General features: G+C 43.1%; 6 protein-coding genes and 1 long non-coding RNA gene across 50 annotated transcripts; 4 read left to right on the top strand and 3 right to left on the bottom strand.

Moving 5' to 3' along the window:
• Nucleotides 1-1,752: 1,752 nt before the first annotated feature.
• Nucleotides 1,753-35,526, bottom strand: PRCP (prolylcarboxypeptidase). Of its 2 annotated transcripts, XM_074860314.1 has the most exons (9): nt 35,139-35,520; nt 18,924-19,064; nt 17,689-17,790; nt 17,185-17,366; nt 16,315-16,472; nt 14,838-15,010; nt 11,852-12,016; nt 9,317-9,504; nt 1,753-4,949 (listed from the first exon to the last, which is right to left on the bottom strand). In XM_074860314.1, the coding sequence occupies exons 1-9, from the start codon at nt 35,262-35,264 to the stop codon at nt 4,745-4,747; spliced, it is 1,440 nt and encodes a 479-aa protein (XP_074716415.1). In that variant the 5' UTR covers nt 35,265-35,520; the 3' UTR covers nt 1,753-4,744. The 2 variants fall into 2 exon arrangements, with proteins under 2 accessions (XP_074716415.1, XP_074716416.1); XM_074860315.1 differs by lacking the exon at nt 17,689-17,790 and having other exon boundaries at nt 35,139-35,526.
• Nucleotides 35,527-35,732: 206 nt separating this feature from the next.
• DDIAS (DNA damage induced apoptosis suppressor) lies at nt 35,733-47,454 on the top strand. Of its 3 annotated transcripts, XM_074860319.1 has the most exons (7): nt 35,742-36,025; nt 36,279-36,407; nt 38,404-38,532; nt 39,512-39,673; nt 40,846-40,963; nt 42,769-43,170; nt 47,348-47,454. In XM_074860319.1, the coding sequence occupies exons 3-7, from the start codon at nt 38,420-38,422 to the stop codon at nt 47,399-47,401; spliced, it is 849 nt and encodes a 282-aa protein (XP_074716420.1). In that variant the 5' UTR covers nt 35,742-36,025; nt 36,279-36,407; nt 38,404-38,419; the 3' UTR covers nt 47,402-47,454. The 3 variants fall into 3 exon arrangements, with proteins under 3 accessions (XP_074716418.1, XP_074716420.1, XP_074716417.1); XM_074860317.1 differs by lacking the exon at nt 47,348-47,454 and having other exon boundaries at nt 35,733-35,798; nt 42,769-45,540; XM_074860316.1 differs by lacking the exon at nt 47,348-47,454 and having other exon boundaries at nt 42,769-45,540.
• RAB30 (RAB30, member RAS oncogene family) lies at nt 45,913-104,958 on the bottom strand. 4 transcript variants are annotated; one of them, XR_012627734.1, is made up of 6 exons: nt 104,637-104,958; nt 68,913-69,013; nt 67,370-67,453; nt 61,889-62,072; nt 56,950-59,387; nt 50,766-55,290 (listed from the first exon to the last, which is right to left on the bottom strand). XR_012627734.1 is itself a non-coding variant. In XM_074860322.1 (5 exons), exons 2-5 carry the CDS (start codon nt 69,003-69,005, stop codon nt 48,142-48,144), a joined length of 399 nt encoding a protein of 132 aa, XP_074716423.1. In that variant the 5' UTR covers nt 69,006-69,013; nt 104,637-104,958; the 3' UTR covers nt 45,913-48,141. The 4 variants fall into 4 exon arrangements, 3 of the variants coding, with proteins under 3 accessions (XP_074716423.1, XP_074716421.1, XP_074716422.1); XM_074860322.1 differs by lacking the exons at nt 50,766-55,290; nt 56,950-59,387 and adding an exon at nt 45,913-48,179; XM_074860320.1 differs by having other exon boundaries at nt 50,766-59,387.
• A 561-nt stretch (nt 104,959-105,519) lies between these two features.
• LOC141939821 (uncharacterized) lies at nt 105,520-123,406 on the top strand. Of its 26 annotated transcripts, none has more exons than XR_012627750.1 (4): nt 105,901-112,317; nt 113,005-113,858; nt 114,368-114,438; nt 117,121-123,406. It is a non-coding gene; the product is annotated as an uncharacterized LOC141939821 (long non-coding RNA). The 26 variants fall into 26 exon arrangements; XR_012627751.1 differs by having other exon boundaries at nt 105,901-109,638; nt 110,869-110,919; nt 111,022-112,317; nt 113,005-123,406; XR_012627759.1 differs by having other exon boundaries at nt 105,901-109,417; nt 109,598-109,638; nt 110,869-112,317; nt 113,005-123,406.
• Nucleotides 123,407-135,021: 11,615 nt separating this feature from the next.
• On the top strand, nt 135,022-155,807 carry PCF11 (PCF11 cleavage and polyadenylation factor subunit). 4 transcript variants are annotated; one of them, XM_074860326.1, is made up of 17 exons: nt 135,022-135,715; nt 140,394-140,519; nt 142,773-142,961; nt 143,362-143,553; nt 144,394-145,499; nt 145,754-145,943; nt 146,038-146,680; nt 146,767-148,262; nt 148,637-148,738; nt 150,085-150,172; nt 150,883-151,002; nt 151,544-151,649; nt 152,236-152,419; nt 152,881-153,036; nt 154,075-154,167; nt 154,662-154,697; nt 155,306-155,807. In XM_074860326.1, the coding sequence occupies exons 1-17, from the start codon at nt 135,527-135,529 to the stop codon at nt 155,513-155,515; spliced, it is 5,226 nt and encodes a 1,741-aa protein (XP_074716427.1). In that variant the 5' UTR covers nt 135,022-135,526; the 3' UTR covers nt 155,516-155,807. The 4 variants fall into 4 exon arrangements, with proteins under 4 accessions (XP_074716427.1, XP_074716425.1, XP_074716429.1 ...); XM_074860324.1 differs by having other exon boundaries at nt 135,024-135,715; nt 151,541-151,649; XM_074860328.1 differs by lacking the exon at nt 148,637-148,738 and having other exon boundaries at nt 135,024-135,715.
• Nucleotides 155,808-157,955: 2,148 nt separating this feature from the next.
• On the top strand, nt 157,956-184,559 carry ANKRD42 (ankyrin repeat domain 42). Of its 9 annotated transcripts, none has more exons than XM_074860330.1 (14): nt 157,956-158,008; nt 159,647-159,794; nt 160,839-161,002; nt 162,571-162,678; nt 162,998-163,117; nt 163,715-163,850; nt 167,327-167,527; nt 168,521-168,646; nt 170,170-170,275; nt 170,899-171,074; nt 171,468-171,594; nt 174,307-174,451; nt 174,950-175,013; nt 178,219-178,440. In XM_074860330.1, exons 2-14 carry the CDS (start codon nt 159,746-159,748, stop codon nt 178,308-178,310), a joined length of 1,614 nt encoding a protein of 537 aa, XP_074716431.1. In that variant the 5' UTR covers nt 157,956-158,008; nt 159,647-159,745; the 3' UTR covers nt 178,311-178,440. The 9 variants fall into 9 exon arrangements, 7 of the variants coding, with proteins under 7 accessions (XP_074716431.1, XP_074716433.1, XP_074716432.1 ...); XM_074860332.1 differs by lacking the exon at nt 157,956-158,008 and adding an exon at nt 183,922-184,559 and having other exon boundaries at nt 159,446-159,794; nt 178,219-178,348; XM_074860331.1 differs by lacking the exon at nt 157,956-158,008 and adding an exon at nt 182,342-182,474 and having other exon boundaries at nt 159,446-159,794; nt 178,219-178,348.
• CCDC90B (coiled-coil domain containing 90B) lies at nt 179,975-191,704 on the bottom strand. 2 transcript variants are annotated; one of them, XR_012627763.1, is made up of 10 exons: nt 191,520-191,704; nt 189,692-189,811; nt 186,982-187,085; nt 184,572-184,673; nt 183,876-183,917; nt 183,727-183,798; nt 183,590-183,643; nt 182,786-182,900; nt 181,062-181,211; nt 179,975-180,302 (listed from the first exon to the last, which is right to left on the bottom strand). XR_012627763.1 is itself a non-coding variant. In XM_074860337.1 (9 exons), exons 1-9 carry the CDS (start codon nt 191,620-191,622, stop codon nt 181,156-181,158), a joined length of 768 nt encoding a protein of 255 aa, XP_074716438.1. In that variant the 5' UTR covers nt 191,623-191,704; the 3' UTR covers nt 179,975-181,155. The 2 variants fall into 2 exon arrangements, 1 of the variants encoding a protein (XP_074716438.1); XM_074860337.1 differs by having other exon boundaries at nt 179,975-181,211.
• Between the last annotated feature and the right edge of the window lie 89,802 nt (nt 191,705-281,506).

The raw sequence follows: 281,506 nt of genomic DNA on the forward strand, positions 1-281,506 counted from the left end.
CAGTTGCCCAGCATCTTAAAAGGAATAAAATCAGGATTTTTTTTTTAACAATACAAGGGGAAATTTGAAAAGCATTTAAACGCTGTGAATTTATCCCAGATATCATCCTCAGTTCAGATCTTTTGCCATTGCTTCACTGCTCAGGTAACGTACATTTTCTGCTAATCTGCACTGCCAAAACAGCCCATTTCAGTTTTTTAACATGGACAGTCTTAAAAAAGCTGGATTTGTAGTCATTTTTGTAAGACCAAGGCTTTGGCTTAAAAATACACAAAGAGGCTAGATTATAAAAAATCTAGAGGCTACAGTAACAACACCCAGTAATATGCTAAACATCACCAGTGACACTATCACAAATGACAGAGACAGAAGTGTAACGGGACTCAAACAAACCCCTCCAGAGGATCACTTATAAATTGTTCCTAAGGAGTAAAAATCACATACAAGATTTCAACTTCAGAAAGATTTCTATTTTAAGGAGTAGCAGTGTACTACGGAAAGATGAGACAGATCAGTTACCCACCCAGCTCTGTGAAGACCTATTTTATTGTTCCAATGCAAGCACAAGTCTGTCCCCATGGTGGTCTTTTAGTACAGGCAATTCCTTCAAGCTGGTCAAGGCTGTGAGTGCAAGTATCATTGGGTCACAAGTCTGAGCAGTTTCAGACATATTTTAACTACCACAAAAATATTTCAATGTTTCCCTCTGAACACATAGTTTCATGAACATGCACCCCAAGTTACAGCATAGCAATGATGTTCTCCTAAATCAACAGGGAAAAGCAAAAAATGTGAGCTTCAGGTATACGATCCCCTGTGCTCTTTAAACCCCATGTTTAGGAGTTTTGTAGCATCGTCCTGACTGTCAGAAAGACACAATGATCCCACCATTAGTCCTGGAAGGAGCTAAGCTATCCCAGTGTCTATATGCAAAGTCTTTAACATACAAAAAGTTCTTTAGGTCATTTGTGTTTCCTTAGAGATTAGCTTCACAACAGTTAAATATCCTTTTTAAGATCAGAGGTAGAAAAAAAAAATATCCCTTTATTTAAAATCATACTGACATTTGTCTGCAACTTATTTGGTGGACAGACAGTATGGGAGACAAAACTTGATTCTCATTTTGCATACACTTTTCCTACGATTAGAAACCAGGTTCCAGGTTCCTGGAGAGGCTTTCCTTTGTATAGTCTCCTCTGATGATCTTCAAAGTTAAAGTTACCTACAAATACCAGCTGCAGAAGCTATTTAGCTCCTTCCCAAGACCCTGTAGCCTTAGCCCTGCCCAATTAACACTTTGGGCCACACAGCCCAGTTAAAACCTCCACTTGCCAAGGTCAGGGAGTGTTATGGATCCATTCACACAACCTTCACCATCACTGACATGTAGGAACCATGTGTTTGCTTGGGACTGGAATCAGCTTGCAAAAACAAACTGGATTTTTTTCTCATAGCTAGCTTAATTGTGTTCAACATAGTCACCTACAGAGAGTAACCAGGTCATACACCTGCTCCTCACCAGTCAACTAAACCTCTGAAATGAGAAACTCCAAGAGGAGTGCAGAGACTCACCATCTGACATCTTGACTGCTGTGTGTGTATAACTTGAGGATTACTTTAACTAGTTTTCCTCCCACTCCAGAGTCAAGCACAAACAAGACAATGTTATTTGCAGAACTCTGAATCTGCCAAGGGATAAAAGTCCATGTCCTTGCAAAACAAACAAAAAAAAACAGTTCCAGAAACTCTTCATTATTTTAATGCATTTTTATTGATACAAACTGCAGTTTCACCAGTAAGATTCATGCCTTGGGGAAATCATTCATTCCTTTCCTTTTTGCATTTTGCCCAATGAGTACAAAACATACATTTTAAAATTCCAATCATTCATGACACATGCCACGGACATACATAAGCCTGAGATGAAGTATGGCCCATCATCATCCACCTGGAAAGAGAAATCAGCCATTTGCAATGGCCCATTTCATTCTCACCTGCATGAAACAGGCAGGAGAGCTAATATTTATGAGGTAGCCAAACACCACAGACAGTCCCTCAGTAGCACACAGAGATGTGTACATAGATTTTTAAGATGAAGTCTGAAAGCTTAGGATAAATAAGACCTAAAGTTTCAACTACTCAACTTGAGGGGAAAAAAAGTAAAAAGGAAGAGCAATTAAAAATAACAGAAAGGCAGTCACCTAATTCATAAGCTGGTCCAAGCAGTAAGAACCTGGTCTAAAATGCACTTGAATCAGTCTCACTGAGAGAAACTGAATGGAGTAAGATTATTAAAAAACAAATAAACAAGAAAAAAAAGCCCACAAACAAAACCACACTGAACAATTTTTGTCTTTAAACGTAACTTCAAAATTTACAATTGAAAAATGCATGGTTTATGTTTTATTAAAGGCAATTTTTTCTGCTTATGAAAAGAGTGAAGAAAGAAAAGAGGAATGAAAGTTTAAATTACTTATGCTGATTGAAACTAAAAAGTGTTTTCCAAACAACAAAGCAGTTTTTTCCTGAGACAGTAAGTTAGCTAGCATGGGAGAGAGAGAAGGAGACACAAGCTGATTAACAACATACGGGAGCTGTTAATTTGAACCATTCACAGCCCAATGCATGAATATCCCCACATCTTTCTCCACACAACATGGAAATGTTTATCCTAGAATTTGCACTTGGAGTAACACCCTGAGCAATCAGTGGGAGCAGCTGGACCAGGCTCTTGCTTGCTCAGTTAAACCATTTGTATAACCAAATTTATATTTACTCCTGCAGATTCCATTCCTTGCCTTGCAGTAAACCAGGCCGTTACCATATATCAATTAACACACAAAAAGATACAATGATATTTCTAAAAACTTGACCGTAACCCACTTGATTAAGAAAACAATTTTTATTTGTTTCTAAAAAATTTAAGGCCACCATGTCATTATAAAGTACACGAGTAAGAGACTGGAGTATATTTACAGGAGAGTGCCAAAAATTGGAACTATTGGAAAAGGTATTACCAACAGCTTTCAGTTGACAGATTTCGGGCAAATTCTATGTAGCTCTTCCTTTTCCCCCTGTGGTTCTTCTCTAGTCTTATTCTCGATAGTCTCTTAAGTAATTACCTTGCTCAAGAGCATGAGAGGTTCAGATTGTGGAGTCTGAACATAAATGCCATGTTTAACACAAGACGAGGGAATGCCAGGAACTCTACTGCAAGGAAGATGTACAGGAGTGTTTTAAAAGATAAAATTTCAGTGTTGGGTTTGCTTTGTTCCCAGAGGATGGGAAGAGACTGGAAACAGAAAAGGCCACCTGGTGTCTTAGGAAAATACTCAACTATCAGGCATATCAAAGCCGAGAAAACTTTTCAACTGAATTGGAATTTTAAGAGTCTGGGGACAAGAAGCCTTGCCCAAGTCTTTCTGAAATGGAGTTGTCCTTTAAACTGCAAAGACTCCTTTCTGAAGAAGGGTTTCAGTGTGAATGAAGCCAAAGCTGGAAACTGAGGGGACTGCCCCAGCCATTTATTAATGTCAAATATGCTGTCTCATGAATCAGGGCAGTTTGTCTGTTTTGGAAGCCTTACAGAAAGCCCAGTGCACCTGGCTTGTTGAGCTCAGCATCAGGCTTTAGGCTGATCCAAGAGGATAGCTGCATTCTGCGTTTTGAATAGTTTGTCCTGCAAACAATTTTTTTAAAAAGGCTTTTATTGAAGAGCCATCAGCAAACAGATCATGCAGAATTCGAACAATACACAGAATGGGGGAGGGAGGGAGGAACTCACACAAGGCACAGCCCCAATTATTTGTCACTTCATAAAATCTAGCCAGCACAAGTGTCTCTTCAAGAGAATAGCTTCGAAAGCTTCCTGATTTGAAAAAGCTAACTGTTTGTGGGGGATACACACACATACACACACACAAAATATACCCAGAGTTTTCTTTGGCAACCATCATCACAGTGGCAGATATTTCAGAATTAGGACAAACAGCAAAGGAAGAAATAAAACCCTGATGCAGATTGTGCATGCTCAGCCAGTTATCAGCAGAATGAGTCTGGGCCCAGCCCTGATCATTCAGTACAGCGCAGAATGGAAAAGCCACCTGAGGCAGCTTTGATTAATAAGCTGCCAGAAAACTAAGGGGGCAGGGAAATATATCTATTTACTTTTTTTCAGCATTGGTTCCAAAGGGTAAGGGCTGTTTAGTTTCTGTATGAACGGCACAGCCAGCTTCCCCATGCCTTCCCTACCTCTCCGCCAAACATCACAGTAAGATGTTATTTCTGTTCCGCCATTATCTTCATGCCCCTGCTGTGACAGTTTACACCAGCTGAGGAGGTCTGAAATTCAATCCCACTGAAGGCAGCAGGAGTTTCATCAACAGCACTGCCATTTAATCCACTGTATATACCAGCAGTCAGGACAATCACCTAGTGCAGCAAGGAAGGCATCAAGCCCAGAACAGGAACTCTTTATGGTAAAGTACAGCATTTGAGAAGAGCAGAAGAGGAAAGTAAGCCAGGGCAGGCAGCTCAATCCACGCACTCTGACTAAGGTTCATTATCTGAGAATGCTCTCCACCATATGCTGCCTGCTTCTCTCACGGGCACAAGCAATGGTTAGCACTGCAACACAGGTGAGGAAGCGGGAGTGAAATGTTCAAAAGACCATGTGATAAGGCCTGGCCCTACTCCCAGCAAAGCCAGCGAAGGTATAATGGCCACAAGTTGTTGCAGTACCACTTCAGTGGCTGTGCCTGGCCTTTTCAATCCACTGCTTCATGTAGCAGATTTCCAAGGCTCGAGCTTGCTGCACAGATTTGGGGTCCAAAGGGTTGCGGCTGCGCAGGTCCAGGTGATGGGCTCCATCTGGGATCACAATTGCCACGAGGGAATCGGTGATGTTCTGGGTCACCCCACCTGCAGACCACGGGTCCAGGCCACCGTTGCTGTCAGGAAAGAATATCTCATTAGGGTACAGCTGCACAGCAGTCAGCAGTAGGGCTGCAGCTCACATCAACATATCTGCATTGACTTTCAACTAGTTTTGCAAATGTACTGACAGAAACAGACCTCAGCCCTGTCTCAATGTCTTCTGCCCACTGCTCTGCTGAGAGAAGCCTTCTTGACAGAGACACGGAGCTATTAGCAGCTCAAGTAAGGCTATGCTGCTGTCATTAATTATCTGCTAATTCAGATAATAATCTGTAATAGTGTCACAGCCTCTGGAGATAATAGATTTGCTGCAACCTGTCACTGTCATAAAAGATTCAGGTTCCCCTGTACCAAGACATGTCCAAATTCCCAAATCAAAGCAGTTTGCTTTCCTTCTTCACAGTCTGCCATAAACTAATAATCAACTGGACCCTTTCAGGCTGAATTTTCAGAAAGTTCTACCTTTTGCTGTCTCAGGTGGGTGTCAACCTGTTTTTGCAAGGAAATGCTCAGACCTTCCATTAGTCCCCTTATTTCTAATAATAACCATATTAAAATAAAGCTTTTATCCCTCAGGAAACTCTAAAATGACTCTTCCTATGTGACAGGACAATTTAGTGCAATTTAGTCCCCTTTCTCCCTCACTCCAAATCAAGGAAGACATTCCCTGCACTATAGATCTGGCTCCAGATAATGCCTGGACCATGGAGCAAACCAATGGCTAAATAGGGTTGAGAGTTTTTCATCTCAAAGCATTCCTAGCTTTGGATTTGGCCCAGAAGTCCCTACCACATCTTAATTTCCTTTACTGCAAAGTTCTTCCCACATGTGGTCCATCTTTCCACACAGAGGAAGCAACATCTGTATATTTATGGAACTATACAAATCTAGATCTGCTACTCACTTAAAACACTGGAGCTACCCACAAATTTAGAGATGGACTATTGCATGTCCATGTAAATTTCTAGGAGGATCCAAGAAACTAAAACATCCTTGGACATTAAGAGATATGCACCTAGAAAAATACCACAATGGCAGCACCAGAAAATAACACAAAGAAATAATGAGTAAAGAAGAATTTTTTAGAAAGAACTAAGAGTAAAAACCTGATGAGGTCTAAGCTAAGACGTTATTTATTTCTCCATTAAAAAAAAAAATAAGAACCAAGTATCTTGAATCTCTGTAGTTCTTTATTTTCAATGATTCTAAATATGACTTAGGAGAAGAGAAACATTTTGTATCTGCAAAACAAAAAGCATACAGAACCAATCAATAAGCAAAAAGCATCTGATTTAAAAGGTCGCCTGAATCAGCAGAGCACCTTGGCAACAGGGGGGTGAGTTGCTGAGAGACCCGAGATGTACATGAACTTGGATCTTCTGGTCCCAGTCATGTGGAAACTAAACATGCCACAAGAAAACAACACTGTCTCTGGCTTTTCTGGGAGCTTCTGGCTGCATCCTCTGCAGCTCCTGCCAAATGATGGCACTAGAGGCACTGACGCAGTTTGGGAAGTCATACTTGCTGTGAGGAGGGGGGATGGAGGGCTCACCACAAAATAATTGTAAGTCTTAACAGTTTAAGAGAATAAGGTAATTCAATACCAACTGGAGTGGATTATTTATGTGTTAAAACTAAGTATGCATGCAAGTACTCAGTTGCTCATCTTATAGGACAGGAGTTTCCTAATGTAAACAGAAGTAAAAGAAAAGAAAGAATAAGAAAAAGTCAGCCATTCCTTTCTAGCAGTGGTCAGGCAAATAGGGCTTCAGAAAAAAAAAAAAAAACCACAATGCAAAATATCAGCACACTAGTCCTGTTTTCAACTCATATTTCCTTGACAGCATAAATAGGGTCCTACCTATCCTACAACAAACAGTTCCCTTTCCTGTCATCTCTTCAGAGCCTACTCAGCCCTCTAGCCCTGCCCAGAATGAGAGGTTTTACACAATCTTAGGCAGCACGTCTGTGCATCTGTTTAACACGTCCACTATCCACAACCACCAAGTTCCCTTTTATTAACTTTTTTCTCTCACCTTTTCTCTTCAGTCAGGCAGCAATCTGCCTTCTCTTTTTCTCCTCCATTCCCTTCCTTTATGCTAATAATCCCCGCTCCTGCACATAGCTCGGGTATCTCTCAAAACAGAGCCTTTGCTTTCTGTCTCTCTCCTACCAGTGCAGAACTGGATAGGTTGGTGACCTAACTTAGAAGCATACAACCTAGGTGTGATCCATCCAGATTGAAAAATATCAACTTTTAGACTGTGCACACCAAATTTTATACTGTCTGATATAACCTGGGTTGATTTTGACTACCATAGTATGTTGATGATGAGACACTACCAGCTGCTACAAGCTCTTTGCCACCACATGCATGAACAGTGCTAAAACACTTTCCACCACTGTGCACCACTTCCACACCAAGTACACAGCATGTTCCAGTAAGAGTATCAGGGGTGGAAGTTGCTGGAAGAGAAAGGGCAAACAGGGTTCTGAAAACCCTGACTTCCTCAAACTAGTGTTTTAATAAAGATGGACTGCCCAGGACAGGCAAGTAATACCCGCCTACAGCCTAAGAAACCACTCACACACTACATACCTCGAAGAAGGTACCAAGTGGCAATGGAGATTCCTGTGTCGATTCCATACGATACATATGACAGAGCGTGAATCTGCAGAGTGATGCACTGCTTGCTGAGCAAGAACACTAGTTTAAGCATCCTGGCCAAATGCCACTGCAGCTGGATAAATCCACCCTACAGTGTTTCTCTTTAGGTGAAGCATTCTTCCCTTCCTAAGCTAAACTGTTGTGCAAGCTGCCTGACAGTGCTTTTTACCCCACAGGCAGACACATCCCCTGGTAAACACAGGGATATTTTTTGTAAAGCACTCTGCAGTGTTTGAGGATAAAAGGCTCTTATATAAAATGTACAGTGTTGACAATGTATTTGTTTGAAAAGAAACAACCCAGCTTGAGATCCAAAGCTTTGTGTGTACAGCACTACTTCTTCATTCATTTGGTTGCTTTCAAGCTTTTCTCATTTCAAGCTCCTTCATCTGGCATAAATTCTTAAACACTTTAGATTTGTTTGCTTTGTATCACTTACAAAGCAGATTTCTACTGTACAGAGTTGTGAAGCCTTGGAAATAAGCAACACTCTGCAGAAATTAAGTTAAACCAACAATTATTTTTATTAAAAAGTTTTACAAAAAAGGGTAGAATTTCTCACTCTAGAGCAGATATCCTGTTGGGACAGAAATAGCAAGAGGCAAACAAGAGGAAAACAACAAGCCTTTGGAGCCACACAGACCAACACTAACAGTTGAAAATATGGAAAATAATCCCCAGTTCAAGTGAGGACTTTCTACTTTTAAAAATACACACCTATTTACCAAGCCCAGAATAATTTTGAGTTTAGTTTAAAGAAGTGGCGGGGTTTGTTTTTTTTTAAAAACACCTTGCACAATTTTAACCAGAGCACAGAGGAATATATATATATTTCCAGCAGCTGCCTGCAGCAGGCAATCAGTACAGCAAGTCAGAACTTCTGAAGCACAGGCTTCAATGGGTTTATTAGAAGTCTCCCTACCACGTAACAACCATGATCAGCCAGTACCTAGCTGTTCAAGATTTTGTATCACCTACAGCAGAATGAACGTCTCTTTAAAGAAAGAGGAGTTTAACCTTAAAAGTAAGGAAAGTGAAGACTGAGTAGAGAGCAAGTAGCATGTACTAGTCTGAAACATTTCTTTCACTTTTTGCCAATATACAAAGGTGTTTCAGACAAACTTCAGTATGCCTTGCTAGAATGAAAACATCTGGATTTTACACAAGTTTGTTGAAACTTGCCTAATTACAACTAAAAGGGCAATTCGCAGTGATAGGAAAGCACCTCAGTCACTTCCCTCTCTTCTGTATCAAAAGGAAAGAGCAACGTCACACCAGCCCCTCCACAAGACTACCACCCTGAGCAACAGTTTTAGTGACTGAGATCCTGTGTTACTTCATATTCTTCAGTAGAGCTTGTTTAGACTTTCCTTTCATGGGGAAAAGACAGTGGTTTGGTTTCATGAAAGCTAAACGGACTTACCAGCATGGGAAACCTGGACTTTGGCCACAAGATAAGGAATCCACATGGGAAGAAAATCACATTTGGCAGAATCCCAGTCCAGATTCTTCTTTTAGAGTCACACAGTGACAGAACAGTTGGCTTTTGGCCATTGTAGCTTGGCCATTTTACTCTCAAGAGCAACACAAAGCATGCCCATCATTTATTCAGCTGGAGAGTTTGACACAGATCCTTTTGCTATTTAGGGCAGGCTCTCTGCACTGACAACCCAAACTGGTGCAAGACTCTCTAGAAGCTGAAACAAGACTCACCTGAAGACAATGTTGCTGTGTGAACTGATGTTTTTCCCTCCATACATAGAAAGAATCCAAGAGGGGCGAGGCCTCACTCCCCACAGCCTGTAACACTCTTCTGAAAGTGCATCAAAGTCCCATTTCTGAGGCTCGAACATGTCATTGATGCCATCTGTGCACATGGGCATCACCATCTCGGTGCAAGCCTGAAAGAACGAGCAGGGCAACAAGGCATATTCCCAGGATACTGTCCCATAGCTGTTAGTGCAGTATTTAAATAAACAAGCTCAAACAGGATTTGATCAGAATTACCACCAAACTATCATAGAAACATTTAGGTTGGAAAAGATCCTTCAGATCGAGTCCAACCATTAACCTAACACTGCCAAGCCCACCACTAAACCATGTCCCTACACACCACATCTACACGTCTTTTAAATACCTCCAGGGATGGTGACTCAACCACTGCCCTGGGCAGCCTGTTCCAGTGTTTGACAATCCTTCCAGTGAAGAAATTTTTCCTAATATCCAATCTAAACCTCCCCTGGCACAACCTGAGACCATTTCCTCTTGTCCTGTCACTTGTTACTTGGGAAAAGATACTGACCCCCACCTCACTACAGCCTCCTTTCAGGTAGTTGTAGAGAGCAACAAGGTCTCCCCTCAGCCTCCTTTTCTCCAGGATAAACAACCCCAGTTCCCTCAGCTGTTCCTCATCAGACTTGTGCTCTGGACCCATCACCAGCCTCGCTGCCCTTCTCGGGACACGCTACAGCACCTTAATGTCTTTCTTGTAGTGAGGGGCCCAAAACTGAACACAGTATTTGAGGTGTGGCCTCACCAGGGTCAAGTACAGTGGGACGATCACCTCCCTGGTCCTGCTGGCCACACTATTTCTGACACAAGCCAGGATGCTGTTGGCCTTCTTAGCCACCTGGGTATATTGCTGGCTCATTCAGCCGGCTGTTGACCAACAACCCCAGGTCCTTTTCTACCAGGCAGCTTTCCAGTCACTCTTCCCCAAGACTGTAGAGTTGCATGGGGTTGTTGTGACCCAAGTGCAGGACCCAGCACTGAGCTTTGTTGAACCTCATACAATTGGCCTTGGCCCATCGATCCAGCCTGTCCAGATCCCTCTGCAGAGCCTTCCTACCCTCAGCAGATCAACACACCCACCCAACTTGGTGTCATCTGCAAACTTACTGAGGGTGCACTCGATCCCCTCGTCCAGATCATTGATAAAGATATTAAACAGAACTGGCCCTAATACTGAGCCCTGGGGAACACCACTTGTGACCTGCTGCCAACTGGATTGAACTCCGTTCACCAGCACTCTTTGGGCTCAGCCATCCAACCAGTTTTTACCCAGCAAAGAGTACACCCATCCAAGTCACGAGCAGACAGTTTCTCCAGGAGAATGCTGTGGGAAATGGTGTCAAAGGCTTTACTAAAGTCCAGGTAAGCAACATCCACAGCCTCTCCCTCATCCACTAACCCTGATCACCTGGTTGTCCTGTACATGTCATGTGATGGCACTTAAGATGATCTGCTCCATAACCTTCCCTGGCACCAAGGTCAGACTGACAGGCCTGTAGTTCCTCGGATCCTCCTTCCAGCCCTTCTTGTAGATCATCCAGAACACAGATACCAAGCAAAAGTTTTATCTCTCACACAAACTATTCTCTGACACCTTACTGATACTAGCAGAAAAAGAAAAACAAATTATACCCTAGAAGCAACATAGTCCCGACCATAATCTAAACCAGTCTGTTCCTACTTGCCCCCTTCCCACATGCCTTCAGAAGCAGGCAAGGAACAAGCTGCAGAGTGGATGTGTTGTTTTGATGAGCCCAGCTGCCGTATTCTTTGTTACACATATGGCATTTTCCCCCTTTCTCAGAGGACAATTTGTAAAACCTGCGGATCTCCTGGGGCTGTCGCACAAATACATAGGAAACTGTAGCCAAGAGCAGATGGTCACAACCTGAACATTGATTCCTAACACCTTGTTTCTGGAAGCAGCTGCCCTGCTCCTCAGAAGAGAGACTGTATATAACTATATTGTACGTGCTTAGTAAATGGGATGGGAAGAGCAGAATGCCCTGGACATCAGGGATCTGTATTTTTGTTATGTACTTGATAGGAAAGATTGGGTCTTAGTGAGCTACAGGATAAACAGCTTTAGTTGAAAGAAATTAGTCTCAACATATCCCCACATATTTGCTTGCACAAATTGAGGTGGACAGCTCAGATGGGGGGGATTAGAAGACCAAGATGCTGCTGCTGTACATCATTTTCAGTCAATATGAAGAGCTGAAACTCAACAATTAGCTAGATAATGCAGACACAACCTAAACCTCCTGGGAAAGATGCTTCTCTTTTGCATCTTGCCCTCCCCACTATAATCATACTTGCTTCACACTTACATTTGTCATCAGTACATCAATTACATCTACTGCAATATATTGACAATTAATTGACTTGACAATTCTCATCAGCTCTAGCCCAAAAAAACCTCACCAAGTTACAATTTAGAAAGGATTGAGCACATACCTGATAGTACCAACCCAACTGGCCCAGATTCTTTGTTGCAGTCTCAGACATGTCTAAGCATGAGGCTTCTCCTGAATAATTGTAGTATAAATTTACTGCCTGGAAAACATTCTGCAGCAACAATTTGTCAGAGAGACTGGGATCCTTCAAGAACTTGCAGACTTCCTGCAACAAAGAGAGAAGGAGGAATCTAAATCTACCAGAAATAAAAATTAATACATGATACCTAATGGGATATCAATTTCTTTTCAAAGTACAGAACACTTCCAGAAAGTGTCTTTCTATGCAATGATATACCCTGAGCATTATCATAAAAAACAGTATTCCATTTGCATAGTGCATGCTACTATGAAGGACCTGAAACTTTAAATTTCCTGATTAAGCCTTTAAAAACAGAGCAACATTAATATTTCATTCACCAAGCCTTCCAACCCATTTCCCATTCTTTAAAATAGATACTACTTAATAAAGAGCATTTAGCTCCTCTGTAATGAAAGATAACACATGCAAGTATGTAACAAAGAAGCTCCAGGTATAGATTTGTGTTCCCTGTAGTTTGCTCTAGTATAAATGGAAACATCCACGTAAGGCAAGCTCTAATATTTTTAAAGTCCTTTTATACAGCAGCATTGCAAAATTTTTACTTCTTCATGTTCAGAAGATATGAGGTGGTAGAACAAGGCACTGTTTCGCCAGTGAAAAATTAAGAGCAATCTCAGGCAGAGTTTAATTCAGAATCTTAACTGAGGACACAAATAGCAGAAAAAACAGAACAAAAAGAACAGAAAACACAAAAGCTACTGCCCCAGAAAGTTTTTTCATCTTAAAACAGTCTCTTTGGCAAGGCTTTCTCCTTACCCCTGCTCCCATAGAGTTGGGACTAATAAAAGAACATTGAAGGGCAAAAGCTGCGAATCTGAGCTCCCAGCCCATTGGGAGAATCCAAAGTTACTCTCTGCAGGGAGCAAAGGAGGCACAGCAACTCCAGTGCTGTTCAAGTACAGGGGCACAGCCACATGGAGATAACTGTGCATCTTCCAAGGAGTGCACTTCCTATCCTTCCCTCTCCTGTATAATCTTTTTCCCTTCATTTTCATTGTGCAACCTAGGAAACCAATCCCTCTCTTGTTCCCTACAGACAACATCAGAGCACAGCCTCCACATTTTGCGATTCCAAGTAGGTTTTATGCTTTGGCTAGCTCAGCCATCAGTTTGTAACTCAGCATAGATGTTTGGAAAGCTCACTAATTCATGCAAATATACACTGCAGACAGATAACAAAGCAGAAATAATTTTCAAGGTGTTCATACTGCCCTTTGCAGACAGTCACACAGGACAGATGAATGTCCCTCCCCTCCTCCATCAGGCAGCTCTACACAATGGAAAATTTTATTTTATATTTAACTACTGCTTCGTAGCCAAAAATACCAATACCTTATCTGCCTCACCTGTCAGGCACAGTAACACAAAGCCATGCAGGGAAATTCAACCAGGGTCTTAAAAAACAAAAAAAAAAACAGTCCAAGAAAACAGAAATCTTGAAGAAAGCACTGCAGATAAACAGAACTGCCCAAGTGAAGGTTTTCAAGTGTGAAAAGTGGTTCTGCTTTGAGAAGTGGCCCTGCAAGGAATACATTTGTGGGGATCCACATTTACTCTCACTTAGTTCCCCCAAATCAAAAAGTACATAGGCTCAAAACTTTCTCTTTGATTGCAAGCTCCGACAGATAAGCTCCCATCAGAAGTTCTAATTGCATGTGCTTTCTGGGCAGCATTTCTGCTCCTCAAGAACTCTGTAGGACAGCTGTTTTTCAGTCATCCCTGCCACTTTTCTTCTGGCTCTTGATGCAACTTATTAGCCCTGCAAATGGCAGTTAGTTAAACCAGCTGATGCACATGAAGATACTACCCTGACTCTTTTCAGCCATTGTGCTGGGTTTGTGTGGCAGGGTTTGTGTTGGCAGGGGAGGGGGCTACAGTGGTGGTCCCCTGTGAGAAGCTTCTCAAAAGCTCCCCCAGCTCTAAGCCAGACCTGCCTCTGGCCAAGTCTGAGCCAATTAGTGACGGTGGCTGTGCCTCTGTGATAACATATTTAAGAAGGGGAACCTGAGATGGTGTTGGGACTTATGAGAAGCAGTTACGAGAAGGACACCTGTGGGAACACCGAGATCAGTGGAAGCAAGGAGGAGGGAGGAAGGAGGGGAGGTGTGCCGGGGAACAGAGCCCCCCTGTATCCCGTGGTGAGACGACAGGGCTGCCCCCCCCACCATCCATGGAGGTCACCGGAGGAGCAGAGATTCGCCTGTGGCCTGTGGAGGACCCCTGGGACTCTGTGGGAAGAAGCAGCCCCCACTGTTGCAGTTTGGCACTGGGAGGACTGCAACACATGGGGGTGACCCACACTGGAGCATCTCGAGAAGAATGCATCCTGTAGGGAGGACTCATGACAGAGTTTGTGGAGAACTGTCTCTTATGAGAGGGACGTCAAGTGGAGCAGGGGGAAGAATGCAGAGATCACTTCCCCCCTGCCTTGGAGGAAGAAGCAGAAGACTGACTGCACCCCCTGCCCCTGCGCTGCTGGGGGCAGAGGTACAGACATCAGGAACAAAACTGAGCCCAGGAAGAAGGCAGGGGTGGGGGCAGGTGTTTTTAAGATATGGTAACGCTTCTCACTGTCCCATTCTGTCTGTTAAGTGTTTTTTCAGTTAGTGTTTTGAATTAAAGTGATGTCCTTTTTCTTCCCCTAATAAGTCTGTCTTTTGATCATAAATGGGTGAGCAACCCCTCCCAAAATCTTGATTGCCAAGCCTTTTGCTTCATTTTTGCCTTTCCCAGTGTGGTGCTCAGTTGTCCTCTGGGCTCAAACCATGACAAGCCATGTTGGTTATACAGAGCCAAAAATAAAGGAAAAGGTGCAGGCTATGAGACAAGGAGAGAATTTGTTAAACCAAATGGTCAATTCTATAAAACACTGATTCTCAGTTACCTGTATAGGCCAAGCTGGCAGAGGCTGCAGGAAGTCAGCTTTATAGGGATAGTTCACCATAGCCAAGTTTACCCATGTTTCACTCAGCCAATTTTTCAATATAGCAGCATCCTGAAGATTTTTTAATGGGCTGCACAAATGAAAAGTGTTGGAAAGCCACTGTAAACCTGCATCTTTAATAAAAAAAATAAATGTATTGTACCATTAACACATAGGACACTTGTGCTGCTGCTAAAAAAATATTTTCACTTAGCGTAAATAATTTGGTGAAATTATTCCACATAGATACAAGCATAGAGATCAAAGTTTAGTCAGCACCTCTAAGTGAAGGGAAATACAAACTGTATACTTCAGTGTATGGGTGTGTCACAGCTAAAATAACATTAAAAAAACAAAGACAGATCTACAACACATTTGGCATTTTTCTTGATAGGAAGCAACATCAGGGCACACTTCTTCCAATGAAAGAAAATCTTCAAACCAGCTAGCTCACAGTGCAAGGACTATTAATAGATAGATCTCTTGGGACTTTCCTTTCATTATTTTATCTGGTCTAGAACTTATTCAATTCAGCTTCCTTGATTTTAATTAGCTAACTCATCATACCAGGCTTTCTCTTTAGGACACTGAACTGAAGTAGCAAGATTTTATTTTTTTTAAATTGAATTCCTTTGCTGTACAGTTACCTCATCTGATACAGAATTATAGAATCATTTAGATTGGAAAAGACCCCTCAGATCACCGAGTCCAACCATTAACCTAACACTGTCAAGCCCACCACTAAACCATGTCCAGAATTTTAAATACCTCCAGGGATGGTGACTCAACCACTGCCCTGGGCAGCCTGTTCCAGTGCTTGACAACCCTTTCAGTGAATAAATTTTTCCTAATATCTAATCTAAACTACCTCTGGCACAACTTGAGGCCACTTCCTCTCATCCTATCACTTATTACTTGGGAAAAGAGACCAACGCCCACATTGCTGCAACCTCCTTTCATGTAATTGTAGGATCAGAGAACCATTTCAGTTGGAAAAGACCTTTCAGATCGTTGAGTCCAACAGAGTCCCTAGCACTGAATCCATAAGGATTGCAGTGATTTTTCTGTATCTGACTGCCTCAGTTGGTATCTAAAATGTTGGGTTTTTTTTCAGAGCAACAACTGTCTGGCCTACTTTGTTAAAAAGCAATACAAGCCTTGAGGCTCTGATCTGGAGTCAGGCCCTGTCTGACCTTAGGGATGTTTGGACCTGGATTCTGAATCACACCAGGCCTAAATGAAGCTTATGATTCAACAAAACAGACATTTAAAGAATAATGCTGAGCTCATTTGGCAGTTTTCAGTATTAAGAGTATAGTTTCAAAAAACCAATACCTATATACAGGTAAAAGCCATAACACAAGCTTGCTGATTTTATGAAGTCATAACACAATCCCAAGCATTATGACCCTTTGAAAAAGTATTGGTGAGGTCTCACCTGTTGAGGAAAGGCGGTTAATGGCATTCCAGGAATTCCGGATGCTTTCTGAGCAGCCTGTCCCACTCTTTTTGAAATCATTGGTCACTATGCTGAAATAAGCGCCACAGGGAACCAGATCACCAAACTGCCAGATTGGGGCAGAGGCTGCCAGAGCTCTGCAAAGGGACATAAAAAGATCCTGAACCCCTGCAAAGTGAACTTCTGTCCTCTGGTCAATACCCTCCCCCACAGCCACTATCTACACAGCATTATAATTCAGCTTGGACACTGAGCCCTAGGCAAACTAACCATAATGTTGCAAAACTTCTCCATAGGTCTGCATGCAATGGCTGTTGAAGGTTATAAGTCTTGGACACTAGCACAAAGATATCAATAAATACATAAAGTAGAAATACAGACTTGCTTATTTTATTATTTTTCATTCTCATCTAGCAACTAGGTCTTCCTCACTAGGCACTGTGCAAACTCAAGAGAGCCCCTGCCCACAAAAATCTAGTCTCTAGGAGACAAAGATAGGGAAGTTACTATTCTTGTTTCTGAGAAGGGAGCTAAGGTATTGAGGACATTAAAGACCTGCCTCAAGTCACCAGGAAGTCTGCGCCTAATTTTTTTAGGGTCACCAAAGTCAGTGTTCATAATAACTGTTTTTACAAGTGTAACAGTTCTGAAAATATACAACCTGCTGACCTACAGTTGTCAATTAGGCAAACAGTGCCTCTTCCCGAATTCAAGGTAACTTAATTCCTCCTCCCAATAGTGAAAAATTCAAGCCAGTATGAATTATGGTACTTCTCCTAGTGCTGTAATATTTATAGCACGGAAGTAACAAATGCCTGCTCTGTGTTTGAGCAGGATGAACACACTCACCCAACTACCACATGGGGGTACTTCATCCTAAACCAGGCTGCAAGCATTCCTCCGTAAGATCCTCCTATAGCTATGACAGGACTGTAACGGGCTCCTGCAATGGTCGTCTTTAAGTACTCAATTAGTACTGCAAAGTCTGCCAGAGCTTGTTCTGACGTCAGGTAATTCAGATGCTTGGAATCCTGAGACAAAGAAAGCAGGTTATATACAACATGGGAGTGACTTCCAGCAGCAGTCTTTCTATCCCCACAGCAGCTGTAGAGTTCTAAATCCATGCCTGATAACAAATGAAATGTTCTTTGCAGGTGTCCCTTGATGTGCTAGAACATCTCAGATTAAATTTTTTTAATCCTAGAATTGATAGTTACAAAAATAGGACAGTTGTGTGCTTCTAGAACATTTAAATCTTACTCAGGCTAACAGTCATTGCACTGGCAAGAATTACAGTAGGCAGAATTATGTTTGTACAGAACACATTTAAGAAAGACAGAAGACGACACTTACGCTGAAAGACTCATTCCCAAAGGGCAAAGATTCTCCATAATATCTATGTTCAGCAAATACTAACATGGCATTAAGTTCTTCAGCCACATCCCACATAAAACCCTGGTGGGATGAAAACAGACATTTAAATAACTAGAATCAATTATTTTCAAAGTCTCTACTTTCAGTCTAGTGTATTCCAACTCTTATTCTTTGATTAGAAAGATATCACTATCAAAATACAACTAGAAAGACAAGAGTGCAATTTGGTTTTAAATATCGCTGAAGTAAGAAAACACACAAAACAGACATCCACCCAGAGACAGGGACACGTACAAAGAAAGTATGTATATTTTAATGCTGAAAAATATTAAGCAGTGTGGTTTTGTGAGTATACACAGGCAATCCTGCCAGAACTCCTATGGCACAAGCTTAATCCACAGGAAATAACTACAGGAGAAAAGCATGCATTTGAGTTAGGACTACATTACAGAAATTTGTCTGGCAATGAGCAATAATCTAGAGCATTGCAATACACTTATATTCAACTAATAAATAACTACAACTTGTTATTACTTGTTGACAGCAGCCTGTTACCACCAGTTATGGAAACAGGCAGACAGAGATCGCCTGCTGACAGAACAAAGTGTGTAAGCAGTCCTTGGTTGCTTTGAGCTCAGCACATGCCACCTCCTGTTGTGTTACTGGACTTTGTATTGAAGTGTCTGAAAAATACCCACACACTCCATTCTGCATTTGTATCAGTCAGGGAAGTAAAAACTTCCACAGGATTGTCAGAGAACAAGAATCATCTATCTTTGATTTCCAGCCCCCTTCATTTCACTTCACACTTTTCTTATAGAAAAAAAACAAAAACAAAAACAAAAACAACATCAAATTTTCCCATTTTACTTGGGGAATCTAAAGTACTAGGATAGGTATAATTTGGTCCAAAATTTTGCATTCTTAGCTTGAGGCACCTTATAGTGTTTCCTCTAGAAATTTTCTTCACTACTCCAGGAAATTAATACAAGTGCATCCCTTTGATTTCTGCAGGCTTCAAATAGGACCCCAAACCCCCAAAACTTTTTCTGTGCCTTTGTTCAGCCTCCTCTTCCTCCTATAACAATCATAACAACCATTACAAACTTCTCTTTAAACGATATTCTGACACTGTCTCCTTGTTCTTACTTATTTTTTCAGTATGCCACTATTGGTAAGAAGGACTGTAATTCAATAATTTATTTTCTACATACTGTATTGTTGCAGAACCATGTGATGTCTCCTTCATTGCCTGTATAAAACAGTATTGGTCCATTGTCTTTCTTCCAATGCTGATCTGCTACTAGATACCGCTGCTGGAACATAAGATTTTCATCAAATCCAAAATGATCAATCTGTAAGAACAAGAAACGTGTTCAGAAAGCTCAAATTGATCCTGGAGTCCACTGTAAGTGCTGACAGTCACTTTGCAGATGAAAAATTAAAAAAAAGAAAAAAGTTTTACTAAGATAAAAAATATGACATTGAATTAATTTATATTCCTAATACATCAAAATTCTGCTTTATGAAGAAAACCAGCCAAAATTATAGGTGTATACACTGAAGAAGAAATGTTATTTTCAGCCATAAAAAAAAATCCATGCACTTTTTAGAGTATCATACTTAACATGAGATATTCTAAATATATTTAGGAGATCAGACAAATCTGCTGAGGGGTCAACAAAGTATCTGATGTAATAAAACTGTACAACAAGTAAAAAGAGTCATTGTCCTGCAATGTTTTGAGTCTTAGGAAAATTCCTTACTAGCCTTATTTATTAAATAAAAAACCCCCAAACCAACCAAACAACCAAAAACCCCCAACTCTTCCTTCTCTCCCCTTTTTGGCATAAGATTGAAACTGAAACAGATTCTTGTTAGAAAGTGGGTTTTTTTATTTTAATTCTTAGAAAATAGTAATTCTCTGTAGTTCTTGTGCTATTGACAGATTTTTCAGATAGTTTTGAGGAGCGCTGCTTCTCTCCTTGCAATTTTCACTAGTCCCCATACCCTTCCCAATTCTTTCCGCTGCCCTACAAATATTGCAAGATGAGAGCAAGCCTATGTATACCACTTAACCCCACAGTGTTATTAGCTTTATTCCCTCATTAGAAATTCAATTTCAATTCCTAAGGTCAGTTTTTCAGCTTTTATTCACACTGCTTTGTATGCAGTATTCCCCTTGACCCTTCCCCAAGCATTCATCCATACTGGAAAGTTGATCAATTGCTTTTACAAGGTAACTCCCCGTGTGGGCATAATCTTTTTCTGGAATACCCATGCAGCTTTTACTATAAAAAAAACAACAAAAACAAAACAAAACAAAAAACTACTCCAGAAAAGCTACACTGTTTAATTACCATGTCTTCACAAATCATGACTACTTTTATTCATCAGTTGAAGATGACCTTTAGTTTCCCAATTTTGACTTCCCTCAGCACAAAGCATCATTTTGTCCTTTCACAGTTCCTTGCTGGTGGTAACAGCCTGACATCTGCTGGCTTGAACATCTCTGCTCGCTCATCTGCCTTTACACCAACAACTCTGCCAAATCTCTCAGATGCTCCAGGAACCAACCTTTCACATTTCCTGTTTTGAGAACATCTGCAAGTTCATGTTAAGAAGCAGCAAATCACACACAAACCCAAGCACTCACTGCTAACATAGTGACCTAACTGCTAGGCAGATTCCTCAGGCAGCTCAGGAAAGCCTAACTCTTGACCTGCAGGTTCCAGCTACTCCACACCATGTACTTACATTTGCTTTGGGCCAAAGAGAGCGCAAGAACTTAATATATACAATCTGCTGCAAACTGTCTTCTCCAAGTTCTCTCAAAGCTTACTCACTCTTGGACTGAAGTGAGAGCACCGTTGTGTTGCAGCTCACTGCTAGCAGAACAGCAGGAGCAGTTGAAGGCCGTGCACAGTCTTGACAGATAAAGAGACAAGGTCTTCGCCTTGAATAAGTTAACTTCAGTGACTGCTTTCAGACCCCAATAAAACTAATTTATGTATGTTCTACTGTTTTGCTCAGTGGGACCATTTACTACCTAGTCATAAGTATGTGGTGATGGTATCATACACATATTTAAGATATTCTTTCACTGAATTCAAGTGCCGACAATATATGCTGGGCTTATTTTATACTGACAAGACATCTGCTCCTTTTTCATTTACAGAGTTATTATTAATTTTAGTTTCACTTTCTATATCAAGCATAATCATGAGTGATTAGATGTAGGGATTAGATGCAGAAAGGCAGAACAAGGTCAGCACAGCAACTGAAAAAGTCTTTGGTCATAAGACCTTGGGACAATTAAAGAAAAGGATTAAGTAAGTCACATCCAATAAAAAAAAAAATCACAGTATAGTTTAACAAGCTCGAACACTATGAGAAAGTATAACTAATACATCTTTTGTTCCAGGTCTGTTTGTAAAGGGGAGAAGTTATGTTTTTTCATTTAACTTTTCTGGTTAGGCTGCTAGCCAGAAATAGGAAAAAATAGGCTCATGTGTCCTGTCTGCCTTTTATGGAATCATCTAAAATTAAATGTTTAGCTTTAAAACTTGATTCTGCATCCTTCCTGCCTAAAGCCAGAGCACCAACTACAAGACTACACCACAGGAAGTATTCAACTTTCCCAAACTACAAAGATATGTACCAAAATCTTCTCAGTGCAGGCAGCTTCATATGCAACAGACCCAAAACATACTGGGGGGGGGGGGGGGGGCACAATCAAAATAGTTTAATGGATAAGCGTCCTTTTGGCACCAGGCTGAGGTTATGCAATGGGGTATTGTGCAGAACAAGTTCTAAAGCCCATCTTACTACTCCTATTCCACAGCAGCTGGAAAATTAGGATAGTAATAATCCAGTTAGGATAGTAATAATCCACTATGAATATATTTTCCCAAATGATGGCTAATTTTCTTTAGAGATTATTTACTACGATTTCCTTGTGATGTGATCTGTCAGTCTACTTCCACAAAACAAACCCCAAAATCTCAATGCTCCAGTGAGTCTGCCTCAATACCAAGAGGGAGAAAAGTACAGGAATTTCAGTTTCCTTTTGCCAGCTTTAGTAACCACATTGATCAAAGTGTCATGATTCTCCATCTTGATGCTGTAGACCACTCACTGTCATCAGTCACATTCTTCTTTCCCATTCCTCCCTCAATCTGTAAAATTCTGATAGCCTCACAGCAGCTAAACTGCCTCTGTTCATCATATTCATAACATATCAAACCATGGGCATGTGTAAGATCCCAGGCAGCACAGATACAAGTCCAGACTTCGCCAGAAAAAAAAGTCACAAGTATCTATTACTCAACTGAAGAGCAGGAACGCCTTTATTGCTAGATGATGGGGCTTCATACCTTGTAGTAACCTGCCTTTTCAAGGATAAGACACAACATGACTAAAAACTAATGTTTGTCAAGCAGACACAGAAAGACAGAGATGTCACAACTGCTGCTTATTGCCAAGAAATTCAAAGAAATTCTGAATCCAGAGCATCAAAACAGTTTGGAGCCATCCAAAGGAGTATCTCCTCACAAGAGTAAAAACTCTCTGAAAATTTACTAAGTAAGGAGGAAGAAGCACAAGAATCAATCTAAAATTGTGAAGTGAAAGCTTTGGACCCAAAGGGAAAGCTGTAGTTCAAGAACAGCAGATGGAGCTGTCGTGTAGCCAAACAGCGCTGCAGAAACCTGCAGAGCTGCGATTGGGAGCTGCTGGTTCTCATTCAACAAGTGCTTTTCTTCCACCATCCTTTATAGAACAGGTATGCAAACAATAAACCCCACAAACTGTGTGACGTATACTTTATAATTCAAATCATCCAGATATCTTTTTAGCTTTTTTTTTTTAAAGTCAGATTTCATTAAAAAGTTGAACCAGAAAATTTCTTTTCCACACTTACGTAAAAGGAGTAAGACAAAAACAAAGACTTTCACAATCAGACTTAATTAGAACACACCACAACAGCAAAAGAAAAAAGTAGTTTAGTACACATTTACAATACCTTAACTGTTGGTTAAAAGTAACAATGGTAAAGGTGTACTAGCATATATGAGGTATTTCTAATTACAATTTTCATAATTAAAATTATTGCCCCGATCTCAGAAGTAGAAGGTCCTGAACAACCTAATACAACTTTGAAATTCGCCCTGCTTTGAGTGGGAGTTTGGACCTGATGACATGCAGAATTCCCTTCCAAACCTAAACTATTCTAGGATTAATCCAAAAGAGTTACCCAGCCTCAAGTTTTAAGGTTCTGTAAACAGGACTACCTAGCAAGCTCTGTTAGAAATGAACACAGTCATCATGAGCAATACAACTGCCATGTTATACAAATGAAAGTATGATATACATAAAACACTGACACAGCAACAGTCAGTCTGGTACTAATAAAAGGAAAGATAAAAATAGAAAAAGGAGTACTGAAAGTAATATATGAATAAGTTTAAGGGAAGTCAGCTGTGGTAGGCAGGATGGGAATATTCTGGAGAGCTACAGCTGTGAGGTAAAGAAAGTGAGCAACAAAGTTTCAGTTCCATGTACAAAAACCTTCATGAATCTTGTTTGATTAAAAACAGTAATCACTTTGTATTTTCCTGCACATCTTCAAGTCCAAAGACTCTCAAAGCATTTGGGGAAAATACAAACATGCACACAACAGACTGCTTAAGAGGCAGCCAGCTCCAGATGGAAGACTGCAGCCACTACCCAAAGCACAGCTGCCGAGAACAACACTCACTGACTTTGATTTAAAAAGGCAGTAGTCAGCACGAGACATCGTGCCCAAGAGGCTAATGAGAGCTCCAGACTGAAGGCTCAAGTCAGCAGCTTTGATACTTTAGCTCAGAGAAACTTTCTACAGTGAAGTGCAGCTCATGGGCTCATCTTCTCCAGTCTGGTCCACTCAACAAACTCACACTGGAAGGAAGGGCCAAAACCCACCTTGCTGCCTTCCACTTGAAATACACGGCACATCTCTTTGACTTTACCTTATATGTGCACATGTATCGTGCTTTTGTTGAGCTCTCAAAGATGACTTATCTCAGGGTGGGTTTTTTAATGTGCTTTCTGTGGTTTTGGAAATCCATTTAAAATAAAAAAAGCCACTCTGCCACACATGTCCCCTGGGGAGGACACAAAAAAGGCACAACAGATATTAGTTATTGTACAGATGTTAGTCTGCTTAATATACTCCTGGAAGTGTTCAGGAACTATGGAAATGAGTAAAGTACAAAGACAAAACAGGACACGTGGGCTAAAACCCACTTCCTTCTCAGCAGCACCTTAAAGTCATTAGTGATTACAGAGACAGGACAGCAGAGACAGGACAGCAAACCCAAGCCTCTTCCAAAAAAAGACTATAATTCATGGGGTAGCTTCAAATGACTTTAAATGCTTTTGGTTAGAAGTGGTAAATCAACACCTGATGGTTTTATATGTTTGAGTTTCAGGCAAGATTGTGAGTGTCTGAGAGCCCTTCTGTCATGTCTTGAAATTTAATCCTCTATGAAATAGCTTTATTTTCCCAAACTTAGATATTCCACGTGAAATCAAGTCAGTTATTCTACTGGTGAGAAGCCAGGGGACTTTAAGAGTCATGCTCCAACCTCCACATGTTCATGGAGCTGTTTTGAGTGCTCATCCTGTCTGAATTATTTCCTGAGGACAGGAAGATACAGGATAGTCTGAGGATATCCTCCTGCGTGAACAGCAGTGCGGGCACTAGCCTCTTTGGGATTTCACTGATGCGCTTCTATTCCTGGTTTTACTCCTGACAGGCTGTGGGACTCCAGTCCCATTAGCTGGCCCTATTAGTTTTGTTTCCTCTTATAATCTTTGCTTTCTCCATTTAAGTTGGAAGTTCATGAGGACAGGGACTGCCTTGTCATCTTTGTACAGCATAGTATTCAGAGGGACCGAAGTTTTGTTACAAGTACGACTACATATAATTAAATATCTAAACTCATAAAAACCATTGCAGCAGTAGAATACCACTAAAAAATACAACTCACCCACTATTTATGTCCTCATAGCAGGGGAGACACAGAAACAGAAATGAAAGCTAAATAAAAATAACTTTTAAAAAAAGTCTCCCTCCCTGACACTATTCTTGTTGCTTTGTTTCCTCTTATTGCACATTTATGTGTATCATAGTCTGCCAGGACTGAGGCTGCATCTCACCAACAGCTGGTAAGATTCTTTCAGTTTGTCCCTGGTCATTTAGTGCAGAAAAGGAACAAAAGAAAAAAATACAAGAAAATCAAGGTTAGCTCTGTTTTATCTTTTCTGTTTTAAATGCAAAGATTGAGTTGTTTCCTTGCTTTCTAGGCTGGTACTTGGGCAAGGGACAGCGGAGATTGAAGATTAGCACCAGTCTGTTGAAATGCATAATTGTTTGATGCTCTGTGGAAGAGAAGGGAGATGCAAACTGCACCTTCTTGAATCAGGCTGTGTTAACCCACTAACTTGAAAGTCCTACACATAAATAATAAGAAAATTGGAAGAGATGGACTCTATGTCATTGTAATCTTCCACACTCCCCATAATTCAGAGGTGTTGTTCGCTAGATCTATTTTTTCATTAATCTGTCACATTTAACAAAACACGCAGACATCAAACACATGCTTTTTGACTATTAATTGATTCCAACTTCTATATTACTAGTGATGGTCTAGAGCAACTGTTACCAATTTTCCCTTGGCTGGAGTTAGCTTTCAGCCAAACATGCTCCCCAAAACAAATGCAGGCTCAAGATCCTTGTAATGGAGGGATCTCTTCCATTGCAACTACATCCTTGTGAACACACTGGCCTTTGACTAGAGTCATGCTTTGTGTATTTTACTGAAGCTTCTTCTATGCTGCAGAAACCATGTCACCTGCTCTTGGGAGGTTGCAACAGTTTAAGGAAGTCTGCTTTTAGCACTCATTTATCACTTCAGTGATTAAAAAGCACTGACAAGGAAAACCCCAGACAGGAACTCTACCCCTGCCCTGAGTCACACCGTTTGGACAGGGCACTTGAAAAGACCAAAGAACATTTAAACAGCTACAGGATATGCTGTAGGAAAGCACCAGGCTACTCAGGTCAGCCCTTGTTAGAAACAAACAGTTCCCAAACAGTGTATGATGAAACATTATTTTCATGTTGGAAACCTAAGCAGCTAACAAGAACACAAACAATTTGTTTCAACTTCCACAAACCATGAGTAGCTTTGTGCTGTAACTGAAACTCCAGGTTCTGCTTACCATGTAAAAATAAAGTCCATAAACACATTTAGGCTTTAATTACTTAGGTGTAAAATCCTCCAGCAGTCACAATGAAGATACAATTCCTTGTTAAAACTCCTCCAGTTGAAAGGACAGTCTGAGAGGTCCCACAGGCCCTCCTAACATTTTCTGCCCCAGACTTGAGGGTCACAACGCTTCAGCACAAGGGAAAATGGGTGACGAAGACAGGAGATGGCAGGAATCACTTCAATCAGCTTTACTGCTGACACTCCTTAACCTTGCTCTCCATTCCCCTGCCACTCCACTCCTCTCCAAGCAACGGAGAGGCTTGTGCTGCTGAGAATTAATCAGCTACGCAAATTTATAAAAAACTATTGTGGCGATAAACACACCAAATGTTTGCATCATTGATGCTTCCATTCAAGAAATTATTATCCTGGTGAAATCCTTCCATGGGAAAAGGGATGGGGCAAGGCGTAAGGAGCAGCCAGGTCAGAGCTATATTACCCAAAGTGTGTTGGTTCATATGGCTAAAATAAGCACGAAGATGCACTACACCAGCAAAACCAAAGTTGCCCTTGTGAAAGATCTCTCAGACCCTTAACAGGCAAAGGCCTGTAATTTTTTCCATCTGCCTTCCAGATTGAATTACAAATCAACACATTTGGAGGATTAACTTCAGAAGAGGAAAAAATTGGACATGAACATTCAATATGTCACAGATTAAGCAGTATAAGAACATTCCAGTTTTGCTGAGAGTGTCCTAAAGTTTTGAGTAGGACTAATTGTTTAAACAAAAGACTTTACAAAATAAGTTTGATCTTCTCTGATCAAACCAGTTTTCATTTGAAAGGCTTCCTCAGCCTTTTAAAATAAAGACACGGGGAAGAAAAGCATTTCAGATTCAAGACATAAATATTTTGATTTAGTCAAATTAAATATTTAAAACACTTCTACCCCTCCCCCAAAAAGGGCTAGAACTTTCTACTTTGCCCAATATTTTTAAAGGTTCAAGTCACAATTGTTTTACTTCCCAGACTTTCAGAGCTACAAAGAAATTTGCCCTATTCTATTGTTCTCCCAGCCTTAGTCCAACCTCTATTATTTGTATTTTATTTTCTACAGCTAATCCCACACAAGACAGGGGATCCAAGGAAGAAGAGACAGACGTAGCAAAATCAAACAGGAAAACTGTCCTGTCATCCATCTGGATATTCTAATTAGGCAAAGCACAGGCAAAATGGCAAAAGCTCAGTGCAGGGATAGCAGTTTATTTGTATTAAAAGGCACTGAATGCCTACAGAAGGTCCAATGCTAGGGATTTTACACATACCACTGCGGATCATTTGTGTAATAGCCACCAATTCTGATGAGCAACTCAGAGGGAGGGGGGGAAGAAAATTTCAAAAATTTCAAAAAACAAAGCAGCAAAGCAGCAATTAGTCTTAGAGCCTGTATGCAATTGCAAAAATACCATGTTGCAACTGCTACTTTGGCAAGCTTGCAATATAGCTGAACACTGAAGAAAACTGTCTGCTTGCAGGGCTCTGAGACATTGGTAGATGGGATGATAGGGAGACCAGCAGCATTCAAGGAAATAACAGCCATGGCTCAAGTTTTTCTACAGATCGCTCTACTTTACAACAGAAACATCCAGGTCTCTTGTCACAACCATTACGAAAGTTCTCCAGTGGCTGAAAAGCTCTTAGCAACATACAGATAAATGATACCAGTACAGTTAGCACCCAGAATTGAGCTGGACCATAAATGCTTTTCTCCTCATAGCAAAGCAACAGTTTTCTCATCTAAATAAGGGCTTTCAGATTTTTATCCAAAAATATATTTCTATTTCCATTTGCATTTTCCCTTTTCCACTTAAAAATAGGCAAGAACTTTTTTTTATGAACTACCCTGTTCAGAACAGGCTCCATAGACATTGCTAAAAGCCATTTGCCATCATCTTGTAGGACAGGAACTCCTGCTTAGTTGAGGGAACTCTACATTCTCCCCCTGGTAACAGTGACTTGCAGGACTGAAAACTGTACACTTGTAGGTGGCCAACCATTTATCACTGTTTAGGAAACACTAGAGAGACACCAGTACTCCCAAAGCAGCATGTGGTTCTGAACAGCTTTTGTGGAAGACTCCATTTTCAGGGAGTCACACAGTAGGGCAAAGCAAGCTGCTGCTTTGAGGCATAAATCAAATGTTTTGTTAATGCTAGTTTTGCTTTCACCCACTTCCTCTAGTTCAGTCTGGCCTCAGTCCAAACCCTGCTGAAGTCAAAGGGCCTGGATGCCCATCACTTTCTGTTCCTGTTGTCTTGAAAGGAAGTTCCTGCATGGAAACTACCATCTAAACCCACCTCCAACTAGATTTTTTTTCACACCAAGTGCCTTTGTGGATGCTTTTTAGAAAGGTTGTTTGCCTCACAATGCAATTTCTTGCATTACTGCCCTTTGGAAGCAGAATAAATTAACAAGGAATGCAAGGAGATGCACCACCAAGTCTGTCCATATCAGCAGTGAGAGGAAGAAGCTAGCACACAGGATCACAGCTCCCTGGATACTCACATTCCATGCAGGCAGGCCTTTCAGTGAACCCCCTCCTCTTCAGGAAAGAGACACACTTCTCAGATCTTACTCTACAAACACCTTTTTCAGATAATCTTCACCTAATCACTCTCACTTTAAGCCTGAGGCAAGGGTGAACTTGTGCAGAAACTTTGTATCTTGGCTGTAGGCGTGAATAATGGAAAAAGCTGTTATGTCAATTTAAAGATAGAAACAACAGCCCTAAAGGGTCAGAGGTTTTGCTCTTTGCTCAGTACATGTGTTTAGAGAACAGCAACCACACCACAGCCTAACTGATTGTATTAATGCCACTTGGCAGTAGCACTGTAACAGCGCTGAGTATCAGAAAATACTCCATGTACGCTAGGGCTGAACTAAAGCACAGGAGATGGCAACTGAAAATTTACAATAAAAAAGAAAATTATCCCCCTACACCACAGGCAAGGAGGACAGTATCTACTGACTGTGATTAAAAGAAATGCAATTCCCATTCTTCTGTCTGTATTTAACTTTCTGAATTCATATGCCTGAAAAACAAAGAAATGAATCATTTTGCAAGTATATGGCAGATGACTGAGTAAAGCCTGGTTTTCCCCATTAAATTTTTTACAAGTTTCACTGCTTTAGATATAAAATCTAAATATTCCAGAATGTATGACAAAGAAAATTAAGGTATTTCTTCAGTTTTTGAAGATTTAAAATGAAATAATGAAGTGTGACCTCTAGTCTCTCACCAATTTGGCATAACGTTACAAATCATCTGCACAATCTACCACAACTTCTTATGCTGTTGGCTGGTCTTGACCTCCTCAAAGTCAGATGAAGAAATCTATACAGAACATATTCTCATCAGATTCCATTTTGAACTTCATTATCCTCCCTATCTCCCCACCCAGCCCCCTCCTCCAAAAAAAAAAGCAAGAAATTCAGTTCCAAGACTTTGATTCAACTGCTAGAAGCTCATGGACAATTGGTACCAGTCAAAATAACTTCAGTGAAGCTAACAGAATTTCTCTCATGCACATCCAGCTTGTGAACAGCTTCCTACTTCAGTCATATGCAGTTTTGTTTACTGTTTAGTCCTTTAGACTTTCTTTAATCAAGACAGTGTATCAGAAATCTATCAGTGGCCTATTACAGCTTTTAATGATTAAAGCTAGTGACATAAAAAAATGCTTATTTTCAGAGAGCGTAGTGATCATTGATGCTTTTTGTAGTCTCTAGTATTAACTGCTCACTTGAAGGAAGAGGCTGTAAGTTGTGAGGAAATTAAGTGTTTCCTGCTTAATTTGAGAAGCTGATGTCTGCATTGTGACCCACAGATAAGTAGTGCATAAAAATAAAAATTCACTGACAAGCTTTAACAAGTACTTCCCCGTTTTCCTGTCCACTGAAAAAGAGCTATTGTTTCTGCTTATAGACCTGGTTTATAGCTTACTGCTCCTGTTTTAAATCACACTATGAAATCACAGAGTAAGAGCTGCCAAGTACTCCTGTACTACTTGATGAGTAAAACATATATTCCAAGTAATTCACCTCAGAGACAAACATCAGCATCACTTCTTCTCTAACCACTGACATAACTTTTAATTGATACCAAGGGGCTCTGTAAAAAGCACTTTGTTTTTTCCTTCACCAGAAGTTAAAAGTGCTATTGTATTATAGTGACAGACATGAAAAATAAACCCATCTTAACCATTCCCAACATGTTACTATTCTCAGACATCAACCTGAATCACAATAAGATGTTGAAAAACCTGCCAACCAGAATTAAAAGTGATAATCTCCATCCGTCTTCATATCTTTATAATGGAGTTTTAGGCCCATGGTTGAAAACCACTCCATTAACATTAAAGAAGCTGATATATAACTGTTGTATATACATTTTTAGTGTTGCTTGTTTACATACAACAGTGAAAATTTCAAATACTGAAAAAAAGCTGAATTGGATTAAAGGTATCTTGTTCCATAATTGTTCTCACAAGAAGGAAGTTTACAACAGATGCAACATTTGCTTAAGAACAAAACTGCACTCGTAGTTTGGATTAATTTGATAAATTAAGACAGCATTGTCATCAAAAAGGTGATCCAATCTCTTCACCACACTTCCCTTTACTCTTTACAGTGACCTGACTGAAGTCAAACTGTTTTTTGATGTAGTATTGATTTTCAGTTAAAGTAGGAAAATTCTGGGATTCACTGACTTCCTCTAAATTGGCCCTTCCCATAAAACAGAAAGAACCATCTCTGAAAAAAAATACATCTTTGCTTCTCCTTCGCAGTCCTTCTCAAACTCTTTTCTGCTTGAAACTTGCATTCTAATTTTCACATTTTCAGTCAAGGCTTTCATTTTCTATGCTTCAGAACTTCAGTCTGCAACACAAAATAGGTATTAAAGACACCTGATAAAGCCAGAAAAGATCAAATTGCATTACTTTTTGAACTTCATTACTTTGAAGCTTCAACATAGGTTCCTTTTATGTACACACAATATGAAGTGCAGATGTGTTTTAGAGCACAAAGACTTGCATATGAATTTACCAAGTTATGCAATACTGACATAGGTGTGAAATCTAGGAAGTTATGAAATTAAATCAGAACCTATCTTCTCGAAACGGTGACATAATTGACATGTTTAAAAGACAATCCGATTGAAGGACCAGGCTCAGTAACTTGCTGAACAAAAGTTAATTTGTACTTGCTACATTGGTTCTTGGACAAGTTCATAGCTGTTCCCATAGCAAGTGATGTGCTTACAAAGTATGGTTGGGGTGAAGGGTCCACCAGCACATTAAATCTCACACAGCTGTCAATTATCAAATTGAGTGAAGAGACACCACATCCACTCTCTTTTCTAAAATAACAGTTTATCGCTGAGAAGCCTTCAAATATCAGGAAATTTAAGGCATCATCCTCTCAGCAGTACTGCACCACAAGTTCTCAGGCTATGGTTTTTGTAACACTGGTATGTACATTGAAGACAGAATGGAGAGGTGCGAGACAAGGCTCCCCAAAGGTCAGAAAAGCTGCCTGACTCCAGACCCTCCCTGCTATGCTGTAAAATTATTTCCTACTTGGGCAAAGAGATGGCTCTTGGATGCCTCACCAAGTCCTTCCAGTGAATTTGAATTGTGGTCACAGACACAGCTGCCTACAAAGAAACCATTCAGATAGTGGTGATCTTCCTGCAGCTCTATACATCCTACACATTGTTCTCTCTGTACAGTTCAGTTTTGGATGGATTAGTTCAACACAAAAACCACAAGCAACCTTTTAGCAAGCAAGCTACCAAAGCAGAAGTGAGAACAGTCTTGCCTACAAAAGTCACACTAGGATATCAGAAGAGCTGAAAAGTAGACCAACTTCCGCAATATAGGTACAATTTGTTGATGTAAAGATGTGGGTGATGGTAGAGTTTCTCCTTCAAGAGCCATCTACTAATCTAGGATAGCATGAGGTACCTTTATACAGGGGTAATTTCACTCATGCATTGGAGGAGTAGAGAGCTGAAAGGCATCAGTTACTTTTGAAGGGGGGGAAAAAAAACCACACCCCCAAAACAAAATAATAAGAGTTGTTAAGGACATACACAGGCCAGTATGCAAGCTAAGACCCTAGTCACACTGACACAGGCATTGCTTGACTTGTTTCTCAATATTCTAGACTTTAGCCCCGTTGTCAGGGATGTCTGATACTTAAAATGGTAAACAGGAGGAAGTTCAACATAAACGAGTGTTGAGCTGAACTCTGACCCTATTATTTCTCCATTTTTATCAAAGCAGATTTAAATATCATTGCTTCTCAGTAAAGGCTGACACTAAACCCTCAAACAATGTTACAAGTCTATAGGTGTTCATGCCAAGAAGCTCCATTTAGAGATTGTAATTCTACATGAAAATTCTCAGCTTCTGAAATTCACGTCTCCGGTGTGCAACAATAATCAATTGTTCTCAGTACTCAAGAAGTATTTTTAAGCAACAGAATTCATGCAAGAAATCTACTAAGACTTTTCAAAGTTTTCTTTTGTGGAAGTATTAAATATTTCAAGACTCTATTCAAAGAAATTTTTTAATATAAATAGGTATAAGAAATGTTTTCTTTGTGACAGCATAGTATTTTGTCATATTATGAAGCAATTTTTCTATTGTATGATTTTATATAAATAGTTTCAACTGATGTTGAAGACCATCAAAGGAGAAACAAGAACCAAAACAGGAACTTCAGCTAAGAAGAAAGACTCCACAGCACAGAACAGAAGCAGATGATTCATGTCATAAGCAACCATGATGTAAATAATTAAACTTCAACAACCCTGAGACGTGGCAAAGTATCACCACCCCTATTTAATGTTAATCATGGTATTTATGTTCCACTACAGAATCATAATGTAATTACAGATTTCCAGACAGTAGCACTGGGTGCACGTTTCATAAGGCCTGAAGAGTTTGCCTGTCAGTTCTGCATGCTGTGCTACTGATAAAAAGCAGCCTTAGGCCCTCTGCGTGATTAGACCTCTTATGTTAACACTACATCTTTTAAGTGCCAGGCAGCAGTATTTAAATCTTTGATAAATACAAAAAGTACATTAATATACACACATCCCCCACCATGTTCAACACTACTAATAAGTCTTCGGACAGGGAAAGCAAGGATTCCAAGGCCTGTGAATAGGACACCTCTTTTCCACAGCAGCCACTCTCAACCAACATGATTTTGCTTGAAGTATGAGGGGAAGAGAATGTGGAAGAGACTGAAGGGAGCAAGATGTGGCATCAACTTTACAACAGAATGTTACTGTGACTCTTCCTTCCCTTCTCTCAACATCTATCTACCTCCCAAAATCCACAGATCTCAGGTACACAGCAGCTCTGCCACTTTGCTGGCAGCTGGAAGGCACACAGGCTGTCTCTGCTGATAGCAGAGGAGAATAACCAACCAGAGAGGGGACAAAGACAGAGGTGTAACAGCACGGTGACAAAGGGCGGTTCAGACCATGGCACAGAATTAGTAGCACTGATACTATGACAGCAATGTGTAACAACTGATGTGCCAGAACAATTAGGTGTCACACTTAGAGTTACAACACTACCACAGGATTGATATCCTGGCCAACGCTGACCACACGCTGCAGATGGTATCTGCAGTATGTCACCAGAATAAACTTCACAGCTATTAGAGAAGTTAATGAAGGGACCCACATCTCAAACCACTACCTGAGTGACTGAAAAGTGTTAGACAGAGATGCTTGCGTGACACAGGAATTCCATGGTTTATGCAGGGAGACCCCTGAAAAAGAAGCTCTCCCAAACGAGTAACACCATCTGCAGAAGAATATAATCTCAATGTATGGATTCCTCACTAAAATTGTTCCCAACCCATCTCTCACATCTCTAATGACAGGGACCTTGACTCTAAAATTATTCTGCAGCTATTCAGGGCACTCTTACAAGGCTTATCTGTTTTCTTCATGTCTATTCTCTCTCTTCCCATTTTGCTTATTTCATCAAGTTCACTTGCTACAAAGTTGAATTAGGAGATGTTCAATCCACATACCATCCAAGATGCCTGTGAATTAAACACCTTCTCCTTCTCACCAGTCCCTGTGTAGACCAGGGCATGAAATTCAGATGCAGGTTACAAGTCTGCTTCTAATCAAACCAAGAGAATACTAAAAAAATGCCCTCTCCCCTTACTATGCCTCCCAGTAAGAAGAACTATTACCTCCTCTGTAAAAATCAGGTACAGCACAGGTGAAGATGCAGATGTTCCCTGACACATACAAAGGAACTGTTGACTACTTTTGTGAAAACCTATAAACAAGTGGTGTTTCAAGTTTTCTGCAAGGGGACCACACCAGCACTTGTAGCCAACAACTGTGGAACCCTCTGTTCTGTCCACATGCTATAGATTTTGCCAACAAATTGTTGGAGCAGATGGAAAAACAAAGCTCAGGTTAGTAAAAGAAATTCGTTGCATATTTGAAACAAACAAACATCACACAACTGCTGTTTGCAAATACCATCAGAGCACAACTGAGGCCCCCAGCCCCTCCCTGCCAACACGCGGTGCAGTATATTTTGGAACACAGACTTTGGGGCATAGATACAACAGAGCACACTATGTGTCACTAAAGAGTTGAAACTTAAGTGGAATATTCAAGGCCTGGAACATTTTGCAAAAGGGACTAAGCACTGCAACACCCAGAAATGTGCGAAAACATACTACTGACTATATACGTACTATACATAGAAGAAAATGCTCCCTGAATCCCCACGGAAACTCCTTGCCCGAGTCTGACCCGGCCCACCGGCTCGCCAGAGCAGCTGCCCTCGGCTGGGCTGCGGGCAAGCCTCTGCCTGACACCAACTGCGCCGGCAGCACCTGTGAGCCCGGCAGCACACCGGTGCGGGCCTCCCCGGCCATTTCCCCTCAGCAGGTCCCCCCCCAGCCCAGCACCGCGCTGGGGATCGCGCCCACCACCGCTCAGGAGCGCCCAGAGGCGCGCGGCGGCCGCCCCTCTAAAAACTGCCTCTTGATGAAGCGGAGCTGCCCGGGCACGGTGTGAGGGAAGGCAGGAGCCGCCCCCCCCGGGCAGCGGCGGGCTCCTACCTGCTGGCTGAGGTAGCGCGTGAGGTAGGGGGCGGTTGGCGGCGCAGCGCCCCGGCGGCGGTGTGGGGGGGCGGCCAGGGCGCCGGGTGCGCCGAGCAGCGGGAGAAACAGGAGGAGCGGCAACATAGCCAGAAGGAGCAGAAGCCTCCCGCCGCCCCGCCGCTTTATAGCGGCCCCGCTCCCCCCGCCCGCGGACTGCCCCGAGCCGGCCCCGCGGGCAGCGGCGGGACCCAGCGGAGGGGGCGGTGCGAGCGCCCTCAGCAGCCGAGAGGGCGGGGTTACCGCACGTGGAGGGGAGGGCACTGAGCAGCGGAGCTTTTCGATTGGCTGCGGCGTCGAGGACGGTGCGCGCGCGCTTTCGCGGTTAGCTGCGGCGACTTAGATAGAGGGTTTGGTGGCGCGGCGTCCTGCACGAGGTAGCGATTGGCTGCTTGAAGCATGTGATCTGCCCTACTCGTGGTTAGGTGCTGCATGAAGGCTGTGTGAGAGCGAGGCTGGCATCTTATTGGGCAGATGGAGCTGCCCTGCCTTTGGGCTGCATCGCGATTGGATGAGCGCAGCCTCGTCCCCGCCCCCAGCAACCCGCACTTCCGTCTTCCGGGCTCTCCTCAGAGCCGGCGCTGCTGTGGCTGGGGCTGGGGCCGGGGTCGGGGTCGCGCTGTGGGTGGTGCTTCCCTGGGGCTGGAGCTGAGGCGATGGGGTCACGGCCAAGATAACCGGCGTTTCCCTCCCGTGCGGGCCCGGGGGCTCCGAAGGGAGACGCCACCGCTAGCTGCCCCTGTTCCCTTGCCCGGGTGACGGCAGTTCCCCGTTTCCCTTCAGCGCAGTCCTTGGGGCCGGGAGGCGGAGACTCGATTTGGTCACGGAGCGCTAGAATAGGTACCTCGGTAAGAACGATAATAGCGAAGCGCTCCCTAGGTGTCGAGCAAAGCTTAAAGCGACCAGGGTGGGGTGAAGCCAGGCAGCTCCGCCCGGCCTTCGGCGTCCTTGTACTGTGCCCGCGCCCCACTTGCTCGGCCTGGCGGCCCGCTGTGGGGTCGTCTCGGGGCTGGAGTGGAAGGAGGCTGTTGGTTAAGGGGTGAAAAATGCAGTGTGAGAACTGTTAACAACTTCTCTTGTGTGTTTTGGGTTTTTTCTTAGGGCGCGTTTAAGGCGATGAGCCCACTAGAGGGCACCAGGCACCGGTGGAAATCTCGGTGAGACTTGTTGAAAGTTCTCTGGAGCCTGGCGGTGGGGAGCACCTGAAGTGCCGTGTGATTCCCGGGCTGGGTATGTGGGTCCAGAGGTTTGGTTTGTTTTGTTTATTAAAAAAAAATAAAGTAAAACAGATCTATTTATACTGCCCTTTTATAACTTATGTCCAGATAACGAGTATTGTATTTCTACCAAAGAGAAATAGAGGGATAGATCTTGAGTCTGTCTACTCTAAAGGGAACTCGTAACAGAACCTGTGTGAACACTTACATTCTATGCTTTATCTCCCATATTCCAATGAAATACTTGAAGTATTTGCTCCATTTTCCAGGGTGTGGGGATTTTTAAATTTCATTAAAAACTGCAGATAACAACATACTCTGTTTATATAGTTCTGAGCTGAAAACCAATTGGAATGTGAAAGCACCTGCTGGTTTCTGCAAATCCACCTTCTTGGGCAATAACAAAATCAGACTTGATTTTGTTACTTCTATATATTGGTATGTTTTCCACATACCCTTTACTTTTACTGTAACTAAACCAAAATCATTCTGTTTTGGCAGAATTGAAGGCATGCACCACTTAATATTAGGTCAGATGAGTTTCTGTTAATATGTGTACTGAAGAGACTTTTTTTTTCATTTTTGTTGGCTCTCCTGTAAAGCCTTTACCTTCCCATGACACTGTTTTCCTGGCCTTTCTGCCATAGGGAATATTGGGATATCTGATTTTTTTTCTTTTTGAACTACTGAGAGTAATGAGTTTAGTCACTCATGTTTTGCTAGTACTCATGTTACAGATCTTGGTTTTACCAGAATGCTGAGAATGGTGCCCCTAAGGCCAAAGGGATAACCTATAAGTTGAACTTTTTTGTGGTGAAGTATGAACAAAACATCACTGTTGATTATTGAATGGTTTTTAAGATGTAAAAGCCGTACTTGAGTCTCCTTTATCTCCTTGGCTTTCTGCCTCCCTAAAGGAGTTCTGGGATGAAGATGTGACATTTGCTTCCTATCCTGAGTTTATCCTGCAGTTTCCATTAAAAAGAGATGTATATTTTATGCTATTACTGTGATAAAAGTGCTTTTGCAAAGAAGGATTTTTAAGGTGTCCTTTAATTCAGCTGTAGAGAACATTTGGGCCGTTTAAGTTGGAACTCTATGATTTGAGGTGCTTTAGGGTATTTTTGTCTACATATTTCTAGCATCTGCTGAGAAAAAAGTTACGCTTTCTAAAATAGGGGATGTTTCCTAAAAATTGGTATTTTGGACAGTATAATAATAAAGGCAAGATAATTCTGCAGAAAAGTAATACTGAGTAAAAATAATTCCTTTTTATTTAAACATTTGGTTCATCATTTGTCAGATCCATACAATCTCATCGTTGAATCAATGATAAGTACTGTAGAGATGTCCCTTTGGCTCAAAGGGCATGAATATAGTTGCAGTTGCAAGCCCTTTTGAGGTTTTCTGGGCATCCTCTCCTTTCAAAGACCTTGGTATTGAGGCATTTACAGAGTTACAAGTGTAGAATCATCTCAGTTTTTAACCCCATGTTGTAACTTCATTCTAAATTAAGGGAAAAAAACAGATTTGTTGCAGTGCTGTGCTCAAGGGTAGTTCTAATAAAGATTCCTTAAATACAAATGGGAATTTGCATGATTTATCTTCGATGGTGTACAAATATCATGAACACTTAGAATCATAGAATCATTTAGGTTGGAAAAGACCCTTAAGGTCATCAGTCCAACCATAAACCTAACACTGTCAAGTCCACCATTAAACCCTGTCCCCAAGTGCCATATCTACACGTCTTTTAACTACCAGGGATGAGAACTCAACCACTTCTTTGTTCAGCCTGTTGCTTTTTGTGACATATCTTCATTTTTTTTTCTTTTTAGAGGGTTGATTAAGGGTAATAATAGATGTTGCCGCAGCTGGGCTACCATTTTCAAACAGAGATCATAATTTCCTGAGGGCTGCCTTTCAAAATGTTCAAAAAACCCAGCTGAAAGCAGTTAATATCTCAAAAAATGAGAACTCTTTGAACTATTTTGATTTTCTTGTTTCAGGTGGTACTGTGAGCACATGAGTAGTGTGAGAGGACTCTTGGCTGCCTCTGTAACTTCTGTCCAGAACTCCTGCTTCATCTATCCTGCCTGTCAAAAATGCTTTTCTAGGCTGATATTGGATTCTAGGAGGTACATTCTGTTTTGGGGATCGTTAACTGTCAGAGGCCTTGGGAATCTGTGTTAGCTGAACACAAGTTAAAACAAATTGGTGAAAATCTAGCCATTGTAGAAATAAGTTGTAATTCCAGTTACTTACCACTGTTATGATCTCTTTATATTCCAGTGGCAGCTTGGAGGTTGTTATGGATCAAGAATTCTATTCCGTTCAGTGCCATGCAGTATTGAAGGGCAGTTTAGGAGAATAAATTGTGTGTGTTAAGAGCTTCAAGTGCATCCCTACAGTCTAGTTCTTCAGTGCTGTTCCTAAATTGGAAACCATTGGTTGAAAGCACCTCCAAATCAAGTCCTAATTTTTTCAAATTTCCTTTCATTTTATATGTGCAATGCATCAGGTCGTCCTGTAGGACTCTTCCACTTACTGTGTGTCTAGAAATATATGAGTTTTCCTTTTTAATCCCACTGTTACATGAAATCTATGCCACATAGAAGAACAGTAAATCAATGAATGTCAGCACTAAATGGAAGAAGCTGACTTTGCAAAGCAGGACTATCTGCTGTTTCAAATGCTGAAGTAAAAGATAACAGTGCCGTTTCCTGATGATTTTTTTAAAATCTAGGTATTATACTAAAGCTACAGGAAGAAAAATCCCAAACCAGAACAAAATGGAAAAATGGGAGTGCAGGGAATTCAAAATTACTCCCCAACAGGTCATTCAAAGCCCACTGTCTCCAGCTTCACAACAGGCTAGCATTTAATAAATCAGTAATAGAAGCCAGAGGTGTTCTGTCATGGTACAGACACCTTGCTGAGCCTGTGGTAAGATTAGTGCTTCAAGGAGTAAAGAATAAGAAAGAATCCTATAGTTTGTAATGGCACATATGATGATACATTATAGCAGTAATACTTATAGCTGCCAAGAAGTTCTTACCTCAGCAGTGATTAAGAGAAGTTCACATATTTTTTTTTATCCCTTTACTGTCTTGTCAGGTTTAATTGTCTAAAATGTGGCTACACAGGTGAAGCTAAAGATGCAAGCTACAGATATAGATTGTCCCTAAAGATTGCTGACACTAATGATTTGTTTGACATTACTGTGTTTGGAAGTTGCTTAGATCCATTCTTCGGGGTCACTGCAGAAAATCTGAAGAGGTAAGGAATGGATTTTTTTCTAACTATATAGCTGCTACTTTTTCTTCAGCCTAAAAAAATTGAGATGGTGGGGAGACGAGTGGGTAGAAGCTGCTAAAGTGCTCACTTCCAACATTTCCTTGGTACCCATCACCTTGAGAAAATCCTGAAGTTTGGTTCCTTCCTGAAATCTTGAAATTTTGAGATGAATTACTTCTATCTCCACTCTTCTACTGAAGGCAGCTACCACCTGCTAAGTGCGTGTCACAATTTGGTTGATTGGGCTTCTTCCTTGCGTCCTTCTTTCTTTATCTGAGATTGAATTTTCTTTGTATAATGATAGATTACTAAGTAAGTTGGCTTTTCCAAATATTTAGAATTTTTCTTTAGGATTTTAGAAGAGTGTTAAGGTAACGATAGAGCCTCAGTTGTTGGGGTTTTTTTCAACAGTTTGGATTTGAGTGAAAAAAAAGCGTGCACCTTATGACTGGTCTTCAATGTGACCAGATTTTCCTTCAGCAAGGAGGGATTTCTAAGGAGGTCTGTTAGTCCTCAGAGCCTGACCACCTATGTTATAAGCTTCAGACTTTCTGATATATGAAACTGCTAGGATGGGAGATAGAGAGAAATAGATATAGATATATACCCACATACACACCTTCACTGTTTGTTTCTCAATTCTGTTATTTTCCAGTGCCTTGTGTTATCAATGGGTCAAAGGTGAACCCTTCTTAAATCCCATAATAGCAGCATTAATAACATTCTCATGGCAGGCATTCTACACTAGACTGCTGTACTACTGTCAACTGTGGAAAAACAGTTATTTGCATGTCTTAATGTGGATGCTGCTGTTGCTGTAAAGATGTGGGCAGAAAGGATGTGTAAGCAAAAGCAGCATATTGACAGCGTTATATAGTCATTGTGTTGATACAGAAATAACAGCCACACAGGGAACACCTGATAGTTGTGTGTATATTAAACCCATTCAAATGGTTTGTTTGTTTACTTAATCTGTTAGTAAAATAGAAGTAAACAGTTGAATTTACAGGTTCTTGGTTTCCTGTTTTCATTCTATGTTTAGTTTAACCTGCCACAGTATCTTCTCTTTAGCACATGTCCTACCTATACTACATCTGAAATGCTATGTAAGGCTTCCTCTGTTGGTCCAATACTCGTATGTGTTTTTACTCAAGGTGTATTCAAGACTTCAATCGGCTGTCAGGAGAAACACACACAGATGCATCTCCAGCAGAGTTAGTTCAAGCAGTAGAAACCTGTTTCATTGGAAAAAGACTTATATTTGGAGTGAAGGTAACTTTTAATCCACACTACTCTCTTATAATGAGTTTTTTTCATTAGTTTGTAGCCAGTTGGGAGCATAGACTGAGTTATCAAAGCATCATGTATCACGTCTTTTGGGAATCTGAGAAGATTTAGGGCTAGGACATGAGAAGGATTCTGCTCCTCTTCCCCCAGACTCCTGTGTTTTTTTAAATGAGTCACATCCAAAAGCCATCTTGAATGGCAGCAGTCAGCTTGACAGCTTGTCAGGGCTGGTTTTCAGAGAGCCTGAGCAGTGCCAGCTCCTCTGCATATGAGTAACAGCTTGAAGTCTGTAAAAAACCATGTACAGTTCAAGCAAGAAACAGACTGTCTTTTCAAGCACTGCCCTACCTTGCCCATGCTGCAGTCTCCCGGTGTCTGAAATGTAAGAAGAAACATATCCCCTTGCAGCATTTTGGTATTTCTGGATTTAAGAGCATGTTTAAAAATGTTGATAAAGTACAGCTGTTCAGCATATGCATCTGTGGCTCTTTTATGTGTTTAACAGACTTTGAAATATTAGTTCTTAGAAGATTGTTTCTATGGAAATATTACTAAGTTCTCTTCAAGGGGTGCTTGTGTGAGTCATATTATAAAGTCTGTGAACTAAATCCTACCTGGCAGGTGTTTTTCCTCTCCCACAGGTACCACGAGGTGGTATTTGAGCTGAGATTTTCCTAATGCACAGCATCTTAAGTAATGGAAGTTGGAGGACTTAATGGATTAACTTTACTTAACTGGAACCATTCAGCAGGTCTCTAGGTCTGATGCCTTTACAAATATAAGTAATCCTACATATCAACAGCCTTATGGCTGCTCTTGCACACACAAGGACTGAATGTGCATTCAGAGACAATTTGTTCAGCCTTTGGCTGTAGACATTTCTGTATAGTTGTGTTCACCTATGCATACAGTTGCACTCTCCCAGATAAAACTCAGAGTCAACATAACATACTCTTCTACATGAAGTCTTAAAAGAGTATTGTCCTTGGCTAACAGCCTTCAGCCTCAACCTTTGCATAGATTCAGGGAGTGGGAGGGTTGCTGAATTTGAAGACAGCTATATTTGCTTTTTTGGCCTCTGGCATTGCCAGACCTTGAGGGGGAGGTGAAAAAGGGTTTATCCACTTCTCAAAACATTGGATAATTCCTTCTACTTCTAATGTCACTCTTTTTGCCTGTAATTTCTGTGTAGAGAAAAGCAGGTTCTATAAAGAATTGCAGCTGAAGCTCCTTTGAAACACTACTCCAAATAAAACTGAGAAGATAGAGGTTATATCTTATTTCCCTTTCACAGAGGAAGTGCACAGAAAATACCATGCTGGCTTTGATAGCTGAGCTGCCAAGTCGGGTATCTGGTGCTAGAGTGCTTTGCTTCAAGTACTGCCCAGTGCCTCTGAGATGAAAGAAAAGCATTGGCCTTAGGCAGCTAGCCATTTGCACAGAACTATGCTGGAGGAAGCCCGGAAGCACTCAGTGCCCTAAAGGGAGGAAGACATTTTCTGTGAAGTCCTTTCTTAGAGCTCTTCGTTGTTTTTCCAGCTCCAAAAGTCTGTGTAATTGCAACAAGCAAAGCACCTCTCACCGTGGTGCCCTTTATAGCCCTTGCCAGTGCTTATTTCCCAGGGAGTACCGCTTTGTGTGACAGACTGTTTTGTATTCTCTTCTCTGCAGATCCTGACAAAAAGTGAGACCTAAATTTAAGCCTGACTTAAAAGGCATGAGTTAATTTATTTTTTTTCTATCACAAAATAAAGCATTGTACTAAGTTTGTTTTTTCCTTTCCCCCCCAGGGTTGTTCAAGGGAAGATGGAGGGCGTTCTGCTGCCAGCAGCGTCTTGCAAAACTGTTCCAGAATTAATAGAAGTACAAAAACCCTTACAGCTTGCCAGATCTTCCTGCCAAACGCTGCTGTTACTGGCTTTACTGTTATCAGCTACTTCTATCGGCTCCTGCAGTCGGCAAAATTCAGGAGCCATAATAACAGTTCATACTTACCTGATGCATCTTCAACTCCAGTAGATGAACCTGTCAGTGAGCTCAGCAGCTTGTCTAGCCTGAGCAGAAACTCCTGTTTTGTTCAGTCTAGTGGCAGAGAAAGTTTTTTAGGGTCCTGGCAGCAGTCCTTCAGCCTGACTTCATCTGTTGCTTGGGTAACAGCGGAAGACTTTCCCACTCTGGAAGTGGGAAAGCTGGTGAGTGAACAGCATAAACAAGAGGGGAGGTCTGTCTCTGCAGAATTGTGCACTGTAAGCCTCAACAATCAAACTCTTTGGGATTCACAGTATTGCAGCTCTTCTGTGAAGGAAGGGAATAAGGAGGGTAATGAATTGAGTTCACAGCCTAGTCAGACTGACAGTACCTCTGATAAATTAGAGAGACTGTCCTCTTCAAAGACTGAGTGTTTACATGGAAACAGTTCCAGGTTGTTACAACATCCCCTGGAATTTGCAGTAAAAAGCATTTACCCAAAGATTAATAGTAGAAATTATTCTTACCTAGAAAAATCCCACAACTCTCCTTTTTACAAGAGCGATGCCTCAGCATCTAATCCTGTAAACGTAGCTGGAGTGTCTCAGATGGACTCTATCGTTTGGGATGAGCTCCCATTCTCAGAAAGCTTAAATGAATTTTTAGCCAGAATAGAAGATGGCAAGAGTGTTGTAACATCAACCACCCTTGATGCAGGCAAACGGGCCCTTCTTGAAAGTAGCGAGCTGGGTGTAAATATTAACAAATCCTATCCCAGGCAAACCCTAGTAGCTGGTGATTTACCTGAAGCAAGTGTCTTGGGGAGGTTCTTGCCACCAGCAGGGAATGATAGTTGGCAGAACATACTTGCTTGTCTTCAGTCAAATCGAAATCCTCCGAGTGATGAGGTGTCACAATGTGAGTCTTCCTCTAGTGTTTTATCTTCAACTGACAAGGAATGTGGAGCATCTTGCTTTATACCTAACCTTCATCTACCTGTTCTGTCACAGTCCTTGCCAGTTACATCAGAGCCTTCTGTTTCAGAGAGCAGGTATGTGCAATCCAAAGCAGCAAATATTGACATTTCAAAGTCATGTTGGTCTTTTATTAGTCTGCAGTATACTGCTGAACATGGAGAAACTTGTTTAAAAAGGAGCAAGTCAGCTACCTGTGTGCATTCTGCACATGATAGTTGTTTAGCTGGTTGTGAAAATAAAGAAAACTGTTCTTCTACACCAAGCCGAAGAACAGATCTTACATTGACAGGGGCGTGGGACTCTGATCCAGCAACTCCCGACAATACAAGGAGGATATATAAAAGAGAATCAAAACCACTGACAGAGCTGTCAGAAAATACCTTCAAAAGTGTTAATGGGAGAGAGATGCTGTGGAACAGGATCTTCCCTGAAGGCAGCTACAATGCTTCTGCTGATCTCTTTGATGCAAGTGCAAGAGCGGTAGCAAAACCTGTAGAATTCTTAAATAAATCATGTCATTCTTTAATACAGGAAGATACTTTGACAGAAAAGGTCACAGCTCCTGAATTGGTGCTTTATCCTGGAGATGTTCCCAGTAACGGTTCAAAACTGAGCTCATCCCTGCACAGGTCACCTCCTGCTTTTAGTACACACAGTACACCAGTAACTTTATCCTTTTGTGATTCAGAATGCAATTCAGTTAGTGCTCAAGACTTTGTTCCTTATTCTCAGTCGACTCCTATGACGAAACCTCTCCAGAAACTCTGGCCTGTTGGGGAAAGAGGCTCTTTTGTCACTATCTTCACCCCTAAAAATCCCACTAAAATCCATTCCAAATGCAAGCGATCTAGGTCTTCCTTTCAAAACACTCTGTTGCAGCAGCTTACTGGCAGGTTAGAGAAACGTGAAAGGCCAAGTAACAGGGAAGACAAAGAAAGTAATAGCTCTATTTCACAGCAGTTCCTTAACTTTGAGAAGTGGATCCCCCCATCTGCAAACAAAAGATCGAAACCAACTGCAGCTTTAAAAACAGTTAGCTGGGCTACTGACGTGCAGTCGACCTGTGGGCACACTGGCAGGAACCCTATTTCTGAAAGCAAAGGGAACAGTGAAAATGATGTGTGCTTCCAAAATGAGACACTAAACCCTGGGGATACAGCCAGGGCTCTAACAACTCCTGTATCTGCACGTGTCACTGAGGCCTTGTTTTTAAATGATACAGTCCTGGAAACTTGTTCCCCTTCAGAAAGCAAGAATCTCTTCTCAAGTGCTTATTATTCAGGGGGTGTATTGGAAGGGGCAACTGGCTGGTCTCCTGAGTTGTTCTTCCAGGCACGGACCCCTTTTTCCAATAAGCCAAAATACTAAAAAAAAAGTTATTTCTATGCTGTGTTCTCTCTAATTATATTTAAGACTTTTGGGAAGGAGCCAGTAGACAAAAAGAGCTATTTAACAATTAAATTTTTTTATATACCTATTGGCATATGTCTTCCTAAGATGAGTTATGTTCATTTGCAGATCTTTGTACCACAGAGATGGGGGAAAACAGAATTCGCAGTTACTATATTTTATCGTAAATTAACTCTAGAATGTGCAATAAAAACTTCTGTAAATGTCTGAGTGTTTAATAGATCTCACTTTATCAAGTAGAGGTCGGTGAAGTGTTCAGTGTTGTCTTTTCATCACAAGAAGAGCCCAGGAGTCCATGTCCACTCCAGATTCTTACCTGATGACTCTCTGTGAAGAAGGACCAAGTTTTCATCAAAGAATTTCAGATACCGTATGGGATCCTTGTATTTGAGCTCAGGTGGGATCCTATGACAGAGTTGAGTTGGGCAGAGGGGACTATCCTGAGAGGTTGGTAGCAGCTCCCAGTTTTTCTCTAGGCTTTTTCAAGTTAAAGGCTGCTGTCACGTCCCAGCTGGATGAGGGAGACAAGTGACTTAGATTCATAAATCCCCAAGGGAGTCAACAACAGTGAGAAAAGTCTCAAAGTCCATACGTAGACATTTATTCATTTCTCACAATGTACTAACTGGATACACGATAGTTGAGTAAGTGTATAACAAATTAATGGCATGTGGTGTGATATGCCTTGTGTTACTTAATGGTAACAAGGAAAAGGGAGAAAAGAGAAGACGATAGAGATGGGACTAGAGATCACCGATCTGGGTTCCTGTGTTGGTCCTGCTAACAAGGGCTCTGTCTTCTTTCACTTCACTCCTATTATCCTTGCCCCTCAATTTACACATGCTTGGGGCCCTCCCCTACGTTGACCCCACAGACCTGCATATCCCATGTATGGGGAGGGTTAAGATGCTTTATGGGATGATGTAATTAGCATGATCTTGTTAATGTTCAGAGGTATCAACTTTAATATTCATTTTGTGGATAATGAAGCAAAGGTCATTCACCAGACAGATGGCCCTTGAAACTTTACAAGATGCACCAGAGCAGAACCGTCCTGTCTTCACAGGGCTCCCTCCTCCAGCTGCATCCTGTGCTATCCAGGCAGCCTTATCAGCTCGACTCCACATTATCCACCCCGTGACTATAGTTCCGATACTTGTGAGTGTTTGAAACATTCCTCGGCTCAGAGGGCCTCCTCCCCCCTCATTCCTTATCTTTACCACGTCTTGTCTCTCAACTTGTTTATGCTTCTCTCAGGCTGCTTCTCTCAAGCCTTGTTTTGGGGAGTTACAAGCCGTCTCTTAAAATTGCTAGTGGCAAATTCCTGGCAGTGTCTTTCCTCTTCCTTGCTTTAGAGTCTTCCATATCCCCCACCCAGAACAGCTGCATTTAGGATTCATTGAATAGAGAAATCTTGGAGCTGCTGCTGCAAGCTTGGAGGTCAGGTCCTGCAGAAGGATGTGGGAACAGTATGTGATGGCACAGGATCTAATCAGCCTGAAAATGCTGACTTGTAGAACCAGAAGCGGGCCTAAAATTATCTGCTGTGATTTCTTTTTTTTTTTTTATTTTGAGGAGTAGAATGAATATGCACCATTTACATTGTGACTGGTGACAAGAAGAGTTTAGTTGGTTCATTCTCTGCTACAAGATAGCTATTACTACATTTCTATGTTTGAGGCCTCACTTAATTTCTAAGGTACCTACTTAAGCCCTAGACTCAGTGTTTGTTCAGAAGAGTGTTGTGGCTGCATGCAAGGAACAAATTGTATCAATACTGAACTAAAGCACTTTCAGCTTACAAAGACATCACCTCTGCCTTAGGAAATCTGAGAGGCAAAAGTGGCTGGAAGGTAGAAGAGTATTGTGGAAATGTATCATTTTGTGCTCCTCTTGTTTCTGTGTACTTTGCTTACTATCTAGTGTTAGTCGCTGTTGGAGTCAGGGCTAGAAGGGCTTCTTGTGTGACTCTAAAAGACTTCTCTAACCTCACATTCACTTGGTCTCACCATAGGTACCTCACAGGGACATGCACACAACCCAGTGTGTTAAGGCAAGACCTGCCTAAAAAAGCCAATGGAAACCACATTTGGGATGGATGAAAGAAATAGACCTTTGAAATTTGAGCTGTAATCTTTGTGTGCCTTCATATCTCTTCTATAAAATAATTATGTACCTGCTCATTATTTTCAGGACACTTGGGGAAGTATGAGGGCATTTATTCTCCCCACCTTGTCCCTTATCCGCTATTTTTAGCATGGTTCACCCTTGCACAACATACAGGTAAACCTTTTCAGTTTCTTGGTTCCTACCCTAAGTTCTGCACCTTCTAATCAAATGCATTTCTCATTGCAGGGTGGGAGGGAGAAGAGTATTTGAAATCAAACAAGCTGCTTTTGCAGCTGAGCAGGGTATTAATGAGATACAGCCTCTCCTACCAAGGGTACGAGTATGCTGAGTCTGCAGGCTGACCAAAGAAAACAGTTCCTCATGGCTACACAGCAAGTCTGCACAGGTAAATTCACTTTACAAAGAAGTTTTTCCTTAGCAGTCAGTGTTGTTTTGGGTTTTTTTTCTCACTACTTACTTAGAGTTGAGGAAATTGAGGCACGGGTTCAAAGACTTGCCCAACGTTAAGAGAATGTGGAGCCTAGCTCTGGATATCACTGGAAGACCTTAACCAGTAATCCGTCTTTTCTCCTTGCTGTCCTACCCAGCAAGATACTCAAGCACAACCCAGACCTCTTCCCAGTTCTTTAAGGATGCTGCAACCGTAGGTGGGGCTTGCAAGAGGCTCAAGGTTTCTTCTTACAGGTCCAAGCCTAGATCCCTGCAGTCCCTGGATCCTAGACATAAACAGAAGAAAAAGGAACAGCCAGTTATAGCTAAAAAGGGGGGGGAAGAAAGCAGAATTAAACATCATTTATGACCCAAGTAGCTTCAAGCATCGTACCTGTGAGTGAAGTCACTTATTAGGTAAGTGCTGTGCCAGTGACAGCCGCCTAAACCACCATTGCAGAACATGGCAATGCTGTGCTGTAAGGGATGCACAGATCCCTATGCAGGGCTTCCTGGCACCGCCAAAGGGACAGGATGGTGATAGAAGAAGACACGTAGCCTTTATAAGCTGTTGCGGGCTTGCCCAGCTGAGCTTCAGCCCTGCACTTGACAGCAAATCAGAGCACCAGAGCTGCACCAGGGTTGCTTCAGTCAGGATAGTGCAGGGCTCTGGGGTGAGCCCAAGCCAACAAGCCTGTGGTTTTGCCTGCATTTACCAACACTGTGCCTGTTCAAAAGATTTTATTTATTGCAAATAAAATCCTACTTGATGAATCTATGTTGGGGCAAGTAGAAAAGGAATAAGAAACGTGGCCTGCCTGGAAATGGTAAATCTGCATTGATAGATTATGTAGAAGAAATAAAAGGAAAGAGCATTACTCATACCCAAATCACTGAGCGCTGGGAAGGCAGTATTGAAAGGGTTTTAAGACATCAGTGCTGAAATAAAGCTTGAGACTAGTTTCTACTACGGCCTCCCACATAATACAAGACTGCAGTATCACTGGCTCTTTAAGCACTCCCTTGTGATAAACTGGACAAACACCTACTTTATCATGGGTGTTAGACCTGATCCAAGTGATACACTAGAGACTTGGTGCAGCTAGTAATGAAACACTGCCAGAACTTCTACATCATACACCTGACAGCATCTTGATGTGAAATGTTTTGTCCAGCATGAGTGATTTCATTCAGCAGAGAATTTATCCACATACTACGGTAAGTGATGGCTTTGGTGCAAGCTGATGTGATTATAATTATAAGCTTGTAGAAAAAGAATAAAGCTCAGCATGTTTAATTCTGAAGGTAATAAAACTTCTGAAAATGCATACCAGGTTTGTGGTTGATTCCCTATGCATAGAAGTCCATAAATCAAGACCAGATTTTAAATTAGGTAGGACTGTCTGTACGGTATCATTGAAATTAATGCAGGGCAGTCAGATCTCCTGTGCTTTGTGTGAGAGGACTGCACATATAGACCAGAAAGTACTGTGTGTGACAGGCCCCTGTCAGCAAGATGACATATTCTGGGCAGAGCTCCCCGAGGGCTCAGTAAGAAGACTTTGTACATGAGAAGATGGAAGAGAGGCAGTAACCTGTCTTAGTTTTGCTCCTGTAGTCTGTCAGTCTTGCATTTCTTTCTCTGGGCAGTTTGTTCCCTTTTTGCAGGGAGCCTTCACACTTCTACAATCCTTTTACCCACAGCAAAGCCTGGCACAGGCTGTGCCCCTGCTGCTACGCCTGCTGAACAAGAAGGGGAGGGTTGCAGAGCCCACCTGTTACATGCTCCTCGCAAGGAAGAGCTGCCACTCTTCACCTGCCCCTTACCTTTCCCCAGGAAGAACTTGGTCTGGCTTCTCCAGCCATCACCCCCCCAGGCAACACATTCCAGCCCTCTTTCAGTAAATAATCAATGTCCAAGCTTCCTGAGCTTTGAAGATGTTTTATTCCCCTCCCTTTGCCAAGTTCCTACTATACAAGCATACAGGAACTTTTCCCTCTACAAATACCTTTCTGTTTTATCACCGACTCAAACTGCCAGCTTCCTGGGGAACACAGAGCAGATGGTCCAACCCTCATGTCAGACACTTACCAAGGAAGGAGCTTCAAGGTCAGGGTAAGAGGCAATAAAAGACACATGGTGTCTTCAAGCTTCACAGCTCATTTCTCAGTGTAAGTGTTAGCAGAAGTCATCTTTGATGTGGAGCAGAGCACTGGGGAAGAAACCTGATCCCCAGAATGAGTCAGAGCACAAACTATTTATTGACCAAAAGACTAAAGGCTTAAAATGGGAGATCTTGTCCAAAAAGACTCTAGGCCCCCAGAACAACAGGTCATTGGGAAACTCCAGTAGAGTTCTACGAGCACGAAAAGAGCAAGGTGAAGGATGAAGAGAAGAGCTAGCATTAAAAAAAAAAAAAAAAAAGGCACTGGGACAAATAAAAGACAACTGAAGCATCCAACCATCATCTCCATCCAACACAAATCTAGCATCTTGCTAGAACAAGAGTTTAACCAGCTACAGGTTTGCAATGACAGTGAGTGAAGATGGTACCTCTGTCAAAGACCACCCTCTAGTGACTGATGCCGGCATTTCTTTGGCCTTTCAAACTGCTACGCTATCTCTTGTTTTGAGTAAACTTTTTCTTCATTCTTGTGCGAAGTGACATTGCTCCCATGGACAGCAGCTCTACTTTTGCTCTTCTTGTGAGGTCCCAATGCTGTAAGAGCCTTGGCATGCTCAAGCCAAGCAGAAAATCCTTAGCAGCCATTCATTTGTTGGTCTGACATTAAATCATGTCAAGTACATATTTTTAAGGCAACTTTGCAGTTCAAATCAAAAAACAAACAAATCAAGCACTTTAAACACCAAGTGGAAAGGATTAAACATTTATTTACATACAGATACATATGTAAGCAATTTCTAAGTATAAAAAGGACATTACAAATAAACATGAAGCATCATACATTCGTCATCCTGGTCATCCAAAATACATTCCTTTCTCAACCCCACTGTACCACACTTGACCACAAGAACTTAAGAAACAGACAAGCCAAATGCTTCTGACAGTCAATGATTCACAGTTTGGTGATTTGCTAACACCTATACCCTTCCCAAAGACAGCACTACCCCAGCAGCTCAAGATCAATGGTCTGGCCAGCTGTAGTGCATTTTCTCCACTGAAACAGTTGTGCTTGATCAACAAGAAACACATCCTCTCCTCATCCTTCTGACCACATGTTTAGGAAGCAGGATTCTTGCTAAAATTATGTACATTGTGCTAAATTCACTATTGTTGGGGAAAACACAGCAGACTTTTGTGGGAAAAACTCCAACCCAGGAAATTCCTTTAATGCTTTCCCTGGCATGGAACTTGCAAACAAAATGCTGCTTTTAGTACTTAACCAGGTTTTTAAACTACAATTCAAACTACAGTTGATGGTATAAAACATACTCTGTTCGTGCTGTAAAAAAAATTACGTGCTTCAATATTGATTTGCTAGTAATCAAAGCTGAGAGTAATTCAGGTTTTCTCCTGAGGAAATGAAGATGCCTTTATAAACATCTCTAAAAATGATCATAGCTTTCAGGAAAGAGGAAACATTTTAGACTCAAAAACCTAAAGGTAATGCAGCGCACAATGAACTTGTCAGATAACATTACAAAGGGAAACAAGCCAGTAAACATAAAATTAAAATGCCTACTCAAAGTATTAATGAATTCAAATGAGAGCTGGGTGAGTCTTTCTGTATAGATCAAAGGCAGTTTGAAAAAAATTTCATGATCTGCAAATTCACAGAACAGCCAAATATGTGCAGAACAGAGTGAAGTGGAAATAAAAGAGGAGCAGAAAGAGCCTTGTCCCATATTGACAGCTGAGTGACTGCAGCTGCTCCAATCTCAGGGTGGTGGGTTTTTTTTCCTTTTGTAAACAGCTGTGGGGAATAAAATGGATGTGACATATCTGCAGTGCATCTTATTATGCTAAAAACCATGGCACATTTTAAACTACTTCTCTAATATCCAGAGATGTACTTGTCACTCCAAACTAGCATAGCAACAAACTCTGGGCTTCCTCCATACTCTCATTAGATGGCCTTTTCTCCCCCCAAACGTTGGCTTAAGAAGTTACTTTTTCCCCTTCAGTGCTGACTGTACTTGGGGGCCAGCAGTAAGGCTTTCTTCCAGTCTGCAAGAGTTGAAGCAATGGCAGTGCCTGAAATCATGGCAGCTCGCCCCACTACAGACTAAACATTTTATTCTCACTCCATTAAAATGTCAAAACAGCATTTCCTGCTCTTTTGCTTCCCCCTCAGTAAAGGCTTGACTGCTGGGGACACTGCGGCCATTACATTACTGAAGCTCGTGCCAGTGATGCAACTCAGACCCTCGGAGATATTCACACCACCACCCAACTGACAGCTCAGAATGACTCTCCTCTTCCACAATGGCCATAAGTCTCCCTGGATGGAGAGCAGCATCCACCTGCTCACTGGAGATTTACTCGCACCAAACCCCCACCGATTCTTAACATCTAAATCTCTTGTACTGGTCCCATAAGAAGGGAAACATTCCTTACAGGGTGCCTTGGCTGAGAATGGGCTTATCAAATTAGTTAGGTTTATGTTCATAGTAAGAAACTCAAGGTGGCACAGAAGACAGGCCACGGATGCTCTTCCTTCAAGCTAAAGCAGGAGTCAGATCTAGTGTTTCATACAACCAGGATTGTTTCCAGCCTGAGACCCCCACAGTGCTTGAGGCATGAGCAGTATTGGGAAGGAGCAGATTCATGGATGAAAGGTACTAGAGGAATCAGACTTTGAAAAGCTCTGCGGTTTGCATTCACGTGACACCAGGGCCCTTGATCACTGCCAATGCAAGCATAAGAATAATTTTAACATCCCCTCTCCCCCAGGGAACCATGCACAACTAAAACCATGACTGACACAGGTTTGGGCCATGTCAGGTGCCTGCGGACCAGGGCTGGACTCCAGAAGATGCTTGGCAGGGACACCACCACCACAGTACACCCACAAGCATGCCTGTCCTTGGGAATGTTACCCCAAGATAAGCCGTTGTGGAAAAAGCAAAGGTGCAAAGGTAAAGGTGGCATCTGCTTCTTGAGCACTAACCAGAGCTAAAATTATCTTCCGAGCTTGCTGGAAAAGGGTAACTGGTTCAACAAATGGGATCACATCCAGGAAGTGCTAATAGCTAGTTATTAATGTGAAAACAGAGACAATCTCCGAGTGCAGTACAGCCAGCTCCTGTTTATCCAGACAGATGAGCTGCGCTGTTAACCCTGCTAAACCAGTCTAATTTTTCACTGATAACATTTGCAGCCTAAATTACACTTCATTGCCATCTCAGTTTCTGCTATATCTGGGTTATCTTTCTCCAGGTACCCAGCTGACTGTATTTGGAGGGGCAAGCATCAGAAATGAGGGGTTTTTCCTGGATCTGTGGCTCCCACTTGGAAAAAAACCAAACACCCTCAACTCACATGGCATAGCTTTTACTTCTGGTTTAAGTTACAGCTTATTCACATGAGGGGAAAGGGTGTGATGGCATCTATGGGTGATGACAGCCAGCAATCTCTCTCGACTGGATATAGTCCAGTACAGCAAAGGAGACTTTGGGTCAGTTTAGTGAGGTGGTGATTAGCGAGGTAAGTCAAAACAATGCAGCGGGCTACTTTGGGAGCCTTGCATCACCATCAGCGTGATTACCCTGTTGTCTATTTTCCTAGCCAAGATAAATCCTAAACTGAGGCAGATGTGAGATATGTAACCTTTACAGTACATTTAACTGCAGCTCGAGTGGATGATCACATTTCAAAGACATGACCAGTTCCAGTTGAGGGTGCTTTGCTTAGGATGTACTACTCGCTTGCAGAGAAGTCAAGCTAGTGTTTCCCCACCACTCATCATCATAAGACGTCAAGACTGTCCTTCAAAATTATGATCCTTTGCTGCTTGTGAACAGTAACTAGAACAATTATTACCTACCGCAACAAGAGGACAGACTTGATGCAAGGAAAAAAGGTGGTCTCAAGAGCCAAGTTTGTTCAGACAAGCAAATACAGTTTATAAACGGAGGAAGAAAACATTTTGATGTAACATCTTTCACAAGGTTTTCACTGCTAGAATTGATTAGAGTATTTCCTTTGGCTCCAGTGGGTTTTCTGGTGAGCCCTTATGAACATCAACATTTCAGAGAGTTTCCATACTTGTTCATTAGGAATTCACAAAGTGTCCTCTAGAAACACCTTTTTCTAACTGAATTAACTCAAAAAGGTCTTTGTTGGTACAAGCAACCCATATAAGGATATTGGGTGCTTTGATATTTAAAGCAAAAGAACACAGAATTTCAGAAAAGACTCAAATTCAAGCATCCCTTAAGCTCCAGAGCAATCAAAATCTAAGTCATAGATGCATTTTTTAAAAGAGGATGGGACTGAGAAAATGCTGAGCGAGTAGAACCATCTCTTTCCTTTGCATTTTTTGCTCCACACAGTCATCTTCCCCCTTGCACAAAGGGCTACAGCACTCAGTCTGCCCCACAGCCAGGAGAGGGTTTCTGTGACAGCATCTCCAGCCATATCCGACCACAATGGCACTACAGGTCCCCTAAGGGCAGTGTGTCATGCACATTTGCTCCGCCTATTTTAATAGCTGGAGAATTTCACCTATTTTCCAACTAAATTCAGTCTCTGACTACAGAAATCATGCCAGCTCAACGTCTCAGCCTGATTTATACAGTTCTTCATACCGAAAAGAGAAGACAAGTGGAAAAGCAGCTGAGCAAACAGCAGTCCTTAGGGATAATGAACAAGGCAGAACCCAGTGGGTCTGACTATAATTGCATCCCTTGTCAGCGAAAGCTCAGGAAAGCCTCTTGTCCCACGTGTGTGCACCCACCATGCTTCTGCATCACTACTTTCGACTTTCCCTCTTTTCAAATCACTGTCTCCTGTGTCAGCCTCAGTCTGCTGCTGTTATTACTGCTGCTGAAGGAATTCAATAGCCATTAACCACTAAACCTAGACTAGCAGGAGCCAACTGTTACCAATAGAGCTATTTCCAGAAAGACAAACAGCACCAGCAGGCTGACAGATTTTAAGGGCTGTTTCATTCTACAGCAAAGAACAAAGTATCTTGCCTGACAATTTGTCATGTGTGGTTTTCATTAAATAATGATCACAAAGCCATTTAGCATTCAGCACAAACACATGTCTGACTGCATGCTCAAACAACTCACCTGTAGATCAAATCAGGACTTCAGTGTTAGAGGTAGGAAGAGGCACACAGTGTCCCCTTCTTTACAGAGTTCATAACTTTACTTTTTCCATCATAACTCTGACCTGAAGGGGTTTTTCTTCCCCCAGCACTTGGTCTCTGATGGAGAATACAAATAGAAACAGAAGGGAGTCATGACTTGTCCCAGCAAACTTGCAGTGTAAATACCCAACACAAAATACCAGCAAGTACTTCACATACAGTGGTCTGCAGCACAGAACGTTTGGTGGTTTACTCAAGATCGTCCTGACTGAATCCATGGCTGAACTGGAAAACAGAGTTTAGACCATCCGAGTTTTCTGGAGATGCTGTTACTAATCTCTACAAACAGGTTTGTTAGATAAAGCAAACATCTGTTGACCATCCAATATTGGCTTCTGCTTGGACCTACTCACTGTGGTAAAAATTTTTAAGAAAAGGTCTCATTATGGGACTGATATAAAAATTAGTATTAACCCAGCAATAAGACTATTACTCCATGGCTGTGAATATATCACCCTGAAAACACATCAAAATCTAGCAACCACACTAAAAGCAATGCTTTGCTCTCTTGATAGTAGAGAACATTTCCAGTCAAATTTGGTCCCGTTACATCAATTCTGCATGGCTTTTGGACACTCAACCCAGCAAGCACAAGGCTTTTACTGACAGTTCTCTCAAAAATCCCCTCATCTAGCAAGGTGTTGGCCATAGTTGGAGAGCTGATTGTCAAATAATTGAGATCTGTATTTTTTGAATCTCCTTTTATTTTTCAAGACTTTGACCACTATGCCACAGCACTAAGCTGTCACTAGCAGTTGATAAAGCTCCTCTTCTAGTTGGAAAGCCTTCAAGCAGTGGACCAGACTGCAGGAGAGAAGATAAGCCCTCAGTTCTACACAGAGAAGTGGGTTGTATGCAATACAGAGATATTCAAAGGTGTACAAAAATAACTCCTGCAAAGGAATTACTACAATAAAACATCACTTCTTCAACAGGTAGTGTTTGTTAACTGCAGAAAGAGCAGAGTTTTAAACTACAGCTTTGGCTTATGACCTTATGATGTTTTGCACATACCATCATTGTTTCCTTTCAACTTTTTAAGTCTACACAGACTAAACCTTGAAAGGAATCAGTTCAGATTTGTTCCTGGACAAGTCAGATACTTCACTGTAACATCAGCCCAAATGCAGCACTCCATCCCCCTGCCCCCCCCTCCAAGCCTGCAAAAGCACATCACTGTCTGGAGATGGAGTCCTTACATGGAGAAGATTTGCTAGCAATAAAAAGAACCAATGCTTCAAGGTTGCTAGTAGGCTGCTAGTCTCCAAAATAGTCACCTACAGGTTAGGAAAGCACTGGAAAAAGAGACTTAGCCTTCTAGAAACCTCAAAGTGAATATTTAAGAAAATAAAAACAGTTTCTGCTATTTGACCAGTTCAGCTTTAGTCATGATAATGCATTAGAGTTCAACCTCCAGAAGTGATGTAAGGAGCACTTCAACATGCATTTACAGTGGTACTCAGCAGGAATGAGAAGTACCTGCACAGCTTTGATGCTTTTGGAAATCAGACTGAGGAACCCACAGGTGTTTTAGTGAGCAGTCTCCTTCTTCCTGGATTAACTCAAACAGCCTTGCCCTATTTGTTATCAATTCTATGCTGACAAGTCCAGCATCTGGAGAGTAAGAGCTTTTACAAATGGAATAGTCACAGTACTGATTTTTAACTTGAGTGTTACCTTACATGTAACACCCTGAGCCTTGCTCTAAACAATTACCTAAAAGCCATGTGGAATCAGCTCTCTCAGAGTTGGGCGGTCTTCACAAGCTCAAATGAAGCTGCATTTGGCAATTTGAGGAATGCTCAAGACACCTTGCTCTTCAGCACAGGCTGTACCACACTGTCCACCATAGCAGGAGCCACCAAGTCCCACACATTTCTAAATCCTCTGGACTACACCATGAGCAGAGACTGAAAATGGACCAGGCCAGCACAGCAGATGACATGTCCCCCAACATCTCCCACTTACAGAAGCTCTTTGCTAAGTGTTACCTAAATGACAAACAAGCCTTGTACCACAACTTCTACATCGTCCTTTTTACCACTAGTCACAAAATAAGAAAGTGACCTAAAAAATAGCAAGAACATATTAAAAATGGACATATGACACACTGATCCCCCCTCTCTGACACAGAGTCAGCTCCCCATTACAGATCAAAGGCACAACATGATACAGCCCGAAGAAGTCTTTCCAGGAAAATGTGAAAAAGCATTTTAAAATGCCTTTTTTTTTTAATTGTTATTCTTTTCAAGAAGTACTTACTGGCAGCTTTTTATGTCAATACAAAAGCTCTGTTATAATCTTCAGTGAAAGCCAAATAATATTGTTTAAATTACAGCATATCACAGCCATGTAATTGTCAGGAGAGATTTATCCAGATTAGCTAAACCGAACTCAAACTTCTAAATATAATTTTTCATTTGCGCATTCACTATCTTTCACTTGAACATCAACATGTAAATCTGCAATGCATTATTCGCATATGGCACTAGAGGTGTAATAACATCGCAAACTCCATAGCACGTCCACTTCAGGGGTTTCGTGGAAAGAAATTGCCTAAACAGTTACACATACACTGGAGTCTGGGATTAAGAGTACAAAGCATCAAGTAAATTAAGTGACTCTACAGCCCTGAACTTGAAAGCTACACTAGCAGAGAGACTGGATGCCAAGAAGATACCTTCAAGAGCATCTTAGAGAGCAGTTCCACAAGGTGAGTACTGGATGGGTCACACACAGAATGATACCACTTGTAACCCGTCACTATTTCCACTTAGCGTTAAAAAAAAAGTCTACAAAATTGTATGTCTGCCTTTCAACAAGAACTGTATCTACAAGCTTTATTTTTAAGCCAGACATATTGCAGACTGCCACTTCAAACTGTGCTCTTTGAACCCTTAAACACAATCCATGCACACACAAGATTTTGATCGTGTCTGGTATGCTTTTTCAAACTCCACAAATAATAACCTTTTCAAAGGCTAATTTTTCACCTTAGGACATTACTAATTAGAAGAGGAACAGTTAATTTTTTTTTTTTTTTTTTTTTCATTTCTGGAAAGTCTTTTCATCCTGTGTTGGATATCAAAGAAGCACGGTCCTTTCCCACTACGGTCAGGCCTAGAAAAAGAGGTAACGAGATTTTTTTATTTTTATGAACAGTGCTTATTAGTGTTTTTTCCTAATCAGTCTAAGTTACACATTCAGAGAACAGTAATGTAGTAAGACTACGTTTGGTCTATGGAATATTTGCTGAACTTCTAGCACCAAAGGGAGCAACTGAACTGTATCCATGTTTTCTTAAATCTTGAAAATGTTGATACATGTAACTTTTTTTTTTTAAATTTCATGTTCATGAAAGTGCCTGTAGATGAAAGACATAACACTATTTCAAACACCAGAGTCCTCCATGAAGATGTGCGGGCAGACACTATGTACATGTCCTAAGAGCTCGCTCACTGGCAGCCCAAAAGATTGCCAGTGTAGTCCAGGGTCAGTGTTCATTGTTGGTTTTCTCTTTTTATTTATTTTAAAAAGGACCAAACACATTGTTCTATACGAGAGATTTTGATCTCTCCAGTATCTTCAAGAGAGGCTGCTCTAGTCTCTTATAGAAGGAAATACAATAGCTCACGTTCTGCATGACATGAAGCACTTGTGCAACTCTTCATTTCCTAACCCACTCCAGAGACTGCAAGAAAAACAAAATTTAACTCGTGTTATATTCTGCTATGTTGCCATGCAGCAGGAGCTGTCAGCCTGCTGTGCTTCCAGGTCTGCAACCTGACTCAAGGCAAGTCAGACGGGTCAAAGTGGCAGGAATTCCCTTCAAATAGATAAATCCCAGCCAAAAAAAAAAATCCTCTTGGTCCATGGTGGAAGGAAGAATCACATGCCAGCTCTTTAATTAAAATTACAGCAAGTCAAGTAGCTGATACTTTTCCCCTCTCCTGGTAAAGGGGATGAGACATTGTTCACAAGGGTATTCTGTCGTGCCTCACTGATCAACCGGCAGGCCAAGTCCAGGAAGAGTTTTTCCACATTATCCGATTCTTTTGCTGAGGTTTCCAGATAGTACATGTCCTGTGCTTCAGAAAACTCTGCAGCTCTTTGCTGGGAGACTTCCCTCTTATCAGCTAAATCAATCTTATTACCTGCATTGATAAAATATTTTAGAAAAGAAATTAATTTGAATTCCAAAACAAGATAAACAGAGGTTGATAAGGGATAAAGAAGAGTTTGGTGTTGTACAGATGTATGGACGGTGGTTTTGATGTGAAACTCTTAGTGCTTGCTCTCCTCTCCAAATAATGGATTCCCTGATACAAGCAACCAAGTTCATTTAATATCAGCTCATTTAATGGAATATGCCCTGTGAACATTCAAGTCAGTTAGCTTTAATTTAGCACCAGTGTATCTGTTTGCTGCTATCAACCAACATTAAAGGATTTTCATTTTAATATCTATTGAAAATTCTCCTGTCTTCCTCTGAGGAGCACTTAAAATGTCAATTACAGCATACAAGACACTAAACGTGGTATTTCTCATGTCATTACAAGCTTTAAAAGAAGTCTGGCATGGAAGGCAACTTTCCTATTTCAATATTCCCATGAAGGATTTGGCTGTTGAGGCTGGAGGAGGGACAGGCTTGGGGGGCACCCGCAAAGCGAGGTGGGGCAAGAAACCAGCTCCTTCCTTCTGAGAGGATGGTTTAGCTGAGAGTTGATTAAACCCTCAAGCAAGCATCTGATATGATTATACCCAACATAATCTGATATGATTACATATATTACCAGCCACTTAACTTCAAACATGATGTTTTTGCCATAAATTAATCTTACAGAAGATAACAGACCAGGACCTACAATAACAGAGGGGTGTGGTCCAGGCAGATTCAGGAGGAAACATTTCCTGGCCTCACTTCTACCAGCAATTTTGTGAGAACTAGTGGGAGGAAAAGACTGCGCTTCCACTGGCAAGCCACATCTCATTGCCCTCCTCTCAGATGAGATCCTCTTTCTTTCCTGATAAAGCAGTTTCTTGGACATGCTGTATACACTGAAGTTAACTTTCTGAACAAATTATCACTCAACACAAGCAGTTTATGAGTGTCACCATCTTCAAAGTGTGTGTTATGACATCATTTATACTTTGTGCTGTAGATGTTGATAATCAACTTAGTGTTATCTAAAAAAATCTGGTATACATTTGTTAGTCATATATTAATTATTTCTGTGCCATTTGTACATGTGCCATACCCTTCTCGTGGAGTAGGAGTTTCTTGTATGGAAGCTCCATAAATCCCAAGGCTCACCAGCAATACCACTGGGGCATGTAAAGCTTGAAAGATTTTTAAAGCCACCTTAAACACATTTTACAATCCTCTAGATTTTTTCTTTTAAACAGCAAGCTATTAAAGGTGATATGAACACTGCAGCATGAAACTTTTTGGCTTTCCCCGAGTTATTTTTCCATTGTTCTTTATATGTTCTTGGGCTTTTAAAGAGCCAAGTCCTGACTATCAGATGCTGATAGCAGAGCATGGAAAACCACAGGTAGGCAAAATAACGTTCACCTTGCTTGTAGCAGATGGCCTGAGGTCTGCTTTAGTTTAATTTGAAGCTCGACGGATTAGCATAACATTCAGTTATTTATTTTTAGTTTCTCTAAAATCCATGCAAAAATATCCAGTCTTCCAGCTCTGCCCTACCTATGCATGCTATGATCCTCACAACCATCACGTCCTGATGTTGTTCCCAGATCCTGACCCACTCAAGACAGGACTCTGCTTGTCCCACAGCTACAGGGTACAGCAACCTGCAGCCATCACCAGCTTGAGCAGATCCTCATATATTTGTAGAGATCCAAGCTGGGAGTCACAAGGGAAACTGCTCTATTCTTAGCTCATTTAGTAGCTGCACCATCAACACTTCAGTCCCATATGGGACGGACCAGTGGGAAGCATCCACCTCTGCATGCAACAGCCTTAGATCCGAGACAGGACCACACTTCAAGAAGTGGCCGTGGTGTCCTGAACATCACTAATCAGCATCTTGGGGTTATCTGCAGAAGGAACTGTCCAAGCACTGGGTTGGAGACACTGGCTGTACCCTGAGCCGACCTGCAGTTACAACTGGTTGGCAAGAAGATCTGCTGTACCAGTTCAAACATCCTACACCGCCAGTTCACACACGTTTTCCTCCTGCTAACATCTCCCTCCATCTGCCACCAAGCCCTCGACACACACAGCTCACCCCCTGTCCTGGTTTAACCAGGATAGGGTTAAGTTTCCCCAGCAGTGGGGGGGAGCTCTAGCCGGGTTATTCAGATACCATGCGGATGTCACATCCTGGCAGGTCACATTTTCCTGGCGCGGAGCGCGGTGCACTCGTGGTTTTGTACATCGTGCTTCAAACTGCTGTATTTGGTAGCTCTTTTGCTCTGTTCATTGCTATCACTATTACTGTTATTGCTGTTGTTTGTTGTGTTGCTATTGCACTGTTGTATTAAACCTTTCCTTAGTTCAGTCTTGGGGCTTTGTATTTCACTCCCTTTGTTGTGGAGGGGCAGCGGCCACGTGGTCTCAGACCCCGGCAGGGGCTAAACCACCACACCCCCTCATCACACCACTCCACTAGGGACGATTGTCACTTACCCACTAGCACAGTTATGACCTTATTGCTGGCATACTGCTCGATTTCTCGCAGCCACTCAGGGAGACACCGGAAGGATTCTTCGCAGGTAATGTCGTAGGTCAAGATTAATGCATTAGCACTGCGATAGTAACTCTGCGTGATGGATCGGAATCGCTCTTGTCCTGCTGTGTCCCAGATCTGCAGCTTTTGGCATAAGAAACAAGGGTGGTAAAAGCAAAAAAAAAAAATACTTTTTTTTTAGGTCAAAACAGTGCTGCTATCAAATAAAAACTCTTCAGGGTAAAGCCAATGCTGGGAAAGCACTTAGCTCTTCTCTCCTCTGGCTTCCCCTCCCCCAGAATTTTTTGTTTCCGTTTCTGCACTTGTGGATTGAAATGCAAGGCACAAAGTCAGCTGGCACTGCTGCCGATGGCCCCTGGAAGCTGCAGGTCTGCGGGTTTTCATGCAGCTTCTAGCATCTCCCTCTGCTGTGGACAGAGCTCCTGGCCTGGTGTTAGAACACAGGTGCTGGAGGGAGAAAGTCACTCCTGCCCCTGAAGTCCAACTAGCACCATCCATCCCAAGAAGAAATAAGCAAGTCTCTCCTCTAGCTCCAAACTAGTTATAGTTATCCTGAGAGGATGCACTGATGGGTGGAAACCACAGGATTGAACAAGGAGTTCAGCTGAAGGCTGATCAAGGGCTCTAACACGTTTCCTCTCTACAGCTTCAGCCATCTCACCCAGTTTCTTGCTGCCTGCCTTCCCAACATGTAGAACTGGTTGACATGTCCTTAACTGTATCAAAGAGGTCATGAGTGTTTGCCAAATCTTCTGCGTCCAGGAAGACAACATACATTTCCCAATACAAACTAAATTCATACTGTTTTTATAATATGACCATCTGATAGTTTTTGGTGGGTCATCAAAACCTCAGTTCTTCAAAAAGGCAAAGAAACAAACATCCTAAATTAAACCATTTCAGTATAAAAGAGTACTTCTCTGCTTCAGCTTCTATTTTTTTAAGGCACCCCTCCCTGAAATTAAATATGTGAAAGGATGATTTCCAGCCAGAATCCTGTGTACTTTGGGAAGAAAAAGCTAAAGTATTTGAGATTTTTTCCATATATTCAGCAGCCTGTAACAGAGAAAACCTTATTCTTGCCCAGTTCCAAAGTCAAACTATGCCAGATACTCATCATAAATGTGTTAGTTTGAAATGAGAGCTCCCAGTAGAAGCTTTCAGACGTGGGGTATGATTTTGAAAAAGTACATTTTTGCAGAGAACGTAACTTGTGGCTGGCTTACAACTCCTGGGCACCTTTGTGCTTAATCTCTTGGCACAGTTGTGTCTAAATGGCTGAACCTGGCACCTACAGAAGTGACATACAAAACCAGAAGTGAAATTACTTGCACATGAAATTCAGATAACAAACGAGACCCTGTTAAAACAAATGGCATTTGCTGAAGTTCAACAAGGCCAACTGCCAGGTCCTGCACATGGGTCGAAGCAATCCCAAGCACAAACACGGGCTGGGCGATGAGTGGATTGAGAGCAGCCCTGTGGAGAAGGATTTGGGGGTATTAGTGGATGAAAAACTCACTATGAGCCCACAACGTGTGCTCGCAGCCCAGAAAGCCAACTGCATCCTGGGCTGCATCAAGAGAAGTGTGGCCAGCAGGTCGAGGCTGGGGATTCTCTCCCTCTACTCTGCTCTGGTGAGTCCCCACCTGCAGTGCTATGTCCAGCTCTAGGGCCCCCAACATAAGAAGGACATGGATCTGCTCAAGCGGGTCCAGAAGAGGCCACAAAGATGATCAGGGGACTGGAGCACCTCCCTGTGAGGACAGGCTGAGAGAGTTGGGGGTGTTCAGCCTGGAGAAGAGAAGGCTCTGGGGAGACCTTACAGCAGCCTCCCAGTACTTAAAGGGGGTACAGGAAAGATGGGGAGGGACTCTATCAAGGAGTATAGCAACAAGACAAGGGGTAATGGTTTTAAACTCAAATAGCACAGATTTACACTAGATATAAAGAAGAAATTCTTTCCTGTGAGGGTGGTGAGACACTGGCACAGGTTGCCCAGAGAAGCTGTGGCTGCCCCCTCCCTGGAAGGGTTCAAGGCCAGGTTGGACGGGGCTTTGAGCAACCTGGGCTAGTGGAAGGTGTCCCTGCCCATGGCAGGGGCGTTGGAACTAGATGATCTTTAAGGTGCCTTGCAACTCAAACCATTCTATGATTCTATAAAACCAACTCCAAACTCTGGCATATGGAAAAATACAGATAATTTTGTTGTTGCTCTGCTATTTTCTTATTGGCTGCAGTCATGAGTCTACCTGTGAACTGGGTGCAGAAAGCAGCAAAGAGCCCCCAACCTTACAGCCACTGATAAACTCTTCCTGCACACAGAATACACATCTCACTTCAGCCCACTGATTATTTCTGCCAAATAAAATATTTTACAGCAACCATTTTACTTGTACCATTTTTTCAGACAACCCAACGGACAGTGCCTGACTCAGCCTCCAGAAAACCTAGATGTTTATCTTCTTGGAGCCAGCTGATGTTTCCCACTCTCCCACCATTTGCACATAGATTTAGCTTTATGTATATGAACACTTCCACCAAGTGCAATAATATCACAGGTCCATATAGCACAGCCCTCTGTCTGCAGGACTGAGGATGCTTAGCTTTGACCTGCATAACTGCTTTCTACTTGGCTAAAATTTGTGTAGCCTCTTTGTACAGGTGGTATACATATTTTTGGTTTTATTAGGAAAGGCCAGGCAGATCAAAAGCCCCCTCAACAGCACAGTGCTGTCTCAGCTCATCTGTCAGCAAGCTTTAGTAGCCACTCATATCCAATATGGCTCACACACAGCTTTTATGCTTGCAAGTCCCCCTCCACAGACTTTCAAATGCAATTTTGAAAGCTGGGAAGTATTTTTCCCCAGAAATCTATAATTTATTTTCAAGTCTGAAAAGCTTTTTGGTAAACAGCTCTGCTCTCTCATCCTGGATCCCAGCAAACATGCAGCAGATGCTGCCCGGCACAGAAGTGGAGTCATGGCTCGGGCACTGTTAAATGAGCTAACAGTGAGAGAAGCACCTTGTTTGACTGAGATGTCATTTTTATTGCTCTGTGCTCTGACTCATTCCTTTTCCTGCTCATTAAATGTTTATTCTCACTAGCACCATTTACTCAAAAAGTTTGGCTGTAAGATCACTCCCTGAAAGAAATCCATTTGCCTTTCAGATGCTGGAAGGCTCATTCAAACACCCAGATCTATCATACTAAGCTTCCTCCCAAGCTTGGTCATTGTGGCTGAGCAACAGTGACTCTAATTTATTCCACTGGTGGGGTTGGGAGAGGGATTTTGGTTTATCAACTGATTATTTGCTATGTGAAATATAGCTGGTATACCAGCTACCAATTGGGGCTGAAACGTAAGCCGGCCCCAAGGTGATTAAGAGAGCTGCTTGGGTGAACACTTGTGCATTCACCAGGCATTTGCAGAACAGCAGGGGTTTACCACACTGATGAGTTTTCATTTAGCTTGTAAAGCTTCCCTAAACCATCCTTGCCCCTTAGACAGCCCATGTTGGCACAACTGCTCCCAACATTCTCTTAAGGAGTTTGCATCCTCAGTCCAAGCTAGTCTTAAAACAGGATTATGTCATGGGAGCAACAAGTCAAACAGACAAATCCTTAGGGTGAGTTCATCTGTCCAAAAACCAGACCTCAGATATAAGCAATGTTTTTAAGGCTCCATCTGTACCTGACAGGGAACCAGGTGCTTGGAAAGGAAAGGTGTCTAAAGTGGATGGGATTCATCTTCAAGATTACTTTTCTCTCTCCATTGACCAAAACAATTTTGAGACAGCTAGTTCAAGCCAGGTTTATAAGGGAAAAAAAGAATTCCACCTTCAGTGCAATACTTAAGCCATTTACCAGCTTAGATTCTCTGAGCTGCTCCACTGGAGCTGATTTTGGCTGAAAGAAGCATCTCTGCTTTCCAAGGAGTCTGGACAAGCAGCATCTGTGTCTTGACCAACCCTGCCATGCCAGACACCTGCTAATGAACATCACAACCACTGAACTAAGCACCAACATCGCAGGGGCTACACAGGATCCTCACTGCTTTCCTGCCTGCTGCTCTGTCCCACTTTCACAGCCATGTGCTGAATATTAACTCTGTCTTTATCAGGTGAAGGTATTCACACCTCTTGTCCTTCACCTGCTCAGACTGGAAGGTCTTCTGATCAAGGACCATCACTTGCCATAGGTTTGTACATCTCCTCACACAGCGGGGTGGCAGCCTGCTGACATGATCATGGCTTTTAAAATCTGTCCTAAACTTACAAATACACCACCTGATTTCCTTCATAAAAATCTCTCTGTGCTGACATAAAGGTTAAAAAAATCCAAGGCTGAAAACCAGCACAAGTCTACTGTTTCCATCCCATCGCTTACACAAGCTTAAAAACTGGTCTAGATGTCACATCCAGCCATGGTCCCACTGCTGCTGCTCTCCTAGTTGCTCACTACTAGATTTGATGAAGGCAGCAAGGGGAAACCCACTATTTTTCACTTCGAGGCCCCTCGATTTAATGTAGGCAGAGTAATTCTAGGAGCAGGTCAGGGACTCCAGACACCTTACCATTAGAGGCTCAGATAACCATACTCTTCTCTCATCTCTTGAACATCACAGTAGGTCTAGCAAAATCTCTACTAATGAATAAAGTGGCGCCAGCCAACATCTCTGGGCGCTGCAACGCAACCATGGATCCCATTAGAGCATGAGATTGGCCCCCAGTGTGTTTTGGCCCAGGCAAAGCAGCTCTCTGCCAAGCAATGCTCAGGCAGTTTAGGAGTCAGCACAGGATAAGAACAGTTTCCCAGCAGCAGTTTGGTTGCAACCACCCTATTTTGGAGAGTGAAAGAGTTAATAATATGGAGGACATTGCCCTTCTCAATTCAACCTGTTGACTGAAGCACCGGTATTGTGATAGTCTTCTCTTCTCCCAAATCCGTAACTCAGCAGAAGTGGAAGATGAGCCTTTGTTGTGCAGAACTGCACAAATCCAGAAGCCTGCTCTCCCCAAGGGCCATCTTGGGAGCTCACAGAAGACCGTCATCACGCATATCCCAGAGGGAATGCAACAGATTTCTTCTTACCAGAAATGCTGTGAGCAGAAGTTGCACTGAAACACTTCTTTGTGCTTTCTCAACCCCAGCCAGGCACGATTTTATTGTCTCCTAAGCAAGGACAGAGTTTTGCAAGATCTCCCCTTTCTATTTTCTCCCTTAGAGTAGGTTCACTGTTACGATCCTGATGGAGGTTGTGGAGGAGCACAACGATTGTTAGACCCAGCACTGCCTGAGCCATGCCAGACAGCCCTGTGCTCCCCCATGTGCCTTCCAGCAGTGGGAGGGCTGCAGCAAGAAACCTCAGCTATGACACTGCCACATGAGTTTACACTTAAAACCATGAGGCTCCTACCTTTACTTTTTCACCATTTATCTCCACAGTTTTAATCATAAAGTCAACCCCAATCGTGGCTCCTTGACCCGGTGGGAAAAGTCCCTGAAAGAAAACAAGAATTTCATTAAGCAGTTTTCTGTAGCAAGACAAAACTCTCTCCGGGTGCTAATTCTGACCCTTTTCTATCCTCAAAACTATTCCTTCCCTGCGCCCTTCCCTAGACACTTATTTCCATCATATTTCTAGAGGAAAATGTGACATTTCCCCAGTACAAAAGTTCAACCGCACAGTGTTTTCATTGCCTACGCGTCCCTAGCTGTGTAGCAAATCGCTGACTTGAGAGGTGGGAAAACAGAAGAAAAGGAGGATGCATACAGGAAAAAAGGGAGGGGAAAAGCCCTTACGCTTCTGCACAGCTGGCAGAGGCGGGGGAAGGGTAGATGGAGATCCTCTGTCCCACTTCCCAATGCCTTGAAAGAGATGGTAGCGCCTGTGTGGGACAAGATGCCTTTGTTCCTGCAACCTCACACCTTCCCTCTCCCCTCCACCACACGCCACGCCATGGGAAGGCATTTCTGGCAGCTCCCAGCACCAGGGTCATATCCCTGCACAGCATTTCAGGAGCAAAGCACGGAACCAGCCACTTACTGGTGCCACAACAATGGCAAGGACCAGCATCACGCTGGTGGTCTTTGTAGCACCATTGGAAAAAAGCAACAGCAAACAAACCAAAAAAATAAATAGAGCTTTTTGATTTCTGGTGTCTAGCTCTACAAAGTCATGTTGATTTTGGGGCACATCCATTCCCTACAGCAGCTGTGCTGTCAAAGCACAAGCAGAAGTGACCACAGACTTTTGGGGTTAACCCTTTGGGATTGACTAGGTGTATTGCCACCAGCTGTCACATGCAGTTGGAGAGTGTTTAACATCACCACAACTTTAAAACTGAAATTAACAGTGAAGGGGAAAACTGCTGACAATTCCTAATGGAGACTACAACAAAAATCCCCCAATTTATGTTTTATAGTGCATCAGGCAAAACCTTCTCTTACTCCAGATCACAGAAGCCTGGTCCTTTCCCTGTTATTCTGCCACAAAAAAGGTCTGGTGTTTAACAGAAGACACTGGATTGACAGGCCAGGGCCCAGATTATTTAATTATCTGCTAATGACAAATAACAGGGAGAGCTTTGTGCAGCAAGGGGGAGAAGGCACTTAGGAGCACTCTAGGAGACATGCTGTTCCTTATAACCACTCCAGAGCACCTCCAAATCAGGAGGAGTCATCCCAGCAGCTTTCAGAGGGGACTTTCCACCTTCAGAGAGGGATAAGCTTTCTCCAACGCAAGATCCCCAACAGGGCCAAGTAGACCATTAGATACTGATGTGCTGCCTGTGCCAGTATGTCACTATAGGTGATGCACACACCAAGTGTGTGGACAACAAAATGATTTGGAGCCACAACACCAGCAGAGTCCTCACCACACAGCTATAGGCTCCATTCTCCCATCCCAGTGCTGTCCCCACCCCAATATCCCATGTCCAAGAGGCAGCCAACCTTACCTGAGTGAAGCGACGGACTAAGCAGGTCTTCCCCACACCGGCGTTGCCAATTAAAACAATTTTGAAGAGGAAATCATAATCTTCCATACTCATTTACGCAGCTGCAAGAGAGACAGAAAGTGCAACACGTGAACCAAGGCCGTGGGGAAATGCCCTTATATTCTGGCAGAACGTTGTTCCTCCAAATATTCAGAACAAAGGTCTCCTGGCACATGCATGGCTCCTCAGATAAGGGAGAAGAGACCTTCCCACTTTGAGCTGGGGCATCCACATAGTCCAAAGTCAGCTGCTGCGAAACCTCAGCCACGTTTTGGCTTTCGCACCATCTCACCTGGCTGCCCATGAATTAGAGATGCTAGTTTTCAGCTTCCCAAGCAGCGCTCCACGAGCCCAAGCCACCATTTCCCAGGTTTCCCCAAATGTTTGTTTCGCTTTTAACTATATCAGCTCCAATGTGGACTTTGCCACATTGTCCAAGGGCATCGCATAATTTATTTTTGTTAGAGCAATACCCAGAAACCCCCCATGAGTTCCTCCAGGTGGGCGCTAAGTACCCACAGAGCAGAGCTAGGGCACATATGAGGGCAGAACAGATCAGGAAATTAAAATAGTTATAAAATAAAAGCAGCAGCGTTTGCCTTAAAGACAAAATGAGCCCATTTGCTAAAATCGTAGATGGGAGTGGAGTAACAGTTTGGATGAAGTACAGTAAGAGAGTTTTTTTAAAAAGAAATAATAGATGTTATTAGGAGTATTGCTACTACTATAATTTTCTTTAGTTTTGTGAGGGTAGCTTGCTTGGTGTAAAGCTCAAATAGGAAGTGAACACAGAGGAGCCTGGTGGGAGAACCCAGCACACATCCCTCCACCAACTCCAACCTCCTTGGCAGGATGCAGAGACTGACGTTTTAGCAATGTCATGGGAATGGGCAGGGTTGTCTACACAGAGGAAGACCTACAGGGCCTCCTTAGGCCACTCGAACTATGGAAAGGACCTAACAGATAAATGCAGTTTGCTGCAGCTGAGCAAGGCATGAGGGATGAGTATCCACACCTCCATCTCCAGTCCACTCACGGGTACCATCAAAATCGTGACCAGAGATGGGGTCTGTAACCTTCAAGAAAAGCAACAACAGGCAGAAGAGACTAGGAGATTTTAGACAGACAGAAAAACCTGCAAAAGGGCAGTGTCCAAACCCAGCTGTGTCCAGGACCCCCCAGATATTATATAGAATTATCTAGGTTGGAAAAGACCTTGAAGATCACCTAATTCAACCATTAACCTAACACTGACCGTTCTCAACTCCACCAGATCCCTCAGCGCTAAGTCGACCCTACTCTTAAACACCTCCAGGGATGGGGACTCCACCACTGCCCTGGGCAGCCCATTCCAACACCTAATAACCCCTTCTGGAAAGAAATACTTCCTAATATCTAGTCTAAACCTTCCCTGGTGCAACTTGAGGCCATTACCTCTTGTCTTATCGCTTGTTACTTGGTTAAAGAGGCTCATCCCCAGCTCTCTGCAACCTCCTTTCAGGTAGCTGTAGAAGGTGATGAGGTCTCCCCTCAGCCTCCTCTTCTCCAGACTAAACAACCCCAGTTCCCTCAGCCGCTCCTCGTACGACATGTGCTCCAGACCCTGCACCAGCTTCGTTGCCCTTCTCTGGACACGCTCGAGTCATTCAATGTCCTTTTTGGAGTGAGGGGCCCAAAACTGAACACAGTAATTGAGGTGCGGCCTCACCAGTGCCGAGTACAGGGGTACGATCCCTTCCCTGTCCCTGCTGGCCACGCTATTTCTGATACAAGCCAGGATGCCATTGGCCTTCTTGGCCACCTGGGCACACTGCTAGCTCATGTTCAGCTGGCTGTCAATCAACACGCCCAGGTCCCTCTCTGACTGGCCATGTGTGGTGTCAAAGACCTGTTCTCAAAACTGGTCTGGAGTAACAGCATAAGAGACTTCCATAAAGATTTACAAGCCATTGGTTGAAATACTGGGTAAGCTGATACCTGAGCAATGGTACCTAACCCACCAGTACCTACAGGTTAGGCACTGGATGAAGAGATAGAGCCAAAGATGGAAAGCACAGGAGATGGGTGGGGGGAAAAGAGTAATGAAAAATAGTATTAGGAAATTACTACCCTCAGTGAAGCCCCAGAATGCTTAGAGGGTTTTTACAGAGCTGACAAAGGGAGCAAACGCAGCACAGGTAAAACAAGCTTCCCACGCTCAGCCCCAAGGCAGAGTGCCCTCTCCCGTTGCCTCCAAAGGTCTTTCCTTGGGAGCAGGGTTCATTGCCACCCTGCTGTGGCTGCACACCAGAAAGCCCCAGCTACAGACCCCGGTCCCACCATACAGCTGCGACAGGCTTATAGTCAAACAGCCAGACAGTAAAAGATAAAACTGAGACAGTCTGGGTCTGCCTGGCAGGGCACACTGAAACAGCTCTCCAAGCACCACTGAGAGCCTGGTGGACCTGAAGGCAAGAGGTGGAAGACTGACTCAGCTGCTTCACGTCTATGTGACCCTTGGCCTTTCCAGCAGCCTAAAAAAAGGGTAACCACAGCAATTAGTGACTAATGATCTGCATCACATCAGCAGATGGGTAGCAGGGACACAGCTGAGTCACTACACAGATAACGTCACTTCGCCTGGGCCAGTGACGGTGTAGCACTTGCCCTGCTGCTGCTATGCTGAGCTGGAGCTATGGTCCCCTGCAAAGCAGCACCAAACAGCAGCAGCTGGAGCTGTCCCGAGGATGCTCTAACCTCACCTTGCTCCAACACGCAAGACCTTGCAGCTCCCTCCTATCTCTTAATACAGTGAAAGAGTGGGACCTTAAAATGCAGCCTCAAAAAATGCCCTTTTTTATTTTCTGGGGTTATTTTGTGTAATCGTTTTGTATCTCCATGCCTGGCTTTCCCAGAGTGGGACTGGATTACAACAGTATTAAGAACATGTTGACAGTGCTCTTACAATAAAGGCTAAACGTTAATGTATGGTTTCAAACTTTCACACTAGCCAACATGAAGAAAAACATGATCATCTACTAAAAGCTATTTCAAGACTAACAAGACTTACTCAGCACTGGATAATTATTCCTGGCATGCTTCAAATCCCAGAGGGCACTGCTCCCCCCTGGAGGGATTTCAGTTCTATTACTTGTACCCTAAACAATCCAAAATTCAAATTTATCTTCTCAGGAAGCTTAAAAATAAACTTCCTCTGCAGATCTTTATGCTCAGAAACACTAAATGGCTTGGACATACCCTAGAGTTATGTCTGATCCTCTTCATTAGGCTCCAAAACTAATCAGATGTGATAATGACCTCAAACGGGAACTGGAAGATGAGCCAAGGCCATAAACCAAACAACATAATGATGCAATTAAATGCCAGAACTGAAGAGACACAAAAGTGGGGACACAGGAGGGGAGAAAGCAATGGAAGCAACAAGGAAGAGAGAGAAGTGATTTAGGAGGTGGAGCAGGCAGGTGAGGTTGACCATCACTGCCCTATCACCCCAGTCACCCAAATTGGTGTTTCTCTCTGATGTGCATACACACTAACCCACCATGCCATCAGCGCTGAACACAGAAACATTGCATCAGTTACTGTTACGAAATCTTCTCCTGCAAGCCAAGACTCTCGGCCAAGTGACCTTTGCTGCTGACTCAGGCTCACGCAACCCTCCCTCTCCCCAGAGAAAAATGTGTCTCAACCTCTGCCCGGCTTGCCACGGCTAGGGAATGTGCATCTCAGCAACACATCACACTTTGAATTATATGCTTAAAAAAATTGCAGAGTGCAACTTTTGTTTGTTTTTGTTTTCTTGGGGTTTTTTGTGGGGTTGGTTTTTTCTCCTTTCTGTTTTCTTGTGTTTGCAGGTGCAGGGCTCTGCCTTGCATCCCTGCAGTGGTTTAAAGCACTGGACTGCAGCTGCCTGTCCCACCCTTTGGCAGAGACAAGACCCTGCAGCAAGAGCAGGGGATGGGATGCCTGTCCATGCCTCAGCCACCCCTCACCACATTCATTTAAGCCATGAACAGGGCTGGCTACAGCACAGAGACATGCCCTATCATGAGATGAAGCAGGAGCAGAGCCTGAGGCTGGCAGCAGGGCAGAAAATTGGGTTTCACGGCTGTTTTTGCCAGGGGTGGTTTACACACCTTGCATCCCAAGCAGCCCCTGTGGCTCATGACCACCACCCCCCACACCCCCACACCCCCCCCCTCCTCTGCCAGGCTGTTCCCACCAGCCTTGCAGGGATCTCTTTCACAGGGTTTTACTTCACTTGTGTCGCTGCTCTGCTCCACTCCATCACATGGCTCCATGCACGGTCACTGTGGGCAGGAACAAGGGGCCAGGAGGGGTAAATTGAAGCAGGGCAACCACCCAGAGGGGTGGTCCATCAGCAGGAATGCAGCTGAGGGATGGCAGGACATGTTTTAGGCTTAGCTGGTTTTCTTTACTTGGGCAAGACAACACGGTAAACGATCTTGGTATTTTTCAATTATTAATTCTAATTCAGCCAAAAGACTGGTGAAATCCACCCACAACAAAAGCACAGGGGCCATGGGCTTTCACCTCTCCTTTCCCCCATGCAGGCTTGTACAAACAAGCTCCAGCTCCCATGGAGACACCTGAAAAGGAGACACAGAAGCTGTGGGCTGCCTTCCCCAGGCAGCAAGCACTGCTGCAAAGACAGATGCACACCAGTCCTTCCCATTTCTCACAGTGTCTTGATTGCTAGAAACTCTCCCATAGCGTGGTCAGCAGGACTTGGTCCTCTGTTTCACCCTGCCATGGGCTCTTCACTGCCTGTAGATGTGGGACAGCGGCACAGATGATGGAGGAGAAAGACACATTCCCACCTGCTTCTCTTGTTCACCTCAAGTCACAAGGCAAGGAGTTTATTTACAGTAAATACATGCTTCAGGGAATAAGATATCCAGGTATGTTTTCATTTATTCCCTTACATGATATTCTCTCCCTGCATTTGCTCCATTCACCTCTTAGCTCTCCCTGATCCACTTTGGTTTACTTAAGTGTTTATAATCTGAACCAATTATTTTATTTTTGTAGTGTTTTGTCACCAATTAGTTTGGAAGGTCACAGAGGGTCCCTCTTCATCTCTGACCATGTCAAACTCATCCTCTAGGTATCAATTAAGTGGCAGAAACACAATGCAAAAGGTTCAAATACTACCTGGGAGACATGAATGACTTTGGAGTGATCAAGTTCTCCCTCAAACAGATGAAACCACTATTCTGCCTGTCCCTCATCAGCTTTTACACCAGCACCAGTCTTTGCACAAAACAACCAGCAAGTATGAGTGAGGTTTTTAACTGATAAAGACATATCTGGCACTTCATCTCTTGACTCCTTTGTTTAAGACAACCTTCCACCTCCGGGAATGATCAGAGCAGGCTCTATGATGATGATTTTGCCCCAGTTTTCACAGAATCACAGAATCATCTAGGTTGGACAAGACCTTGAAGATCATCTAGTCCAACCATTAACCTAACACTGACCGTTCTCAACTCCACCAGATCCCTCAGCGCTAAGTCGACCCTACTCTTAAACACCTCCAGGGATGGGGACTCCACCACTGCCCTGGGCAGCCCATTCCAACACCTAATAACCCCTTCTGAAAAGAAATACTTCCTAGTATCTAGTCTAAGCCTTCCCTGGTGCAACTTGAGGCCATTACCTCTTGTCCTGTCGCTTATTACTTGGTTAAAGAGGCTCATCCCCAGTTCTCTGCAATCTCCTTTCAGGTAGCTGTAGAAGGTGATGAGGTCTCCCCTCAGCCTCCTCTTCTCCAGACTAAACAACCCCAGTTCCCTCAGCCGCTCCTCGTACGACATGTGCTCCAGACCCTGCACCAGCTTCGTTGCCCTTCTCTGGACACGCTCAAGTCATTCAATGTCCTTTTTGGAGTGAGGGGCCCAAAACTGAACACAGTCATCGAGGTGCAGCCTCACCAGTGCCGAGTACAGGGCTGAGATCACTTCCCTGTCCCTGCTGGCCACGCTATTGCTGATACAAGCCAGGATGCCATTGGCCTTCTTGGCCACCTGGGCACACTGCTGGCTCATGTTCAGCCAGCTGTCAATCAACACCCTCAGGTCCCTCTCTGACTGGCAGCTCTCCAGCCACTCCTCCCCAAGCCTGTAGCTCTGCTGGGGGTTGTTGTGGCCCAAGTGCGGCACCCGGCATTTGGCCTTATTGAAACTCCTACAGTTGACCTTAGCCCATCGCTCCAGTCTGTCCAGATCTCTCTGTAGAGCTTTTTTCTTGGCTCATGGATCCAAAAGTGGAATGGGATACTTCAAAAGAGCAAGTTTTCTCAGCCAACTGCAAGGTGTGCCAACCTCTGCCTGTCTTTTACCCTCCCTGAAGATCATAAGATAACACGTGCTCAGGAAACACAATGGACAGCCTTTGAGTCAAAAAACCTTTCATGTCTAAAGAATGTTTTGACACCTTCATTTTAGAAGAACAAAGCAGAAATAACCTGTTATTTCTAAACCTCCATGGTATCTCAGTCCTCTTCTGAGTTAGAGGTGCAGGAGTCATGGAGCAGCAGTTCACATCTCCACAGGGCCAGGCAACAACTGGAGCGGGGACTGCATTGCACATCACGACATCACCTTCTCTCCCCACCAGTCTCACTCATGGATTTTCATTTCCTGTAGCCTGAAGAAGCATCAGAAGGTTTCGTGGGCATGTCCTGCTTATAAGCCATGGTTAGGGGACCACTGTCCTCAAATTAGAACAGGTCAAATCAGAGCAGGCTTAGTGCAGCCAGGTGATACAGACCCATGCATGGCTAGAAAATCATAGAATCATTTAGGTTGGAAAAAACATTTAAGATCAAGTTTTCCCAATCCGATATCGGGGAGGGTTCTTAAACGATCCCAAGAGGCCGTACAACCTTGTAAGCTTTATTTCACAAAATAACTGATAATAGCGATAGGACAGAGAGAAGAAGAAAGGAAAAGTCAGAATACCTAAGCAAGCAAACAAAAAGGAGAAGCAGAAATACTAATTACCACCACCATGAGTCCAGTCGCGTCCCGTTGGTCCGGTCCCTGTGCAGGCAAGAAGCTTCGGCAGGCGGGAAGCTTCGGCAAGCGATACAGTGAAGACACCCGAAAAACTAACGCAAGCGAGAAGCTTCACTAGATAGGAGCACGCAGCCCCTATGCGTGGACACCAAGCTCATTTCATATTCCCGCCCCGTGTTCCCCCACGTGCGCATGCCCAGGTGTCCACAGTGGTTGTACGGGGCAGGGCGGGCATCGGCCATTGACGCCTTCAGCTTCCACACGTCCCCCTTGTCCCCCGGCCCTGCGCACACCCGCAGCTTTTCCAGCTCTGGCCGGATTTTGTCCTCCCAACAACGGCCTATGAAATGGCGTGGGGCTGAAACAGACAGCTGCCATCTTACACCGCCCTGCAGCTCGGGGGGTGGGGGAGGTGTGTGTGGGGGTAATGGTGTAATAGCAATGCTGAGACAAAATGGCTGACACAGTCCCTTACACGAGTCCAACCATTAACCTAACACTGCCAAGTCCACCACTAAACCATGTCCCGAAGCACCACATACACGTCTTTTAAGTACCTCCAGGGATGGTGACTCAACCACTGCCCTGGGTAGCCTGTTCCAAAGCTTGATAACCCTTTTGGTGAAGAAATGTTTCCTAATATCCAATCTAAACCTCCCCTGGCACAACCTGAGGCCATTTCCTCTTGTCCTATTGCTTGTTCCTTGGGAAAAGAGACCAACCCCCACCTCGCTACAGCCTCCTTTCTCTAGACTTAATCCCAGTTGCCTCAGTTGCTCCTCATAAGTAAGACTTGTGCTCTGGACCCTTCACCAGCCTCATTGCCCTTCTCTGGACATGCTCCAGCACCTCTATGTCATTCCTCTAGTGAGGGGCCCAAAACTGAACACAGTATTTGAGGTGTGGCCTCACCAGGGCCAAGTAGAGGGGGACAATCACTTCCCTAGTCCTGCTGGCCACACTACTTCTGATACAAGCCAGGATGCTGTTGGCCTTCTTGGCCACCTGGGCACACTGCTGGCTCATGTTCAGCTGGCTGTTGACCAACACCCGCAGGTCCTTTTCCACCAGGCAGCTTTCCAGTCACTCTTCCCCAAGCCTGTAGCGTTGCGTGGGGTTGTTGCACCCAAGTGCAGGACCCAGCACTGAGCTTTGTTGAACCTCATACAATTAGCCTTAGCCCATCGCTCCAGCCTGTCCAGATCCCTCTGCAGAGCCTTCCTACCCTCAGCAGATCAACACACCCGCCCAACTTGGTGTCATCTGCAAACTTACTGAGGCTGCACTCGATCCCCACGTCCAGATCACTGATAAAGATATTTAACAGAACTGGCCCCAGTACTGAGCCCTGGGGAACACCACTTGTGACCGGCCGCCAGCTGGATGTAACTCCATTTACTACCACTTTTTGGGCCCAGCCATCCAACCAGTTTTCATATCCAGCAAAGAGTGGGGTGAAAAAAAAAATCCACACCTGAAAAGGCTTCTGCACATTTAACAATAAAGACTGAAACTATATTAAGCCAGGAATGCTGACAATTTGCACCTCAGCTTTATCCCACCTCAAAACCTCATTTACAACCTACTGCTTCAATCAGACACAGAGAAGGATCTGCAGCCTCTTTCACCTGCTGGATCTAACCAGTAGGTCAGGGTGGATTTTGAAGTATTTATACAGTTCTTAATGAACAAGTATTTTCTGTTCTTCATCATTCAGCAGCTAGAAACAAAAATAAATTTACCTAAACATCTCAGGTTCAAACAGCAGCAGTTATGTATACAGATATTACATTGATTACACATGCCATATGAGCCAGGAAATTCAAAGCTAAGTCTAATATTTCAAGCAGAAAATTATTCCTTGCCAGCCAGAAAATTGCAGGGAACACAGGTCTGGACATGCTGCTGCATTACGTAACTCAGGATAAAATATTTTCATTTCCAAAGCACCAGCCAACTCAAGCAGGCTCCTGCAGTCAGCAAGCATGAACCCAGCTCATGCCCCTCTGCAAACAAGCAGCCTGGATTTTCTTCTGCTCCCTTGCCCACCTTCCTCACTCCTCCTCTCTACAAGGTTTAATTTTGCTTCTATTCACACTGGAAAAATTAAGAGAGACTTCTTCCCCACGAAAGCCTCTGTGCTGCCAGTGGCAAAGCTGCAAGCGCATTGGATCCATGCTCTCAGCTTGGTTCAACATGAAAACTCCAGGGATGTCTTTCCCAAATTCAAGGGAGAAAGATTTATTGCAGGCACCTGGGGTTTCAGAGCCCAGCATTTCCCATCTCCTCCCATCCCACTTGCCATTCCAGGCAAGCAATATCCAGTTGCCTGTGCACTGGCAATCCTAAACATGCCTCTTCATCAAGGATGGTCCCTCACAGGAAGGGAGAAGGTCCTGAGTGCAGAAACACCATGCCTAAATGTGATGTCAGAAACACGGCAGCTTTTATCCTGCACACACATCACCTACAGACTATTAATGCATACACCTCCATAGTGCATTGGGCTTGCAGTGTGCTCACAGTACCACGGACAAATTCAGGCTCAGTCAGTCCATCCAACACCTTCAGGAGGCATCAAGCAACTACGCACACAGTGCAGGGAGTGTGGGGCTTCCCTGTGCACAGCAGCCCCATCAACATTGGCTGACCAGCTGTCAGTCATTCAAAAGTCTAGACACATTTAAAAAAGAGCAAATTGCATCCAAACTTTCCAGATAGAAAAAGCATTATATTATGAAAACTTCAGCCCTACCCTATTTGGAGAGATTCCTGCTTCTCAACCCTTTGCTCAGGATATTTATCCTACAGAAACCAAGCAAGCTGTGTAGGTACCATGTACCACAGGTATGTTTTATCTCACAGATGTATTTCTATAAATAACAGAAAAAAAGCCAAAGCTGAGGGGTTTTGCATCAATGCCCTCAGAGAGCACACAGCCTTTCCCCTTAGCTCTTTCACCACTAGGGAATATTTGCAGCTCACTGGACTACTCTGATCAGGTTACGGCTCATACATTAGTTGGCCTCCAGGAGCTTGTGCAAGTGCTACAGAGGAACTTACTAACCAGCAATTACAGGCACTTCACCATAAAACAAGCAGGTAAACCTAGCACCAATGTCACCCCAAGGAAAAGTCTGGAGCACGAGCTCTGCTTTACTGGGCAGAAAGAGCTCAGGAAAGCAGGATGCTCAGCTGTGATGCCCAGACTCAACACGAGAGGGCCCAGCCTTGCCACAGCCCACGGCTGGACACCAGGTCTCCTCACTTCCAGAGATTACTGACTGCAGACTGTCCTGCTTTGCTTAACGGAGGAGGTTACAGATCTCACACTCAGGAGCAGTCTTTGGTTTTTTCACATGTTCACATCCCCTGATGGTGCCAAAGGCTTTGTGTCCACGCTGTCCACCTCTAGGTGAAGTCTTCTGAGGGGCTTTGCTAGTACTGGTGTCAAGAGCAGCGTTCACACGCATCATTAACCATTTTTTGTTGGATGGTGGAAGGATGGGTCATGTTTGGGTTGGACACATCCTTGAGGATCTCAGTAGCACCAAAGGCTCTTCAGGAGAGACCAGGCAAGTGACAGCTTCTGTGGTCTGGTGTCCTCATTTAACTTTCCCACCTCCTGGAGGAAGGAGAGACTCTGACATTTGTAATGCGCTTTGGTGTTGGGAACAGCCATGGAAGTGCAAAATCTCACATGCAGACAGCAAGTTATATTCCATCAAATATAGCTATCTGAGGATTGAACTAGTAATCAGTGATGATTCTCCTCACGCAGATAAATGAACTAATTTGATTTCTGCATTACTTAGGAAAAATGAGATACACACACACACAATACTTGCAAAATAACAAATAGAAAATTAATTTCTTTAGGATTGAAAAAAAAAAATGCTGACATGCATGTCCACAATGCCGCAACAGTTGCTGATCAAACCACACATCAGCAGCAGCACACCCAGGATGCACATGGTATTTGGGAAACTGTTTTCAAGCATGAGAACAGCCCTGCCCTCCATTACTGGCAGAATCTGGGTTCTGACTGCAAAAAAAAAAAGTCAGTGCAACCTTAACACGTGCTTTTATAAACATCTTTTAAGACATGCCTGGACATGGACACCCAATACTGCATGCTCAAAACACTCAGTTGATCTTGGCCATGTTTTAGCAAATCATGCAACCACCAAGCTGTATGCTCTGAAGCAACGCATTGTTGCATGGAAGCAGTTAAAGACTCAGCCAGCACAGCAGACAGGCTGACTTCCAAGCATGGAAAACTGCATTGCCAGAAATCCAGCCAAAAAGGCTGTTTTATCTACTCAAAAACAACAGACTCTTCCCAAAGGAAAAAAGCAAATACAAAATGATTTTTTAAAACTACAGCCAAGCATTAACTGGATCATGCCTTGCATGGAAAAGCCAGGAAAGCTTCCTAAGCCCAGCTCTCTACAATGGGAAATAAAGCTCCCACACCCAGACCTGACCCACTGAAATGGGGAAACCCATCAGCACCTTAGGTGAGAATTACTCTGCCTTTATAAACCAGGTGCAGGATCAGGCTGAACCTCAGGTGTCTCCCATGAGCTAGGCAACAATTTTGGGGACAGCAGCCCTACAAGCAGGAAGGCAAAGCAGGAGGAGGAATGATTCGCCTTTAGTGCAGAAAAAAAAAAAAGGTATGCGCACATCAACCAGGTAAGAGGTAAAGAAATCTCCTGATGCATTAGTTTGCTGGGCTGACATGGGTTTGAGTGGAGTCACAGTCGCACGTGGAGATGTTTTGACACTGGGTGACAGGGTTCTGATAAAACACTTGCAAGATTAGACAGTTTGACACCAATGTTTTTGAAAAGATAGGAGAAAAGCTATCACAACTAAAGGATTTTAATAAAATATTTATGAGAACATCATGACTCAAATGAGGTTGCAAATATAAAAGTATCATAAGTGTAAGTATGTCATTAACCAATGACATAAGTCCTATAAATGTACTGTGGAAATATGAATACATACATTAGATAGTTTGGGTCATAAAAGAATGTTCAAGAAAAATTTTCTTGAGTTTTAACTACAATGACATGTCTTACTGCTGTTGACCATCTTGTTTTGATTGTGCCAGAGACCGTGGTATGAACAAACTAAAAATTTTTGCTAATAAGGTTTTGGTTTTTAGGAATGTTTTTTAGTTAAAAAAATAAGTACATATTTCCACCTCTTGTTTTCTGCTCAAGTTAGCTTGTGATTTGCCGGGATTTACATCACTTCTCCATCAAACCTAGCAGAAGAAAAAGTAATTAAACCTTATCTAATCTCACTTTCACACGGCTGAGGTCGGTGTCCGGAGAGCTGTGCTTGGTACCCTGCGGCTTGGGCTGCGGGGCCCACGGCACCATGCGTGATACTCCTGTGCAGTGCTGTGCTGTGTTATGCCATGCCACTGGTAAGTGATAAGTTAGCAGTAAAGGGAAGAGGTAATAAGCAAGATGAAAATCTTAGAATGATTTGGGTTGGAAGGGACCTTTTAAAGATCATCTAGTTCCAACCCCCTGCCATGGGCAGAGACACCTTCCACTAGACCAGGTTGCTCAAAGCCCCGTCCAACCTGGCCTTGAACACTTCCAGGGAGGGGGCAGCCACAGCTTCTCTGGGCAACCTGTGCCAGTGTCTCACCACCTCACCATAAAGCAAAAAAACAAACCCAAAAAACTGTCTTGCACACTGTTCTTGACAACATATTTCATCATCCATTGAGTCGGTCTTACTAATATTCAGACAGCTACACCTCCTGAGAAGCTGACACAGTACCTATCATTCCTCCATACCAGATTGGGTCTGCATCCCAGATCACCAGATCTCCAAAAAGGAGATACTCTACTGCTGCAGCTACGTGCACTTGCACTGGCTCTCTTAAAATAGCAAGAATCAAAGCCAAAACTGCAAAAGCCAAGACACTACAGCTGCACTGTAGAAGCAGTAAAGAAAAAAAAAAAAGAAAGAAAAAAATCACCTTCCTCTGAAGCATTAGGATTGGTAAGGTTTCAGTGAGAATATTAACCCCTAACTAGCACCTCTCATATTTTATGTTGCAGCCTGAAGTGCAGTAAAGAAGCCTTCTAAGACAATTGCTTGAAGGAGCCCTCTCCAGGAAGGAACACAAAATTATTAGGGCAATTAATCGCACAGTGCAGGTAACCCACTTTCAATCAGTCATTTGTATCTGGATTTTGTAAGGCAGCATCTTCCTGGTGACTTAAGAAGGAGGCTGACATCACCAAGTAAAGCTTTCAGGCATGCCCTCTAATTCAAGAGCATAGCCTGCTACTATAAAATAGGATTGCTAAAAGAAAAGGGGTTTTTGTTGTTTTCGTGGGTTTTTTTTTTTTTTCAACTTACATGAGGAAATAAAGAAGTGATCCTGTGTTTCAGCTGGAGGCTCACTCCCTCACCACAACCACACATGCAACATCAGCCAGCCACATGGGAGCTGTGCATCACACCCCTGTGCCACCGCCACAGGAAAGGTGGCAATTTGCAACAGCGCATTGGTATGTAGGAGGGACTTTGCCTCTATTATGCATTTTAAAGGAAGGTTTCTTCCCCAGAAATGATAGCTTTTTTGAACATGAAGTGATGGAGGAATATAATAGAGTTCACATTAACAGAGCAGAGGTAATGCAATAGCATTGGCTATTTAAATCCTTACAGGGCAGGAGATGAAGATGGAGAAGATAAGGGCAGCTCAGAGAAGCTCATCTCCCGGGTCTCCATTCCCTCCAAAGATGAGCTTGAAATCCCAAACCAGAGGGACCTCTTTGCCACTAAGATCAAGTTCGGGGTGATGGGTCTAGGCTATTTCTAGGCTGAATAGTGCCCCAGTGTTCCCCAATTCATCACCTCCTCTTATTTCCAGATGGGAAGCACAATTTACCTGTAACATCATACATGCTCTTGCACCTGAGCATGTATGCTTTGCTTCCTAACAAAACTGCACTGCCAGAGCAAGCATTGTGCCCTCTAAGAAGTCTTCCCCTCTAAAAATGCTCTCATTTGATGGAAACCCCCCAAGATGGGATCAGCCAGCCCGTCTGGCAAGCGGCTGAGCTGACAGAGAATATTCCTTGCATTTCTGCAAAAAAACACTTGAGTACAGTTTTAACTGTGAGTATCTGCCAGAGAAGCAGATGTTTCATGAAAACAAATTGTTCAGAGAGGGGAGAAAGTGGAAATAATAGCAACTTGGGTGTAACTTCAGGGCTGGTTTAAGTTGATGTAAGCCCTGCTGCCTGTCTCTAAAGGGAAGGTTCCCAGCCTTGACCACACAGCCCTGCCTGCACCCAGCACCCCACCAGCTCCAGGAGCAACCCAATCCACATGGGAAAAAGATTTAGGTTTTATATCCCTCATCTCAGAATTTCATTTTTGTAAAAAAAGTATCTTTATTATAACTAGTATCTATAATTGTCATTTGATGATGTAACAGCTCCCGAGTAAGATTTTTATAAGGGTATCATAGGTCTCTTCATTGAGTAAGGAACAGTATTCATGTTCTGGGTAAATTTTAGCTCACATGCTATCACATAGCCTGTTTTCAGTTCCCCTTATAGTTTCAGGTGGTTACAGTACTTTTCATTTGTCCTAAATCACCACAAAAGTACAGTTACTCATCTAGGGCAACTACCAGCTGTTAAAACCTCATTTCAGATTCAAGCCAGCTGCAATTCAAGAGACTGCATGGATTAAATTTAACACTAAAAGAAAGCCCAAAAAGTAAAAGGCAGCTGCTCTTTAGTGGAAGCTTTCTGCTCTAGGTCTCCTACCACTGCAGGGACATTACTCAAACAGCTTACCTAAAAGCCTAAAATGTAAAAAAAAAAAATTTTAAAAAATGTGTTCCGGGGCAGAGCCTTTGAGATTTATTATTTAGAGCTGATGCAGCAGATGGTACCTTGAAGACTAAAACAGGCAGGCCCCCACAAAAGCAAGTATCACATGTGCATGCACGCACACACACTAAAAGACAGCGTCGGTCACAGCAGCTCTCTGGCCCAGATAAATCATGTCTTCACCTCTGCACACCTCTTCTCCCAGCTCAGCCACACAGGTTAATAAATTATTGCAGTGATCTGCATTTGGAGAGAAGGTGAAGGCACAACCACAGCTTCTGCAGCGCCATTATTCACGCCTCTGATGTTGTCAACATTCAACAACCTTATGACATAGCCCAGGATCTCCCAAAATACAGTACGTGCATGCCCTTTGCTCAAAAATATATTCCCATCACAAACACGACCTCTCAGGGCTTTGCTGATACAGACATTACTGTGTTTTATATAATAACACATAAAAATTCAGATTGTCCTTTACTACTAATAATCCGTCAAGCAGCCTACTGAAATTTTGACCTCTTTGGGACTAATACTAGGAAGCAGAAAGTTACTTCCTTTAGTTTACATAAAGCAAGCAGTAGCCAGTCCTCCGTAGGCACTGATGCCAACATGACGTGTGCAGCCTGGGCAGTGCTGTCACTGCCCTGATAGGGACCTTCACAGTCACAGCTTCATGGTCATGGGGATGCAACTTGGCACGTCAGCACCATGTTTGTGACCATTTGTTTTTATTCCTTAGCAACAGAGCAGCTCTTGGGGTTGAGTTTTGGGTTGTGGGTTTTTTTTGTGTGTTGAATCTATATTTGGCACCCTGGGGAAATTCCTGAGCAGAAGATAGCAATTTTTAAGAGAGGATAAATGCTGGCACTCGAGCTTTGCTGACAGTAACACCACCCCCAGGCTTTCAGTTAGCATGAAGTGCTCAGACCTGGAGCTGGCAGGAGTCCTTGCATGGACCAGGCATCAAGAGTCACATCCATCACATTTTCTGCCTTTGCAAAACCTTACTCTGACATAAGAATAGGAAAAGATTTATTAGCTCATCAAGTCTCTAAGCCACTTTTATCATGTGCAAACCAGCATCTCCAAGGCTCCGAACCTCATCACTGTTCAGCAGCACTCATGGGTCCCACGATAGTTTTTGTCCTGCAGGAGCCAGGACCCCTCAGTAATAGCACTGTCTCAAAGAGAAAACAACAAACAAGAAGGAAAAAAAAAAACAAACCAAACAAAAAACAAACCCACAAAGAGACTTCAGTGTAATACAGTAATTCTGAACTAAGACACCGTTCTTACCATGAATCATGGAAATATCAATATCCCCCAGCTCTCTACAGCTCCCAAGCAAACATGCAAATTAAATCCTGCTTAATCTACATGAGAAAAACAAATAACACCTGATGTTTCCCAACTCTGTTAGCAATGTGGCCTTTATAAAAAAAAAAGATTTAATCATAGGAAGGATAGAGAAATCACATGGCTCGGCAGTTTCATTGGTTGTCATGGTAAATTAAAATCCCTGACTGACTTGTGTGTTTTAGAGGAAAGGAGACAACAAAAATGCCCTTTTTTTAATGACTAGAAAGGAATGTTTTCCTAATAATCACTCATGAACCCACTGCACACTATATATAAACAGCTGCTCCTTCCCAGGGAAAATGTTTGCTGTTTCTTACTGAGCAACTCCCAGGGATCCAAGCAATTCAGCCCCAGCAGACATTCAGGCACGGGTAATGAGAATCATGTGCTTTTAAATGTGGTGACTTCTTGCCTGCCAAAGGGAGTCGGAACTAGCTGGGGGGGGGGTCTCAGCTCCATGACAGCTCCTCCACCAGCTCCTGGGGAAGGCTGCTGGCACGGCACAGCCCGGGGAACCTGGCAGCGGCACAAGTCCCCTCCCCTGCTCCTACACTCAGCATCACCGCAGCATTTCTTGCCACGTGTCTAATAACGGGAGTTTCTTCATGCATTCTCAAAGCAAGCCAAGACCACAAGTATTTGCGTGAGTTTTAATCTGCCAGACAGGTAACAGTGGCAGAGACACCCCCACGTTTGCTCCATCACCGGCAATCCAAAGCACCTTTCCTCCACAAGCCTGCACGACCAGCACCACACACCTTTGTTTGAGTAGATTTTCTGAATATAGACAGGGGATTTGGCTGTAACTTCAGGAGCAGGTCCCCAGAGAGCCAGCTCCTTCCAGCTGTGCTGCCTTTTGGTTTTGGCTGCATGCCAGAAGTCTGGAAAATTGAGGATATCCACACAGCAGATTTACATCACTCATTTCACCACCAGGTCTTATTCGGTTGGTTTTGTCTCCAGCCCTTCCCCCCTCCTGCAAGTCTTTCTCTTCACTCCCAGGCTCTAATGCAAGACCTTTTGTCTAGAAGGAACAACAGGACCCTAAAGAATAATGTTTATTATATGATGTTGTAAGCAATGCTCCTCTGTGGGTTATGTTTTTTCTGCCACCCCCATCCACCATGGTTGCAGTGGGGCACCCAGAAGTTGCACAACCACACACATGTGGCTGGCTGGAAAGCAGGCCCTTCTCTATTGAAAGCCACAAGCTCCTTCCCTTATATTCCCGAAAAAGCAGCTGCGTACAAAACCACACCATTGCACTCCAATGCTGGCTGTGTATGTACACCGAGGGCCATATCTGACCAAAGTCACAGGCCTCAGCACGCATTTGAGCTGCAGAGCCTTCATCACAACCACAAACAGAGCCGTGCTCCTCCCCAAACTTCATCCACACAACTGAGCCACAGTCAGGGACACCCATGCAAATTAGGGAAAGGCAACAGGATATAACAACGGTAACTAGTTTGGATCCTTTATCTTTTGGATATGAGGCAGAAGCAAGGACATTCATCATCATCATCCCTGGCCTGCCCACTGGACTGTGGGCGAGACACCCACCTTCTCATTTACAGCCTGCACATACCAAAAGGAGGTCACTTTGTATCGAGCATGAGATAGATTTCCACAATAACTTTTGGCTCAAACACTGAATTGTATCACAAGCCTCACACGTTAACCCTTACCCACACCACAGAGCTGAAACGTTGAGGCTGCTGAAGTTCCTGGAAATGCAATCACAACCCAGGGGACAAGGGAACTCAGCACTTTCACCCAGGCAATAAGCCAAAAACACAGAAAACAAGAGTTTTCCACGCAGCACTCCAGCCAGAGTACTCCTCAGCACACCAGTCCCGCAGCATCCCTTCCCTGCAAGGGTTGCTGGCTCACACACCCAGTCCTCCAGCGGTTCAGGGTCTGGAGCATTTCTAGATTGCTATGGATGTGGGTGGATTCAGGGAGGGATGGGCAAGGAAGAAAGCACGGGCCAAAGGGGAATTAAAAGACAGGCTAAGAAAAAGGAAAATGGAAAGAAGACCAAAACCAAGCAAGAACAATTCTCTTAAGGTGTTACCTTAAGAGTGGGCTCACACTGTTGAACACCACACAGTTTTACTCCTCTAAGTTGAAGGCGTGTGACAGAGCAAATGTTTTTCATCCCAACTAGGAGACTTTCTCCCAAGGCTAATGCCAGCTGGTCACACACTCAGGTGTGATCTTGACACACAATCCTGAAAGAAAAGCGTTTCGGTCACAAAGACTGCATTACCAGCTTCTTAAATATATATATACTTTGACATTTTTCTTTAGGATAGAGTTTATCAAAGGAGATGGCATGAGCCAGACAGACTGTGCTTATGGGGTAAGCAACATCTCCCACATTTGTTCATTCCTTGCATTTCCCCAGTTTTACACAAAACTATTTGGACTGCAACCATTTGTTCTTTAACAAAATGGGCAGTGTACCCAAAAACACTACTTGTAATTCAAGACTCAACATAAGGCATTTTCACTTGGTAAAATACAGAATTCCCTCTTCATGTTTCAGTTTGCCATTTATTCCACCAAATGCCAGCACCGCCTTGCTGACCCCCATCAAGTATAAAGCAATCCACAAGCACCAGCTCCTATTGCACAGCAAATTGTCAGTAATTAAACAGGTTTCATGTCTAACAGAGCCCATCTACAGCAAAGAAAGGACTTCTGGAAGCTCTGTATTTATTTCTAGTCCATTCTATATGTATTCCTATACTCCCTGAGACTGAAATTCAATATCCTGGACAGTACGACAAATCAGAGAATAAACAGATGATTTTTTTGGTGCATGTTTGTCCTCTCAGCAGGGAAAAAAAAAGGTAAAGACCAAGACCAGAAGTCAGAATGTAAGACAACTTTTTGGCTCTGCTGACGACTGCTTGCAGGACAGGTCCTACATGGCACTTTAGATTTTATTCTTCCCTACGCAACAGTTGTGTTATTGCCCTGAAGTGGCACTGCAAGACCAAACCCACCCATCCTGCAAAGCTCTGTGCAAGGAACTTTCGCAGAAGCATTAAGACTTAACTTTGAAAGCATATTTACAAAGTCACTGGTTTTCTCTCTGAAAACAGAAGGTTTAAAACAACTTGCACAATTTTATTGCAGTGACCTTACTCCAGCAAGGACAAGCAAATTCCAGCTTCGAACCACCTTTTCAAACTACTCCGTTCTCCAATTTATTTAGTTTCTCTCCAAGGGAAGAGAAATCTTCACTGTTAATGTGTGCTGCTGCTCCCTTGCAGCATAAGCACCTCAGTGTCTCTGCAAGTGTCATCTGCAGAACAACTTAATTTGAGCCAACTTGAACAACTGGATACATGTACAATAAAAAGTAGAACAGAAGCTGCTGTGGTGGTAAAGAATCCAGGCAGGGTAACAAGGCTTGCCAAACTGGCTTCATCTGGACTGGGGTATCTGCTTAGCCTGCAGTACTCTGAATTGCTACAGGTAATAGTGAAAGGAAACATGTTATAGTTGTAAAAATCTAGGTTTAAAGGGGGTGGGGGGAAGTTCTTTAAAGAGACTGTGGGGCAATTTCAGGTCAGGATTATAAAAGGAAGAAATAAAAGTCATAGAGTGAAAAGACAGGGAAAACAAAGCACAGAAGGATACGGGATGAATCTGGGATAAGGATGTTGAGGCAGATGCTGCTGGAGCACCAAGGCATGAGCCCAGCCGGCAGCACTGCGGAGAGGAGCATCCGTGCCTGGCACAGCAAAACAAGGGTAGGAGAAACACAGCCCAGAGGGGATGATGGGAAGAACAAACTGGCAAAAAATGACCACTAACCCTGGAAGGACACCTGCCAGCTACCTACAGAGGCAAATTCAAAAGCCTTAGGTTTACCTCTGCCAAAAGTTAGAAAACACTCCGTTTTTAAAACAGCAAAGGAGATGTGTATGCTGGTGAGACTGTGCGTTGGATCTGGGAACCTGAATTCAAACACTGCGCATAAACCAGGTTCAAGTGCAAATCTCAGTGCCGGCCTGAACAACAGTCACTACAACCCCAGCTAACACATCTGTCTGTAATAAAACATGAATTTGTAAGTCACAAAAAGGCTTTTGGTTCACTGTCAAAAGCACAAAACCACCCAAGACAATAAGGGAAAATTAGGTATTAAGTGTCAAGTATCCCATTTGTGGTACAATACAAGGGGACAGGTTTGAGTATAATTTTGGCATAGAAATGTAGGTTGGCTTGAGGCAAAGACAAGTGCTCCACATCAAAAAAAGTCTTTGTAGCCTTTGGAGTGAAGAACTTCACCTCCAGTGGAAAAATCCAAGTTTTTACTGTGGGCTCGCTAATCTGCTGCTTTGGTTCACAACTCTATTTCTGCTGCTCTGCAGTAGCCTCACATACTGCCTGGCGTTACAGCTGGCAGCTCCAAGTTCTCCCTTAAATTAGTTTGAGTTTCTTTTCTTGGCAACTAATAGCCTCTCTTCCCACTCCCTCAAAACTGAGTAAGCACAGAGTGAGACTTTCCAGGTACAATACAAGAGTTGCAGATAACAAGGATCACACAGAAAGCACCAGGTTTACATTTCTTTGTACATTTATTACATTTAACCGGTCAGTGAAGAGAGTGCATGCTCTTTGGAGCCAGTGTGTGTCCTCTCATGTCTGCCCCAAAGCCAGCAAAATAAGGTCTGAGCATGGTCACAATCTCCTTCACCCTCAGTACAAATGCACTATTGGGACAGATCCAGAGCCTGGTTGGGATGAGCACATAGGGATTAGGAAGCCACGATTAAATATATAATATTGTATCAAGTTAAATTATTAATTCATCATGCCATTACAACAACCAACAATTTGAACATGCAACTAATTCAAACATCAGCTGGGTTATTTAAGAGCACAAGAGGAATGTTACAGACCCTATACGTGTGGCTTCTCTGCTTTGCTCACTTCTCAGGCCATTGTTCTCCCTTTTGTTCTTTGCTACTGGTTGGTATACCTCGGTGTGCATGTACACAAGGTTGTATGGGCTCCAACATAAATAAGAGTTGTGCTTTGAGAGAATATATTACAATTTTTTTGGTCTATCATGTTGAAAGAGGCCTGTGGCATTTTTTAAAAAGTTGGAGTTACAACTCAAAAGCTTCACTCAACATTTAACTATTGCATGGAGGGAGCGTCCAAGCACACTTTCTACCACATGCATGCCCACATCTACATTCTTTAAATTTTAAAGGGAGATCAAGTTGTGCATAAAACAGTATGTACATTTTTCCCCTTTCCTCATCATTAAGAGCACCTTCAAATTCTCCCCTAGCCACCACTGCCTTAGTGCGACCTCCATTCCCAGACTCCAGTAGAAATGCTTTCTATCCTAATTTAACATGCTGCAGGCAGCAATTGAAGTGGTAAAGCTGTGAACAGCAAGAAAATACTGTTTTTCCTTGTGATGCAGGTTGGAAGACTCCTGAAAGGCAAAAGCAGCTCTGAAGCTTCAGTAGCTAATACTTATTGAGGAAGATTTCCAGCTTAAAACAGGCATCATCCACCTCTTCTTAAACCCTCTCCTCCCTTTGCTCCAGAGCACAACCCTTTCCTCTTCAACCAGAGCCTCACCAACTAGTAGCTTTGCTATTCACACAGGTAACTCACGTGAAGAACTGGCTTAATCTCTGTTGGCAAGGGAGCTCTTTCCTGAAGAAGTACATCAGTGAAGTCTTCTTAAAAAAAGTCCCTTCAGAGACTTCCAACCCAGCAACCCCTCACATCTCAGTTGTTATGTTGTCCCTCTGGCCTTGACAGATCTCAGCTTGGATCACTGGCATCCCCATTAAAAATTCTGTTAAAGGACAATTTTCCCCAATTTTCTTGATTTGCACCTTCAGGGTTTCCTGTTCTTCCTTCCATGGCTCCCCAACTCCTTGTAATTTTCACATTTATTTTACAGCCTAGCCTACAGCCCACTAATCATCCTCAACACTGCAGCAGCTGTGTCAGCCATGCTCTCCCTCATGCATGGTCAGATCTCCCTGCAAACACCCACCAACCTTTCTCCTCCACAAAAATACTGCTGTTACCTGGCCTTTCCCTGCCTGTTTCTAACTGTGACCTGTTGTCACCCACCACAAACTGCTGGGTCTGCCAAGTGGAAACTGCGTTTTATATTTGCACAGTTATTCGGGATGCAGTGATGGGCCATGGGATGCTGCAGCAACACACAGCAGCAAGAAGCAGAAGGGATCCTGCTTGGTGGTCCACCCTTAATTTAAAGCAGCAAGTAATTCCTAAAATAGAAATGCCATGCTGTTACTCCCATGTCACTCGTTTTCCTCAGGTCTGATCCAGAGAGAATTGCAATCCCTCCTGGCTCCATCAGGCTGAGACACTGATAGTGAGTTGAAAGCACATGGCTCAGGGTTCTTGCAAATAGCAGAAGAGCAGGGAATTATGAGGAAGGATTTGAAGCGTCACAAGATGTGGTTTTGATATTTACAGGGATTTCTATGACTTCAGAGGGAGCCCTTCCTACACAAAAGCAGAAGTGTGATGGAGAGTATCTTTACTTTCCCAGAAACGACCAAAACAGCCATCGTAAGCTTGTCCTTTACAAGAGGACAAACAACCCCAATCACAGAGGCACACCGGGACCCACTTCAGGATTAGAATAAAATGACAGATGTTCCTTTTTAAAAACAGAAGTTGGAGAGTAAAATGTCAGAGCCTTGGACAAAGCCCTCAAATGCCAAACAAGCTTCACAAAATAACCTGTACATTGGTCCTTCAGCTCCCGAGAATAGCTCACACTCCCAGCAACACGCATGTCTTGCACATGAGAAATCCAGCTGGTTTCAGTGTACAACTTTTTCCAATGTATCCGTATGTATCACAACACATATTAAGATTCAATTGATACATCCTCCCTTTAAAAGGGGCACACAAGTTACAAGCCCGTCCTAAGGAGACAGATGCTGATTACAGAAAGGTGTTCTCCATAACAATTCTCTTCCTAAATCATACCAATTGCCTTGTCCATTTAAATGATGCATTTGCTATATCGGAACAACAAAAGACCCTTATTATTAGCAATGTCTGAACCACTAGCCATCAAAGTTGTTTGCATAATGGACATGTTATTTTTTTTCTGCATAGTACTGCTTGAATCCCAGTAACACCTTCCCAGACAAAGTGCCATTAACATGCAAATGAAAAGTTCACACTCCTCCTTCCTGCGGTCCTACTCGAGATGGTACACAATGTAAGTCATAAGTGAAGGTAATGAAAGGATCAAAACAAGACAGGTTGGTTACACGTCACAGTAATGCTTGCAAATCAGTCTCTCCTCTAATTATCACAGTATTTCCAGGAGGAATTGATTACAGCAATATGGATGAATGGGATCCTAAAACTGAAAACGTACTGGATTAAACATTAATGCATTGACTGTTATCAGTATATATATATTTAATGGAGGGTGGGGCCTAGCAAAATAACAGTATTGATGGGGTTTTAAATATCTAGAAAGACCAGAATCCTGGACACAGAGGCTTTAAAATAGTCCCAGCAACACAACATATCAAAAATATAAATTCATCCACCAGGCTATAATTATACTTTGTGTTTTATTGTAAAGATTGGTGTAAGCATATAGCCAGGCAGGAAGCCAAGCCTCAAACTGTGCTCTGTTGACTGCTGAGGTCTCCATTAGCCCAGGGTGCTCCAAACAGAAATATTGGTTTGCCCAGACCAAGCCTAAAGATGATGCAATGCAACCTCTTCTCCATGCCAGGCAAGCTTTGAACAGGCATTGCCAAACAAGCATCTGAATTAAACAAGTTCCCCTCTCCTTAAAGCATTATACACACATTACCCTATTTTTCTGAGGAAAACAAGCTTTCGCAATTATCTAGCCTGGCCAACAGGCTCAAAAGTTACTGAAGGAAAGACTGCTTCAGCAAAAGTACACAGACAATAAAGCTGCTACAATTTTTGTGACTAACAGGCAGTTGGGATGAGCCCCAGATCAGCAGCCGCACTGTAACTGTGGGGCTGACCTCTGCCCTTGCCATTTTTTGTTTGGCTGCAGCTGGCTGGTTGCTCAGGACACTAATGCCTGTCAACCAAGAGCTCACATAGCAGCCATGCATTTATTCTCCAGATGTTTGTCACAGCTTCCAGTTGTAGCTACTCATCTGTGTTACCCAGTTTCTAGACCTCTCTGTCTTGTTTTTTAGTGGTTCTGAGCTCTTGAAGCTTCAGCACTCAGCCACCAGAGTTGGAAGTGCTCAAAACCACTCCAAAATACATGATCTTGCATAGGACACAAAAGCCAATGAACCTCTTGTTCATAAATGACTTGACAACTTGAGCCCTGTGTCTGGTCTCTTAAAGCGCTAAACTGGTCTGGCAGATTACACGGTTGCATTGTTTTGTCTTACCTACCCTTGAGGAGCTACCCAAAATGTCCAAGTTACTCATATACAAGGTCTGGCCTCCCTACCAAACTTTAAGACAAACATCTCTGAGCATTTCTGAATCTGCCATCTCTCTCCAGTGATGGTATCTGGGACTTACAGTAACAACATTCAACTTTAGACAACCCAACTTAGGTGCCTACAATTCCGGGAAGAAGCCAAGGCTCCATCATTCAGTGAACAAACCCAAGTGAACACAAATTCTTAGCCAAGGTATCTTTGCAAAAGTATTTACACTTTCTGAAAGGTCTTAGTTAATGGGACTCCAGTTTGAGAGTAAGTTATCCGGGTTATACGTTCAAGTCTTTTGAATGTACAGAGCAAACTCCAAGTGACTGTATGCCTTTTGCCTCCATAAGAGGAGGAAATTACACAGACAGCCATACCAGCCTGAGAAACCACTGAAATCACACTGTTGTACCACAGTATTTGAACGAAGACATCCAGAAATGTACACGTTCTGCAAGAAAGAAACCCCTGAGAGTTAACAGGGCTCTTTCTGCTTGACTGGAATTGAGCCAATATTGCAGCACCATGGGACTGCAACAAAAATGCCATGTTCCACATGAGAGTCTCCTGATCCCTAGGAATCGCTGATCACATCAAAGCTAAAACCACAATTCAGGTAGTGTCATTTTGTCTTCCTATTTCCCTGACTGTGTCAACTCCACCACTTGCAGTATTACTTCTCTTTTTTGCTATCCTCTCATACACGGCTGCCAGCTGCATTGCAACATCCATCACGCAGCACCTCACTGATAGCTGGTGGCTGCTAAGGCAATATTTACACTACGGTTTGCATTACAGACTATAAAATTCTTTGGAGCTCTTCCAAAGGAAAAGCCCCATGTAAATTGAAGTTATTATTGTCATCTAGAGGCTGAGTCCAGTTAAGAATTTGCTACCGCTCACTGTGGAGACTGCGGATGTTTGAGACACTGATCAATGTGAACAGAGGGGCTGAGTAATAAACTTCATTAACATTGCCCGTAACACTTTTCTTCAGTGGCATACAATAAATCACTGATGAATATTCAAGGCATCCCTCCGAGGTTATCTCAATTTTACAGATGGAGGCAACCAAGAGACAGAAAGTTTAGAAGTGACTTGCCTATAAACACAAAACGAATGCAGAACTCAATTGTCTTGCCTTCAAAGTACAAAATACTTCCTTCTAGAGGAAACTGAGAATTATATAGATTGATTTGCAGTGAAAGTAAGGCGACTGTCATTCTCCAAAATCACTAATGGCTATTTCCCCCTCAAGTTACAGCACTGGTTACCCACATTACAGTAACACCTACAGACTGCAGACAACTGCGGATTCGCACTGTACAAAGTAGGGACTAACAGATAAAGCCTATACCAAAGACCTTATCATGGCTAATAAAATCCAATCTATACATAAAATACAGGAACAGTCAAAAAGAGACTAATGACTCAAAAACTGCATCAGAGGAAGAACCAGGAATGGACCAGTCCTCCAGCGCATCAGCCACAGACATAACTAAATTCATTAACTAAGCATCACCCAACATTGCCCAGGAGATATTTTTAAAGCCTTCTTCTGTGTCTCCAAGAACTGATGTCATCAAGCAAAATGAGGAATATTGTGAAAAATGTGTTAACACGATGAAAGAATTTTTATGTAGTTTCACACATTTTCCAACAAGGAGTTTGACATTTAAGCAGGATGGCCTGGTTACTAACGGCTACTCTACGAATTGATGCAACAGGATCACTGCTGCAAGGACTGACAGCTGCAGTAAACAAACAATAATTCACACCAGGTTCTTTCTCCCTGTGGCAACAGCTTTTGTAAAACTGCAGGACTTAATGAGACACCCTATTTAATATTTATTTCACAATCAGCCTCCTTTAACAGAATTAGCCTCAGCCTACAATGAATGTTTTCCTTAGTTGTTTCATTGTGCAAATCAATACTCAATTTATTTTGAATTTCTTCAGTTCTGAATTTCTAACTAGGAGGGATTTGTTTTAAATATGCTTTTGTTTTTATTATTAAACACTAGCTAACCACCCACATGGCTGCAAAGGGAACCCGCCTGGGGACACTGTCCCCAAAAAAATTAACCTAGCAAACAAGATTAATTTTAAGATTGGCTTTAACCAAGTAGTTTCCCAATCCAGAAGCACAACAGATTAAAGACAACACTGATATAAATGTGACGGCCATTGACAAGAGACTGAAGGTTTACAATGAGTAAGGTGAAGTTACTAATGATGGAAGCACAAATGTCTCTGGCCAGCAGCTTGAGAAGGAGCTTTAAAAATTCCCCGTAATACCTTCACATCTGCAGTAGAAAGTTGAGGAATGGTCCATAATAGCCGTGTATAATGGCACAGAAGAGGGAAATCTCAAGCATCTCCAGCACAGGGATGTCCAACATGACCCAGCAGACAGTTCTCACAGGCCACTTTGAGAAGACACTTTTGTCATTGATTCCCAGTGACATAAAGGGACCAACTACCTGCACAGCTAAGTGCAAGTGCACCAAGACACAGTTTTCCTACAGAACTGGGACAGAACTTCTACTTTAAAAAAAAAGGGAAAAAAGTATTTCCTAGTAGAGGGAAACACTACATTAACAAAAGTAGTTTTCAAGATTTACAAACATAATGGAAATACTGAGAAGTACCTCAGGATCACAATATGGATATATTTGTTTTCCAGTTTTGGGGGAGGCAAAAGAGACTTCAGAATTTGGGGTTAGCGACTGTTAAAAAGACACAGTTCGTTTCTGCATCAAACATACACTACATCCCTGCAAAAGGTGACCAGGGCATGCCAATGGCCAACAGCAGGTCACAACACAAGAGGAGACCTCATTCCTACAGATACCATAAACCAGTTTTCAGCTGAGTCGCACACTCACGCCTCCCTCTCCTAAATAGGTCGAGCAGAAATCCGTTAGCTCAGATTTAAGAGCTTGACTTTAGACTTCCCGTTTGCTTGCTGAAATTAAAGAGTTAACAGAAACCTGGGTTTATTTGGGTGTTTTCTACACACACACACATCCATCTATCCATCCCAGCAAAACGCTTCTACCATATTTTAGAAATGTGAATACTGCTGGCTTGAAGAAAATGGGCACAGTTCCCTTTTTAGAAGGAACAAACTGTTCAGAACAAGGACAAATGCAATAAAGAAATCAGGCACTGACTTTGCTTCTGCTGTTTCAAGCTTCTGGTACATGCAGCTCAGTTGGATACAGTATTTGCATGATTTTTTTTTTTTTTTTAATAGACCCAACATTGTTCAAGAATCCCCCCATAACTACTTAATGCTCTCAAGAGCAAATATTTACAGTGGGGATTTTCATATTATCAGATACATGAGAAATTAGAGGGTGCCATTATCTTCTGTTGGCTACAGACAGGAGACAGCTATTCCCCACAAGGCTGGAGTAATTGTGATGGTGCAGATATTCACTTCACTTGGGTGTATTTTCAATAGAAAATGTGGAATTAGCTGCAAACTGTGTTAAAATGACCCCTTTAGAGCAAAAGCACTGTTCCGTAGTTATGCCACAGAAACTGTGATTACAAAGAGGAGCAGAGCCCAAACCCATCATCTCACAGGTTGAACTTGCAGCTGTATCTCCAGTTAACCAGGACATGGAGCCTGATGCTGGAACCAGCCATCGTAGGGTCCTCAGCAGTCAGTATGTCCTCAGAGACATACGGAAATCCCAAACCTGCCCTTATGCTCTTGTGAAAGCTACAGATTACTCCAGTCTTTGCTGAGGTTTTAATTAAACTCATTACCACAGGTTTATCTGAGTTAATACCTTTTCTCCACAGGACACGCTGCACCATGAACTTCAGGGGAGATGCAAGAATAAAAAGGCGATGTTATTTCTCTTAATCTTTTTCCCGATACACAAAAATGAACAGATACCCCCACAGCAATTTCAGGCTACCTGATTCTCACCTCCAAAAATTACTCATCTCAGGATGGAATAACCTGATGTCTCCAGAGGACTAACAGGGATACCAAATCAGTCAGGAAAGCTTTTTTCAACCCTACATTTATTTTTCAGATATTTGACTTACTAACTATAAAGCAAGAACAAAAAAAAAAGGATTTTTTTTTTCCAGGTGACAGTCATCTCCTCTCTCAGTTAATCAAGTTCAGTAGCCTTTATAATAAAGCTTGAATCTCCTGTGTTGGAGAAGATGGCATTTAAAATTCCCTTGTGCCATCAGAAAGCAACAGGTAAACAAGACCACACAACAGCCCTTAGGGGATTTCTTGAGGTCACTAACAAGAATTCAAGTTATCTAAGAAATAAATTTATATACAAGTTTGTCTTACTATGTTTTTTAAGAAAGGATGTTATTTTAAGTAAATACTCCCATGCTGCAGCCATAACTGTCATGAAAACACCATGCGTTAGACCCTGGAAGCATAAGAGATGGCACTATGGAGAACTTCACTAATTAGACATGAAGCTGGCTTTCTTAAAAAACTTGTTAGATAAAAAGCCTTGACTGATCTATTTTCCATTACTCTGAGTTCAGGCAATGAAATTTAAATCACAGAGAAGTGCTAATGATTATTTTTCAAGTCATCTTTTCATTACTGAAAGCATTCTTTGCACCACAGCAAACCTAAAATCTCTTTTCTAATCCTGACAATCCCTTTCACCTGTTCTTTGATCAACTGTAAATCTGCACGTTGGTGTTCACCTCTCAACTCAAGGTGTTGATCTACATCCTGAACATGGATCTGGGATTTTTCTGAAGCATAGATTTTTCTGGATCTCCCATCACTTTTGTATCTATGGATGAATGGGTATTTGGAGCGAAAGAGTGACAAAAGACAGGAGGGCTTGACAAGTTCCTGTGCCTTAAATTTCATCCACCACAGGGCTGAGTATAGGTTGCCTGATCTACTAATCAGACACACGTTCTTCTTTCTACCCAACATCTTTAATAACCTGCTCCCTATTGGCATCACGTCTTCTTCAGATGAGTCTCCATTTATGCCCATTCACAGCATTCCCCAGATTCATTCGTAGTTGGGGAGTAACCAAGCTCCCAAAGGTTATTGCTGAACATCACCAGATAGAAGAAAAGCAGAGGGCTTCGAAGGGGAGGTGGGGTGGCTGCACTGGAGCAAGGAGAGGCTTAGGCAGATGAAAAACAAGCACAGAGAGAGCAGTTGGAAACAAGCATGTCCTCCCTCGAGCTGGTACGGTCTCAGCAGTGACACCCCAAGTGAAACATCCCATATGACCCCATACAGCTTTATCAGAGGGCAACAGAGCTGGTGAAAGGGCTGGAAGGCATGTCCTGTGAGGAGTGGGTAAGGACTTTTGGGTTTGTCTAGTTTGGAGAAAAGGAAGCTGAGGGGTGACCTCACTGCACCCTACAGCTTCCTGAGGAGGGGAAGTGGAGAGGGAGGTGCTGATCTCTTCTCCCTGGTATCCAGTGATAGGACACATGGGAATGGTTCAAAGTTGCACCAGGGGAGGTTTAGACTGGAGATTAGGAAGCATTTCTTTACCAAGAGGGTGGTCAAACACTGGAACAGGCTTCCTAGAGAGGTGGTTGATGCCCCAAGCCTGTCAGTGTTTAAGAGGCATTTGGACAATGCCCTTAATAACATGCTTTAACTTTTGGTCAGCCCTGAATTAGTCAAGCAGTTGGACTAGATGATCCTTGTAGGTCCCTTTCAGCTGAAAATATTCTATTCTAACCACTTGACTACTGCGGAGAGGGATCCCACACTTCCACAGCCAGGTAAGGGAGTGATCCCTCCTGCCGAAGAAATAAAAGCTCCTTTTTTTTGGATGCAAAGGTCTTGGTCCAAAACACTCTGGAAAGCATATGCCACTGATTGCTACTGTGGGATGTGAGAGTCTCATATGCAGTTGGATTCATTTTCTTCACTGTTCCAAACAAACTGGCATCAAGGCTCAGCACCAGCCTACAGGATGGTAGCTCAGTGGCGATTCCCTTTTGCCAATAATGGGCTGGATTTATATCAAGAAATACTCCTACTTTAAATGCACACGGGCTGCCCTTTGAGTAACTGACTTTTTGCTTAATCAGAAAAGCAGAATTTAGTTTTCTGTAACTTCATTACAGAGAAGCAGCAGCACCATGCAGCATTGGGTTGGGCTGCCAGGGCCCTGCATTAAGTTTCTCTCTCTGTGAAGAGCATCTTCAGCAGGACAGAGTTACCCAAGCACTGCTTGACTTTTGTACACTTTGGCATCTCTAACACCATTTTTTTTCCCTACCCTTTTAAATTCACCCTGCAGGATATAGTCTTCTGAGAAACCATGTGCAAACTCATCTTTTGTCATACCAGCACAGCCTTTCCTCCCCTTCCTCTTCTCTCTCTTCCCTTTCCCATTACTCTTTTCAAGGTCTAAAAGAAAACACTATTCAAATATTTAAAGGTTACAGTTAACTTCTGGTTCAGCAGTACATAAAAGAAAGTATTTCTGCTAAAAGGAAAGCAAATAAACAGGGTATCCTGTGATCTTTAAAAGGACAGTAGCAGATTTCCATGAGGCACTCTCTATATCAAGCAAAGCAAGACCTTACAGAAGGTTTTCTCCTCTGTACAAGTATTCCTTAATTATCTTGGGAAACTAATAGCTAGGTTAGTTTAAACAGGTGGCTTAAATTTTGCCTTAAGTATATAAGGGAAAAGTGCACCTCTGCATACAGAAGTGCAGTGTAGCAAGAGCATTAACTCAGGAGAGGCAAGATGACAACTAACAATTCAGTCTCAAGCTGTTTGCAACCTAAATATCTACCGCCAGCTCAATGCAACAAAACTCTCTAATGATTTTTATCTACGCAAGGTGAAATCAAATGACATTATAACACAAATCTCATTAAGTCCTTATTCAGGGGCAATGTTTAATAGCACGGATTAGTTATGAAGCTGCTATAGCAACAATGGACTTTAACATGGTCTTGACTCCGTTTAAATACTCACAATGATTTTAAGGGACAAGTTCATCCCTGTTCTGCCCTAATTAATTCAACATACTAGCACCTAAGGAATATTTGACTCACATACACACTTTAAACTCACGATTTAAGCACAGGCTGACCAAGAGGCACCAGGATTATGAGACAAACATGACAGATCAGTTGTTTCACGTTGTAAGAGAGCCATTAAAAATAAAATGACGATTTAGTTAGCTATTGACAGAATCACTGGGGGGCAGGAAGCTAAATAACTTGCTGCAGAATGAAATTATGGGAACTGGAGAGTCAATCAAAACATTGCCTTAGGTCATCTCATCACCTCCAGCCAAAGCAGGGCTGTTGCTGAGCATCTCTGCCCCAAAGGTCGATGTTTTTGGTGACAGAAACCCATCTGTAATACAGAAGATGATTTCATTGTCTCCTAAATCTCCTGCTGTGCAGTCTCTCAAGCATCCATGTGAGCTTCCCGGTTTAAACAGCTGGTTTAAACAGCCTCATCACTGCAAGGTATGCCCACCCTGTGAGCCACAGTATTGCAATGAATCCCTCGAACTTTTGCATTGCCTGGGTGGTTATTTGGCAATACCCACAAACTAGCTCCTAGCACATTCCCCACTCCTCTTTCTGTACTTGCCAAGAGCAAGGCTTGCACTCAAACTGTTGGTCCTGCCCTAAAAAAAAGGCAATATGCCTTAGAATTAGAAAAGGAATTTATCTAATTCTCAGCTATTATAATTTCTTATTTGGCTATATTTTATGTAAAAATATGAAAATGCCAACAACCCTATACCCCCTCCACAAAAAACAAACCCAAGTGCAGAAACATCTGCCTGGGACACACCACAAAATTTAGAGCAAGCACCTCAATTTGCAGGTTGATGGATGCCAGCTTGGCTGTCACAGCAAGGACTGAACAAAGGCAGCTCCAGAGATAAAACCAGAAGCTCTGCCGCTTGACTTAGAGAGCCCCAGTGCTCCAGCTCAGGCTGCGAGCAACATCTACCACCTGCAGCTGGGCCTGAGAAGAAGAGGAGCATGAAGCCTAGATCTGGGGAAGGCAACAAATGGAGTTTCAGTTTGCTTGCAGACACCTTTCTCCCACTCCTCAATTCCCACCTTCCCCCCCCCCCGCCTGTTTGGGAAGCGACTACTCAGTTCCCCATAAGACCCTTCTTCATCCATCCACCTCTCCCTTCAGAAACTCCAGGTGCCTCACCAGACCCCAACTAGGGAAGAAAAAAAATTTAAAAAAATCACTGTCCTCTCATAGCTCAGCTCTGGGGCAGAGATGAAAGTGAAGTTTAAGAGACAGCAAGTCTGCCCAGCTTTGCTCTTCCCAGTTCCTCTCATCTCACCAATCTCTGAGTCCCCCTACACCTGAGGTTGGGAGACAGGACAGCATGAACCTCTTCCTGCAATAGTTCTGGGATAGGCAATTTAATACAGCACAGGGTGTGTAAGTGATGCTAACAAAGCCAATTTGCAAAGATGTGATTTTTGGCTTTACTAACCAGCCAGTCAACAGCATCAAACTCGATTTGATTAAGCATGGGACTAAAATACAAGAAAACTGTACAGAGTATGACCACAAGACCATCTAGCCCTGAATCCCCTTTCAGAAACTGAGCACTAGGAAGAAATTGGGGGAAAAAGTAAAAGACCAGAGGAAATATTTAGTGTTGCCTTCCTGGGATAGCCTCCCTGCTTCCAGCAATTGGCATCTCAGGGACTTCTTGAATCACAGTAAATGCATACATTGCATCTAGGTCTTTGTAAGATCAGGACTCAAATTACTCAAGAGGAAGGGTGCCTTAGCTGATCTGTGTTTTTTCACAGCAATCACTCATCAACTGAGTGATTTGCAGCTTTTGGTCCATTTTTATGTGTCTATATTTCTGTTCCTACAAGGCAAAATTTCATCTTATTAATAGTGTGGATTTCTGAGCTACATTTTTAATCCATCTCTTACTGTAGTATAACACAGCTTGAAAATGCCAGCATGCAAGACATTGTCACAAGTCTCTCTAAATTCAAGAAATCTAATAATTTGGAAAAATACCACCAACAAGCATCAATAACAATATATATATATTTGTAAGGATGAAAGCAGAATCAAAAAGCGGGACAGCACAAAAATTGCATCACATAAATACAGAATCCATGACCGTGGATTTCTTGCTTGTTCTCCCCAACTTGTGTATCAATATTTCCCAGAACAATTTGAAAGTGTAGCCTGGGAATTATCACTTCATTTCCAGTGTGTTCTCTCCATAGCTAACAAAATCACTGCTATAAAACTTCTCCTTTTACAGCCAAGATGGGAAACCCTCTATTAGATTACCCGTTCCCTCCCTTGTAAAATAAAGAGGAAAATGTCATTCCAGGAAATAAAAATGTTAAAAAAAGACCAACCAAACAAAGGCAACTCCTGCACACACTGTTATTCTTCCCCTTTAAGTCAGTAACAAAGAGGAAGGAAGGAAAAAACACAGATAAAATAAAAGCAAGGAGGAGGTGTGGATGCAGCATGTTTATCCCACTTGAAGAGGGGAGGCTGTAAAAAGCCGTGCATTGCATACAGACACCCCAACCACCGCCTTGGTGTTTACAAACACTTTGATCAAACCAAACAGGGAGTTTCATTGTCCCCACTGCACTCATGTCACCCGTCCCCCAGCGCTGCAATTCCAGGGAGACTCTGCCAGAGGACACACAGTGCCAGTTACACAAGAGAAGCGCAGAAGCAAATATGCAGCAGAGGGAAAGGGAAAAAAAAAAAATCTCCGTTCAGCTGCACGCTCTCTTCCTGCTCTCAGAGCAGCCTCCAAGTCGGGCTTTGGAGCGGATTAACTTTAAAGGGCATGGAAAGATGCTGTCAGATTTGAGGTGAGCGGGACCCCTCTGCATTCATGCATTTCACTGCCACCAGCACAAAATTAGATGTGTAGGGTCCACGAGCAGTTGCAGCGATAATGTAGCTACAGAAGGGGATAAAGCCTTCTTATGTGATGCACTAAGGAAAAAAAGAAAAATAGTATCTTGCACTAATATCATAGCACTGTTCAAGTAAAGACCTGAACTGCACCTCGCAAACAGCACGGAACAGGGAAACAAATGAAAACGCCGCATTAAAATAAAGCTCTGCTGGACCACAAAGTTTTTACAAAGTTTAAAATAGACACACTTCTTGTATTTATGACAAAAAGAAAAAAGACCAAAGTGATAGCTTGGAAGTTGAAATAAGCCATCGGGCTGTCCAACCGACAATTTTTAAGATGCATAGCCATGATAAGACTTGGAAAAGAAACCTGGACCAACTGCACGCAGCTGGAATTCAGAGTCAGCTTGACTTAAATTCCCATTTCCCTGAAAGAGGGGAGGAACGAGGATGTCAAAACACAGAAGCTGCACGACACCAGCAGCCTAACACCGATCCTAAAAGAGACCTCGTTTATTCAACTTTATAATTGTTTTTTTTCCCCCAGAAACCCCGGGTCTCAGAGGCGCTCAGCAGCACTTAACGACAGCAAATTAAAATCCATCTTATTTTCCGCTCTTATATAGTGCGGAAGACAAACGGGACAGGGCTCTCCCTCGGTGTCCGCCGGTGAGGATCGCGCTATTTCGAGGTGCCCGGAGCATGCCCGAGTTGCGGGAGTTGCCCAGTGGCTGCGGGACGCGCAGCGCGCCCGCGGCAGGGACGTACCCGCCCGCCGGACCCGAAGGTCTTCGCAGTATTTCTCCGATTTAGGGGTTTATTGGGGGTTTTTTTCCCCCCCTTTTTCAGCAATGCCAGGGAAAGGCGGGGCAACCCCGCTCGGCAGCGTTTCTCCCCGCTGGGGAATGCACAGTGCGGGGAAGCGCATCGGGAGATGGGGGGGTGGGATAGGGGCGGTAGGTGAGAGGAAAAACACAAAAAAAAAAGAAGAGGATCGCAGAACTCACCTGGTTTGGGATTTTTCCTCCCTCTCCACGACCATAAAACAAGGCGGGAGCCAGGAGCCGGTCAGCGGCGATGGGAAAAGGCTGGCAGCCCCGGGCCACCCCACGATGGGGATAGCGGGGCTGGGTGCGGTGCAGCCCCCACACCCCCAGGGGTAGGTGTTGGGCCGCCCCCAGCGCGGTGCAGCCCCCCGGGGATGGGTGCAAGGCAGCCTGCTCCCCCGGGGATGGGGGCTGGCCACCCACCCGGCGCAGGGCAGCTCCCCAGGACGGGTGCAGCGGGGCTGGGCGCAAAGCAGCCCCGCTCGGAGATGGGTGCTGAGCCCTCCCCCTCCCCGCGCAGCGTACCCCCCCCCCCCCCCCCGGGAATGGGTGCTGAGCCACCCTCGGGCCAGGACAGGCCCCCCCGGGATAGGTGCTGCGGGGCTCGGTGCGAGGCAACCCTCCTCGGGGAGGGGTGCAGGGCCACCCCCGGTGCAGGGCAGCCCCCCAGGCTGCTCCAGGAGCAGGGCCGCCCCAGACCGGTGCTAGGGGGCCGGAGCGCTGCGAGAGCAGGAGCGGGGCCCCCCCGCCGTGGCCGGCAGCGGCAGCGGGAGGCGGCACCGGCAGAGCACAATGAACGGCGGCGCGCCCCCGCGGCCGCCCGCTGGGCAATGACATCACCCCTCTCGCCTGCCGGGGCGGGGCGAGCGGCTGCGCCGCCGCCTCCCCATTGGCTGGCGCCCGCCGGGGGCAGAGGCTTCTGGGAGTTGTAGTTTCCCGGGAGGAGGCGCCGGGCGGCAGCGCGCGGGGCGGGGACTCGGTTTCCCGGCAGCCCCCGCGCTGCGTGGCCGCCGGGTGGAGGGGGGGGAGGAGGAGGCCGAGGCCGTGGCAGCCGCCATGTTGATGGCGTGGGATGCTTTTAGCTCGGGAGCAGCGACCAGGGAACTGGGTTAAGATGTTTGGAAAAAGGGGGAGGGTGGGAGCCAGGCGTGGGTTCAGGGGGTGAAAAGAGCTTGTGCGAGGGGGTGAGAGAGAAGGGGGAGGTTGAGGGGGCGCGGCGGGTTGTGGAGGGCCCTGAAGGACATCGCGCGGGGGCCGGTTGCCCCTCGGTGCCCGCCGGCTCTTGGTAGGGCAGCGGCTCTCCGTGGCGGGAGCGAGGTGTGGGGTGGGAGGCTCTTATCGGGGCTCGCCCCTGTGTGCTCCAGAGGGGCCCTGGGGTGGGCGGGCCTCGGCGGGGCGGGAGCGGCGCCCGCTGAGGCGGGTCTGTGGAAGGAGCTGGGGGGTGGGGGGGTGGTGTGGAAGGGGCCGGTGGTCGCGGTTGCGAGGGCAGGCTGGCAAGCGGCTGCTGTGCATGGCGGGGCTGGGATGGGGGTAGCGTTGGGAGGGGGAGGCAGCCGTGTGGCGTAGGAAGCCGGGGCGGCTCCGGTGGCCCTCGCGGTGCTGTCCCTTGCACCCTCGGGGAAGAGGGGCCCCTGCGGGGGCTGTATTTGCTGAGGTGTTTGGCCTTGTCTGGGATGAAGTATAGAGAGCGGTTTAAAGAGCAGGGCTGAGCTCTTGGCCTGGCCTTGGTAAGGGAGGCCCTCAGCAGGGAGCAGGCTGGGACGTGCCCTTGTCAGACACCAGGCGACAGCCTGTGCTTGCTGATTTGGGCCTCTTTTTAAGGGTTGTGGCTTCTGTCTGATGTCTGATAACCACACTAATAGCGCTTGGCTGTCATAGATACGTGGCTTAGTGTGACCAGCAGGAGGAGCTTTGCTCCCGCCTAAAGGCAGCTGTCCTCAGTATGACCATAGAGACATAAATCAACCTTGAAAAAGCTAAGAGAGTGGATGAGATGGTGTAAGACCTCTCAGCGTGGTGTAGGAGCAGTCAAGCTAACTTGCTTCCCAGGTTTCTCTGTGCTTGCTGTCTAGTGTTGGCATGGCTTAGCCAGCTGACTAGGTGCCGTCTGAGTTCAGCATGCTCTCTGGTTGGTGTGTAGGAGGTAGGCTAGATTTTGAGCAGTGGGTTGTAGACTTTCTATACTGAACATCATCCCTGCTTGTGCTTGTCTTGGTGCTGGGGAATGGAAAATGAGCCCTTCACCAAATGAGAGATTAATTAAATCTCAGACTTAAGGGGACTGAAGTTAAATAACACATGGAAGATCTTTGGTCAAAACTGGAAAGGAAGATACTCAAAGTATTGCATGGTTTGCGAAATAACACCATTTCTAGTTACAGCTGATTCCTGTTAAATAAAGTACTTTATTACTTCAAGAAGATACTCCATTAAAAAGACTTGTGAAGAGTTTTGCAGGCTGGCTGGAAGTCTTGGCTAAAGTCCAGGAGTGGTGTAGCTCAGGAAAAAATGGGTTACAAGTTTTTGGTTTATACTTTGGCTCCTCCTGGAGGTAAGTAAAATGCATTTGCTCAGGATATTGCCTCACTAACTACACAGCTATAGCAGTCTGTTAGCCGCAGGATACACTTGAATGGTGGAGGAAGGATGTCATGAGATGTTCTGTGATGCAGTTACTTAACCTGAACCTTGCAGCCTTTCAAGATTTGTTGATATTACAGCAGTGTGTGCCATTCTTCTCTCTCTAAGTACAGCTCCCTCCAGTTAAAGAATTTGAACCAGTTGCTTGCCTTCCTGTAAAATGTGCAGCATCCTGGGACAGGAGGTACTTCTCCCCACACCCAGCTTGTCCAGTTCTGCGTATTAATCACTGAAGAAAAGGAGTGGAGAGAGTGTAATGCTCTGTTATTGATATAACTTTCAGTAATGGTTGCATACATCTGAAAAATTACAAGTACAGCCCCTTCTATTTCTTTTCTACTTCTGTTTCTTTACACAGATACCTTTAGATTAGGTGTGCTGTAGGTGGGGGAAAAAAGGGGCAGTGACACGATGACTTCTGTCACAACAGTTGCCCACTGTAGACTTTAAGCCTATGCTCATCTGTGCAGCTGATGCCAAGCAATGGTGGTAAGTATTGCTGTGGGATAACTGCAGGGGGAGCTTGGTTCTCTTTTCTATAACTGGCAGAAAACATGTATGTAGAATCTTCCATCTGAGATAATCTGCTAACCTAATGACATTATACTTTGTTTTTTAAAGTGGTGAGAAGCAATTGGTTTCATCTGCACCAATTCCCTCTCTTCCTCCCTTTTCCCATTGTGTCCTCTGGGGAGGAGACAAGGATGCATCCTGCTTTACAGATAACTTTATTTCACCGTTTATACCACATTTATCTGAACATGTAGATGCCACAGATGTCTCAGCCAAGAGTTGCTGTAGCATATTGAAATGTAGAAAAAAAAAGAATTGTAGAAAAGTTATAGAAAAAAGGAAATACAGAAACAAGGCAAATGATGCAAGAGACAAGTAAAATAGTCTTCTGTGTGTGTAGTTCACTTTATCATTTTGGGGGGTGTCTGATATGTCAGTGTATGGATTTACTCAGTGATCACAACTTGTCAGAAATGTTAATGATGAAACCTGTGTTATATGTCTCAAGCTTGGATACTCGGTTCACCTGAAAGCGCTAATGTCCAAGTCTCTTCTGACCTAACAGGTCTTAATTGCAAGATCCACAAGAAGCTTACAGTCCTATTGCAGAAATAAGTGTTGTCTCAGCATTTCATATGAAAAGACGTAAGGTGATGATAGATTTGAAAGCCTGCCTTTGGTGTTTCTTAAATACATCGGTATACTCTGGTTCAGTCCTGTTTAATGAAAAGTTATTCCAGTGTCTGTATGGTCCTGAGCCTATGATGCTTACACGTTTGTCTGTACAGGGCTACTATGCTGATACCCTACACTGCAGAAACTATGGGTTGTCTTTGTCCCTAAAGTGATTTTGGTCACTGTGGACTCAGGTAAGCAACCACCCAGTGTCCCGAGGACCAGGAGAAGCACTTGGAAGACCCTGCAGGAGGGATGTGGAAGATGAGGATAAGTAGGAATGTGTGATGCCTTTGTTCAAAAAAGAAATTGCTTAATCTAAATCCGTATGTAGAAACCTGGCTTCATATCTCGGCTTTCATTCTGACAAGTTCTTGCTCTTTAATGAAAACTTCAAGGATTGGGATGCTCTAAATTGAGCTGCACTGGATAGTATACCAAAACCAGCTCTGCAGTCTGCATGAGAAATAACGAATTTATGAGATTAAGTATACAAATATGCCATAACATTATTTTTAAGGTGTCTGTTACTCTGGTGTCATGGTGTCAACATCCATGTCAGTGCAGCAGGGAGGACTGACAGGATGTTGGGGTTGTCTCAGTTCTTGCAAATCGTTAGGCCTTACATAGTTCCTAGTATGCAAATTAGCTGGATGAAAGGATTTTCATACGCACTCAAGCAGGGAGTGCAGTATGGTTTCTAAGGGTGATTGATAGGATCTATGCTAGTCTTGGCACATAATTTTTGTTTTACAATCCCCTTTTCTTAATTATCCCAGCTATAAAGCTTAGTTGTCCACAGTCCCCTTGGAGGAAGGAGGAGAGTTGAAGTGTCACTGACCAAGTGTTTGCTTCAAAGCCTGTGGGGGAAGGGTGTAAACGCTTTAACATCAAAGTTACTGCTCAGATTCTGGAGGCTGAAGAAGCTGCTATGAAAGTTGTTTGTCTTCCATGGAGCTATTTTGCAGAGTCTGGAGCTGCAGTGTGAAAGGTAAGAGAGTTAATTGAGCTGGGTAGAATAGGTAAGTACTTCTATATTGAGTTACAGTTTCCAAGTGTCTTAAGAATAACTACAGAAAAATTCATTGTGTTGTGTTTTTTTGTTCTTAAACAGGGAGAGCTTGGAAAAACAGGTAAGAGTGGAAGGCTTCTGTGCCTTTTTAAGTGTTCTCAATGAAATTGTGGGGAGGCAGCTGTGAAAGCAATTTCTGGAAGAACCTACTATTTCTGCATAGCCAAAAAAGTTTGTAAAGCATCTCTGAAAATAATTCTAGTGACTAATTATAAAGTGTTTAATTTTTTTTATCTTTCAGTACAAGAAGAGTGCTCTAAGAGCAGTCAACAACCTCTTCAGGTAGCACAGACATGTTCTTCAGCTGAGACGTGGCAGCAGTTCAGTGGCAGTTACACAACAGAAAAGGGTGTGCAGGCTACTGCAAGTTCCTGGGTTCATAAGAACTGGTATCTGAAAGAACTCACTTTAGAGAGAAAAAACTTGGTTTCTTCCACAACTTTTAACTCCCTTGAGTTTAAGTGAGAACTCATCTAATACTGAAACAGGAAATTACTTTTATTGTAGGTACTGGAGAAGGGCATCAGAATAGGGGACTAGTCAGGGCACTGTCATGGGCCTTGGAAGAACTGCAGGTAGTTCGAGTACAAGAGACTCCAGTTGTGGGAAGCTCCTTTTTGGGTAGGCACACTAGGAGTGGGGGAAACCTGCTCAACGGAGGGGACTCAGAAGTTGTGTATGTTCTGCAGCTGTTTCTTAGGTACATCCAGCTATCTCTCTTAAGGTGGGATGGCCTAAGATGACCACTGACGAGAGCATGTATGCAACTATCCAGAACCACCTAAACAGCTTCAGTCTTTGTTGAATAAGTATTTCCTGATTTAAAAATAATAGCTTTGCTTGGTTCACCTAACTCCTGCAGAGCTGTCTGACTGATTGCAGCACTGCTCTGAGGATAAGAAACCTTCCCCACCCATGGGTTGCTGGAGACTGGCACACAAACATGACTCAGATAGGCTCCAGGGCTGAGGGTAAATCCTTTGGTTGCTCGTGTTCCAGTTTAATGTACACACCAGGTGCACCTAAGCATTTCCACGTCGAACAAGAAAACACTTGGGCTGTGCTGGTTCAGCTGAGCTTTGTGTGCACTGCCCTCTTCAGCACAAAAGTAAAACCCTGTATTGCATAAAGCAGGTAGGGGTATCACGCGACAGTTACGCTGGGCGTGGACCTCACCACTAATCCTGGGAAGGTCCCTTTTTGTTGTATAGTGGTAAAACTGAGTTGATAACTGACACCGTTTAGCCAATGTGCGTGTCTCTGCCAGACAAGCAGTCTGTGAGCTGAGAAATCCTCAAGCATGGTACTAGCTTTTACTCCTTTAAAAAAAAAAAAAAAGGGAGCAGGGAATTTGTTGGAAGGGTCACATAAACTACTGAAATTAACAGCCCACTAAAAATATCTTTGTGGATATAATACGTTTTGGCAAGTGATGAATGGTGTGACAAAGGCAATGTGAACATTCAGTTATGGCAGACTTCCAACACTGTTCCTTGTCCTGTTTTCGTGAAGTTTGTAGGGGAAAAGAGTTGGACATGGAGAACATGCAAGCCCTAACCAGAGGTAAAAAAAATTAATTTTAACAACTGGAATTTTGTGTCGAATTATGCACCATGATTTAATTTTTTAAGGAAGTCCTGCAACTAAATTGATTATGCATGCTAGTGTTCTCAGGTTCTCCAGCTATTTGGATGCAGTGGTGCAAAATGTATGGTGCTTCCTATATGATTCAGCTTAAAATACAAGCTTTGGCAGTGTGAGTACCTAAACAACAGTATTGCAGAGCATTCCTTAATCCACACAAACCACTTCCTTTTGGGTAAGTAATGCTGCATTGTGGAAAAAGCACAACTCCAGAGAGAGCATCATTTGATAGTGTCTCCTGTGCCAGAATTCCTTGGGTTTGCTCTCTTCCTTGCCTTGGACTCTGCTGTTTACCCACACTTTTAGCCTTTCTATACATTATCACTGGTTGGCTCTTACCTACCACCTGATTATTTCTTGTTTTTTGCTGTTTCTCTGTAAAATACCTCTTCTTGGAAAACTGGGAACAACGATTTCAGATTCCTGGCCAAGTTTCCACTCACATGGTTTCACTTGCTCTGTTCTGTCAAGTTACTTACATGCAGTATCCTGAGGATATAATTTAGTGGACTGCTAGTAAGCAGCTAACCTTTATGTCTTGGCCCCAGTCCACGTAGGTCAGGTTTACACAAGCCTGCTTCCTCAGGATGAATTCAATGGCTACTCTTACAGCCCCTGGTTTACTGTTGCATGACTTTATGAAAAAATAGCATTATGCTGCTCTTGCAGACTTAAGAAAGGACATGCTAGGATTGATCACTTTACCTACTGACTTGCACGACCCAGAATCTTATGAATCTTGCTTTTCTGCATACAGAAGTGCTCAAGGTGAGAAAGATACTTTTTTCATGTCTTAATAGGTCTGACACTGCAATATAGGAGAGGCTTTTCAAAAGAGCATAGAGGTGAGAAGCTGGCTGTTTACCTTGCTCAAAGTAGAGTCTTCTCCTCAGGTTCTGGATTCATGCACATAAGAGTTGTTTTATATCCAGTAGAGCCTTTTTGGGCATGCATTCCTGGGAGGCGTATTACCTGAGCTGCCTGCTTTAAGCTGCGTGGCCAGCAGGGACAGAGAAGTGATCTTACCCCTGTACTCGGCACTGGTGAGGCTGCATCTTGATTCCTGTGTTCAGTTTTGGGCCCCTCACTACAGGAAGGACATTGAATGACTTGAGCATGTCCAGAGAAGGACAACGAAGCTGGTGAAGGGTCTGGAGCACATGTCGTACGAGGAGCGGCTGAGGGAACTGGGGTTGTTTAGTCTGGAGAAGAGGAGGCTGAGGGGAGACCTCATCACCCTCTACAAGTACCTGAAAGGAGGTTGCAGAGAGCTGGGGATGAGTCTCTTCAACCAAGTAACAAGCAAGAGGACAAGTGGTAATGGCCTCAAGTTGCGCCAGGGAAGGTTTAGACTGGATATTAGGAAGCATTTCTTCACAGAAGGGGTTGTCAGGCGTTGGAATGGGCTGCCCAGGGAGGTGGTGGAGTCCCCATCCCTGGAGGTGTTTAAGAGTCGGGTTGACATAGTGCTGAGGGATATGGTGTAGTTGGGAACTGTCAGTGTTAGGTCAATGGTTGGACTAGATGATCTTCAAGGTCTTTTCCAACCCAGATGATTCTGGCAGCTGTGATGCCATTGCTGGTTTAAGGAGTTTGGCATTATCTTTCTCCCCTTGGCTTCCTGTGCCACAGTACACCATTCTCTTTCATGCCAACACAACTATCTGGAGCAGCATAGTGAGCTATCGGTGTCTTAATCAGGGTGTTAATGGACACTCCCTGCCCTGTGTATGCTTTTCTGTGGCTCCAGGTGGAAGCAGAGGAGGTTTGCAGTTGTGTGGCTTTCTAAAACCTGGATCAGGTTAGTGAGCTGGTTTAGGGCATTTGCAATATGGCCAGATGCACAGCAGAAGTCAGAAGTTCGTAGTCTTGTTGCTAAAGCCTCTCTCTCATTAAATCATGCATCTAAGGCTGCAGTTTATTTTGTGGGGGAGGAGCAGCAGCAGCAGCAGGGCGTCCCTTGTGCACATTGATGCTTTTGTTAACCATGTTTTTCTGCTTTAGGTCTCATGACCCAGCCAAATGTGTTGCTGCGAGTAGCCTTCTGACCAGGCGGCAGCAGCTTGAGAAACCCTGATGTCTGTAAGCAGCACTGGTGATTGCTAGGTGTGGTCCAGACAAATCCCAGTGGGAGAAGAAAGCTGGAATAAAATGTGGAGGAGTTTTTCTCTTAAGTTTGGGGGGTTTTGACTGTCACAGAGAGTACTGATATGTTCTCTTATGATGGAACTAATTTCTTACAGTTAGGGCGTTGTATGTGACCCCTGCACACATAGCCAAATATCCCTTTTTATATTTAATGGCAGAGTAGATCTGCAAAAAAGAGAATTAGGTTCTAAAATGTTGCACATATGATAGAGTAAAAGCCTAATCTCAGTTTTCCACTTCAGTGTTTCTGCAGTGCTCCTGATACAAGTGAATTCAGCTTTGCTACCATGAACTCTTTACAATGCAAATATGATTTACAGCCTCCATTCTGATAGTGGTGAAGTCTTTGATAAGGATGATGTGGTGGCAGCTCTTTCATAGTGATGTTCAGTGGCTTGCTCTGCTTTAGCAAATGTCAGCTAAAATAGTAATTGCATCCCCTAAGAGATTATTGCTGTTAACCTTTCTGGAAAAACAAATGAGAAGTAGAGGGAGATGCAATCCTCAGATGAATTGGCAGGAGGGTGTTGCACAGCTAAGTGGGTCCTACCTCTCACCAGGGATGAAGGGCAGTCATGATTTACTAGCTCCTATCAGTGAGATCCATTTAGGCTTCTGCAAATTCCTGACCACTGAAAGCTCCCTCATCTCCAGGGTAGATTGTGACTGGAGCAACCACTGTCCCAGTGCTACCTCCTGGAAATGAGTGGGTGAGGAAAGAGTTTATTTTAGTAGGTCCAATGAAAAGAAATGAATTTGCTTACTCTTCATTATAAGTAATGAATATTTTTAATTTATACAATATAAATATTTTAATAGTGTAAATATATTTATAAATACATACCTGGGAATATAGTTATATATGTATCTAAAATGTATGTATTTAAATACATTTACATACATTATATTCATACATTAACAATTTATTATAGATATATAAAAATATTAAATTTATATTTTATAAAATATTGATTAAGCCAGGGCAATCACAGAAAAATAGAGGAGCTCTGTGTTGCCAGCAGACTCCTGGGATGGAGTAGCTGTTCCCTCTTCAGAACAGATCCAACATAACAGTCTGGTCCCCAACAAATATGGTTGGACTAGATGATCTCCAAGGTCTTTTCCAACCTAGATGATTCTGTGAAATACATTTTGTGTGAATCCTCTTGTTTTGTTAAAATTTCTAATCATATCTGTCTTTTAAGCTCTCATCTTTAAGAAGGTTATTTGCCTGTGGATTAACCTTGTCATGAGTACTGAGGCATGTGACATGCTTGGCCACGGAAGCAGGTATGTGTGGGGTCTCTCACAAGTTTCTGTCAACACTTGAGTGTTGTGGCTCTCCAGAATGGATAACGTTGCTGCCATTCATTCTGAGTGGCATTGCAGCCTCATTCACATGGGTTTGACAGTATCTCAAATATCCTAGCCTTTCACTATAGTCAGTTCTCTGTTATCTGAAGGTAAATATAGGTACGAGTCATGACAGCCAAGATCCTGGGTTTGGAATACGCCTGCCTCCCTGTAGCATTCAGTCATGCTCTTGGGTGTGGGTGGACCTGCTTCTCGGGTACAGCTGACTTACCAGTGTTATTCCTCCTAAAGGAAACATGCACCCTGAACTTCCCCTGTGCTATGGTAGTACTTCATGTGCACAACCTTCAGGTAATGTTCACCTCTGTGGGATGCAAAGGGCTGGCTACCCCAGTCTCCCTGAATTTACTACTGGGCAGTCAGTGACACAGCAGGGCATGCAAGGTGTTACTTTGCTCGTGTCCACCACCCACAAATGGCATTTGGTTTTGGTCACCATTTTTTTTCTAGCTAATACACAGGTGTTAGGGGGGGTTTTGCCAACCCACAGGCTTTCCAAGCTTTGGTTTTTTTCCTTTTCTGTGATGTCTCCCTGTCACCCATACCTAGTACATCACACTCAGTGTTCAATCTGTAGTTTATACCCTGATGTGTGTGAGAAGCCCTAGGATAATGCCCCATTTGTTCAGCTGTGTGGAGCTGGTAATTCTGGTGACTGCAGAATTCTGACTATTGCATCCCATCATTATAAAGCAGAAAAAAGAAAGCTTGGAGGAAAGAGCCCTTTCCTTCTTGCCTATTGGGCTGTCCTGAACAGCCCCAGAGCTGGTGCAGGGGGCTGATCAGATGCTGCCCTCCATCCATCCCCTGCCCTGGGTGGTGGAACAGCAGCACCCGATGGTGGAGGTGGTGAGGGGCCACCAGTCTCAAGAGGTGCTGTCTTCTGCCTTTGTCCCTTTCTGTCCCCATGGCTTCTGTGCCACCTTCCTGAAGCTCATTCCCATTTTTGTTTGAAAACAGCTGCTCTAATACAGCCCTTTAGCACAAGCAGTCTTTAGATACAGAAGGTCTGGATGTGTCTTGGTATGCCATCAGATGAACTTTTTTCATGTCCCTTATGCAGTATGTAACAAAGGAGATGTTGTGGACAAGGTGCAAGAAATCTTTGTAAAGTCTTGTGTGTGACCTCTGCAAAATTTCACAAAGCACCTTATGTGGCTTGGTCTTCTCTTCAGTGGTACCAGGATCAAATATTCTTTCATGGCCCTATCGTGGTAATCTTGCATTAGGGTTTTGAAATCCTCTGCTAAGTAAGAAGGCCCCGATGAGTTCACAATGTGAAAGTGGCTCTACACTTTTTACAAGGGTCCTTCAGAGCAGATGTTGATGGGAAGAACATGTTTGACCCATTTCCATTTCTTTTAGCAGATGTTTCAGCCCCAGAGAATCCCTACATGTTCTATGTAACTTAATTACATTTCTCCATTTTGTACAAATATGAACATTTTTATGCAAAGGCATATAAATGGCATTTCTGTCATGTTTTACATTACAGCTGCATGCATCCACATTAGCTAAGTCAGGAATATTTGAATAACAGATGTTAAAATTGGGTCATAAATCACAAGAGTTACTGAGCTCAAACTTCAGAGGACCTAGATCCTCTCCTAGTACATTCATTGGGCAAATAATTTATACCTCAGGACCATGTGTTGCACTGGAGGACACCTGTTAATATCTGACTGCTGCTAATCCAGCGTCTCTTTATCTCTCGGAGAAAATATTTCCTCTGATTCCCACTGAATCTTGGGAGGGGGTGAGGGGGAAGAGATCTAATAGCACTTAAGAGGTAGATGAAAAGTGCTGTCCATGTGCTGAGTTTCATATTTTTAGCCCTTGCATTTTAAAAATTTGAAGTAGCACCTTCCATTTCCTAAACTGATGACACCTGAGGCTAAATAGATCTCTACAGCCAATTGCCTCAAATACCTCAAAGACAAAAATGCCATTTTGCAGATACCCAGTGAAGATGTAGAACCATGGTATTGCTGGGAACCAACCAGTTGCAAAAATACAATAGTGCAAAAATTTGTCAGCAGGCTGAGCAAGTTCATCCCTTCTTACAATATTATGCCTACAGTGTTCTGTCTAAAATCTATTATCCCTTGGAAAACCAGTTGACAACATTTTAAAGAGGAGAATCAAATACTTCACAGTACCTCTGTAGGGTTCTCCCCATTTTAATGCACTAATAAGTGTAGCCAACTACCACTCCCATCTCAATAAAGATTTTATTGGAATCCATCTGTAGATAAAATGTAACTTCTTGAAATAGTTTTAACTACTCATCTGTTTCCATAGTCTGTGGCATCATTGGCTATGTTCACATTTCTAAGTCTTAAGATGTAAAGTGGTCTTGTGTTACTTCTTTAGAAAACAGTAAAAATCATTTAAAAAGCCCTGATTTTTCAAAACAGGAACATTATATTTGCATTTTATTTTAAATAAAATGAAAGCATGCATGTGCTTATACAGTCAATGTTCAGGCAGGGTTTGTGGCTTACTAGCCCATCTGTTTTGCCTACAGAGCAGTAAAGAGAACACGGATCATGTTAGCAGTCATAAATCCTTCCCTTTGTGTCTTCTCCCCTATCACAGAGTCTCCTCTGGATGCAGCTGGGCTGGATGCAGCTGCAAGGGGAGTGAGGGAATGGCAGAGTTCCCCCACTGCAGACCCCCTGGCACCCTGTACTGCTAACGGGCAGAGAGGGGGTCTGGGTCCCTCCAGCTCCCCACCATTCGGATGACACCTCTGAGTCTTCGATGTAGCCAAATACTACATGGTGCTGCAAAAGGCACCTCAGAGGTGTTGAGCTCTGCTAGCTTTGAAATGAGACGCTGCTCTTGCTGCTAGTCCACTGTAATCGTGGGTCTCTACCAGCAGAGGGTGGCTGTAAAACCATTTATACATTGCTTTAAACACAGGCTGAATATTGAGAGTGATGGCCTTAGTGCTTCCTTCATTTCCTAATCCTCCATTTATCTTCAGTTAGTAATTATAAGAAATTAAGCATTTAATAGATTTTCATTTGAGCTTTTCCTCACTGTTTATTTTACTTTGACATTATTCTTCCAGATGAGAATAACCAAACATAATTAAATTTACAAAGACAGGTTTGGGATAATGTTGCTATTGATTGGGAACTATTTCAGTCTAGGACGAAAGTATTTGAAAGAAATAACTTTGTGAATAAGCTGTCAGTGTTCTAGCATTTATTAGGGATTGAAACTGAAGACACTGATAGTGAATGGAATTCATCTTGCTGAACTTCAGACACCTAACAGATGCCCATTCTGTGCTTAGGCTTTCCTTAGACTCTGTGGAGAGGACTGCACACATCCCAAGGCTGATTTCAATACCCCTTATCCTAATTTAGGTATCTAAGGTTACAGAACACAAGCTAGCAGGAGCCTGATCCCAAACAACATTTGTACATGTATAATTACTGTCATGTGGAGTCCCACTGTGTGTGACAGTTAATTATGTAGCTATTATGCAGGAGGGGGCTCAATTCTCATGCTTGTGTTTCAGGAAGACTAATTTGTCTCTTGAGATGTCTGTTCCTTTCTGTTGACTACAGAGGGAGCAGAGGTTAGACTAACTCAAAGTTAGACTTCTAACCTCCACATCTAGCTGAGACACATCTCACCCACTGTGTCTACAGGGTGGTGTTACTATTATTGGGTAATACTCTGCCTCCTCTTTAAAGATCTGTAGAAACTTAACAGATTTTATGGATCTGATTTCACATCCAGTGGCATGAAGTATGACAGTTACTTACGTAATTAGTAGATAGTCATTAACTTTTCTGAAATCAGTGGAATTCCACATGGGAGCAATTGCACGAGTATAAGTAGTTCAGGCTGTTGTTGACTGCAGATCTGTTAGGAAGCTGTTCATAATAAAGGGTAGTAGTAAGTGATGATGGCAAATTTATCATGTTCTAATATATAGTGATTTATATTCTGTGCTAGATGTTCTGTTGAGAATTCGCCTACACATATTTAAGTAGTTTTTAAAGGTTTGAACAATTCAAAAATTCCTGTCTTTAATTTCAATTTATTTACCACTCTGAACCTGTTTTCAAAACTGAATTCCTAACTAAAGTTCTTTAATTTTAAAAAACCTGAGTACTAGCAGTCTTCACTTTTAAGTATTTCAGAAGTATAGCACAGATGAGGCCTTAGTATCTTCTAGAGTAGGTAACATTCCTCTGTGCAGAAATAGAGCAACCTAGTGACCAATTCAAGCAGACGATTGAAGAGGCATCTTCCATAATGGCTACAAACAGCAGATAGCCTCTGGCTTTCCCTTCCACAAAACAGGCAATACTAAACACACACACAAGTAGGATTGGCATCCTCCTCTTCTGCAGGGATCAAGCCTTTTGAACTAGTTTCCAAAACTGTATTCACGGTGCAAGAATAGTGTTTGATGTATTTGAACACAGAAAAATGTCATGGGAATGATTAAGGGATTAGAGGAACAGGGTCAGGAGGATAAGAGAAGGTTACTGTAGATAACGGGAGCGTATTCATGACACCAGCATATGCTGTAGCTCTTCCAGAACAGTTTCCAGTCTCCACCAGACTGCATAGAGCTTTCTGCAGGATTTAAGTGTGCCCAGCAATTGTGCTCTGCTCGAGGTTAATAATATGGAAAATTTCGTGTGTGAGTCCTTGCTGTAATGACCTGTTAGTATACATATGGGCTTTCCAGTTATGGAAATGACCCATGATTTATGAAATAGCCTCTTCCTGTTTGCAATGATGCAGTGACATATTGAGTCATCTCTAACCCTTTAGCCTTCCCTGTACAGGCTCTTTGTTGTTTGCTGCCTGTCCCCTAGGATTTGGATTGATGATAGTGGACAACAGTTTTTACTTGAACTAGTCTCAGTTTTATCAGTTTTGGATGAATTACTGCCTCTTCCTAGGGAAAAGGTTTGAGCTACATCACTGTTAATCTGAATTATAATAAATTGCTAAAAAATGAGCTGCGTGTAGTTTGGGTTAAATTAATGAATTCTTGATTTTTTGATTAATTACTTGCATTCACTGCAATCTCTAGCTTTTGATTCCCTAAAGCGAGGTTAAATTATGTTAGCGATTTAGCCCTTAACCTTTTCATGGAGGAGGCAAATTCCTGTTTGCTTTTGTTTTTCAACATGATGACCATCTATACAGAGAGATTAAGTGTGGGAAGATCATGCTATAATACCATCTTGACAAGAATGGTTTTTTGCTTTGTTAAATGGAGCCAATCTACAAAAAATGTCCTAAAACCATATTGCAGGTCTGTAGTTATCAAGACCAAATTCATTCACATCTGTGATATTATATCCATTGATGCCCTTACTCTTACAGTCTAGTTCAACTCCTAACATGGTTTTGGTTCTATCTACTAAAATTAAGACTTTTATTTTTTTGTGTAATAACAAAACCCTGCCATCCAAAAGTCTATTTGCCTATGAAAACCTGCCTCATGGATCACAGTCTCCTATAAAGATCTCTTCTGCCATCTGTACAAACCCTTCTGGTTTTGTAGGACTTGCAGTGATTTGTTTGTATGCCTTAACTCTATGCCTTGAGTGCGTCATGGCAATAAACAGTCCTGTCTCCAGCTTCTCCAGCATCTTATAGGCAGCTTCCCACTTGGCATATTGACTTGAAGTGGTTTCTTCCCCAACATGCCAAGGCACCTAACTCCTCCCATAGCTTAATGAGCCCAGGGGCCCAAGAATTTCTGGATTCAGCTGGAAGGTAGATATTGCAGTGCTCCACCAGATTGTATTGCACTGCCTTTGGGAGTGAGCCCCTAATGCTACTAAAATCTCAGCAGTATGACATCTGATCCTTCAAGGGCTGAAATGTCTGAAAACAGAACATAAATTCTTTCATCAGGTTCTTACACTCAGATATTTTATCCTTTCTCTACATAATATAGCAGGGGCTTAGGTAAAGCAGGTTGGATGCTCTTTCTTATTCAGGGTGGCTTAGTTTAGTTTAACTTTGAAAACATTGTCTGGCTAAAGAGCTGCATATTCAGCAGCTACACAGTGATGGGTGTGCTGACAAATAGCTGGAAACCGCAGAGCTATGTTGTTGTTAATTCCCTTCTGCCAGTGAGACATTCCTGTTCATCTCTTGGACAGTATCGTAAGTCAGTTACTGGTCTTGCCTGTCACTGGACCCAGATGATACAGTGTGAACTCATGCGTAATCTATATGCCAGTTGTATAGCCATTGTGCCTTCCTAGAACCAAGTCTTTTTTAGATATTATCCCACAGAGAAAGAGGAAAGAAGATAGAACAAGCTAAGTGATATCAGTGGGGTAAAAGAGCCAACAATTTTCCAGATTTGAAATGCAGTGCCTTTGGTTATTGACAATTTACAGGTGCTTCGTCAAGGCATAGAATTTTGCAAAATCTTTGACAAGGAAAATACAGATGTGACATGATGTTTTTTCTTGTGGGACATTTTAATTGCTATGCTCAACTTTCCCAGTGGGATCTTACTTTCAGCAGGGGTTTGTCATCACTTACTTGATTTGGATGAACTTTTACCAAAATCAACAAGGAAGGAATTGACAGGATGGACTTTAGTAACGGAAATTGTGACACGTTTGAAGAGAACACATGCTTGGAGGAGGGGCTATTTCTGTTTCAAAAAGTAGCTTCTTATCAGCAAAACAAGCTCTGCTCTTTCCTGCAGATGTCTGTGCCTTGCAGCAATGCTAAGAAGATGTTTCATCTTGTGAGAAGGCAAGGGAAAGAGATTTACTATAGTAAGAACATCTATGCACACGCTATCTAAACTCCAGTCATTCTATTGAGTTGAACTAAGACAAGCATTAAAACCAGCTGGGACTGTAATGATTAGAAGTCCTTGCAGTTATTGCAAGGTCTGTTTTTCTACTGAATCAACACATGCTGCAGCTTCTATGATGAAGGAAAAACATATTGGTACAACAGCACACAAAAATACCACTCACTGCCCTTCTGTCGACTGGTCATGGGTGGCTCAGGGCAGACATGTCAGTCTTCCAAGACAAATCAACAGTGCAAAACTTGAGTGTATGAAAAATGCCTTTTTTTTAATACACAAAGGTCAGTTTTAAAGCAGTGGAGATGTTAAGCAGTGCACAGAGATCTTTCAGAAATCAAACTGAACACAAGTAGCCAGGAGTCCAAGAACTGACTTACAGCAGTGATGATGCCTTCTCTCCTACTATTTCTACTCCTCACTCTTCCCTGAGACACTACAACCACAACTGATAGCATACCCTGTCTTCCCAAACCTAAATATTCACTCACACACAGAGAAGAACATTGGAGGCTTTTTAAAAGCTCCTTGATAACTGGAACAAGAAAACTTAGCAATGAGTGGAATGTCTTCTTATAAAATGCCAAATAGCCGTGTGTTTTTTAGGTCAAAAGCTAACAAGATGAGCTGTGAGCTCTTATTACTTCTTCTGTTCCTTCACAGTAAAAATCTGGAGTGCTTTAAAAATGCTGAGAACATGACAGTGACTGACAAGAAAAGAAGGGATCTAAGGAGATACTGTGCTGAAGAAATTTTAATTATTTTTATGAAACAAAATTGATACTGATGTAGGTCTTGCATTTGCAATCTCAGCCAGAAGTCAGGGCTAAGTTTTCACAACCAAGACCCTGACACATGCTGCCTTTCACCCTTATGAAAGAACACCTAATTTGGTAAAATCCCAGAGTGACTTTAAGGAGAGAGGTCCTAAGAAATTAAACATCTGCTTGAACTTTTTAACTTTTTCTCAGTGAAAGCATGCCTTATTTTTAGTATGTGTGCAGTGCGTGTGTGAGGCTGCTTCCATCATTTTTATTACTGGATCCATGCACTAGTGGATCCCCAAGCATACGCTTTGGTTCCAGATAGGTATGGGCATGCGACCACATTTCCATCAAATTGAGTATCTATGGTATGGAGTTCATATGAGTTTTATAACAGCTGGTAGCTGATACCTGATCTAACATAAAGTGACAACGGCACAGAGAGAGCAGTAGCTGTAATCACATTAAGTGTGTCAGTATGAAATCAATGAAACTTTTAGAGAAATTTTAACTGGCAGCATGAGTAAAAGCTGGATCTACACCTTGGATAGTGGGTTATGGTATATCTCTTCTGATACTAAGGATCCTAATGTTGGATTTACTGTGTCATTAAGCCACAGCCAGAGAGGAGGAGGGTGAACGGTATCTTTTACAGTTACTAAAAATGGAAAGCACTCTGTCACTGGTATGTTCTCCGTGAAAAAAACAGTGCTATTTGAAAACTGCTGTTGGAGATGATTCAACCATCATCTATCTACATGTTAAATCTTCAAAATATTTTGTGTTACTGCATAGTGATGGCAAAGAACAATGTGAAACTGCTAATGTACTAACAGGGAGATTTAAAGAAGATGTGGCACAGGCATTTGTATAACTGTACTTTGTTGAGCTGAGCATGGGTACGAGTCTTGTCTGCTTGGATCATGTAACTGGCCTAAAACCAAAATATACACTTAATATTCAACAAGCCACCTATGCCCAGTAATGACAGGGTCCTCCAGTGACATGTTAACTATGTCAATAAACTATTAGCTAAATAGTAGCTGGGTTTTCTGGTTAAAAGAAAACTAGACCTTCATTAAATTCTATGATAAGGGTAAAAGAAAGAATTACTTCTTTCATTCTGTAATCTGCTTATCTGCTGTGTTAACTTGGTGACTGGATAATTTGAATGTACTAATTTATTGACTTAACTGAAATTGCAGCCTAAATCATATAAAATATAGAGCATCGCTTTGTTTTTAATCAGTTTGGTGAAACTGTAAGTAAATTAGGTAAGTAATGTGCTTTGTGAGATTCATGTTTGTGCACTCTCCCTTTTTATGCAACCCATGCATGGGACACAAAATGCGTTCACTTCGTTAGACCGCACCCTGGGTCACAAACTCTGGAGGCATACAGAAGCTCTGGTGTGAAATCACCAGCCTCTTGTGTCTGTTTCCAAAGCAACTACCTACATCCCTTACATTACACAGGCTGTAACATCCCTGATAAAAAAACCCATGATAGTTATCTATCTAGCAATACTGAGAATGTAGCTGTTTATAAATTACAAATATGCTTACGTGCTAGGGATTTGCTACTGTGCCTTCCGTCACCTGCGTAAGTCAACACAAGACACACAATTGCCAAATATATTCACCTATAATGAACACCTACCTGGATGCCCAGCAGGCTGGAAACAAGACAAAGTAGGCAATTACATAGAGCATCTAACCGACTGCTGCAGGGTGAAACAGCCACAGCCATTGGGTCTACTCTTCCAGGCTGCTGGGGCAGTACCTGTTCTGCTCAGTTTTACTATGTATCCTGTTCCCTGGAACATGATATATAATAAAACATGCAGGGTGGTGTTTGGCACCAGGGAGGAAGGCTGCCTCTGTCTTGTTTGGATGCCGCAGCCATGGCTGGACCCGTGGAAGGGGACGAGATACTTTCTTTGGCGTGGTTAAGCACAATGAGTTGGGTGAACCATTTTAAGAGCAGGATGGGACAGAGAGAAGCACTTGAAAGAAAGGACCTGTCCCTCAAGGAGTTAATTTAGAAACTTTTTGTTCTGCCTCACTTGAAGTGTTCTCTAGTTTTTTTAAAGAAGTATTCCTTTATGTTTTAACAAAATCTAATTTCTGAAGGTAAGAGCTTTGTGTTTTGGGACCTTTGTTTCAAGGGAAGACTGAAGGTAGGTCCACCTCAAAGATCTGCTGACTCTACCAGAGTGCTAATATCATTATATATGTTTATTACTTCCAAAATGAGGATGTGCCTGCCTTTAGGTGTCTTGCAGGATTATAATGTGAATTCCTTAGTTAATTGCTGAAAATGCTGTTCCCCCACCCCATGCTTAGTGTATTGATTTGCAAACTTAAAAGGCAAGAGTAAATTGCAGAACATAGTGACTTGAATTTAAACCCATTGCTAAACTTTGGCCTGAAAGCATCAAGTTGCTCTCCTGATCATTCACATTTACACAAGCTGAGTACAGAGGTAAAGAGCAATAAAAGGGCAAGGCAAAGGAGAAAGCTCTGCTGAGGTGCTATATGAGTCTAACTTCTTGGGCTATATTAATCAGTCTGATTTTTGCCCTTTTAAATGCTCATCTCTTTGCAAAGTTTGAAGCATGGGGCCCTTTATAACAAACGCAGAGCTTGAACAAAGCACATTTCTGTCCCCCTACTTATTTATGTGTTAGTGTGTAATTTTTTCAGTGTTTCACATAGTGTAACAAATAGTGTACTTCCTTATTCCTGTGATGGAAGCAACGAGGGGGAAAAGGACAAAAGGCGAAGTCAGAATTTCTGCTAACAGGAAGAAAAAGCAGATAAGAATCTAAAAAGATTTTATTTGAGCAACTCACTAATGCAGCTGCTTACTGCTGAGTCCTCCTGCCGTTCACCAGCTCATCAGTATGTATATATTCTGGTTATCTGCTGTGTTAACTTAGTGACTGGATAACTTGAATCTGCTAATTTATTGACTTAACTGAAATAGCAGCCTAAATCATATAAAACATAGAGCATATATATATATATGGATTATTGAGGATTGGTTTTACTATGGGGCTAGATTCTGGCTCCTTTCACAGCACTGAAGTGGTTAATTAGACACAGAAATACATTACTTTCACCCTTTGTCTAAATATGTTTAAAATTGTGCCAAGCTACCCAAACATGGTATTATCTCATATAAACCCAGCTCGAAGCAAGAACTGATCATGACCAGGCTAGTAACCTGTCCCAATCCCCACCTCACTTGGCACATTCTCCAGCTGCTGATTCTCACAGTATATCCCAATTTACCAGCTGCTCCCAATGTAAAGAGAACAGTTTGTTAGTTCATTACAGATTGTTTATGATTGACAATATTTACTGTAAGTACTTTTTGGACAAGCACAGTGCTGCGAACAGACGGGTATTGGGCAGCTGTATGTTCCTACAGCATGCAGCTAAACTGGAGTTGGAGTTTTCCCTGCTAGCAACTCAGGCAAACGGATTGTAAAAGCACTTGGGAATTAGCCCAGGACTTCTATGATGGTCTTGAAGAAGAACATTTTAGTACTTCTCTAAACATCCCCGCTTAGGTCAGCCAGTGGATTGTTTTACTGTACTGTCTATGGAGTCCTTAAGAAGGTTACACTTCAGTTTGGCATTACTGGGGCTGAGCTGGAAAGGCGAGGGCTTTAGGCACCACCAGTATGTGAAGAAGTCATCATGCTTTTATCACTTTGTCTTGCAGCCTTGGGGAACGGGCTGTCAGGCACAGATCTGCTGCAGGGCCCTGCTTTCAAGACCATATCCCCTCCACATCCCCCACACCAACATGCCACCATTGCACTGATGGGATGAGCAGGGTGGGCTCAGACCACTGATGAAAGAAGTGCCTGGTTCACCTGGCCCTTGTGCAGGAGCCCTCAGGCAGGGTCTGTGGGGTGGGGTGGGGAGGGATACTTTCAAGAGCAGCATAAAAGGTGTATAATCATGTCCTTCTGCTTATTCTGGCTCTGTGTAAGATGAAGCTGTGTGTCATATGCTTAATATTAAATGAACTAGACAGGTCACTTGGTTTCTCTTTAATTCTTTTAATCTTCTTATCTTCTTACGAGGTACAAAATAGGCTTAAGTCAAAAACTGTTTCTTAATGTAAAGGGTTGAGGGTGGCGGTTGCTCGCTTGGCTGTTTTGTGATGATGACAGCTGTCCGCTAGAAAGATTGGGTTTGCAGAGCACTGATGCCACTCTACTGAGCAGGTTTATGACTCCTTACTCAATATCCATAAAGATCTCTGGGAAACAATTACAATGATAGCAGTAGGAAGAGTCAGACTGTATTTAAACCTTCCAGCCCACACACAGTAACAGGAAAATCCTGTTTGGAGAATCAGGGAAGAGCTTACTCCGGATAACAAGAGATAATGTGCTGATAATGCTGCCGTCCCCCCGCTCTCTATACGGTTACTCCGCTGTAAGTGGCTGCAGAGTCCGGCCCACTGTGGTTTGGTTTTTTTTTATATTGTTTTGTACAGCAGGGCTGACCAGGGTGGGATAAGGAGATGGGTTTCTTGGAAGCGTTTCTGCAGTTGAGCTAGCAACAATTTTATTTAATGACCACACAAGCTCAGGTCACTGCAAAAATAATTGTCTTCTGACCCATGCATGCATTTTCTTGTCCAGACTGAAAATTAGAGAAGGAAGAGATGTGTTGGTAGGGAGATGCATAGCAGTGCAAGCCATCCAGCATGGGAGTGTGAAAAGAGAGGGGGCCGGTTTTAGTGCCTACTCAAGGTCCCGTGAGTGTTACTGGAACACAGCTGTGTTGAGTAAGAGTTAAATGCCATCCTGAGACCAGATTTGTTCTTCTCAAGAGAAATGCTGGAAACCTTTTGCAATACAGTGCGCACACAAAGATTTTTTACCACAATACAAAGCTATCATTGGGCAGTAGTGTAAGTTGGACCCCAAAATTGACACTTCCAAGCAAGTGAGAAGAGATTTTTAGCCAGGAATCACATTTCTTCCCAGAAAAATGCCCCGAGGAGCCATACCAAATTCAATTCCTTCTAATCTAACTCAAGAGCTAGAAAGAAACACCATCCACCTTATCTACTGGCTTCAGGGAAAACTACTTTGTATCTCACAGTCAAACCATGCTTTTTCTGATGGACAGTGTGCTTTTGTTAAAGAAAATCTGAAACTTTGCTTTTAATTTAAAAAAAAAAAACATGAATACATATATTTTTTTAAATCCCTTGCAAATCTTTACTAACATTTCAATTTTTTTTTTTTTTCTGCAGTAGGTAACAAAGACATTAGCAATTGGCAACATAAATTTATCTGAAAAAAATCTCATCGAACTAACAGAAATCCTTGTATGGGTAAGAAGCCACTTGGAGAGGGAAAAAAAGCACTGAAGATGTCCACTTCAGTAGGGCTTTTGTCTAACATAACAGTCCCATAAGCAAAGCAGCTGTAACTTCTATAGAGTTGGTGCAAAACTGGTTGTGTAACTGTACTCCGAAAATATTTATCAGTGATTCATGGGCACAACAGAGTTGATGCACCTGCAGGGCCCTGTCTCAGTCTGCTTCCATAAAGACGTAAAGGAACAGCTCTTCCTTTTCAGAACTTGGTGTTTGCATTGCATTTTTTAAAAATTGATTTTTACAGTGTTAGAGATCAGATGCTTCTCTGCTAATCAGATCCTCACTCACTGTGAGCAGGCAGTGGTGCAGGCTGTAAATTCATTATGTAAATCACTTCCAGCATTTCTAGTGTGTTAATGTAAGGTGTGTAACTTTAATACTGTCAATAAAAAGCAGGATCTGATGGGTTTGGTCTTTGGAACTAACAAATTAAAGACCAGCCATCTTCAGTTCCTTCAATCTTCAATTAGTGGCTGGAGAGCTGCCAATTGGAGAGAGACCTGGGGGTGTTGATTGACAGCCGGCTGAACATGAGCCAGCAGTGTGCCCAGGTGGCCAAGAAGGCCAATGGCATCCTGGCTTGTATCAGAAATAGCGTGGCCAGCAGGGACAGGGAAGTGATCTCACCCCTATACTCGGCACTGGTGAGGCTGCACCTTGATTCCTGTGTTCAGTTTTGGGCCCCTCACTACAGAAAGGACATTGAATGACTTGAGAGTGTCCAGAGAAGGGCAACGAAGCTGGTGCAGGGTCTGGAGCACATGTCGTACGAGGAGCGGCTGAGGGAACTGGGGTTGTTTAGTCTGGAGAAGAGGAGGCTGAGGGGAGACCTCATCACCCTCTACAACTACCTGGAAGGAGGTTGCAGAGAACTGGGGATGAGTCTCTTTAACCAAGTAACAAGCAAGAGGACAAGAGGTAATGGCCTCAAGTTGCGCCAGGGAAGGTTTAGACTGGATATTAGGAAGCATTTCTTTACAGAACGGGTTGTCAGGCGTTGGAATGGGCTGCCCAGGGCAGTGGTGGAGTCCCCATCCCTGGAGGTGTTTAAGAGTCGGGTCGACTTAGCGCTTAGGGATATGGTGTAGTTGGGAACTGTTAATGTTGGGCTAATGGTTGGACTGGATGATCTGCAAGGTCTTTTCCAACCTAGATGATTCTGTGATTCTGTAATCTGAAGGAGATAAAAAGTTATTTGTAAGCATTTGGAAAATAACAAGTACAGGACTAGCAGCTACTATGGATTCATCAGGTAGAAATTATATCAGGTAGAAACCCCAATCAAATTTCTTTCTATGATAGGCTAAAAAGACTCATAAATAAGCAAGAAGCAGTAGATATCAGGTATCTGGACTTCAGTGAAATTTTTGTCTCATGGCGCATTCTCATAAACAAACTAGCTGAAACTCCTACAGGGTCAGTACAAATCTGGTTTCATAAATTTTCAACTCAGAAAGGTGACTACAGGGGACTATCCTACTTTGTTAAATGTTTTCACTAACAGTGCAGATGATGGAATAGAAAATACATGTATGAAATTTGCCGATAGTGCAAAACTGTGGAGGACGAGCTACAATGGAGGATAGGATTCAAATTCAAAACAAACATGACAATCAGAGTGATGTTTTGAGGACTACAACTCAATGGGGACCAGTGGAAAGTCATACACTAAGGCATAAATGATCAGGTGCACAGATACAAGCTGAGATGGAGCTGGTGAGCAGTTGGTTTTCCCAAAAGGATCTGGGAAGTAAAACGGATCACAACACGCCTTCCATCACCTGTCATGCCCTGCAACTGCTTTCTGTGGCTGAAATGGCAGTTGCGTGGATATGGCTGGAATAGGTCCTTACCCTGATGTGGATCCACGTGCTGTCACTGCTTAGAGTGGAGACCATGACCAGCAGTCTAGAGCTTTTCAGTCTCTTTATAGTTTACTCCACAGAGTTGGCAGGCTAGAAATATTTCTAAAAAGGGACCGAGGAAAAGCAGATACATTCTCCCACGCCAACTTCAAAATATTTAGTAAGCTGGTACAATGCACAGAAGCATCAAAAAATACAGAATATGCCGTAGCCAGCTGTGATGGGGACAGAGGAGGTAGGAGGGGCTGTAATTCAGGTGGCAGTTCCCAGTACAGTGATCTGGCACCCACAAACTCCAGCAGATGCAGCTGACCACTAAAGAAGACAATTGACATGTAAGTGCTAAAGGACTTTTTTATTTTTACATGGATTACATACATAGAGTGTGCTTCTTACAAGACCACAACAAAAAGGTTAGTCCATGACTTGAGCGGAGGCCAGACTAGCTGCAGTCACGTTAAACACAAATACAACCTAAATACTGTTTAACTACATGGAATTTACTCACAAAGTTCTTGGGCAAGTGGATGAGAACTTGTCTTGCTGCTGCAGACTCCCATCTATCCCATATTCATTAACATTTATCCCATACTTATTGACAGCCATCCCATATTCATTGAAAATAATTGTAAAATGGGATGTTGTTGTTGTTGCAGAAGGAAGAGTTGAACTCCCAGATCCGAACAGCAGAAGCATGGTTGAGGGGGGAATGGAATCAATACTGGACTGATAGTTTGCATAGATGGGAAAAGTCAGAGTGAGAAGGGTTTACAACTTGTACAGAGGGAATCCTCTTGAATTTATCTGTAGAAGAAGTATTTTAGTAGTTATACAGCTTAACATGAAGTTTTAACGAGCAGTTCCAGCACCGTGCATAAACAGAGCCTAAATGTTGTGAGTCCTTCACTGCTATGGTTACCCAGTGATACCTGTGCCAATGGCTGCTGCTACCCGCAGGTAGGGAAGGCCAAACAAATCTGAAACACCAGGCAATCTTTTCCAGGTTAATTCCACGGTGTTATGTGACTGTGCTTTATCAGTCAGAAAGCCAGCTGCCTCCTTGGCGGCTGTACTGCAGTGAGGGACAACTGGTGGAGTGTGATGAGATGTATTAGGAGTGGGTTTAGTTAAATGAAGAGTCTGTCCTGTTATCTTTCTGAAAAACAGTTGACAGACAGGCTTACTGGTGTTGCCTCTCTCCAAAAAAAATTAGGCTCTGAAGCAAAATGTTTTGAAAATATAATATACTTTAATAAACATGCCTTTGACTCTCTAGAGATGAGTTCCAGCTAATCACAGCTGCTTTCCCTTGAGCCACCAGCCTGCTTGTAGGGAAGGCACCGAGAGCAGGCCAGCAAAAATGTGAATTATTTATGTTCCTGCTGAAAGCATGAATCTTGTCACTAGAGCCTTGCTTGATTGAATGGATCTGCAGAGACAGTTTCTGTAGCAACTCAGAACCTTGCCCAGTAAAATGTCGCCCAGTCACAGGTAACAGAGAACAGTAATGAATATCTGCCTGGGTAGCTGAAGATGACACAGAAGTGCCAGAGTAAAATATATCTGGGTTTTGAGTCCTTCAGTTTCCCAACACCCACCAAGATGTCATTTCAGAAGGTGAGTTGGTGGCATGTCAACTCAGGTACTGGTAACTCTCTAGCCGTGACAACACAGGGTTTTGAAAGATTACACAAACCTTTGTGGGAACTCAGCAAGTCTTTAGCACCAGGAACACAAGCTGCTGCGCTCAGGCTCTTACCAGCAGCCCAGCTAGTTAGAGTCAGTGTAATAAAGACATGGTTCCTGAAAGCCTACTGTCACATCTTTGGGTGTTATATCCACATACCAAATATTGGGTTTGATAATATTGTCCAAACTATCTGAGAGATCTGGTTTTTATGCCATGGTATTTAGTGTAGATTGACAAAGGCAAGAATATGTGAGTTCAACAGTTTCTTCCCTATCTAACCTTAGCCTTTGATCCTGGCTCATTGCTGTTCATAGTCTCTCTGCCTTCTTGTAAAGATGAGCCCATCACAGTGAAAATGTTACGGAAATTACAAACTGTCAGGACTACCTTGCAAAGCTTTGAAGGCAACATAGGTTAGTACATTTGTCTAGACATACTAAACATATTTTTCAGTATGTCAGTATTTGAATTTTTCCTAATTATCAACCTATCAAATGATCTTTTACTAAATATATTCAGCTTGTCTTAAGAATTTCTGAGGCTGTGAAACCCAAACTATATTAGAAAAGTTACAATATGCAGAATTTCGTAAGTAGAAATGTTAGTAGATGGTTCCTTCATCATGCATCTCCAGTTCAGCCCTAATCACCACCAGACACTGGAAGAGTAAACTGCATTTTTTTGTGCTTTCCTGAGCCTGTAATTCCAGTGTTTCCTACATTTCAACCTTATGAACAAAACTAGGGTCTCCGCATTCGGAGTAATCTAGGTGCTTAGCTCTAAACAGGAGGTAATCCAGTTATAAAAGGCTTATGGTTGTTTGGTCAGAGGTCACCAAGGTACAACTCTAAATGTGAATAAAAGTGAGGGACCTGCATGAGACCCATGTAACCTAGACAAGGAGTCTGACTGGCAGACAACAGAGGACTGGTTTATATTTAGAAGTTTTGCTGATTTAGCAATAGCAGGACTATAACAACATTCACTAATCAATACAGTTTTGCTGGAGAAAACCTGCAGATGTAGTTTCAATGGCAAAACATCCTTTGCAGTTCTGACATAAGCAATACATAATTATTAAAGCAATTTAAATTGGACCCTGTCTCTAGGAGGGTTTACCAGCTATTCCACTGTGGCTATGTTGGCAAACTTTCTGGTCGAGGCTGTTCTACAAATCAGCTACTGAAGAGTGCAAGGCTGATGACAGCAAAGCTGCTTTGGAGGCTTGACTAGAGTGTAAAGCTTTTCGCCCTTTGGGAGGCCCACAGAGAAACACTGTCTGCTTCCTTAAGTGAATCTGGGCTGGAGAACAAAGGACTTAAGCTCATATACAGAGGGATAATTTACATCTCATTAAACCAATATTTAAAAATCTACACTGTGTTTGTTTCTTTGGTGTCTGTGTTTTTCTTTTCCAAACATGTCGAAAAGGATGCAATTCTTTAAAGGAATTTTATTAAACTTCCCAAGAAATTCAGCTCAAGCATAAACACAAGTAGAAGTATTTTCAAGTACAACTACAGATGTTTTGGAATGTAATAAATTCTTGAAAGACTTCTTACCCGATATATTTTCTCATGTAGTACTCTAATTTCACAACTATCCAGCAAAACTTCTTTAAATATCGGTTGCTGGTGATGCTCAAGTCAAGTGTGCTACATGTAGGTCTAGTCTAGAGCCCTTTTAGTGGGTTTTATACCAGCAAAACCCCTATCTGCATCTATTAAAAAAAACACAACAAACTTTAACTGACAGCTATGTCAACTGGAATAAGAACCAGTGGGACATAGCTGTACCAGAAACATTTCTAACTAACGATTTCAGCAGAGCTATGCTTTTGATAGGGGGTGGTTTCAAGAACACATGTATGAAGCGTGCTTTTGCAGGCATAGATAAATCCATGCTCTGCACATATTGCCTGTACAACACAATTCCTGTAATAATAAACAACTTTTCATTAGAGAGCCCAAGGAGAGACTCAACAGGCATTTCTATGCCAGTCTTAATGAGCTGTTTCAAGAATTGCTTAGAGCACGGAGTGTTCCCACAACTCATCAGCATGGGGGCCTCACGGGCAACTTCTCGCTAACAGCCTGTAGGCCTTGCTGAGGTACTGCTGGCTTCATATGAAGACTAGTCAAGACAAACTAATAATATACTAAAATACTGGATCTGCTCAGGCATGTAGGCTGTACTCGGTCTCAGGGAGCCGGGTGTGTTTTGGAGGGTAGCAACCTACTTCGCCTCGCATCAGGCTTGGTCCTTTGCGGATTAGTAAACAACAAACCTGGTTTTGAGGGTGTCCTTGGACCACATGACATTGTCATGAAGGCAGTTTTGCTCATATTATTGGTTTTGCTCCTGTAATTAGTATGAACAAGCATTCTAATTTAGGAATATAGTAGTACGAGGAGGAGGTAGATTTCCCCACCCCCACATTTTTCCCCTAGGAGCAGAACAATATGTACTGTTTTTGCCAAATAAACTGGGTTTACATGATGGCTCGATTCCCAGTACATAATTAATATTCTTCATGGACAGTGTGTCTTCAAATAGCTGGCTAATATTTACACTGAGAAAAAGTCTTGCAGTCCCAGCTTCGGTTGGCCGGGGACAGAAACTTTAGTTTCATTTTCTTATCTTGTGGTGACACACTGTAAAGGCGAAGTGGTGTGTACAAAGTACGGCATTTCAAGGCTTACAGGAACAAACACAAACATACCATTCAACAGGCAAATAAAAGATGCCGTTGCGTTTCCTGTCTCCCCTGCTTTGAAGGTCACATTTTTCAGAAAGGGAATACAACTGTGAACATAGATACTAAAATACATTTTTATGCAGAAGAAATGGCAAACAGCAGTTTTTACTGGAAACTTGCCAGGTCTCCATTTTTTCTATCTTTCTGCTTATATTTGCAAAATATATGTGAAAGTTTTATATATATAATTTGCATTTTAAAAGTGATCTCACAGAATGTGTTTTTCAAAGTGTATTTTAATGAAGCGTTCACCCATGGATTACTTTCAAATGCCGACAGCTCTCCAGAGTTAATCAGTAATATGCAGCGGGGGGAAGGAATGGCTGTACCTTAAAATACTTTGCAAGCAGGTTAACTTCCAAGAGGTACCTCTGGGCACATCTCATCACCAAGAGCAGGTTTTGTTACTTTTGACTATACTAGCACTTTCCTACTAGCATAGTAAAAAGAAGAAATGCTGCTTGTGGCTTAGTTGAGTGGGGCCACGACCTAAAAACACTGGTGGGAGGGGTGATCAGTTAAAGGTGCAAGACAGGGGGGCATCGGAGAAGCAGGGAGGCCAGGGTTGCTGCCTCCTACCCCTGCTGAGGCACATGAATTCCTGTCAGGCAGGGAAAATCCTGTGCCCTGGATCAACCGGCACCCAGCCGGGCGCTGGCAGCCCCGGGTCACGCCGGCCCTCCCAGCTCCTGTGGCACAACCACCCTGGAAGGGGACACGGCTGCGCTTCGCTGCCAGGTCTACGTGAGTGCTGCGGCCTGTACTGGTACGACTCGCTTCGCTGGAGCGAGTGGTTCCTCCCGTACGGGAGTGCCGGCACACAGCGCTCCTCGCTCTCCCGGTGCCCAGCGGCCGCTCCCCGGCCGGGCGGTGTGAGGCGAGAAGGCCGCAGCCGGGGTCGCCCGGGGGCGGCGGGGGGGAGGGGGGGGGGGTGGGGGGGGTGGGGGGGTGGTAAGGGCGTTGCCACGCCGACGGCTGGTCCAATAGCGGGCGAGGGGCGGTGCGGCGGGGGCAAAGGCGTTGCCACGCCAACGGGTGGTCCAATAGCGGGCGGGAGGCGGGGCGAGGCGGTGCAGTGCCAGCTGAGGGTTGGCGGAAAGGTGGGGTTGCTCAGGGCCACCAACCAACGCTGCGGGCAGTGAGGGGAGGCGGGAGGAAGAGGCGCAGCGCGTTAGGAGCAGGGGAGTAGGGAAACGCAGCCAATTGCAAGTCGGGACGCCGGGGTGGGGGCGGGGCTTTAGCGCAGGAGCAAATCGGAGGAGCCGAGGGGCGGCCCCCGCCAATCAGAGTTTGCTGTGATGACGGCTGAGCCAATCGCGGGCTGAGCAGACGGGGCGTCAGCCAATGAGGGCGCAGTGAGGGAACAAAAGGGGCTTTCCAAACCGCCGGCCCCTTTCCCCAGAACAATTTCACATGACGCAACGGTTGGAGGAAGAGGTTCGCGAACCGTAGCCGCCGCCGCCATTTTGTGAGCGTTGAGACTGAGTCGGCGGCGGCTGAAGGCGCAGCAGCACGGACGGCAGCACCACAGCCAGCGGGAGCCGCAGCCCGGAGGATGCGGTAGAGGAGCCCAGCGGCAGCGGCGGGGGGGGCGGCATCGCTCGGCGGCGGCGGCGGCAGGGGATCGCGGGGAGGGGGCTCTCGGTCGGTGGGTCGGGTCCTGGTGCGGGCCCCGGTCGGAGAAGCATGTCGGCCCCGGAGAGCAGCGCTGGTAGCAGCGAGGCCCGGGAGGACGCGTGCCGCGACTACCAGTCGTCGCTGGAAGACCTGACGTTCAACAGCAAGCCGCACATCAACATGCTGACCATCCTGGCCGAGGAGAACGTGCCCTTCGCCAAGGACATCGTCTCCCTGATCGAGGCGCAAATCGCCAAGGTTTTTATATTCCACCGACTACTACTCCTACCTATACTGCTGGGGGGACCGGCTGGGGCAGCGGGTTAGGGCGGCCTTGGGGGCTAGGAGGAAGGGCGTGGGGCAGATGGCCTGCTGAGGGGCGCGGGAGGAGCCGGGAAGCAGCGGGCCGAGGGGTGGCAGGAGGAGGAGGGTAGTGGGGACTGGAGAGACAGAGAAGCCGGACGGGTGAGAGGGCCTGAGGGACGGGAAACGGGGCGAGAGAGAGAGGGAGAGGCTCGGGAGGAAGCAGTGGGCCGGCTGGGGTGAGGAGGCCAGTGGCGGGGTGGGTGTAGCGGGGCCTGGGAGAAGATGGGGGCGGCGGCGAGGCAGGGGAGCTCAGGGGACGCGGGAGGGGACGATGGGGGTGGGGGGTGGGGCTGGCTAATTAGGGGCCGAGTAGAGAGAGCAGGATTTCGGCGGAGTTGGAGGGTGCCGGGGACTCGGGTGGGGTGGGGAGCGCCCCGGCCGGGGCAGTGGGGAGAGGGCCAGGAGGCTGTGGCCGCTGTGGGGGAAGCAGGCGGAGGGAAGCGTGTCTCAGATGCGATCAGGGAGCACGGGGCGAGACGTCGGGGGCTCCTCCTTTATAAGCTTAAGGCTGCTGCTTCTTCTACCCTTCACCCCGTAGGGAGCAGGGGACTCGAGGGAGGGGAACAGCCCCCACACCACCCTGTTCGTAGTAGGGGAGGGTTTGGGACTCGCCCCACCAAAAGCTCTGGGAGGGCAGCATGGCTCGCGATTCAAGCCCCGTATAAATTTCAGACACAACATGGCGGCCTGGCAGTGACTGGGCAGCAGCACCTCGCCCTTGTAGCTGGGTTTTCCCCCTCCGTGGAGCCAGTATTCAGTGTCTCGAATCTGGTGTCTAAACCCTTGCATTTAGCGATTTCGACAGTAGATGAATATTGCGATCATTAGAGAGGGCCTGACGGGGAGATTTTTGTGGAGGGTTGGGGGTTTTTTTGGGGTAGTTTAAAGGAATGAAAATAAGGTTAAATTTCTAGCATGCAAATTGTCCACTTCTGAAGGGCTAAATATAATGACTTCTAAGTATCAGTTAAGGCTATTTTCCCAGTGAGATATTAATTTGGGGGTGGGGGGTGGGCACCCATATCTTATAGGAAAGTTTGTGGGTGAAAGGTGATCATCTGCTCCGGATAGAGAAGCGTGTGTGCTGGTGATGGGGGTTGTTTTGCTCTGCCTGATTAGAGAAAATTCTGTGGGCTTGGGATAATCTTTGGATTTCAGGTGATCTGTGCCCTGAGTAATGCTAGTGTTGTGTGCGTACTTAATTTATTTTGGCTAGAAAAGTTTATTGGTTGAGGATGGGGAAGAAGAAATTCTCCCTGACCGTAAAAACTGCAGCAGCCTGTAGGATCCTAACATGGCGTCTGAAAGGCACATGATATAAAAAGAAGGGAAAGAGGAGGCTCCCTCTGAGCCCAACCCAGGCAGTTGCTGACATCAGTCAGCCACAGCACATGGATGGGGGTTTACAGCACCTTTTTAACAAGAGCATTTTGTAAGAAAAGGGTTCTTCTTTCAGTCCCGTCCCGTGTCCCCCCCCCCCCCCCCCCCCCCCCCGCCATTCGTGCCAGTCACCCCTCCCCCGTTGTTTCCCTTGCTCCCTCTGATCTCAGGTGTTCAAAGGCTTTTTTCCTTTGGCTTTAAATCGTGGTTTATAATGGTGAGAATTGTACTATCTAATGATGGGGAGGGAAGGATCTCTTAAGTTATTTAATCTATCTTTCTATCAATGCAGGATGGCTTTTTAGTGTTCCACAGACCTCTTCCAGTCTAGTTTTAAATGCTGCCAGTGGCTGAGTTTTGCCATTCCTTGGGGAGGTGACCTCATGATCTAATAGATCTCACCATTATATCTCCTAAAGGGCAGTGGATGTGTATAAATGATTTGTGATTAATATCAATGTTGTCAAATTTTTTTTTTCATTTCTGGGTGATTTAGAGCCTGCCCTGAAGTGTGTTTTTTTTAAAGATGTCTTAAATCCTGTATCAATGGTTAGTTTTGCCTAGTTACTGTTTGTGACTGTAGTTTATTCAAGGCAAGTTTTTAGTTGTTTCTGGGAAAGTGATCTCCTTTACTAAGCCACTTTTTAAAAGTGTTGCCTGGAGACAGTTTGTTTAGTGTAAAACTTGAGTGGTCTGCTTTACAATTTAATAAATGGTTCTGAAATGTGTGACTGGTATTATAAAATTTGTAAATAAAAAGTGTGAAATATGTATTTGTCTTTTTATTTACCATTGTATAGTGCAGAATTTGTTTCCAAGATCCATTTTGTATACAAGGTGGTTTTTTTTTAAACAAATTTTTGCACAAGTTTGTGACTTGGGGTTCAATTGCCAGATATGATTTTAAACTTGAAATCTTTTAGGAAACTAATAAAAAAGCCACACATTTCCAACAATAGCTTTCCTACATTATTTGAAGGAACAGTGGGAATTCTGTAATGAAGTCTTAAATATGATGCTGGTGAGCTCAGAGTTAGCGTTCTGTGTTCTGGTGATTATGCGGCGCCTCCCTGCCTTTTGGTTAGTGTCATGCGGGCATCTTTCTTGCTAGGGGATACTGTATAGACCGCCTGAAAACAAAATACATTCAAGTCTGGGATTCCCTTTTGTGGTTATTGGAATATGTGCTAGATATCTTGACATAATAAACATTTCCAGAAGAGAAGACTTAAATATTCCAACCATATTTAAGTTGTGGTCCTTTAAAGTGTGACACCTGAGTAGCTTATATTTGAAGCAGGGTATGCTGCTGAGCTTCTAATTCTGTTTGAAGTAGGCTTCCTTACTAGATTACGGTGCTTCCATGTATGATGACTTCTAACAGTCTGATGCATAATGAAAGTGACAGTTAAACTTGTACAGTGCCTTTGCTACTCTACGATTCCCCAGTGTATCAGACTTGAAGCTTAGCTTAGTGAGCTACTTCCATACATGGGTGAAATGGGCATAGGTACTTCTGAGACAGCTCTTTGTTTCACTAACAGCTGACTTTAAAAGTCAGAAACAGTGCACTGTCATTTTTTTATAAAGGAAGGCATTCAGAGCTTAGAGTAGTGTTTTTAATGTGCCATTGTGCAGACTGCTTTAAAGAAGAAACCAATATTCCACAGGCATTTTAATATAAAGTAGTTGTAGACCCACAGTCTTTGATTCCTGAGACTAGAGAGATGCCTTTATTCTAACACTTGCATATTAGCTTGTTTACAGTTCAGTGTCATAGTCTAAGATAGGCTTTTAATGTGCTGCAATAAGTTTTAGCTAACTTAACTGCGTTTTTCTGTCTTTTTATGTACAAAATACACCACTTGTACTTTTTTCAGTATGCTCAGAGGCAGTGACACCACCCCCACCCCCAACTAACAAGGAATTCTGCCCTCTTCAATATTAAATTTCAGGTCATGGTAAATTAATACACATTTAAGAGTGAGGAGACATTGTGATTTACCCATATTACAAGTATTGTTGACTCGGTGCCCTTCTGTGAACCACCTTAAAGGGGAAGGAATTACATCTAAAATTGTAAAGGAGGAGCACTTCCACACACTTGTCTGGACAGTGGGGCTGCGAAGTAAGGTGTTGTTAATTAACCTAGTAGCCTATCCTGTTTAAAATGAGCAGTGAGTGAAGTTATCTGGTTTTATCCTGAGCTTACCAGATGGTGAATGGGACTTAAAAGTATTATGAGTGGATGCTCTTCTAAAGGGATCACGGTCAACACATGGCTTGTGGTGTTGTCTTTCATGTTGTCCGTGTCAACAAGTCTGAAGTTTTGAAAACGGATTTAAAAAAAACCCAAACCAAAAACGAAACAACAAGCCTCCTCTTGTAGCAAAGATGTGTCCGAAGTTTGAAGACTCCCGTCTGTGAAAATCATGGTTGCGGTTCCTGAGCTTGTGCGTTTACCTGGTCAAGTAGATGATTTGAGTTTTGTCTGGATTTTGAACTTTGTTCTGACTGTGCATTTTTGCATGCACTCTGGAATTCTGAACTGTCACTACAAGTGCCAAGAGAGAATGGGACTCCTTGCTTTGTCCGTTTGGATTACAGTGAAATAGTTGTGACCTATTTTGCGTGTAGTTTATGAAAAGACTGCGATACTCAACATATAATCTGCAGCTACAAAAGTTCACTAGTTTGGGCTATTTGCCAGAAGTCTGATTTGTGTTCTATGAAATCCAGAAAAACAAGCATTCAGGAGGTTTGAATTATAAACTATTTTTTAGAAGTTCCTTGAAGTGCTAACGATGGTTTCCTGCTAACTTAAAATTACTTTCTCAAGTGGGTTTTGAAAGGTTACACTCAGTGCACTAGCAGCAATTCTGTCTTGTGGGCTTCTTTTTTCTTCCTTTTTTTTTTTTTTTTGCCTTTTTCCAAAGCTTTGATACGCAAACAGAATAAGGTGTTCTTTTTTTTGTGTGATAGACCCACTGCTATATACTTTGAACTGAGTATCGATTTTCCAGATTTAAGTTTTTGTATAAACAAAAAATCCCAAGCCAAATCCCTTGGTGTTTATAGTGGCAACCAAAAAGAGAGGTCTGTATTTCTGGGATTGGCAATCCCTTTATTTAAAAAGCTTAAAATATGTTTTTGTTGTACTAAACTTCTCAGTTTCTTCTTATTACTCCAGGCTCCTGCATCAGAGAAGCTCCCTGTTATGTACCTTATGGATTCCATTGTCAAGAATGTGGGAAGAGAATATCTTACTGCATTTACTAAAAACCTAGTTGCAACATTTATTTGTGTATTTGAAAAGGTATATACACTTTCAGAAAAGTTCTGTATTATAAGCAAAAGTTCTTCCTGGTAAAATAAATACATGCTTTCAGTTTTGGGTTTTCTTGGGTGGTGAAATACACAAATGGATTGTTTTTTATAAATCTCAGTACTGTGTCTATACTGTGGAAGATTATTCCTGCTGCTATCAAGCATGTAAGTTACATGGTAGCTGAAAAATGCAGAGTCTTACTTAATTTGGTTCATAAATGTCTGTAATTTTCCTGTCCAGGCAAGATTTTACTAACAGTATTTCGGGTACTGATTGCTTGCCTGGATGGACTTTTTGTAATGTATAGACCAATTAATTATGAACTGTTGGTTTATTTTTAAGATAGTAAATAGTTTTTATGCCAAGAATAGACTGAGAATCAGTTTGTTGTGAATTTCTCAGAGCTTTTCTCTCCTGTAGTTAGATTGGTCTGATCTACTTAATTTGTGGTGTGCAAAATGAGCACTTAAGCTGTGAAGATTGAATAGCACTGACACCTGATTCTCTTCTGGTGGTCTGTGATTTGGAAAAAAAAAATGCTAGGGGGAGGAAAGGGTCTTGGAATGTATTGCTATATTACATTACTTAATACCTGTTTTAATGTCATTGGCATTTAAAACTGCCATATCTTTTAATTTTTGCTCTTAGTTTTTAAACCCAGTGAAGTAATTGTGTGTATTCCTCAGTGAGAAAGGCAACTCAACGTCCAGTTTTTAAAAGGGTGGACTTGGATGGGTTTAAGTTGGATCAGAAATGAAGGGTTCACTTCTGTGGTCTCCTGTATGCTATAAGAAAGTGGCATCTCATATGAATGAGATGAATGGAGCTTTTGCGTATTTATCTATGATTACATATCAGCAAGGATCTGAGATTCCAGTGTGCTTTATGGTTTTCACATGTGAAATGCATGATGAAATAAGGAACAGATAAACTACTGTGTGTAGAGTAGATAGATATTTGTTTTTCCCATATTAAATTGTGAATGTTATTTTACTGAGCTGCATTTAATGTTGCAGCTGAAGCTCTGGATAATAACTAATCTTCAGAGTTTTACAGGTTAACTGTCTACTAAGCTAACTAGAACTATTTAATTAATGTGTATTAATTAAATTTGTAGAGTGGCAGTCACTTCTAATAGCCTAATTTGTCCTGCTGAAAGATGCAAGTAGAATTCCAGCACTGACATTGTTACAAATTTTATCAGTAAATGGTCACTAAGGTATCTTTAGACACTTGATGCAGTCAGAAACTTTTGCTCAGTCATTTCCACACCTTTTGCAGTGAACTTCATACCCTCTCATTGAAAACTGTATAGAGGCACCCCCCCAATAGCTAAGTATGAACTATTTTTGTTGAAGTTCCTGCTCCTCCCCTGAAAGAACTGCCGAATTTTCCAGACTATTCTGTGTCTTGCTGTAACATCTTAAAAATAAAACTGCAGTAAAAACCATCTACACAGTCAATACTTAATGATTGAATTGGGGTATTGACATTAGGACAGCTGCATATATTTTGTCCTCAGATGTTTTTCATTTGTTGTTTAATTGAACTACTCAAGTTACAAGATTAACTAAATTTTGCTTTACTGTAAATTTCTAATTTACCTGTCACGAGATAATCCAAACTAACTGTGAATAGATAAAACGGGCACTGGTCCTACAAGTACGCTTGATCTGTGGCTCACGGATGGGTCTAATTTTGCAGCTGAACTGAGATATAATTGACTTCGTTTTAGCTAATACCCCTTTTGTTGCATTTGTTGGAAAAAAATCCTTCAGTGACTAAACAGCTGAGCAAAACACCTTTTCTGTTCACAAAGTTTGTTGTTTCCTGATTTGTTTGTCATTGTTACACTCCATTCAGCACAAACACTTGAGTAATGTATTGTCTCAGAGGCTGTTGCCTTTCAGTATTTTTGTTACTGTATTTTTTCCACAGAAATTGGGCAAGTAAAATGAGAATTTTGGTAATGGAAAAGTTGAAAGAAAATTATCAGAGAATGGTAATACCCAATAAAACCTTCAAATGGCCTTGAAACAACAATTCCACATTTGAGCTTCTGTTACCGATTCTGTTGGTATAGATGTATGATCTGCACTGCTTATAAATGCTGTATAATGTGTTAAAATGGCAAACTGTTGATAGAAATAGGAAATAAATGAAGTCTTAAGTTCTACAGAAAAGTTTAAGAAATTGTTTTATATTAACTTAACAAGCCATAGAATTGTTTTATTGTTTTAGGTGGATGAAAATACTAGGAAAAGTTTATTTAAATTACGCTCCACATGGGATGATATTTTTCCTTTGAAGAAACTGTATGCACTTGATGTCAGAGTCAACTCATTAGATCCTGCTTGGCCAATTAAACCTCTGCCCCCAAATGTGAATACTTCTAGCATCCATGTGAATCCTAAGTTTTTAAATAAATCGGTAAGTTTTTATGCCTACTGTATGAACAGATGGTAATACGTGTAGTTTTCATTGTTTGTATGCTGCTTTTTGACAATTTAATATATTGAGAATGAAGTGTCTGACCTTTGTAGACAGGTAAGAGGAATTTCTGAATTCAGAATATTTCATGGGTTTGGATTTTATATTTCAAATCTGTATTCTAGGTTTTGGAACATTGATGACTTTATATTAAATGACGTACATCTGTCACAGCAGGCAAAAGTTTTAAATTGTTTTAGTTATATTTTGCATTAAAAATGCAATTTATAACTGCTGTACAAACTAAGTCCCAGTACTGGATCATGATAACAGTTAAAGGAGATGGAGTTAGTTGATTCCATCAGGATTTTAAGTGTAACTTTTTTTATTCTGTTTTTAGCCAGAGGAATCTACTGCACCTACCTCTGCTGTCACTTCTGGTGCCTCTACTCCTCCAGCTGTTCCTGAAATACAAAAGAATTTGACACAGGAGCAACTGATAAGGCAGCAATTGCTTGCAAAGCAAAAGCAGTTGTTAGAACTTCAGCAAAAAAAATTAGAGCTGGAGCTGGAACAGACTAAAGCACAGTTGGTGAGTAGGATAGTTGATGAAACTTACAGTTGGGCCTTTCTCTCTCAGGACAATACTTAGCTATACTGGTAACTGCAGTACATGTGCTCATGTTAGGCAAGGGTAGCTATTCTAGGACTAGAGCAATGCAAGTTGATCTGGGGTTCCTGAACAGTATTTGTTAAAAACCTTAAGAATTACACTCAAAGTAGAGGTAGAAAAAACAAGTTCTTCATGTTTTGTTTTTAACAACTGTCCAAAATGATGCCTGCCTACGATCCTCACCTTCCACCTCTTCTTGTGGCTTACAGGAAGACAGGCTTTTTCAAATACATTTGCTCTTATAGAAGAAGGAAGCCTGACTGTTGGAAATAAATTCAGTTCCCTTGTTAGGTCAGGTTGGTTTGATGCCACCATCTGAAGATGGCGGTTAAGCTGTATTGGTTCACATTCATAATTAAAAGTCTTGCTATGTTGACAGTTGATGATACCAAAATAAAGCATCTTTGAAGTGTAGAATTATGAAAATTGTATCAGATACTTGGCAGCTTAGTTGCTGTGAGCATGTGGAATATATAGAAAAAAACTAACGCTGTAATGAGAAAATGTGCCTAAGTTACATATTTTGCCATATTGACTTTGTAGTACTGATTTTGCATTATATTTGAATTTGATCTTTTGTAATGATACTGCATTATTTTAATACTTGTAATGACCAATTAATGGGTCATTTTCAGTTAAATGGTTGAATCTCATAACTTTCAAGACATTTCTACGTAGGGTTTTGGATTCGAAACAGAATACGAGCATCTCAGGGTAGTTGTGTCATGCAGATTAATGCTGAATTTTTTCCTATTTCAGGCTGTATCTCTTAGTGTTCAGCAAGGATCATCTACTATAGCTTCAGTTCCAGCACCTTCCAAGCAACACGTGTCTCCCACACCTCATATGACAGTTAAACCACCTCATCAGACTGCTGTGCAATCCGAAAAAAATAAACCATCCCCAAGTCCTCCGCTTCATGATATCAAAATAGTAAATAGGGATCCTCGGCTTAATCGGATGGCTCAGCATTCTTCTCATGCTAAAGATCAATCTCATCGGAAAGAATTTCCACCGAACACGACCAGTCAGTCTGATACCAAGGCAAACAAAACAACACAGGCTGAAAAACAAAACTCAAAGCAAGAAAAATTGAAGGCAAGTGAAAAAACACAGAAGAAAGAACTTGACCAGTCAGAAGCAAAATCTAAATCACCATCTCCTTTGAAAAATAAGCTACCCAATACTAAAGATACTAAAATCCAGGAATGTGAAAGCACAAAAGTATCTGAAATTAGTAAGCGGGATCCAAGGCTGAAAAGACATCTTCAAGATAAGTCAGAGGGCAAAGAGGAGGAGGTGAAAGAAAAGAGGAGAAATACAGAGAAAAAAGAAAAAGAGGAACATAAGACATGTGAACATAGACCAGTAGGCAGCAGAAATAAAGTAATTAATGGTGCTGTTCAGAAACAAGACACAAGTACAGAGGAGTCAGAAAAACAGGGTGGAAAACAAGGGAGATCAAGTAGTAGAAAACGATCACGATCACGGTCTCCTAAGGCACGGTCACCATCTACGCATTCTCCAAAAAGACGAGAGAGGAGATCACCCAAAAGAAGACTTAGAAGTTTATCTCCCACTTCATCAACTCCTAAAATTGGAAAGATACGTCAGATAGGCCCTAAGCAGTCTCATGTTGAAGAAGGCACACAAGCAGCAAGAGATGAAAGAAATTCTAATAAGAGAAATGTTAAACAAGAGGTGCGAGATCCGAGGAGAGTGAAAAAAGCCCAAGAAGACAGGCCCCAAGAAGCAGCAAGCCAGCATTCTACAAAAGCTTCTCCTGATCCAAAGGAGAATGCAGAAAACTGGCAAGGATCCAAATCAGGCAAGAGGTGGAAATCTGGTTGGGAAGAAAATAAAAAGTAAGTTACTATCTTTTAAACAACTTCTGTTTGAAGTCATTCTACTGCTGACTTCAGAATAGTCATCTTTGGGAGGCAGTGTTCAGATTGTTAAAACTGACTAACTTATTTCTACTAGTGAAATATGGAAATGGTGCATACTTAGATTCTAAGGTGATAGTGATGTTTTGCCCTGATCATTTCTAATTAGGAATGTAACAGTTATGTCCTGAATAAAGAAGTAATCTATATTTTAAATGTATGCTTGCTTTCAGCTCCCAGCAGAATGAAGAACACCAAGCACTTGGTAAATCCCCTCACCAAAGACACCGGGAAAACTGGCCTGCTGGTAAAGGAATTTTATCACCCCGAGCACCAAAGCAGCAGCACCGGTTAAGTGTGGATGCCAATTTACAGATTCCCAAAGAATTGACATCTGCAAGCAAGAGAGAATTACTTAAGAAGGTAATACTAATAAATCTGTTTCCATAGAAGTGTCTTTGGTATAGTGTGCTTAGCTTTTCTTTTTGGAAGCCTAAACTTTAACTTTCTATTATAGGCCAATGAACGCTTAACATCTGGTGAAATAACACAAGATGAGTTCCTCATGGTAGCTCATCAGATCCGACAGCTGTTCCAGTATCAGGAAGGGAAGCACCGATGTAGTGTCTGGGATAGCCCTACAGAGGAAAAATGTGGTTTGAAGAAGAAACCTCTTCTATCAGATGCAGAATTAACGTATTATGAACATAAGGCTAAACTAAAAAGAACACAAGTCCAGCATTCGTTGTCAAGGCTTGATCTTTTGGATCCTGATGATATTTTGGATTATCATATATCTGATTCATTGCTTTCTGGAATAGAATGTGAGCAAGCAAAAGCCAAGCGTGGAGTACAGTTTGACAGGAAAGAACCATTTGGAGAAAGATCAAGGAGACACTCTCCTGTAAGTGGCACTAACAGACCTTTTGCTGATAACCTCTCACCGCTTGAGAATCGACGAAGACTTGAGGAACAGAATGCAACTAAAGGAGCAAGAGGTTCTAAGAACTTTGATCCTTACGACAGCTGGGGAGAATCAGATGAATTTAGAGATGCTCTCAGACAACAGGGGAAAAGCACAACAGAGTTCCAGAAAATAGATGGTGATGCAATCTGCAGATTTGATAATCGTGAAGAAAGACAGCTACTTGGGCAAGCTGGTACGTGCTTTTGCTTTATTTTATACCTGTCAAGTAATTGGCAACATTCTAGTGAGTGGTTATCTGACCTGTTCTGGTTTTTTTAGGTGTTCGAGAGGAACCAAGATCACCATTCAGTGAACGTTTCAAAAGAGCTAGGTATGAAGATCCAGAGAAAGCACCGTTTCCAGAAAGCCCAGGATCACGATTTGGAGGCATTGAAGCAAAGCAGAGGATAAGTGCACTAATGGAAGACAGACCTCTATTTGATGGCTCACCTAGGCAGTCTGCTGCAAGGGTCGGAGTAGATGGACAGGGAAGCCCTTTTGTCGATGGTGCTGCTGCTGGTTCAAGTTCCAGAATTGATGGGCCACCTGGACAGGCTGCTATGAGATTTGAGGGGCCTTTGGTGGGGGCAGGTGCAGCTCAGTTTGATGGACCACTGGCAGGAGCAGGGGGAGCTGGAGCTCTAAGATTTGATGGGCCACCAGGGCAGCTGGCAGGGGCCCTGAGGTTTGAAGGACCCCCAGGACAGGTTGGTGGAGGAGGTCCGTTGAGGTTCGAGGGACCTCTTGGGCAGATAGGTGGGCCTTTGCGGTTTGAGGGGCCTGCAGGGCAGCCTGTAGGTGGTCCTAGATTTGAAGGACCTGGAGTTGGTCTCAGGTTTGAGGGTCCCCGTGGCCAGCCTTCAGGTGGTCTCAGGTTTGAGGGACCTCATGGTCAACCTATGGGGCCTCGAGGTCAGCCAGGGGGTGGTCTCAGGTTTGAGGGACCCCATGGTCAGCCCTTGGGGCCTCATGGTCAACCAGGGGGTGGCCTCAGGTTTGAGGGGCCACATTTACAGCCATTGGGGCCCCATGGCCAACCCGGAGGTGGCCTCAGATTTGAGGGGCCACATGGTCAGCCTATGGGGCCACATGGACCATCAGGTGGTGGGCTCAGATTTGAGGGGCCACATGGACCATCAGGTGGTGGGCTGAGATTGGAAGGACCACATGGTCAGCCAGGTGTAGGTCCTAGGTTGATTGATGGACCAGTACACCAGGGAGCTGGTGGACTTAGATTTGATGGTCCTCTGGGTCGGGCTGGTCCAAGATTCGATGGTTGTCATGGAGCTGGATTTGATGGTCAGCCTGGACAGTTGTCTCTCTTGCAAAGATTTGATGGAATTCATGGACAGCCTGGTCCAAGATTTGAAAGGGCGCCTGGCCAACAGGCACAACCACGATTTGATACAGCCATACCTCAAAGATTTGATGGACCTCACCAGCCAGCCTCTAGATTTGACTTGCCCCTTGGCCTTCAAGGTGCCCGTTTTGAAAATGTAGCTAACCATCCTGCCTCAAGACTAGAAATGTCACCATACGGACAAGGTGGTCCGTTTGTCGAACATCCCGGCCAGGGCTACAATGGACCATCTCATGGGTTGCAGTTCCAGAGACCTGATATATTTGATGGTTCGCCTGGACCAAATTTCAATGGGCCAGCTGGCCCAGGAGCACAGAATTTCCCATTGAGAGCAGCTGGACATTACTTTGATGAAAAACCTCTTCAGGGCCCTCAATATGGGAACTTCAATAATATGCCACTGGGAAGCAATCAGGTAAGAATTGATTGCGTTAAATGGCGTGCTTGCAGAAGTAGAATGTAGAAAATAAGCAGTTTTTCTTATAAAAATGGAAGAGCTGGCAGACTGGGAGCCAGTTTCCAACTAAAAAAGTCATCCTTCAGTAATTTCTGGATAATTCAAGAACATGCATTGCTATTTTTTAAGAACCTGTTTCTAGGAATTAAAATAGTGGGTCCTTGCAATTGCTTTATAGCTGAGAATATGACAGTGAAATTAGTATTTTTAAGTTGAAAACAAAACTAGGTAAGTGGAAGCCTGTGGTGTTTCCATTAAACTTGAACAAAAGTGAATTATATATAAAGCGTGACAGCTAATGTAAGTGAATATACATGATTAATTTTTTTTAGAGGTTGTCGTGGTTTGAACCTGGCCGGCAGCCAAACACCACGCAGCAGCTTGCTCACCCTCCCCCATTCTGGGGAATGGGGGAGCGAATTAGAGGGGTGAAGGTAAGGACATCGTAGGTTGAGATAAGAACAATTTAATAACTGAAGTAAAATACAATAATAATGATAATAATAATAGAAAATACGAGTAATGCACAGCGTGATTGCTCACCACCCACTGACCGATGCCCAGCCCGTTCCTGGTTAGCGATCCCAGAGAAGCGAGAATTCTGAAACTGCAACCCTGGAAGAGAGGGTCAACCCTCATCTGTATACTGAGCATTGCTCTGGCTCTGCTTCCCGCCCCGCCCCAGCTTCTTGTGCACTTGCAAAAGTCCTTGATTTCTTAGCAACAACTAAAAACATCAGTATATTATCAACATTCTTCTCGTACCAAAACCCCATACTGAATCCAAAACACAACACTATTCTAGCTACTAAGAAAAAACTGGCTCTATTCCAGCCAAAATCAGGACAGAGGTGTAGAATTAGAATGGACCAAAATAATTCTGCTGTCCTTTTGCAGCTGTTAGTAGTGGTGACAAGCCAGTTTGAAGGAGATGGCCCTAACTTGGGGGAATTGAGAAAGATGAAGATATTGTTGAACTACAGTCTTAAAATTGTCCTGGCACCAGCGTGCGTTATGAGTTCAGTTATTTCTGCTGTTGCCTGTTGGAAATGCTCTCTTCAAAAGGGGAAAATGCTACTTTACATCAGTGAAAACGATGTAATTTCTTTCAGCAGAGATTTTAGAGAGCATTTTTAATTTGCAGGATAATAATTGAACATAAAGAGTTAACTGGTGGTACGAAAGCAGGTAATGTGTCCTGCTAACCTCTAATGGGATAAAATTTTAAACAATTTGTAAATCCAGAAAACAGCCAATTAGGAAAAAAACTCCTATTTTTATTACAAGTGTGTTATAAAAACTTTTTCTATCTGAAGCTTACTGTAGCTGGTTTGCTGAAAAATTTGTGCTTTCAGGATTTTGTTTTGTATAATGGATGCTAAAATAGAGATGGCATTTGTTAATAGACATTTACCAGTTTCTCAGATTTCTTTCTGATGAGCTTTGCTTTGGTGAACAGGAGCAATTTAAAAGGAAGAACTGTGGAAAATGTGATTGAAGGCTCGATAGGTAGAAGAAAAGGTGTTATTTTTTTGTAATGTTAGGCAAATGAGTATGTGTTCAGAAATTTTTCTAGTGGAAAATGAAAATGAGGGAAAGGTTATGTAGTCATTTGTGGACCTTTCAATACTAAATGGACATGGTTCACTCCTGGAAGGAGTTTAATATATATGAAATTATTGAGAAACATCTAGAGGTTAATGATAAAATTTAAAAAAGTAAGTTTATAATTGCATTATTATACAAAAAAACCCCAATACCTGAATGCTTGCTTTCACAGGTTTCTCTCATGTCTGCTCAACCAGGGCCTTATGGCCAAGGTCAACAGTATTTGCCAAATCCTGGAAGTTTTGTTCAGAACCCTGCAGGTGTGTAACAAAATAATTAACTTCCTTTTCTTTCTTTTGGATTGTTCTGTTAGTGGCCACAAAACTTACCCTTTTGTAATGAGTGTCCTGGTGTACTAGGTCTGTGTGGACTAAGGGAAGCCGCCTCAGAGAGGTGGCCATAGGTGTGGTCTCTGTAGTACCATCATCTCTTCAGGGGTTTCCCTCAAACAGTGAAGGCTTTCATTAGTTTTCTTTAACCATGTGGTTTTGGTATGTAGTTGTGCTAAAAAAAAAAAAATTTTGGTCTGCTTTTCTGGAAGGCACCAGTTTGTAGGTCTGGCTTGCATTTGCGAGGGTGTGCAAACATTCCCAGTATATGAGTGGTTAGTAACAAAAAGCTTCTAAAAAGTCATAAATGGTTAAAGTAGGTGAAGTAGTAGATTGGCCCTGGTGAAATATGTAAGCATAAAATAAGGAAAATACTGCATTTCGGTAAATACTACCCAGTAAAAATCTGCATATGGGCAACCAGCTTGGATAGCACTTCAGAATACATTATGAAGGAAGCTGTTGCAAGGGAAGAAATTAGCCAAGGACATAAAGCAAAGACATTTGATAAAAAATTTGAAATAAACCCCAGAAGAAGTAGGAGGCAGAAGGAAAAGTGTGTTGAGAAATATGCTGATAAAAGTGAAGTAAATTTCTAATGCTAACCTTTTGTCTCCTTGAATGTCAATGTTTTTCCCCAGGAGCCCTTCCACATTCATATCCTGATAACCATCTTGGACAGCTTGATGTCAATGAATTGTTTGCTAAACTGCTGTCAACAGGGATCCTCAAACTGTCTAAAACTGATTCCACTTCAGCACGTATGTATATCCTTTATGTTCTAACTACTCAGTTTATCCACAGCTGAGCGTAAAGCTAAGTATAAGAACTTTTGTGAACTCCTGCATGTTTTTTTTTAAACTGAGCTTTGTTTTTGGGAAGGAATTTAGTGCATGTGATGGAGTAAATTCTTGGTATCTTGTTTAATTTGTACACTTTGGCTATCCAGAGCAGTCAGTTTTGTCTTTGATGCTGTGCCTGGGTAACTTGTTCTTGATTATAATCAGGTTCTTACCACTTTCTGAAATATTTCTGTGTCTCTGAATCAGAGACTGAATTCTAATACCGAAGACTGAGGTGAAATACTGTTCTCCTAAATTGAAATTCTGAATAACTTCCAGTATCTTGTACGCTTTTAAAAATGTTGTTAGAAGATCGACTTAGCTATTGCACGCTTGTATTTTAGCATAGTCATACCATATTTATTAATATTTGAATAAAAATAACTTGCAGGAACATGTCATTTCTTTCCGATGATGTACTGAAATTTTCATTAAATGGTTTCTTTATGCTTTCTAGAAGTGAATGAAACATCAGCCCAGCCAGCTGCTGAAGAGGAGGATGATGACCAGAATGAAGATCAAAATGTTCCAGACCTCACTAACTTCACAGTTGAAGAACTTAGACAGTGCGTATAGTAGAATGGGTTTATAGTGCAGTAAGAATAGTGACATGGTAGTATCTAGGTAGTTAATCCAAGACAGTTGAGAGCTTTTAAAAGTCACTTTGTGATTAAGAGGACCTGCAGTTTTTGATACTAGCCTTGGAGAATTTGAGGGAGGAAAAAGAGGGAAAATTAACATGGGAAAACTATCTTTACACAAGTTGCATGTTGTTACTTAATCAGTAAGGTTGCGATACATATTAAAGTCAGTGTTTCTTCCTTTGATACTACTAATTTTACCACTTTTATGGTAGTTTGCAAAGCTGAACCAAATGCAGGCATTACCATTTTATGCACTGTTAGGTGATGAAGCTAGTAGGCATGAAACAACACTAGCATGCTTCTCATGAGTAGTTAATATGAGCCCATTGTTTGTTATCCGAGTGCTTCAATTGATTGTGTTACCAAAATCAGGAAGAATTTAGCTGTATTGTGTTATTTAACCTTGCAGTAGATTTGTGCTTTTCCTCTACTGTTGTAGGCATATGAAGCGACTTACTGAGAAATGTTTTCAAAGAAATGTTAAGGCATTTTTTTTTCCTTTTTGTAGGCGTTATGATAGTGTTATAAATCGACTGTACACTGGGATTCAGTGTTATTCATGTGGAATGAGATTCACTACTTCACAGACAGATGTTTATGCGGATCATTTAGATTGGCATTATCGTCAGAACCGGACAGAAAAAGATGTTAGCAGAAAAATTACACACAGAAGATGGTACTACAGTTTAACAGTAAGTAACGCAGTAGGACACTTGAGAAATTATAGGCGGGATTCTGTGCTTTACTTATGTACCCGCCGTAAGATTGCAGTTGAAATTTACATCATCACAGGAGTTGGCCTTTGGTAAACAGTGATGTCTTAGATATTTCAAGTAGTTCTCAAATGCCTGTCAAAATACAAAAGGCAACTGTATGATGAACAGTAAACAGTTTGAAGCTCTTGGTACTGTTTTCGTCACACTGAGAATGGAAATTAGAGGATAGTGGTTTTTCTGGAGAAAGGCTTTTTTGAAGTGTAGCATTGTGAGAAGGCAGGCACTGTGCTCATGCTGCATGTGAAAAGCATTTCAGTTTTAATGAAGTAATATTAAATATGGTACTTTGGGGCTGTCTTCCCCCCCCCGAGATTGATTTTTTAAATATTTCTGGCTATTTGTCAGTGTCTGAGTGTGAATTAAAACTTTTTCCTCAGGACTGGATTGAATTTGAAGAAATAGCTGATCTAGAGGAGCGTGCAAAAAGCCATTTTTTTGAAAAAGCTCATGAAGAGGTTGTGTTGAAGACACAAGAAGCTGCGAAAGAGAAGGAGTTTCAGAGTGTCCCTGCTGGACCAGCTGGAGCAGTCGAGGTAAGTTTCAGCTTGCCTTTATTAGCCTCGATACAGAGAATGATCTAATTCTTCGAAGAAGTTTACAGCATTCTTTCATACAGTGGGCTGTATGTAGGCTGAAGTCTTGTTCTTGGACCTCTGCAGCCACTTCACAGGTAGTGTATTTGTGTATGTGATGGTTGTTACCCAGGGGCAGACAGTAGCCTGTAGTTCAAAAAAATCGACACCCACGGGTATTCCATCATTTTAGCAAAATCAAAATGGGCAAAGTGTGTTAATTTACTGAACATTTCCATAGAAAGAGTAAATAGAGCAAGTGAATTGGAAATAGTACTTTGTCATTCAAATAATGATTGGGTTTGCTGGGTTTCTGATACTTTGACACAGAGTAGAAGATAGGCATCAGGACAAAGAAATATCTCAGTGTTAAAGTAACCACTAGGTCTGTGTTTTGATAGATGAATTGGTGTACTAATCACATAGAAATGTTGGTAGAATTACAATTTAGTTTTACATGCAAGCCTCTAAGAAACTACTTCAAGCCATGAAGGCCTCTGTTTTAATTTTAAAAAGTATCTTTTGTTCTCAGAGTTGATTATTTTGCACAGAAGTACTAAAAATATTAATACTTCATCTAAAAGTTCTGCCTTTTAAATTTGAGACTCTGGGTTAAGGGGAAGAGTGAAGATAATGCCATAAATAAAATTAACTAACTCCCTGTACTGGATTGTCCTATGTGACAGTAAAACAGCATTAGATTGTTACAAAGTGTTTTGCAGAGACTTTCCAGCTGAAAGGGCAAAGCTTACCTTTCTCAAGTGACAACAGTCTTCGAGGCCAGATGATGATCATTGCTCAGTCTGCAAACTATGTTCAAATAATTTATAATTAAAGATTTCTGAAGTTATTTTTAAAGTGTGGAGGAAAGATCATGTTGTAGTCTCAATGTACTTAATTTAAAAGACCCTTTTTTGACTCTTACTAGATTCTTGAAGTTCATGTGTTCCCTAAATTGTTGCAATAACCTCATTTATCTCTGTTACTCCAACTTTTCAGAGCTGTGAAATTTGCCAAGAGCAATTTGAACAGTATTGGGATGAAGAAGAGGAAGAGTGGCACCTGAAGAATGCTATCAGAGTAGATGAAAAGGTAATCTGATCTTACTTATATGTGATATTTATAGTAAAAAACCTGAAGAATTATAGCAAAAAAATAAGGGGGGGGGGGGGGGGCAAGTGCTCTTTCTTTCCTGGAAGATTCCCATGGTAGTTTTCCTGGCTTCAAATACATAAATTTCTCAACATTTGGAAGTGCATGAAGTTCTGGTGGTGTTAGTATAGGCTCACTGACCTTCCCTTATACTGCAGTGCTGAAAGAAAAATGAATGTCTCTGTATATGGGTGTAGATATTGGTTCAATTATTTCTGTATGCAGCTGTACACAAATAATTCCTAACACCAGGCTTCTGTAGGATAACTTTTCCTCAATAACCATACACAAAATCTTTTCCCAGTTATATTTGGCACCATACTTCGGCCTGCTCATACCATTGTTTTTCTAGACAAATTGTGTGATATGTGTCATTGGAACTGTTCTGTTCATAACCAGTGATCCTGCTATAATGTGTAACAATTCTTTTCCAGATTTACCATCCATCTTGCTACGAAGATTACCAAAACGTAAGTGAATCCTTCATATTTTTTGAGGCATTTTGCTTTCAGTTTGTTTGTTTGATCTCTGACTTTGCAGGGAGCAGATGTGTTCAGAATGTGCCTGTGACTAGACAGTGAATCGAAGGCCTTGGGCGTGGCAAGTTTGTAATACAGAATTAGCTAAGATGTATTTCTCCTTGTGATGGACCGTGACAGCTTGTGTGTCATACATGACTAAAGCAAAACCATGGTTTGAAAACACATCATGCATTTATTGTTGAGTAATGTGTGTAATCTTAGGAATTTGCAAAAATTAAGTAAATGGGTGTTGGTGTGTAGTCTATTTTTAAGGCTTTGGGAGTTACAGCTCCCCTGGGGATAGCAGGGAATAGTTTCTGGTAATGTGTTAAGCAACGTTTCATCGGTGCTTGGATGATACCTTTTCAAATTAAGTGTGAAAGAGTAATGCTATTAAAGAATAAATTTGTTTTCTTAGGATCTTGATAAAGTAGAAGTTTGGATTTTGAGTGCCTGACTATCAGCATGCTTGCATTTTCAGAAAGAGTAAAAGGGATAAGAAGCTAAAAATGGTTATTTTATTGTGTGTTAATGCTACATTGACTTTGACTTTGCAGACATCATCATTTGATTGCACACCATCTCCCAGCAAGACTCCTGTAGAAAATCCACTAAATATAATGTTGAACATTGTTAAACAAGAGACACAAGAGTCCTGTGACTCACCTAAAGTCAAAGAAGAACCTGATGACACCCCTACTGCCTGTGCAGAAGAGAGCACACCTGCATCTACAGATATTAAAACAGAACCTGATGAGTCTGTTTAAACAAACTGAGGTATGATTTTTTTTTTTACAGAAGAGCTGCTGTGTTAACTCTGGAAGGCAAATACTTTTTATATGAAATAAAAACGTTCAACTGAGGCAGGGCCTCAACTACTGTTTGGTTAATAAATACATTTTTGTATTTGAATTTCTTATTGCCTGCACAGTTTCAGGTGTCATTGTGTGAAAGTTCTGTAGATGCGTGAAAATTTAATGGAACGAAATGGTATATGTAAAAATGTACAATTTTCACTTGTGGAAATGTAAATTATAAATAAAAGATATTTTTGCTATATATGGAGTGTAATGTTTATGCACACCATCAAATGAAGACAGTGTTTCTGTACTTTTTTCAGTTTAAATGGAATTAAAAAGAACTTTTGCTCAGTAAGATTCAGAAAAATTAAGTAACTTCTTTCAGTTATCCCATAGGTGGGTTATCAAGGGAAGCAGCGCAGAACTTCAGACAGACAACCTTAGCTTTCTTTTCTTTTCTTTTCTTTTTAAACTTATTTGAACAAACTTACATATCCAGATATTAAAAAAAAAAAAAATAACCAAAAAGACAGTTCTTGGATAGAGGGGTAAATTTAACAAACCAACCAGAGTGCTTGATTGTGAACACAAGTGCCAACAACCAATTAACAAACCAGGATGCCTGGTAATTAAGACATTTTTAATAATTATTTTTTTCCATTAGTCAAACACAAAAGAATTTAATACAGCTGAACAAACTTTTCTTTACATTACAGGGGGGAATGAATGTAAGAATGCTCATTTGAAACATAGTTAACTTTTTTTTTTGTTGCTTATGACTGGACTTAGATGGTAAACCAGATATCCTGAGATGTTAATATTTCTTAAATGTAATAAATAAAATTAAGCATATATTTGAGTGTGAGTCTCTTCCTTTCAGTAATGGGTTTGTGTGGCTGGCATGTTTGTGGGATTGTGTCTTAGGACAATATGCATTTCATGTTGTATTCACTCTGCCATGCATCCAGTGCATATTTTTCAAGCTGCTGGGAGCAAGACATAAGCACTGAAAGTCAGTGTAGCAATCCTAGTGTGTTACTCTTGCAGCCAGGATACTTGGGAGATCAGAATTCAAAATAATCAGTTGTGAAGGTGATTTTGCTGTTGGCTGCAACACTTCCTCCCATCTTCACAGCCAGGTTCCAAGCAGTTTTTAAGATGTGAATTTAATTCCTTGACACTCATATTAAGGGTTGTGGCCATAGTTGTGAGTGTGCTCTGTTTTAGATGTCAACCTTAAAAATACGGAGTAACAAAAAAAAGAGATTAATCATGGATAATCAGTCCTTCTGATGGTGTGTGTAGCTGCTGGCTGTGCTGTAGGGAGTTATTCCTGTTACTTGCAACTTTTTCCTGGAACAGGGATGTAGGCTTGGCCCAGTTGACACTTTGTGTATTGAAATACTGTAAACGAAATTCAGAGGAGACTGAGCAGTGATGGGATGTCTTTCAATATGTAGAAGGCTGTAAGAAAAAGGGAGTAAAATGCTCTGTCTACTAGGGATAGAACAAGGAGACCTGTAAGTTTCAGCAAGAGGATTTATGACAATTCTAGTGACAAGGAGAGTTCTCTCTAAATGGAGCTTCCTTGATCCATGTAATTATCAACGTGCACCTGTCAATCTGATGGGGAAGGGTTCATCCTGCCGGCAAGCAGGACTCTGGAAATGCAGGGTGCTTTTCTTCACCCCATGGAAGGAACGCGTCTTTACTCCAGGGCACCAGCTGGTTTTGGCTAAAGGGACTGAGGAGCAGGACCATGTAACTGCAGGAAAAAAACAACCCCCTTGTACCCTCAACATTTTAGCGCAGAGAGAGAGGGTTAAAAATATAAATAGCGACTGGATATCCCAGAGAGAGCATGAACCGGTTAAGTAACTCTTGGTCAATACACCACTGATGGTTTCAGAGGTGAGAACAGATACTACTGGTTACACTTCTCCCTAGGGAATGCCATGAAGACACTACTCCAGGGCTGCCAAAAAGCACCACCCGGCAATGCAGATTCCCCTGCGCCATCCTTTCCCTGCTACCTAACCCTTCGTGTGCTACAGCCATCCGCAGGCAACGGTATCGCTGCTCCTACGGGTGACTCCTCCCTCCACATGCGCCGGGCAGTCTTCCCCTCCCCGAGGGAGAGCGGGCTCCCCTGCCCCGGCCCCGCGCCCCCCTGAGGCGCCATGGCTGCCCCTCGCCCCCGCCGGACATACGCCGCCTTTCCCGCCCTGCCGCCATTTTCCTCCCGACGCCACCTCCCCGTGGGGACGGCGAGCCCGAGGGAAGCGCACACTGTGCCCATGGCAACTCCGCTGTGGCGTCGGGTGCTGGGAGGAGGAGGAGAGGGGAGGAGGAGGAAGGGGAGGAGGAAGAAGAGGGTGCGGCGAGAGCGGCTGACTCCCGGCCGTATCTGCTGTTGAGGGGCCGCCATGCCCACGGCTGCCGCCGCGCCGCACCCGGCCGGTGAGACGGGTTCTCCCGTGCTCCTTCCTCCCCCTTTCCTTCCCTGAGGGCTGGGGCAGCCCCGGCCGCCCCTTCAGCACCACCGTGGCAGCAGCGGGCGGTAGCTGCGCCCGCCCAGCGGCACCTCTCCTGCCCCGGCCGTGAGGGGGAAGCCCCGCGGTTGGCGGCGCCATGGCGCAGAGCGGGCCGCGGCTCGCGGTCGTCCGGCTCCGGCTCGCCCGATTTATTTTGCCCGAAATCCCCAGTTTGGGACACGGGGCTCCGCCGGCACCCGCACAAAATACCGAGATTGCTCAGTATTCGCCACACGTGCGGGGAAGGGCGGCATAACGGCGGCGGCCACCCCCTCCCTCAACCGGCCGGGCCGGCGCTGCCCGGGCTGGCGGCGCGGCCTTGGCCTGCAGCGTGTCTTGGCGGGGGCTGGCAGCTCCCCCTCGGCCCCTGCAGCTGCTGCCAAGACTGCTGCGTAGCATTGGGTTTGGGTTTTTTTGTGTTACAGAAATACTGGAAAACCTAAAATTGTCTCCTTCCCCCATTCTGAGCCATATTCTTCTTCACTTAATTTCTTTAATGAATTTTGGGCGGGCACTCAAAGTCTTTCTACAAAGTTTTCTCTTAGAACATCCAGCGGGCATTTGGCAACAATTTTGATTAAAAATGGCACTAAAATTATGGAACCTGTTCTTCACTCTCAAAACTGGTGTATTTTGTACAGAATTGATGTTAACAGCTGCTTACTGAACTTCAGTCCCAGGGCAGCCGCCTTTGGCTTGTTCCTGGTGGCCTGCGCCAAGAAACCTGCAGCAGCGGTTTTTCTTCAATCTCCATACGGTTGTAGGTCTCCAGAGGGAGAAAGGAGACAAAATTCACTCTGCTGTCAGGCCTTGTCTCTTGCTTTTCTTCTGGATTAAAAAAAAAAAAAGGATTACCTTGAACTTGCTGCACTGGAACATTGTGTTAAACACGTTAGTACTGCGGCAAGTAGTGTAACTGGCCAGATCCTCTTCTGATGTAAATCTGTATAATTGCACTGAAGTCTGTAACCTTCACTTGGCATAATGAGAAATTACTCCCTTGTGGGAAAAGTATGTCCTGGTGATACCATCTCTTTAAAAAAACAAGCCACAAAACATGCTTAAATATTACTTGGAAACTTGAACTAGATGACCTCCCAAGGTCCCTTCCGACCTGAGTTATTCTGTGTTTCTATGCTGCTGCTGTTTGTTCATACAGTATTTTGCAGGATAGAGTCCCAGTTCCTAACTGAAGCCACATTGTGCAGGGCAGCGATACAGCCCACTGAGCTGGAGGAGGTGGAAGTGGAGTGAGACACAGCCACAATATCGAGTGGTGTGTTACAGCACAGGGTGTGTTACTGTCAGCCTGGATTACTGAAACAGCTTCAGCCTTTTTTTTCCTCTCTGTGGCAACCCCAAATCTGCCTGAGCACTACCATCACGCTACAGTTTATGTGAAAATAGGCACTGGTAGATTGTGAAGGCCATTTTAAATTGTATTTAGTGCTTTTTTACGCGTATCACAAACACGTTCATGCAGTATCTCATTTATATCCTTTAATATTTTTTAATCTCAAACTGCGTAACAATTTTAGCTACTACTACTGTTTCTTCTCCACAGGGAGAGAAGCTGAGGCACCTTAAGACCTACATTTTCATGCTTGCTTGACTTGCAAAACAGCAGCCCACCTCTTCAAGACTTCAGACAGTTTGAAATCTTATGAAAGTGTTAGTGCATTTTGGTACTGAAATGATGACTACTCTAGAAGGTGATTACAAATTGTTTTAGGTTCTTCTTATGCTTGGCTATCTGAAGTTAGCGCTCTCAGCCGTTAGACCTACTTATATTTCTGTTTACAAGTTTTGGCATGTTGCAAGGGGTTTGGATATGTAGCTCCCATTGTTTCCAGTTACATAGTTAATCAGTGGAAAGGCCTGAAGGAGAACACAGGTTATTTGATACCATGTCCTGGTGATTTTTTTTTTTTTGACCCCACTGCTTCTACACTTAAGAGTTTAATTCTGTGCCACTGAGGTCAGTGAAAATGTTACTGACTGTGGTGGGAGCAAAATACCCAGGCTGCTAATAGTGAGCTGTGAGAGAGCAATGCCATGTTTGTAGCAAGAGAACAACACAGGATGACTAACACGCTGTATAAAGAACTGCTGTTCTACAGCAGCTTTAATTTTGACATCAGCTTGTCCTTCAACTGATCTGCCTAGCTCAGTCAAGAACAATTGCATGATGTGCTCACCTGGTGAAGGCTCTGGTGCCCTCCAGCGTGGTATGCCGTGCAATGCCCAGTCCTGAGGCAGCAGCAGCAGCAGCATGGCCATGTGGAGCACCTGGGAAGCGATGGGTGAGAGCTTGTTTGCCCAAGTGAGAAGCCTTGCTGGTGGTGTACTTGAAAACATGATTAATGAAAGACTATGTGATGTTCAGTTTTGGAGGAGAGCCACTGTTGGTGTGGACCTGCTCCAGCATTTGCATACATAGGTGGAGTAGCTGTGCTTCCTGTTCTTGCTGTGCTTCTTGTCATCTTTCTTCTGGGTCTTACTCTTTTGTGCCCTTTTCTGGGACTGGAGGGGACATGGCTGTCTCAGGTTTTTGCATATTGATCTATTTCTGACACACAGAAGAAGTGATTTAGGATTCTTGCTGATACGAATCTCAATCTCACACATTACTCTGAAAGTCGGTTTTGGCCAGTTCCTGTGAAGCTGACACTCTGATGTTTCTTTGATTAATCACTTATTTCCTATCTCTTAAGTGTTGCTGAACTGACTAATGCCCTTTTATTATTCCTCACTAGCTGCCAAGAAGAAGCAAAAGTATACTAGTGTGCATGAGGCAGTGAAAGCTGGTGATGTAGAGCAGCTTGCGTCAATGATTAAAAGTGGAGCTGGTATTAACGAGGTGGATTTAGTCCACAAATTCACACCATTGCACTGTGCTGCACACTCTGGAAGTCTGGAGGTAAAACATTATGTTAGTGTTCAGACACAGCAAGGTTTTTGTAAGTTGTTTTCCTTCTCTGCGAGAGGCTGGACACAAAACTGCTAGCTTTGATCAAGCTAAATCAATAATCTCTGCTTGTTTTTCTCATTACATATATTCAGCAAGAGCAGAAGTACAAGATTTTAGATTTTCATTTTCTCCTTCTGAAGCCTCAGGCAGTTTATATAATCAGTATTGCCAGATTTTACCAAATCAGTGATTTTCTTATTCTGAGCAAAATGTGTCTTATGACCTCCCTTCCAGACTCATGACCTTCTTTTGTCACTGTTGTGTTTTTGCCTTCTCTTGGGACACCTAGAAAATCCCGAGGGTGTGTAAAATGTTCTGATGGTGATTGAAACAGGTGATAAGTGACATGAAAACATGTTCATTCTCTTTACCAGTGTCCTGTCTCATGCCTCATTTCCTGTATAAATAGTGCTAATACATTTTATTTTAATAAATGAAACATTGAATATTGATGGAGAAATCAGCAGGTGCTTGCGTGAATGTTTTGAACTTCCAGAAGGGCTGAACTGCCGTGTTCAGCACAACATTCACCTTCTTGTTGCAGCCTCCTGGTACAATCTTTATAGCAATCTAACCTTGAAGCAACAACGCCATGAATAACCGTATAAAAATTCATGTCCCAAAGGAAAGAGTGTAAAGTTCTTGTTAAACTCATGAAATAATAAGTGCAGTGCTGTTTCTGGAATGTACAGAAACTGTCAAGAAAATGCTGATCATCATGTGTTCGACCCTAAAAATAGATTGCTTACCCACCCTTTTCCGCCTCTATAAATTCTGCCATTTTTCATTTGACTCTCCTACTTTACAATCAATATATTAGACTTTATTGAATTATCTGTCATCTATTTGTTGCTAAGCTCCTTGGTGGAAACAGTGGAGGAACCAGAGCTGTAGGCTGGCCTAAAAGAACATAATAAATCATAATAATGAAAGGTTTTAACTGGTCCTTTAGCTGGTTTTGGGTAGTCCATAAAGCTTTCCGTTGCAAGCAATAATATCTGCTGGATGAAGGTGAATAAAACAAAACTGGGCTGTGGAAGGATAAGAAGAGAGATGGGATTACACACACCTAAGAAGCCTATTAAATTAAATGAGGCTTTAAATTTGGTTCATGGTATTTTTCCTGCCAGTAATTGTAGCTGGAATTCAAGTGAGCGTGTTTGCATTGTTTTCTCCAATGCTTTTACCTCATGCCGTGTGAATACTCTCACAGATTACATTTTAAATCTGGAAGAGTAAAATTAGGAAGCCGTACTGTAAAATCAATGCTGGGGTCTGAATTAGTAGGTTATTTGCACTTTTTGTACCCTTGGGTGAAATCTGAAAAGTATAACTTACCAGTAACTTCCTAATGCACAAGTATCTGGCTAAGGCATGCTCTGGGGTGTCATATTTCCATAATGAAGTATTCCAATACTGTTTTGAAATGTAACATCGACTGATAAATTATAGCTAAAATGTGCTTCAGATACATGATAAGAATAGTTAAATAAAAAACTTTGGTTTTGGTTGAGCAGTGCCTTCACTGGTTGCTCTGGCATGGAGCTGATACAAGACCCGTAACTGCCGGAGGCTGGACAGCAGCTCACCTTGCGGCTATCCGAGGTCAGGATGCTTGCATGCAGGTACGCATAAATACTCACTCTCAAGTGAAAGTAAGTAGGGCTCACCTTCTGTTTGGACAAATTCATTATGAAGATGAGCTGTGAGAGCTCCTAATGGAGCTATGAGTATCTCATCTTGATGTCTTTATATCTGGAGTCAAGTTGCCCTTGTTCAAACCAGTGCACTCACGTGCACTGTCTGTGCCAACAGATTTATTTTGTGTAGTGTGGGCCTTGAGGTCAGCCCAGAGATACTCTGCTGATCATCTCGAGTCATCCTGCTAGGCAATGTTTGCTTTTGCAGCTTGTGAACTGAACTTCTGCTTTGCATTTCTTTTAGGCTTTGTTAATAAATGGAGCAAATGCAGAAGCTGAAGATGATGGTGGGCGCACACCGTCACACTTAGCTGCAGCCCATGGGCAGTCTTACACCTTGCAAACCATACTGCGGAGCGGAGCGGTGAGAGACTTTTACCCGCAGTTCCCTAGCACAGAGCCAAAGTCTGGTATCTTTTTCCATACAAAACTCCCTGGTTCAAACTGAGATTTAGGTCTGTAGATTAGTTACTGTTGGTGAATTTATTTTTAGGGTAAACTTCTATTTTTTTGTTGTAAGATACAATGGGGAAATGATCCAAAAATGTGGAGAGAATCAATAATGTGAGTAAAGCACATTCCACTGAGGATGTCATTAAATGAAGATCAGGTGCTGCGGTGGTTGTGATTTCTTGCAATTGTACAAATCTTCTATAGTAAAGGAAAGATGAACTGTAAAAAAAATGAATCCAGATGCATATTTAAGGAATAATGACCAATGCAGTGATAGAAGTATGTCTAAAAATGCAGCTTTTATATGTGTATTATTTAAATAAAACCAAGAATCTGTGAAAAGTACCTATCTTGGAATGGGAACTGCATACATGGCATGAACTTTGGAAAACATTATTTGATTTGATTTAAATAATTTAACACAATGAACAGCTGATTCGTATTTATAAAATTTGTCTTGTGTCTAAGATTGATAAATGAATGAATTAACCTTCTGCTTTCCTTTTAGAATGTGAATGTTTCAGACAGGAATGACTGGAAGCCTGTTCATTATGCTGCTTTTCATGGTCGCTTGGGGTGTTTGCAGCTTCTTGTTAGATGGGGAGCGTGTATAGATGATGTGGATAACAATGGAAACCTTCCAGGTATATCAGGATAAATCATACATTTTTTAACCTTTGGTTTACGGTTGTTGTGTTATGTGATAATTTAGCAAATGATAAGTGGTTCACACCAGCAGCATTTGCTGTTTGATTCCATGCAGTCAACATAGTTATTCCATTTTTATAACGATGGGGGGATTTAAAAAATCCGAAGTATTTATCCGTGGGTGGCAGTATCCTATTCACCTCCTGCTGCTCCCTGTTCATGGGTGCTGGAACAGGGAGCAGGCTGAGCCTGGCTGAGAGCGCTGTGTAGGTGGGCAGCATCTCTGTGCATGCGACGGAGCGCATGTGCCAGTGGAGGTGAAGGAGGAGAAGGCTAGGTGGAGCAGGAGGCACTTTGAGCTGCTAGGTGCTCCTTTTTGAATTTGTGCCAGGCTTTAATGGCTGTGCCAGTGTGATCAGATTCTGGCATGTTCAAATGCAGGTTTTTGTATCCCACTGTTTTCTTAACTGGTTTGGTAAAACACGTGTTCTCATTCACCTGTGATTTCTTCATCTTGATTTCCAGAACACTGATATTTCTGTATTATCTGTAATCTGTACTCTTTTCATAATCATGAGTGTAGTTGCTTTAGCACAAAAAATGGGCAGTGTTTGTTCCTTGCTCTTCCTAGTTTCTCCAGTGTCTCTCTGCCTACCACGCCGCTGCCTCAATACCCTCTGTAAGTTGAATGGTATTGTTTATTTCCTGGGTTCTCATTGCATCCTTTCCCTTTTAGCATTTTCCTTCCTCTGGTTTGTCACATTATTTGTTAAAAATAGCGTATTTTTTCTCTCTCTGACTAGTATAGAGTTATTTTTTAAGTCCCTTCTTAAAATCTCCTACCCTCTGTTAAGCACCACTTTCCTAGTAAACTGATGATCTATCTTCTGTTTTGCAAACCTGGGTCTTGTTGAAGGATGTGAGGCTCTTGCATCCCAGCAGGACATCTGGTGTATTAGCAATAAAGGGGCATGACGTTAGGTACCCTGGTGGCAGCGTAGAAGGCAGCTTTATTTGCATTTGGGAACACTTCCCTGATGACAGACTTTCATGGACAGATAGCAAATGCCAGCACAATTGTACTTAAGTGCTCTGTATATACTGGTTAGTCAAAAATTGGTTTTGTTGTTATTTTGACACCTACAGAAGCTTGTTCTTCCAGTCTGTGTTGTGTTTCGTTTGATCTTATTATCATCCAAAGGAAGGAAAATGCTTTACATTGCTAGTAAAAGATTAATAGAAGTGGTGTGCTGTATGGGCCAGCCTTTCCTTAGCTTGTGAAACAGCAAAGTGAACTGAAATTATCTTTACCTACTTCAGGTTCAAGATTAGCTGGACAGTGCTATAATTTTTCCTAAGAGTGTACTGGAGGATATTTACTGAGGTTGCAGTGCCATACACCTAAAACTTAAAAATTGGCTGCACCTTTTGCATGTGTGTGTTATAGCAGAGGCTTTAATTACCTGTAACATGCTAATTTTTTTGAAGAACCATGGCTCATACAGAATGGGCTGTATTTATTAATTCAACATTTTGGTTTTGATCTGTATCAGGTTTTGGGCCATATCTGTGCTTCTTTTATTACTCACTAGTCAAACCTGTTCTAAATATAATATTAATTTAATCGTAGCGCAACATCTGAATTTTTCACAGACACTGGTTTTTAGCTTGCAACTTTGAGAAGAGCGAATAGTGTTAGCCTGATTGTATAAAAGGTGAGATGAAGCACAGAGAAGTTGGGATACCAGCGCCAACTACCCACTGCCTGTTGGTGATGCCTGAGACAAGGTTTTTCAAGGTTCTCAGCACTAAGCTGCGTATTTTGTGTTAACATCACAGTACCTTTGGCTTTAGTCTCAGCTGCAAGGGCTCGGCATGCCTGGGGATGGGACGGCACAGTTACATGTTGGGCACTGGCTACTAAGAAACACACGGGTTAAAAGCCACCTATGCAAAACTCCTTTATGTGTCTTCCACAGCATCCTGCTGAAACTGTGCAAAAAGACATGCACAGAATATAACTCTTTAATCTATTTTCCCCTTGCCATCTTTGCAGAAAATGTTGAGCTTTTCTGACTGCTTTCTGCACAGAACAGACATCTGATTTAAAAAAAAAGTTTAATCACAAGAGGTGAAGTTTTATCCCTGAGATTTTAGGTATCTGAAAGTGGATTCATAAGGGTTGGGTCAGTTCTTCACCAGCTGACGAGTGATCAGTACTTAGCTTTAACAAGGTACCTCTTCTTTTCACTTCTCCCTGACTAACTCACTCACTGAATAAAATGAAGACAATGGGAAAAGCTGCCCTGATTTCAGTGAGGCTCAGATTTTGTTGTGTTAAATTTTAGCAATCATCTATACCTAAGTACTGTCATCTTGCTGTAAAACCAATATCCATCACCTTTTAGAGCAATTATGCTCTGAAAAGCTGTGGATGATTTGCAATAGAGAACTTGCACGTGCCAAAACTTAAGCGATGTGGGTTGGTTTTTTTGGTCCTGGGTACATTGTTTGTTTATTATGAAGATAATTTGCTTCTCACCTGGAGACAAACTAATCATTTTGCCACTAGAACATCAGCCAGCTTTTCCAGAGCACTTTCATGGAGTGATAACACATAATAAACATTTATTTGTCAACTTCTTCTCATTAATGGGACTAGAGAATACTACTCATTTCGAAACAGTAAGCATGCATTTTGTACCTCATTTTATTATAGGCCCCACACTCTGGTAGTATTAAATAACTAAACCTCAGCGTAGCTTAAAGGACAGGGGAGGAAACACCCGACCCCTGCAGGGAAGCAGTCATTGCCACGGTGAGGTGGAGCAGCTCCTGCGTGCAGCAACTGTCTGCAACAGTTGAAAAAACAAAATGTATAACAGAATGCTGTGAATAGAAGCCTCTGTCATGGGGGGATGTACCTTCTAATACTTCACCCAGCAAAGTGAATGTTACTGTCCTCGTTTTATAGGTGGGGCAGCTGAGGGTGTGATGCAACTTGTTTGGGTGGCACAGTAGAGGTGGGACTAAAGCAGAAGTGGCCTTATCTCCTAATCAAGGACACTGCTTGCTGGCCGTCTGTAATGAGCATCCCTAGGACAGTGAAGTCAGGAAGCTGCTGAAGAGTGAGATTTGTGTTCGTGGGGAAGAGACCACAGCAGTGCACTCTCCCAGCTCGTGCTCAGTGGTCTCTTGGCAGTGTTGTGTTGTCTCCTGCAATCAGCTCTGCCAGGGAATCTTCTTTGCAAATCCTGTCCTTGACAGCTTTCACCTCCTTTGCGTAGAGCTGAACTCTGTCCTGGATAGGAGCTGAACAGCCCCTGTTCAGCTGAGGCTGCTCCTACTTGTGCAGTGTTGGATGGCTCCAGTGCTGGTAGATGAACCAGATGTAACCAGCAGTGAGAGCACTGCTTTCTTGGTGGGCAACAGTGCTCTGCTCTAACATACTTTGCTTCACCTTGTGCTATAGCTCATCTGGCAGCGGCGGAAGGACACTTGCATTGCTTTAAGTTCTTGGTCAGTAAAATGGCCAGTGTCATGCACACACTGAAAGCCAGGAATGACCAAGGAGAGACTCCAAGGGACTTGGCTGAACGCTTCTATAAAGATAATATTCTGCAATATATTGATGGTGTTGAAAAAGGGGGGGAGCATCTGGAGACACAGGAAGGTGAGTATAGATCCAGATACTGTTAAAATAGGCATTGTAATTCTATAGAAATGCTTGATTTTGAAAACTTGTATGAGCAGAAGTATAACATTTAAATTACCGGTACAAGGAAGAGCAGTTCTTTTCAATGCTTATTACACTTACTGATAGCTAAAGACTGGGATACTCAATGTGATTTTATAAATGTCTTAGGTTTACCCATGTTCAAGATTTGCCACACTGTGTTGCACTAGGGATACCAAGTTATCCATGTTCTTCTTAGACTGCAGCAGAGATCCAGAAAAACTATGATTTTCACGAGTTTGCAGGTCTGCCTCCTCAGAATCCCTTAGTTGTAATGAACAGCAGCTTAGCCTGGAAATGGCCCACTGAAGTTAAGGTTACTTGCTGTCCAGCGATACTACTGCAGTCAGAACAGCTGAAGGATGCAAGCGTGGCAAGGTCTGTAAGGAGGACCTCCAACACAGCGAGGACATGAGAACTGCACCTTCACCTCTCTGCTTTTTCCAGGCACTTATCTGCTAGGGTTTTTTTCATTATGCATGTATGTATATCTGTCAGTACTCCCTGCCTATGTAAAATAACTAAAAAAATCAAATTGTCCGTATGGGTAGTTTTTAAGCAAGGAGAAGTGAAGTAGTTTATATATTTGGTTAGACTATGGAATTCAAAATAGACAAATGACTCCAGTTGCTACCAGTAATACATCAACTGTAAAAGAAAGGTCTACTTGTTGTTTTGGGTTTATGAAACTAATCTCTTAACTGTTATGCCTGTAGCCGTAACCAAGACATGTTTAGTCAAGTCTGTGATGTACAGTGCTAGTTATGCAGCTGCATTTTACCTGATGAAGGGTGCATTAACCTTGCTAGCTACAGCTACGAAGTGTCCATGCATAAGTTGCTATGAGAGAGGCAAGCTGTGAGAGACAAATACACCATGTTTAGTGGAATTACTGGCATCTGTTTGGAAACCCGTGCATTTCATTTTCAGTTTTAGCTTTCCCAGCTCATGGTGCTGCTTTCAAAGGGGACTTGTTGGCGCTTAGAAGATTAGTGAGAAATGGAGTAATCAATGTTAATGAGCGGGATGATAAGGGATCCACTCTCATGCACAAAGGTCAGTAATTATGATCTGTGTTTCAGCTTGTTACTGTTTGTTGCTGACTTGTTTACTTAGTTTTTCAAGTGGCTGCTCATCAGATAAATGTCATGAAAAACAGCATCTCATTTCCTGAGGGCTCAAAAGGGCAACCCTGAAAAACATATTTTGTGATGTATGTGTGTGTAGGTGTCACTTTAAAAACAAAACAACCAAGCTGAAGTCAAGAAAGAAGTTTATATCAAAGACAAAACACCCATCTAAACTGAAAACTAAGTAATTTTTTTTTTATCAGGTGAGATGTGACTTTTAGAAACATTGGCTGGCTAGCTATAAGAATGATCTGTGTGTGACCTGGGCCTTTGTCTACTGAACATATCAGTACAGTGGAGATGTGTTGTAAAAACCACAACAAAGTCATCTGGTAGGATGCTGTGAAGGAAGGTAAACTTCTGGTATCTGACACCTTGATATGTAGTGGAGTGCTAGCATTACAGAAAAATGGCTTTCTTATGTTGGGGGTTTCATAGTAATGTCTGAAAGAAGAAATAGGAAAGGAAAGAAAGAGGGAGGTATTTTTGTAATAATGCTTTTAACACTATTTCCCACATTTCTTTTTGACTAGATATAAATGGTAGAATTTTAAAAAACATTAAAAAATTAATACGTAGTGATTTAAAAAATGTTTTCTACATTCTTTCCCACCCTCTTTTCTTGGAATGGTGCTAACCTACAATTGTTTCATCCCCAATCTTTACATGCAATGTTGGTGTTATGGGGAAATACTACAGCTGATACTGTAATTTCATTTCCTTATCTCAGTAAGAAAATAAATATGGCAAACATCCAAAGGGGGTGCTGTCAAGAAATGGATTTCTTCCCTGAGAAAAACAGCTTACAGGTTTCAGCTAGAATGGCAAATACCACCTTCCATATGTGAGACGTTGTTCCTGGCACCACATGGTATGAGCAATAGCCATGCCAGATCCTATGACTAGGCAAAACTGTCGTGTTAGGCTGCAGCTGAGAAGCGTTGCCTTGAGTGTCTGGCCCAAGAAATGATGTATCTGTAGCCCCAGCACAAAGCCCTGGCTTCTCTCCTCCGTGAGACAGCACCACACACCACAGACCAGGGTGACCAGCTGTGTCTGATAGATGGGAGCCCAAAGCCAGAGAGAGGTGACAGTGCTTTGCTGCAAATCTATGATGTATAGGCCTTACTGCAAGAGAGTGTGAGGCAGCGGTTACTTGTGTGTCTCATGCTCAGCACATGGTTAGTTTAACTTGTGTTCAGGAAAAGTTGCCAGTAGAATTCTAGAACTAGAAAGAGTCACAAAACCACACTGATCTTCCCCAAAACTGTGAATACCCACGTGACTTGAGCATCTTGACATACAGGCTTCTCTTGCAATAGTGTCTCCCCCGTGGTGTCTTAGTGAACCCAACCTCTGGCATGTGAAATAATGACAAAAGGAGGACATTTTAGGTTTGAAACACTTCAGCTGTCTATAACTGACTTGTGTGCACCTTCCTTCCCTCAGCTGCTGGACAGGGGCATATCCATTGCTTACAGTGGCTGATGGAAATGGGAGCTGACTGTGACATTACGAATGATGCTGGAGAGACTCCAAAGGATGTAGCTAAGAGGTAGCAGTACATATCCTGTAGCTGTCATTTATTTACGTACTATTTATATATTAATATAATGTCATATTTGTTGGAATTAATCCTGTTTTTCAGGGATGGAGCAAGAACAGATTAGGCCCATGAATTCCAGCTCTGAGTGATAAGCAAAGCTTTATTGTAGCTATCAAAGGTTTTAATTTTCACTTAATTTAATTTAAGGGTTTTTTTTAGCAAGGTCAGACATAAAAGGTGAAAACTAGCTGATCTGCAAAAGGAAAGTTGTGAGGCAGTATGCTCACAGTTTGCTGTACAAAGTAGATGAGAAGTAGCACAGGCTGGCTGATTTTTGTGTTAATGAAATAATGCAGTTTCTGATGAGATTCAATTAAGAAATTCTGCAAAGAAAAAGATACTTCTGATGTAGGAGTCATTGTCATGAGATTCCATTGAGGTAGAGCTCATCCCATCGGAATACTACGAAAAGCAAATGAGCTGTGCATAGTTTGTGTACCAGTGCTTCCTTTAATCCTGAAACTCCCGGTGATAAATGGCAACATGAAGAGTTTCAGAGAGTTTCTATCAATCACATGCATGTTTCCAGATGATGGGGTTATTTCAGTGTAGATTAACTGTTCTCTGTCCAGATTTGCCCAGCTGGCAGCTGTGGAACTGTTGACACAAAGAACTGGAGACAGCAACTCTAGTGATGAAGAACTAGATGCAAACAACATAAAGTTTTTTGAAAGACATGGTGTGGAAGGGAGTACAGATAGCAAAGAAGATTTAACCCTGGATAAAGCAGAGAAAAGGAACGCACGCAGTAAGCAGTCTTTCCATCAATCCTTGCTTGAAAAAGTTGGTCTCAAGACATTATCGTTCTAGTTGCACAGTTTCTGCCAACTGCTGTGACTTTTGTTATGAGATAGTTGACAGGATATCTGTACCACCAAGCAAACAAATTGTGGAAAATTAGCATAGCAGAGGGCAATCAGAACAAAATTGTTACGCTGTTTTAATCTGTGTTTGCTGAAACCATGTTGGGTTGCTACTTGTTTTTGAGATCTGTTTGCTGTGTGGGTGTCAGGTGTAGCTCAGTATTTGCTGAGCAGCATGTTTTCTGCTCTGTGTTTGTGAGATTATTTTCCAGACTATTGGATACCAGCATGACTGTCTTCTCCTGCATTTTACCGACCTGGAGAACTCTGTCTTACAGTAAGGGCCTATGGGAAGATTCGAGAACTTGAGCAACTTCTAGAAATTGCCAACAGCAACTACAGACAGCTGGGTGGAATAACTGAAGAGGAGAAGAAGATGAAAAAAGAAGAAAGAGAAGCTGAGAAGTAAGGTTAATTTGCCCTGCTAACATTTAACTCTGTGAGGCTGGTTCTTCTTTAAGGCTAACTTACACTCAGATTGCTTTGGCTATTCTGTCTTTTTCACTTACCAGCTTTAGCCAGGTCAAAAAGAAATGTGACTTCAGCAATTTGTCTGACCATTTCTAAACTTCTACCAGCAGGATCAGTCCCACAGCACAACACAAGTGTTTGATGGGTCCACACTTGTTGTGCAAGGTCATCTGTTTGTCCTTCAGATCTTCCTGCAGCATATGTGCAGTAGGTCTGATAAATCCTGGATGGTTTGTTTGCATTGAGGATGACAGATACATGTATGCACTTTAATAAATATGAAAATAGGCATTAGTCTTAGCATGGCTTGGATGAAAGTGCATATACAGCAGAAATTATTCAAAGACATGCTACATTTCTGTGTCAAGGGCAATATATTTCTATGCTCAAGAAGGCATTAGCTCATATCCAACCACAGAAAAAAGAAATCTCAGCAAACCTGCCCTTGCATGTGAAGCATTTTTCATAATGTCTGTCTGATTCTCAGGGTCTCCATTAAATGAAAGGGTTCTGTTAGACTGGTCAGGTGATTTGATGGGCAGACTGTCTTAAGTTTCAAAGAAAAGCCCTTGTGTCTATCAAAGATTCAGAGCTTAAACAATGATGCAGCATCCAAAAGACAGCCCTGTCTCCACCTCTACCTGTCAAAGATTTGGCTAGCCCCTGTTCTCAGTCTCTCTAGATAACCGTATCCATTATGTGTTTGGGCCACCTCAAACCACTGTCTTTATTTGGTCACTGAGAGGAGACTGTATCCAGACAGCTTGTATGGCACTGAGAAAGCAGCAGATTTAGCAGTCTGTGTAGATCTGGAGCAGGTAATAGGTGTCACAGATTGGAATTAAGTAGTATATCAGCCAAGAAACTGAGGTCAGGATTTCTTTTGGTTCCAGATCACCCTTGTCTCAGCCCAGGCTGAAAGTCCATCTTCCTTAACTTGATAGGTCTGCAATATAGATACCTGCATCACAGTTAGTTACCTTGAGCTCCTTTTTAGACTTCTTGGAGAGATGTAGGCACTTCCAGGGCATAATTGGACATGTACTCCAGGACGAGATTCATCACTTTTAGGAGTGTCTCTCCTGGCTTTAAAGGAGGAGGGTGACCAGCTCAGATGTTGATGCCTACGTTGGAAGGTCAGAGCAATCTGTTTGCAATGATGGAAAAGTCGCTGTTGACTAGTGGCAGAAATTAGAGTTCATTTCGGATAGAGCAGCTACTCAAAAGCTAGCAGTGCCTATTAGAGGGCTCTGATAAGGCTCTTTAAGGGATTTTGCTTTCTGTGGCATGTGTAGCTAAACTAGAAAAATTGTGAGGATCTCTGAAGGGTCTCTCCCACCTGTGGAGGCCAGAAAGCATCCCTAGCTCCACACTGGCCTTCTGAAATGGAAATACTGCTTCTCAGTGTACCTACCTGCCTTCCCAGGGTACCTACCTGTGAATAAGCCCCAAGATGTTTGTATCGTATGCCAGAAAACCTCATTATTTAAAAATATTTAGTGACAACACTATTTTGTTAGATGGAAAACAGGAGTTGCCACTTGGGAAGGCCACTGTATCACATATTGAAGATTTCAGCTTTAGTCCAGGTTTTCTGGCTGTAAGAGGCCTGGTGTGAACCACTGCACAATGCTTCGACCAGGCTGCATTGCATGGAAAAAATTGCCACCATGTGTGTGCCACACAGTAATGACACACGCTCCAGAAATCTGAAGCATGCAAGAAGTCAGCCTGTCCCCCCAGAGCACTAATTTCCCAGCGTAAGCACAGGCCATTCTTACGGTGTCAGTAAGGCTGCTACAGCCTGCGAGCTTTGGGCTGCGTGAGTCAGGAGTACTTCAGCCCGGGAAATGCGGTAGCTCTTGCTGAGAGCTTTCCTGCTGTGCTGTTTGAATCCACAGGGCAGACATTTCCCTTTTCCTTTTACCAGTCTTCCATCTTTGTAGCTGTGCTAATTCATCCTGAAAGAGAGGAGGGCCAGCTGAACTCCAGATGACTCAGTTGCTGAGGTCAGTTGCTGTTATAATAAGAATTTATGTGAATTATGTCTCAGCTAACCAGTTCCAGGAATCTCAATTAATTTAGGAGCTGTTGTGGGTGTGACCGATGAGATCTTGTGCAACTGTTTACCAGCCAGTGCTTCAGTTTCCATTTCGTAGGTGTTATGCAGACTGTCGTTTGAGTATTCCTCATCTTTGGTGAAGCCAATCCATAGGAAGGATGTAGAGGCACCAGATGTAAATGAAAAAGCTGCCTCTGACCCCTCAAGAACCCCAGTTTTATGCTTTGTTTCTCTGTTTTATCCTAACCTTTTTGCTCCTGGGGCACTTCTCCCTCTTCCACAGCTGGAGTTGGACCTGGGTTACAGCCTAGTGTTGGCTCGGTGTGTGGGAAGACATCTCCATCTCGCGGTCAGATTGCACCGAGCACAGCTGACATCAAAGAAGGAAAACCAGCATTTTAGGGCTGTTAGAAAGAGTCCTGAGCCCGGAGCACACCGTAGCTCCCACCAGCACAGCTGGTGTGAGGAGTACTGCACTGCTTTCTGCTGTGAGCAGCCTTAGCAAAGGCACGGGGACGCCCTGGAGCAGCCAGGGCAGGTTTGGGTGTGCTTTGTGCTCTGCTTGTACCCTTTGCTTCTGGCAGGGCTGTGAGGGAGCTGGAGGCCCAGCTGGAATACGAGCGAGTCAGGCGGGAGAAGCTGGAGAGCCAGCTGGATGACTGCCGTGCTGAGATAAGCCATCTTAGAGAGAGCCTGGAGAAAACCCGCATCCCCCCTGCTCTCCCCGTGGTGAGTGCGTGCCACACAACCCCCCCCCAGCGCGTGGGACAGAGGCTACTGCCCGTTGCTTGTGCGTGTTTGCTCTCACTGAGATTCCCAGGCGTGGTGCTAGCAAATACTGGAGTAAATGTGTTAGCAGCTTTTAGCTTGGGACACTGAAGTGAGCAGTAGCCTTTGTTGTGTCCTGATAGCGTCTCTGCTGTGAAAGGATATCAGTTTCTCTTTGTACCCTGGCAGAGAAGCACTGATGTTTTGATATTTTCATATTAACAAAGGGAGTGGACTGATCCCTGAGTACTTCCACGCTGCCTGTGCAGTGACTGACAGTTCATCTTGGCTGGTGCCTGGTATCGGAGCCTGGACTGGTGCTTCGGGAGAGGTGTTGTCACCACCTAAAGGGTTACCCAGCCTGCGGATAGGTAGAGATCACAACCTGGGTTTGTAGGATTCCGTAATCCACAAGGACACACAGGCTTGTACTCTCTAAATTTCTCTGCTTTATTACAGGTTACCGCAAATACCACAAAAATCACCACCAGCAAGTATACTACCATAAAATCACCACTGGCAAGTATACCTATGATTAATAAAGCAAATATATATATATCAAACAATTAGAAAATACTGTTAGCAATCAGTAATATAGTATCGATCAGTGGTATGGTAGCAATCAATGGTAAAGCAACAATTAGTATAGCAGTAACCAGGTATATACTATTAGAGGTTTCTACAAACTTAGCATTAGTGAAGCAAACTTATCAATAACGTAACAGCCGATATATTTATGATTGATTACCTCTAAGGATATATAATATCGGTACAAAGTGACTTAGATTTCAGAAGGGGCCAAACCATCCCAGAGGGGAGGACAAACTGATCCCAGAGGGGGACCCAACCATCCCCAAAAGAGGGGAGGACAAACTGAACCCCAAAAGTGGGCCCAGAGGGGGACCAAGAAAATAACAGGGTCTCACTTCAAAGGTGATCCACATCACAGCGTCTGGAGTCAGCCAGGCATCCCAAGTGAGAGTCCAGGGTCTCTTAGAAAGCTTGTGCAGAGAATTCAGCTTGTTTAGGAAAGGAAAAGTATGTGTGTCACAGAAAGTTTTCAGAGGGAGAGGCTTGATTTTGGATTAAAAATTAACTCCTTTTTATATCATAAGAGACATAAGAGGGTGGAGGACACCGCCACTGCAAGCAGCCAGTAGATGCTGATGTTTCTCATTTTCTACTTTTCACCTGTAACAGTCAATAGATGATGAGGTTTCTCTCCTTTTAGATAATTTATTTTTCCAGACTATTTTCCACCTTTTCAGACAATAAATTGCCTTTACAGTCACTTGATTTTGCACTTATCGGTGGTATCTCAGTATGCCTCTGATTTCTAGGTACCACAGCTGTACTTCAGAGAGACCAGCTGCACTTTACAAGGATATTTCTTGTTCCCAGCCTCACAGTTCCCAGGCTGGCAGAAATTTTCCTTGTCAGTATTCTTCAGCAGGCAGTTTCTTCTGTTCAGTAATTTTCCCCTTCTAACCAGGCCACCTTTCCGGCTGCTCACATCAGGTGTCACCCCCTCACCCCCAGCTGGAATGGCTTGTAGCAATCGCAGCACGTGTAGGATATTTCTTTTGCTTCAGAACTCTCCTTCAGAACTGGTTTGTTTTCCTCTCTTTTATACCAGACTGGGAAGGGAGAACTGTAGTACAGTACTGTGCTGCTCTGTGCAGTGCCTGATGCAGTCAGTGTTCTCATGTGTCATCTGCTATCATCTTCGTTTTCAAGCCTGCTGATAGCAGAGGAGGTGCAGGTATGAACTGTCGATTGGCTTAGCAGGCAAAGACAGAAAAACTGTAGCTTTTTTAAAATCAGATCTTGAGGATAGATCTGAAGTTCACCTGCTAACTTTGGGGACAGCAGAGGTGACATTTCAGACCTTTCCCTGCCACATAACTCCCCCAAACTGCCGTGACAGCCAAGACCCCATTTTTCAGATCTTTGCTATCTGGTCAGTTGGCAGCCTTGGGTGAGGCACCTGAATTCCTCCTGCTGTGGGTTGTGGGAACTGGTGTGCACTGGGGGTACTGGTGGTTCTGCCAAGAGTACAGCCAGCGGAAAAGGCTCATGGCCCTGCCAGCCCGGGCTGTTCAGTGCTGTTTGTGGAGCTTCACTTAACTGCCTTGACCATTGCCCTGCCTTGGCTGGGTAACCATTTGTAGGGCCCTGCTATAACCAGTATAAAAGTCAGGCGAGGACTTTCAGATTTAGCTCCTTCCTCTGCCTAGAGGAGCTGAGAATACCCATCATCCCGGGGGGACATTCTAACCCACATGACGTTTGCTTTTCTGAGACGGAGCCATATTCATTTCCCTGCCAGCAGCTGTGCAGAGTGACCACTATACTTCAATTTTCAGTGGTCCAGAGGGAGTGAGTGAGAGCAAACAGCTTTATAAACCGATGACTAGGGCAATCATGCAGGAGGGGGGAGCTGGCACCCCTTCACATGAAACATGTACATATGTATTGGAGGAGAAATTGGGTTGCTGGATAAAAGCAGTAACATTACTGCCTTCTTCAGCCAGGTTTGAATGAGGCCCAGGTGCTTGGAGTCTCCCTACTAGATAATGATCCTTTCCTGAGTGTGAGGGGGAAGAATGCTTGATGGATGCTCTGAGCAGGAAACAAGCATTTACCGCTCAATTTTGTTACCATTTAAGCTGGGAGTGGATTTGGCCACTCCACTGAAACATCTAGGGTATTTCAGGCCCCTTGAGAGCAGAGCTGATGCTACTCCCAGGAAGCTGGGAGCAGGAGCTGCGGACTGTGTTGTGCTGTTCATCCTCCGAGAAGGACAGAGGCATTTCCATCCCAAGAATTTTAGTCCCACTGTCGCCATCATCTGATCCCAGGCTGACGTGGCACGGCTGCGTGTGCAGCGTGGCCTGATGGCATTCAGCTGCTGTAACTCAGAGCAGCGAGGCCTTCGGGTTGCTGTGGTGCCCGTGTCACACACTTGTGCAGGGTGCTGGCTTCACAGCCTACGTTCAAACGTGCCCGTGGGTGCCTGGGCAATGCAACGTGCTCTGGCACAACCACACTGCACGGTTCTTTTCCCCTCCCTCTATCCCCCCTCCTTCTGCACCTTTCCTGCCCCCCTGGGCCTTTTTTTCCCCCTTTCCTTCAGCCTGTGCCAGCTTTCCCTGCCACCGCATACAGGCTGTGATGCTCCTACAGCTGTTTGCTCCCCACTGTATCCTTGGGACTGATCTTTCCCATGCTGCCAAGACCCCCAGGCCAGTCAGGTGCCTCCACCTTTGAAAAAAAAGCCACTTTCTGCTTCCACAGCTCGCTTTAAAGACATTACCCATTCTACTCCTCTGGCAGGTTTAGGAATCTAGGACAGCTATGGCACAGAGTGCCCCGTTTCTCGGGTGGAAGAGTGGCTGTAGTCATTTTTTTTTACCAGCAGCAGCCTGGAAAAGTCCAGTTGGGCATTAGGTTAACTAGCTGGGGCTGGAGACAACTTCTACTGAGGCAGGTTTGTTTTCAAAAACTTCTGCTCTGAGTCACTGCTACAACCAAGGGGCCTTCAAATCTTGCCCTGCTGTGACTGTCATCCCATGCCCTGGACAACGCTCTGCCCTCAGCTTCAGTTTGAACGCAATAATCTTTACTCAAAGGTTACTCAAAGCCGTCTATTTTTAAATCCTGTCTTGTGAGGTAGTAGGTTTAAGTGATTGTTATTTAATGGCTACAACATCCTTTGTTTCAGGAAGCTGAGACCATCCCCAAGTCTTGCAAAGAGAAAAAGAAAGTAAAGAAGAAACCAGCCTACAGCCCTGGAGGACTGTTTGTGAGACTGCGCTGAGGTGTGAACCTCCAAGGAGGGGCAGGCAGAGTGAGGAGGTAGAATGGGAATATTCTAGACAATGCAAAGTGTTTGCATAGCCCAGCTCCACAGATGAGTTGTTCTCTGCATTCCACTGATTTTTTTTTAGTTCTCTGGGATAGAAAATACTTTTAAGTCACAAAAGCAGCATTTTTAATTAAAAAAAAAAAAGCAGAAAGACTTCTCTTCCCAGGTAGTAGTTTAGCAACAGCTTTACAGACTGTAAGGTGACATTTCAAAGAGTTAACTGCAGCAATGTCACAGGCCCTCCTAAGTCTGGAAAAATATCTTCATCTACTAGTCTGTTTCGTACTACTACCTTAGGAGGGAAAAAAAATAAAAGCACCTTACCTCCTAAAATAATCAGATAGGACCTTCAGTGTGGAACCAGAATACAGTCTCTGGGAGTACTTCTCTGCTGCAGACTGGTGCCAGGCCCCTTGATTTTCATCTTTGTCATTCCTAAATAAGCCAGGAAGCAACTCCTGTGTCAGGTGCCAAATGAACAGCAGCGATGGGGCTCAGTCTGACTGAGGGCTGAGGAGTTCACTAGTTCACCCTGTGGTTAGAGATGGCAATCCTGACCTCTCCCCCATGCCTAAAAAATATTTTGTGACTTCACATATAAAGATTTTTCTCTAATCCCTGTGCTATTGTGAAATTCTTTTCTCCTTGGAACCCTCATTGTGCATATTTTAAAAGTTTTGATTTCAATAAGAAATCCTTGCACTATAAGGTTAGTTTGCTAGTGCTTGAATCCTGAGCTGCCCTCTTCTTCCTTACCAAAGGAAACTTGATCTCTGAGAATTTCAAAGGTTCTGGTTTTGTGTGCACAATCCAGCAATTTTGAGGGAGAGGCATGCTGAGAAACAGCATAAGCCTTCTACTTGCCGAAGAGGAGAAATCCAGCCTCTAGTATCCCCTTCAGCTTGTAGGGAGAAGCTGCAGTAGATGAGCCATTTCCTAAATCACTGTTGGTGCTGAACTCTCATGTAGGAATGCTGCGAAAGATCAGCCCGAGTCATTCCATGTCCAGAGGAGGGCAGCGAGGCTGGTGAAGGGTCCAGAGCACAAGTCTTAGGAGGAGCAGCTGAGGGAACTGGGGTTGTTTAGTCTGGAGAAAAGGAGGCTGAGGGGAGACCTCATCGCCCTCTACAGCTACCTGAAAGGTGAGGGGGAGTCAGTCTCTTCTCCCAAGTAACAAGCAATAAGACAAGAGGAAATGGCCTCAAGTTACACCAGGGGAGGTTTAGATTGGATAGTAGGAAAAATTTCTTCACTGAAAGGATTGTCAAGCATTGGAACAGGCTGCCCAGGGAAGGGGGTGAGTCACCATCCCTGGAGGGACATGGTTTAGCTGTGGACTTGGCAGTGTTAGGTTAACAGTTGGACTTAGTGCTATCTTAAAGGTCTTTTCCGACCTAAACGATTCTATGATTCCGAGAACCTCAGAAATGGTTATAGCTTACCAGAAGATGGATTTGTACATGAAACGGCTACAACAGACACAAGGGGCTGCCAACACCCATGCCTGTTTGACAAACACAGAAACAACAGAAAAAGCAGCCTCACCTGCCAGCGTAAGGCACTATGCCTGTTTACAGGCTGGTAATCTGTATTCAAGTCCCTCAGATAGTCACATAGCAAACATAAGAAATTAATTTTATTTTCTTAAATGAAGATGATAAATAATTTAATGCACAGAGTGTAAGAATTGGCAGGATACCAGCAAGTTCAACTGTAAACAGAATAAAACCGCAATAACAAATTGCCACTAATTGGTCCTACAAGCCCTTTAGCCCACAAAGGGCCTACTCTTACTTTCCTGTTGCAAAGTCTGTGCAGAAGGCGGAGGGGTCACCGTCAGCAGCGAGGAGAGTCGGTGTGTCCCACGGCATCACAGAGCAGTCTGGAGGAGCGTGGAGATGGGAGGAGGGTGACGACCACCACCACACTGGCATCACTGAGATGCTGCGCATGGAAAACACGTGAGGGTTTACTGGAAATACTCTGCCCTACTTGAAGGGACGAGTTAAAAGCTGTTATCTGCCCCAGGGCTGCACACAGTTGCTGAGAGTGGAGGCATTTCCCCTTAGAAAGACAAAGTTCTCTCATTCTGTTGACCTCTGGGGTTATGAAACTTGCTAAAGATACTAAAAAAAAAAGTAAATCTATGGAGACATTTTAGTTCTACATGAGATTTTACATTTATGGTAACCAGTTTTCAGGAAAAACAAGGATTCTTTAGTAAAGGCCTTGGAGTGTGTGTTTATACATATATAAGAAAACCAAAGGGCCACGCTTCAGTCAGTCAGGAAAGAGAGGAACAGACCAAAGGCAAAAATACAGATCCTAGACTTAAGATTAATTTACCTGGATCAGAGTACATCTGTTGGAATCTGGTATTAGTATTCCCATATTGGGAATACTAACTTGGGAATATTATTTTCATTTCAAGGGGATATCAAATGTTTAATATTTCCATTTTGAGAGGAGCTGAGAGTGAGAATGTTCCACTGAGAATGTTCCAAAAAGGAAACAAAATGAATTCTGAAACAGATTAAGAAAGTTTCTGATTTATCGTAAGAAGTCCTTTGAAATAAATACAGTCTTCAGTAGGGGACAATGAAATACTACTATTTGCCTACTTCCCCTCCAATTATTTTGATCTTTAGTGTTACATATTCAAAAAACATTTTTAGTGCACAGTAAGAATATCAAAAAAGGTACCAAGGTTATCTACAGCACAAACACGATCGCTGAACTGATGTTGCCTGGGCGGCCCTTTCTCCATCTGTATTTGACGCAGTCACTCCGTTTAGATCTATTTCCAGAACCTGTAAAATCCCAGTGCTATTGCTAAGCAAGTGAATACCGAAGCTGTTGAAAAGAAAGGAAATAATTAGCTGAATGCTAAATTGTATCACCTTCTACATACAGGAAATTAACTGCAAACAGATGGAAGAACGATAGAATAATTTTAGAAGGCAATGAGTTGTCTTAGAGGTAATATCCTGCACAGGAGCACTGCCCAGGTGGGTGAGATGGGAGGTCAGGGTCAGCAGCCTGAGGAACTGTTTGCAGGGACACATTACGCTGGGTAATACCAAGCACAACAGGCTGCAGTAACTTTTACTATTGTCACCCAGTTGTATTACAGGAGAGATAGCTGTACCAGGTCTTGCATTAGACATAATTAAAATGATTGCCCACTGAACAAAATGACAATGAACTAACAATACACATATCTGACAAAACATCAGGACATCTAGGCAGCACCTCTGAAGCCTGCTGAGTTGTCTTTCAGATTAGTTAACCTGCTGTTTCAATTCGGTTTAGAATAAAGCTAATTATGTTTCCCTTTGAACTTGTTCTCATTTCCAAATGTAATGTGTTACCCTCTTTTTATCTGGCTCCAATACAATAAAAATTTCACTGGTTAGGTATATATTGAGAAGACTGTGGCAGGTGCACCCGCCCAATGAAAGCAGAGCTTCTTGGCTGCTGAAGGGCAGCAGCTCCTGACTGCCTTTGTTCTCAGGGCTCTGTGGTAATTGGGGCCTTTGGCCAATGGGAGCTGCTACTGACTACAGGTCAGATTGGGCCTGGGTATAAATGGAGTCCCCTGGGGGAGCCATTTGGGCTCGTCCCCTGGAGCAGCAGCTCCTCTTGGGTCAGGACGCTGCCCAAGGAAACCCCTCGAAGTGCCTTGGGTCGGGACACTGCCCTGAGCAGGTCCTCGAGGTTGAGAGCTCTCACTTGTCAGGTGAGTGTTAGAGTGTTTTGGGTTGCTGTTAAACCCCAGGGAGTGGGGCTTTGTTCTGCGTTTGGGGTTGTCACTAAACCCTAGAAAGTTGTTCTGTTCTCCTCTCACAGACATTTGAACCTGTAATTTACGGAGAGCTAGTTCATTCTGTTAATAATAAATTTTTAATTTTTGGTGGTTGGTGGTTTATTTGAGAGCCTCCATAACAATCTTGAATCAGACTGAGATTTGTTCTGCTTGGCAGGGAAAGAACCGGTACAGCCACACTGAGACTGTGTGGGGGACTGAATGGGAGGCAGAACCGGTCACTCAGACTAGTCCTGAGTATCTGAAACTTCCAGGATAATTTAAATAAACGGCTGCCCGGCAGCAAGAAGAGGTACTGTCAGACTAGACAAGGTATTTAGGCTTCTTTCCTACTCTTTAAAAAAAATAAAAAAAACACGTCCATGTTCCTCCTAATCCCAGTTCTGGGTGCAATCCTAGTCCAAGTGCAGCAGTGTCTGCATGTTTCCACCTCTTCTGTGTTCTGTCACATTTCTTTCACTTGGGGAGGGTCCCATCCCCCCCAGTCCCAGTTGTCTGCTGTTACACGACTGACCTCTTGAATTCACTTTGCATATTCTTGAATAAAATTTTATACATCCAAAATAAAATTCTGGTACTCACCTGCTTGCCTATCACATACCTGCCAAATAACGTATTGTATCGAGTTTATTTGATTCCATGAGCGTTTTTAAGGAAGCTATTTCAGTGTCAATTTTATTACTGATTTCTGAGATAACACTGTTGGTACTTGAATCCTGAAACATTAGAAGACAGCATAATTTGACAATGATCCCTAGCCCTTTCAGCTTTGCAAAGCCAAACAAGAATACCATGCTACCACCAACAAGAAAGAGAAACAAATTTCCAACCTATCACTGAAGTAAAATATGTAACTGGAAGAGAACTTAGAAGACAAAGAATAGCATTTAATACAATCCAGGAAGAATATTGGAAAGAGAAAGAGAAAACTCAGATCATACAGACTTTTGTCTCTGATATGCCAGTATGTCACCGAATGGTGTTCAGTGCAAATCACAGAATCATTCAGGTTGGAAAAGACCCTTGGGATCATCGAGTCCAACCATCAGCCCTACTCTACAAAGTTCTCCCCTACACCATATCCCCCAGCATCTCATCTAAACGACCCTTAAACACATCCAGGGATGGTGACTCCACCACCTCCCTGGGCAGCCTATTCCACTGTCTGACCACTCTTTCTGTGAAAAATTTTTTCCTAATGTCCATTCTAAACCTCCCCTGTTGCAGTTTACATCTCACAGGCGTAGGCAATAAACACGTATAACAGACGTGAGCGGTACCACCCAGCCTTTTGCTTTACCACATTCAAAAGTCTACTAACTTTCACAAAAGTTTGGGATTTACATAACATGTAATGTGTAACTGTATCCTGTTCAATATCAACTGAGCTTTGTTCAACACTTACTTTTTTATGAAACTCTGTAGATGCTTCCATCAGTTTCCTCTCCTGATCTGTAAACTGTGGGTAAAAGATAAATTACAATTGTAGTAACGAAAAACAAGACACAGAACTGATAAGGGTATCTTCATAGAGCAGCTTACCATATCTGTGACTCTGCTTCTTTCCAGGTTTATGTCTAGCTTGCTGTCAGCTCGGATTTTACCAGTTTCATTCTTTAAAGCAAATAAACATTATGAAAATAACTTTACTTTCCCCAACAGAAGTGCGTAGGTACTTGCTGTTTACTTACCAGTAGCTGCTGTTTAACTTGATCTAATTCAATTTTCATTTTCTAGGTGCAGAAGAGAAAAATAAAAAAAAGTTTTACAAATTCAGAAAATTGCTGACCAAGTTAATCAGTCATGTAAATGTTACCACCGCATGCATGCAATTACTCTTCCCTAATTTTTCTCCCAATAGATCAATTTGTTCTTGATTAAATATCCTAACTAGTGTGTTCAATCTGTATAGCCACATATAATCTGCAGAGAATTTTCCTTAGAATAAAGGGATTATTTTGTAACAATGATAATCGTGTTATTCCGAGACTAAAAACAGCAGAAAAATACCGAAATGCTATCAAGCAAAGAGAAATGTGTCTCAATCACCAGTTTAATTAAATTGTTGCAAAGAAACAGCTGACTACTCTCCCTGCATTGTATGGTTAATGGTGACAAGACTGTACCAGAATCACCCTTAAATAAAATTACAGAAGATGATTTTAAAATGCGTAGATTTTTTTTTCTTTACGAAAGAACTGAGCAAGTCTTATCATGGGAAATGTATTTATGTGATCACAGAACTTGTAATCTGCAAACACTTTCAACTCTGAGAAAAGTATCCAGAATTACTTTTACATTCATATTTTGTTCCACAAAAATGTACAACAGGTATAACCCGACATATATAAATATTTTTAATTAAGTAGTTAAATTATAATTAGTACCTCATTCTCTGCTCTCAAGTTTGCAAATTCACTTTTCTCCAGGATGACCATATCTTTTCGAATGGAGTCCAAATGTGCCATTATCTGCTGTAAAGTTATTTCCTTAGAAACAATAAAACATGTCAATGACTAACTTGCACACTTTCTGGTCAGTAGAAGAAAGTAAAGATTTTTAGGTCTGAAATTATAGGTCTGCAAAAGCACAAAAACGGGGAGACTCTGCAACAAGAAAGTGACAGAATTTTATAGCTGCAATATGTTTGGAAGAGTCAAGAGAGTTTGGGTTTGTGCTTTTTCTGTTGCTTTAATACACCAACTCTGAATTTAAGCAAAAAAGCCAGAGGTATTAGTCTGGGTAACTATGAAATGAAATAACTACAGGTTAGTCCTTCATTCTCTTCCATTTTCAATGAACATTCAGTAGCCTATAAAGCATTAATTATTGGTTTGAATCCAGTTCCTAAATAAGCATTTGCATTTCTTGCCCACAAAGTCATCAAAAGCCAAAGATTTAATGATACGAGTATCACACTGTCCTCTCAGCATTAAAGTCTGACAGACACTAGCAAAACGTTGCTAAAAAGCACTGAGAAAAGTCTTCCTGGTGTTTGGACTAACAAGTTCAGAATTCAACTTGTATTTATAATCTACAGAATAAAAAAAAAAAGAAAAGGAAGAAACTTTCTATTTTAGAATCTCAAAAGCAATACTGCTTTAGTTAGCATAAGGAAGCTACCCTACTATTTAGCATAGAAAATGATGTACATCTGTGGGATTCTGCTTCTAAAGCTGAGAGCCAGCAAAATGAAGAGCTCTCATTCAGACTACAAGACATCAGGATCTCTCAGATCCTATACTGAACTAAATTTGTTAAAATACGCCCTGACCCAACTTCCACTGAAATATGACTTTGCTGAACACAATGAAGTTTTTAAAATTCCTGGGAGAACTTCAATTGCATTTACACCGAAAAGCTGATTTGCCTCATCCCATCTTAAAACATTCAGCCTCAACACTAACTACACTATAAAAGTCAGCGTTTCTACCTAACACAATTCCATGCAAATTATACTGGGCATACTGACTTTGTGTACACATAATACGATTTCCAAAAAGAAAGGTTTCCATTTTGATAAAATAAAGAGACACGTTCTTGTCTTCTTCTGAGATTTATAGAAAAGAACGTTAGATAACTTTTATTAAGAATATATGCCAGTAAGATAAAAATCTGTTGGAAGTAAGGCTCAGCAGTTAAAATAAAACAGCAATGAATGCTTAATTGCATTAACTCACTGAAGAAGAATGGCACATAATTTCTGCTTGCACAGCCTTCCTGAGTAATTATTAAAACCATTACGGTGCATCACAGCTTTATTATCCTGGCCCAGATGGCTAGCCTACAAGAAAAACTAAAGTTCTTTTTATTTTGGCAATTTGTTAAAATGAAGCTTGTCACCACCTCTGCTAGAAAAACCAGCCATGCTACTTAACTGATTCCCTGTCTTCAGATACATCCACAAACACGAACCTGAATATCTAAGCGAAGGAGACGCCCCGATGCTTTGCCCGAGTGCAGGCTGAAGTGCTGACCTGACCAGCGCCAACAGCCAGGTTTACACACAACGAAGTAATTCAGAGCCCACGTGCTGTCCCCGAGGGCATGTGACACACCACAGATTACATCCAGATGGCTGAAATCTCTTCCTCACCTTAACTCAAGGTGGCTTTGTCCACCCTGCCTGGTGGGAACACTTCCTGGCCCTATACTTTCAGATAAATTGTGCCCATGTCAGGGAGACCGAGTTGGCACAGGTCAAAATCAAGCCAAGGTGCTGCAGTAACTGCTGAACATTCTGGATGACTATGGTGTTTGAGCCCACGTCCAAGCCATGCTTAGCTTTTACTACAGATTTAGCTTTAGGGACTGAAATGCAGAGTAAAATCATGGAATAGTTTTAATAGTAGCTTTTAGCTTATGAATGGGAAAATAGGACAAATATAGCGTATCTCAGAACAGATGACATTGTTACTGAAGTTCAGTAAAGAAACTGACAATTTCCTGGTATTTTAGGTGGTCTTGTTATCTCTCAGGAACCCCTCCTTGGATCTCTCTTCTGCCCTCAACCATTGTAAAGCACAGTTAAGTTTGGTTTCACCTCAGAGCTTTTCAGCAGCAAATGAAGCAATCTCTGCATTACATTTACATATTGTGGCTGCATTTGGAAAACAATCCTGTGAGATGAAAGGTGTAAGATATTACTAGTCTTAATACCACCTTGAAACTCAGGAAAACCTATCTCAGTGAAGTGTTTATAGTACTATAGAGTTGCTCACTTGTCTTTTAAATAAGCAAATATGAGCCACTATAGTTACACAATGCTGTAGACGTACACCAGACATTACTGTTTACCTGCTGAGCCTGTGTAACCATATCCTTATAGACTGTGTCTAAGCTGACATTCGACAGGGTTATTAATGCCGATACGATGGTCTCCGCTTGTTCCTTCCCAAAGCCTAGAAGACAGTTGAAGGATGACAAGTTAAGGTAATATTAGAAAGCTGGATGAAGAGCAAGAGCTACACAATAAAGTGGGACACTCAAGTCCTGTACCCAACTACAGCGGCAAACGGGAAGTCACATAGTTACTGAAAACTGACAGCGAGGAGCCAGTCACTGCGACTTGTAACCAGAAAAGACCCAGACAGTGCTGCAAAAATCTGAAGCACATTAACTTTTAATATACTTAAACAGTCTATGGATGCAGCTGACTGGACCAAATTTCTGTACAAAGTTTAACTGTACATGCATTATAAAAATAATTCAACACAATTTTACTTTGTAATTAAGTTTCACAAATTCTGTTAAAACCAAACTTCCCTGGAGCTACAAAGCATGCATTCTATACAATAATAAAATTAAAAGGTAAGTCTGCATATATTGAAATTGGGCAGAGATATGAACACATACAAAACTGATTTTAAAACTGCTGCATTCTGCCTGCAGAATTAATTCAAACTGGGATTTTTGCTTTCTGATGGTAAAAATTACACTTTCTCCACAGCCTGGTGCAATTTTGAAGTGTGAAAGATGATGTATGATGAATAGTGAGAAAAAAACCCCCAGCTGTCATGTTAGCCATATCTGATCCAGTGCCGAGAGCTCTGGCCCTAAGGATTTATTTCCAGCAGTCTCACCGATGTGTTGTATTCCAATTGACCCGTTTTATAAAGTGGGAGCAATTAACTTTTTATTGAAAAATGCTTTCAGGGCAAATTATGTAGAGAAATATGCCACTGCTCCCTTCTAAAATACTGGTACTGTCAAGGTGCCCCACTGGTTTACATTACTAAAAAAGCTATGCATGCTTTATGACAGTTTCTTTCCACTAAGAGGTGTGATTGTATCGCTACAGTTCCTCTGAATTTTCAGGGTTGCTTAGGTTTTTGCCAATTCATTATTTTGTTCTTCCTCTATAGCAGGAACCGTCCTTGTTGCATGGAAGTTTAGAAAATATGGAGAAATTAATATAAGCAAGAGAACGGAGCTTGAAAACTGCCTGAAGCAAGTTTGAGAAAAACTAAATGCCTCTTTCTCTTTTGTGGTACATATAGGTTTTACCTGTAGAGCCCAGTCACTGTGGTACTGAAGTATTTGTAGAAGTTATGGAACAAATTAAACTGAATAATAACACAGTGTAACAGCACCAGACAGACTTCACCCCACAAGCTCTAAAGAAACTCAAAGAAGAAATAGCTGAATTAGTACTGGGGACAAGTAATGTCTCACAAACTACCTCAGTTACCCGAGGACTGGAAAATGGCAAACACAGAGCCAGTTTTTAGAAACAGTTCCAGAAGAGATGTAGGGAACTACAGCCTGACAAGCCTGACGTGCATGAAAACAATAAACATTGTTAGTGGACTATTAGGAGTCTTCTAACTACTAATACATATTATCATTAGACCCAAATAGTGGAAAAAATCCTAACCTCAGATTGGATAAAGTTCCAACTGTCACTTAGGAGAAAGATCTTGGGATTTTAAAAGATAGTTGCTAGTCTGATGAAGGTATCAGCTCAGTGCTTAGTAGGGATCAATAAAGCAAATCAAACCCTTCGTAATTACTAAGAAAAGGAGCAGAGAACAAAACAGATGCAATGTTAAGTCAGTGTTCAAATCCACAGGATGTTCAGTTGTCAAGGAATGCCAGAAGCTCTGTTCTCATCCCTTTGAAACAGGATGCAATAGAAGTGGAAAAGATTCACAGAAGGGCATCATGGATGATCAGAAGTATGGAAAAGCTACTGCTCAGGGAAGAATTCAACAAGCTAGGATTCTTCTGTTTGGAAAAGAATGATGGGGGAAAATGACAGAAGTTCACATAATCACGAGTGACACAAGAGATCTTTCCACAAAGAGCTGAGCCAGCATCTAATTAACCTTGGAGAAGAAAATTCTGCACAAACGAAAGGAGTGGATATCTGAAACTCCATGAGAAAGGATGTTTTTGGGTACTAATTAGTCTGTGGTGGTTCAGGGACTGAAAAAGCTTGTGAATATAACCGAAGGTTATTAAAACTCATACCTGACCCAAAATACCTCCAGCACGAAAACACTTGAAGGCTTAGAAAGTGCAAGAGGATGTGTCACATACATCTGCCCCGTCTCGACACAGAACCCCGGACAGACCTTTCATCTGGCTTCCGACAGCCACACTCACAAAATCGAAGTGCAGGTATTAAGAATGTATCAGAGCACTGTGCTGCTGCCAATATTTATAGTTAGAAAAAAACCCTTAAGTTACACTTAGCAGGCTAGTAGAAGGAACTTCTATTAAAGCTTCCTTTTCGCAAGGGAACAGTTCTTCAACTGTTATTGTTACTTTACATTTGTTAACTGTATTATGTTCCTTGGCTGGAAGACACTATATAAACTTGCCTACAGCTACAAGTAAGGTAAAATTAATGTAATGTTATTTACAGTGTCAGATGCCTCCTTGGGAGGCTGCCAAAACATTTTATAACACTAAGTATTGATACTTTGGGAAAATGGATAGCACTCAAAGTTACAGTACTCAAACAAAAAGTTTTCCTTTAAATTATTTATCAGATATCACTTACCATGGGCTTCCAGATCCTTCACTAAAGCATGGGTATCAAAAGTTACCTTCCTCTGCTCCAGGGGAGTGATTTCAACTCTTCTGACATCATATGACTTCCTAATGAGCGTGGCAGCAAAACCTGGAAGTGACAACATTTGCCTTAAACTTGATTGGTTTATCATGCAATACGCTAATTTTAATTTCTTTCATCACAGCGAAGCTGTATGGATGTTGCAACAAAAAGCTGGGTCCTTTTGATTGCTTGGTTACAGCACACGTCAGAAACCATCGATCCCTTTTCCATAGGAAATCTATACCAACTAGGACTCATATATTGATCTTAAGTGCATTCTTATAAGAAAACTGTGCAACAGACAAGCATCTGGATACAATAAAAATAAAACCACCACAACCAACTGTTTTGTAATATTTGAGAAACATCACTTCCAATCATATTCTTTTTACGCTTTCTTCTATCACTACCCTTTCCAGCAAGGAGTGCCATATGTGAAGATAAACCTGCAGATTTTTTTAGAAAGCTATGCAAATCTAACATTCAGAATAAATTTGCTGGTTGTCCAGGAAAGTACCTGGGAAACAAAGCAATACAATGTTTGCACCTAATACCTCGGAGAAGGGCATTAGTTGAAGATCCACTCTATTTTGTGACTGCCTTCCCACAAGATGTTTCACTGCTTCTCCAACTTTACTTCAATCATATTTTTCCCTTCATCTTATCTCTGTGGGGTCTTGCATGTTACAGATTCTGTTATGATAGATTCTTTGTTATCTAAAGAGCCCTGTTACTTCTAAATCCATGCTTATCTGAAACTTTTTGCACTGCTGGCTCTCTGCCTTAACAAAATGTTCTCTTATCCAGACCTTTACTCAAAAGCTTTATACCGTTTAAACAACAGGGAAGTTGTTTAAACAATTACTGTGTCACTAATAGATAAATCAAGTTCTATGCTACGTTCCATTTAGTCTAAAGACCTGGCTATAAGTAAACCAGCCATAGTATCCAAATCAATCTCTACCCTAAATTTAAGTTGAAAGAGATGAAGGAAAGATTTAAGTGCATGAACACTGAATACTGCATACAAATAATTAAAAATAACTCTTAAACACCCATTTTTCACTGAGACAGGCTTTTAAAGACACAGCTCTTTGCCCTCTAAATGCATTAGTGGATTATTTCATTGTGTTGAACAACTATATTGCAGAGACATTCTCTCAGAAAGGCTGATGTTACTGCATGAGGCTTCTGGCTGCCTTGATATGCTGCTCTTTTCTCTAGTGCTTCATTCCTGTATTAACTCGATGCATGGCTCTCAGACCAACGCTGTCACCGATGTTCACACAGACTGTATGTGACACCATTTTTGTGATGCCTTTCCGCACCCCTCGGCTAACTCCCATCGCTCCTCCCATCTCAAACATTCTGTCAGTGCCCATAAGCTACGAAGTGAGCTCCTCTTGCCCATGTAACGCACCCCTTGCCTCGGACTTGCTACAGCCCCAGAGGAGGCGTTTCGTGCTCCCTCCCACACCGCCTCAGGGACAGGTCCTCATGATCGCTCTCGGGCAACCAGCCCTGCCCGCCAAACGCCCTGAGCAGCCTCGCATGCAACCCGCAAGGCCCCGAGGTTACCCCCTACCACAGCCGGCGGCCTTGCGCCCCCTCCTGCCGCCGTCCCTCCTCGTTCCCCGACGGGGCTGGGAGCCGTCGGCAGCCGCCGGCCTGCCCCGCCCGCAGCGCCCAGCGCAGCCCAGCGGAGGGTCTCCCGGCTGATCCGCCGGCTCCCAGCGGCCCAAGGGGCCGCGCCCGGCCCTCCGGCGCCTCTCACCTCTCCGAGGAACCGGAAGCGGCAGGGCCCAGCGCGGGAGCGGGCCCGACCGAGAGCCGCCGCCCCAGGCAAGGAGCGCGGCGCCGCGCCGGGTTCCGCTCATCGCGGCACGAGCCCGCCACTTCCGGCGCGCGCCGCCAGCCACCGCCCGCCATGGCCACTGCGCAAGCGCCGTCCTCCCGCCTTCCCGCTCTGGCCGCGCGGGGCATGCTGGGTATCGTAGTGCCCGGCCGCGGGGAGGGGCCCGGCGGGCGGGCGGCGCCGCCATGCGGCGGGGAGGAGCCACAGCGCCCATGTGCGGCCTGGCCGGGCGGCCTCGGGCCCTGCCTCGCCGTTTATAAGCTCAAATCGCTGCCAGCAGCGTGGGTGCTTCACACCACAAGCGTTTCTCGTAGCTTGACTAAGGCTTGGTGATGCCAAGAGGCTGATCTGTAGCAAATCAGCTGTAGCAAATCAGTCTGTGTTGGTTGGGGTTTTAGGCTGGTGACAGCTGCGAGCAGTCTGGGCTCTGGTGCTGCAGGGTGTGTAAAAGTTGTGGATGTCTCTTGAGAGCCAAGAGGAACAGGCAGAGTTAAAGCATCCACCGAGCACAGCGTGTTGAGAGCAGAATCACAGAATCATCTCAGTTGGAAGGGACCTTGAAGATCATCTAGTCCAACCGTTAACCTAGCACTGACAGATCCCAACTACACCATATCCCTAAGCGCTAATTCGACCTGACTCTTGAACACCTCCAGGGATGGGGACTCCACCACCTCCCTGGGCAGCCCATTCCAACGGCTGACTACCTGTTCTGTAAAGAAATACTTCCTAATATCTAGTCTAAACCTTCCCTGGTGCAACTTGACGCCATTACCTCTTGTCCTCTTGCTTGTTACTTGGTTGAAGAGACTCATCCCCAGCTCTCTGCAACCTCCTTTCAGGTAGCTGTAGAGGGCGATGAGGTCTCCCCTCAGCCTCCTCTTCTCCAGACTAAACAACCCCAGTTCCCTCAGCCGCTCCTCGTACGACATGTGCTCCAGACCCTGCACCAGCTTCGTTGCCCTTCTCTGGACACGCTCGAGTCATTCAATGTCCTTTTCGGAGTGAGGGGCCCAAAACTGAACACAGTAATTGAGGTGCAGCCTCACCAGTGCTGAGCACAGGGGTAAGATCCCTTCCCTGTCCCTGCTGGCCACGCTATTTCTGATACAAGCCAGGATGCCATTGGCCTTCTTGGCCACCTGGGCACACTGCTGGCTCATGTTCAGTCGGCTGCCAATCAACACCCCCAGGTCCCTCTCTGACTGGCAGCTCTCCAGCAATCTGCAGACTGCTTTTGCTTGGAAAACGTACAGAGAAGGGATGTCTGGAGAGAGCCCTGTGTCAGAGGGCTGGTCCAAGGGATCAGAGAGTAGCAGTGCTCTGACAAAGTCCAGAAATGGAAAAACATACCGGGTATTGTGCCGCAAATTTGAGTAAAGGACACCTGGCTTTGCTGCCGGACAGCGTGTGCACCCTGGGGAGGTTGGCTGTAACAGATCTGGCTGAAACAACTTGTGAAGGTGCGGTGGCTGTATCTGAGCTACGCTGTGGAGCAGCAGCTGGGCAGCCTCGGGGCCAGCTGAGTTTCTTGTGTGCCTTGTCAGCCTGATGGAGCATCCTTGAGGTGTATGTGGGAATCCAGGAAGGTGTGCCCCATGCTTTCAATATACCACAGAGAGTGCTTAAACCAGAGTTTGAGTAACACAGACTTCTTAATCTATCCAAGCACAGGAGAGCTTGTCAAAGACCTTCCTTGTAAGAACCCTGATGTTGCTTGCCTTCTGGGCAGGCAGTGTAAGAAAAAGCAGGCTGCCTGCAATAGGCCATACAAAATTCAGAGCAATTCAAACCTGTATAGGTGCAGGTGTAGAGCATCCATGCAAATAGTGTGAACAGGAAAATTCAGCTCTGGAGGCTGCAGAACTGTTGGCCAAAAATACAGCATCTAGTGACATGAGAGCTGAGTACTCACTGCACACACACAATCTGAAGACAGACTGGGAAAAGAAAACAGCTGTGAAGTTCTCTGACATATGGACTTTCATGCCTGTATACAGAGTTAGAATTAGATTTGTGATGGAGAGGACTGTGCATAGTCTAAGGGGCCCTATTTTCTCCCAGCTCTGTTTGGATGATGTGAGCTGCTCGTGCCTGAGCCTGATTTCCCCTTATTCTCTGTCCTGAACTTACTCTAGCCTCAGACAACTTCCATAGGTGAACCACTCTAAGCCTGGCTCTGCCTATGTCCAAATTTCCCTAACTTTAAATGCAAAACCAGCCCTGGCTCCAGTTCTGAAAGATGAAACTGTGACTCTGGATCCTTGTGCTTTTGAACTCTGAAGCTTTCAAACTGCAACCTGTTTTCATTTTACTTCCTGTCAGAGCAAAATGCAGATTTCACAGCCTCAGAATATTTTTGCAAAATTGAGTTCTTGCTTTTCAGTTTGTGCTAGTTACAATAAAATACATTAGACTCTGTCAGGCATCTGCTTCACTCTAGAAGTTCAGGGATACATCTTAAAATAAAAGTGCAAACCAAAAAAGAAGATTGCTAGCGGTACTTTTTAGAAGTTCTAACTGAAATAGTAAAGTTTGAGACCCATGATAGAAGACATCTGTGAGTAAAAAGGATGCATTTTTCTGCAGTTACCAGCAGCTGCAGGTTGTCTGAACTCAGCCTTCTGTGCTCTTCCAGAAGCCTGCTTCTCTCACAGCTAGTATGATGCAGTGCTTTAAGCTGAGCACATAAAAATTCAGGCTTTCAGAGCGGAAAAGTCTCCTTGATAATAAAACTCCCTTGATTTTCAGTTACTTGAAAGTCCCTTCTGCTGCCGGGTTGGCTTCAGGCTTCATTGAACCACTCATCTCCATTTGGTGGAAGGGGCTGTGTCTTCAGTGGACTTGGTTACGTGGAGCTGCGGTCCTGCCTTGTTTCTTTCTGTTCCTAAGAGCCAACTGTGAGACTCTTATTTCATTCAGAGGCATTTCCTCTTTCGGGGCATGACTTTCATTCAGAGGACTTCTAGAATGAGGACAAAGGTGGAAGGAAGACGTGTATGGGATATTTGGGGGAAGAAGCACTGCTACCAGTGGCAGTTGTCTGAACCAGGGTGATAAAGAAGACAAGCGGCTGAGGAACTCACTGGAAGGGTGCTCACAGAAAAGCAGATGCCTGGTACCTGTGCTGAGGTTGAACTTCCCAGTCCTGCCATGGTAACAGATGCAGGATTCAGCAGAAACGCTCGAACAAGCCTAGCCTTATTTAAAGCATTGAGTTTCCAAGTCAACAACTCCTGTGTTGCCAAGATACAGACATTAGAAAAAAAAACCAACAACAGCAACAAAAAGCTGTCACTGAGGGAGATCCGCGCCCTCTCTGCAGGGACATCATTGTTCGGCACTAACAATGTCACACGCAGGCTCAGGATGGCAGTTGCAGTCCTTCCCAACCACAAAGGCTTCCCTCGCAGCACAAAAAGGCCGAGTGCCCCAGGGTGCTTATTTTCTACTTCAGACAGACAGTGAGCCGGCACCCTGGGTGTTTGGAAGGTGTAATTTCTGGCAGCCAGTACCAGCAACTGAACTCAGTTCATTTTAGAAATACAGAGAGGTGCTGTGGAGATAAGGGCAGTTGCCCCAACTTGCCGTAGGAGGGCAGCAGCCTACAGCCAGACAGGGTCTGACGATGGGACTGTGTATTCTGATCAACTCACCCTTCTCCTCTGTTTTATTTATTGTCATTTATACAAATACAGTGGAGGGCAGCTATTCCTATGCTCTCAGCCAGCCATCCTACAGCTTTTTCATGCATGCAAATAACACATCTCTGTATTGTCTGTTCATCCATCTGGATGAGGGCCTGCAGCAGGGATTACTTCGTGCTGCCATACTCTGCAAAGATGCTGTAGGGTAAAAGGCACTCCTCTCAAACAGATGACAATAAAGAGGGCAAGCAGCTGTGGACCCCAACAGAAAAATGTTGAAACCAGTGAGGTGGTTGAAAAGAGAGAGACTAATGAGACAAGATAACTAATATTTTAGCCTTCCCCCCTGTTTTTCATACAATGTATGTTTTTCACTATCTGGCATCCTTCATGATAGCTCTCTGTTGTGTCCCTTGACTTCAGGATACAGATCAAAGTTTTAGTATTGTCAGTGGTGGTGCTATCTAGTCATTGGTATGTGAGGCTGGAAAGGACCATCTGTCTTGAGTACAGTCCTGCAAACAACAAGCACACATACTATCTTTTTTCTCCATTTTCTTTGAGATCTTTCCCAGCCTAGGATTGATTTTCACACTGAATCACTAGCAAGTTCTTATCTTGAGTTGAGACGAACCAAAGATTTTCAAAGCTAGGTATCTCCTAAACTGCATTTAGAAGCCTAAACTGCTGCTGGACTTTCAGAGATGATGAGTACTGAATGCCCTTTCTCTCTGCTCTCAGAGACAGTAAATAATTTCCTTCTTATATCTAATCTAAATTTATGCTCTTTCAGTTTAAAACTATTACCCCTCCTTGTATCCATACACCCCCTAAAGGATAAAGAGTCCCTCCCCATCTTTCCTGTAGCTCCCTTTAAGTACTGGGAGGCTGCTCTAAGGTCTCCCTGGAGCCTTCTCCAGGCTGAACACCCCCAACTCTCTCAGTCTATCCTCACAGGGGAGGTGCTCCAGCCCCCTGATCATCTTCGTGGCCTCCTCTGGAACTGTTCGAGCAGGTCCATGTCCTTCTTATGTTGGGGGCCCCAGAGCTGGGCACAGCACTGCAGGTGGGGTCTCACGAGGGTGGAGTAGAGGAGGAGAATCACCTCCCTCGACCTGCTGGCCACACTTCTCTTGCTGCAGCCCAGGATATGATTGATTTTCTGGGCTGTGAGTGCACATTGCTGGCTCATAGTCAGTTTTCCATCCACTAGTACCCCCAAATACTTCTCTGCAGGGCTGTTCTCAATCCACTCATCACCCAGCCTCTATTTGTGCTTGGGATTGCCTCGACACATGCGCAGGACCTTGCACTTGGCCTTGTTGACCTTCATGAGGTTTGCACAGCCCCACCTCTCAAGCCTGTCCAGGTCCCTCTTGGTGGCACATCCCTTCCCTCCAGCGTGTCGACTGCACCACATGTCTTGGTGTCATCAGAAAACTTGCTGAGGGTGCACTCAATCCCACTGACCATGTTGCAGATAAAGATGTTAAACAGCGCTGGTGCCAACACCAACCCCCGAGGAACGCCTGCTCTCCACTCAGACATGGAGCTGTTTGTTGACTGCGACTCTCTGAGTGTGACCATTCAACCAATTCCTTATCCACCGAGTGGTGCATCCATCAAATCCACATCTCTCCAATTTAGAGATGAGGATGTCATGTGGGACAGTGTCAAATGCTTTGCACAAGTCCAGGTAGATGATGTCAGTTGCTCTTCCCTTATCCACCAATGCTGTAACCCCATCGTAGAAGGCCACCAAGTTTGTCAGGCATGATTTGCCCTTAGTGAAACCATGTTGGCTGTCGTCAATGACCTCCTTATTTTCCATGTGCCCTGGCATAGTTTCTGGGAGGAAATGGAACAGAGTATAAGAGAAAGAGGAGTTTAAAATGGTAAAAGTGTCCAAGTGATTGTTTGCATGCCGTAAGTCATGCCTCCCTGTCAAAACTGGGGCTGATGGGCAGGGACCTCATGTAGATTTTATTTCTGTGGATGCTCAGGCAGAATCCACCTCTTGTAAGTTCATTCTCTGCTGTCAGCCTCTTGTCAGTCTCTGGTGGTCGGATGTTGGTCACACAGCTTTTATTGATGTCTGGAAGCATCACGTTCTCTGCTAGAAGATAGTTCCAGTATTGTCTTTTCATGGTGCCTACCCTGATTTTCTGGAGCTCTTTCTGTTCATTTGGGTAGTTTTGTAACAGTCCTGCTGCTAAGTGAACCAGCATGGAAAGGGATAGTCAAAGAGACAGGGAACTTTGGTAGCAGTGGTAGGTGATGCCTGTCTCCTTGAGTCCTTCAGGACTCCACCTCAGTCCCACAACTAGAAAAATGGAGCATCACACTGTCCTGTCTCACTCTGTGGGCTAGGGTGAGGTTATTTTAACTCTCTGCGCCGTAAGAGGAGTGACAACAATCATTCAAAAGGTTTTGCCAAATAACAGGTTTATGTGAAACTCAGCAGTGACACAACGGATAGTATAATGGCTAGGCAAAACTCGAATAATGACCAAAACTTGTGAATACAATGGAAAACAGTGGCTTAGGCAAAACTTCCAACAAGATTACTCCTATGTGCCTAGAATGAGGTCAGAAAAGAGAGAGAAAAAAAGAAAGGTAAGAAATAAGGAGTGGGAGTAAGAAGGAGAAGAAAAGATATCACCACCATTGGATCCAGCGATGACCTCTGCTCGTAGTTGGGGTTCTTCGGTAGCGGGCACATGCCTGAAAACACGTCTCTCCTCCTTTTATACTACAAGTGCCCGCCCCTACAGGCGGGGATTCTGGCGTCACTGAGAAAGCGCAATGCAAGTTTGAGAATGTTCTGGAAATGAGTTGGTGGGCTGTGGGAGCCTTGGTGGTCTTGCACTCCCCCCTCCCCAAGGGTTACTTTCCACGGGTTCACACGTGCAGTGGCTTGATTGAGGGTTACCTTTCACAGGCGTGTAAGTGCAGGAAACAGGTAGTTTACGTGGTTCTCGGGAGCAGGGATGAGGGCTCACCAGACACTGCCCCACCTCTGCAGACCCTGTCTGCTTGCTTTTTCTCGTATCAAGATGGAGATTTGAGACAATTCCCCACTCCATTTTGACTCGGGACCTCACACATGCCACCACCAAGTCTTGCAGCACCAATGCACCTTGGGGAAAAGAGGGCAGACGGGGACTTTTAGAGGTTGCCTTCATACATGCTAAAATCTCTGCTGGGACTCAACCTGTGAAATTTGCCATGATACAAAGTGGCCCAGTGTCTTGAGTGCAGCACAAGTCCCTCATCCTCTCCCAACTCATCCTCTACCTGGTGTTGGGACCATCCATCTACCATCCCTGCTGTAAGGGACTATGTTGGACTGTGTTTGTCTCGACATCGCTGCTGCACCACTGGCCTCAGCATCCTGTCGCCATGGAGGAGTACGCTCTGAAGGAGACGAATTGTCCCTGACGAAACCATGGTATCCACCCGAAGCTGAAACAACAACACCCTTGGCAGTGCCTACCAAGCTGCACCTGCGCACGAGCCAGGTGAAGAGGAAATCAGGGTGAGGAAGATGTGTGGAGGTTGAAGACGCCGCAGGTCGACCCCCCCGCCAGCACAACCACCGTGAACACCTGGGCATGTGCGCATGGAGGAACACGGGGCGGCATGTATTACAATGAGCTCCGTGGAAATGGGCGGACTTTTTGGAGAAATTGTGGGGACTGGGGCAATAAAAGTACTGCGTACTCCTCTCTTGGGATCCTGGTTCTCCTTCTTGTTCTCCTTCCTCGGAGCTGGGACTTTGGTGGAGCTTGGAGCTTGGAGCACCATCACCTGCACTGAGACCAAGACAATGGTACATTGCTGGATTTGTGGTGGTGGTAATTAATCTTGCTGCATCTCTACTGTTTGCTTGCTTACGGATTCTGACTTTTCCTTTCTTTTTCTCTCTGTCCTATTGCTGTTATCAGTTGTTACGGAAAATAAAGTTGTAGGTTGTACGGCATCTGACCTCGTTTGTGTCTTAATCTCGCTCTTGGGATCATTTAAGAACCTGCCCCGATATTGGATCGGGACACTGCCCAATGTACACCTGCATACCAGCCTCCCAACCCTGTTCACCTACACCTCATGGGGGGAGTATTACAGAATCACAGAATCATCTAGGTTGGAAAGGACCTTGAAGATCATCTAGTCCAACTGTTAACCTAGCACTGACAGTTCCCAACTACACCATATCCCTAAGCTCTATGTTGACCCTAACCATGGGAAGTAGAACAGGCTCTGATGCCTCCCTCAGCACACTGCTGTGACAAAGCCAAATTGCAAGATACAGCTTGGGAGGCGAAGGTGAGTGAGGTCCAACAGCCTCGAGTGGGACAGAAGACAGCTGGTGTCTAGAAGACCCTTGCTATTAATCATAGTATTGTCCTCTGATCATTTCAGCACTGGTTGGGATTGTATAGATTAAGGAACACAAGACAGCATAAGTCTTTTCCTATCACTACTCAGGTCAAAATGTCGTGCTCTGGCTCTCTTTGGTGTCACAAAGGCAGGCTATACCCCTGCTGGCTACTCATCAGGCTACTGTACTTCAGCATTTTGCTAGTAAACATCTGACACAATTTCACTCTCATTTGCCAGAGGTACCTTGCAGGCAGGATGTTGTTAGCCAGCAGCTCTCCAGAGTTGCTTAAGCTCATTACGGAAAACCCAGAGGAAAGGGCTGGTGGATTCCACTCAATTTTGAATTGATTTGGGCTTAGGAGTCTTAACTGTGCTTCAGAAATATGTTGAGACAGAGAGCAGGGAGCAGGTGAGTAATTCCAGTGCAGAATCAGCAACAACAAAATGGATTCTATATTCCTCATATAAAGGAATTCACTGAGCCATGCTTTCTGGAAAGCTTCCTTCCTCCTGGAGTGCCTATCACAGTCCGCTTTCCAGCTAGATAAGGACATCTGCAACAGATTAGATTATCTTTGAAAAAAACATGCAGGGTGGGGCACAGGAGCCTGTGGTAGGATAGGCCAGTGCTCTGCATTATTAATTTAGTTACATTGGGCTCAGATAAATCTTACCAAATTTAATTTAGATGGAGTATGGGACAGACAGACTTTGAAGCTGTTGTTGGTATTAATGACACTCTGTTGACTTTCGTCCTTGTCAGTGTCTTGAATAACATTGTTTGAGACCCCAGTGGGGAAGGAGAAATGGGATAGTGAAATGAGGTGCATGGTCATGGATTTATTTGATTAAGTCTTGTCTAAGTTGCTGTAGTCAATGGAGCCGTGCTGACTTGTATCAGCAGAAGCTATTGCTTGTTCTTTGTACTCCTGTAGTACTGAGAAGCCCAAATCCTGTGTCAGCATCTCACCATTGTGAAAGATCAATATGTAGATTCTGTGTGTGTCTGAAGGCAATAAAATTCTAGTATGGAAATTAGTTAGGGAAAGAAGACTTCAGTGCTGTGTTGCCTGATGCTGCTCCTGCCTATCTGTCTGAATTATGGAATCATAGAATCATTGAATCATTCAGGTTGGAAAAGACCTATAAGATTATCAAGTCCAACTGTTAACCTTGCACTGCCATGTCCACCACTAAACCATGTCCCTAAGCACCACATCTACACATCTTTTAAATACCTCCAGGGATGGTGACTCAGCCACTGCCCTGGGCAGCTTGTTCCAAAGCTTGACAATGATTTCAGTGAGGAAATTTTTCCTAATATCCAATCTAAACTTCCCCTGGTGCAACTTGAGGCCATTTCTTCTTGTCCTATTGCTTGTTACTTGGGAAAAGAGACTGACACCTTGCTACAACCTCCTTTCAGGTAGTTGTGGAATGCGATAAAGACTGCTCTGAGCCTCCTTTTCTCCAGGCTAAACAACCCCAGTTCCCTCAACCATTTCTCATAAGACTTGTACTCTAGACCCATTACCAGCTTTGTTGCCCTTCTCTGGACACGCTCCAGCACCTCTATGTCGTTCTTGTAGTGAGAGGCCCAAAACTGAAGTATCTCAGACTTTTCATCATCTTTTTGTCACTAGGTTTCTCCCTGCATCCAGTAAAGTTTCCTTTTGTTTCTAATACATTTAGAGAAACATTTTTAATTATCTTTTATGGCAGTAGCCAGGTTAAGTTCTAGTTGGGCTTTGGCCCTCTAATTTTTTCCCTGCATAACCGCATGACATCCTTGCAGTCTTCCTGAGTTGCCTGCCCCTTCTTCCAAAGGTCACAAACTTTTCTTTTTTTCCCAAGTTCCAGCAAAGCTCTCTGTTCAGCCAGGCTGGTCTTCTTCCCAACCAGCTCGTCTTTTGGCACATGGGGATGGCCTGCTCCTGCACCTTTAGGATTTCCTTGTTGAAGAATGTCCAGCCTTCCTGGACTCCTTTGCCCTTCAGGACTGCCTCCCAATGGGCTCTGTCAACCAGGCTCCTAAACAAGCTAAAGTCTGCCCTCTGGAAGTCCAAGATAGTAGTTCTGATGACCCCCCTCATTACATCTCCAAGAATCGAAAACTATTATTATTTCATGATCTCTATGCCCAAGATGGCCTCCAACCATCACATCACCCACAAGTCCTTCTCTGTTCACAAACAACAGGTCCAGTGGGGCATCTTCCCCAGTTGGCTCTCTCACCAGCTGTGTCAGGAAATTATCTTCCACAACTCCAGGAACCTTCTGGAGTGGTTCCTCTCTGCTGTATTGTATTTCCAGCAGACATTTGGTAAGTTGAAATTCCCCATGAGGACAAGGGCTAGTGATTGTGAGACTTCTCCAAGCTGCTTATAGAATATTTCATCTGCCTCTTCATCTTGGTTGGGTGGTCTGTAACAGACTCCCACCATGATATCTGCTTTGTTGACCTTCCCCCTGATTCCTACGCATAAACACTCAACCCTATTGTTACCGTCATTAAGCTCTAGACAATCAAAACACTCCCTATACATACAGGGCTACCCCCCCTCCTCTCCTTCCTTGCCTATCCCTTCTGAAGAGTTTACAGCCATCCATTGTAGCACTCCAGTTCTGTGAGTCATCCCACCATGTTTCTGTGATGGCAGTCATGTCATAGTTTTCCTGCTGCCCAGTGGCTGCCAGCTCCTCCAGTTTGTTGCCCATGCTGTGTACATTGGTGTAGATGCATTTCAGCTGGGCTATTGATCCTGCTCCTTTTTTTGTGGGGAGAAGCCCTAATTCCTGTGTGACCATTTTCAGGTACTTCTGTGGTTTCTAACACATCAGTAACCCTTGTGTCTGCTGCTTCATGGATCTACATCCCCTACATCCACTGAGATGGCAGACTGAAGGATCTCACTAGCACACAGTCTCTCAAACACTGGCATGCTGCCCCCAGGCTTATCTCTAGTGAGCCTGGTTTTATCCCTTTCCCCCTTCACATCTACTTTAAAGCTGGCAGAGCTTCAGCGCCTTTCCTACATATCCTTTTGCACAATCTTCCGTGCAAACTGCTGTGCCATACCCTTGCTGACACGGCACACCCTGTTTGCCCTCCCTGATTGCAGTGCTCCTGGTCACTAGTGCTCCCTAAGGGTTTCTTTTATGAGTGTGAGGGGGCTTGGCCACCATTGGTCCTGACCCCACCAAGGTCTCATCAGCCGCTGTGGCTGAGCTGCTGACTCCTGGAGGGTCTCCTGGCTCCCCTGAGGTTCCCCCAGTTTGAGAAACCTCCCTGTACACCGCATTGGAGCGCTCTGCTGCCCATCGTGCCAGTACTGGAGCTGCTCTCCTTTGCAACTGAGTTACGTACCATCTTCTGGCATATGGACTGGGAGCAGTCCCATCATCTCTAGTTCCCTCAAGTATTGGATACCCTCCTCAGTGGTGGTCCACTTGCCCAGGCAGCATACCACGTAGTCCTTGAGGGAGTAACAGGCTTTGACAGTCAACAGGAACCATGTCCAAAGGCTGTGGGTTTCAATTCCCTTTTCAATCACTTTGTCAATCCCAGTGTCCCTACTAAGGGATCCCAGCTGCCTGGCATGCCTGCTGTCTGACTCCTGACAGTGGACCCCAGTATCCCAACACTGGAGCAACCAGGCAACAATCCCCCACCTGGCTTGTGGCTGTCATTTTTCCACAGAACTCACAGCCTCTTTAGGTTTAGGGCCCAAGTGGTTTTCCCATCCTTGGTGCCTGTCATTTCCTTGTCTTGCTTCCTCTGATGGTGCTGGACAGAGGCTCAGTAGGCACAGGCCAAGCCCCAGAGCATTTCTAGAAGTCGCTAGGTCTCACTGGGTTAGTCAAGAAACCCTTCATTCAAGTGGTGTGCCAATTTGCCAGGCCTGTTCAGGTGTAAAATTTCAGGCTATCAGAGGTGATAACTGCCCTAGGCACCTGCCCAAATCCTCCCACAAACTCTGCCACCACCAATTGACCAACTTGGGACACATTTCTCTGACACCTCTCCAACCAATTGTTTACTCTATGCCAGGACCAAGCCAAGTTCCACACACCAAACAAGCCAGTGATGTTAGATTATAGAATCATAGAAAGGTTTGGGTTGGAAAGGATTTAAAGATCATCTAGAACCAATCCCCCTGCCATGGGGTTATGATAATATATATTAATATAATATAGATAATGTGATCAAACAGCATACATGAGGATGTACAAGAAACTTGGGACCCCATGCAGCAGAGCTGGATACATCCATCCTGGAGAAGCAGAGGGAGGTGTTATCCCTTGTTGTCTCTGTAAGGTAGCTCACAGTGCAGGAACACCATCAGTACCAGGGCCATATGCCAGCCCTGGCACACGGCCATTGCTTTTATCAAAATGTGTCCAGGCACAGTGGAGTAAAGTGATAAGCACCACAGCAAACAACAAAAGCAGCCACTGACAAGCCCTGGACTCTGGTGAAGCAAGCAAGCTCCATGACCAGCACAAACCCTGCCAGTTAACAACTATAACTGCTATAGGACACTTAAATCAAAACTGTTGTTATCTCAAGCCCCATAATGTGCTTGAAAAAGGAGTGTTGTGGGTTGACCCTGGCTAACCTACTCAGCTGCTTTCTCACTCCCCTCTCTTGCAGAATGGGGGGAAAACAGAAGGAGGGTGAGGAGACTTGTGGTTTGAGGTAATGACTTTTTAATAGGGAGAGTAAAAGACAAAGCGAAAAAAAAAAATTTATTCACTACTTCCCATTGGCAGGCAGATGTTTAGCCACTTCCTGGCAAGGAGGACTTCAACATTTGTAACCATAACTGCAAATATACCCCCTTCTTCCTCCTTTCCTTGAGCTTTTATTGCTGAGCATGACATGGTATGGTATGGAATATCCCTTTGGTCAGTTGGGGTCAGCTGTCCTGGATGGATCCCCTCCAGCCCCTTGCCCACCCCCAGCCAACTTGCTGGGTGGAGTGGGCAGAGTAGGAAAGAGAAAAAGCCTTGATGCTGTGCAAGCTCTGTTCAGCAATAGCCAAAATATTGGTGTGTTATCAACACCATTTCAGCCACAGATCTGAAGCATAGCTCCACAGGGGCTGTTAGGAAGAACGATAACTCCATCCCATCCAGACCCAGAACACCTCTCTAGCAAAGATCCTGAAGGACCCAGATGTACTGAAGAAGCTGGCACAAGTTCATAAACAAGTTCATAAAAGTCACTGTGATCTTATTTACAAGTTATTATGGAAATAGCTGATAGGTCCCAGGGAGACAGTTTTTCATGGCTCCTGAAGTTGCTCAGAAATTCTGATGGAGTCCAGAATGTTTTGCCTTGGATTACACAGTGCACTTTTAGTGTTTTGAGACCACATAGGCATCGATGCACTTCTGCATAGGCACAAACAGCACCCACTTAACCACAGTGCTCTCTATCATGGGAACAGCTTGCAGACCATTGTTTTCACAGATCTTCTTGCTTGAATAGATTATACAAGAGCTTTTCACAAAGCGGTCAAGTATTTATGAGCCTGGAAAAGAGCAAATACATTTCTTTGCAAGTTAAAGTAAATCCATCTGGGATCTTAAAAAATTTAACAGATGAACTTCAGAAAGGTACGCTGCTTGCTTCAAGACAAGTGGAGATGTGGAGACATCTCCATTTAGAGCTCCCTCAACACACAGAGGGTACAGTCATCCTGGATTGTGAGGCTGTGTCAAGGGACACATGTCACTGTAGCAGCTGCTCATTTCTAGATGCTCATTTCATCCATGTGTCCTGCAACCCATCGTGCTGTTAGCTACATTTACCTGTAAGGACATTTGTCTTCTCAGCAATGCCGTAATGGTTAGATATGCTACAGCCAACTGCAAAATGCCACAGACCTTCAGAAATGACTGCAGCGAGTCATATGTGCCATTTCATAATGAAGTTAAATGAGATAATTTTTCTCCCCTATTCCAGGTACAGCAGTTTACACTGAAGAGCTCTGTCATCTTACACAAACGTTCATTAGACATGAAGTGTCTAAACTACCAAAATAAGAGAGCCCACGCCTGACCTTCAGTCCTCGGGAGCCAGTCTTACTCAGTAGATAACTGAATTATGAAATTGCTGACTTTATGATGTGAACGCACACACATTTAGCTAAATTCAGTTCCCATTATCATGTCTATAAATTAGGAGGGGGTTTACTGCAAAACTGTTAGACTCTTTTGCTGGCAACCTCTAAAGTGCTTTATGCTAGTTGAAATTCAATTGAAACCAAATTTCTGCTGATGTCATTCAAGTTCTGATCGTTTTCCCCAACAGAAAATTCGGCCCCTGCTTTGTTACAATGCATGAATAAAAAGTATTTTGTTCCTGGCCAAGAGCACACAAACCGTACAAACAAAGGCTTTCTGCATCGGTGACCCCCAGGTCGGTTTGCTGTAGTGATTGTAAATGGGGATGAATAAGCAAATATACTACAGACTTAGTTTTTATTCTGTTAAAGGAGCAGGAGTTCATTGCTCCAATGTTATGCTGATTCCTCAGCAATCAATCCTATTAAATGTTATAATGCTCCTTTTCAGCAGTTTTACTGACTTATGTAACAGATACACAGAAAATGGAAGCCATCTCCCTGATGAGGTTTTTCCTGTTTCTCATGTTAGGGGAGATAGGTTTGTCCTAACAAGGAACAAGATTTATGTGAGCTAATGATAAGTCTTTTTAATAATCAGGTTTTGGCTATTTCAGCTTCCCTCTCCAGGCCAGATGAAAGCTTGAGTGTTAGGAACTCAAATGTATGGTCATTTGCCCTTTCTGGTTTGCAATCTCAGCTTCTAAAATGAAAAAATACTGGTTTTGGAGTTGTGAAGAAGAGCTTGAAGCTATGAAGCACATGGTAACTGCTGTCTCAATTTACAGGATACATGAAGTGTTTACTTTGAGAAAGGTGCACAACAAATTCCCTATCAACACCATCTATGCATGTCCAAGGACATGTGTGTTGGGTTTGTGTGTGTGTGTGGTGGGGTTTTTTGGTAGTGGGAGAGGGGGCTACAGTGGTGGCTCCCTGTGAGAAGCTTCCTGAAGCTCCCCCGGCTCCAAGTCAGACCCACCTCTGGCCAAGGCCAAGACAGTTAGTGACAGTGGCTGCGCCTCTGTGATAACATATTTGAGAAGGGGAATCTGGGAGGGGAAGTTAGAGTTGTGAGGAGGACACCTATGTGAACACCAAGTCAGTGGAAGAAAGGAGTAGGAGAGGGAAGGTTTGCCAGAGCAGAGACTCCCCTGTAGCCCATGGTGAGAGGGCAGGGCTGCCCCACTACCGCCCATGGAGGTCCACAGTGGAGCAGATGTCGACCTGTAGCCTGTGGAGGACCCCATGCTGGAGCAGGTGGCTGTGCCCGAAGAAGGCTGGGACACTGTGGGAAGCCCCTGCTATTGTTCGGTGCTGGGAGGACTGCAACATGTGGGAGGCACCCACACAGGAGCAGTTCGGGAAGAGCTGCAGCACGTGGGAAGGACTCATGTTGGAGAAAGTTTGTAGAGGATTGTCTCTTATGAGAGGGATCCCACACTGGAGCAGGGGAAGAGTGTGAGGAGTACTCCCCCTGATGAGGAAGGAGCAGCAGGACTGACCATAACCCCCATTCCCTGCCCCCTGCACTGCTGGAGGGGAAGAGATAGAGAAATTGAGAGCAAAGCTGAGCCCAGGAAGAAGGGAGGGGTGAGGGGAAGGTGTTTTTAAGATGTGATTACACTTCTCACTGTCCTACTTTGTTTGTTAAGTGCTGTTGTTGGTTTGAATTAAATTGATGTTCTTGTTCGTCCCCTAACAAGTCTGTCTTCTGCCTGTGACCATAATGGTTAAGTCATCCCTCCCTGTCCTGACCTCGATTCCTGAGCCTTTTGTTGCATTTTCTCTTTCCCATTCCTGAGGGGGAAGGAGTGAGAGAGCAGCTGCATGGTGCTCAGTTTCCCTCTAGGCTCAAACCATGGCAACATGAGGAACACATCCAACCATGAAGAAACAGGCATCCCAGCCACCAGTACAAGGTTAGAGCTGAATTGGAGTTTTAGACTCCCTTAAGATATCTCTATTCCCCTCCTCAGAAATTAAATGTTTCTCAGTATCTACAGGTGTCATGCAAAACTGAACTCTCTCCCATCACAATAGGCAATTCTAATTAAAACTTACATAAGTTGTTCAAGGTATTCATTGGAGGTGTCAAGGTGAGGCTGAATGGGGCTTTGAGCAACTTGATCTAGTTGAAGGAGTCCCTGCCCATGGACTAGATGATCTTTAAAGGACCCTTCCAACCCAAACCATTCTGTGATCCAATGATAAACCTCCCAGGTTTGACGTGGCAGGAGAATGACTTCTGAATAAATGTTGGGTAGGTCATCAGTTCCAGCCTAATTCTATGAGAGGACAAATGATGTTCAAGATCAGAAGAGCAAAAAGATCAGATGTTAAGGGGATGCCAAGGGAAAGCTGGCTTGGGGAAGGCTTGAAGTGGAATTCAGACTCCTTTGCAGTAAAATCAGAACATTGGGAAGGAGAAAACATGGCTCTATACAACAGGTGAGGTCGTTTGTTAGAGTGGAAATGCTGCCTGCTTGTACCATTTACAGAGAGAACAACTGAGGAAACAAGGGCATGACACTGCTCAGAGGTCTGAAGTTGCTCAGTGGCAAAGACAAGAGTAGCACAGAGGCTTTCTGGCTCCATTGTCAGGGTCTAGTCACTTCCTGGTATAAAATCTTTTTTCTTACTACAGTTTAATCATTGGGATGAAATTTTCCAAGTTGGAAATTCTGTTCGTGGCTAAATTTGAGAACTTAAGACAGAATGTTTCAGGTCTTTCTGAGCAAGCAGCTCTGGTACTCCCACACCTTGAAGCAGCATGGGAATTTTGGCAGGGCATTAGCTTGGGTCAAACCCTTTGCTTTCTCTGTTAGCTCTATATTGTGTAATGAAGAGACTAGAAGATGCTGCAAGTTCATCACAGTTCTGCAAGTGGGGGGTTAACCCACACTTCTGTGAACCACAGAGGTACATACTTAAGTGTTGAATGAACAGAGGTCTTCAGGAAAATAGCATGTGATCATGGCATTTACAACTGAGTCATAACACATGCACAACGTGAGCACAGGTAACCTTAAATCTGGCATTATGATACTTGCATATGTTTGGTTTTGCAGTTTTCATAGTATATGTATAGCATATTTATGCGTGTGTGTGTCTATATACGCACAATATATATATTTAAGCTTTGCTGTTGAAAAGCAGCCAACCTCTGTTTCAATAGTGGTTAGAAACAAATTATACAGAACACTGAAATAAAGCTGAAGAAAGGATTGTTTTGATCTGAGGTATTATTTCTGTTCTGATTCCCCTTTTCTTTTCCTCCTTTGCTTTAATCAAAACTATTAACCCGAGATCATACCTCAGAGCTAAGACAAGCCCATGGGGAATTTCTGAAATATCCAGAAGGAGTGCAAAGAAGCATTTTTGCTTTATTTTGCTAGCTATGATTGTAGATGTTCTGTGCGAGGTCTAGTCTCTCCTGTATGCTCAGGAAAATTACTTACACAATCCTAATTGACGAACACCAATTAACTGGCATAGGTGAACTAGCATTAGCATGCCATGCCCTCCATGCATGAGATGAACCACCCTCTGGAACAGACCCCACTGAGAAATTGTGCTGCTCTGGGAATTGTAATAAAATTATTTGACTTGCCACATTTTAAAGTAACTCTTCATCTCAGTGTTGATGTGTGGACATGGCTAGCAGCAACAATCCTGGTGGTAATAGGATTAAATTAAGGAGTAATAGGATTAAGTTAAGGAATGGAAAATGAAACCTCTATAATGAATTTTCTGATGATGAGTCTTGAATAACCTGACAAGTAAAGCTCATCACCTGACATGGAATCACTTAGGAAATAGTACAGAAATTTGGTATGCGAAGGGATTAAATCTAATGCCTCTTCTCCATCTCAGAGTTTTAATGATTCCTATCTTCTTTGCAGATGCCTGTAATTTAGCATGAAGAAAACAAAAAGAACAAACATTATTGCAAGTTTACTTCTATAACTCATCCCTCTGTTGAGAAGGTGGGCTTCTGCTGTCATTGACTCTGAACAAAATGTTCATGGTTTGAGAGAGAGGTTGGAGCAAAGCGTAGTCTGAATGCTCATGTGAGTCACTCACATTTACAAAGGTGAGAGGAGGGCATCCGAGACTTTCAAGGATTTCAGGCTGCTATTCTATAAACTTGCTTTCAACCAAGGCAAATCCTTTTTATTTATTTCAAATGCCTTTGAAATACTTTTAGTTATTTGCATATTGCTTCCTTGAAAAACAGAAAGGTATGTGTGTGAGTATGATTCAACTGAAAAAAAATCTTTCAAATGGCCATTCTCATGTTCCCGATACAGAGATAGCATTTTGTTACTATTTGTCTGCATTACAGAAGTTCCAGCTGAAATTATCTCTCACTGTAGCTAGACAAGATACTTGCTCAGGAAAAGGTTATTCAGGGTCTAGGAATGTAAGTCTTAAATCAGAATTATTCGCAGCTGGCAGTGCATCGGATATTTCCCTCCTGTCTGCCAACTTTCTCCCTAGAGGAGCTAAAGACTAGGTTTACAGGCAACGGACACAGATGGAGAAGTTGAACAATTCCTTTTGTCCTCAGAAACACCTGGAGAGCAAGATAAAATGCAGGGTGCATCCTCATTTATGCATCATGCTGTCTGCTTTCTGTGTGTTAGGTCAGCAGCCTGCATCTCATATAATGCCTAGGGCACTTACAGACACCTAAACCATGAGGAAGGGTGTGCATGGGCTTTCACTAACAAGTAGACCAGGCTAAACCTTTTTTATTTCAGAATGTGCTGGAAAATTATTCCTAAGAGTGAATTTTGTATTGAAATTGTTTGGATTCAAGGAGAGCATGGGCTCAGGCTATCAATTAGACACAGCCAGGATAGTTATGTAGCTTGATCTGAAATCTCTTAAAACTTGGACCAGTATCTTAACCAGAGATCCTATTTCCCTTTTGGGTCAGTGGGATTTTATCCACCAGGGCCAAGAATCTCATTATTCAATGGTAGATGTATAAGCAGAACCCCGTACAGTTTTTACTAACTTAAAGCCATGACTTTTTCCTTCCTTGAAATTGGGTTGATGATGGGAAGGATCATAGAGTTAAAACAGTTTTATCCTTCTTGTCTACTTTCTCTCCCTTTCTGGGAGGAAAGGAAGGGCCTCTCCTCTTGTAGGCTGATTTTATCACCTGCCTACTTCAGGAAGCCTTTGACACACTGGGGCAGTAGGGGAGACGTGTGGACATGGTTGGTTGTGAGGCTGGATGTGACAGCCGCTGCCTGGTCCTGGGGCAGATCAGCCATGCAGACAGATCAGCTGTGAGTCTGATCATGAGTAGCAAGGACGCAGCTTTAGGAGACAGTGAGCAATTCAAAAGGATGCAGTGAACTGCCTACTGCAGGTTTAGAGCCAAACATTTCTTCAGCTGCTCCTGTGTAAGGCATAGATAATAGGTTTGAATAGCAGATACGACATGGGCAAAATTGGTTAAAAACTTCAATTTCTCTATGAATCTGTCAGAAAACAGTTTCCAAAGTGTTTCCTAGCCTAGGAAGACTTGGTACATTCTGGTCTCTGAGACCAGTACATCAGCAGAGCCCTGTCTGCTTGACAAACAGACCTAATGTTATTTCAGTTTATATCAACTGAAGACCAAATAATGTGTGCTTTGCAGATGTGAAGTCCAGGTAGGTTGCTAACTCAAATCAGAACAACTCTGCAGGCAGAATTGTAAGTGTTGCATCATAAAACAATTTCCTAAGTCACCGATAGCAGCAGAATTTGAACATCTTCTGTATGCTACCAATCAAATCCAGGAGAGTAACATGGCACGGCAATGGAGCGGGAGAAAAATCAATTTTTATTTAACTCTGGTAGGAGTTAACTGGAGTGTGAAAATTTGGTGGTCAGTTCCTGCTGTAAAAGGAAACTGTTCTTGTTGTCCTGAGGTGCAGAACTGTGGAAATAGCTGATTTTTTGTATTCACAGCCTGAATGAAAAACACTAAAATTAATTTATTTGGGCTTGATCCAAAAGCAAAAAAAACCCCCCACACCAGTAAAACCAAACAGATTTAATGTCAATTGGAACAGTTAATTTTCTTATCATTTGAAAAACTGCGTTTAGGTAAAACATAGATCTCAAAACTGTTTCTGTAAGAGAAAATTCCAAATGTTCCATTTAAAAAAAAAAAGTGGAAACAGGACCTGACACTTTTAATAGCTGAGAGTATCTGAATTTGTAATTTTTGACAATTAAATGATTTAACCAAAATATTTCATGCCTGTCTGCTCAAGGAAGTCTGGTAGCAGAGCTACAGGCTGCACAGGGGCATGTTTCTGTATGTCAGAGCAGGCACAGTTAATCCTTCCACCCCACAAGAGAAAAAGGAAAATGTTCATGTAAGTGAAAGCTCCAGTACAAAGGAGACAGAAGCCTATAAAAGATGAACGAGCACTGGCAGCGCAGTGCTTTCCTCATGACGCAGGTAGTCCATGCAGTGGTACTTGCAGGGAGGGTGAAGAGCAAGTCTGTCCCAGGGTTGTTAGGTTTTGCCTTCATGTTTAAAGCAAGCTGACATGGATAGAGGGGCTCTCCTGGGTGTGGAAGGCTGTGGCTTGCACTGTGCTGCACGTACAGCATGTGTTGTGTTGCACCAATCCCTAATGTAGCCAGCTCACTGTAATGGTGGAGCCTGCAGGCAGTTCTCAGTTGGTATGGGGGGTTACACCACCTGAGTGGCCTTGCCTTTATTAAAAAGTACAGCAAGAACTTCTCATGCAAAAATCCTTCCTGTTTGACAGTACAAATGATGCATAGAGTCATTTCCTTGTGAGAAAATCCAGTAATAGCTCAAATGACCAAAACAGGAGAATCTCTTTTATGGATAGGATCTGCACAGTATGCTCTGTGTGGATTGAAGGGCTCTTAGATGCTGTCCTGCTCGGAGTTCCCAGCATCTCAAAGGGTGTAAGGTTACCTGTAGTATTCATTCTTTTTTTATGGTCTTAGCTCTAATAAATAACATCTTAAAGGATACTTTACAGAGTCTGAATGCCCCACCATTTAAAAAGGATGCTCAGGTCCTTGAATGCATCCAGAGGAGGGCAACAAAGCTGGTGAAAGGGCTGGAAGGCATGTCCTGTGAGGAGCGGCTAAGGGCTTTGGGCTTGTCTAGTTTGGAGAAAAGGAGCCTGAGGTGTGATCTCACTGCTCCCTACAGCTTCCTGAGGAGGGGAAGTGGAGAGGGAGGTGCTGACCTCTTCTCCCTGGTATCCAGTGATAGGACACATGGGAATGGTTCAAAGTTGCACCAGGGGAGGTTTAGACTGGAGATTAGGAAGCATTTCTTTACCAAGAGGGTGGTCAAACACTGGAACAGGCTTCCTAGAGAGGTGGTTGATGCCCCAAGCCTGTCAGTGTTTAAGAGGCATTTGGACCATGCCCTTAATAACATGCTTTAACTTTTGGTCAGCCCTGAACTGGTCAGGCAGTTGGACTAGATGATCCTTGTAGGTCCCTTCCAAATTATCTTAACCTATTCTATTCTATTCTATTCTATTCTATTCTATTCTATTCTATTCTATTCTATTCTATTCTATTCTATTCTATTCTATTCTAAATTCTATTCTTACTAGGATCAGAATGTCCCAAGCCCTCCTAATGCAAAACAGTGTGTAGGTTCTTTCAGTGTGGGAGCTGGTGGTTTCAAATGCAGGAAGGTAGCAAGAAGTACTTGCCCCTGCACTGTGAGGCTCAGAGAAGGCTCCAGAAGAGGCTTTCACAAGTTGAGTTCTGTAATGAGAGTGTCGAGACCCTGGAACAGCTTCTCCAGAGAAGTTGTGAATGTCCCATCCCTGGAATTATTCAAGGTCAGGTTGGACTTTGAGCAACCTGATCTAGTGAAAGATGTCCCTGCCCATGGAAGGAGGGTTGGATTAGATGGTCTTTAAAGGTCCTTTCCAACCCAAACCATTCTATGATTCTATCATCTGGGTACTTTTGTCCATATTGCTGCCTTTTGGCTTCAAAATGCCATCACTGTCCTTTATAAAGGTACAAACTACAGAGCTTCAGTGTGGGCATGCTTCCTTACCACTGCCCCTAGTCCATCCAGAGCACAAGCCAGATAGGATGCGCAGTGTCCCTTGAACTGTCCCTACACTATTTGCCCCAGTGGGAGCTCTGGACCTGGGTCTACATCTGCACCACAGCATGTCCTGCATAAACAGAGTAGAAGAAGTAGATGCACCAGACTCATGGACAGACTGTGAAAAAGATAGACAAAGAAAGTTACTGTGAGGTTGCAATGGTGCTTGCGGTGATGTCTTCACTGGATTGGGTGAGATTCTCCAAGCTGCTGTTCTGCTTAATTCCTGTATTCCTTTGTCCACTTGGTTAATGGTCCTATGGGACCACTACAGCACAAGAATGATCCTTTGCTACTGGTTATCTTAAACTATGTACAAATATCTCTGGACTATCTTAACTATGCACAGAAGACTGTCCCATGTGGCTATTTCTTCACCTGCAGGCACTGTTACTGCAGTATACTAAAGTATCTTATTTGTGTACAGTTAGGTCAGTTCTGTAGCAGAAACTGCTTGGGAAGTCTCTGGAATGGCTGGATTCACTGCTCCAGGATGTGACTCAGCACATTGCAACAAAAAACTTGGTCTAGGCACAAGCAGGAGCTGCCAGGAAAAGTATCTGAAATTGAGTTAGTCAAGAGTGTAGTTGCAAGGGTCTCTAGGAGGGCAGTAAATCACCTTGTCTCAGGTTGGACTGTTGTCTCAAGCCAGTCCATTGTCTCATCCCTGCAGATAATGAGCTCAGGATTTTCTGGACACCCCAGGGAATTAATGATTCAAGTGCACTAGGTGTGCACATAGACACAGCCTCGATACCCAGTTACACCACAGCTATAGCTGTAGCACAAACTTGGGCTTCACATTTACGACTTAAATGCTCTATCTCTTGCCACAAAGTCTGCACTCAAGATGGCTCTAACTCACATGCTGACAATGCTGGCCTAATGAGAGGTCTGCTTGGTAACTTCACTGCCATTTATCTCACAGATCTCATGAGGAGGAGGCTGCTGATTGGGCTGTCCATTGAGACTGTATCTAACATTTGCAGGAAGCTTGTCCTGGGTGCCCTCTATTCCCTTACAGTAGCCAGTAGGGCTTCTTGCATCTTCCTCAGAAGCCTGTGAATGTTAGGAAAAAGATCCTGGGCTAGGTAAATCATTCCTCTGGTCAAACGTGGCAGTTCCAGTAATCGTTGTCTATACCTACAATATGTGATTTATCATAAGATCACAGGGTAATGGAGGCTGGAAGGAACCTCAGGAGATCTCTAGTTGAACCTCTTGCTCACAGCATGGTCAGCTATGAGATTAGACCAGGTTGCTCAGGGCTTTATCCAGCTGGGTCTTGAAGACCTTGAAGAATAGAGGCTGTCCAGTATCTCAGTGTCACCTGTCCCAATACTTGACTGTCCTCATGGGGAAGGTTTTTTCTTATATCCAGTGTGAACTTCTCTTCCTTGAATTTACATCCATGGTGACTTCTTCCTGCCATGCACTGCAGTGAGGAGCTTGGCTCTGTCTCCTTCATGACCTCCCATTAAACACTGGGGGCTGCTGTTAGGTCCGATGAAGTCTTCTTTTTTCCAGGCAGAACAAGCCCAGCTCCCCCATCCTCTCCTCACAGGTCTGGTGCTCCAGCCCTAACTGTCTTGGTGGCCCTCCCTTGAATTGGCTTCAGTTTATCAGTGTCTTCCCTGTATTCCCTGTATCACCCCAAAACTGGATGCAGTACCTACACATGGTTCAATGAATGCTGAGCAGAGGGGGATAATAACCTCCCTGGATCTTCTGGTTCTGCTCCTGTTGAAATATCCCAGGAGGCTGTTGGTCTCTTCATATTGACTTTCTCCTCAGTGTGGGGAAAAGAGAAGGCGGATGAAGAAATAGGGGTGGTGTTGTTTCTGCCTCTCCCTTTTGTTCTTTCAGCTGCAAAGATGTTTCTTTGGGGGGCAAGATCAAGAAGCATTTACTATAAAAGTATAACTCAGGAGAAAACTGATCAGTAAGTTCCACTTGAGTAAGTAGGTAAGCAACAATAAGTCTGTTTAAAAAGTCAGCTCTGGACAGGTTTTTTCCTGCATGCAAAATTTTAAAGAGTTTTTATCGAATGTAAAACAATGTCAGCCTTCTGTAAAAAATATTCAACTTGTGAAATCCCTTTTTGAAAGAACGTAATCATGGACATTTGGACCAAAGCCTGTTTCATCTGGTCAGAACATGAGCAGAGCTGTGCAGCACCCAGAAGTGATGAGATCAGTGTCACTGTCTCACTCGATACAGAATTACACTGAACTAGTGAACCAAATAAAGGCAGGGAGTTGTGACTTCAAAAGCCTTAAGTCTGACTAATTTTAACTGCCTGACACAAGCATGCAGTTGCTCTTCCCTGAAGATATGCTGGTGCCTAGTAGTCATCTCATTCCTGGGATGTCTGAACTCAGGCGATGGCTGTTCCAAGCTGACTCTGAAATGGGTGTTGTGAAGAATGAATGAACTTGGCAGCAGTTAGGCTCACACTTGATGAGATAAATTACGCCATAACAGTGTTTGGATCCTAAAATGGGAAAGACTGGCATTTTGCAGTAGGAAACGTGCTGCATCTTTTTTCCAAGGCCATCACTTTGGGACAAATGCACTTTGAATGCCGACTTGGTAAGAATCAGTAATATCCATTCATAAACAGTTCTAATGCAGGTGTTACTACATATGAGAGGAGAAAATACCATGCTCCTTGAACAGAGGGTCTATTTCTTTCTATTGGAACAGAAAACGTTACCAAATGAGAGCTCTCCCTCATTCACATGAGACTAGTTTTCTCAGATCTACTTTTTATCAGGATAAATAACCACACAAAAGTTCTTAGAGTGCAAAAGGGACAGGCAGGCTCAGGGACTTTGTATATGAATAGTTGGCTGTATAGAACATTTGGACTTTATCTCTGAATAGATCTGGACACAGTAAACCATACATTTTCATGTGGAATAGTCTGCTCAGAAGACTTAACACCAGACCAGTGTGTCTGGCTCTATGACAACATAGGGTATGCATCAGAAAGGACAGCAAGGCAAAGGACAGCAAGGCTACCCTCACAGCCCGGCACAACAGCCTGGCCTCTGCTGTGGTGTTGTCTCCCCTGTGTCCTGCCACTCCCTCCTGGCTTAGCTTCTTTGGAGCTACTGGATGCTGTAATTTATAGGAGTTTTCAGCCTTCAATAAATTAACTGAGTGCACATCTGGTCTATAATTGTAGGACTACAAAAGTGACATTTATACAATTTTCATGGTGTGCTCTCGGAATAAAGCTGCAGATTGGGTCTGCAGGCTTGTTCTGCCTCCTTTGAGCCTGTGGAGACAATGTGACAACTGTACTTTCTGCTTATTTAATATAAGTGCAGCTTGTAGCCAGCACCACTGCTAGATAATGTGGAGTAAAACACAGCTTAAGCCTATGTACTGATTACATCAAGGGCTTTCAAGGAGTAACTCTAAGATCAGCTGATATCCTCATTAGTTCACCCAGCAGTTTTCAGCAGGAGCAGCTCAGCAGCCTTTGTAACCATTGACAGGAAGGTTTCTTCCTGCTTGCAGGGAAGAATATAAAATGAGGTGTTATTTTTCAATGTAAAAGCTGGATTTTTTTTTCACATTATGAAGCTATAAGTGTGACATGATTTAAGTCAGCCTCAGGAATACTGATTAAATGCAAATAAAGGAGAGTAAGATATATTCTGTACAACCTCTACTTATATCTATTGCTAATACAGTTTATGTTGAGAATTTCAATGCAAGAGTAGCTATGGTTCATCTACCAGCTGTAACTTTTAACTGTGACTGTAACTGTCCCCTTGCAAATACATGTATTGCTTGTAAGCTGGAAGCAACTGTGCTAAAGACCATTAAATTGATGTGCTGATATACACACACAAAAGGTTCAAATTCCAGCTGCTGCATTACTGAAATACTCATTATACATATAAAGTCAGAGTTAGACATAATGGCAAATACTGCATTTATTGATGAATAGCCATCATATTACTATTCAGTTTATTCCTTGACTCTGGGAAAAGCCTATAGATGTGAAACAAATTTGCTTGGCTAAATGGTTGATGTTGTAAAGATCAATTTGAAATTGGGGTAGAGGAGAAGGGAGTGGGAAAAAAAAGCATATTAAAAATCTGGCAGCAACAACAAAACACTCCCAAATGTATAACTGTGATTAAAAGTGTAAAGCACATCTTCAGTGTTGCTGGGTGTGAGTCTCTTTCATTTTCTTTTGTTTGGGGATGGCTCATGACTACAGGAGATACTCAGCTCCCCAGTAGAAGAGCAGTCTGGGAAAAAGGATGAAAGGGGTGAGACAAATCATCATAATATGCATGAATTTATTGTTACCAGGTGGCTTAGTCTGTATGATGTGTATCATTTGAGGTTCTCTATCTCATTCAAATCACAAAATTATGCAGGTTGGAAAAGGCTTTGGGAAATCTAGTTCAACCTCCTGCTCAAAGCACGCTCACCCAGGCATCAGACCAGGTTTCTCAGGGCTTTTTCCATTTAGGACTTTGTATTGGGTTTGCGTGGCAAGGTTTTGGTAGTAGCAGGGCAACTACAGGGGTGGCTTCTGTGAGAAGCTGCTAGAAGCTTTCCCTATGTCTGATAGAGCCAATTCCAGCCAGCTCTGAAATGGACCCACTGCTGCCCAAGGCTGAGCCCAGGGCTCAGCTATCCTCATAGGGATTTTTTTTTTCTTTATCAATATCTTTCTTGTATTTGGGATGTGTGTACGTGCAAAACTGGACACTATGTTTTAGATATGATCTACAAGTGCTAGCTAGAAGGGGGATGATCTCTTCTCTGGATCTTCTGGCTCAGCTCCTGTTCATTCAACCCAGGAGGCTGTTGGTGTCTTTGCTTGTCATCTGCCAGGACCCCTAAGGCCTTTTCAGCAGAGCTGCTCCCCAACCCATTGGTCTCCAGCTCATCCTTCAAGGGGCAGGAGTCTGGCTTTGCGATGTTTTTTTTTTTATTATTATTTTCATAGGGTTGTTGTCTGCCCCTTTCTCCAGCCTGTCTAGGTTTGTCTGGATGATAGCCCTGCCCTCAAGAGTTTCAATGGCTTCTCCCAATGGGTATGACACTATTGCGGGAGAAAGCAATGAAAACCTTGCTAGAGTTGAGGTAAATGATATCCACTGCTCCCCCTCATCCACAGATCCAGTCATTTTAACCTAGGGTCAGGTTGGTCAGGTGTGATTTACCTCTGGTCAATCCATGATGACTGTTCCGAATCATCTTCTTCTCCTCCAGCTGCCTGGACATGGCTTCCAAGGTGCCTTGCTCCAGGAGGACTTGCTGTATGAATTTTCCAGGGTTTGAAGTTAAGCTGACTGTTGTCCTGTTCCCTGAATCACAGAATCACAGAATCATTCAGGTTGCAAAAGACCCTTGGGATCATTGAGTCCAACCATCAGCCCTATTCTACAAAGTTCTCCCCTACACTATATCCCCCAGCATCTCATCTAAACTACCCTTAAATACATCCAGGGATGGTGACTCCACCCCCTCCCTGGGCAGCCTATTCCACTGTCTGACCACTCTTTCTGTGAAAATTTTTTTCATAATGTCCGGTCTAAACCTCCCCTTTTGGAGTTTGAAGCCATTCCCTCTTGTTCTGTCACTAATCACCTGTGAGAAGAGACCAGCACCAACCTCTCTACAATCATCCTTTTGACATGTTTTGAAGATAGGTGCGATATATTTGCTGTTCCCCAGTCATCAGGGACCTCTTCTAATCTCTAGAAACTTCTGAAGACCACTGACTGTGGCTGTGGCATCGGCCAGTTCTCTCAGCCCCTTTGGACAAAGCCTGTGAGGTCTCTGCTGTCTCATGGGAACTAGAGCCAGGCGTACCAATGATCATTGCATCCCCAACCAGTCTTTCTGTGGCAGTCAACAGCAGATCCAGCTGTGTGTCACCCTTGACTGGCCCATCCACTACCAATAAGTTACTCCTGACACAGTCCAGAAATGTCCTGCTTCCATCCCGCATAGAAGATGAATATTTGAGAGTACTGGTTTTATCCCTTAACCATACGTTTTCCATATCAATTTGTAGGATACAGGCAATAGTTATATACTCCATTGTATAGTGTAGTCTGTTCTCTGAATATCATATTGCAATAGCTATTGGTATACTCACATTGCTCTTCCAGCAGATTTCAGGGAGGTTAAACTCCCCGATGGGAACAAGGGCATGTAATCCAGAGCTGTTTAGAGAAGGCTTATCCACCTTCTCACTGTGATCGGGTGATCTGTAACACACTCCCACCACAATGTTGTCCTTACTGGCCTTTTTTCCAAGCCTGACCCGTAAATGCTCAACCTGACTGTTCAGCCTGTAGAGAAGCTCCCTGCATGTGTCTGAGCCGCTCCTTCCCATAGCAGGCAATGGCCATCCTCACTGCTGCTGTCCATCATTTCTGAAGAGTGACCACATGTGGAGCTTTAGGTGCTTTGTTTACCCAAGTCATTGTGAAGCTTTGTGTGCATAGATATCTTTATGATTTTTCTTTTTCTTAAAAAAATAGATAACCACTTTTTCTCCAGGTGACTGTTTCTGATCTATTCAGGTCATCTCCATGTTAGCTTAGACCTGAGACTCTGGGACATGCTGGGAATTGAAGGGTTTAATAGCAGAGAAAAAACAAAAAAAAGAAGTGAAATAAACAACCAAAAAATCTCACCCTAGTCCTGCAAATATGAAAGGGTGCAAGAAGGTTTTTACTGATTCTCTCAGACCACGATCTTTATAGCATGTGTGAAAACAAGTTCTTTCTAAATGGTCATTGCTGCCATTTTTCTTTGTTGACAGCCAAAATGAGCAAGAGAAGCTTATATATTTATATGTTGGCCATAGCCCAGGAGTTATTGGGAAGGCACATGGAGACATTTGTGCATATAAATGACTTTCAGTGTAAGAGTTATTGCAAGGATGATCCTCCAGTAGTGATAAACAGATTAGCTTATCTCATATATTACAGAAACAAGACACTGAGTAAGAACAATCAGATTCAATAGGACAGGAGATTGAAATATTAGTCATATTTCTTCTCCCATAATGAACAAAGTCTAGGCAGCATTACAGAGGCTCGTTTTCCTTTTCTTCTTGACCACTTCGTTAGAAATTAGTAGCTAATAGATAAGCTATAGGATAATATTTTTTTTTAAAATTAGGTTTGTCCTCAGCAGTCATATGGCAATATGGAAAAAATAGGCACATGCACAGTAGAAACTAGATACAGGTTTAGCACTAGCATCAAGTAAGCACATTAACCAAGGAAAATCCTTGCAGTTATTATATTCACACTCCCAAAGGACAAATATCACAAATCTCGTCTTGGGCAATCAGTTCTTTCTTTCTAAGCTTTTAAGAATATTGGTTTTATCCCGTAACCATACATTTTCCATATCAATGTGTAGGGTACAGGCAATAGTTATATACCCCATTGTATAGTGTAGTCTGTTCTCTGAATATCACATTGCCATAGCTATTAGTATACTTACATTCATCCTTTGTTACAATCCTTAGCACCAGTCACAAGTGCAAGTAGTTGTAAGATTTACTGTCTGGCAAGAACATCTTAATCTAAAATACTCTTGTGATTTAGTATAGAGACATTTTAAACCCTAATGTATTAATGTCTACAGTAATGCTGTTATTAACACTAATAGTGCTATTACTCAATTAAGAAAAATATATGCTTTCTCATTACCCACTTATGTTAAAGGTCTTACATTTATTTCTGTTCTGCTGAAGCTTTGTGCATGTGATGTATACCTCCATAATCAGTAATGGGAAAAGAACTAGTCTTGTTAAAGAAGAGATATTGATGACCTTTCTTAGCATAGCTGAAGGGTTAATGAGATTGCCCAGGATGTAGGAGATCTCTGTTCAGGTCAGCCAAAGGGATTGAAAAACTACACCTCGTGAGGGAGTGGTTTTCACAGCCTAACCAGGGCAGGCATTTTGGGGTCTCTCACCCACCCCGGGTGAATGCAGTAACACAAGGCTGCTATATAAAATGTGATACACTGACACTGGCCCTCTTTCTTCCCGTGTTTTAAGCAGTTACACCTGTACTTTACAAGTAGGATGTTGGGGTCTGAGGCACGCTGTGAGAGCGTGTGCTGATCTGATTGGGCCTCTCAGGGGTCTGCATGCTCCTTTATCTAATTTTTGGGTCTGGCTTGAGTAGAAATAGGTGCCAAACTACTGAGAGGGGGAATACGCAGAGCTCTGTGCACCTGGGGAACTTCACAGTCCAAACATACCAGATGAGCTGCATCTCTCCAATACAGTCATAACAAGAACTGTCCTGTTGGGAATTACAAAATTATTTTGGGAAAGACAGCACTAATGCTGGTTGTAAACCATTTCTCACTTTAGCTTTATAGTGGGGATAGTCATTGTGCAATAGTGTTCACTACTGGGACATTGACATTTGCATTTATGAAATCCAACCAGGGTATCTCTTCGCTTGGAAGACATCTAAATGCCTCTTTTCAACGCTCAGGAACATAACTCTGAAGAGTAATCAGGGAGCAATAGCAAGTTTATTGTTCAATAGTTGGAGGGAAAAGACATGTGTTGGTCTGCCCTGAACATTTCCAGAGATGTCAAGAACAATTCTGAGAAGGGAAAATGACCCTGCTCTTGTGCTGCACTCTAGATGCCTGCTGAAGTCTATGTGTTACGCAAAGGGTCCTTCTTGGGGTGGCTCTGGTGCCAGGGAGCTCCCAAATCCAGCTCCTGGGGATTGTCTGGTAGCACAGTGTACAGCAAAAAGATGTGAAGGTTGTCTTGACACATGCTAACATGGGCTGGAGTCAGTCAGAAGTCCAGGATCTAGGGCACTGTGGTCTTTAGAGTCACCTATAAATTATGGGACTCTGGTATGATGGGCAGGGAAGGACACTGCAAAGCCATTCTTCAAACTAAAGTATCTCCTCACCGCTGTGCATAGCCAATAAATCATCAGAGCTTTTACCAGCTATTCATGTCCTGAAGAGGTCCATTAGCTTTTTAGGGGAAATGCTGTTAAACAGATTCTCCACATCAGCAGTGTGGCCACATTTTATCTGGGGACCTGAGGCTTCTAACTATGACAGATGTGGTGTGTCCCATGTGCTCCGATTAAAATCCAAAGTGATTTCTCTTATATGAGCTGATCAAGAAACCGCATGAGAATATCTTTTTGAGGTCAAGGGCTAGCTGGCCATGGTCAAAAGCAAGCCTGGGACTGTGCCAACATGTGCAGATGATGTCGTTGCACTGCCCACAGCCTAGGTGGTCTTTATCCCTGCAGTATACCTTAAGATAAACAGAGATGTCCTGACTCTGACTCTGAGACAAGACCAGAGCCCACGCAGCATGGCTAACACTGACAGGGTAGCCAGGTTGTCTGCACATCACAGAGGTGCTTACACATAATTTGCCTGAGATCAGAGTTAAAATAATTCCTGCTTTTGCAGTAAGGGCACCTTCTCCATTTCACAGCATATGCAATGAAAGAAAGATCTTCTTGCTTCCGTTTAAGGTTCTTGCTGAATCAAGCACTCCTTTGCACCCAGAAAGGTTAAAAGAGTAGTACTGGTTGCCAAGTCTAAAAGCAAGATGAAAAGTTTTACAGAATTACAGGATAAGTCAGTGCAGATATCTAATTTTCATTGAGAATAAGAGCCATAAGAGTTTACAACTTCACCTGTGAAAATTCTTATCTTAAATTTTAGCTGAATTTATTTTTCAGGCATTCATAGTATGTCTTAACTAAAATGCAGAATTGTTATTTGGACAACAGTGTATTCAATAATTAAATTTGCAATTGTTCATTTTAGTGCAATTACAGATAAAGGAGCCCTAACCTACACCCTTGTTGACTCAACAGATCTGTCCAGCTATACTGACATATTTTAAATTGGTAAATCAAATAATGAAGCTTAATTCTGTTAATTTCCATGGAAAATGAATATGCTACAGGAGAATGCATTGCAATCTATTTTAGTTTTTGTATCACAAAATCGTTATTACTAGTGGGTGATTTGCAAGTCAATAAAAACCAACCAACTTGACTTCCTAATCCTCTGCTGAATATGCTGTCAGTTAGGAATAAGACCCAATCAATTTTACTTGCAAATTGGATAAATTTGATGCAGAGTCATCGATCAAGTACAGAGGCTCCAAGAGTTATTTTTTTTTTTTAAGAGAGGAATTATATTTGAAATGTTAATTATGGCTTTTAAAACATGCACTCATCATTTCACTGCAAATATATAATCAACTATCATGTTACCTGGATGTTTCTTGTCTGAACTCTTGGTATATGAAAGGTGGAAGAAGTGATTTTTAAGAAATGTTTAGCACATACTCTGTGTTAGACCCTGGACAGCATGCAACACACAGCTGCTTATTTTCTGTGACTAAAGCATTTTTGTACCGAAAGGGCCGTGTCTTTGCTGCAAGCACATTATCTAGAAATCTGGCTTCCAGGTTTCTGCTGGCAGCAAGCTTCTGTTTTATTCTGTGAGCTGGTAGCTTAACAGGCTGAGCTTAGTGAAAAACAACGGCGCTTATCTGTGCTGTGGACTCCAGGGGACTCTTAACATTAAGGCTTTCATTGCTGGCAGCACAAAAGGAGTTGCTTTAATGAGCTTTAAAATCACATTAGAATGCAATAAAAATCAAAGTTCTCACAAAGCGTTCTTAGCAAATTCTGCTCCCTGGATAGACCTGTGGCTAAGAAACTCCAAAATGGGTTTCAGGTAAAAAATCTTTTATCCTAAAGTTCCTCACTAATTATTTCCAATTTCCAGCTACTTACGGCTGGCACTTTAATAATGCTGAGCAAGAAATTAATCTGGAATGATTTAAACAGTGGACTTTACTGATTTTAGGTGCTGGTTGCTAACAATTTTCTCAGAGTTCATTCTTTATTTAAAATCAGTAGATGAGCAGTTCTAGAGTGATATTTGGTCTGTAATTAGTTGGCAAAGAACTCATTGTGCCTCCTGGATGTGACTTGATGGATGAGTTTAAACAGATGTGTATGGCATGTCGTTGGTTTATTCTTTCACTGGATGTATTTAGTAGGATAATTGTGTTCTGGTATAAAAAATTACATTTAATTTAAAGATTATAGCAGAGTGCTCTGAATTTTAGCTACAATGGGAAACACCCGTGTCAGTGGGGATGTGTCATGTGTGATTAAATTTGACTGTGCTACAAATAAATAACCCCCTGGTTTCACATTTTCTGTTACCTTCTCTTCAGATGGGTTGAGACTTCATAGTCAGAGTCTTAAAATCAGCTTTTTGAATTGTGCAGGTCTAGTCTGGTTAAAGGGAAGAGAACAGTGAAAGATGAAGTCCCCCAGAGAGGGTGTCAGGGCTCTGCCCTTCCTGCCTCTTGCTAAGGAGGAAGAAATCAAGAGTGGAGGTTGCTGGGAGAGGGAGCTGACCTTGCATGTATGCCTTGCAGGCACCAAGGTGTGCTGGGGGAATTACAGGAGAAACTTCATTTCAGAAGGCTTTTAAAAGTTGCACTTTGAGACTCCTAAGTTGACCTGTGTTGCCACAGTGAATGGTGTGTAGGTGAATGGTGCGTGAGCAAAAATACCTCTTGTGAGAATACATGGCTCGTGGCCACTATTTTTAGAACAGTCAAAAACTGTTGAGGAAGTGGCTCCTCCCAGCTGCTCCCTGAGCTGTTATTTTACATCCTGTAGTGCACCACGAAACCATCTGTGGGGAGGCCGCAGACACCTCCAGAGTGGAAGAAATGAACATTTTTGGCTTTTTAAATAATAAAGTAGGAAAGATAACACAACATTTCAATTCTTCCTAGAAGTCCAGGGCATGGTCCCCATCTTGAAGCCATTATTGGTCTAAGCAACATTGCTGATGCCAGGTTGATGACATTGCACATGGAGTAGAGGCACTTGTTTTCCCTTGGACTTTATGTAGCCTCCCTGCCTCCCACTTCTCCTATGGCCTTCCACAATCCCTCACACACAGTCCTTGTCCATACACAGAGCAAATCAATCAATAGTACCTGACTTGTAGGCTTGGAAGTTTATTCAAAATAAGTCATCCCCACACCAAATCCTGGGACAACATACAAACCTCTTAAATTTTATCTCAGTAGTTTCAGATTATGCATGTTTTTCCTGAACTTCCTCCCATGGAACAGACCCAGAGTGTCCAGCAGCACAAACCCATATCACAAACCCCATGAACTGAATCAGTGAACTGTTGTCCAGGGTCTGTGATGATCCATACTTTCAGGTAGCTGCTGGGAGACCAAAGCAATGGCAAGTGAGAAAGAAGGTCCAAGTGAAAATGTTGTGGCTGCAGAGCTGTGCCATGCCGTGACTGCTTCCACAGCACTCTTGTAGACAGCATCATGTAGCTGTAATTTCTCCTACTCCTAATTCCCATTAAAGCGTCTTACCTGCCACAGTGCACCTGATGTCATGAGTGCTGATAGCCAGCCTGTGCTTCATTGTACTTCACAACCTGCTGATTTCAGCACAGCCCAGTGAGTACCAGACCTTGGACCTGGCTTTGTTGAACCTCATGAGGTTCACATGGGCCCACTTCTTGAACTTGTGCAGGTCCCTCTGGATGGCATCCCATCCCTCAGGCACGTCAACTGCACCACACAGCTTGGTGTTGTCTGCAAACTTGCTGAGGGTGCACTCAATCCCACTGTATATGTCACTGATGAAGATATTAAACAGTACTTGTCGCAATATGGACCCCTGAGGGATACCATTCATCACTGATCTCCATCTGGACATTGAGCCATTGACCACTGACCACTCTGGATGCAACCATCCAGCCAATTCCTCATCCAACAAACAGTCCATCAAATCCATATCTCTCCAATTTAGAGAGAAAGATGTTGTGGGGTACTGTGTCAAAGGCCTTACAGAAGTCCAGATGACATCTCTTTGTTTGTCCACTGATGTAGTCACTCCATCAGCCTAAATATGTAGACTGATGATAAATAGGGTTCTCAAGAACTCAGCTCGGTGCTACTGAGTATAGTAGAAATTGGGTCTTTCCATCTGTCATTATCTAAATACCATAAAAACTCATTAACTAATTGAGTTGCCACTATATGTGTCAGGGATGAATTCAATTACTTGCCCTGAGATAAGTTTTTCTCCTGTTGCTTATGTGACTGAAAACATTCAGCTCAACTTGACATCAACTCTCGTTCCCCAGCGACTGCACTAAGATTTATGACAGTGTTTCCAGCAGCATGTTCCTCCTGCTATTAAGGAAGAGACAGAGAAGATGAGCACATCAAAGACATGCCCTCATCTAGCACAAGGCAACGAACTTTACATAAAGCAGCACATCATTTTTTTGTCTTCAATTTGCCATTGATGTGTTCAGTAATGTGGCAGCAGCTGTGACAGGAGCAGTGAAGGTTCCTGACCCGTAACCTCCAGCCAGTGCTGGCAAATGCAGCAGAGAGGCTGTGGGACAATGGACATGCAGTCTTTTCAGGCAAAAAGTTATGCTCTAGAAAACCATACTTACAGAGTTTGGCTGCATAGACAAGGGACTTCCATGTAGCTGGGGTACTGCCAGCTCTCCTTCCTCTCACTTGGGTGAAGGAGCTCCATTTACTTTGTCAATGGTATCTGCTTCTCTCGTGTATCTTCCTCACACTTTTCCTTGTGCTACCCCACAATGCTTGGTGATGCTGTCCTTTGTCTTACCCTCTGCACTGGACATCTGCAAGTTAAGTGACTTTATGCATGGATCTTTTCAGCTGTACATGAAATGTAAAACCCATGTTCTAGACAGGAGATGAGATGATTGCAGTAGAGACCTGATTTGTTGCAAAGTGTGACTCTAGATAAGGAGAAAGTATTCTAATTTGGTGTTAGGAGAATCAGAAAATAAGGATGGAGTGAGAGAATTCAGTGCAAAGTCAAGTCTAGTTATGGTGGAGTTCATAATTAAGTGACATTAAAGCAAACAATGAGGCAGTCAAGAAATGCCTCCAGCCTTATGACTTGTAGGCCATCAAGTCAGGGATATGGCAAATGAGAGGAGGGAAGGAGGTACCTGAAGACAGTAAATAGAGATCAGAAGGGAAATTCAGTCTTCGCATCCTGCTGAAATATGGTCAGTGTAATTGCTCAAGTTGGAAGAGGGCTGATGTGGTGACCTGGTGTGGACACCTGGTGGGGCTAACAAGTGATCACAATTAGTTTCTCCTTATCTTTAAGAAAGCACAAGATCTCCTCAGCATAAAGCCGAGGCACTTGTAGGTGTGAGGGAAGAATGCCATCTTTCGACGCTAAACTACTGCTTCCACTAAATAGGTCTTTTGTCCAGCTCCTGATAAGATAATGATTTTGATTTGCTAAGCTTCTAAGCTATAAAAAAGGTCACACTCCAACATCATATGGCTTCCTATTCAAAGAATAATTAGAGTTACTGTCTTAATCAGAACCCCACACAGGGCAGAACTGTAGAATTCCCCAGTGACTGGCAGGGATCAAAGGGATCCAAGCATATTTATTTCGTACTTCTTTTAGTTCTTTTACTTATTTGCAGTGTTTTTTAAATCAAACTCATCAGTTATTTCCACACACATGTCGAAAAGTCTATCCATATTTAAATGCTTTGTCATCAAGCATCTTTCAGTTTGCTCTGCTTTGGAAACGATGGAAAAGAAACTCAGCACATTTCAATATTAGGCATGTTATGACAATTGTTCTTTCTTCCATGTTCCGTATGACAGCTCTTCAGGCAAGCATCAATCAATAGGTGTTTTCCAACTTCAGAGGCATTGTTTGGCCTATGACATCTCAGAGTTGCTCATCAATCAAGATATATTTGAAAGACAAGGTAGTGTTTAGATACCGTGACTGCCCTGTTAAGCATATTTGTTCAATAAACAGTACAACTAAATAGCGTTGTGCTTGGAGCTTCCAAAAAGCCAAAACTATAAATTACTAGTAACCTTTGGCAAAGCTTGATTTATACATTCCCATTCATGCAGCAATCATGTCTGACTGGATCTGTTTATGAGTGATCTCAGACTAATTTCTTCTTTAATTCGACTGATGCATGCAGTTATACTCTCTGTTTTCACTAGTGACTGCAGAAGATAAATCAGCTCCATATTATTCTCAATATTCCCTCCCACCCTCTAGTTAATTATGTACTAGAGGGAAATGAAGGTAGGAACTGAGACTGAGCTGAAGCATTTCATTCCCAGCTTCAGGTAGGTATAGACTGATATATTCCTTGAAAAGCAAATTTATACCACTTTTTCTTCATGAAGAGGCAGCAAAAGATCAAAATGATAGTGAAGAAAGCTTGAAGTGAGGAAAAGAACTAATCTCCCATGGTACTTCCGTGTTGCCTTTTCTGTGGAAAATCAATGGTTAGGACTTTATAAAAAGGAAAAATGAATGGAAGTTTGAGACCCCTGCCAAGTCAAGCAGTTGGAGGTCTTGGTCTCTACCTCCATAGTATTCCCAGGATAAGAGAGGTCCAGGTAACAGAAAAAACAAGACATATATCTAAGAACCTTCCAGGGTGGGTCACACAGGAATTTTCCTCTATAACTAATTATTACATATTTTTAATTGCATAATTATTGCAATTTTAATCCATTTTAATGGTTAATAGAATAAGATGTGTCCTTTCACCCTAAATCTTATCTGAATAAAACATAGGGACCTGGTTAAAAGAAGGGAGCGCCATTCCTAGCAAGAGGTTAACATTGTTAGCGAGAGCAGAACTGCTCTGTGTGTTGATCTCACCGTTTTTTGGGTTTGCTGGATGCTTTTCAACAGCCCTGCAAGGGCCAGGCTGTAGGTTATTGATCTGGTGCCAAATCTGGGGGAAGAGTTTTGCCTTGTCATTTCTCATCTGTAACTCTTAGCTGGAGGGTAGGGAGAAGAGATGAAACTCTGGGACTACTCTGAACACGTCACACTGTGCCATATATTTGAACAGGGAAAGCCTACAGAAAATTTCTAAGAGCTGTAAGATTTTGTCCTCTGCTGGTAATATGATTGCCTTACCACCCTCGGTCTAGCTGTACAAGCCATTGAGGGAGTGATAATTTATAAGTAACACATTTTAGAAACCCATGAAAAAAGGCCTAAAATAGAAATTCCATCTACAATGCCACATTTTCAGTGTCAAAGTGTTAGAAGGAATTGATCAACTCCCTGCTGGGGAGCTGGAATCTCATTTTTCTAGTCCAGTAAAATCACAAGATATTAAACCTTACATTGTCATGGATGCTGGACTTCTTCCTACATCCATTATCTCCAGGACAGTGTAAGGTGGTTGGGCTGGGTGTTTGAGGATTCTCAGTAGTTTTATATGGTGGCCACCAAAATCCTGAGGGAATGTTTTCCTATACATGGGAAGTACCTTAAGCTACATGCCCATCACTGACTCTTACCCACTGAATTACATTTCTGAAGTGTTTTAGGATTTGTGATTCTTTGGTCTTGGCTATTCTTGACCCTGGAACAGAACTGAGGAGGATGCAGTATCTGATATTAACTTCTTGCCAGCTGCATATTATAAGTGAGACAGCAGATATGTGTGCCTGGAGAAGTCAAATGGTGGGTTGGTGGAACAGACTGTCCAAAACTCCTTGTATTTGCAGAGAAATGTTTTGACTGATGCTTCCTGGTGAAAGACAACTTAGACTGCTCCCCGTGCTGATGAGTTAGTGTTATAGATTCAAACAAGTTCACTACAGTTACTTCTCCACATTCCCCTTAAAAAAATAATATTAAAAGGTGGGCCTCATCTGACCAAATGCAGACACCTACACATATGATCTCATCATCTAATCTACTTTAATAATGGGAGAGTAATGGGCACTTCAGCTCATTCTAAAATAGATACTGAAAATGCGCCAGATGTGTCACAACTTACAAGTGACTGTTTCTCCCTGTTGAGTAGAAAGAGAGCCTTTGGGGAGTATTTCAGATACAGATATGCTGTGGATGTTTAAGGCTAGATTAAGACCCTAGGACTTGTTCTGGCAATGTTTGGCAAGACCTTTGGAATTGAGATTTGCTGCTTAGGTTTCTTTTAATGTTTTTCTTATGTGCTCTTAAATTGCTGCAATGAACTTTTCATAAAGGGATGCATTTTTTTTTTTCAAAGGCAAAAGTTGCATAATACTAGTATACTAATGGCCATAATGGTTTATAATTAACCTCTCCACTATGCAGTTTAGTAATATTTAATGTATTCATTGTAGTGCATGCAGCAGAGGCACCACCAGCTAAATAGTGCCTACAGACATAGTTCCTTCACGTTTTCCTCTGTGATTTAGCAGTCTTCACACAACAACATGAGACACAGCAGATAACATTCTCCACATAATTTGGTTGATGCTGGTGTACACTAAGCAAGGGGTAACAAGAATGAAACTGATAGAATTATGCCAATACAAACCTGCATGTTCCAGGTCAGAATTAGGCTCTTTTTACTTCTTCTGAGTACTGGTGGGAATAGTATTGAGGATTGGCTAAATTACTTGGTAGCTTTCTTACCAGCACCCTTACTTCTTGGATCTACTGAAGATAATATGAATCAATACACTTTACTGTAATAACCCTTTTATACTAAAAAATTCTTCTTACTCAGAAATGTCAGCAGATAATGATGTCCATTAGTGATCTATGTCTTTGAAAACTGAAAGGAGATCTTAACAATACAACAGAACAGACATGGGACTTTGAATAAAATCTGACTTTTCTTTCCAAGCTGTTTTTTTTATTATCTGGAGCAGCAAGTGCTTGGAAATCTTTTGCAGACATCCAAACTGAAAAGCAGAAGAATGATTCAGGCATCAGAGGATGTGCAATACAACGGCAAATACTGATATACTAATTGCTGTTGCTGCTGTTGGGTTAATTGAAAAAAATCTGTCACTATTTATTCTGCTAAGACTAACATCTAGTTTACAGGCAAGCTCTATTAGTGTCTGCTTTAAAAATTAATTGGCCATATCACAGTATCAGAATAGTTGCATGAAATCTCTCGTATTTCTCTGCAAAACCAACAAGGATAAGTCCCTAAAGAACTCTTAAACCTTTTCACAAGTAAACTGCATTCAGAATAGAAATACATAGAAACACAATACCATTTAATGTGGTGACATGTTGTTCATACAAGCTCTTACAATACAACAGCTACAGCGTTTTATGACCATAAAAGTCCTAGTCAGACCAGGAAACAAAATGTTGGATGATCTGAATATCCACAGAAAAACAGTCCCTCCCCTTTGCAACCTTTAGCCGCCAGGCCTGACCTGGTTATGTATAAATGATGCCTTCCTTTGTAGAGGAAATGCTTCTGACCGGCTCAGGTAGATAGCGCTTCTTCCATCGCCTCCTTTTTTAAGCATCAACTTCATGGTTTGAGATACCCCTTGAGTCCTGCTATCTGACAGCTGAGTTAGCGAAGCCCAGCCCTTCTGTGCCTGCCAAGCCCTCTGAAACTCAGAGCAGCATCAGGCTGCAAGGGCTTTAGGGGAAGCGTTATGCAAACCAGTAAATTCGGAATACTGGCAAAGATGTAAATGTAAGGGCTAACCTAGCATTGCCTCCGGGCTCTAGCGCCTAAGGAGTGTGCTTTTTCATAGATTCTCCTGAAACTCAGAGAGCAAAGCAAACAGGAAAACATGCAGAATCATAACAAACAAAGCACAGAGGACCTCAAGAGGAGAGCAGTTAAAGCCATCTATGAAGATTATTATTCTGCTTCTTGTTCATGCTGCTTCTTGTTCATGTTGCTCACTCAAATATGTGGCAAATAGAAGACACCCCGTTCATTCTGGATTTACACCAGCAAATAGCAATTTCTGGGAGTTTTTGAAAGACACTTATGATATGGGTCCCTCCACCAGTAAAAGTCAAGTGTTTGTGTATATTTTATGTCACTGAAAGTTGGCTGTGCTGATTTTTCATGTTTAAGATAAACTTTCGTCTGACAAACTCCTCAGAGATTTGATCCAGCTCCCTCTGAGGTGAAAACAAAATTAGAAACATGCAAGTTACAACTGGGCTCTTGATAGTTCAAGAAAAATCAATTGTTATATCAAAAAGAAATTAGCCATTTGAATGGTTTCAGATCTGTTAATGTTTCTCTAATCTAAACCATAATAGCAATTCCTTAAGTAACTCAATACCATAGAAAGCAGAGCCAAATGCCCTCAGATCTATCTTGTATATTACACCAATCCAGTTCAAAAGCAGTTATTCTTATTAACAGAAATAAAATTATTAATTTGAATGCTGTGTCCTTGTGAAATATCCCTTCTGATATATCCCAGTCTTCATCTATAGGAAAGGAAAGAAGAAAAGACTGTTTTCCTTATTTAAGTGGCCTGGTCACAACAGAGTCAATAGCAAAAGTCCAGTTAATGGCAAGAGAGGCAATACTGGATTAAGGCCCTTTGAGACACCAATAGATTCAGCAGAAATTCAGGTCATGTTGCCCTCTCATTCCTACCAGGCTGTTTTAGAATTTTTAAGAAGTCACTGTCATTCTTTCACTGATTAGATAACACATATAAGGAAAAAATAGAAGTCTGTTTAATATCCAGTTAATGAAGGGAAATTGTCTAGGTATTAAAGCAGAAGAGTCAAGACTTGTCCTATGAAGTCTCCAGATGCCCTTTTGCTGTCTTTGCTCTGCTTCAGATTTTCTATCTTTACTATGGGCATAATATTTAGTCACCTTTCAGGAGTGTTGTGCTTTCTGTCCACTTGGTCCCCAGCACTGGTGCCTGGGACTATCCCACCCCAGGGACAGGACGTTCTGTTTCCCCATGTTAAACTTCATGAGGTTTCTGTTGTCCCATTTCCTTAGGCTGTCCAGGTCCCTCTATGAATGGCAGTGCAACTGTTGGTGTTATCAGCAACTCCTGCCACTTTGTCACCTGCAGACTTGCTCAGGGTGCAGCCTGTCCCATCATCCAGGTCACTGATGAAGATGTTAAACAGTTGTTGTGGTTTAACCCCAGCCAGCAACTAAGCACCATGCAGCCACTCACTCATCCCCACTCCCAGTGGGATGGGGAGGTGAATAGGAAAAAAGGTAAAACTCGTAGGTTGAGATGAGAATGGTTTAATAACTAAATAAAATAAAATATAATAACAACAACAACAACAATAAAAATATTATTATTAATAATAACAATACCAAAGAAAATGAATATAACAAAAAGAGAAATGAAACTCAAGAAAAGACAAGTGATGCACAATGCAGTTGCTCACCACCTGCTGACTGATGCCTGAGAAGTGATCTGCCTCTCCTGGTCAACTCCCCCAGTGTATATACTGAACATTATGTTCTATGGTATGGAATATCCCTTTGGCTAGTTCAAGTCAGCTGTCCTGGCCATGGTCCCTCACAGCTTCTTGTAGATCTGCTCACTAGCAGAGCATGGGAAACTGAAAAATCCTTAACTCGGGATAAGAGCTACTTAGCAAACAGCTAAAACATCAGTGTGTTATCAACATTATTCTCACAATAAATCCAAAACACAGCACTGTACCAGCTACTATGAAGAAAATTAACTCTATCCCAGCCAAAACCAGGACAACAGTATTATCCCCCGTCCCTGACCTACACGACTAGTCACTGGCTTCCAGTTGGACTTTATGCTGCTGATCAGAACCCTCTGAGCCCAGTTCAGCCAGCTTTCAGTCCACCTCACCATCAATTTATCTAGCCTGTACTTCATCTGTTTGTCTATGAGGATGTTATGAGAGACAGTGTTAAAAGTCTAACTAAAGTCAAGATTAAATAATATCAGCTCCTTCTCCTCATCCAAGCTGGTCATTTCATCATAGAAGGTTGTCAGATTTGTCAAGGATGATTTTGTCTTCCTAAATCCATGCTGACTACTCTCAATCATATTCTTGTCATTCATATACATGCTTGGAAGTGGTTTCCAGGAATATGATGTACTTGTTACTATTCCATCACAATACATGCATGATGAATGTGACATCTTCCTCTATAAGTATGTGTGTATGCATATACACACATACATACATATAAGGCTGAATCAGCACACACAAATCTACAAAGCCATAGGTGGTAAAAAATATAAAATACTCACAGAAAGAGTTTGAAAGTAGGAATTTGTAAGAGAATATTGCTGATGCACACAGAGGGGTATAAGGTGCTATATATAATTAGTCTACTGATAAAATTTACATGGCTCTATTTGTTCGATATTCTGTTGTGTTAGAGAAACTTGAGGAGTTTGAGAGTCATCTCCTAACAACAGCTTTCAGTTCTCTGGAGAGGCCCATGGCTGAAAACTACCCTGCACACATATCTTGACACTGAAGAATTTGTACTTAAAGGAAAGAAAAATAGTTGCAAGGTCTGTCTGTCTTCCTGTGCTTCCTTCCAGCACATAAAGGATTTTTTCCCCTTGTCTGATCAATGAACAACCCCACCTCCTATCCATGGTCTTTATCCATTAATCTCCTATCTAGTGTACCAGTTTGATTTTGACATTCTCTGTCTTTTGAACAAATCCTCCAGGGCGGAATCAGAGCTTTGTTTTCTAATTCTGGAAATTAGTCACATAGAAAGGTTCTTCTAACTTGTATGATAATTTTGGGACTGTCTGCATAGAACGTCTTTATTCTTTTGGACATGGGGGATTTTTTTTCCATGTCTGTGGCATACTGCATAGCTCCATTTGGTGCACAGGGCTGTCTGTTGCCCTCATACTGCCCATGTTGGACTGAAACTCCAAGGAGTTGTAAACTTGATAATCTTCTTTCTCCCAAAGACAGAATTTTGACACTTTGGACTTAATAAAGTGGTAACTCAGCAGCATATCTCCTGGTAGATTTAAAATTTAAATTCAGTAGGGTTCAACTGTTTGATGGGATGGTAGTGTTACATTTAGGCATGTCACACAGTACAGTGTATGATGGTATTCCTGAAAAGCATGAAAAGAGCTTTTGATCTCTCAGGATCTATTGCTACTACAGATTTCTGAGCTGCGATGCAAGTTGGAGGAGCTCCTTCCCCCAGCCTTACCTCTGCATTGTGCTGACAAGTATTTGTGGGGTCACAAAAATTCTGTGGTGGGAGTTCAGCTTACTGGCTGGATTTCTCAGACAGCCCTTACTTGGTATATTGACACAAATGAAGGGGTGTCTTGGAGACATGAATGAGCGGTCAGGGTCAATCTCTGCTTAGACCAGCAATGACGCTGAGGAAAAAAAATGTCATGGGATTGTCTTCACTAAGGCATTGAGAGGAAAAACAAATATCTCGTTCTGCGTAGCATTCGGTGTTTTTAAAGGTCACCAGGATGCAGCTTGAATGGAGGCAACTCCCAAATAGGAGAAAAAGTCCCAAATCAACAAACCTGCTTAGTTCAAGGCTGCACTTTAGAAAAATCAATTGGCTCCAGAAATTCACTGAGTCAGAAGGAAGGGTGACCTTGTGAGCAAAGCATGAGAGCCAAACACGTCAAATTGTAGTCTCCTTATACAATAGCAGAGAAGTGGTAGCCACAAGTTCAATCTGCGAAGGGTGACTGTCCTGTGTCCCAGCCATTTAGATCTGGGCTGTGGGCTGTGATGCCTCTGCAGATTACCCAATGGCATGATTAACACTTAAAGGAACTCACCAGGCAAGTGGTATATGGCTAAACAAATCCCCAAATAGGTGATGTCAGTCCTCATAGAAATTTATATTTAGATAAGTGGCTTTCTGGTTTTAAGAGAGTGGCATGAGTTGGTCTCCTCCTGTTGTTGTGCTGTCCCAGCTGCGGCAGCTGGAGAGCAGCAGCACTCCCTCCCTGTCAGAGGGAAGCAGCAATGGCCCTGCTGATTCCTTACAGAAATCTTCCACAAGCGGAGTTTACCTGTCTCCTACACGGGACGTGATCAGTAAACCTTGCACCATTTGTGACAGCACTTGTAACCAGCATTGCCTGCCCAGCTGCCCTGTCCCAAGAGCTGCTGTATGGCTGGAGGCCACTTGTTGTAGTGATGTAGTGAGCTGGAACATGTGAAGCCACATGTGCACCAGCCATTATTTTTGTTGGTCTCTTGTGATCTCTTCATTGTCTGCTCCCACCGTGACTGAAGTGAGAGGGCTTGGGCTAGGTTTTTGGGGAACAGTTCTCCCCTGTGGGAGTTCTCCTCTCCTGACTCTTTGTCTCCAGTATTTCTCAGCTGTGTGTGCATGTGCACAACTGGAGAGAATATGGTGTCTCTATAAATTAATTCTCTCTTATATTTATTCTTCTAAAATAATATATTTATATATTTACCTGAGCTGCTTCTGACATTGTGGGCTAGCGTGAAGTCAATCACTCACTGCCACTTTTCATCATGCTGTTTTATCAGTGGGTTACTTCAAATGCACTTATCTTGCAAATTGTACAGCAAGAATTCACTCTTCCTTAAGGGTAATTTTAAAAATAGTTCCCAAGAAGACATTTTCTATGCCAAATCGCCTCTATTCATTTTTCAAATAAAGGAATACTGCCTACAACAGATGAGCACGTGTGAAAATCCTGAATCCAAACATGCTTGGATTTCAGGCTGTTTCAAGTCTGGTTCCAAATTAGCTGGCTAGACCTTCTTTTTCATTTTCCTTCACTCCCTTTAAGATTTATATATTTTCCTGAGGCTTATTCACTGTCAGTAAGCAGAAGGAAAATACTCTCATGCAAGGGAGACTGATGGACAGTGAGCTCACACTCCTAGCTTTGCCTTCTCCTTAGGCTTCACAAGCTCACGGCAGCTCTTTGGTAAACCTGGAGTTCTACATCTCTGCTGAATGCAGTCACCAAGGTTTTGGACTTCAGTGTTCATGACCTAATCCTTCATTAAGGTGAGCCATCAGGAAAGCTCACTTATCTCTAGGACTCACCGTGCCAAGATAGCTCTGCTGGTGCAGACCTTTCAATTTTCACACAGCAATTCACCTTGCAGAATAGGAAACATAAAACTGTTGTTCTGTCTCCCTTTTCCTTGCCCTGACCACCAGATAAAGTCCCATTTGAGATTAATCATAGCTATTTCTAAGCAGTTTAGCCTGCCTTTCTAGCTCAGTCTGACAGCTGAACTTGCTGCCAGAGCTGAAGAATTCCTGTAAGCGATTTAAGAAGTAGCTCATTAGCAGTCTTCCATCTTCATGTCTCTTCATGTTATTTCCAAACAATTTCATTTATTTTTGTGGGGGATAAACAACCCTGAAATGCACATCTTGTTTAGCAAATGCATTTATTTATTTCTTATTATCATCCATACCATTTTGCAGAAACAGGTGCCATCTACACAGCAATTACAATGTAAATTTCTACCAGCCCTTGTAATACCCTTCTTCTTCCACCTAGTCAGTCAGCCTGTATTCACTGGGGGCTTTTTATGCTTGCTGTATGCCACTGTGTAGCACAAAACAAAATACATCAACTGAGAGAGGAAGAGGTGACAAAGGAAATGAGTCATGGTAATAGTCCAGTATAATATGGATGCATTAAGTAGCAAACAGTGCAGAATGTGATTTTGCATTGTTTCTTACTTAATGCCATGCTGGAAGAGAGGTCTTAATATTCACACTCTCCTGCAAACTCTTGACCTTGTATTTTTAGCTCTGAAAAATCTGCAAAATATATCTTTGGTGGTCTTAGTGACCATGGGAGACCTCAGAGGTCAGGAAGACCTTTGAAGATAAGCCCAGTGCTCCAGAGTTATTGGATCTGAAATGCAAACATGTGTTACAGCCAACAGCTGACTCCACCTAGGCTGCCTGCACCACGATCCCAGTTTCAAAAGCCAAGGAGCCCTGTGTGAGACCAGCTTGGGTCCAACAGGTGTATTAATGCCAACCGTGTACCACAAGGAAGCAAACACACCAAAACCAGCCTTTATTTCTGTGGAGCACTGTCTGAGCTAATCATACTCTTCAACCTACCCTGGCTTGGCATCCATGGCATGGATAATATGCAGCCCAGATGGTCCAGCTATGGGTAATTCAGAAATGCCTCTGTAAGTACAGAAGTCTCCAGAACTGATCAGTGTTGCTCAAGGAAAGAAAGCGATGGGAGCGGTGTGGGGGACACTTCAGTAGCAATGTGTTGCACATATTGCCAAAACAGACAGGAACCTCCTGGGGGAGGCTGTACTAAAATTTCCACCACACGCAGCTGAATCTGTTTCGTACTAAAGTAACATGGAAACATGTAGAGCATAAATATGATGTGTCCTCTTTTCCCTTCCCATCGTGAAAAAATACACTCCATTTTTCTCCTAGGCTCCCAGAAATGTTGCTGGCTTCACATGGTTTCCTTCACATCAAGTTCTTTCTGAAACATCTTCGAGTGAAACAAAACTGATTAATCTGCCTTGGCCCTTAGGTGATTTTTGGAAATCATTGCTCGTGAGCGGATCAATCTGCTGTATTATTTATGCTTTTGTTACTCTGATATGCAGAGATCTTTTACCCTCTCTTTTTCATCCAAATTGCTGACTATTTTCTACAAAGTGTTAAAATAGGTAGCACTATGCTACTACTGATCCAGAATGTCTAAGTTCTTCAGAGGACAAGAGCTTCACCACAGCCTTCAGAAAGAGTGGGGTTGCCAGCTGATCAGCTGATGTTTATGCATTTACCTGAAGGCAGCTCTCTGATACTGCATAGATACCATGAGGCAGCTCTCTGATACTGCATGGATACCATGAGGCAGCTCTCTGATACTGCATGGATACCATGATGCAAATGTTATGAATTTCCTAATCTTTCAGATTTTAATAGCCTCTGCAACGAGCTAAAGATAGGTACTGTGATCAAATGTGATCTGATCTGTGCTATTATTGCCCTCAGACAGCAGCCACGTGTGTTTGAAGGCAGGAGTTTTAAAGCAGTGTCACCACTGTCTGGTAACAATGACAGCACATCACAGGATGAGTTGTGCTGAATGAGGAGCTCTGTTAGAGTAAGAAATGTCTTGTCATCATAATAGCCACTTTGCCAGTGTCTGCCTCCGTGTAGCGGTTTTGCCTGGAGTCTTCTCCAACCGTTTGCATACAAATTTAAATGAATATAATCTGTTTGTTTAAGCTGTAACTCCCCCATCCCCACTGCAAATTCTAGCTCTTTGAGGACTCATGGCTCCTGGGAGGACACACTGGCTGAGTAAAGGCATTCTGAGTAAGAAACAGGTTATAAAACAGCCTCAAAATTTTGGTGGTTGTCTACAGGAGATATGTTTTGGAGACAACAGGGGTGGTCCAAAACAGGGACAGGGACAGAGGCAATAGCTGAGCAGAGGGGAGGATCCATGGTATGGTGTTTGAGCTGTCTCCCTGACCCTTTTTAATTTAGCATTTGTGAGAAACTCTATGGCTTTCTTGGGTTGATGCACTGTTTAATCACAGATATGTCTCAAGAGCCTTCCTAAGATCAGGCACTCCTTGCTAGGCAGCACATACCAAAGGGGTGTCTCAATCCCCAAAGAATTTACATCTAAAAAGACAAGGCAGAGGAGGAGATAGGAGTGTGGCAGGTGCACCCGCCCAATGAAAGCAGAGCTTCTTGGCTGCTGAAGGGCAGAAGCTCCTGGCTGCCTTTGTTCTCAGGGCTTCGTGGTAATTGGGGCCTTTGGCCAATGGGAGCCGCTATTGACTACAGGTCAGATTGGGCCTGGGTATAAATGGAGTCCCCTGGGGGAGCCATTTGGGCTCGTTCCCTGGAGCAGCAGCTGTGGTTGAGGACTCTTCCCTGGGGTCAGGACACTGCCTAAGGAAACTCCTTGAGGTGCCTTGGGTCAGGACGCTGCCCTGAGAGGTCCTCGAGGTTGAGAGCCCTCACTTGTCAGGTGAGTGTTAGAGTGTTTTGGGTTGCTGTTAAACCCTAGGGAGTTGTTCTGTTCTCCTCTCACAGACAGTTGAACCTGTAATTTATGGAGAGCTAGTTAATTGTGCTAATAATTAATTTTTTATTTTTGGTGGTTGGTTGCTCATTTGTGAGCCTCTGTAACAATTGGCGTAGTCGGCAGGATGTCGATAGAGGAGTTATTACAGAAATATAGTTGTGCCCCTTCTCCCCCAGAGATACAATGGGTGAAAGAGAGGTGGTTTGATCTGGTGGAAGTTGTGAGAAAGTTGGAACAAAGCCGGCAAAGTTGGTGGAATAGTGGAAGTGAAGGACAAATGTGTGCCATATTAGGTGCCTGCTTGATTCAGGCGCAGGATTATTTTGTAGCAGTGGAGAGAGATGCCTTAGAGGAGCGGTTGGAAATCGATCATTTAAAGACAGAATTATTACGAGAAAGAGAGAGAAGGGGGTTATTAGAAAAAAAAAATTGAAATTATGCTGGCACGGGCAAAAAAGCCTCCTAGTGTTGCTCAGATTTGAAAGTTAACTACCAGTGCAGATCTTGAGGAGTGGGATGGAGATATTTGGGGAGAGTGTGGTGAAAGTGGCTCGGAGGAAATAAAGGAGTTGGAGGAAAGACATGTGCGACCTCTCATTAAAACAGAAAGGCATACAGGTCCACAAGGTGGGAACTCCCGAACCTCTGTCTGCACAACCCCCTGGATGGGACCTGACCTTCGTGAGCTTCAGGCTAAATATTCGCGTAAACCGGGTGAAACTGAAACTGAGTATTTGTGGAGTTTCTTTGACGGGGTGGGGTGGGGGGGATCGAATTTTGTTGAGTGATGACGAGGCGGGAGGTTTCTGGGGTCCCGGAGTGTTTTAAGTGACGGACCAGCGGGTAACCAGTCGATAACATCTCGAGTGGCTTACTGGGCTGGGGGTGTGGACCCGAAGGAGAGGGGGGGAGTACAAAATGCGGCTTGTATTCAGGCGATGTATGAGAGGGGGCGGTGCGGAATCCCGCTTGCGGCGCCGGTGGATCCCAGCCACCTTAAACATCTCATCAGAGGGCTCCTGGGTGCCTTAAAGATCCATGTCCAGTCCCTCAGAGAAAGGGTGCAAAGAGCTATTGAATGCGACCAGCGAAACCCCCCCGCCCTTCATGTACACGTGTTAATGTGGGCAGAAGTGTTACATGATCTGGTTACTTATGGGCGAGAAATGGGCTGGACTGACTCGGGTGGGGGTGAAGATAGAAACCGGAGGGTTCGGCAAGTCAGTCGGAAACTCCCCCCCGAGCAGCGTCCTCTTAGAGAGTTTAAACTGCCCCGGGATAAGTCAGGTCGGTTTTATGATTCAGGAAGGAATCCTCTTTGGCAGAAGGCGTGGGCACCGGGGGTATCCGGGGCGATATTACATGGGCAATCTACTGGTAACATCTCGAAGTTGGTGCAATTGCTGGAGGGCAGAACTCGAGAACAAAGGAAAAATATTAGGGTTTGATGTTCTGGCAGGTAAACGGTGTTTACCACACGGCAGCGTGGAGTTTTGGAGTTAGGGGGACAGACGTTACCTGTGTCTCTCAATATCCACTGCCAACTGCTGCCAAACAGGGTATTTTTGACGTGATTCATGATGCTGGAAAAAGATTATAAATCTTACACATTCCCCTTAGAATTCTCCGCTGTGGCCAGTCCGCAAACCAAACAAAAGGTGGCAATTAACAGTCGATTATGGGCGGCTGAATGCCCATCCAGGCCTTTGTCAGCTGCAGGGCCTGGCTGGGCTGGGCGCGGCCTGCAGGAGCCGCCCGCCAGGTCTGGGACCGGTTCTTTGTAGTGCCTTTGTCAGAAGCAGAGATGGCTTTGCTCCCACGTGGGACAGATGGCAATTTACATTTGCATGTCTTCCGCCGACAATTGCTTGCTATGGACTGGCTCAAAAGCTCGCTAAAACCACGCCCGGAGAAGGGGTTAAGATCTCTGGAAACCGCCCCCCCCCCGCCCTTTTCCTGTGGCAGTCGGGCAGTTTCTCACTGCGAGGAAGCGCTGTGTGCAGTTAGATCATTATTGCCACCCACGGCAGATAGAGAAGGAAACACCCAAATCCATTTAATCAGATAACAGGAGCCACTTTACTGCCGGGGTGGTCCAAGAGTGAGCACACAAGGCACCAAGTGGGTGTTTTATACACCATATTACCCTCAAGCTAATGGGCGTAGCTGACATGCTTGGGAAGCCTTAGGGAAAGGTGGAAGAACTCACCATATTAGTGCCCAGTAGATAATTACTAATTTTTAACTTGATGCCTGGGTTCTGATCTGAGGCCTAGTTCTGTTTTTTTGTTAGGATCTTGGAGGAACAGGTGACTTTGACATCCTGCTTGGCCATGGGGATCCATATGTCCAGTCAAGACTTGGATGATGACATGGTGGTGGCGAATGAATCTTGTGAAATTGGCAGCATTCAGAAGAATGTGATTGGACTTGGTGCTATTGTGTTAATGTCACTTTAGGTCAAAAAGATGAAGAAAGTAGCAAGAGACTTGAGGCGATTGTTGCTATGTTAAGCATTAAATGGATATGTTTGAATCTTCCTAATTGGAATGGTTAATCAGCTTCCTTCAATTTTGATTGTACTACATTGTATGGTTGGAGGGTTGTGGGTTTTTTTTAAGATTTGATTGTATAATCATCTAGGGATGACAACCCACAACAAGTATGGAGACTCACCAGGACCACACTCCCTTTTAACCTTGGAGGCAAGAGGTGACTGCACCACCACTTCAAGGAAACCAGCTGAATCATGACTGTAGTCACGGGGTGGATTGTGGCAGGTGCATGCGCCCAATGAAAGCAGAGCTTCTCGGCTGCTGAAGTGCAGAAGCTCCTGGCTGCCTTTGTTCTCAGGGCTCTGTGGTAATTGGGGCCTTTGGCCAATGGGAGCCGCTATTGACTACAGGTCAGATTGGGCCTGGGTATAAATGGAGTCCCCTGGGGGAGCCATTTGGAGCTTGTCCCCTGGAGCAGCAGCTGTGCTTGAGGACTCTCCCCTGGGGTCAGGACACTGCCCAAGGAAACTCCTCGAGGTGCCTTGGGTCAGGATGCTGCCCTGAGCAGGTCCTCGAGGTTGAGAGCCCTCACTTGTCAGGTGAGTGTTAGAGTGTTTTGGGTTGCTGTTAAACCCTAGGGAGTTGTTCTGTTCTCCTCTCACAGACATTTGAACCTGTAATTTATGGAGAGCTAGTTGCTCATTTGGGAGCCTCTGTAACAAGGAGAAGGAGAGAAGAGAGTACTGGCAAGGAGAAGGTTAGATCACCTGATAGAGAAAAAATAAGGTGAAGCTAGACTTCACTTTATAGATTTTGTTGTACTTAATGTGGTATGCAGCAGCTCTAAAAAGGTAGGTAAGCTCAAAGAAAAGTGCTTCTCTGTGCTGTTGTGCCTCTCTTTGAGGTTGGACTAGAAAAGGTGACGCTGGTTTCAGCCCCGGGGACTCTGCAGTGTCTCTCTAAGGATGAATGTGGAAGATGCCACAGAGGTTAACACAGCAAAAAGCAGTTTTTGAAGCCTCTGGCATAACAATTAACTAATCAAACACCTGGAGGTGTAGTACAGTGAGAGAGGAGGTCACCAAGAGGTCATGATTAGATTATCTAAAAGACAAGAAGAGAAAACAGAAGGGTGAGCCAGGTGATGGAAGTACTTGCGAATTAAGACTAAACCATCTAAGTTGTGGTATGGGAGTCCAGAATGCAATTGGAGAGAACAGCTCACCCAACTTGTCACACATGTGCAGACTATCAAACCCTGGTGCTCTCTTATTTGTAGAAGGGATTTTTATGGTGGTTTTGCATGACTATGCAGTGGAGCAATGGTAGATAAACCACAGCACCAATTAAGGTCAGGATCCAGGATCCAGGCTACCTGGTGTGGTGCCCACAGAGCTGTGTTTTTTTTCTACGCTACTGGGAAAACAGCCCTAAAAATCAGCAGATTGGGTGGGGTGCATATCAGAGGGGATAGGAAATGGGAGAGCAGAAGAGGAGCTGAGAGAAGACATGAAGACTGGGAAGGACCAGTTTGGCTAGAATGAGAAGAGCACTGGAGCTCAGAAAGTCTGTGCAGCCCTCAGAGTGCTGCACAAAGAGCTGCACAGCCAAGGTGGTGGCTCCCAGTGAAGGAAGGAAAACCCAGGTGGAAAGACCATCCTGCTCCTGGGGCTGGAGTTAACTCACAACAGAGTCCCAGATAGCATCTCTGGCTGTGTTGCTTGCCCTATCTAAGAAAGATCAAACTTGGGGATTCCAGCCAAGGTGGGCTGACTTTCAAACATTCATACACCATCCGTTCCTGAAAGTCCTATGGCACAGGGTTGGCTGGGGTAGGATGGGAAGGGGTGAGATGGGACTTTTCTCCCTGCCTCTGCTGGCACAAAGCTGTATGATCAGTTAAAGCAGTGGACTTCAGAGAGGAACTGTTCTTTGGGTGCCTTTCAGACATATAATACAAAATTCAGCAATTAAAAAAAAAGGAGCTTCTCTGTTTTGTCATTTGATCACAGCTACACTTGCTTCCTGCCAGCTTGTCAAAGCTTAGTGACAGCAGAAGGATCCTGCCAGTCTTGCTGCCAGTTCCTCTAATAGCAGCTCTCGATAAATCCTTCCTTATGTTTCCTCTCAAATGGACCTGAACCAGAACCTTGCATCTGAACATCTCCAAAGGCGGTGAGGAGTGTTAGTCCAAATCAGAATTGCGTTCTGCTTGATTTTGTGCTGGAACCAATCTCAAAACATAGAGTGAGCTGTCAGGGGACTTTGGGATGTCGAAAACCCAGAGCCATGTCTGGATCTGCACAGTGTGCCTAGACTGTCACTGGGTGACTCTGATTTGCCAAGATATTTCTTATCTGATTAGTTGCAGAAAATGTGTACTCTCAGGTATTGCAAATGTGAAACAAAATCCATTAGCACAAACCTCCTGCTTTTATGTAAGAAAACACTTTTACAGGGGCTGAAACAAGCACTTTTTACTTCATATTTTCTAATGGGCTGAGAGCCATCCATCAGCCTATAGCTGAGTCATGAGCAGCAGCTCATTATACGTCGTATCTTGATTGCTTGTTGCTTTGAGTGTTGCTGCTTTCACTTTGATATACTGATAGGCCGTATTTGCAATGACAATTGCTTTCAGCATTCTTACTATTATTATTGCTACTGTTAATTGCAGTCTGGTGGCTCTCTGAAGTGGTCCCATCCAGAAGGTCAGAAAAGTGTTACCTGGGAGTTGAAACGTAAGGAACAGTGCTGCTTATCCACCACGTCTGTGCGTGGAATTACGGTGACATGGGTCACAGCGCAGAAGCACAGCCATGACAAGGCTGACAGAGGTTGTTCTGTCCATAGGATGGGCAGTGCTGTCACTACAGGAGAAGCAACTGCAATTTGCAGGGTCAGAAGTGTGAGGTCTTTAGGAGTCCTGATGCCCTGGGGTAGAGGAGTGTGGGCAGATTTGCTCTTGCTGAGCTTCCAGATAGTAGAGCAGGGCTATGCAATAGTTGTTCTGCGCACATCTCATTGCAGTTGAAGAAATCACCTTGGATGAGAGGTTTTTTCTATGCCTGTGTGGGTGGGTATCCTGCATACGGCTGCTTTTATGTGGAAAAGGATTGTACACAGAGGGGCTCAGGCAGTACAGAAAAATGACTACTGAAAGCAACATCTCAAATGACACCACAGATAACTACTCAGCATTGTCTTCTACAGTTTGGTGTGTTTTAATAGTACTGACCCTGCACATTGTAATTACTTTCTTCTGGAAGAAAAATTCTTTCTAAGTTTATCACTGAAATCCATTATTGGAAAACATGGAAATAATTGCTCAATACCCTGATCTCCACCTAATATTTTCATCCTGAGAGAGACTTATACCCTAATTGGGTAAGACTTATTTTCTTTTCTTTTATATTTATTTTAATTTTTAATCCCTTTTAATTTATTTCTATTTTTATCTCCTATCTTATTTTTAATTTTATAATTCAATGTAAGTGTGGGTATTGTGGTTGATAGCATATAAAAATCCTGTTTCTCCTGGGATTTTTAGCTTTAACAATCCTGTTTCTCCTGGGATTTTTAGCTTTAACAATCCTGTTTCTCCTGGGATTTTTAGCTTTAACAATCCTGTTTCTCCTGGGATTTTTAGCTTTAACTAATTTTGCTTTGTACCACTAGCAGCCCATTCCTCAGATGTGCTCCATAAATGTCATCAGACATTCCCTTGTTCCAGTTTATGGCACTCTGGAGATAAATTTACCTGCTCAAGTCTGAGTCATCATTTCATCTACATCATGTTGTGTACACACTGTCTTCTCCCTAACCCAGCCATCCCAATCTTCTCAGCTCTTCCTACGTGCCATTAAGCATTTGCATTGCTTGTCCCCAGTTGCTCTGCTTTCCACTGCATTCTCTGCAATAGCAGAGCTGGAAAAGAACAGAGTGTTTCAGGTGAGGGCATGCATCAGGTTATATAAAGGAACTTACTTACAGATTTTTCTACTATATTTTGACTCAGTTGAATAATTTTTTTTTAAGGTACTAGACAAAGTATCTGCAGCAATGTACTTTCAAGTGAGACTGGAAACGTGACAGAGTAATAACCCAGCAATATAATTCAGAGTACTCATTTGTTTGTGAGGTCCCCAACCTCTGTCAGCAATGCACTTTGGCTGTTCGAGGCACTCCCTACCTGTCCATTCAGCGGGATGTATCATTGCTTTGCTCCTCAGCCAGCTGGTTCCTGCCCACAAGCCTGTCCCCCACACCTGGTGGGAGCCCTTGTGCTCTCCCCTTTCTGCTCTATTAACGGTTTTTTGACAGACACCATCCTCCACCGGGTGGCAGAGCCTCATTTCATCCCAGCGCTGTGTCACGTCCCCAAACCATGAGATCTTTCCTTGCCAAAAACTGAAGGTGACCTGTAACACCCTGACAGCACCTCCCAGCTTCTCACCTCGTGGCCATTGCTATGACATTAATCTCCAGTTTCATGCAATTATTCTATTAGATCCTCCTGTTTCTTGTAATGAGACTATAACATCAAGTCTCATTATCCTTTTACCCAGAAGAAGAAGGTCCAGACTGTTTCAAAAGCAAACAATTTACAACAGTGGGCAGGTGCTCACAGTATCTAATTTACAAGTTGTTAACACCAGTAGAGTTTTACTGGGAGGTTATTTCACCTTCCACAGCCACTGCCTCTCTGACAATAGTTATTAAAAACTACTTTTGGTTAGAATGGTATAATTTCCTTGCCACCACGGGGACGCTTTATATTTGAGGTTAATAAAATGTAACGTTTCATTCCAGAGATCACAATTTATGTCTCATTCTGTAACACTTTTTGCTTAGAAACATTTTCCTCTGGAGTGGAAAATGGCTAGGCAAAAGCATTAACACAGAAACACTACTTTAGAGCTGTCCATGGCTATGTTTGCTTTCATGCAGAGCCTAAAAGGGGAATCCTAGGCTTAGCAAGCTAAAAAGCTTTAAGAATTGCAATAAGCTAATACAACTGGACAAAAAATGTCAGAAAAATATATATATTTTTCAAAAGTGGCAGAAGAAAGTTTCCTATACTCTTAAAAAAGTTGCTTCTAGTTCAGAGAGATTCTGATTTCAGTATAAGGGGAGATGCTCTGTGGCACATACTCTGCTGTGCGCCTTAAACCATTGACTAAAGGAGTCAGTTTGCTATCTGAGTCCTTACCCAAAAAAAGCAGGGTGCTCCTTGACTAGTTAGATGAACACAGAATCTTCTGCCCTACTGGGAGAGTGAGACTGATAGCAGTGAAATGAGTTTTTCTCCCAGTTGAGGAGGAAAAAACCGGTGAATGTGTGTAAAGGAGATGAGGGCAAGCAGCTCAGAGGTCAAGCTTGGAGATGGATATGAAACAAACAGCTACATCTTTTTGAGGTTATTTACTGCTTTTAAAATGTGTAAGGCAACTCCACTTAGTAAACAGAAATATAATGGAAGAAACAAAGATATAGAAGGAAAATTTTTGGCACTACATGTCTGAAAGTGTAGCATTTGGTGAAGACATGGCATGGGAGGGTAGCAGCCGAGAAGCCAACAGCAGCAACAGGAAATCCATTTTGCAGTGCTGAAATTCAGTGCAGCTTTGTTATCATCTCATGGTCTCATCAACTCACAGTTCAGCAGCTAATGTTCTCCCTTGGTAACCATATACAAGAACAATGTCATACTTTGAGGAAAAAAAAATCTGAATGAAATCTTTGCTGTTCCAGTTTATGTGAAGGATCAGACCATTTATCCTACACGCATGGCAAATAGGACAGTTCTTTATGATCTTGCTCAACAAAATCACCCTGGTTTGCATGAGACACCATTACCTGCCCAGAGGGCTTTGGAGCAGACCCATGCACACAGAGGGGATCTGCTGTGTTGCTCAGGTACAAGCTGAAAGGAGAGAAACCCAGTGAGGAAAGTGAGACAGCCCACACTGAGAGTGCTTTTGTTTCAGTCTGATAGCATCTTTTTTCATCTTGTTCTCCAAGGTGCTACATAAATAGAGTATCATCATCCCAACTGTATAATGGGGAAACTGAGGCACTCAAAGAAGACTGTAATCAGCTCTGGATTCAGGGGCTGGGGACCTAACCACCTGAGCAATGCAAATGTGGAATGTGTTTTGTCTACCTAAACATGTGCACATAGTGACACTGGAGTTCCTTGGGGTCTGCTCTCTGGCCTTGCTCTGCCACTGCAGAAGGGCATGTGCCTCTCTTTCGTCTTGTACTATATATATCAATCCCATAGGGCTGCTCCACATAACTCAGGGCATGTAAAAATGATAATCAGTGCTTATTGTGGGCAACTGAATCAAACCATGGTTGTCCAAGTGTGGCTCTGGTTCTCCCCTGGAGGGACTAGTGCAAGGACACAGAGCAGAACTGGATGGAAAAGCCAGACTGCAGCCTGCTGCCAAACTTGTGGCTGGAAGATGAAGGGCAGATGATGGGAGGATGACTATGAATGGCCTTCAGGAGAGGTGAAAGAGGAGATTTCAGCAGGTGGGTTTTTAACAGCTGTTTTGGGAACCTGCTGGGATTTTTAATGACCAGCATGATGAACCTGATCGGTTATAACCAGTCTCCAACACAGACTGACCCACGCTGTCCCAGATCTGTTCTCAGTAGCCCTGTCTTGTGATGAAAAATGTTGTGGTTTGATTTGGAGCTATACCTTGTCAGGGCAAGTAATAACTTAAATCTCATTTGTGCTCCCTTATGATCTTTTATGAATCAGAGTCATTGTATCCCAGTGCTTGCATTTCATATAGATTCAGATTGAAAGTAGAAAGCATTTTCCTTTTTCTGCTTTTACTGACAGATTATTTCTGCAAATCCCAGCTTTGCAAACTTCACCTGTTCAGGCAGTTGGGTTTCTTCATGCACCTTGAAAGTCTTGCAGCTCAAAGTGTAACTTCCATAACATTGGTATAATGCCTTACTAACTCATGGAAGGTTCCCAGTGTAGGGAAGGAAGGAAGGAAGAAGTGGCCGTGGACTCTGTGGATACAAACCAGTGATGGAGAAGAGCTTTGTAGTGTTGTTCCTATCAACGCCCCAGCTCCTGTCTCTTACTATGAAATGTCATGTATGAATGAAAGCATCTCAGCATTTTTTACCTAAACTGAAATATCTTTGAATCAGGCATTGTCTTTACACTTCTGATCATAATGTAACCCTGTACATTCATACAACTAGAGACTCAAGGTCAGACCTTGTTTGGACAATTTCATATTTGAAGGTAGCAATGCTACTTTCTCTTCTTGTAAAGCTGCAGGAGCTGGCTAGGAGCATCCAGGCAGGTAACTCCCTTTGTCATACCTATTATCTCAGGGTACAGTCAGAGGGCTGAACACAGTGGGAAGTGCAGTATGACCTGTCAGTTAGATACAGCCACACTGGGTATGAAAGTGCATGTGAAAGATTGACAAGACTGTCTTGTTTCTGCACGAAGTTTTTGGGTGCTTGTGAGGTTTAGAGTGATGTGGGCTCTGTGGTGCTCAGGTGTAATAATCCTTGGGTCAGTGTAGATCTCCAGCAGATGTCTGAATGCCCTGGAAGGAACTGGCTGTGACATGAGCTATTTTGACCTTTTATGGCTCAGAGCAGTGGAAGGTCACAGATATTGTAATGTAGAGTTCAGGACCCCAACCTTTTTTGACATACAGACTGACGCTACACTAAGACCCATGGCAGGAACTATCTCTTGCCTGCATTTGGCTCATACCAGCCTGAGTGATTTTTGTCACAATCTTTTTTGCCAGCAGCTCATTTTACTGTGTCACATGAAATATTTCCTAATCAGGCTGACCAGTTTTTTCTTTCTTATATTATGCTCTTGCATTTTGGCAATAAGGTGAGGCTATAATTTTTGACACGTAGGAATTACTGTCTGGAAGATGGTTGCATTGAGAAGCACATTGTTGGAGCTTGTGGCCTGTGTGGGGTGTCCCTGAGCACAGGGTCTGTGCAACATGTGATTGTGAAACTCTCTGAAAGACCAGCAACTCAAAGACAGACTCACTTGCCCTCCACTACTCTTTCTCAGTAGAAGCTTGGGTTTGTTCCAAGAGAAGTGACTAGCAAAGTCAGGTCTTGTCCTTCTCCTCTGGCCTGGAGTGGGCAGGGTAATAGGGCTATATCCAGACTTGCAAGTTGGGGCAGAGGGAGCCTGGCTGCTGTATACAGTGCCAGGGAGGTGGCCCATGGTTGAGCATAGGAGATATAGATGAGCTAGTGATTTGTTCCCGCAGGCTGTCAGTGCCAGGGGACCCTCCTTGATGGGGTCTTACAATCTGCCCGTTCAGGAGGGCGGCTCATTACTGGTATATCAGGAGGATGCTACAGTGCTCCTTCTCCTTTGTTTTCCTGCTAAGAGTTGACATTGTTTTCACAAGGACAGAAATTAAGCTTGGCCAAGCAAAGCTGTGTGGAGCCTCACTGCTGAGGATTCCTCAAAGCATGTCCTGCTCAAGGCAGTGGTGCTTCTTTTCTTCCTCACCCTGCTGCCCTCAATCCTTTGAGATTATTCTTTCAGTTTTTGATGTAACCTATCATACCTTCAGTGCCCTTACATACATGGCTGTTGCCAGTGGTCTGTCTGAGCTGCATTCTGTACATCCTCTATTTGGTCCATACACAGAAGTGCACAAGTACCCTCTGAATCCAGCGTGCTCCAGAGATGATAAACCACGGGCTTGCACTGGTGGCACCATCCTGTGTATCAGGAGGCTGAGCATCGTGCAGCTCTGAGGAGGTGCTTTGTGGGGGCTGTGGGGTGAGGATGTGGGGTGGGGGCTGTGATCTGGCACTGTCTGTCTGTGTTGAGGGTCTCAGCAGGGTCTGGACTGGTAAGGACAACCATTGCTGATGCTTCTGTTGGTGGCCCAGCTGGAGCACATGCAGGAGACTGGCACAGCTGGACCCAAGGGCCAAGTGGTGAAAATGGCCAGGGAATTCAAGCTTGAAGTCCTTGCCATTAGGCATGGTATCAGGGCAACTTCAGATGCAGTCTACATGTCTCTCCAGATATGGAATGTACCATCTGAGACACTCCCGAGTGTTTGGCTATATATAATCTTTCTTCATGCTGTTTTGGTTTTTGGTTTTTAGCCTTTGGGAGAAAAATCCCTCTATTAGATTACAGAAATGAGTGTCTGTGTGCATGCAGATGGATATGATCCACTGTGAGAACTTATTCAGGAAAAGTTTGTAACAGAAGAGCTTTGTCTTCTATTTTAGAGATGTTATGAGTGGTTGAATAGTTCCAGAGCTGGTCAGCATTGGTGTGGGATGGCCAAGGAAAACATTGGGTTAGTTGGGTGAGAGTGTGGCTTGGAGTGCTATGTCCTGACCAGGGTGAAGGCAGGCATTTTCTTTAAAATATGGCTTAAAACTGTTGTCCCACCCACCAGCAGTTACTGACCAGTCTTGGACTTTTTCATGAAATGATGGATATTGGGACTTCACTGCTGTGTCCTTGTTCCTGTCAACCTCCTTGAATTTCCTCTTTCTGTTAGAAAAATTGTTCTCCTCTTCTGGATGCTACAGGAGGTGGATGGCTCCACCACCCAAAACTCTACACAAGCTCTGAGCTCCAGTAAAAGAGTGGGTAGTGGGGGAGGTAGAAGCAAAGGCCTATTTTTGCGGAGTGCCACTCTAGGTGGTGTATTTTAGACAGATAAGGTCTGTTGCTCTGCCAAAGCAAACTTAAATGTACACACACACACCCCCCTTGCAAAATGATATTTGTATTTTTTTCTTTAAAATTACCATAGTCTCCATCTGGTAGTATCCTGCAGGACTGAGCTGTATTTGTGTGGATATTGGGATCAGGATGCTGAGTATAGCCTCTTCTTGCACGCCCTGTTTTGGGTTTTGTTTTCTGTTTACGTGGTAGAAATAAATGAATTCATGACGTCTTCACCCACTTCCAATCGAAACACATCTGTGTGAGACAGCAACAGAGGGACATGCGGGACTGGTGAGGTTTCCAGCACAGACGCAGCAGTGTCAGCATACTGCATCCCTGCACATCCCGAGGAGAGCGGCCAGGGTGCTCTGCACTTCCAAAGAGGTGCCAAATGATGGATGTGGGAGCCAAAGTGCGGGCACCAAGTTTGGAAAATCTTGCAGGAATCTTGGCACTTGCCTCCTAGCCTTGCCTGGATATAAACAGCAGTTTTTGTCAGAAATCTGCCTACATAGTCCCCCTCTTCATTTTCTCTCCTGACTGCATCTCCAGATGAGAGCTTTAGTGCTTCACAGTATTATAGGTTGTTTTTAATTCTAAATGCCAGCAAGAGGTCTCCCTAATATACAGTGCATATATAAATAATATATATATGGTTTTGGACAGTTATAAAATGAGGTGGGTCGTACCTCCTTTCTTGTATAGCACTCTTCCTCCTGAAAAAATCAAGTGTTTTCTTTGAGAAGGTCTCCAGTACTAGTGAAAGGAAAGGAGACCAGATTGCTGCTGAATGCCTGTACCACCAAATCTCTTTTTACAGTTGTTTTTGAGTTTTGCATAAGAAAGGAGAGCAAATGCCCCTGTGTGCAGTTTAAAACCTGGCACTGGAACATTTCCTCTCATCTTCAACTCCATATTCATCTTTCCTGCTCCCTGCTGCACTCAATGTATTTCTTCTGCTGTGATGGTTTTTACACAACCTCTTTGGCAGCCACAGGAGAAGTTCTTGCAGCTCAGACTGTGTTGGCACTTAGGACTCTTGAAACATCAGCCACTGCATCTGACTTAATGAAGCACATTGAACAGAAGGGGGGGAAGCTGTTTGCCCAAAATAGGTTTGTGCAAGTGGTTCTAGGTTATATCTAAGTTGTTGATGCCCAAAAGAATTTCCCTGCTTCAAGGTTGTGGGATGGTCTCCAGACTGCAAGTCAGGCTAAGACCCAGGGATGACATATGCCTTTTCTTTTCTTTGGAAGAAAACTCCAGTGGATGGAGGGAGCAGGAGATGCTCTGGTCTGTCCTCAGTCTTAGAGGGAACCAGATCTGTGGGTGTCCTGGCCCCATGGTTTTGTCAGAGACTTTGTGTCTTCTTTAGGGCTAAGCCAGGTACATTATAGGAACAGGGAGAGAGCTATATGGTGAGAGAAGAGCAGTTCACAGGTTAGCAGCTGGAGCTGAATGCAGGACCCAGCCCTGGTACACTGAAGGCTTAGGGCTGCTCTCTTCCTTGTAGGTAAATTGGAAAGAAAATTTTTCTCTTCTTCCCAGGTGAGTTGTGGGTTGCCCAAAGACTGCAGAAATAGTGCCTTACAAGATAGGTCAATGTACTCTTGAGTAATTTAGCGCAGAAAAACTAGGAAATAAAGATAAGCATTATACTTCCTTTGTGCATCTTAAAGCCCCTTAGAGGCTCTAAGGTCTGATTTATACAGGAAGCATCCACGAACCTAATAAAGGCATGTTTTTAATAGGAATGAACTCATTAAACAGAAGAACAGTTTACACTGATTTCAGTCAAATCCTTACTAACTCAAATTAAAAAAATATAACCTACTGCTTAGCAAAAATAAGAACACTAAATTGTTTTTAAATGGCTTTAGTGTAAACCATTGCACTTCTCATGGGGAGATAAGCCTCAAAACTGGGATTTTCAGAGGAGTTAATCTCTAAGCAAGCCATTTTTGGGGTGGCAGCAGGAAATACTCAACGCCTCTGAAAATTGGGTCCTAATTAGCCTCCTCTCACAGAATCATAGAAAAATAGGTCTGGAAAAGATCTTCAGAACTGCTCTGGTTCTTCTACCAACAAATACGTATACACAGAGGGTGGTCATATACATAGATAAACACACGTGTGTATAAATCATTGCTGTGTTTTGTGCTTTGAGGACAATTTAACTGTAAAAAATCACTTCCTCAGAGCGGCAAATGATTCAAGTGGATACACACTCAAGAGGAAATGTTTCCATTAAAGACAATGAGAGGTTCAGATTTTTAACCAGGAGCTCTTTATTTACTCAGTCTTTTACTTTTTTTATATAATCACTTTGCTATTACCAGAGTTATTTGTGCATGGACTGTGCATAATCTGGGGTTTGAGAAACTACTTATCAACACTGTGAAAATTCAAAATTGAAGTCATGCCTTGTAAGAATACTTACAACTAGAAAATGGTCATGAAGAAAGCAAGATCTGTTGAAAGGCAAAGCATTTGGATCTGACCTGTCTATCCTGCAAGATGTCTTGGGCTTTATTCAACACTTATTGTTACATTATAGTGTGGCAGGGGGAAGAGGCTTACAACATCAAGACTGTTCAGCAGCTGTGGGCACCTTTTAGGCTTGGTTTAGAATAGGGACCAAGATTTGGAGATGCCTGGGGAGATTAAGAGATGAGGCAATGTCTGGGATGTGTAGGGTCCCAGAAAGAGTGCAGTAGAGCTGAGTATCATCATCCGAGTACCTTGTTTGTCTCCATTTTCACTTTCATGTCTCAGATTTTATAATCCCATCTGGTGAAGTTCACCACTTCATTCTTTTTTTCCAAAGGGGTCTGAACAGTTTTCCCTAAGGAAAAAAATACATTGAGACCCACTGAAACACCACAGCTTTGCTTTGATTATTCATCAGTCTACTATTTCATAGAATCATAGAATTATAGAATGGTTTGGTTTGGAAGGGACCTTCAAAGATCATCTAGTCCCAACCCCTCTGCCATTGGCGGGGACACATTCCACTAGACAAGGTTGCTCAAAGCCCCATCCAACCTGGCCTTGAACACTTCCAGGGAGGGGGCAGCCACAGTTTCTCTGGGCAACCTGTGCCAGTGTCTCACCACCCTCACAGGGAAGAATTTCTTCCTTATATCTAATCTAAATCTGCCCTCTTTCAGTTTAAAACCATTACCCCTCCTCCTATCACTACACTTCCTGATCAAGAGTCCCTCCCCATCTTTCCTGTAGCCCCCTTTAAGTACTGAAAGGCTGCTCTAAGGTCTCCCTGGAGCCTTCTCTTCTCCAGGCTGAACAACCCCAACTCTCTCAGCCTGTCCTCACAGGGGAGGTGCTCCAGCCCCCTGATCATCTTCGTGGCCTCCTCTGGACCCTCTTGAACTGAGTGTTTCATGTTTGCGTGTTGGTGGCAGTCAGGAATGGGTCCCTCGTTCAGCTCCCTAAGCTGGTACATGAGAAGATGTGTCTTCTCTGCTGTGGGGATAGCAGGAACATTGCAGCAAGTCAGTTGTGTTCAGCCAGCCTTTCTCATATTGTTTTTCAGGGTAGTCCCTCCAGTTACATGGAAAAGGGGTGTGACGGCTCCAGGGATACTTGTGACAGCCTGTGGCAAGTTTGGGTACAAACAACTGGCAACACTTTTCTTGTTAGGAAAAAAAAGGTACCTATAGCCAATCTGTGTCACTGCTGTATGCAGCTCTGCATCACCCAGTTCTGAACCACTGCTAGTTTAAAATAGGTTTTCACCTTTTAAAATCAGGGCCTTTGTGCAGATACATCTTGCAAATGTATTTTTTCTAGATGACCAAGACATTGTACTCCTCCATGCTGGTGGCTTGCAGTTAACTTTGTTGTAATCCTCTCTCTGTGCCTGGTAAATATCAGTCCGAACACATACAAATCCTATTGTCCCTGATTGCAAAGGCATGAGAAAAGGGGCAAGGAAAGAGGCTCCATGCACAGGCAGGGTCAGGCCACCGAAGGGGCTTTCACTTTCTCCATGAGCACTTTTAGGAGGGGCCATGTCTGTCTGTGAGCAAAGTTGGGCAGTGGGGAAAGCCTCATGAATGCTAGCTGTTGGAGTTTGGATGCAAACAGCTGGTGTTTTGCAGGTAGGAATGTAGCCAAGTTGGTTTCTTGGGGGAGATTTAAGTGGCACAGATGTGGAGGATAGACAGGAATATTTGGGAGGTGATTCCAAGCCGCTGATGAAGCAAATAGGTAAGTGCAGCAATGATAGTGAGAGGAGGCAGTGAACCAGTGGATAATGTCATTGCCAGGGCTGAGGGGAGGAGGCAGTGGTAGAAGGCTTATTAACAAATTAGAGTATTTACTCTTTCCTTGCAGGCCTGGGAAACTGAATGTATTTGGTTCAGGAAATTTGCCTGTCACTCAGGAACTGTGTTTGTGACTCTTAATAAAGGTGGAAGTGAGGCTGGCTGAGATTATTCTGAATTTCTGTACTGATCATAATTCAGGTGAGCATCAGGGATTTCAGAATGACCGTGCCTGTGCCCTTGCCTGTCCATATGGTATGTGCATATGCAAAAATGCACGTTCCCCAGAGAAGTCACAAATCAGATAAAAGAGAAGAAAAAATGTGTGTGTTTTTTTTTCTTTCACAGTGCTAATCACCATGGTATCCAAGTGCCTATTTGTTAGACTTGCATAAATCATCATTGCTTTTGTAACAGCCTCCTGGGGGAAGTTTTGTCTAATTTATTTGGACTCATAGAGAGTAACACGGGGTGGGCAGAAGTGGGCTGGCAGGCAGGAGCATGCTGGCAGGCAGGAGCCATCAGTGTTGTGCTCCAGTAATCCCTGCTCACCCCCGGAGCCCCCCAGTCCCAGGCAGGGCTGCAGAGGGAGAGCCATGGGTGCGGATGGGATGGGTGAGGGGTACATGCCATGGGCGAGGGGTGTGTGCCTTGGCTTGTGTTGTCCTCCCCTGCGGTGGGGAGAGCTGAGAAATGCTGCCCACTGTGTCGTCCCTTCTGGGCTGTGGCACTGTGTGGCCCCAAGTTTTAGGGAAACGTGGGGTGACAGGACTGGCATAGTGCCCAGCTCCTGCACAAAGCTCCCTGGACCTAGGCGTGGATGAAGAGCAGCAGAGGGGCAGTGGCAGCATGAGAAGGATGCCAAGAGGGGACAGGACATGATGGGGAGATGGGAAACAGTCCCTGTGAATGCACTGCATGAGCCTTTAATCCTGCCTGAATGAAACATGAGGCTGGCTAGTGGCAAGCATGGCTAGAAACAGCATTCCTTATCCTCATACAAAACCACTAGACTAACTTTCCTTTGCTGACTTGATGCTTTACTTTATCCAGACTCTTTCTTTTGGGTAGCTACCACTTATTTTTCTTCCTGTGCCACCTTCTGTATGCCTCTTATAACCTCTCTGCCAGAGGAATTGGTAGAAGTGCCTTGTGATGTTCGTGCCTGCTCTACTTTCAAATGATTTTCTGAAGTCTGGGAGCAAAATTATGGTGTGTTTGGAGCTCCATACAAAGTGTCCAGGTGTCAAGGGATTTCAGGGTTGGAAAATATATGGGCTACCTTGAAGGCAATCCTTTGAATAATAAAAGCAGAAAACCTGCCAGGCCACTTTGCATAACACGCTCTATAATCTGTGAAGTAATTCCAAGGTGCCTGTTACCATGGCACCTCTTGGAAAAGCTTAGCAATATTAACAGAAAAACAGCAGTGGTGGGTTAAAGTAAGAATTGCAGCTCAGGCACACAGTTGCTCTACCTCAGCTGAACATGTACTGAAGTGCACATGGCTCTGATTATTTTCTTACTCCATCACAAATGCATGTTAAAACTCATCATCTTAAACCTCTTGCACTGAGGTTTTAATCTGAACTTTCCTCATAACTAAAGCCCAGCCCAGCTGTGTTGTTTGACTGAGACTCACAGTGGTCCATCAAACCTTGGTGACTTTGCTGGGTCTCTGCAGTGGATCTGAATTCATGTTGGATCTCCCTTTGTGGCTTGGGTAACTCCCCAGAGGTGGGATTCAGCTGACCAACTGTGTCTGCTTCTGAGCTGATCACCTTCCATTTATTAAGAATGGAGAGAAATTGACTCCTCCGGATATGGTGTATCTCATTCTAAAGTAAATCTCTAAAACAGGCCAACTGAAATGTATCCTAAACCCCAATTTTCCTCCACTGGTTACAAAGGAAATCTTGAATCATTGGCTCTGTTAGTGTAGGCAACCATATTACAGACATTTCTACAGCTCAGTTAACCAGATAGAGGCTTCTAGTGTAATTTGTGATGCTCTAGGGACTGAGACATCTGCATGGGGTTGACAGGGATGACATGAGGACAGTAGGAGACACATGTCTTTCCAGAGTGGCAGCTGGAGGACAGGTTGCAGAGAGTGTCTCAAATGGCACTAAATGCTGATTGCTGGAAACTGAATAGGGCCCTTTGGGTGGGGTACAACTCCAAACTAAGGCACTGAGGTATCTTTGGGTAAGTACATGTGAACTCGGTCTCTAAGCACCCAGGATGAATCATAAGAGCTCATCACAGCTTCTCATACATAGGTATCCAGTACCATCTGGGATGTTCTACTGTTCTCACCTGGACTCCAGCTGCTGTTCCAGAAATATGTAAATGCTGCATCATATCACTGAATGTCTCAGACACCCTAGGGTGTATCAAATAGCAGAGAACATCCTGATGAATTGAACCCTGTCCCTGGTCAACACAGTCAGTGGATCCTAGAGAGGAATTATCTCACCTCAAAGCAGATACCCAGTAGCTGGCCAGCTGAACCACTCTTCAGGGGCCATTGGCTGTTTTGAATCACTCTCCATTGACTGTCAGGGAATCTAAGATCTAGGGCTCAGTTCAGTTGCCCACCCATAGACACCTGTGGTCTCTGAGGGGCTCTAGGGTATCTGAGACATCTGCATGGGGTTGGCAAATATGGCACAGAACATGTGGAAGATCTGTGCCCTTCTGAAGCAGAAGCTGAAGGTAACCAGCAGGTAAGGTACCTTAAGGTGTCTCAAATGACTCTAGACACCTATCTGTGAGCAACAGCAAAAGTATAGCCGCCTAAATGGAGATGACTAAGTGTCTAATTGAAACCTTCTCTTAAAGACAGATGCAACAAATACCACTCTTTACTTCTTTCCTTACTTCTACTGGGCTTCTATTATATGATGCTTAGCCTAATGGGAAACTTGTTCTATGTTGAGGCCTTTCAGCACTGCAATGATGACAAGAGAAAAATAACACCATAGTGGAGGCAGTCTGCTCTGATGGATATCCCCCAAACTCTGTGCCATACTCCTCAGTGTGGAGAATGTCTTTCCAATAGAGCCTAAGCCTGCTGGGGCTCCTCAACCACCACTAAGAAAGACTCAATTAACTTCAGATCTCAGTGCAGTTACACTCAGAGATGCTTAGCATTTTTAACTGAGAAATGAGAGAGCACAAATTAATTAGGTATAGGAACTTTCAGACACACAGTTGGTGGTACAGCTGCAAAAAAATGCACTATATTGGTTGTAAACTCCTTAGATATATTGAGATACCGTGCCTCAACTGCTAGACCCCAAACTTTAAGGGCAATGAAGCTGGTGCAGGGTCTGGAGCACATGTCATACGAGGAGCGGCTGAGGGAACTGGGGTTGTTTAGTCTGGAGAAGAGGAGGCTGAGGGGAGACCTCATTGCCCTCTACAACTGAAAGGAGGTTGCAGAGAACTGGGGATGAGCCTCTTTAACCAAGTAATAAGCAACAGGACAAGAGGTAATGGCCTCAAGTTGCACCAGGGAAGGTTTAGACTAGATATTAGGAAGTATTTCTTTACAGAACGGGTAGTTAGGCGTTGGAATGGGCTGCCCAGGGAGGTGGTGGAGTCCCCATCCCTGGAGGTGTTTAAGAGTAGGGTCGACATAGCGCTGAGGGATATGGTGTAGTTGGGAACTGTCAGTGCTAGGTTAACGGTTGGACTGGATGATCTTCAAGGTCCTTTCCAACCTAGATGAATCTGTGATTCCTTGTGCACTTGTCTTTCATGCCAAGAGACAGCACTTTCTGCATCTCCCCAGGGTTGCAGTAAAAGCACTATTGCTTCCATGGAGTCAGATTCATCTTAGCTGACTTCTGCTCTCTAAAACCCACCCAGAGCTTGTGCAAATTTCCTTACAACCATTGTAGCTGGAAAACATCGATCATCCCACTCTCAGTTCTAGTTACTCCCTTGTGGAGCGAAAGCAGAAATATTTACTGTTGTCTCTGTGGTTTGTTCTGTGGTTTAAACCAATAAAGTGTGTAAAAGTATATATGACCAATATATTGTTATGATGGTTCATGTGAGAAGTTGGAAAGATTCAGTTCTTTCCAACTCATTTATACTTTTTTGACATGACTGGTGACATAAGTTTTGCCAAAATGTACAAAGGATATCACCCTTGGGTCTGTCAGAGGTGGAGACAATACATCAAATATCTGCTTGGATGGGGCTACAGCTCCCTGTGCAATTATCTCCTGTGACCGTTTGTGGTTATTGCCCAGTCTTGGTTTGCTGCCAACATGCCAACTCTCTCCTTTCTCTCAGACTCATTCAATTTTGTTTCATCACCTTCCAAAGAAAAGGCTTTGATCATGGTTTGGATATTGAAGAAGAAAGTGGCTGCTTCACTCTCCCCTCTGCCACATTAGCTTCATAATATTCCCCTCACCAATGGCATCTCATCCTATGGTACAATAACTTTGGTAAAAAGTCTACACCTGGTTATAATGCATATTTACCTTTAACAGCTCACTGTAGTGAAACAGCTTGTTAATAAGTTGTGTTCAAAGATTTGTAGCATTTTGCCTTGATTTTGTTTGATTTGGTTCCTCAGAAAATCCCAGTTTTGTTTTTAAGGTTTCAGTCAATTGGATTAATTTTAAATTGGAAATGCAAGTAATTTGATATTTTTTATTTGAAATGTTATTTATATCAATATTTGATTATTTGACATTTGTTTTCACTGGTTTTTAACAGATTGAGACTTTTCAGGGGAGAAAACACGACTGTAGAGTTTTGATTCTGTTAGATCCATGTCCTGGGATGTGCCATCATGCTCCAGCATGAGCTGAGGCATTGCTAAATTATGAACGCTATAATCCAGCCCGCAGGGTAAATCAGCTGCACTGCGTCTTTCAAGAGATACCGCAGCAGCTCAGGCAGCCAAAGAATTCAAAACATGTTCAACATCAGTGGTCGCAGTAAGAAATTAAAATTTTCTCACCAAAAACTTAGATTATGCAGAAACTGATTTTTTCTTCATCAGAAATACTCTGGTGGAAATTCCCTATTGCTCTCCCGAGAAGGAGAGTTATCAGGGGCTGGAAACTGAAAAATGTTAACATAACAATGATGTGATTCAGGGCTAGTGTGGATTTCATTGTAGGTTTTCTGGTTCTTCATGATGCTGTATCCAGATGTGCAAGTGTTGGTGACAGAAATGGAATGTTATTCTCTGATGAGGAGCACCATCCATTTCCCTGCTTGAGCATTTTTACTACAGTTCCTGAGTCATAGTTGTTGTGACATTTTGTGGTTTTCTATTAACGAGGAGTCCTTGATTTTGCTCTAAGTAGTCAATTTAAATTTCACCTTTGTTTTTCGGGTCATTTTAACTCCTCCTGCCTCACCTGCCCCAACCTTTAGGCAATCCAGGTTTATCTCAAAGTCATACAGCCCAGATTGCTCAGAGGCAAAAGTGATGATAGCATGTGTGCAAATCTTTGTGTTCCCAGAGGAGGTCAAGAACAGATTCCAGCTCTGCCGCCCAAGTTGCTGAGACGCTGAATTTCAGATTTTGTTCAAATTGGGTATAAGTGCATTTTAGAACACAGAAGAGCAGAGGGTTTATAAATCATTACATATCACTGGGGAATATCTGATGGCTTGAGCTCTCACAACATGTGGAATCTGGAAAGAAACACTGAATGAAAAGCTATTTTTATACAGAATGGAAAGACACTGCAATATACAATAATTCCTTGTGAATCATGTAATTGGCAGTTTGTAAGCAAAATAAAAGGCATGCTATTTTGCTAACAATGTGTAGGAATTAATTTTTACTTTGATAATAGAGCAACCTAATGCAAATATTGTGGCAGAATGTTTCACTAGCAGACAAAGGAAACTTCCTTTGCTGCCAGTCAGATTTTTTTGCTTCTGAATGATGCAGGAGTTTTCAATGCTTTGCTGTGTTCTGTCAGTAAGAATCTGTGTAGTCTCAGTTTGCAAAAGATGAATTTTTACAATCTTGGGGAAAAATGAGGGGCTCTTCCATAGGAGAAGACACCAGGGTTGTCTTTCCTTGTAGAACTGTCTTGTTTTCTTAATTTTTCTTAACTACCAGTACAAAAAAAAAAAAAAAATTCGTGCACCACTTACAGCAGTATATGTTGATGAATGAGAGAATAGGCTTTTGCATCCTTTACTAGTTCATCAAACCTAGCAGTAGATAATGCTGCTAAATACTGGAAAATATCCTTAATGTGCCAGCTGTGCAGTGATGAGTGGGAAGAGTTTTCTTCCTGATTCCAGGACAAATAGCCTGAAGGAAGAAATTTGACTGTCCTTATCTTAACACATGTTAAACGTTACTGGTCAGAAAGTTCTCTAAACCTTACAAAAATCTGTTTGTGGGAGCAAGCATAAGATAGAGCTGGAGTATTTCCCAGAATTGATTCCTGACCATTATGAATTGAATCTTCGCATTGTCAGAAGCTGATAAGCAACGTTTGCAAGCTGCTGGGTTTTCTAGGGTTATCAACGAGGAGACTAGCATGTGATAGTATTCTGGACCTGCTGCTTGTTTCCTGGGAAGCTAGAGGCAAAATTTTTCACGAATTTCAGAAGGAACAGTGGTAGGGTGTCTGCATCAATAATTTTGTTATTGCCCAACCTCCTCCTGTATCCCCAATATGCTTTTAAAGGTCTTCTAATGACTTCATTTCTTAATCAATATGATTTACTTATTAACCAGAAATGTTCTGTAGTAAAATTTTACCACAGCTAGCTGAGTTATTAGTGCCATTATCATTAAGTTATATGACTCCATGCATCCACGGAGCTGTGTTCTTGCTGGAACAAACACTAGGGAATACCCTGACCCATCCTAAGGGCTCCCTGAAGCAATCTAAACTGGCATTAACAGTCTCCTCCTTTAGCTGAATTTTTCATAACAAGACAGTAAAGCAAAGAAGTATTTTCATAAATACCTTTCACAGATAGTAGGTTCAAATTTTCTTCTCATTCTCTTAATTTAGTATTGTGATTGATAATGAACAAGTGCATTTGTGTTTATAAAAAGACTCATTTTCTTCAGCATGTCTTTGTTTTGCAGTAGGTTCAAATCAACTACTATGTGCCAGGTGACATCCTTTGGCCAATGCTATTCAAGTGCACCAAGTGTTCTTTGGATGTACCAAATAGATGAAGGTCCTCAGGGGCTCACTTCTTTCTCTGAGATGTTGCAGAGTTGGGCTGGGAGATTCCCACTTAGCTGATTAAGCATGTTTAGGTGCTTAATGAGTGCTGCAGTTAACACCTGAGTGCCATTAGATTTTTATGTGCTGACAAATTTAGGGGGCCCTGGGCAAGAGTAGTGCTCTTGGATCTAGGCAATAAATTCCACTTAAACCTTGGAAACCAATGTAGATAGTCTGAATACTATTCAGTGGTCCCAATCCTTACATGGATGCCAAATGGCCTGCAGTCAAGCTGTTACAGCAAAATAAAAGCAGTATAATGCCTGGGGATCCAGTGCCATCACTGTGGCTAATCCTGTTTCACATTGCTTAGGAACCAGTTTTACTAGTCTCACTCTGGAGCTGCTGGCCTAGTTCTGGGCAACCTGAGGCTTTAAAAGTCACAACAGGCAGCTGTGTGGGCTCCTTGAGGTGGGCTGGATGATTCAGGTCCTCCTCTGCTCTCAGGCAGAGGGGACTGGATTTTGTCTGGCGGACATTGTACATTGAGATTACAGCTCTGTTTGCACACTGCATGTTATGGAGAATTTACTTTGGTCCTTCCTTGTTATCTTCCTTTATCTACAATAGGAGTAATTCAGGGTGGAAATGTATTTCCACAGAATACACAGCAATACAGAATAGATCTGTCCTACAGAGATGCACGTAAAAGAATTAGTAGTGCTTCAATACAGATTAAGTAGGTGCTTCCACAGATCCTTGCAAAAAATAACTATAAAATTTAAATTTTTAGTTGCAAAACAAGAAGCTGATCCTCTTATTACATTGCTGTAAGAAAAAAAAGTAGAAATTGAAACCATAGCTTCAATGTCTGTTACTCTAAGAATTACAGGATCACAGAATAATTTAGGCTAGAAGGGAGCTCTGGAGGTCATATGGTTTGATCTCCTATTCAGAATGGGTCCATGTAGAGCAGGTAGCTCAGTCAAATCCATTCTTACTTGTGTCCCAGTTCCAGTGTTTGACCACCCTTGTGGTAAAAAAAAAATTCCATATATCTAATTGGAGATTCCCATGATGCAACTTGTGTTTATTGCCTTTTGTCATATCATTGTGCATCTCTTAGAAGAGTATGTCTCCATTGTCTCTAAGCTCTTCTATTAGGTAGCTGGATATAGCAGTAAGATCTGTAAGAACAGGAATTACTTCTGCTTGCTAACTTGAAAAATATTGGACTTTCCTGCCCTCAAGGCATTGTTCCTTAGAGCTTTAGTGATATTGAAGAGTATCTTTGGACAGAAGCTTTCTGATTTCTGAGGAACCTTTTATTTCTGAAGAGAAATCCTATTTAAGGAAACGTCCTTGTACAAGGGTTTGACAGACAATTCTGCTTATCGTCACCTACTTTTCACTTCTTCTCATCTGCAAACTGAAGGTCGAGAACTGTGGTTGTCATTCTGAGCTCATGAGAAGCTGATAGGAGCAGGAGATGGCTTTACCGCCCACAGGTGAGAAGCATTGCAGAGCTGCCTGGGTGAAATCTTTGCCACACTAAAGTTAAAAGGAGACTTCTGCCTGTACAGGTCTTGTGGAAGAGTAGAAGCAGAGAGCTGCTCTGCCTAACTGTGCCTTGTAGGATCTCATCCATGCTACTGGTGGGAGACCCATACCACACATGCCTGGAAACAGAGCCCTGGTGTTGCAGATGACACAAGAAGTAAAGAAACCCAATACATCTGCACAAGTGAGAGCTCTTCATTGACCCCTACACTATTTTGCACTCTGCTATTCTTTTGATGAGCCCTCCTCATCTCTGACAACTCATTCCTCTCTGCACCTCTGTCCCACCCAGTTGTCAGCACCCCTTAGTGCTTCTGATGCAACTGGTACATTGTGCTCTTAAACAGAACTTTTTCCCACTAAAAAAAAAAGAAGAAGAAAATGTTTGGGAGATTCTAAGAGATCTGAGGGAGGAGATTAAAACTAGATGCTAGTTATACATTGCCCAGCAGATCTTGGGGGAACCTTTGAAACAGCAAGCATGGGCCCCATAACTGTGAGAGGACAAATACTAATTTGCAGGTTTTAATTTCAGAGAGAAGGAAAAACTTGCCTGCCAGATTGAAAAGCCCCTTTTAACCTCTCACTTCTGTGGTACCTAAAGGGAAACAAGGCTTGCTTTGGGTTAGATGACTCCTTCACTTCAATTCTTCTTGGCACTAGATGCAAGCTCTTTGGTTGCATTACTGCAAACCTTTTACATGTGTATTTACAGTTGAACATATGTCTAAGCAATTTGCTGAGTTAAGCTTTAGTTAGGTGCATGAGGTCTCATTTTTCTCAGCTCAGGAAAGACATGGACCTGCTGGAGTGGCTCTAGAGGGGGGCTACTAAAATGATCAGAGGAAGGGAACACCATCCCTGTGAGATCAGGCTGAGAGAGTTGGGGTTGTCCAGCCTGGAGAAAAGAAGGTTCTGGGGAGACCTTATTGTGATTTCTCAGTACTTAAAGGGAGCTTATAAGAAAGATGGAGACAGACTTTTTAGTAGGGCCTGTTGTGACAGGACATGGGTTAATGGTTTTAAACTAGAAAGGGTAGATTCAGACTAGATATAAGGAAGAAATTTTTTACAATGAGGGTGGAGAAACACTGGCACAGGTTGCCCAGAGAGGTGGCAGATGCTGCATCCCTGAAAACATTCAAGGTCAGGCTGGACAGGGCTCTGAGCAACCTGATCGAGTTGAAGATGTCTCTGCTTATTGCAGGGGGTTTGAACTAGATGGACTTTAAAGGTCCCTTCCAACTCAAACCATTCTATGATTCTATGATCCAGCCTCCCCTCTCCTCCCAGTGGGGCACTATAGGATACACTGAGGAACAGAGAGTTTGCTTGGCCCTTGTGTTTCTCTAGAGTTACCAATTCCTCTTGAGTGGGGCTGCCACCATATGTGCAAAGTCACTAAAGTGAGCTCATTAGTCCTCAGTTTAGGAGCAGCATAACTCAATTTGCACAGTGTTAGATCTGAGGCCAGGTTTGCTTTGATTGAGGCAAGCGTTGTTCTTGCCCATGTTGTACAGAATATCCTCAAACTCCTAAAAAGTGACTTCACTCATATCACTGAACAAAGATATCGAGGTAGGGATAACAATACTTTTTGTTTTAAATAGGGTCCAGTCTGTAATCTCCTCATTGGCTTTATGATTGTTGCTAAGTATGAGCAATGAGATAAAAAAATGGCGTATGGATTCTGAGCAGGTAAAAAAAGTGTTCCAGACATACCACCTTTATTGCTGAGACTTTTTAATTACACTGAAGGTAAACCAGGAATAACTCTATGGCAGCCAGTGGAATCAGAACTAGGTAAATGTGCTAAACGAGTCCAGTGGTTACAGTCTGAGTGTATTATTGTTGATGTCACTCACAGAAACTCTCCTTTTTTCCCAGTTGCTCACTAGGCAGGTTTTTCTTGTTATAGTAAAAAGAGATTTCACTGATTCCTACACAATTTTCATTCTTAGTCTTCCTCTGAAGAAGTGTAGCAATAGTGCCCTATTTTCAGACAGGAAGTTAAGAAAATGATCAACAAGAGTCGGAGTTCAAGCAAACTTCATCATTCCCCTAGTCCATCCTCCAGGAACAGAATTCTTCTCTGATGCATTTTCTGTGACTTTATCCGGTCTACTTTTTAAATAAATCAAGCAATTGATCTACCACTTTAATCTGGAAGCTGATTCACAGTCCAAAGAAACTCACTATACAGTTGAAATTCCTCTTGTTTCTTCTCCAAGATCACTGATTTCCCTGCTTCACAGGAGCGCAGCAGCATGGGTTTAATCAGTGATGGACTGGTTGGAAGTGCTCTGAGATGAGCAGGTCCCCTGAGAAACCTTTAGGATTGATGAGTGTCAAGGAGACATGCATAGGTGCAGATCTGAGGGTAACATGTCAGCAGAATTTGGCAGTTATTTCTGCCTGGGTATGACATTGCAACTGCATTTATACAGCGAGGAGAGGTAGTGCTGCAACATGCAGACAAAGAAAGCAACAATAATTCAGCCAGTTTTCATAAGCCTTTTCCTTCTCAGTGAGAGATAACACCCCACAGGCACTGCATTAACATTATCATTTCTATAACAGTGCTGCCTCCTGGCCCCAGTAGAGATCATGGCCATATCTGTTTGGATCTATGGAAACATGTACTTGAGGTCTATCTCTATTTCACAGTGTTTTGCACTTATAAGAAAACTAAAGATATGAAGAAGTTAAGTATTGCTGTCATCATTTTATGGGGGGGGAGGTGGAGGAAACAAAGCACAGAAAATGTCAACAAGTGTCCTAAAACCCCACTTATGACCATACATTGCTAGGTAGTGACGAAGAACAGGGGTCAAGGGGAGATGGGTGAGTCATTAATAGCTTCAAAAATAAGATCAATGACATGGCATTTTACCGATATGAGAAGGGCTTTAAAAATCAGAAAGTGCAGTATGAAATGGCAGAAATCACATTTAAAAACAAAAATGTCACATCGCCTTACTTGTGGCATTTTGAGTCAAAATGAAAGCTGTTTTTTTTAGCTTTCACAAGCGTAATCAACTAGATGTTGAAATGAGAGGTACAAATATTGAAAGGATTTCTGTACAGGATCAGTGTCTCCTAAATGTGGAGCAGAATTACAGACAGATAAACCAGCTTACAGAGTCCCCCAGTTTTCCAGTTATGGCTGTTTGTTCATCTCCTGGCTTGCCTTCCACTAATGAGGTAGCAATCAATAGAAATTAAAGCACTTGCTGACATAGAAGATTAATACTGGAAAATAGTTGCAACCTTTCTATCGAATACTTTTGACAGTATAAAACACAGGCATCGATTGCTACTGATTATGCCTGTGTACCTGAGCAATAGTCCTGCAAGCTTCACGTCAGTACTTGAGAAAGCAAATTCTATCATATAGGTGCTCAGCAATATTAATAGGTCAGCCATCAGGCTGTCACTGCTACCTCAGGATATTGTGGGATAAAAAATCTTAACTCAGTCCTTCTTCCATAGCTGTAAATGGCTTCTGGGATAGCAAGGAGCTATCCTCTTGCCTTGTCATCCCTGACTGTGTCTGAGTTCAAGGTGTCTGTGACACTTGAGGGGTCCATCTCATTCTCAGAGTGACAGTGGCAGTTTGTGGGCACTTCCCAGACTAGGCAAGCAGAACTGGAGCCCAGGTATGATGAGGTAACTCCTGCTCCACCACTCACTTCAGTTCAGTCTCTGCAGTGCTTTGAACAACGGAAACAGAATTGATTCGTAATGACAGAAAGGTGGCATTTTTAGAGGGAGTCTATCCCTCTTCCTCACCCTGTTTCCTTGTCCCATGCCCCATCACTCCAACACTGCAGCCTGCAGCACACCACGCATGCTGGACATGCTTCTTCAGCACGTTTGTTTCCAAACCTGCATAAATATATGGCCTTATGAGCTGTCTCCAACATACTCTGAGAACAGCGTGCAAAAAAGTCCTTGGCCACCCAGTCATCTACCCTCAAGGGCACTCTGGGAGGGGCTACCAGGAGGCTGCAGAAACCTCCGCACTGCTCACCCTGCTCACCAGTTGACAGGAATGGAAACATCTGTTGCTCTCCTAAGGCTGGAAGCCATTTGACTTGCATACGTAATGTACTCTTGGCTTCCCTCAATGCAATGCAGCAATTGAAAACGAACATGAGAGCCAAGGCATACAACTGGCATGAGCTGGTGTGTCTCTGGGCATCCAACTAGTTAAGTAGAGTAAGTGACCCACATCATCTCTCAATCTAAATGTGCATGGCTCTCATAAAGTTTTCCATAAGGACATTCGCAAATGAAGAAAAAAGTCTCTGCAGCTCTTAAGTGGCAGGGCTTTATTACACCCTCCCACCATTTTTTCTATTTTTCCCCTTTATGTATTCTCTGTGGGGAAAAAAATATTTTTAAGAGAAAGCAGCAGGAAATTTCCAGCTGATTCAGCTCTAGAGAAATTCCCCCAAGATCTCATTTCTTTTTGTTCTCCTCTGCATCCCAAAGTATACAGACTGCGTGTTTGCTCAGTGTCTGTGTCCCTGCAAGTTCACTGTTATGAGTGTTAATCTCTTTAATAATTCATCTCCAATTGCAATGACTATTTGGCTATTCAGATCAGATTTTTACTTTCTAAAGCCACTCCATATATTTTCTGAGGTGATCCCTTCTGCTCATACTTATCAGAAGAGTTTACCATTGACTAGATCAGCTTGCATATGCTTTTGCTCAGATTTGTTGATATTTCAAGGGCAGAATATTTCAAGGGCAAAATTTTCTCATCTTTTTGGATGGTGCTGAGATGAAAACAAAAAATGTTACATCTGGTGAGAGTTAATTATATTTCAAATCTGTTGCAATTGAGTTGGCTTGGTTTATAAATACTAAGTAGAACATGCTCAGTGTTTGAAGACTGAGACTATGCTTCTGTGGAAGTTGGTTTTGTAAATTAATGACTCCATGGAGGGATAGCAAGTAAGCTTTTGACAGCCAGAAACCCTCTGCTGTGCACTGGATAAAAGCCTGGATAAAACTCAGAGCAAATGCAACTTAGGTTTAGATCTGTTCAAGGGCGTAGTACTGGGACGTGTGGTCTTGCACACAGAGCAAGGAAAGGTAGGAAGTCACTGTCCCTCTTTATTAACCATTATCTTACACAACTGAGAATTTTAAGCTGAGACTTCCTTCTGAATAAGACCTGAAATCATTTTGGTTTTGCTTTTGTCTATATCACATATCAGTTTATCATCGTCTCTCAAGCGTGAATTTCCTGTTACAGGAAGGGTAGTTTTACCATCCACACGTTCCAGATGAGGAACCAGAGATATGGAAAGAAGCCAGAATGGAATCAAGACTTTCTGAGTTTCAGTCCATCGTCTGCCTAAGAAGACTGAAGGTTTAGCTGTCCTCTAAGCCTTCAACAGCATAGAGAGGAGGCAGGCAAGTCAGGCAGCAAGCTTTTTCAATAGTAAGAGAGCTCCATGGTGGAAACAACATTAGTTCAGTGATGTCCAGATGCAAGAGACAAGAAGTGGTTGCCAAAATGGCCTAGAAAGAGATAAGACATTATTCTGTGGGTGCCAGGTAAAAAACAAAAATAAAACCCAACCAAAAAAACCCACATCAACCTGAATGTCGTGTATATTATTCTTCAATGCAGGAAGCACTGTGTTAGCTAACTTTGAAGTGAACTCAATAAATGTAAGAAATCATGTGTTTTCTGACTATGCTGCTCAGCAGTAGACTAATAAAATGTTATCTTGACACATTCTTTGCCACAGTCATGGGTTAGGGTCACTGATATAGGATATCTTCCATTCTCAGGCTGCTCATTAGTGCCATGATTTTTGTGGTGAAACAGTGGTGACAGATAAATGCACAGCCAGGGCCAACCACCGATCACCTCCTCCTTGACCTTAGGGACCACGGTTGATTTAATAATTAAACGTGGTGTTGTCATTGGATGGTCTATCTGCAGATCAAGTCTGTCTCCAGACAGGACAGTGACAAGATGACCATGGGTTTTTAATGCCCAGGACCCGTGTGACCTCAGCAAAGAAGAAATAGCAATTGCAATGGCTGAGAAAATTTGTATGTGAATGTCTTTATGAAGTGAAGATATTTCTGAAGCAGTGGTACTTCTGAAGACCCATAAAGCCCTTCTCCAACCCTGTTTATTTTCCTGAAAGCTGATGGTTTGCATTTTGAGTTATTCCTGCCAAGGTGGTACCTGCTATATTTTCTGCAGGACATAATTACAACTTCACTGCAAAGATGGCTTGAAACAGCAGTTGGACTGCAAAGACAACTAGTCCTTGAGATGCTACAGGATGCTGAGGTCACTGAGAAATGAAGTTACTGAACATGTGATCTTGATCTTGTGAAAACACCCAGTAAGAGATACCCTGTCACATGAAGAACCGCACTGGTACTAGGAAAACAGGAGACCAGGGATGTCTGTTGGTTTGCATGAATTTAAGGATCTAATGTTACAAGAGCACTCGTATCAGTATAAAAGCTGCATGAAAATGTCTGTCAGGATCAGGTTATAGATGTATATTGTGACCTATTCTTTAATTTTTAATTATTTTTCTCTCTATGGAGGTATTAGGTTTTTAGAGACTTTACAAAGCAGGCAACCTTTGCAAGTATAATGTCATTCAATGAGATTTGCCAAGCTACCAGGAAGATTGAAAATTCATGCAAACACAAACCAGGAAGATTCTTTGTATAAATTGACTTATGATTGCTGTCTATTTATATATAGGCATAATGTATTTTTCTCCTTCTGACTAGATGCTTCCTCTTCTCCTATAATCCTGCGGCCTACAATTTTCAAAACTTGTGGATGGCAGAGTTTTTATTTAGCCCTGAAATCTTGCGCAGGCAGGAATTCACGGGCCTAATGGGTGCTCCTCTTCTGACGGACATGGAGGGAAAAGAATATTTAATAGAGGTCAGTTCCACTTCCTTTATCATTTAATCTCAGAAGTATGGGTGTCTTTTCTGGACAGACTACAAGAACAGGCACAGCAGATGGGACACAATTCCCAGCTCAGCCCCAAAGAGGATCTTTAGTTAGTCATCCATAGATGATCTAATTTTTCCTGGGTTTCAAGCACAGATGGGCATCTAGTGGTATTTTGTAAATCCTTGTACTTTTTGAGTGCAACAGCGGATTAGGTGCTTTTGGTGAGATCCACAAAGTTCTGGGCAGATGTTTAGTTTCCGAAAAAATCTGTTTTTGTTGTGTGGCTGGGCCCCAGGAAAGGGGATGAGTTGTAAATGTTGGATGCTCAAGTTCACCAGGGTATCTAAATCTAGAGATAGATCTCCTCATCACTTTTAGGTGCCTGAAGTGTGTATAAAGTTTGCCCTAACTTCTTCCCATGGGGTCAACCATTCCAGAGAGGTCATTCATGTTAAAAATGGCAGAAAATGGAGGGGCTGAGAGAGACAACTACTTAAGCTGACACTTGCTGAAAGAAGTGAAAATGGAAGGATAGTCCCAGGAGTTTGGTGATCTTCACTGTTAGGTATGAGTTTTCGGAAGACACAGATCACAGCTAGTACTTCTTAGGAATAATCTGTTTTGTAGTTAACAGAATCAAGCTGTTATTAGTAATAAGAGATGGTTAATTCACACAATGTACTCACCCATGTAGTTAAGAGACACCCTCACTCACGGTTACGTGGTTGCAGCAGCGGTTGGGAGGTGAAGCCCAGCTGTGTACTCAGAAGTGTAGAGTTGAACTGATGCATATGGCTACTTGGTGGGTGTCTGGAGAATTCCTCTGAGAGTACTCTTGGTTGTCAGGGGTGTGGATATTCCTGTGTATAGCAGCTGTCACGCTCCTGGATGAGGTCTGAAGCATGCAGACCCTCATTGCTGCTAATGGGTGCTAGTGAAGTTTCAGCAGACTCTTGTGCACTGAGTTTATCAGTTCTTCTGGACTGCACAGCACTGCCAGTGTCTAGAGCAAATAAGTCCCTGCAAGACTTTCAGACACTACCTTCTCAGCACATACTGTTCCTCTCTTGTTTTCTGGTGATGGCATCACCTGACCAGTGTTTTGTGAATTTTTATTAAGACTGGATGTTTTAAAGAGCAAGCAAGTGAGAAACATCAACAAAATTACCTTGAATCACCCAGCCAGGACCAGTCCATGAGGAAAGGTCCTTTCCTTCTGTCTGCTGGGCTTAGACATCACATACCAGACTGACAATTTGGGTTTTTTGATTACAAGTAGAAATGGTATTGCCTTTAAAATAATGAGTGATTTAAAATAAAATAAATCAATTTCATGAGTTTTCTGCCTGCAACTAGAATTCTAACCACTTCTAGCCTTAAGTTTCACTGGTGAACTTAAATGAACTTGAAATCTGCCCGCAGCTCTGGCACTAATGTGTCACTGATGGGGAGTAGTAACTGACAAAAGAGATAACCTGAATGCAGTCAGGACCATGTTTCCTTGGCTAAAAATATGATTGACACTTTTTATTATTAGTTGAAAAACTCAACAGCTTAAAAATGTGTGATAGGTAAACAGCAGTTTTTTACTGCATTCTCAAGCTGGAAAAGCAGCTTGCTGGGCAATTTTTGGCAGAAAATGACATAAACTTACTATTACACTTGCAAACCAAGTGAGAAACAGTAAAAGTGTACTCTTGTAAGAAAAACACATGTAGACTAAGCTTCACTTGATCTCTGATGAAAAATGGCACTTTATATTTCAACAGATCTTTATTTTGCTAGATTTTTATGCCTGTCATCTTCAATTTATTCTTTTTCAAAACATCTTGCTGACATTTTTTGAGACTTTTTTGAAGCTTCTGAAATCCCATCAGCATCTCTCACACTCTCATAGTCTGCAGGGCATGGCTGACAGTATTGCTATAATGCTGTCTTTTACATTCTTTTACCAGTCTTTATGTCTGGAAAATGTTGAGGTCAAATTTATGGTATTGTCCCTTAATGACCTCAGATGACAAATTTGAAATAAGATTTTTGGGGGGTTGTCTCAATTATTTTTTGTTATTCATTATGACTGTAATACAGGAGTAAGAAAAAACAGCCAAGAAAACATGCCTGGATTCAGTATGGGAAAGCAGATTTGCTTGTGTTGGAGGTATTATGCAAATGTGAACCATTTTGCAGTATAGTCTTTAAGTTTTCTGATTTTAAGTCAGAGAGGGCAAATCCCACAGGTAATCTTTGCTGAGTAGGGAGAAACAACTCTCATATCTAAGAAGTACTGCTTCCTGCTAAACTCAGAGGCAATGATGGTTATGGGTGTGTGTGCTGGGTTCTTTTTCCCAACATAGGGAATTTGGATTAAAGAAAATACTCTTGAGAAGTTGCTGGGCCAGAGTCCTTCATAGGACCATCACTGCTGTGTGGTGGCTACCTGGAGTTGTGCCATGGGACAGGCCAGAGACCGGCTCTGTGGCATTTGCTTTGGCTATGGACAAAAAAATAGATCACTGCATTTAGCCATCTGTGATTAATGCTTAGTGCTAGTGGTCACTGTAAATGATTGAAATGGTAGAGATTAGTATTTCAAACACAAGTTGCCATCTATTGAAAATCTCCTTTACCCGGTTTGGAAGAAACCTTTTAGCTGATGAATGCTTTAGGCTGGTTCTGCAAATAGTGCATGTTAAATAGCAGGATTAGTAAGAGGCCAGAATCTCAGCTGGGGAGAGACAGAGGCAAAACAATGAGATTTGGCTGCTGTAATTATCTCTAAGTTTGACAGATCGTGGTATCTGTAGAATGGTATTAGGCATATTGCCTGTTGATGAGGGTTGTGGGAAGGTCTGTTGGATTCCTGGATGGAAAAAAAATAGGAAAGTGAAGATTCATAGCTCTGATACCATTTTGGAGCTGTTTACTGGACAGCGAGGCATTCATGTGTGGTGTCCTCTGAAGGTTTTGAAGGCATTGTGTTAACAGCATATTGTAGATGAAGAGTGTCAGTCCTCTCAGCACACCAGGTTTTGGTGAGTCTTTTCCTAGGGGTTATACTTCAAATGGACCCAGTTCTGGGCAGCCTCATTCTCCACTGCCATCTTTTCCTTTTTTGACCATGCTGGTTTCTACTAAATTGGTTTCCACTCCTGTCTTACAGATTTTCTTTTACTTTTAATATCTCCTTAACCTGACTGCTATTTTCTGTGTCATAATTAATTCATAGCTGCCTATTTAAGGCAATTTTGATGAGTATTGTGTTACTAGAGCAGTGCAAAGAGGGCCTTAGCCTAGGGCATTACAGTCTCCCTGGGCCATCACCATGGCCATCACCATATCAGTCACTCTGTTTCATCACCTTAAATCTGTTTTTCCTACAACTTGAAACACATCCAAACATTTTTATCTGACCTATCGTATATTCCTTCATTTCTAGTTCTGCAGCACTTATTGTTTTCTGGTATAAGCAGATTCTTTGAAAATATCAATCATGGGCATTAATTAGTAGAAAAAATCTTCAATAGGTGTTTGAGAAGGAGAGAGACTTTGAGATGCTTGGTATTTCTCAGATATAATTACTCCAGATCACTTTCAAATACAAATTATCATTTAGACAGTCAAAGTCTCTAGTCCCTGCTCTGTAACACATTTGTAATTTATCTCCTACTTTCACTGTTGGATTGGAATTGATCTGTGTAAGTGTATGATATGGTCTCTTACTAATGACTCACAAATGTCAAGTCAGTGCCCACATCACACATTAAACTTAATATTCCACTCTGGAAACTTCTCAAGGGTCTGGGCAAATCTGGTCACACTGTCTGGAATAAACATTTTCTTTTTTCCATTAGATGGTGTGTTTATCTAAGCCATCTTAGCAGGACCAAAAGACAGATATTTTTTAAGGTGTTTTTATACTAAAAAGAAAGGAACCACCAGCTAATATGGTTTTGCTGTGATCTGTCAGTCTGAAATGGTCAATTCTGAGTCCTGAATGTCAAAATACATGACATTTTTGAACTGACATTTTGGGGACATTATTTCCTCATGAAAAGTTCAAGTGCATTCAACTTTCCATCTCTTTGTGGCATGCAACCAAAATCCTGAAATTTCAAACTGGGTGGAAAGTCTTTATTTTTTGGTTGTTATTTGTGCTATTGTTGTTATTATTATCATCATTATCCTATTTAATTCTGGCTGTGTAATTTTGCTCTGACACATGCTCCAGGACCAGCAGGGTCAGTAACCAGTAAAGATACAATGCTGTAAGTGACTGGGAAGGTGTGGATTTAGGAAAACTCTCACTGTAGCCTTGATGCTGTTGCTGATCCAATTTTCATGGCCACACCAACCCTTTAACTTTTTGTACTGCTTTTTCCCTTTTGCTCTCATCCCCACAGATCAGTATGTCTTTAGTGCAGCAAGTTGTTTAATACAACGGTGACCCACAGTGCTGCTGTGACCTGTAAACTTATGGAAATAGCATGAAGCGCTAAGAAGTATGTGTTAGTGAAGAACGTAGGTCTCTTGACCCAGAAAGAGCAGAGGTGCTTGACAGATTGTCTTGGACAAATTCCAGCATGGCTGTAAATTGACACATTAATATAGTGCCTCTAAAGCTTTACTCATGTGAAATGGAGGCTGAATTATTTTCAAAGAACTTGCAGCCTTCCAGCTCAAGAGTGCTAGGATAGGGCAAAATCAGGCAAGATGTGATGGCCCTTTTTCTCTTCTCCTTTCCTCCAGTTTCCATAACATTGCCCAGTGTCTGGATTCCTAACATACGTGGGACTCAGTGCTGTGCAGCTATTCCCTATCACCCTTCATGGAAAATGGTGCTGTTGCCATAGTCAGGCCACTGCTTGTGGGGACAGCACACATAGCTTGCAAGGGCTGTGAACTGTACATCCAGCAGCTTCTGAGAGCAAGTCAAGCCAAAGAGACTATCAGACTTGCTAGAGACATTGCGTAGAGAAGCCCACGAGCCAGGCACAAGCATCCCAGCTGCTGTTCAGAGGGAGCCTGGGTGCAGTAGATGCATAACGGAGGTTTTGTAGCCTCTCATACTCCTACCTGGAGATGGTTTCTGGTTGCCATGCATGCCCACCCTGGTTAATTAGCCAGCTCCACCCTGGGGTGTAAGCAAAATACAGAGGACTATTTCTTCCTCTTTGAAAGAGGCTGGAGAAGAAGAGTAGCGGATGTACTTTATTTTTTATTCTATAGTTATCAATGCTTTGCTTTGTTTTTCTTGAATCAAAAGAAAATACTGTCCTGAGAGACTAATACTCCCTATGAGTTCTAGTTCCTGATATCACTTTACACAATATCCTCAGGCTCTGTGACTGTTGGCTTCACAGCCCCCTTCCTCCCTGTTTGTGCATGGCCAAGCCCTTTCTCTGCCACTGGCTTCTTCTATTTGCCTCACCTCCGTGTTCTCTCTTCATACCTCTTCTACCCCTGCTATGGCCTTTACAATGAAATATAACTCTCTGGTCATTTTTTTGATTCTCTGCCTGCACTTCTTGCACCTCTGGCTAAAAAATAGCAATAGAGGTGCTATGGTTTCTCGCCTAAACTGTCCTAGCACAACAGAGATCGTGTGGATAGTAGGATAGTGTGAGGCAGCATTATTGCTTCCTTGCACTGTGGGCTCACATCATACAGAGGTGAATTCCCCAATCATATACCAAATGGGCAGCAAGTGTCACTGAGGCAAGTATAAATCTTTGGCTATGTTTCTATGGGAAGCTTGGGAAGACTTAGCTCTAGCTGCTATCAAGAGAATTAATTCCTAAACAACCTGTACCTCCAGCACTCCAATGACTGTGCCCTAGCCAAGGTGGCAAACCCTCCATGAGATACCACTGTCTGTGTGTGTACGCTCCCCTTTCTTCCCAAAAGCTTTCCAGCCAGGCTGGGTGATCCGGTGGGACACTAGCTTCATCTCATTAAATCTCAAGACAGCTATATAGAAAATCTGTTGTACGCATTCCTTGCCCTGGGCTGGGATGTGATGGGTACGCACTGCCTGCGTACCTACGTGAGGGACCTTGAAGAGCTGCCCTATAAAAGTTTACTCCACGAGAGTGGGGGCATCCAAATGTTGCAGTGTTTCTGGGTTCTGCACTGGAGATTTGTAGGTGGGAACGTGGTGCTCACAGTCCACGGAGGGACATACGGCACTGCTGCCCTCAACGTTTGCAGCTGAATGTGTGCCACAGCGGCTGCTCCAGTGCTGAGACACTTGGGCTGCTCAGGTTGGCAATTTGTGTCCCTGGATGGGCAGTTTGTGCCCTGGATGTATGTGCACATGTGTCTGTGTGCACATGGGGAAGAACAGGTCTGCAGCTATTCTGCAGAGCTGGTGGAGATGCCTTAAGGTGATGGGTTGGGACACTGGTATGGATGTGCCCTTCAGAAAGCATTTGTGAGCAGTGAGATTGTGCCCTGGTTGTGTGGGTCGCTCTCCGGCACACACTGTGGTGCCTTGATTCCTGCTTAAGGGAAGGCAGTTGCTATATTTAGGGCAGAAATTTGTGGTCACTGGGCATTTGTCTCCATGAGCAAAGGCTCCTTTAACAACTGGCTTCTTCCATAGGACTATGTATCACCGTTTGCCTCATCCCTAGTGTTTTACTTCAGGTTCTTTAATGCATTGAAATTGGTATTTGTCCTTTCTAACATTGTGCTCAGAGACCCTTTAGCCTCCATCTCTAACTCTGCTGTTTAATGGAGTGAAGCAGCCACTGAATAATGTGAGACCTTCCCCGTCCCACATCTCTCCATCAACTCTGTTTGAGGCTTATGGCCTCACTTATGTACCTGTTATAGTTGACAAGATATTACCACCCCCTTCCGACCCCAAATCCAGCCAGCTGAATAAGGCACTATCCACTTACCTCCACACACTGCACCCATTCCCCAAATCCAGTTCCACCATGGACTAAGCTCAGGTGAACACCTAAGCTTGTTTAGTTGGAAATGCTCCTTCTGCCAATTGCCTTGGAGTTGGGTATCTGCAGGGCTTTTCCCTGTTTAACAGACACAGCCTCAGAATAGTGTTTTCCTTGTCATTTGGCATCTCTGAAATAGGACAAAGTGGTGTCCATTGAAAAAAGAGGCTGTAGATGCGCTGCCTGTGAGATTGTAAACTGATAAGTATACTTACCTACAACAAATGACAACCAAATGAAGGATTATATACAGATGAGGAGTTAAAAGCTTAGAAAATATTTGTCTAATATTTTATTGGAGGTGTATTGCCATCACTTGGCAACTGACTCCCAGCAAATCCCATCCAGGCAGGCAGAATACAGCCAATAAATACACCACCAGAGGAGGCAAAAGGGTGCTTTGGTGACTCATGCATCCTGCATAAGCCTGTCCAAAACCCCTGTTGCACCCAGGAGATGACAGGAGCCTAAGACAAGCATTTGCCTTCAGATCCTTTAGATCCGTTCTGTGAGTCATTGGGTCGACAGTGTTTGAAACACCTTCTGTTAAAAAAGAGAGAAAGAAATGGGTGTTTGACATAGGTTTGACACTCTTAGTACTTAAACATGGTGATGACTATGACAATTTAGCTCCGTGCTTTGACTCTGAAGATAATGAACAGCCCCTTGACCAGCTGTTACTGCAGATGGCACAGTGGCAACACTCTTTCTCGGGAAAAAGGAAGAAGGCGGCAAGAAGACCTTAAAGAAAATGTTTCCGTGGAGTCTGGGATGATTTTTGTTCAGATCAGCCTGCAGGTGGGTCAGGCAGCAGTCAGACAGGGTTTGATGGTGCCACTGGTGCTGCAGACTGAGACTTCATGTGAGATGTTGTTAGAGATGGATTTAACTCCAGGTTCCATCATCTTTGTAGTTTTATTAGAAGTTTAAAGCCCATCCCAGAGTTTTACAGCTTAGAGACATCGGCAAATTCGAATTTATAGCTGATGTCCTATTGCATTTCTAGACTCTACTGCAAGGCAAAGTCTTTGGCAGTTTCAGCGAGTCCCTGTGAGGAATGGAAGCCGTAAGAGGCTTAGGTGAGAGCTCTTTACCCATACATACCAGAGCAAGCCCTCAAATTCAGGCCAGTCGTTTAGCCTGAGACATTAGTTAATCAGTTGGTGTAGTGTAAGGGCCAGCTGTGTACTGCTTTTCTACTGATGTTATAATAGCCCTATTGCTATTACACTAATAATATATTAGACCTAATTAATTTTCCCTGGTTGCCACCACCTGCTTCTGCTTAGATCAAGGGCTAATGAGCAGTTGACAGTAGTTAATGAGCTTCTGCAGCAAGCATTTAAATTTCTTTGCTGTCTAAAATTAGTTATCTCTTCTGGGCACCATGCTCTGCCTCCCCTGGGATATGTGGCACCATTAGCTTCCCCAGTGTGTCAGGGAGAAACCACCTCCATCAGCAAGAGACTACAGCAGTAGCTCCTATCGAGAACAGCCCTCCTCAACT

The sequence above is a fragment of the Strix uralensis genome, chromosome 2, assembly GCF_047716275.1.
Source record: "Strix uralensis isolate ZFMK-TIS-50842 chromosome 2, bStrUra1, whole genome shotgun sequence".
Classification (NCBI taxonomy): domain Eukaryota; kingdom Metazoa; phylum Chordata; class Aves; order Strigiformes; family Strigidae; genus Strix; species Strix uralensis.

Coding starts and splice junctions, on each gene's coding strand:
- PRCP (XM_074860314.1), bottom strand. CDS start 35,264: ATGTTGCCGCTCCTCCTGTTTCTCCCGCTGCTCGGCGCACCCGGCGCC. Junction 15,011..16,314: donor TAACCGCCTTTCCTCAACAG/GTGAGACCTCAC, acceptor TTTTTATTAAAG/ATGCAGGTTTACAGTGGCTT. Junction 12,017..14,837: donor TGCCAGCTTGGCCTATACAG/GTAACTGAGAAT, acceptor TCTTTGTTGCAG/GAAGTCTGCAAGTTCTTGAA.
- DDIAS (XM_074860317.1), top strand. CDS start 38,420: ATGAGTAGTGTGAGAGGACTCTTGGCTGCCTCTGTAACTTCTGTCCAG. Junction 39,674..40,845: donor ACTGCAGAAAATCTGAAGAG/GTAAGGAATGGA, acceptor TTTTTACTCAAG/GTGTATTCAAGACTTCAATC. Junction 40,964..42,768: donor GACTTATATTTGGAGTGAAG/GTAACTTTTAAT, acceptor TTTCCCCCCCAG/GGTTGTTCAAGGGAAGATGG.
- RAB30 (XM_074860320.1), bottom strand. CDS start 69,005: ATGAGTATGGAAGATTATGATTTCCTCTTCAAAATTGTTTTAATTGGC. Junction 67,454..68,912: donor TAGTCCGTCGCTTCACTCAG/GTAAGGTTGGCT, acceptor GTTTTCTTTCAG/GGACTTTTCCCACCGGGTCA. Junction 59,388..61,888: donor GGTCATAACTGTGCTAGTGG/GTAAGTGACAAT, acceptor TTATCAATGCAG/GTAATAAGATTGATTTAGCT.
- PCF11 (XM_074860324.1), top strand. CDS start 135,527: ATGTCGGCCCCGGAGAGCAGCGCTGGTAGCAGCGAGGCCCGGGAGGAC. Junction 140,520..142,772: donor TTATTTGTGTATTTGAAAAG/GTATATACACTT, acceptor TTATTGTTTTAG/GTGGATGAAAATACTAGGAA. Junction 154,698..155,305: donor GCTACGAAGATTACCAAAAC/GTAAGTGAATCC, acceptor TTGACTTTGCAG/ACATCATCATTTGATTGCAC.
- ANKRD42 (XM_074860330.1), top strand. CDS start 159,746: ATGAAAGTGTTAGTGCATTTTGGTACTGAAATGATGACTACTCTAGAA. Junction 159,795..160,838: donor AATGATGACTACTCTAGAAG/GTGATTACAAAT, acceptor ATTCCTCACTAG/CTGCCAAGAAGAAGCAAAAG. Junction 170,276..170,898: donor CCAAAGGATGTAGCTAAGAG/GTAGCAGTACAT, acceptor TTCTCTGTCCAG/ATTTGCCCAGCTGGCAGCTG.
- CCDC90B (XM_074860337.1), bottom strand. CDS start 191,622: ATGAGCGGAACCCGGCGCGGCGCCGCGCTCCTTGCCTGGGGCGGCGGC. Junction 184,674..186,981: donor TGGTTACACAGGCTCAGCAG/GTAAACAGTAAT, acceptor ATTGTTTCTAAG/GAAATAACTTTACAGCAGAT. Junction 183,644..183,726: donor GAAGCAGAGTCACAGATATG/GTAAGCTGCTCT, acceptor TTTTACCCACAG/TTTACAGATCAGGAGAGGAA.